A 288,358-nucleotide genomic window follows, 5' to 3' on the forward strand; every position below is an offset into this window, starting at 1 on the left:
ACTTGCCTGATCTCCTGAAGGGCTCCAGAACTGTTCACAGGACTTAGCACATATAGTGGATACTCAATATAATTTGCTGAATGATTGAGGTACTGAATCATCCTTCTCATTAGGAAAAACTTTTCTATTAAGTTCCACCGCAGTCACAGAAGTTAGTCATCACATTCCATTCTGAATGAAACTGCTGTTCTTTGCAAATATTTAAGATATGCAGGCTTTGGTTTTTGCCTTCAGTTTTCTTCAGGGAGCATCGCAAGGAATGGAGGCCATCCCCTCTGTCTTCTGAGGCATACTAAATTCATTCTTCATCCAGATTAAAAGTATGCACATAAAACACAGACTTATCTTAATCTCATTATAGAAAAAAACCCCACAGTTAAACCATTTGAAATACAGAGGAATTTTGTGTAAGCGTCTGAAGAAATCCTATGACTAATGATACACCTGGGACCTGTGGGAACTCATCTCCAGGCAGACCATTTCTCTTGGTCTTTCTCCGATACTTCTTATATGTTGGCTCCATCTGTCCTGGTGAAGTCAGCTTCTTCCACTGGTTTTTAGGGTCCGCTTTCCCACAACTTTAGCTGCATTTAACTTTGCATTTAGCTACATTTTAAAGTCTGGCCAAAGCCCTAGCTGGTGTAGCTCAGTGGATTGAATGCAGACCTATAAATCAAAGGGTCACCGGTTCAATTCCCAGTCGGGGCACGTGGTGGTCTGTGGGCCAAGTCCCCAGTAGGGGGGTGTGTGAGAGGCAACCACATACTGATGTTTTTCTCCTTCTCTTTCTCCTCCCTCTAAAAATAAATAAATAAAATATTTTAAGAAATGTAATAAATAAAATACAATTTGTCCACAAAGCCAATTCTATCACTAATCAATTACACATGACTTTATGGCTCTGGAGTCTACAGTGCTGACTAATTCAGTCTCTGTTTCAAGTCCCAAAATTTCGATGAGAACTTGAATGGCCTCGCTTGACTCACCTGCCTATTCTTGGTCCAATTACCAAGGGGATGAGTCACACCCCTTTAGGGAGGTTAGCAGGAAAATTCTCCAAAAAGGGGATTTGGGCAAAAGGAAGTGATGGATGTATCTAGAATAAGAAGCTTCAAAAATTACCATGGAAATGTGTTTTTGGAAGAAGGAGACACTTTTGGTTACATTGTAGTAAGAACATTTAAAATAAAAATTCATTCCCATTCTTCATAGTCAATGCTAATTCACTGTTTGTTGCTGAAACACATCTTCACCTCCAGATCTTCTATTTCTCTCCTACAAATGACCCTTAGAGGGTGATTTTCTTGAACTCTGGCCTTGTAGGTGCTAAGCGAAGAGACAAATAACAAGGATAAATCCTTCGAACATTTTTTTGTTGCTTCTGGCAGTTTTATTTGCAATGATCATTTGGACTAAATTAAAGTGAAGTTGAAGATGGTGAAACTCAAACTCCAGGGAAGAGATTGAAAAAGCTGGGGATACTTTTGAAGCTGAAGAAGATGAAAGAGATTATAAGTAGTCTTGAACTTTTCTTTGATAATTTACTCATTTAAAAATCTGCTTTCTTAAAAAATAGTACATGATTTTATTGAATAATTAACTTTGGAAAACATGGATAATCTTACATCTTAAAGATTTTTGAAAAGGCTGACTAGAAATGACTATAAATTTGATCATTAAACTTTTTTAAAATGGTGCAATTTTAATTTAATTATAGAAACTTTATAATGTTAATACCCTGCTACCAAGAGCTGGCTTCAATTCAGCCTCAAATATCCCACCCACATTAGACATGTTTAGAGTACCTGCTAGCCCATAGTAGCTTCTAGTGAGGCAATCTCTATGAGAGAGAGGGAGAGAGAGAGAATGAACCAGAACACTAGGGGACATGAGCCAGTCCAAGATTGACTTTTAACTCCTGATGTTCAAAAGGTGTGTATTCCCTCTCTCAGAAATGTGAAGCAAGAAATGCCAAGAGAAGAAACTCAGGAAGCATTATTGGGAGCAGAAGCTGACCCATTATAATTCGGAGGGACTTGATTGCCAATGTGTTCTGCAAAAGTCAAAGAGAAAAGGAGATAAGAGCTAAAGAAACCCGCCCAGAGACAGAAAGAGAAAGCAGCAACACATTAGAAAATCAGGCGTCTCCGAGGGACTGACAGCCCAGTGGTGCCTAGAGCTGCCCCCGGTCTGTTTTTAACCCATGTGAAGACGCACAGCAAAACCTTCCTTCTCTTACAGGACCACAAGTAGCTCTCTGTTTCTTGTAACTGAAAAGGCCTCACCACAACACCATTTTATCCAGGGGTCATGTAAAAAGGCCAAGGGCTGCCAACTTAGATCAGACGATGAAACTTGATGTGTTGATAGTCATAATCCTGACATTGACCCTTTGGAAAATGAAATTTGAAGAAATTTGGGGTTTGTGGCGATGCAGAACGTTTGCACGTTGGCCTGCTCTCCCAGAGCAATGAGCTCGGACCAGGCCGATGCAAGCAAACTCAGCATCTGGCTCAGGACTCAGCTACAGCAGACACGGCCCCAACAAAGGCATGACAGAACTTGTGTTGCTCGGAGGTGAGTGGGCCACTCCAGTCCAGGGTTGAGATGTGTTTCCAGTTCCTGAACGAGCAGGTGGTTCCTTGGCAAAGCTGTGAACTCCTGTCCTCAGTGTGAAGAGGTGAAAGGTCCTGAAGTTGAAGGAAGCTTTTAATCATTCTATGTACTGTGGTCACTCTGGTAGCTGGGTAGGACGTGATCTGGGGGAGAGCTGGTGCCCGCCCCCTGTAACAGTGAGGAGGCTGACGAGGCTGGCTTACCCTGGGTGAAGTGTGTGTGTGTGTGTGTGTGTGTGTGTGGTGCGGAGGCAGAGATGAGCCTGGCATGCACTGAGAGTGAGTTGGCTGTCTTGCATCTCAGGGAGAGTGTGGGATCCCTTAAATGGCCTCAAGGGCTTTAAGCTCTTACTGAAGGATCAACCAGGACGTGGTATGATTCACCTGCATAATGTATTGGGAATAGGCATCTGTGGCCCTGTGCTTGTAGTCCCTTTGGGAGATGGAGGTACATCCAGTTATCTAAGTGGTCCTGCATGCTGGAAGTGCTGACAATGGCAGACACATAAAAAGATAGTCAGCCAATATTGCCAATGGGTATAAATTAAAAATTTAAAAAGCAATTAAGAGGCACTATAATGTATTGCATAGATTCTGGAATCAAATATTCTAGATCTAAAGCTCAGTTCCACTGATTACTACCTGTTTGACCTTGGTCAAGGCACTTAAATTCTCCGTACCTCAATTTTTTCCCATCTATATAATGGGGATGATGATCACACTATCCGCCTCATTTGGTTACCATGAGAGTAAAGTGCACGGATCTGTGTAAAGCCTGTACAGCAGTGCCTGGCATATAATGAACATTCTGGCAGTGTTACTGATTATTATTATCTACCGTACTCCACGTATGAGGCATAGAGAGAGAGGTAAAGACTTACGGGAGGCCATGCGATGATCAACCACAAAGTTCCCGTTTGACACTGAATCTCTCCTCACATTCTAAAATAAAACTAAACTTTGCATTTCTCATGCCTCTACGAAAGAAGAAAAATGTTACCCATATTTTATCCTTAATTATAAATGGAGAAAATGAAAGAACGAAAAGTAAAATTTTACCCCAAAGGTGATGTCACTCTGTATTTGCCTGTTTTTTTTGGTCACTGAGCTGCTCTGACTTTGCCATCCCTCTCTCTGCACTAGCACGCAGGAGCAGCATCCCTTGGCCGCCCTCCAGGCAGTGAGTGCCCTGCAGAAGCTCCAGGACCATGAAAACAGTCCCAGGCCCAGCACAGGGTCTGGGGCAGAGTAGACGCTTGCTGTCCACTCACTTAGTCTAAGTGATCGAACGTCAGGCTCTCTCCTGCCATTTTGACCTCTTCGCCTCCTATCTCAAAATCTTCAACAAGACCTCACTTTTTCAAGTTTAAATTATTTATTCTATATTTCAAACCTTTCCATGATCTCACCTGCAGTGAACTTTCTTATCTCCTTGTATCTAGTCAGTTCCTTTCACTGTTTTTCACTTAGTTCAGTTAATGCATCTTCCTTGGCTCTGCTCTTCTTACTCATTCTTGTCCCACACACAGTACACCAAATATAACTCCTTCTATAATTTAACATTTTGTTGACACTCAAATTTTCCTGCTTTCTCTCCGTTGAAATTATAGTGATAGTGGGCAAGTTAGAGGTGCTTCACAGCTCATATCCCATCCCATCCAAAGCTTGCTTCTAGCAGCTGTAGTTGAACTTCATGACCCTGACCTTTAACCCAAGCTGATAGAATCAAGGGTGTTTTTTGTTTGTTTGTTTTAAGCCACTAGTTTTGGGGTGTTTTCTTTTTCAGAAATAGATGATTTTATCACTATCCTAAAAAATGCTTAATAAAATTTCTAATCGAGCATGGAAAAATATACTTACAGCTATAGACATTTCAACTGAATGTACATATCATTGTATTAAAAAATATGGAATGCAAGAAACCTCTCTATTGACTATGATGTATAGTACCTAACATATGGTAAGTCTATGATAAATGCCAGGAGATTATGAATCTTAAAATGCCTAGAGGAGGAGGGAGAGGACAAAGATTTGATTTAAAAAAATTTTTTTTACTAGGTTTTAGTATCTGTTGGTCTGGACATAGAAGACACAGTTAATAAAATACTTAACTTGAATAAAATGTTCATAATTTCACAGAAGATGGAAATTTGGCTTACTCAGTTAAGATTCTTTACTTCCCTGGTGTATTTGTGGTTTGCCTTTGGTCAACTGCAAGTCCTTTCTGACATATTAACTTTAGCCAGTCACAGCACAAGGGCTGCACACAGGAGGGGAAGACTCTGGTATAAGTGACCGGTCACCAGCAAAGAGAAAGGTTCGTAGGAATGTCGTTTACCAGGCAGGCAAACAATTTGTGGATTAACAGTTTTGATCTGTGTGGGCCTCCGTGTGTTTAATTCTCCCATTACGGTGATGAAGCTGCAACCTTGATTTAAGGTCTTTCCAAAGGAATGAAAAATGTCCTTTTGTTTTATTATTTCCCTGAGGGGAGTAGTTGTAACTTCTACCTATCTGGTGTTCGTTCCTACTTTAATTGTTGACCAGGATGGGGGTGGGAGGCCAGTTCCATCTGTGCTGAGCTGTGAGTGTCCGCATGCCCTTGAATTTCTTGTGTGAACTGGCACGTCGTGGTGGAGATGAGGTCACTGCAGCATGTGTTGATTTCGCAGCTAAACACACCGGATCACTTCACATGTGCAGCTGCCGGAGCTAAATGTAAAAGATTATGAAAAAGTAAGAATAAAACAAGTATATTCAGAAACATTCAAGTCAAATGGATATTCACAGTCAAGTTGGAGAGGGATGAATCACAAATTTGAGACCTAGCTTCCTTATACCAGCTCATCATTTAGGTCTCCCCTCAAAGGATCATTCTACTGTCTAACACCTAACAGTTTTGTAGAAAGCACTTTCATCTGGGTTCACCTCTTATTTAGATCCCCAGGTCCCAGTTGCTACAATGGGAACATTTCACAACTAGCAGGGAAGCTGCAGATGGTGCAGACCCTGCAGCAGAGACCCACACCCTCCCCTGCCACTCCTCGTTTTCCGATCAGGATTTTGCCTCCCCAGTGGGAGCCTCTGGGACCCCTGCTCTCCTGCCACCATCCTTGCAGCTGTGCCACTTGCTGTATCTATCACCATGCCGCAACACAATAGGTCCTAAATAAATATGCATCAAATCGATGTATTATCTCAGGGCTGCACAAACAAGTACAGGAAGCTTTCAACACATATTTATTAATTCATTATTATTTCATGTTTGCATATCTTCCCTCACATGACATTATTCCTGTAGTTTTATTCCAAAATGACAATACTGTATGTGTTTTAATACTTCACAGTATACAAGTTACTGTCACATGCATGATCTCATTTAATTTTTTCAAAAATCTTGTGGAATATATGGGCAGGAAATCATTATTCCTATTTCACAGCTGGGATAACTGAGGCAGGCATAAAGAGATTGTGACATAGAACTGAGGCCTCTGTCTCCTGAACTAGCCTTTTCTCCACTCTCTTAGGACGCCATTCTCCTGCCTCTTTAACCTCTTCCCATCAGTCGCTGTCTCCCTGGTGAATCAGACTAGGGAGGGCCTCCTCCAGGGCTATTATTCATCACTAGGAGTCCTCTTCACTGTTTGCAGTAACTCTGGCCTTGGGCTAAGAATGAGAAAATAAATGCTTTTATTCAACAGTCATTTATCATGTAGCTTCTAAAATGTGTATCTTGATTTCAGCAAAGCATGCTATGATCTCATGATATCTATGCAGGTAAAATTGTCAGATGATTTTACTTTTTGATTGTTTCAACAACCATGCCCGACTCTCCAGTGACTTCCAATATCAAAGAGAAGAAAATCAAATGTTTACATCATTACCCTGATGCCCTGTGTGATGTGGCTCTTACCTCCCTCTTCAACTTTATCTTGTACCCCTTTCCTGCTCATTCAGTAAGCTCCAACAGCATGGAGTTCTTTTGGTTCCGAACACATGCCAGGCTTTTTGCTATCTTAGGGCATTTGCACTTGTTATACCTGCTAGAAAGAATATTGTCAGTCTCTCAGATCTTGCACAGGTGACTCTGTCTTGTCATTCAGTCACCTGCTCAAGGGCCTTCTAGAAGGGGCTTTCCCCGGGCTCTTTGTTAAGAGAAAAAAAAAAAGCTAAATATAGGGTAGCACGCTGCTATTTCTCTTAAGGATTATTTAAACAAACAAACATATACACACGGGATAGTACTGGAAAAATACACAAGAAATTGGTAACAGTGATTTCCATTAGGGAGACCTGCAGGATGAAAGTTGGGTTAAGAGAATTATCATTCTTTTGCATTATTTGAATTGCTTACCATTTGTTTTGACAACTATTAAAATAATTAAAGCCTCTTAAAAAGAAAGAGAAAAATATCAAGGAAAAAAGAACTCATCGAATTGCTCAAACTTCACAAAGTGAAAACGTAACAAGAATAAATATTTAATATTTCATTAGAGTCTATAATTCAATTGTACAGATTCGGGTGAAACGGATCCTATTTAAAAGAAGTTCATCTGAGAAAAACCTAAGGTTTTATTGACCACCAACTCAATATGACCCAACCACGTGGCTGTTAAAAAAGTAAATGCATCCACCCAGCAGCTGCAGCAGAACACACACCCTTCTCAAGCGCACAGGCACCACTCTTCAGGAGACATCACACGTGTGGTCACAAAGCAAATCTTAACAAACGTAAGGAAGTCAAAACCATACCAAGTACCTTTTCTGATCACAATGAAATGAACCTAGAAATCAGCAGCAAGGAATATTAGAAACTTGAAAAATGCTGGATGCAGAAATTATACCCACACTCTTGAACAATCAGTGGGCCAAAGGAGAAATCAAAATGGAAATCAGAAACTGTCTGGAGACCAATGAAAATATAACGCACCCAGACTTACGCGATGCCGCAAAAGCAGGACTCACAGGGAACTTTGTAGTGGTAAATGCCTACATTCAAACAGAAGCAGGATCTCAAATCAATAGCCTAACTCCACACCTCGAGGAGCTAGAAAGAGAGCAACAAACTATGCCCTAAGTTAGCAGAAGGGAGGAAATAAAGGTTAGAGCAGAAATAAACAAAATAGAAAATAGAAAAGACTAAGTAAATCAACAAAGCAGTGTTGGCTAAAAGAGGTGGCATACACATGCGATGAAATGTTATCCATCCATAAAAAGAACAAAATCCTGTCCCGTGCCACAGTCTGGAAGAACCTGGAGGACAACTTGCAGAAGAAGGCAGAAGGATTCCACTTACATGAGGTGTGGAATGTTGTCAGATTCGTGGCCGTAGACTTTACAATGGTGGGTGCGAGGAGCTGGGGAAAGGGAGAGAAGGGGAGTTACAGCTCGGTGGGTCCGAGGTTTCAGTCGTGCCAGGTGAAAAGGTGCCGAGGTCTGCGGCACCACGGTGTGCTTAGAGCTGGCGGTACCGCTGGACTCTCAAAACTTCACTGAGGGTCTACCTCATGTTATGTGTTTTCTTGCTACAATAAAAAAAAGTGTGTGAACCTTTACAATAACAATCGAAGAAATGCAAATAAAAAATTACCACCTGTCAAATTAGTCAAGATTTAAAAACCCTAGAGTTCCCTGAGGCAGGCTTTCCCACTGACTGCTCGTTACAGTATCAACTGGCAGGCACAACCACTTTAAAAAAGGCTTTGGAAATATGCATCAAAGGGTCTTAAAAATGTTGGTATCTTTTGATGTAATAATGTTGTTTGTAGGAGCCTGCTCTCATGAGTAATAACAAGTGTAAATATGTTTGTTTACAAAAGCAAAAAATAGAAATCTTCCAAACATCCCCTAAGCAGGGAATAGTGAATAAATGTTGATACAGATGATAAAACAACAACAATGTTTAGGAAGTTTTAGTGACAAGAGAAAACTGCTGGCAATATAGTATTAAGTGAAAAAAGGCAGAATAACACACTGTAAAGTGTGGTTACAGATGGTATTATCACTAATATGTAAAAAATGAAAAATAAGATAGATGAAGAAAATATACAAAAATGTTATATGGGGTTGCTTCTGGCTAGTGAGACTATGGATATTTAAAATAAGATTTTTACAAATCCTTTTTTTTTCATGTTTTCCAAACTTCTGACGACAGCCTCCTATTACTTCCCCAATCTGGAAAAATAGGTATAATTAAAAATGAAATATGATCTAGGTTTCATGAAAAAAGGCGATCAGTTTGTCTAAACATGTTTAGACAAAATATATTTATTTTTGTCATGTTTAGACAGAATATATTTATATTCTTAAATATATTGCAAGACTAAATTACTCTTTAGTCTTTGCATAAACATGTAAGGTAGAATGCAAAGTGACCGAAAATTAGACTCTTTATCCTAGAAATACTGGAAGGTATTTGATTGATTTTATTTAAGGTATGTTTGAGTAAACACAAACTTTTTCACAAAATCTTTTAATTCTAATTTAATAGAGGTAGACATAGCAGGGAGAGAAATCAAGAGATAACATTATATTGTTTTATTTGTGTGGTAAAATATGGCTTCTCATCATCCAAGTAACGGCATCAACTCCCCCTGGGGTGCTGTGGCTGGGTCATCCCCTTCAGGAGAGTGGTTTAGGGGAGACAGAATGGAAAGGCAAGCAGGGAGGGAAAAGGGGGGTCTGTCCTGGCAGCCAGGGCGGCCAAACCCACTGGCTTTTGGTGGTTGGCAGATGGCGCAGCCAGATTGTCCCACCAGCCTGGAGCTCCTAACTAAAACAATTACATTCAAGAAGAGATAAATTCATGCTACAATCAGATTGCAAATCTGAGGGATGACGGGGTAATATTCTAATTGGCTTACGTTGTGAGCAGAAAACTCTAATAAGGGATGGGCAGAGAAAGGTACAAGCTAGCTTCCACAGGGAAGCAAGCACTGACTGACTCTGAGAAAATCATGTTTATGAACCACACTGCTCAGCTCCCCTCCCTGCCTGGCCATTTCATCTCACATGAGATGTGTTCTATTTCTTTCATCATTTTTGTTATTCTATTACAGTTGTTCCTGTTGTCCCCCCTCTGCCCTCCTCTGCCCATCCCACCTCCTACTCCCACAGTCAATTCTCACACTGTTGTCCATGTCTGTGGTCATTCATTCATGTTCTTTGTCTAATTCCTTCCCTTTCTTTCCATCTTCCCACCATTATCCTCCCCTCCCCTCTAGTCACTTTCAGCAGTTCCATGTTTCCATGCCTGTGTTTTTTTTTTTTTGTTAGTGTTCTATTACCTTCACTTACATATGTTTCCTTGAAATCAGAGAAAGCAAATTTGGGGATCTTGGGCTCAATCTTGAAAATAGACGTGATTTTAGAGGGCCATGCTGTGTTTAAAAAAAATCTTGAATGAGTTGATAATAGTTAAACATTGAGAGATTTGGTACAAAAATCAGAATTTGGGGCTTTAAAAGGATTACATTTACCAACGGTGAGCTGATATTGTCAAATGACAATAATCAGCTAGAGATGAGTGACAGATGCCCTTTTAGGTGGCACAGGCTCACCAGTTTGCCGCAGTCTTCACTCAGCCTATTTGCCCATTTGCATTTCCATTCCTGGCCCCTGCACACATTCCTGAGGTTTTCAAAAGCTAGTGTGTCAGCCCTGAGCTGCTTAGGATAACAAGCCTCCAATGATACAAAACTCATTCAAAGCAACACTTCCTGTAAGTAATTCTGATAAAGACAGTCCCGATTAAGCATTACAAACATCCTCAAAGGCATGGTGGGAAAGTAAAAAGAGATGCCCCCCCCTGGAAGTCAGGGGTGCTGTGGGCATATAGAACAGAGGGCCTTAAAGGGGACATCTTAAGGGAAATTCACAGCCTAGTGTTTAGAACTTAGTAGGAGGTTAATAAATATTTGTTTCCACCCTAAGAGCAGATGCAGAGCACAGTGAGGAAGAAATGGAGCCAGAACAGTGTAATGCAATGCACAAAAGCACAGCATGCCAAGAGAGGAGGAGGGAGGAAGTAATTGTAGCCCAGAGAGCAGCAGCAGCGATAGACCAAGCCCAGAGAAGTTAGAATGACAGATACTATAATAATGGGGACTGCATAACTGTGACATGATTCTGACAGATGTTTGCTAGCCACACATCTATACGGTAAGCAAAAGCATAGAGTAGCTAGATGAGGACTGCATTAATCAAGTAGAAATTCACACAGAGATCCACTCCAGGATACTGGTCCTGGGCAAGAATTCAACCCTTTAATGAAGGATTGTTTGTTAAAACTATAGCAGAGTATGTATACAAATATAGGGAGTAGGTAAAATTTGCAGAATAGCTGTATACAGTTGAAGGATAGAATTTCTGTCCTTAGCTGAAGTAAGTTAATTGTTTAAAATTGTTTTGTTTTGGGCTTACTATTGGTGTAGTTTTAGTTACTTTGGAATAATTTATTTTCCTGAAGCAGCATGTCACTACCGTAATAACCTGGCAGAGAAGGTTAGACAAAGGGTCCTTAATGTAGGATGGAAGGTTACAGATGCAATTATTTTTTTCCCAGCCCTTTCTTAAGGTCAGAGGCAACCAGTCGCTGTTTATACATAGGGTAGCTTTTGCAGTATTTATTTCTTTAAATATTTAATAGTCTTGAGAGTCAGTGACTGGCAGTAATACGTAGAGTTTCTAGCATGTTGTGAATGCTTAATAAATGATAACAATAAAATCCTGTATGATGAAAACAGCAGTCAGTAAACCTGTTACTCTAAATATTTTAAAGCTGTAGCAGTTAACTATTTAGACAAGTATAAAAAGCAAACATAGTGCATTGACTAAATTATGGTAATAAAGCAACATTTATATTCACTAAAAAGTTCAACCAGGTAATTTCCTCTTAAATTCCTTAAGGAATTGAGAAAAAGTATGGGAAAAAGTGGATAGAGCGTGGATTAAAAGAAAAAAACTTAGGAAAAAAACCCCACAAAAAACAACCCTGCTGTGTGGAAACCTGTTGACCACGAACCCGGCAGCTACATCCTGCACAGCGGGGGAGAGCTCCAACCGCCTTCAGAACTCCCTCTAATTCAGCGCCAATTACTAGACGTCTTCAAGCTCTGACAGCCTTAGTTTTGGAGGAGGAGGCACGCAGGTGCCTGTGTGCGACACCTCCAGATGTATGCCGCAACAGAGTGCCCCCAGGAAAACAAATCCTTTTATACCCCGGAGAGAAAGTTCTTTATTAACATTTAAACCTGGGAAAATAGGCTACCCGAGGAACCTGGACCGTTGCGCTTTTGGGATTCTGCGCAGCCCTCAGCAGCAGGAAAACTCCGCAGCGTGGGCTGACGACCCAGCGCTCTAAGTTTAGGAGAGGAAGCGAGGGGGGGAAAAATAGAGCTGCTCCTTTAAGAACTTCCTTTCCCTTTACTCTATGTTTACATAACATGGGGGCCGATCCGCCGCGGGGCCCGGCCGGGGAAGGCGGGGAGTGGGCGCGGGAGGCCCCACGCACGGCGGGAGGCAGCGCCGCGCGGGTCTGGCTGCGGGCTCTCGGCTGGGGGCGGGGCCGCTCCCACCTGCCCGCGCGCGGCGGGGCGGCTCCGCGGTCCTGCCCCCGCCCCTCCCCCGCGCGCTGCCTCCGCCCCTCCCGCCCTATCCTGTTCCTTTCCTCCCTCCCGCGGGGCTCTGGCGGCGGCTGCAGCGCTCCGCGCGGACAGGTCCCCTGCTGCCGGGTCCCATTTGTTGTCTAGTCTGGCTCGGGGCGGCCGCGGCTCGCGGAGCTCCGGGAAGCCCGGCGGGGCAGACGCGCAGCCACGACGGAGCAGCCTCGGGACTGGCCGCCCCGCGCCCCCTTCGCCGCCGTGCCCTTCCCCGGCGCGCTCACCCCCTTCTCGGGATGGGATTGTAGCGGCGGCGCGGACTCGGCGGGGATCGCGGCGGAGGCGGCGGCGGCCGAGCGGGGCTCCATGTTTTCCCCCGACCAGGAGGAGCACTGCGCCCCCAATAAGGAGCCGGTGAAATACGGGGAGCTGGTGGTATTGGGGTGAGTCCCGGCATTCCCGACCTCGGGGAGAGTAGGGGCGGGCGGCGAGCGCCCCGGGCTGGGTAGCCGCCGCGCTCGCGCATCCCGAAGCGGCGCCAGCGGGGTGGCTCGGGCGCTCTTTGGGGACCACCAGGGCTCTGGGAACGGCCGGAACGGCTGGGATGGCGGGTGCCGAGGCGGGAGCCAGGATGCGCTCTCCGCGCTGGGGACGGCTGCGGAGGAAGTGGAAGAGCGGGCCCGGCCCCCCGGGCGGCGGCGGCGGGGGACTGGGGTGACCTCACGCCCCGCAGGGCTCAGTGCTCGCGCACGAAGTGCGTGGTCGTACCGCAGGGGCAGGGGCAGGGGCTCGACTTCCCCAAGAGCGCCGATTCGCGGAGGGTCGGTCGGGGCCGGGGCTGAGGCGCCACCGTCGCAGGCACTTGGCTGTGTCGCAGGAGACCCCCCGGTTGGCGGAGCTGAGAGGCTCCCGAGGCCCTGCGCCGGGGGGCCCTCTGTCCCCGCTCGCTGTGGGCCCGGGGCCCCGAACTCTGAGCGAGGCGCAGCCAGCGGGCGGCTGCGGCGGGCCGAGCGGTCTGCGCGGTGGGCGTCCGCGGGCCGCCCTTAGCACATTGTTACGGCGACCGCGGCGGGCGGCCGCAGCCCGCGGGCAGTGAACTGTCTCTGACCCGGGCGGGCCCGCAGGCCCTCGGCTCTCGGCGCCGCGAGCGCCCCGGAGGGGCGAGGACGCGGCGGCGCCTGGCCGCACCCCCTCGGCCCCTCCACCCCGGGTCGTGGCCTCGCAGATGTCCTCCCGGCGGCGAGGAGCTCGCTAGCCTTGCCTGCCTCGGCTCTCTCTCCGCTTGTGAAAACCACATTTTGAAGCTAGTAATTATCCACGATCGTTAAACGGCAACAGTGAGAGACTTCATCTACTTCCCGAGTTTCCTTGTGACATTTCTATTGTTTACCCTTAATAAGCCGGGAGGGAGGCTTCGCGGGATGAAAGCTGGATAAAGTGGGCAGTGAAAGGGGAGCGGACTGGGGAGGGGGAAGCGCAGGAAACTCAGGAGAAAGAACGGCTTGGGTTTAGTGCTGGAGGAGAAAGGATTATTTTTTTTCCTTGGGATGTGTCACTCCCGGGAACCCGCGCTTTTGCCCTTGTCTGTTGAAAGACCTGTACTCAGAACATTACGGGTGTTGATAAGTAGGCTTCGCACACAGGTGGGACATCTTAAGAACGGGAAAACTCAGAGCTCTGAAGAAAGTGTTTTGATAACGGAATACCTCGAAGTACATGTCGACTTAATAATTTTAGAAGATTTTTAAAGAGAAGCTTCCAGACACAGGACAGCTCAAAGTTGGCTAGTCCTCGCTTTGCCGCTACAGGGTTAAGTTATTGAAAATCTCGTTGCCTATTTTGAAGCTACGTGCAAATAAGCGTTTTTCTCACCTGCACCTAATTGCACTTAAAAGACGGATGTTAAGGTTCACTGGAAGGAGGGAGGAACGACAAGGAAAAAGGCAGAGTTTAGCTTCTCTTATGTAACCTCAGCCCAACCTAATTTTGTGGAGTTTGGTTTTGTTTGTGTGGCTGGCTTCAGAGTATGTTTAACATGGTGAACCTGACAGGAAAGATTAAGTTGTGCCAGAACTTTATTTCATTATTTCCTTTTGAGGAAATCATTGTTGAGATGCTTCAGAAAAGCCATGTGTGAGTGGGTCTGGAGAGGTTTTGTGTTCATAGCTGGAAGTGTAGGGCACTTCGAAGCCCCGGGAAAGGATTTATACCCTGGATTGTCCCGGGGTCATAGGCTCTAAAGTCGTCTCTGTCAGTGCACAGCCAACTGCGTGTTCTCTAATGCTTTTCCAGGAGACCCTGAGGGTGACATAGATGGCACTTACCTGACACCAGGCAGTTCTGTGTGCACCTGCTATCTGCCCGCACTGTGCAGACACTGAGGATCAGCAGGGGACAAGGAGCTTTCCATTACAGTGTGGTGTGGCAGGCATGAGCAGAAAGAAACATGCAAACAAATGAATAATAAATGACAGTTTCAGGTGTTGCCAGGTATTCAACAGAAGTGGGTTAACTTGGGGAATGTCTGCTCTAGGCAGGTGTTTTCTTTAGGAGGTCAGGGCAAGTCTCGGAGGAAGTGAAATGTGATTGAGACCAGACTGCTAAGAAGATGCTAGTTTGGTGTTGGAATACTTGAGATGAATTGTGGTCTCTTTCTTTTCTTTTTCGAGAGTAGGTTTTTGACTCTCTAGCAATATTGAATACATCAGAGAATGCTGGGGAGCTAGGGAACAGTAGGTAGACTTTAAAAAGTCCCTTAATTTTTATACCCCACCCTTAGGACTTAAGACGGTGTCCTCCCTCTTAAAACAACAATAACAATCAAATAAAAAATAATGACCTTGCATGCCTGATCATCTAGGACATAAATGTTGGTAAACAGAGAATGTGTAGATTTTCATACTAATAAAGTTAATCTTAAGATTGAAAAATGCTTAATATTGAACAGAAAGTGAAAAGGACTCATGGACGTGGACAGCAGTGTGGTGATTGCTGGGGGTGGGGGGTGTAAAGGGACTAAATGATAATGCAAAAATGCAATAAAGAGTAAAAAAATTCAAATGCTCTCTATACATAGAAGCTTCCATGAAATACAAGGCTTTCTTCTGTTTTTGAAGCTGGCGTGTGGTCCTCCTTTATTTTTATATTCTGTCATTGAGATCCTGGAGCACGGGCAGGAACTGTGCTGTGTGTCTGAGTGTCTGTACACATACGTGAATATGTGAGGAGCTATGTATGTGTATGTCTGTGTCCATCTAGATGTACTTCTGCACCTTGTCATGTGCTATACAGTATCAAGGGAATTTCCAGGTGTTCAGGATTTTAGTAGGGTCATCGCTTTCTTGGTAGGTAAGTGGGATTTAATTATTTCATGACTCTGACCAGTGACTGTGCCCCAGCCCCAACTCTTGGCTGTGCCCGTGACGTAATTGAAAGTAGAGAAAATGATTGGTCTCTTAGGTCTTTTTCTCCGTGTTTTAAACCTGACTACACTGTTGAAGTTGGGCAAGTATGTCAGGATTTGAGAGGCTGTTCAGTGTATCGGGGAGAACAGGAAGGCCTGGTCAGGAGACCTGGATTTTATTCCTGCTTTCTTGCAGGCTGGCTTTGTGATTTTTACTTGGTCCCTCATTCTGTCTCTGTTTCTTTCGCACTAATGAAAGTGATCAGATTAGGTAGTCATTAAGGGCCTTCCTGGTCTGTGCCCTGTAATACTGTTAATTGGCTGAAAAGTGGAAAATGTATCATTAATGAATTCTAGATAACCTGGCTTTTGTTGATTTTGTATATTCTCCAGTTGATGGTGCTAGAATTAGAACTTCCTTTAAATAGAAAAGACCAATGTTGTGATTACTTTTTATGAAGTAGATATGTGCAAAAGAGGCCATTTTTTAAAAATTATAGTAGCATAAGCATACATGCATTTGGCTCATTGGTGTTAGGTTGTCCATGAGGGCATTTAAATTTGGTAAAACTTTCTGTTCCAAGTTTAAGAAAGGCAATGATGTTTTGAAATTAAGCTAAGTAGGTTGAACTAGCTAGTATAAAGAAGAGATAATCTGATAGAACTTTAGAACTGGAAGGAGCCTGAGAAGTCCTGGTACATGTTCAGCCCTTTTATTTTACGGATGCAGAAACTGAGGCTCCAGGAGGGGAGGAGACTTTTGTAAGTCCCTAGCGGAGCTGGGTCACTGCAGGGCCAGGTCACTGCTTTCCCGCTTTGGTGCTGGGAATTGAATCCAGAATGGTATTCTGCCTCCCTCATGTAAGTTAGAAAAACAAACGAACAAACAAAAAAACCCAGCCTTGAAGCTTTGAGGCACGCAGCTCTCTTGCTGACTAATGGCCCGTCATGGTTTTGGGGAAAATATTGCTTATACTCTAGTTTCTCTAACCTCACAATTGAATGGATAGTATATTTTGCAAGGCTTTACTTTTCATTTGATGTTTCACAAATGTATTTTTATTGGCTCTTTCAACCAAAGGCTTTTAACCTAGGGTCCACAGATGCAATCCAGGGAGTTCTTGAACTTGGGGGAAAAATTGCATCTCTGTTTTCACTATAACTCAAGCTGAGATTTCGCATTTCGCTCAACTAAGAACAGGCAACAAACAGACTTGCTGCTGGATTCGTTGTTTGCTGCATCAATACAGGGGACATTACTATTGCATCCCAATCTAAAGCTATCTGATAAGCTAAGTATAATTGACTTCACTTGTGATCCTTTGTATTTTACTTTATGCACTTAAAAACATTTTCCTTAGCCTGGCTGGTGTAGCTCAGTGGATTGAGCACAGGCCTGCGAACCAGAGGATTGTGGTTCGATTCCCAGCCAGGGCACATACCTGGGTTGCAGGCTAGTTCCCTGCAGGCCAACTCCCAGCAGGGGACGCACAAAAGGCAACCATACATTGATGTTTCTCTCCCTCTCCCCTTCCCCTCTAAAGGTAAATAAATAAAATAATAAAAAAAAAAAAACCATTTTCCTTAGAAGGGCTGAGCAAGTTTTACCAGATTGCTATTGGGACAACAATGGGTTAAAAACCTTGAAAGTGAAAGCTTATAAATATGACTGAAAGTGAAATACTTTGGTGTAAACCGGCCAGGCTCTACGTGAAGGTCAGAGAGTGCCTACTTTTTCCCCTTTGGATGGTGCAGCGTTCTATCAAGTAAGACAGAGAGGACTGTTGCTTGAAGAGTTCATGGTCTTCATTTTTTAAACAAGCAGCTCCTTATTTCTAGATGCTCTTTTTGTTTTAACCTTGGCACTTTGCCTTGACTCCTCCTCCCCTTGGTAGTAATAAGAAACCTTAAAATATACCCTCACACTCCCTTTTCTCATCCTCCTCTCCAACTTGGGCCCAAAGACATCAAACACAAGTATTGTTTATAGACTAAAAGGCCTTTGAATTTCTTCCTTTTAAAAAAAAATAAAACACAATCTTTACTGTCAGTCAGCGTCACTTGGTGTGTGGGGTGATTTGAAGAGCTCAGATCTGTCGGTGTGGATGGAGTGGCTAATTCTGTGGGCTGTTAAGGGTCACGACGTTCCTGGCTTTGGGTTGCTATATATTCCTTTGCTAACTTTAGCCTTGTTTGGGGTCTATGGCTGTCTGTATGGTTTCTTGTCTGGCTTGCTCAGATTTGTTTGTTTCTCTCTTTAACACACCAAGACTGAAACCTTCATTAGGACTGTTCATTTTTGGTTGTATTTCCTCATGTGATCAATATTTGTTTTATGTAAACAAAAATAAAACCAGGTTGATTCAGTTCCCAGCAACTTTACCAAATGCGTTTTATGCAAAAGATAAAGCAGCTTACGCAGAAAACCCCCAAACTCTTAAAACACACTAGTTGCTATATTTGAGGGAGACTGGTCTGGCCACACTGGGGCCGTGGTCTTGCAGCCGCCGTGCAGGGTGGGGAGGCGGGATCAGCAGTAGCCTCCCTGAGGGAGCGTGTGGGGCTGCAGGCTGGCTTTTGCATGGGGACCACAGTGACTTCGTGGACTTCACTGGTATGGGAGAAAAAGGTGTTTTTAACTCCTTTCCATTTGATTAAGGGTTTTCCTGGCATGTGCAGAATCTGTTTCATAAAAAGAAAAATGAGGGTAGGAATGATTTGTTATTATAATCTTACTGGACTTACTGTCACCTTCATTTTGTTGGAAAATAAAATAACAAAAGCAGAAAGTGCTTCATATCTTTTAGTTTTGTCTAAATTAGATATTTTCAACTACTATCTCACCTACCTCATACAATCAATTTTGAGGTATGCGGCCAGTAATTTATTACAAGTAATAAAGTGTGGATCTTTCAATGATTCAAAGATGTTCCATTAATACTAACATTTCTTTTACCCACTTGCATTCTGACATGTTTTCTCAAGTGTTAGAAAAAGGTGTGGAGTTACATTAGGCTAACCAGGAATTTATTCACTCAACAAATGTTTATTGGGTGCCTCCTCTTCCACACATGGGGAATATAGCTAGACAAGGCAGACGCATCCCTGCCCTTGTGAATTGCTGTCTCATTCTCGTCACAGCCCCTTAGTGAACAGGCATTGCTGATACAGAGTTCATTCATTTATCCTGCAAATATTTGAGCATCTACATGCTCTGCTCAGATGCAGTGGTGAGCAAAGCAGGGTGGTCCTTTTCTGCGGCGCCTACAGCTCAGTCAGAGAGAAAGCAATTTAGAGCCTAAGCTGTGATGGGGGACAGTAGCAGGTCCTCTCACCCTGTGCCAGGAGGAGAAGGGGATGCCAGTGCGGGTGAGAGGGGAGGAGGGCTGCAGCAAGAGGAGACACTGTGTTCTAAGACCCAGAGGTGAGGGGTCCCATCGCTCCTCCGAGGGCGGGAGGAGAGAGTGGTTGGGTGAAATAATGAGAGAGAAGAATGGGAGGACAGGTTGTGGGGAGCTTTGAAAGTTACCAGAAGGATTTTGGGTTATATCCTGAGGGCATGGGAGACTGGCTGGTTTTCAGTGCTGAAATGGGAGTGGGGAAAGCAAAGAGGGATGCAGCAGGAGGTGGAGACCTGAGGCTGGGCCTCAGAGACAGGCGAAGAGGGAATGCAGTGTGAGTGAGCCCGCAGCTGTCCTGGTTCCAGCTTCTGGTTCTAGTCCCTCGTGAGACCTCATTGCACTCCCTGCTCAGAGTTCTGTGTGACTGGCCATCCGTTCATTCAGTGGCTCAGAGATACTGACTTAGGACGGGCACTGCCCTAGGCACTTGGCCCCACACAGCAGCAGGCGAAATGGACCGTGACCCTACCTGCGCCGGTGGTGGCAGCTGAGCCGGCAGACAGGTGGATAAAACATTTAATCTCAGAGAGTGCTCTGAGGAAAATAAAGCAGAACAAGGGGGGAGTAGGTGATTGGGTGGGCAAGAGTGGGGACTAGTGGGGGGATTCTTGTAGACAGGATAACCAGGAAAAGCTTTTCTGAGAGAATAGTCCTGTGTCCTCTGAAAGGGCCTGCCTTTTTCGGTTATTTACTTTCTTCTGTTTAAGCCACTCTACTCCTACAGCCAAAGGATTCCTAGTTTTTTCTTAGTTAAGGTGGGAAACTGTATATACAATTTACCAAAGGGGAAATACATGTGTGAAGAAACATAAGGACAGTTCTTCAACATCCCTAAGCACAAACAGGATTCAGTCGCTGTGCTGCTTGCCGTGTGCCCAGAGTGGTGACTGCATCCCACTGGAGTGCATTGGAACCCTTTGGGCTTTCCTTTGGGGGCAGGGACTCTCATTTCCACGCCCCTCCCCCATAAAGTACAGGGCACGCCTTTTCAGGTGCATGGTGGGAACTCAGTGTCTTGAAGGAATGGATTCTGTGGCACACTCCAGCGCGCCCTGCTCAGCACTGTGGTGACTTCAGGGCTCAGAATGTTTCACTGTTTGGAAGGAATGCAGATTCTGTAGCACAGCTGTGGCTTTGAAAACAATCCTCCCAACATTTAAGGCCCAAGTTAAAGGCTCCCTGGAGTACTAACCACCTACGTTGCTGACGTCCTATACTCCAGTTTCGACCTTTGTTTGTTTTTCTTTTTGACAGTCACCTAACAGTCATTTTGTCACCTGCAGAAAGTTCTGCCTTGAAGGGAAGCAGGCCATCTGTTCCGATTCCGCCAGCTGCTCTGGGCGCATTGCAGTGCACCATGGTGGCGCGGTGTTGAAAGGCTGTGGTCATTAGTGCCTGTTAATGATGGCTGGAAATACTGTGGAATACAGGCCTCTCGGATGACAAACCTAATAAATATGCATCAGGAGTATTTTCAGTAGCAGGTTTTAGGACTATTGCAAGTTCTCTATTGAGGTTTTGTTTCCAGCCATCCACATAATGCTTCTCACTCTCAAACACTTAACTCTGTTTCCTGCTTTTCTGCTTGTGCAGAATCTGTTCTCAGGATAAGAATCATTATTTTAAGCTGTGTACGTCCATTCTAATTTATGCTGGTCTAATAGAATCCCACCAAAGCAGGCAGTTGGGTGTTTGGATTCTAGGCTTTTGGTGTAAAACAGTTCTTTCTTACTCCCAAGTGCCTCGGAGGAGCCGCAGAAGCTCTTTCTCGTTTCCCGTCCCTACCTGGCCTTCCCATGCTGCCTCCTATAGTCATGGAACACGGCACTTGCAATGGGCGAGCAATTAGAATTTCCTGGAGCACTCGATTGATTGGTCACCTTGAGGAAAGGCCCTTTCTGCCCGAGGATTCTAGACGCGAAGTAGTATGCTTCTCGCCACATCTCATAAAGTGGGGCACACTGGACCCTTGCTGGCGTACGGGAGGTTCATTATGGTTTGGCTTGAGGATGGAATCTGTTTTTCCTCCGTGTGTTTGTTTGTCAGTTTATGCTTCTCGACAGAGTTTTTCACATACTTGAACTATTTTCACTTAGTAAGCTTTCAGTAGTTTAACCCTTTAAACCGTCTAATGAAAGGATTGTACCTAATGGTCATGTTCTTGAGGTAGACATTGATCCAAGTTTCCCAGTTGGCTTTGCAGTCAGTTGGAGATCAGATAAGAGAACTCAGGGTTTTGACTTGATCCCATGTTGTCCGCCTGTTGTCTTCAGATATGGTCAGCAATAGGTCTTCATGTGTGCGGGCTGGACCTCCCGTGAGGAGGCGAATCCTCTCCTCTTGAATCTGGGCTGGTCTTGTGGTTTGCTTGGACCAGTCTGTGTAAAGGAAGTGAAGCTTTGTGGCTTTCGGATGTTGCCTTAAGGGGTGTTGTAGCTTCTGTTTTTGTTCTCTGTATTAATTTACTACAATTGCCATAACAAAACACCACAGACAGGGAGGCTTAATGAGCAGAAGTTAATTTTTTTTAGTTTTTGAGACTAAATGTCCAAGATCAAGGTGTTGGCAGGTTTTGTTTCTCATGAGGCCTCTCTGCTTGGCTTGCAGATGGATGTTCTCCCATATTTTTTCTCTGTGTGTGCCCCTCCCTGGTGCCCTTCCTAATTGGGACACTAGTCATATTGGATGAGGGCCCACCCATGGGACCTGAGTTAACTTTAATCACCTCTTTAAAGACCCTCTCTCCAAATACAGTCACATTCTGAGGCATACTGGGGGTTAGGACTTCAATATATAAATTCAGGTCAGAACACCCTCTTAGGAGGCAGTTGCCAGAAAAAGAAGTCTGACTCTCCTGCTGGAGAGAGTGGCTGTGGTGGGTGAGAGGTTAAAAAGCAGAGGAGACCCGGCCAACCCCTAGCCAGTCCAGCTGAGGCAGTGGACCTGGGAGTGAAGTCATCTTGGATCCTTGAGCCCATTGAGCTGCCCCAGTCCACTTCACCTGGAGCAGAGGTGAGCCGTTTCTCCAAAGCGCTGACCAATAAAGAGCCGTGCGTGCCAGTTGTTACAAAATAATTCAGAGTTTTTCTTGAGTGGCTTTTTGTTTCCTTCAGGTTATTGGTTATGTTAATAAGCACAATGTTAGCCTTTTAGATGAGTTATTCCAAATATTAAGTACATACGGTCTGAAAATTTTAGCTAACAAAAGCATTTGTGGAGTGACTTTATCACATGTAAGTCATCTGTGAGTCTCTTTGCATTTGTTAATCTCCATACTCAATATTCCCTCATGAAATTCATTGAGAGCCAGCAGTTGAAGAACGGCCTAGCTTAGCTGAGAACCGTGCTTCTGGTGGATTTGAACACAGCGGCTCTGACCCAGAACAGCTACCGTGTGACACAGATTTCCAGGCCTTTAAAGGCCACCTGACACGAAATAATACAACTAACAGACTTGATTATGGGAGGTCACGAGACCAGCATCTTGCAGGTGCGTGGGCAGAAGAATGTTTCAGCACTGCAGCTGGGAGGTGAGAGGGTGCACAGTTCGCTGCTATTGGTTATTCCACATGGGAGGAGCAGGCACAGTTTCAGCTGTAAACTGGAGTTCTAGCAGGATAGAACTTACTTGAAATCTCCAAAGGGGTCTGTGTTTTCTCTTTTGTCATTCGTTTCCTCCTACCTTTGTCTCCCTTCCTCTGCTGGGACAGTAGCTCATGCTGGCCCTGGCCTTCCCCTGAGAGATGGTGGCGGTGGGATAAAGCCATCATTCTCTGGCTCAGTGATGTGGTTGGAAGCTTGTGCTAGAACCTGTGGATGTTTTGGGGTCAAACCCCTCCCTGCAGAGCAATCAAGGATCAAAGGACCTTTATGCTCTTAACCAGCTGCCCTCTGGAGCCTTGCTTTCCCTGAATGCCCAAGAGATGGTGTCCCATGTGCAGTCCCCACCCACAGAGAGGATCTGCAGCTCCACTGCCCTCCTTCCCCAGCCTCCCAGGGGGCTGCATGCAAACCATCTATGAATCACCCTTGGGGAGGAATAACTGGGTGCTCCCTTTCCAGGCTGTTACTGCAGCCCAGGGTCTTAGCTGGCTGTGGCTCAGCTGTGCCCAGTAGCGGAAGTGTGGGGACAGCTGGGATGGTATTGCCCATAGAACAGCCCCTCTGGTGGTGTATTGATCCTGTTGCCAGGAAGGAAGAGCAGATTCATATTCTGCTTGCTGCAGGTACAGGGTCTCTGCTCACTGTCCTGCTGGCTCTCCCTGTTTGCCCATTACTCCCATGTTAACCTCTGCCTCATCTTCGGAGCTCTCTACTCCCTTTGAACTGAAGTGCAGGCCCCTGCTCAAGAAGCCTATAGAGGTGTCCCACCTTTTGGCATTTCTGGGCCACAATGGAAGAAGAGTTGTCTTGGGCCACACATTAAATACACAAATACTAATGAAAACTGATAAGCAAAAAAAAGGTTTTAAGTAAATTTATGATTTTGTGCTGAGCCCCATTCAAAGCCATCCTGGGCTGCATGTGGCCCACAAGCGCATGGGTTGGACATCCCTGCTAAAATCATCTTTAAAGGGGGCGCATCAGGATCTGAGTGCTTGAGCGTGGTCTCTCTCTGTCTTTCTTTCTTCTTGCAAGAATGAGGAAATCCTGGCTAGGCTGTTGCTACTTAGTGGCCTGATTCTTTTTCTCTTTGGGGAGGTGCACAGGGATGATGTCTTAGTTTCCCATATCGAGTGCTTATTCTCAGCCAGGTCCTGTGCAAAATGCTGCTCATGCCTCGCTTCCTTATGTTCTGACCAGGGGAGGCGGCTACCATCACTTACGTACGTGTGGCTGTTGAGAAACTGGTCCAGGGTTGTTGGACTGTTACATGACGGAGCTCCTGTTTGAACCCAGGCCTTTCTGACTCCAGTACCCTTGTTCATAAATCTCCCCTCTACTGTGTGTGTGGTTTTGAACCCAATTCGTTTTTTAACTAGATCCTCTCCCTCCTGAGTATTCTTACTAAATGCAGTGACAAACCTTCACTCCTTTAATGAAGTTACTGGTAAGATTATTTCTTTTTTAATGTTTACAACTTACATGAACTCTTTTGAGGAAATTGCCTATGTATGTACTTTGCCTGCTTATATTCCTAGTGTATTTTCAAAAGAAGATCAAATATATGATCTCCAGGGAATAAAAATTTGAATTCTCCTAATACCTGCTGCCTTACTTACTTGAGTATATTACAGTTAAATTAATGCTTCAAGGAAGACCTGCTTTTATAATCCAAAATGACTAGAAGTCTCCTTCTCTGGTTTTGAAGCCGTGCAGTTGCGGCATGCACCCCCAAATCTTTCTTTTCTCATTTGCTATTGCCGGTGATACCTTAGGCCAGCATTTGTGTTTTGTTGGTAGCTTGGGAAAGGGGCTTCACGCACTGTCTTCTCAAGTAAAGGTCTGTCTTTTCCTGGATACTAATGTATGTTGATCTTCCCGTTCCTGTCTCGTGATCTTCCTGTTAGTATTGATTCAGAGAAAAAGCCTTCCTAGTTCCTCTCATCTCCTCACTCACAGCACTTAATTCGACTTGTTCTGGCAGTGGAACTAGTTCAGCTAATCTGAAAAGCCCAGGCCAGGCAAAGTGCCTTTTATTTGTTTATTCTAAGTGTTAACTTACACCAGATGCCAGTGTGCAGCTTTGATGGAGCTGTTGACTTAGACCCTTCTGGAAGCTGGTGCAGCTTCATGCTGTCGAGTTGCAGCCTTCCTGTGGACGCAGTTGAGGCTTTTCGGTTACAGATGTGTCGGGGCACATTGGACCCAGAGTCACTTGGGGGCGGGGAGCATGTGTCATAAACAGGCACCATAAGATATCAGATGGCAGAATACCAAAGGACAAATATAGCATCTTGATAAGCAGCATTAGATGTTGTATTGAGAAAAAGCAGAGACTTGGAAGCGCTACAGGGGAGTAATTCAATCAGGAGGTTCTGATAATGTAATAAACTACTCCAGGGTGAAACCTGAGTGGTTTACACAGCCTAGGATGCCCTTCAGCTGAATTATTGTCTTATAATGGTTCTCTGCCCCTGTGCTGCTGTTTTAAATATTAAAAATAACAACTCACCTGGTTCGCAGATAGAGAAAAAGACACAAATCTTCATCAGCCGGAATAATCTGTGTGCCCATCCTCCCATCTCCGACGCCTTCCATGGCTGTCAAAGCTCATGTTTTGGGTTTACTAGTTGGGAATACTGTTCTGGGTAATTATGCATATAGACTCCATATTGTAGGAGAAATCAGACTGCTCCTTGATGGTGCTGAGTAGTTTAGCCGTGGTGGGAAGCCTGCAGGCTTCTTTAGCTTCTAGGAGAGCCCACCCACATCCCACATTCTGTCCTGGAAGGGAACGTGGCTCTCCTTCGTTCTCCTGGCAGTTTACTGACTGTAAGAGGCAGTGAGGACTTGGGTCCCTTGCATGGTGTGTGAGGCTTGCGAGGGGGCGCAAGCCCCTGCCCTGTGCTCGTTGCTGCACTTCAGCAGGATGTGATGCCCTCCTATTGGAGAAATGGGGAAACAGAAGTGCTGGGAGATTCCAGTGACTCCAGCGAGCCGGTGAGCGGCTGTTTAGTAAAGTATTTTGAAGTTTAGGAGTTTGAGTCCTGGTCTCAGGTTCTAAAACTTATACATGTCCTACTTCTCAAAGCCTGTAAATCCTATACCACTGTCAATAGGAACTTTTAATAATGAACTTAGTGTTTGGCCCTAGGTTCTGAATTTGTGTTTGTAACAATGGAGGTGCTGGTGATTTCCCCACTGGACCACCTGCGACGGGCAGACAATGGTGTAGGGACAGCCCCGCAGGGAGCCGGCCCCTCCTCACTGCGTGATGGCTTTGCCTGCCAGCACTTCCCTTTATGGGCCTCTCCTCAGGCCCACGAGAGGGTCAGAGCACGCCTGCCCCTGTTTTCCTGTTGCCTCCATTCAGATCAAATGTGGACAATAGCCCTGCAGCCCCTCAGGAGGAGGGCTCTGCAGAGCTCCTTAAACTCAGCTGAAGTGGATTTTTCTGTGATCTGATTGTTTTTTAATCCACTTGAAGGCTCATCATGTTCGTTACCATAAATCACGTACTCTTTGATTTTGCTACTGTAGTAATTTCACCCCAATTTCTTCTAGGGTTAAACCACTTTTAAATTATATGTCATAGATCCGTATAAGTTTTAGATGGCAGTACTGATCATTAACACTAATCATTTAGCTTTCCTCCACTGACAAATTTGTAAATGGAAATTTTTAGGCTAATCATTTATTTTCAGCTAATATGGAATTAATTTAAAAGCTCTATGCTAGCCCTGGCTGGTGTGGCTCAGTGGATTGAGTGCTGGCCTGTAAAGCAAAGGGTTGCTGGTTCGATTTTCAGTCAGGGCACATGCCTGGGTTGCGGGCCTGGTCCCCAGTAGGGGGCGCTCAAGAGGTAGCCACACATTGATGTTGCCCTCCTTCCCTTTCCCTCTCTAAAAAATAAATAAATAAAATCTTAAACAGAAGGTCTATGCTAAAAAGATGATATATAAAGAATGTTAATGAAATTTTGGAAGAAGGAAATCACCCACAATATTAATATTATTTTTATTTTTCTGCACATACACTTTGTTATTGTCCATGTACAAAAATATTTTATATACTTCATTTTACACATAATATATGTCCTGCTTTTGAAAATGTTAACTAAAAACTGACCTTTATTTTAAGAATTTGATTAATGCTAGATAAGCCAAAGATATTTTTTTCTTGATCAGAACAGATCTGTTTCAATAGGTTATCTGCACAATTTCTGCTTTTTGGGGGGTTTGGGTAAAGTGTTGGGAATTGCCAAATGATGTCCATGGTTCTTACCTGTTCAAACAAGATCTGCAAGAGGAGAAATACAGGTTTATTATATTCACCGAGACCTTTACATGATCTCTGGAAGTCTAGCATGGGTTCTAGGGAATGGCTTCTGAAAATAAGTTTCTTAGGAATTTAGGGGAAGGGACACTTTGAAAGACGTGTCTCCCTGTCAAGCCCAAGATAACTTACGGTTTTGCCCTTGGGGCCTTACCTCCCAGCCTCCATTAGGTGTTCGTAGAACTTCCTTCCTGTTTTTTCCATCTGTTGCGCTTTTGCCCCTCAGTTCCCTCTGCTGTCCCCTGCTCACCCAGCATTTAGCTCAGGTGTCACGTCCAGCACGATGCCCCTCCTGACTCCTCCTCCCTTTCCTTCCAGCCTGGAACAATTATTTTTAATGGGGTCTCTGTGCCTTGTAAATGTCCCCTTCTTCGGGAGCCCCTTCAGGCCAGTGCCAGGTTTCACTCACTTGCTCTCTGCCCTAGCATCTCCTGTAGGACCAAGCACTCAGTGACTGGGTGGATGGGGGGTCAAGGGTATTTATCGATCGGGTTAAGAAATGCCATCCTGGAAATTACAAGCTTTCTAATATGGTGGCTTTTTACTCCTTTCTTTGCTCCCGGCTCCGGTTTTAAATAATGGATTATTAACGTTTAAACAGGTATTTGTTTTATTTATAATATTTTAATTAGCTTCCTAAAAGCATGGTCCTGTTTGCATCTTTCAAGTTGCAAGGTTCTTCAGCATATCACCATGATGGGTGCTCATTGACAGTTGTCTCTTTGGCCCTAAAATGAGATGGTGGTAAGTTTTCAATATTCCTTTTAAACTTTAAGAAAGAGAAGGGGTTAAAGTGGATGAGTACAGGGATGTGGTCTGAAGCTGACAGTAATTTCGGTTTTAAATGATCTTAGTGTGTGGTGTTAAAAATCTTTCTAGAAAAATCAACAAATCCAAACATGTTTTGACAGTGATGAATCTTTACTTTTGCTCAAAGTTAGTTGCTGTGGTGTCTTATCTTTCCACTCTGAAGTCACAGATAAATAATTCTTTCCATTATTATTTCCTGATGCTTATCACAGTGGGCTATTGTGTTGGTGTGCTGGTTGGGTCACTGCTTTCTCACTCTGCATTTTCTACTTTCAGAGTCCCTAGAGTTTTAGACAGCTTTGTGCTATTAATGTATATATGATGTTTGCTGTTTAGGCAACTTCAGTGTATTTGTATGTCCTCACAAACATACTTGTGTGTTGACTTTTCCCTTCCATCAGACCTGTTGAGTATAGCTTGTTATGTAATTGAAGTGCGACAACTGGGTACTCTGGCAACCAACTTGAGTTTGGCTTTTTTCATTTCTTTTTAAAAATCATTATCACAAGGAACCTGAGATTTTGCCGTTAAACTGTTTCTTTTGCTGGGGAGAGCTGTGTGCAGGAGGGGACTATGAGGCATTTTTCTTCCCTGCTTTTTTCTTTCACCACCCCCCCCCACCCCCAGTCCAGTTTCCTGTCCTGCCTTCAGTTCGTAGAACCCACCAGTGAGTGTTTGTCTCCTTTGTGTATTCCCACTCCAGTTCTTACAGGGACCATAAGAGATAATGAAATGTCTAAAATTCAGGTTATTCACAGGATTGATAACAAATAAGAGGAAAATGTGAGCGTAAACAGTTGCGCACACATGGGAGAGCAGTGTGGGGGTATGGATTATTCTGGATCAAGGCCCTTGTCCTTCATGGTGTCTCTGCAACCCAAAGGCTGTGTTCTGAGGGTCAAACCCATACAAACCCGGCTCTCTGAGCATGTGGGCTGCCTCATGACTTGACAACATGTGGAAGGGAAAAGACTGTCCTCAGTGTGTGCACACATCTTTGGGAGTGAGCTGCAGTCTGTTTCATTTGTGAATCGTAGTTTTGTAAAGTGGCTTGATGAATTTGTTCATTTGGTTTTGATTGGACCATGATAAGACAATGTCTTATGGTGAGTGCTGGGCTGATTATTTTTGCCTTGTAGATTTTTCTTTCTGATGTATTATGAACACCTCTCAATAAAAAAATGAACAGAAGTTGCAGATATTTTCCCAGAATGAGAAATAATGTTCAGGCCTGGTAGCCCAGAGATTTTGGTAAATGTTGGTAGTTGAAGAGTCAGTTTATTATCGAAGATCTGTCTGAAGTGAGATTTCTCCAGGAGCTGACATGTTTGGCTTTCTGTTATAAATGTATTAGCTACACCTGGTGACTGTTATTAAATCAAAAACAGCCTTTATTTTTTCTCATAGAAAACATTCCAAAAGCTAGAACTCTGGCCTCTTCTGGACCAGAAGTAATTGGGTAAAAAAAGACTAACAATTTGCTGAATTTTCTGCTTATTGAGAAAATTGAGCCAAGCTTGAGATAGTAAGGCTTTCAGTTACCCAGGAGTTTCAGGCATGGCATGCTAATGGACCATGGAAGTTTTAGATTAGCGGATAGTTGAGTAGAAATCTCTACAGGGGACTTCTTTCCTGTGATGTAGTTGACATACAGCTTTGTATTGGTTTCAGGTGCACAGCGTCACAACTTGGTGTTTGTATGTAGCACGAAACGACTGCTGCACCAAGTCTAGTTAACACCCATCCTCATCCATGGTCGCAGATTTGTTTCCCTCGTGATGAGAACTTTTGTGATCGGGGACGATTTTGATAAAATGCAGTAAATATGTGGAGTCTACTGAGTCTTGCTGTGATGGCTTAGGTTTGCCTTGTGGATCCAGGTGAGCATTAGCGACCATTGAATGACCCTGAATTTGAAAGCTAGAAACCTGGGACCCACAGGGATCCTATGAAAATCTGTTTTAAAACTTGTTATTTCCATAAATAAAATTTTGAAAATAGAGATTATGTATCAGAGCCAACTGTGCCTTGGTGAAGTGCCAGTGGCTCACTTGCATTGTGCGTATTTGGGTGCTGCGGTGTCCCCTGGTGGAGTGCTGGCTGTGCCGTCCACGGCTTCTTCGGTTGCGCCCAGGGCCTCTGGGTGTAGGTGGTGTGGCAGGAAAGCAAACACATTTGCTTCTGTGGAGCATATGATTTAGAAGCATCAGTGTTAATTGCCAGATTATATTTTTAACCTTTTAACTGGTGGTTTTTCTTAATGCACTGAGCTGTTGAAAATGAGATTAAATCAGGGTTTCAGCTGAGGAGAATTGGTACCTGAAAGCAAAGGTAGAGCTTGTCGTACATACGTGAGAGGCCATTCTCCAGGGCTGTTCATTTGGAGGGATGCCTTTGTTTAAATGAGAATAAAAATAACAATGGACTCCTTGAGCCCACTCACCTTGGTAACTGTGGCATTCTCTGATGTAATTTATTGAATGCCAAGTGTATTTAATTGATGTATAAAGCATGGAGTTTATATGGGACATCTGCCAGTGTTCTCACTTTCAAGTTGAATGGGTGTCTTTCTTCTCCTTTTTCTCTGTCTTCATTGCTGTTCTCCTCCTCCTCCTCTTCCTCTTGTTGCTGTTGTTGTTGTTGTTGTAGGTGAGCAGACTTAAGATTATTCCTATTCAGGAGACTGGCAGTTTGCCTTTAACAACTAACTTCCTGTAGGACTTTCAGGTGGAGGAGAACCCGCCAGCATAGAATTAGTCTGTTTTCCAGCTCTCCTGAAAAGCTGTTTCCCTTTTCCTGCCTTCTGGGTAGAGGTGACAGTGACCAGGCTTGGTGTCTGGTCCTGCAGAGCTGGGAAGGTTAGGTTGGGTGTTGGCAGAACACAGGGAATTTTACCCACCCAGTAGAAACTGCTTTCATCCGCTTATTGCACGAAAGGTGAGGGCTTCAAGTTCATAGGGAGGAGCCCAAGATAGGGTCTGTAACCTCTTTCAGAAAGTGGTTTAGGGCTTCTCATTAGCATAAGGATCTCAAAGTAACTTTGCTTTCCTTGGGAGATGCCTGGTGAGATGATTTTCTCAAGTGAAATTTGAGAATTTCTTTCCAGCCATTGGAGTGGGTAATAAGAAAAAAAGGGGGGGGGCTTTTGCGGCCACATTAACAAGTAATTGCTTCGTGTCTGGATTAAAGTGGAGCAGAGGAATGAAAACCTAAGCTATCCAGAGTTTACTGGGCCTTTAGAGCCTGTTCTGTGGCCAGGACAGCACACTTTTTCCAGGCCCCCCAGGGAGCCTGGTTCCTGGTCGCCTCCAGAATGTTGCTTATTCGAGTATCCAGGGCTGATTCTTCTGTGGATGGTGAGGCACACGCACAGGCAAGGTGGTTTTGTGCAGGGTTTTCTCCTTTGTAGGGTACCAAGGAGCACAGTTAGTGTATGAAAAATAACCACTCACATTAATGTGTGGTCTCTTAACATCTTCATCAGTCATTAAAATAAACAACGAGATCCTGTGATCAAAGTGAGGCTGGTGGTTTGGCTGTAAGGTCTTAAGCCATTCTAAGTTAATTTAAGTTGCTTGTGTGCTTTATTTACGGGGTTAAACGTAGATTCATCTTTGCTGGTGAGTTCAGAAACCTGTAAGAGTGATGCTTGGATCACTGTCATAGAAATGCCATTTGATTCCAGACATTTCTATTTGAAGTGCGGACAATGAATGAGCCCATCGATCTGCTCTGGGTGGCAGGTTCCCGCTGACTGTAGCTTCTTTCCTACACTGTTCCAAGAGGCCCCAGGATGCCTTTCCCCTTGCTCCTTGGCTGCAGACACCCCTGGAGAAGGCTGCCCTGGGTGGTCAAGTGTTTTGTGGGGGGCAGCCAGGCCATGTGGCCTGCCTCTTGCCCGCCCGCGCCGTGCACCTGCTTGCCAGGGCAGCCTGCGTCTGTGATGTGCTCGCCGGAGCACCATCGCAGTGCTCAGAGAATTGCTTTCCCCACGGACTGGCTGTTTTTGTGTAGAGCAGTCATTTTTCATGAGGAGGTAAAACTAGCTTCAGGAGCAGTCTCTGAAATGTACATGTAGTTAGTAAGAAGTGCCGAGTCCCAAAACAGAGAGTGTGTTTTCACATAGGTTTGGACACAAAGCACCTTACATTAGGAATTTTAATCCTGTTGTGGAATTAAAAAAGGCATTTTCCAGAATTTGAGCACCTCCTCTCCTTGGACTCTTCTGCACCTTTTTAATCAAGTAAAAATGCAGGTGGTTCTGTGGCTCTTTTTGTCTTTTGAAGAGTTAAAAACCATTCATGAGTTACTATTTCTTTTCTATATAGCTGTACAGGAAAATACTGTGAAGTGCAGTTTCCTAAGGAGAATATTATCTAACAGGGTATTTGCCAAATTGAAATTTCTATAACTGTGACTCAAGAAACTTTGTACAATGATCTCTATTTAGCACATTTAAGAAAAAGTCAGGTCTTATTGTTAGAGATGTATGAATAATGATGGAAAATTAAAATTTTAAAGATTTAATCCATCAAGTTAATAATAGCATTTGTTTCTGACTGTAGTTGACTTGTGACACAACTAAAAGATAGAGTGAGCACATTGTTTTCGGTATATTGTCAGTCTGGTGATGTCTATTGTTCACTCATTCAACTAGTTGGAAGTGTCAGTAGCATGGTTATGGGAATAGTTAGGTCATGTTGAAACAATTCTTTCTACTTTGTTGTTGGTGTATTTGTTTTCTCAGGTGCCATTCCCCGGCCTGGCTTTCGCTTGCTTTCTGCTGACAAAGTTGATGAACGCGTGGGGAGGCGGTGGGAAAAAGTGGGGGTTACCAGGTGACTCCCGCTGGTCCAGCCACAGAAAGCTGGAGGGGTTTTCAGAGTGTGGGCGGCACAGTTGCGGGGGCAGCTGGATGGAGGTGGACTCACTGGATAAACCACAGAATCCTTAATTATCTGGCTGCACACCTTGCTTCTTGGATACCCTAAATGACAGGGCATTGCGTACCCAGTCCTGTTCCTTGGTTTGGTGCTGGCTGGGGGAGGAGGATGAGGAGGGGAGGAGCATGAGGAGGGGCGGAGGGAGGCAAGGGAATCAGGCCAGGGAGGGTGGACCAGTAGTAGGAGAGGGGGCGAGAGGAGAGAGACTGGGGGGCGGCCAAGGATGGAGTGGGATTGAAAGCTTCTGGGTTTTCTTTGTATTTGGTAGGTTCAAGATTATTGTCTTAGACCAAGTGTGAAACTGTACTGAAACTTGGTATATCTGTATTTCGTGTTCAATTGCTTGTTTTCTAAGCAGAGCACCATCTAGGGTTTTGTTCATTGTTTTTAAAGTTCATTTCTTACTGAACTGACTCCTTTCCCCATCAGTCTGTTTCTCCTTTTACCATTGTTTACCTTTTCTTCCCTGCTCTTTGGGTATATTCATATTTCAGGTCGCTTTTTCGATCTTAGATTTCCTTTTGATCAAGGGCCTTAGGTCCTTTTTAAAAACACTCATTGCCTTTTATAGTTCAGCTTTCCTTTTTTGTTACTGCTATTTTCCTGTGTTGCGCAAGTTTTTTTGAAGTTAATTTTCAAAAAATATAAGTTTAGTCCCCAACAGTGGGACTCGACCAGCACAGATGAAGGGCCGAGAAACCAGGGCCGGGAGGAGTCCTGACATAGGCTGTCGCACACCCACCTCATCAACAAGCTCCAACTTCGTTGTTAAGAGGGAGAGAGAGGATTTTAGTGTTTTTAGGCTTGTGGTTGGTAGGGCATTTCATTGCTGTTTAAGTTGGCTTTTATCAGAAATTAAGGACTAGTTGAAAATGGGTATTTCTCCACCTCCACACCCCGTTCCCCCCTCCTTACCGTCTTAGCGCACGTCTGAGTGCAGTGAGAACTCTGTCCTGCGGGCATATGGCTGAGTCATGCAGCGTGTCCCAGACGTGTGATGCAGGCATGTGTATCTCAGCTGAGCATACTTACATAGAAAAAGTTCGTAATTTTACAGAACTGATACATCTTCCCCATTAATGTCTTCAGGAGTTGTAAAGAATCGTTAATAATAACCCCCACCCAAAACACAAACATACAAACAAACTTCTTCCTCTAATTCCAGATGCCCATTTAAAATGATTTAAAGCAGTACCAGTGGTTGCTTTAAGTGGACCATTTGAATATATTCTTGTTAGGTGCAAATTAATCTAGCTTTCCCAAAAGTAGGAACGGCAGCAGCAAATGCAGTAACAATGCATTCTTCACTTTTATGTCACGTTTGCAATGAGGTCTACAAAGAAAAGGGCATAAATTTAAACAAATCATGGAAAATGGCTACTTCTCTGAAAAGAAGTTACTTTCGAAAGTTCCTAAGCGAAGACTGATGATAAAGCGTCTTGTGCAGACACAGCTCAGCCTTCAGCAGGATCGCGGACCCCATCTATGAGGGTCTCTACCGACGTCTCCTGTGGAATGACAGCAGGAAAGAATGCTCAAAGTTTAAAATTATTTTTAGTTTTAAATTTGGTGCCGAGGACTTAGTGGTGCTTTTAGTTTGAAATTTAGGTTTGACCACAAGACAGTGAAAAACTGATGACCCGAGAACTAGAGCCAGGGCGGTCTGGTGGGTCAGCGGGCGGTCGGCTTGTTGCTGGGGGTTGGAGGTTCTTCTGTAGGCACTGCAGGGAAGACCAAGGGAATGGCAGGTACACGGGGCTTGGCAGGTTTGCTGGCCAGAGCACGTGGAAGTTGACTCAGCAGCTGAGTGCTTATTTCCNATCTAGCTTTCCCAAAAGTAGGAACGGCAGCAGCAAATGCAGTAACAATGCATTCTTCACTTTTATGTCACGTTTGCAATGAGGTCTACAAAGAAAAGGGCATAAATTTAAACAAATCATGGAAAATGGCTACTTCTCTGAAAAGAAGTTACTTTCGAAAGTTCCTAAGCGAAGACTGATGATAAAGCGTCTTGTGCAGACACAGCTCAGCCTTCAGGAGGATCGCGGACCCCATCTATGAGGGTCTCTACCGACATCTCCTGTGGAATGACAGCAGGAAAGGAGAATGCTCAACGTTTAAAATTATTTTTAGTTTTAAATTTGGTGCCAAGGACTTAGTGGTGCTTTTAGTTTGAAATTTAGGTTTGACCACAAGACAGTGAAAAACTGATGATCCAAGAACTAGAGCCAGGGCGGTCTGGTGGGTCAGCGGGCGGTCGGCTTGTTGCTGGGGGTTGGAGGTTCTTCTGTAGGCACTGCAGGGAAGACCAAGGGAATGGGCAGGTACACAGGGCTTGGCAGGTTTGCTGGCCAGAGCACGTGGAAGTTGACTCAGCAGCTGAGTGCTTATTTCCATCCTCTCCTCTCGTGCATTGTCCTTTCATTGACCTGTCAGCTGAAGAGAGCCTCAGTTCCGTAATGTACAAATAGCAGTCCTGTCTAGTTGAGTTAGAACCCAGAAGGCTCGGGAACCCAGTCTTGGACCATCAGGATGGGGTAGAAGTTGCATGGTACTGAACTGTTTCCTTGTAAAACTGGGGTTTCCTTGAATAAGATAAAAGTAGAATTTGGTTTGTTTGCATTTCTTTCAGTTTTATTGAGATGTAACTGACATACAGCACTCTGTAAGTTTAAGGAGTATACCACATGAGGATTCAACATTTGTTGGAAAATTATTATCATGAGTTTAGTGAACATCTATCATGTCATATAAAAGTATAACTTGTTTTAATCATTTGAAGGTGGAATGATGACTTGATTAACAATGAAGATGTTTAGCACTTCTGGGGTATTATTCAGTGTACTGTGTGTACAGATCTGGGAAATAAAATGCAGGCATACGTCTTGGGCCAGAATCGCCCTGTGCCGCCGCTGCTCTCGCTTCAGCGAACGCGTGTAGAGGACTGGCCGGCCTGTGAATGGCCAGTTAGGCAAATAAACACCTGTTCTTTTGTGTGCGATTTTTCTGAGTGGAATTAGTCTCACAGTTTTTAGAAAGTAATTTGTTTCATGGACCATATTCATGGATTTGTTTGTGGTCCTTATTTTATTATAAGGAAAGTTCTTTGTAGCCTTGTAAAAAGATGTTGGCAAAGATTAAATGCAGATACATTGCACATGGTCTTTTGTGTAGTATCAATTTAGTTCTCACCTTTTCCCATTCTAGACTTCTTCCATGACCACTGATCACTAATAAAAGTTGAACTTGCTCATCCCTCTTCAGTGGCCTTTGAAATAAGAGGTAGCTGTGGCCTCCCGATACTGACAGTAGTCTCTGTTCTATCTTTAAAATATTTGCTCACCCTTTAAAGTTAAAACAACTTCAACTTTTCTTCAAGTGAATAAACAGTGCATACATTACTATTTATAAATTTGTGGGGCAAAATTGGGACATGATACATCTTCAGTGTCGTCGTCTCCTGTGGGGTTTTGTCCTGCCCATGGCCCTGTCTGAGGATACGTGGGCTCACCCCACGGATTTGCTCCCAGTGACCAGTGATTGTCCTCAGGTGTCTCACAGTCAGCAAGTTCTCCGAGTTGGGAATTTAATGCTTAGAGCCAGTAGCTTCTCTAACTCTGAGCTTCCTAGCCAAGAGAGACTAGATTTCAGAAACTTTTAAGTGTGTTTCATATGGAGAGAGCTGTGTCTTCCCAATCATGAAAATGAAGTCATTCTCTGTTCTATCATTTCCCTGAACACTATTAGAAGGGTTACAATAGGAAATCTCAGGGTTACCAGAAATCTACAGATAGACCAGTGGTAAATAGAAATACCTCCTAATTTCTTTTTTTTAAATTTGATTTAATTTATTTATCTTTAGAGGGGAAGAGAAGGAGAGAAGGAGAGAAATATCAATATATGGTTGCCTCTCATGAGTCCCCTGCTGGGAACTGGCCTGCAACCCAGGCATGTGCCCTGACTGGGAATCGAACCACAATCGTCTGGTTCACAGGCCCGTGCTCAATCCACTGAGCTACACCAGCCAGGTCTCCTAATTTCTTTTTAAAAATAATTGCCTTTTCCTAAGTAAGCCTCAACATGTTCAGAGGTCCCACCACATGGAGGAGACAGTTGCCACCTGTGCAGTGTTTCCCTGACAGCCCCTAGGTCCCTTCCTGCTCCTCTGTGGGGTGGACCCACAGTTGTTGGAGGGCCCGTGTGGACCCAGTCCTGTGACAGGCCTTAAACTCTTTGTTCCATGGCTGCCAGGGCGTGTGTGATGTGTTCTATCTGCACCCCTTGATTTCTACCCTGTGTCTGATAGACTGTATCCCAGCGTGTATTCTGTGTTTGTTTATTTGGCCCTGTGTCTCTCACACTAGGATGGGTGCTCCTTGAGCCTGAGGACCATGTCACAGTGGCGTCTCTAAAGCCCGGCAAGTGCCTGCAATATCCTGGGGACTTAGTGGGAATTTATGAAGCAGTGACTGAATGAACAAATGAATCTTTCAAACCCTTCTCTTCGCTTACTCATGTACACATAATTACATATACATTTGTGCTTAACAAAATGTTTTTACAGAATTTTCCATTTGATTTCCTTTTTCCAGATAGTATAGTTCCTTTTCATTTTAAACATGGGGGATATGATTATAATGATGTGTTTTTTAAAAGTACTAAAGATTGATATTTACAATATTTATTTTTTGGTAAAATAGGAGTACTCAATTCTCCTATTTTAAATGGGAAAGATCCAGACTATTGCACTGTATTTAAAACTTTTTTTAAAAATGTAGGGCCCGATTTAGATCTTTTTTTAACCTTAGCTTTTTTTTTTTTTTGCTTTTTAGAATGTATAATTTCAGCCTTACCTAAAAATTCTAAAAATAGTACAAAGAGTTCTCACACACCTTTTACCCTGCTTTCTCCAGTGTTTTCACCTTGCATAGCCACAGAACCATGATCCAAGCCAGGAAGTTAACGCTGACAGAACACTAGGACCTAAACCACAGATCTTCCGTGAATTTCACCAGATCGTCCCTGGATGACCTTTTCTCCGTTCCAGGATCCAGCCCAAGATTTCACAGTGCATCGGCCATCATGTCTCCGTAGTCTTCTCCAGTCTCTTGGCAGTTCTTCGATCTTTGATGACCATGACATTTTTCATAACTACTGGACACTTATTTTGTAGATTGGCACCCCCTTGGGGTTGGGCTCGTTGTTCTCGGTGCAGTCTTCAGTCCACAGAAGTCATGCACTCCCCTCGGTGTGTGATGAGGCGTTCATGAGGGTGATCCCTTGGCGAAGGTGATGTCTGCTTAATTTCTCCTTTGTAAAGGTGGTATTTTTTCCTTTGTGATCTGCTAAATATCTTGGGGGCGACACTTTAAGACTGATTTTTGTGTTTCTTAAACTTTTCTCAATTTGTCGTAGTTTAGCATTCATCTGTGGATCTTGCCTGCATTAGTTATTAATATAGTGTTTGCCCAATGGTGGTTTTGTATTGGGTTGGCCAAAAAGTCCGTTAGGTTTTTTTCCATAAAATAAAAGACACATTTTGCATTTTCACCAATAACTTTATTGATTTGGATAATTTTTTTGAATATGTTGGCTATCTTCTGCTGTGGGCCTCTAATGGGTAGAGGCCAGGGATCCTGCCAAAGATGGTCCAATGCATAGGACAGCCCCACAACAAAGAATTATCTGCCCAGAATGTCAGTGGTACCAAGAAACTTTGCAAACTACTTTTTACACACTCGACAAGTCACAGCACCTTCTCCACACACTGCGCAGTTTTTTTTTTTTGTTTCANTAATTTTTTTGAATATGTTGGCTATCTTCTGCTGTGGGCCTCTAATGGGTAGAGGCCAGGGATCCTGCCAAAGATGGTCCAATGCATAGGACAGCCCCACAACAAAGAATTATCTGCCCAGAATGTCAGTGGTACCAAGAAACTTTGCAAACTACTTTTTACACACTCGACAAGTCACAGCACCTTCTCCACACACTGCACAGTTTTTTTTTGTTTCAGTTGCATTTTTACTTTTCTTGAAATAATGAAGCATAATACACTGAAAATGTTGCAGGTCTTCTTCCATCTTTAATACTAAAATGGCTTCACAAAAATTCACTCATTTTGGTAATTTTTAAAAAATGCACCCTGATATGACGTCTGTCACAATACAGTCTAACAAAATTGTTTCAAAAGAAGTTAAAGGCAACTAAGTGCTACTAGAGACATCCTACAGTAAAAACATAATGGACGTTTTGGCCAACCCAATACTTCCTTAATTTCTCTGTCATTTATTAATTGAAATTATTCTATAAAGAAAGCTGTCTCTTCATTTTGTATGTATTTTTTATTTATATCAAAATTTTATGGATTACAATCCCAAACTCTTACTATTTATTTTTTTGCTCGTATTGTTCCCATTTCGGTCAGTTGGGAGCCCCTGCAAGTTGGCTCCTTTTTGTTGGTGGTGAGCACTTCCTCATTTTCTGGCTCCGAGTTTTTCAGAATCATCTTGTATTCTTCCTTCCCCAGCTCTGGAGTCAACCATTTTTCCAAGAAGCCTTGGTTTCTTTTGCTGGAGAATGACATTCGGGAACCCAGATATGGGTGTTAAGGGAGCTCATTGTTCCTCGGCCCTCTCGGCGGACACAGCTGGGAAAAACTTGGATGTGTACTAACTATGCTTGCATGGCACATCTGTGTTTATTTATGTAGCTCTTTATTTATTCTCGTCCATCCTTCTTTCCTTATTTACAACTTCTTTCTTAGGCAGTGAGAAACCTGGTTCTCTTTATCTACAGTGTGCTTAGTTATGTGTTCAGCGCTTTTGTATCATTGAGAGTTCAGAGAAACGGAACTAGAAGATAACATTCAGACAGCGGTACCCAACCTTTTTGGCATCAGGGACCACTTTTGTGGAGGGTGAGGGGGGGCGGGGTGATAGGAGGCAGTCATGTGTCTCCCCACCCTAGGCCCTTCCCCCACTCTGCTCACCTCCTGCTCTGCCACCAGGTTCCTAACAGGCCACCTGCCTGTCCTGTACCAGCCTGTGGCCTGGGGGTTGGGGACACCTGCAGTAAAAGATTAATTGCAGGGAGTTGTTTCAGGTGATTGTGGGGGCTGGCGAGGCAAGTCGGAAGTCCTTGGGGTACGCCGCCAGGCAGGGCAGGCTACTACTCCCAGGTGTGGGGTGAAGCTGCTGTCCACAGGTGGAACTTCTCCTCAGGGAAGCCTCAGTTTTGCTCATGCAGCCATTCAGTGGATTGAATCAGGCCCACGTAGATTATCTGGGATACTGTATTTTGCTGTGTATAATGCACACCTGTTTACTCAAATATCTGAGGGGAAAATAAGGGTGTGCATTATACACGGGTATAGTGATTACATACCATGGGTGTAATAATGGTGTGTAATAATCTCGGTATAACATGCCCAAAGGCATGGGTGTGTATTATACACCAGGAGTACATTATGTGTGCTGACTTAAAATGATCTGATTGTGGACTTTAATTACATCTACAGAATACCTTCACAGAAACACAAAGATTTGTGTTTTATTGAATAACCAGGGAGTGTAATCTGGCCAAGTTGACCCATGAAACTGACCATCACACTTCACACGGTGCAAGAAGCAGTTACAGAATTGCTAACATGCATGTCTGTAAGAAAGACATGGCATCCCAATGTGGTTTTTAAGCTCTGTTTTCTGTGTAAAATGTATAGATTTAGTGGTGAATATAGAAGAGCGCTTGTTAGAATCTCCAGTTATCCCTGACATTTATAAGCTTATTTATTGTTTGTCTCCTGCACTTGGACCCCTGTTCAGTCTTGCCCTGTGTCCCCAAGACTTGATGTGATGTCTGGTACAGTGAATAGCTGTTGGATTATCAAAATGAACAAGGTCATCCATCCTGTTATTTGTTTTTTACCAGCTTTCCTGTCAGTGTTTGCATTAAGAGAGAGAGGGGTGAAGGGGAAGACCCAGTTTAGAAGGGATAGAAAGAGACAAAAAGATGGGCGTTAGGTTAAATCCCGGATTCCCAGGAAATACCTTGTTCTCTTTATTTCGGGTTAGTACTGAAATACTTCAGTAAGAGACAGAAACCTGTTCCTCTCACAGAATGCCTGCTGGCCCTCCCTTCTCCTTCCACTCCTGTTCCTGACTCCTTCAATAGGTTCTGCTTCATTTTTCTACCCTTGAGAAAGGGTAACTTCCTATAGTTCAATGCTTCAGAATAGATTAATTTGAGGGCATTGCCACACAGAAGCAATGCATGCTGTTGCTGTTCCGGAGCAGGAGCAGCGTCATGCACACTGTCATTTATTCATTTATTTAAACATGTTTTATGAGTGTTTTCCTGTGCCATGCATGCATTTGGGCTAACAGAGGGAAGGATACGGACCCTGCTATTAAAGCATCAGTATTCTAATCACTGTTTTTCCAACTTATATAATACATGGTTCTGTTTCAAAGGAAAAAAGTTATCTGTCATCCCTAGTGTTGATTTACATTACTTTTATAATAATGTTACTTAGGGATGTAAAAATACATAACTAGGAATAAACACTACCTGCTTATATCTATTTTACACCTCTAAGCCTAAGCCAGTTTGCGATGAAATATAAAACTACAAATTCATGGGAGTCCAGATTAACTGTGTAATTTAACGTGATGGATGATACTGTTTTGCCAAAACAAAGCGCTGTTTGTGATACAGAATATGGCATTGACTCCTAAGGGCCAAGGGTGAGACCCAGTCTTCCTACCAGCAGTTCCCTTTTGGAAGTATTGGGTTCTTTGTTCTTACACAGTGCAGCACAATTTATTTGGCCTTCTGTTGGTCCCCATGTGCCATCTGCATAGTAGGTCTGCCTCTGTTGGTTTCTTGTTAATACCAGACACTTGAAGTGGTGATAGCCCTGTGTTGATTCTAAATGCAGCACAAACGGGGACACTGAGAAGGGAGGCAGAAAATGGGCCTCTTGCTATATTATGGAACCCCAAGAACATGTGCATGAATCCCCCCTAGAGAAACAGTGATTCAGTAAAGAGGGACGTGTGCAGACATGTAGTTAGCGTGTGATGACCAAGTACAGCTCTGGAGGTTTGTGTACAGGTGCACCGGGATGTGGGAGACGGTGTCAGCATTGAGGGGAAGCTTGTAGGGTGAGACAGACTTCAGGGAACTGTCAGCTTGTACAGGGCCGTGGAGACCTGGTGGCCCAGGTAGTTTGGCACTGTTGGAATAGACCGCAGAGGAGAAGGTTTGAAGTTGATGGTGACATTCTGACATGGTCCTGAGTATGGAATACAGTGTTTGCAAGTAGAGGGTAAATTTTGCTGGTGGTGTAACACTGTAAGATTAAAAGCCTTTGTTTTTCTGTTGATGAGTATTCTGTTTTTCTTTTTTATAACTTTATTGAGGTATAATTTATGTGTCATACCATTTACCTATTTCTGCATACAGGTGAATGGTTTTGTTCATTTACAAATTCATCACCACAGTGCCGTTTAGAACACTTTCATCACCCGAATGTTCTCATGCCGGTTTTAGTGAATCCTGCTCCCAGTCTCCAGCTCTAGGCAGCCACGGCCCTGCTTTCTGACCCTGCAATTTTGCCTTTTCTAGAAATCGCATGTGAGCAGGATCATAGAGTAAGTGGCCTTTTGTGTCTGGCCTGTCTCATTTGAAATGTTTTCCAGCTTCATCCCTGTTGTAGCATGTGCATCAGTACTTCGCTCCCTGTGTGACCAAATGCTACTCCGCCTCATGGATGGTGGTTTCGCCGGTCACCAGGTGATGGACACCTGGATTGTTTCCACGTTTTGGATTTTATGAATAATGTTGTGTTGGACAGGTGCTTGCCTGTCTCTGTGTAGACATATGTTTTCTCTGGTAGATACTTAGTAGTAGAATTACTGGGTCTTACAATAAGTGCTCATTAAACTTCTCAAGAAACCGCCAGACTGTTCGCAAAGATGCGGCACCTTCTTACTGGGTGTATAGGCTTCTTGGCAAGAACGTTGCCGTTCCCAGTTGTGGGCCCAGCAGCACATGCACACGGGCGGAGGTGGGGAGGAGCGGGGGCAGCCCTGTGGCGGAGTGGGCTGTCTTCTTGGTCTCCCACTGGGTGTTCCGAATTCCCGCACCAGCACCGAAATGCGGGGGATGATGTTCTGAGGGTATTGCTTTCTTTCCATGTAATGTTAATATAATTCTTTTTTTTTCTCTGTGAGCTCTGGTTTTGTGTGAACTATTTTTCAGGCACTGGGATAGTGAAGAATGCTCTTGCAGTGATCTCCAGCTGGTTAAAGCAGCACCCCCATAACTGTCTGTTCTGTGACGGAATCCTCTGGCCCGGCTTTTAGAAAGTGAGGGAAAAGTGAGGAATGTGGGGGGCAAGGGGATGTTTTTAAGTGTGTGGTTTGGCCGTATGTTGAAAAGGAAAACTAGGAGTATTGTTATGCCATCATTACCCGGGTAGTGTTTTGACCACAACTTATTAGTCTTGGAATCAGATTTGTACGAGACTGAATGTTCTATGTGTAAATAGCCTGGGGATAGTCAAGTTGAGGTTTAATGTTCTGACAGCAGTAGATGGGAAGGAAGTACAGGTTATTTAATATCTTTTGGTCACAATATAAAGTTTAGCACCAAGATCAGTGTCTCTCTTCCCTCTTCAGTCTGATTCTGGCTCTGGGTATTGGCATCAGAAGATCTGCAAACCAGAACCGGGGAGTCAGCCCAGATCCCTTGCCTCACCTCCCACATTGCATGGGTCACCAAGTTTTTAAAAACTTTTCCTTTCTTCCAATTTGACTTCCTTTTCCTGTCCCCACCGTGCCTGTCAGCTCCTGGTTCCTCTTCATCTTTTCTCCACTCCAGTGTGGCCTTCTTTGTGCTGCTAGAGAGAGAATGCTAACAACGAGAGGCAATTTATGTGACCCTCTGAGGATTTATACGGAGAAGTGCATGTGTCTTGACTGCAGGGTAAAGTGTAAATTTTCTGTCTCCCTTGGTTCCCTGTGTATGCCTTGTGGATCTGCTTGTGGCCCGGCTGCTCAGGTATCCCTGGCTCCCTGGAGCTCACAGTCTTTGCAGATTCTGCCCTGCTTGTCTTGGAAACCCTGTTCTTCACCGCCCCTGTCTGCTCTGAACATGTCAGTTCATCCTTCCAAGATTTTGTGGTTAGTGCCCAGGCTACCCGGTACCTTTGTAGACGCCTTTCCCTCCGCACGCCTCTCTTCCTGTTGCCGCACAGCACTCTTACAGCCCTCTCTGTTTGTGTCCCAGCGCTGTAACCGTGGGCTTGCTCCTCTGTCCTCTTGCTAGGCTGTGCACACCCCCTCTTGCGTGTTTGTGACCCCGACATCTAGTACAGTGTGTGGCACCAAGCGTGCATCAGTAAGGATTTGCAGATGAGAGAGCTGAGGAGTTCTGGCTAAAGGGAGGTTGAGCGACGGATACTGGTGGGAGACGAGAGGCTGTCCTTGCGAGGAGGAGGCATGTTAAGTCACTCTGCACCTTCAGGATTCGATGCAACCCACTGCTGATTGGCAGAGCTTCAGCAGATACTGCCTCCTTATATGACTTGTTTCAGTAATCGGAAGCCCTCATGCTCAGAAAATGTAGACTTATATTTTACATGAACCCTTTACACTAGGGTTGTAATAAAATTGTAACAAGAATTGTGAGCTTAGATGCCAAAGTCGGCAAATCTATTAGATAAGCCTTAAACCACATGCTAACTACGATCACGGAAAAGTGAGGGCTTTGCATAGTCTCTTTTTTTCTGTTTAACTTTCCCTTTATGTGTAGCTCTGCTTTGCTCTGGTTAGATATTCTGGGTGCAGAAGCTCATGTTTTGTCCTTTTTTATTTCTACAACATGCCAAGCATGATCGCATGTGGAATTGTGGTTTATAAAAGAAAGCGTGCCTGAGGAGCAGGGAGTCCATGAAGGCAGTGCTGTGACTGAAGAAATGTAAGGATGTATCTTATCACCAAGTAGCTCCCTGTTTGGTTTCAACAGTTCCAGTTTCTTTGGAGATTGGAGCCCACTGCTTACTTCTTTGTAGAATCCACATCACAGTTCTGAAGAATCTTTTTGCTATTTTGCTAGATTAGTTTTTACCTGAACTTCAGGAGTTGTATTGCCTCAGTTCATTTCCAGATGATATCACTTCTCATTCCTTTGACGCATCTGTGAATAAGGCATTCGGATCTGTATTTAAAACACTGCATACCTCATATTTTGCACTTGGTCTGAGAGTGCAAGTGTCTGTCACAGGATAGTGTAGATATTTTTTGTCTTTTTCGTTTATGTTTAAAGGACGTGTAATGTCTTCCCTCACATGTACAGAGACACATTTTTCCTGTCTTCCTCTTCCTTTGGTGGTGGTGGAAGACTTTGAAAGGTCTAAAACTTTCTGTGCTGCTCCCAAGTACGTGGTGGGCAGGACCGATGGCTTTTTGAGATATCTGTGGGATAGTCATGACCAGAATTGTTACTCAGAGGAAACGTTAAAACTTAGACCTGTATAATTAAGTGCTTGCTGTCTTCCTTCTCAGGGCAGATGTAAGGATAAATAAAGTGCTTTGATCTCCTAAGAAGCAACAGAGTTTAAGGAGGAAATATCATGGGGATTATGTCCCTGGCAAACGGCACCGTATAACTGTCAGGCATGTCTGGTGGTTAACACCGAGATTCAGTGTCACGTGCCAGACGCCAACTTGAAGGAAACCATTTCCTCGTGTATAGCCAAAGTAAAGAAATTTACTTAAACAGAGTTTAAGAATGAAGGTGGATTTTAATGAGTGCCATGTGTATTGATTGATCCAATATAATCTTGTAATTGACCCCATTCATGATCCCCTACCCTTTTGTTTGTATTTTTTACCATTTTAAAATAGTTTTTCAGATTCATCTACATTGGATGTAACAGTGTGCAGTGGAGTATTTGTTAATGAATTTTTGGAGTAGATACTTAAATGAGAATATTTAAAGACATGTTTAAACATATTTTGAGGTATTACAGGATTTGGAAATGTCTTACAACCTTTTATTTCTGTGATTCTGAAAGTTTGTAGGGTTGTCAGAGAGAAGGGGACGGACTTAACTTCACATGAGGAAGACTGAGCAGAGCTGGTGCGTCCTGTGGCCCCGGCTCAGTAGTGGTGGACGCCGGCTGGGTCTCTGGCTCAGAGACAGCAGAGGCCTCTTGGGGGCCGTGGAGAGGCTGGACCAGGTGATGCCCAAGGTTCCTTCAACCCTAGATCCTGAGAAATCTGATGGAACTTTACACATGAGAAGACTGAAGTCTAAAAAAGGTTAAATGATTTTGCCTCTTTGATATTAAGGACTTAAGGAAATAAGAGGTTCAAGCACCTTTGACATGTTTACAGCAGGAGCTTAGAAAGAAGTGAGAAGGAGATGGAAGACCAACTGGGTGCTGCTGACCAGTCTTCTGCCTGTGTTGTCTGCCCGCACCTACCCACAGTGCCCCACGGGGCCTCTCGGAAGCATCGTTGGCCTCCTTGAGAGCAGTTGCAGGGGTTTAATGTCACATGGGCTTTGCACACAGTTTCTTCGGTTCTTCCCTGCACCTCCGCATGTCTCCCCGGTGAATTTTTACTTCCTATCCAGTGCATTGCTCTACATTTTTCTCCGTGAACTCTTTTGACCCTTATCTACGTCATACTTAACTGGCCCCAGGTGCACCATCCTTGGTGCTTTGTTACTTACACAGACCTGTCTTAGAACAACACCCTGTATGTAAGTGTTACTCATTCATTTCTCAAGGGACTGAACTTGTTACACATGCTACGTGAACTTGACAACACCTCGACCATTGGGACATACTGTTTAGCGAAGGGTTTTCATCTCAGGTCTCTGATGGTGGGTAGGTTGCTTAACCAGTGCCTCAGGTTGAGTAAGATAGATTGAATAAGAATATTCAATATTGAATATTCTTATTCAATATTCTATCTATTGAATAAGAATATTAACAGGGCTTCTCCGATAGGGTTGTTAAGAAGATGAAATGACTTAGTACATGTAAAGTGCTTAGAACAGTGTCAGGTAAGCATTTAATAAGTTCCAGTTATTATCCAGACCAGACCTAAAAACCAAGTTATTAAGAAACAAATTATTAGTAGAGTTTATTTAAGAAGACAAAGCAAGTTGGTGGCTTACAGAAAAGGAGGTTATGTTCCTCTTAATAGAAATAACCCCCAAATCACCTAAATAGTATGCCTGAAATTCAGTACACATTTCCCCTCTCACAAAGTGGCCCACCACTGAGCAGTGCCCCATTGCTGTGGCCCACAGGGTCCCTCAGGAGCCCAGGTTTCTTTCATGTGGTTACTCCCAGGAAGTTGGTCTCACTCACATGGTGTGATCTGTCCTGGCTCCTGTCTGTGTTGTGTAGACCTCAGGGAAGAACAAAGTCAGGGAAAGGGGTTTTGTATCTAAGAAGAGGAGCCAGAAGTTTTATGCGTCACTCATGGTCCTGTTCCGTTGGCCCGAACAGTCTCATGACCACATAGCTGCAAGGGAAACTTAGGGAACGAGACATCCCCTTACGATTGGTTAGTGTCCCAGCTCTGCCACCGAATGGCATGAGATGTTGGGAAAATTGCTTAACCTCTCTGCTTATTTTCTTATTTTTAAAATGGGGTAATAAGTGTTACCCCATTTTAAAACCCCCTCATGGGGTTTTGGTGAGGATTACAGTAAGTTAGTACATGAGAAGCATTCAGGACAGTGCCTGGCATAAAGGAAGCATTATTTAAATGTCAGCGATTGTGACTATTATATTCCTAAAAGGAAGAAAGGAGAATGAGTATTGGGGGGACAATGAATAGTCTTCTGTGGCAGTAAACCCAGACACTGGGGCTCCCTGGCCTGCCTTGTTACCTGGGCTTTCCGAGTGGTCCCAGCTTTTGTGTAATGACTGGGCCCCAGGAGCGTGGGCCCCGCCTTGCACAGGTCTTGTTCAGGCCTTCTTGGGTCCGTATAGAGAGGTTTATGAGCTGTGTTTGGAGTTTGGACTCCCGGATTTTTTATATTTAGCTGTACCTTCATTGTAGGTTGTCATATATATACACCAAGGAAATAAAGGAACCATTTTACTTATAACTATTTAATTTATCCTTATAACATTCATTCTTTCTTATAGTATATATAGCAGTCAAAAGATGGCTGTAACTTACTGAAATCCATTTCCAAGTTGAAGTCAGTTGGAAGACGTGTGTTCACGGGAAAGGCAGTGTGAAAGGCAGTGTGCAATCCACTTATCTCTAACTCCTCTTGCTTTTTCTTCAAGACATTGTCATTTTTTAGAAACACAGTAGAGGGCTGCGTAGTATAGCAGTGCATCAGCCTTGGCACTTCTCAAACTTCGCTGCTTACGGCACTATTCTAGGAGATGGCTCTACACGTCCCACGATAGTAAAATGTTGGGTCAACTAAGTTTGGGAAATACCGCACACTGTATCTGCCACTTGGAGATTCATAGGACACATTAGCATATTTAAATGTAGGCAGGGTGGTAGTAGAAAAACCTGTTTAATTTTTGTTAGCTCACCTCAGAAAGTCTTTTAAAAATGAACTGGTTATTTTTTTTTTAGATTTTGTTTGTTTATTTTTAGACAGGGGAAGGGAGGGAGAAAGAGAGAGAAACATCAGTGTGTGGTTGCCTCTCATGCACCTCCTACTAGGGGCCTGGCCTGCAACCCAGGCGTGTGCCCTAGACTGGAAATCAAGCCAGCAATGCTTTGGTTCGCAGGCCGGCACTCAACCCAGTGAGCCATAGCAGCCGGGGCTGAAAATGAGCTGTTCTGATTTATTGGTTTATTTTTTAGTACCACTGCTCTAACTATTCCGGGGGACGGGATTCTCTGCGTTCTGGTTTGGACAGCAGGCAGAGTCCTGATCCACCTCAACGTTTAATCCATATCAGGCTGCTCATTGGATGAGTTGGCTGAAACCCTTGCTTTGTCATCAGAGCGGAGGTGTGAATATAAAGCCTCTTACCCAGTTCATCCTTAAAGAAGGCGTCAGAAAGATGGCCCCGTGTGAGGGAAGTGGAAGTGGGACTGATCTGTGGTGTTGAGAATTCTCTGCTAGGAATTAATCCAGAGATAAATTTTTTAGATTTAAACTTTTCAGAGGTCTGATTGTACTCTGATGATAAATTACATGAGTTAAAAATTTGACAAAAGTTCTATATAAAAGAATTAAGTATATTCATGTCAAGAATATCTGTGGTAGAAGTAGAAAGCTGGGGATTTTTTTTTTTGATTTAAAAAGTATAAAAATGAGAGATAGATGCAGAGTTGTTTGGAGAGTGACAGCTTTCCTAACTGTGGAGAACTTTGTCCTGCTGTCTGCAGGAGAGAATCCGTGCACAAATGCCGTCTGTGAGCAGTTTAGACACATTATGGCCTCTTGAGTATACATTTATTTTTTCTTCCTATCCTAAGGGTTGATTTTATTTCTGGGTCTTATTTCAGATCCAAAATGAGCACTATACCATTAGAAATGAAAACATCGTGACCATCTTATTTAATGAAATACATGCTTTTCTAAATGTTTCATTCTAATCTTAAAAAACACTCAATATAGTCCTTTCCAGTATGACTGGGTTGGTTGGCCATTGTCTGGTAAAGCAAAAGGTTGCTGGTTTGATTCTGGGGCAGGGCACACGCCTGGGTTGCAGCTTCAGTCCCCAGATGGGGTGCGTGTGAGAGGCAACTGACCGATGTTTCTCTCTCACATTGATGTTCCTCTCCCCTTTCTTCTCCCTCACTTCTCTCTTCTCTGAACATAAATAAATAACATAAAAAATACGCAATATAGATATTTAGAAGATACAGAAAAATATAAATAAGAATTAAATCACATAATTATGCTGTCTATCAGTAACCATTGTTAATATTTTTGTGTTTTTATTTCAGGTTTTCCTATGAATATTTAATGTTTTGAATGTGTTAGTGATACCATATGTACATTTTGTTGTATTCTCTTGTTTTTGTAATCCTTTTTCATTGCTAGTAAGAATTTGTGGTAGGTGTAATTTCACCATGTAGAATTACATCGTCTACCTCATCCTTTGTTATCAAACATTCAGGTTATTTGCAGTGTTTTACCATTGTATGTAATGATGTAATTTACCATCTTTGCATAAAACTTGAATTGCACTTCAGTACTTATGTGCTGACAATAGATTCCTCAAATTAGAGTTACTAGGTCAAAGAACATGAGTACTTTTTATAAGGGTGTTGATGTATGTTGCTATATTATTTTGCAGGGAGATTATACCAGTTAAGATTCTCACCAGTGCTGTATTACTACCTCACTTCAACAGTTTGGCAATTTTATTGTGAAATAATGAAATCTTGTGTCATTTGCATGTTTTTGATTCCAAATGAGATGAACACATTTAAAATATTTATTAGTTGCTGTTCATTTTTCTTAGATTTTGTCTTTATATTCTTTCCTATTTTTTCTGTTATGTATTCATGGGAATGTCTTTCATGGGAATGTTTTTCTTTCATTTGTAAAAATATTTACCTAGTAAAGATATCAAACTTTTGTTATATTGTTGCCAATATTTTTTCTAGTTTTGTTGGATGTGTAATTTGACAATTTTTGATGTGAAGAAGATTCAGGTTTTTCTGGGTTAGTTTAAACGTTCAACTTTTTTTTTTTTTTTAGTTTTATGACTGTTGTTCATGTTTACCTTTTGAGTATTTTAGATTTTGTTTTGTGGTAGAATGTAAGATGCAGCTCTAAATAGTTTTTTTTCTCCTTCAAAATACTTAGTTTCTGCACACAATTAATTCTATAATCCAATTCCCTTCCCATTGACTGGTGGTCCTTTATCTTCTATTACTTTCTTATAGACTTAAGGGTCTATTTCTGGAGAGAAGTATCTTCTGTTCCAGTGATTTGTGGTTCTTGTTCTCAAACACTATATTAATTATTATAGCAAAAACACTAGTTTTTAAAAATTTTATTTACTTATCTTTAGAGGGGAAGGGAAGGAGAGAGGGAGAGAAATATCAATGTATGGTTGCCTCTTGTGTGTCCCCTACTGGGGGAACTGGCCTGCAACCCAGGCATGTGCCCTGACTGGGAATCAAACTGTGATCCTTTGATTCTCAGGCCCGTGCTCAATCCACTGAGCTACACCAGCCAGGGCCAGAAACACTAGTTTTATATGTTTTTTTCCAACAGTTTATACCCCTTATTTCTAATGCAATGTTTTTGGTTAGGTTAGGACTTCTAGACCAGTGTTTAATACAAAAGGTAACAACATCCTTAGTTTGTTCCCAATTTTTAATATAAACCCTCTAATGTTTTCCTTTAAATAATTTATGTGAAGGAAGTCATTTTTTATTCTTGGCTCTTAAAAACATCAATCGGGAATAGCTAAAAAATTTTATCACATCTCTTCTAAGTATCTGTATTAGGACTGAATTTAAATTTAGAAGTTGTTTATAAAGTGAATTTTTTAAAGTGAATCACACTTTACCAGAACTTGCACTGTGAATTCCAAATGTGTACTTAGAGAAAATGCTTCGGCTTCGAGCAAAATATGTTTTTTGAGGCCAGCAAGTTTTCTATCCCTGAAAAGGCAGTCAAACAATTTCATAATTACTAGATAAAGAGAAAAGCATCTTCAACCAAGAGATGGAGTTTGAGAATGTCTTCTAGTCCTTGACGTTATTCACAGGAACTCTTTTAGAAACACAGGGTCCAAAATGATCAAATTCTAGAAACCTCGAGAGCAGAAAAGCACTAGAAATCAGGATCCTACTACTGGTCGCCTGCGTGACCCTAAAAGTGTCTCTTCATTTGACCTGCGTGGCCATCTGGACCAGCACTGCCCAGTAGACTTTCTGTGCTGGTGGAAATGTTCTGTCGCTCTGTCATGCAGCATGGTGGCCACTGTCCGCATGTGGCTGCTGAGCCCCGAAAATGTAGCTCATATGAAGAACTGAATTTTTAATTTTAATAACCCTATGCAACTAGTGGCTATTATGTTGAACAATGTAGCTCTCAAAGTATGCTTCTCTGAATAGGACTAGAAATTTCCTAAGGATCTTCTTATCTTTACGAATTTGTAAATTGGGAGTGGGGTGGGGTTCTAATTCTTAAGTTATTGATGATGTACTCCCTCTGTTCATACTATGTACATGGCTGTTGACTTGCTCCTATATCCATGTAAAAACAATGTGTTATTTGTGGCAATTAAGTTAATGTATTTTCATGGTGAAGATGAAAGGGTTTTTTGGGTTTTTTCCCCCTTTTTGCAGCTGGTGGTTTAATGCTTCAGACTAAAATTAACTTCTTGGTAGTATGCATTGTAGCACTGGAAGGTTGGTTGTTGACAAAAATCATTTACTGCAGAGAGGCTCAGAAAACCCTTTTGTAGAATTGATTGGATTCACTACTACTTTACTGTTATAAAATGAGATTTTAGAGAGTGCTTTCATTTCTTGAAATAAACTTGATTTTTGAGTACATTTGTATTTCTAACATTTTCTTGATCTTGTGTTTTAGCTCTTAGTTACCTGTAGGTGTCCTGGAAACAGGAAAATCTTTAGAAAAATTATATGAAAGAGAGTGAATCCATGTAGCATCATTAGACATAACACAAAGCTATGGATGTCTTCATGCCTTGTAGCTTATTAGAAAGTACTTCTATTTGGTATAAAATTATTCCGCTGGCCCCAAAATTCTGTCATGGGTAATTGAAAAAAGCTAATAACATTTTCTAACATAGTGTGTTGGGGACTTAATTGTTGTATACAATATCAATTACATATCTTTTTAGTAAGTAATTTGTCAGGGCATTGACCAGTCAAGTCATGTTCAAAATTTGGGTACACTTGTCCAGGCACATCTATATTTCTAGGAATTTCTAAAAATTCTCTGCATGCTCCAAAAATTTAAAGTAGATAAACATTAGTGAAGTAGCACATATATTAGTGTGCTAATTTTTAGAAGTAGTAAGGGAGGCATGCCTGAAATTTTAAAAATGGAAAGGAGCCCTGACTGTGTGCCTCAGTTGGTTGGGCATTGTCCTGCAAAGCAAAAGGTTGCTGGTTCAATTCCCAGTCAGGGCGTGTGCCTGAGTTGCGGGTTATGTCCCTGGTTGGGGTGTGGATGAGAGGGAGCTAATTGATCTTTCTCTCTCACATCTACGTTTCTCTCCCACTCTTTCTCCCTCCTTTTCTCTCTCTCTCTCTTTCTCAAAAGATAAATAAATAAAACATAAAGTAAAAATAGAAAAAGGAAAGGAGACTGGAAGTAATTAATTTTGTAGTTAGGAATAATTATAATAAGTTATGCTCCAGAAGATATTCTAATGCTATTTTTAGTTTCTGGCTTTAATACTTACTCAGACTTTGGGCAATAATCAAATTTCTTTGTACTGTCAGGTTCTTTATTTAAATTGCCCATAGCTTAGTTCGTATTTGATGATGGCTTTAATGTTAGTTTAAGATGCTTCCCTGTTAGGCATCCTCTTAAGAGATGCTCACTTTCTGAAGGCCTCTAGAGTAGAAGTTGTACATTAACAGATTTAAAAGAATCAGTGCTTTGCCAAACATTTATTAATTTTATTCTAATTCTTTTATGTCTAAAATTGGGTTTTAGCGATTAAGACCTTTGTATACACAAAGGTTATTTGAGGGTGATAAATTTTAATTGACGTAGTGATTTGTTGAAAAGAAAACTAAGATATACAATTGTATTTCATCTCCCTCATTGAAGAAGTATGCATTGAAACATTTCCATTTTCTTTTAAAAATTTTATCGCTGTTCAATTACAGTTGTCCCCATTCCCCACCCCCATTGCTCTCCCCTGCCCTGCCCACCTCCCCTCTCCCACATTCAGTGCTCCCCCTGTTGTCTTGTCCATGGGTCCTTCATACATGTTCCTTGATTTGAACTTCCCCCTCATTTCCCTGTTATTCCTCTCCCCACTCCTCTCTGGTCACTATCAACTGATAGTTCTTTATTTCCATGTCTCTAGTTCTATTTTGCTCACTTGTTTGGTTTGTCGATTAGGTTCCACTTACAGGTGAGATCATGTGTTATTTGGCGTTTACCACCTGGCTCATTTCACTAAGAAGGAACTCCTACCCTTCGAGACAACATGGATGGAATTAGAGGAAATTTCCATGGACACATTTGAAAATACCTCTAATTTTAGACTTCTTCCTTCAGAATGAAACAGTATTCTTCTAAATATTTTTGATGGGTATATATGTGACATTGTACGTATGTCTTTAGCCCCAAGTCTTTAGATAGTTAATTTGCTTTTGAAATGTAGGGTATCATTTAACTTTTGCAGTATGATGCTGTGTAACAAATCATCTGCAAACTTAGTGGCTTAAAACAACAATCATTTATTCTCATGAGTCCGTGGGTTGGTGGAGGTGTCTGCTTTAGGCTGTGATGGAGTGGTTTTGCTGCCCACTGCCTTTAAGTGGCTTGGGTCTGTCTCCCCCATGTGTCTCATCCTTCTTAGCAGGCTGGTGGGGACATGCTTTCCTTTGGCTGTGGCACAGAGGCCAGAAGATAATCCCAGCTGCCCAATACATTTTAAGTCCCTGCTTGGGTTGTATTTGTTAACATCCCATTGGCCAAAGCAAGTCATGTGCCTCACCCAAAGGCCGGAGGAAGGAAATTAACTGTAATGATAAAGTCATGGTGCAGGGCATGTCTTTAGGGAGGAGTCAAGAGTTGGGACCAATAGTTCAATCTACTAAATCCAATTTATACACCTGACCATCTTAATTTAGGTGATGAGAGGCTAAAATGAGCACATGTTAAAATGATGGAAAAGAATATGTAGGAGTTAATCTGTTTTTCAAAGTTACATTTGGTAAAATGAATAGAGAGGTGTAGAGTAAGATAGTACTAATTCAAGAATAAAATCTGATAAGTCTTTACCTGGTTGTTCGTGAGTTGCACAAATCTTGTGCTGTATCAAATCCATTTCTTGGGTTTTTCTCTTCGTGTGATATTTTTTCTTCTTTTAGGAATTAAAAATGACTTCATAGTAATACTTAAAAAATAATTTTCACCCATAGGGTAAAAAATAGACTCTTTGACATAAAGTACTCATGGTATTAATATGTGCTTATCAGAAATCTTACATGTTTTAAAAGTAACATAAATAGCCTTCCCCCACCCGAGTAACTGCTTACCTTCAGGTGTTCAGGGGAAAAGCTCTGCTGTTGGCCCTCCAGCAATGCGGAAAATCCCGGGTCAGTTCAGTAAAAAACTTTGTCTTGTGTGATTCAGGGGCAGCACCAGTTTGAAATGGAAAAGACTTTGAAGGATAAAATGGATAACTATTGAATAATAGGTATTCTTTTCCTAGACAGTTTATTTTGGGGGTAGACTGGATTTGCTTCGCATGTTCTTGTGTTTTGTTGGCCCTGTCGGAGAGAGGGCAGGTAGGGAAGGCGGCCTCCTGCGTCCATAGACACTGAATAGATGCTGGAAAGAGCAATGCTTGCCCAGGGGTCAGGGCAGGCCTGGTGCTCTCGATGCTGGGGTCACCCCTCCAGGCTGCCCCTGGGCTAGACCGCTTTGCCATGAGTCCCAGCACTGCACCAGAACCCCAGCTGTAGAGTGCTGTGCTTCCCTACTTTATGGGGAAGGAAAGGGGGGTTCTGACAAGGTCAGGGACTTGTGCAAAGTCACATGTGGGACTGGATGCAGAACCAGGCTGCAGGCCCCTCTTGCCTTCTCACCCTGCCTTTGCTCGGGGGGCTGGGTGTGAGAGAGAGAGAGAGAGAGAGAGAGAGAGAGAGAGAGTGTGTGTGTGTGTGTGTGTGTGTGTGGTTTAAATCCTGGAAGAACCGCTTAAAATCTGAGCTTGCGGGGAGTACTGTGTTCCTGATATTAAAAAATAAGCTTTTTAATATTTCACTTTGGGAAGTATTTTGTATAGGGAAGCCAGAAAACCTTGAGATGAGAGAAAGGTAACCTGGAAGTGTACTGGCCACATACCAACCGCTGCAACGATGTGGGGGTCTAGGAACTGTGGCCAGTGGTTGAAGTGGGAACTGCAGCCGTCGCCATCCTTAGACAGGTTGCAGGGAGTTGGCTGAAATGCCTTCTGTGTTCATACCGAATTGAGGTGTCTGAAAGAGGTTTGGGAATCTCATTTCGAAACTGAGCTTGAAACTCAGTGTTGTTTTCTTTGTAGCTGAGGAAACTGAGGCCCCTCTTGGGTAAGCTTGTAGCACCAGCCGGGAAGAGAGTTGGAGCTGGAATTCTGGTCCCGATCCCTGGACCACTGTCATCATTTCTGTACTAACGTGATGACCACTTTATTGAGCCCCTCCTTGGTTTTAAGGTGCCCTGCAGAGTGAAGGAGTATATGCATAGAAACAGGAAACTTCTCAAAGATCATCTGGTCCAGATGACAAAAGTCACCACACAGGTCTGGTACAGAAGACTGTCATTAGGTTGCCATGACTTGAATCATGTGTAGGAAAGAAATGCCAAGACTCCAGGGTAGCATCCTAATTCAAAGCTTACTGTTCTGATTTATGTTTCTGTCATTGGGTTTTGTAACTCGCTTTCATTAGCATTTATCAGTGTGGTTTCATAGTTTTGTTACCTGTCTGTCTGCTCCACCTGACTGAGTCGTCAAGAGACAAGGTGTCTTTCTATGTCCTTTGACCCTTACCACCTAGCCCTGGGGCCTGACTTACCTGAGGCGCTTCATTTGATTCCTTCTAAATGAATATATAGATTTTCATACTCAACAGGTCTTAAGTAGCTACTTGGAACAAAGACCATTTCCAGCCAGAAATGAGATACTGAGAATTTTCATTTTAAGGCCAAGCCTAGGAAGATTTTCTAAATAAATTTATGTTAAAAAGCAGCAGAGAGTTATTATCATCGAAGGAATAACCTTCGTACCAGACTTACTGTGCTGCCGTCATTAGTTCTCTGGCCATCGGCGAAAGCCTGCTGTTTATTTTATGAGGTTCTCCAATGCGCAGTGTTTGCGAGGCACAGCGGAATGAATATTGTGTCCCTGGGCTTTATATATATGTGAAGTTCACTCGGGCAGGGCAAGTCCAGATGTGGATGATAGGTTAATTAATGAGGAGTTGGGGCCATAGTGATGTAAAGCTGGCGTCAGGCACTTACTGGTTTCTGTGCATTTTTTTGCACCCAGTTGGAATTGTGCGCTCACTGCTGTGGCGAGGTCGTTGTGTTCCCTCAGGACAGGTGCCACATTGCAGGGCTTTATCAGGCTGTGCCCTGCCATCATGTCTCTGGTCTCTAGTGTCACCAGTCTGTCAGTCTGCAGTGCACAAGTGTACTTTGGTTACAGTAGTTGCTTCTGGTTTATCTGCGACAGGGACACTGCTTTCGAGGGAGGGCAGAGCCTTGCGTCTGCAACGGGCAGCCTGTGGCATGTGATCATTCGATGCCGACGATGCCTCCACTCAGTGCCCACTTTCTCTTTCTCATTTCCGCGTGGGTGGGTGCTGCTCTGTATATTCAGGCTGGTTCAGCGATGCCTCTAGGTTGTGACTGGGGCTTCCCCAGCACCCTCTCTTGCTGTTGTTTCCTAAAGAAAATTCTTAGGGATCAAGCAAAAAGGAAAAAGGACTCGTGGGCATGGGCAGTAGTGGTGATTCTGGTGGGGAGGTAGGGGCTTATAAGGGGGCTAAATGGTAATGGGAAAAATAAGACATTTAAATAAAAAAAAGGAAAATTCTTTTTGACAAATGCGTTTTTAGGTGGCAAGCATCTTCTCAAGACTTTTGTGTTGTGTCCCAAGAGATGCCTTGGATTTAAAAATCAGAGTTGTGTACTAGAAAGAGTAAGACTTTTGGAGTCAGAGGAAACCATGTGTGGGTTTGGATCCTGTCCTCGTCACACAGATTTGTGCTCAACCACTGAAGTCTCTATCTGTCTCCTAGGAGTGATAACGGACACCTTCCTGACAGGGTGTCTTGGTACACAGAAGTGCCTGCCTTACTGTGCACCAAGGTGTACACAGTAAGGTACCTACCTTACCAGGGGGTGGGAAGGCTGGGCTCAGCTGGTACTTGCAGCTGGAGCGCCTGGGCATGCCCTCCTCAGCATGGTGGTCCCGGGTTTCTTACATGGCAGCTTAAAGCCCCTAAGAGACCCAGGCAGAAACTCGAAGGCTTTTTTCAGGCCTGGCTTTGGAAATCTCAGACTGCCACTTCCTTCCCATCCTGGTGGTAAGCGAGTCACCATGGCCAGCCCAGGTTTCAGGACAGGGACTCAGACTCACCTCTCAGTGGGATAAGTGATGGGCATTTTGGCCACCTTTGATTTACGCCGTGTTCCTTGATAGGGGAGCCATTGGGGGACTCTCAGGGGAGACAGTTGGATGGAGCGAGGTGTGTGGTACGTGGCCACGTGTGCTTTCAGATTTGGGGACAAAGATCAAACGGTAGTGGATTGAGGGTTCGAGGGCCGGAAGTGAGATAGCAGGTGTGGAGCGCTGTTGGCCATGAGGAGGAGACAGAACTGGGAGTGGAGATCGGAGTAAGACCGGTGATGGGAGGGACTTGCGTGCTTTTAACTCTGCTTGTTTGCCTCGAAGAAGGACGAGGTGATGAAAGACTGATCTTTCCAAATTTCATTTGTGGGTTTCTGTTCTGCTAACTGATTAACACTGTTGAAATCCCTCTTGTCATTGGTGATACAATTTTCTTTGTATACAACATATTCTGCTGCCTGTGGCTAAGAAGGCGTTCTTTCTAGAAATGGCTGTGTTTCCCAGGATCTGGCCTTGCCCTCTCTACTTCTTTATTCTGTATCCTTTTCTTCAGTGATCTCATCTACTCGTGTGACTTGAACTGCTACTTGTGTGGTGAAAGCACCTAAGTCTGTAACTTTTGTTGCCTCCTACAGGTCTTCCCTCAATGACCTTAATTTTTTTTCCTCTTAATATGCTGTCTCCCTGGCCTAGACCAGAAGCCTACATAATATTCTCTTCTCTGTCCCTTGCTCTGTGTAGCTAAACAGGTCACCAAGTACTATTGATTTTTTTCCATTAAAACCAAGGTTCACAATTGTGGCTGCAAGCAAGCATCACCCATAGATGCTTTAAAATGTGCACACCTGGCCCTGGCTGGTGTGGCTCAGTGGATTGAGTGTGGGCTGCGAACCAAAGGGTCTCAGGTTCAATTCCCAGTCAGGGCATGTGCCTGGGTTGTAGACCAGGTCCCCAGTAGGGGGCATGTGAGAGGCAACCCCACATTGATGTTTCTCTCCCTCTCAATCTCCTTCCTTTATCCTCTTTCTAAGAATAAATAAAATATTTTAAAATAAGTTTAAAAGACGCATAAAGTGTACACACCTGGAGCCCAGTTCCAGAGCTACACAATTGGGGTCTTTTGAGACTTCGGTGTGCCTGTTTTTACGAAGCCTCCCTGGGGATTCTGATGTTCGTCTAACATTGGAAACAGCTCTCTAAAGTATTTCTCTAATCCTCCAACTTATTTCCACTCTTGCTGCTCTGGTTTAGGGTTTAGAGTTCCTGTAGCTACCACAAAAGATTACTACCAACCTGGTAGCTTAAAATAACAGTTTATTCTCTCACTGTTCTGGACGGCTCAAGTCTGGAATCAGGGCGTGGGCAGACCTTGCTGTCTGATGGTCTTGGGCGGAGCCTTGCTTGCCTCCTCTTGCATCTGACGGCTCTAGGGGCTCCCGGGGCAGAAGCCACCAGGAGCGCCTGATGTGCCGGGGCAGCCCACCAGGTGTGCTGCCCCTGAGTCGGGTGTTCTGAAGGGGCCTTGGAGCTGTCATTCTTACCCGTGTAAATATGACCTGCTTTCCGTTCTCTGTTTGAAAAGAAGTGCCAAGGGAGACGTGGAGAATAGTCAGTCAGTGAGCAGCTTGAGACTGTGCTCAGAACGCGCAAGGACCGATGGATTCAGAGTTGGAAAATAACAGTTTAAGACAGAATCGCTACCTGCGGTCCTGCATTTATTTTAAACACTGCTATTAGCGTAAGGTATCGATACAGGATATCTGCTTCAGGATATTAGATGTTTTCCAGGTGACTTTTTAAGTTCATTGACAGTGTATGGACTAAAACTCATCCTTTTTATCTTTGGGCCATTTTATGGGCTACCTTCTGGTAGGGTCATATTTTATGTTTAATTTTTACAAGCTGTTTTTTGGCTAACCTAACAGTGTGAGGTTCAGATAGAAATGGGAATGAGTGTAGAGAATTCAGAACTTTTAAGAATGGAAGTAACTAGCCCTGGCTGGTATAGCTCAGTGGATTGAGCGCGGACCTGTGAACCAGACAATCGAGGTTCGATTCCCAGTCAGGGCACATGCCTGGGTTGCAGGCCAGTTCCCTGCAGGGGCCATTTCCCAGCAAGGGATGCACGAGAAGCAACCATACATTGATATTTCTCTTCCTCTCTCCTTCCCTTCCCCTCTAAAAATAAATAAATAAATAAATAAATAAATAAATTTTTAAAAAAGTATTTTTAAAAAAAGAATGGAAGTAACTAAATTTAGTCTTCTTAACAAATAAAGATCCTATAGGCATTAACATGATTTGGCAGTCAGACATGAGGTTTAATCAGCACTGTATGTTTTGGACTACAAGACGAACCTCCCAAATTTGGGAGGGAAAGGGCGTGCATCTTACAGTGTGAATGTAGTTTACCTGGCTCGCTGTGGGGTAGGGGTGGCGGTGGGGCAGGCTCGCCGCTGCAGTTTCCCCCCAAATGAGGGGGTGTGCGTCTTATAGTCCACAAATACGGTTTCTGTCTTCTGACTAGTTCATTTAAATATGTTTCCGGGGTGTTTCTCTGGGTCCATTGGAACGACGCCTGCCGAACTGGGCCTGCGCTCACACAGCCTCTGGGGAACTCGGGTTTGCTTGTTTACAGTCTGTCTCTTTCCAGAAAAGATCTGGAGACTCCGACCTTACAGGATAGGAAATGTATAATTACGTTGTGCATCACTCTAAGTTGAGTCTCTGGAAGTGACTTGATTTCATTACGGCTGAATGTTTCGAGGCCCTTTCCTTCTGTGAGGTGCTCGGTGGGCAGTTCTTTACGACCATTCCTGTCTTTTCCCTGTTCCGTCTTACTTTTCTTCTTAAAACTTTTAAAACCTCCTTGAGTCAGTGAACTCTTTCATCTTTCTTTGCAGGTACAATGGTGCTTTACCTAATGGAGACAGAGGCCGGAGGAAAAGCAGATTTGCTCTCTACAAACGACCCAAGGCTAATGGGGTTAAACCCAGCACAGTCCACGTGATCTCCACGCCACAGGCATCCAAGGTAGGGGCTCCTGCCTGCCGGGGGCTTGGCAGACAGTGACTCACAGCGATTCCTGGTCACCCCGTGTCCTTTCAGTCTTACTTCTCTGTGGGGCAGAATTTCTCAGGCATATGAAGCCTGATAAATCTTGGTTGTGAAGTGCTGTCCTGTGCATTGTAGGCTGTGTAGCAGCATCCCTTTGTCCACTAGCTGCTGGTGGCACATCAGTTGCACCCCACTGCCACCTGCCACCAACATTATGACAACCAAAAATGTCTCCAGACTTCGCCAAACATCCCCGGGTTGGGGGGTGGGGTGAGCAAGTCCCTCCTACCCCCTCATGAACCACTGCGTTAGGGTGTAGTGAAACAGGCGTGTGTCAGTTGAGAATAGTTGTAGTGGAAAGACAAATGATGTTCTTTGTTCTAGGGAGTGTCTTTTATTACGTCTTGATGTGAACTTCATTAAGATTTATTTTCCTTCTGCAAATTCAGTAGTAGGTGTTTTCACATAATTTTCGCTACAGGGAATTGAATTTGTGTAATTATTAGAAGGACTGGAAGTAAACAGAGCTGAATGCTGTAAGAAGTCTGTGCATATTTCCTCTCATAAACTTCAAGTGAATAAAATGTTAATTTTTAGAATTATTGCAGATGTTCTCCGATGTAAAAGTGGGGACATGAATCTCAGTTTATCATGTTGGTTGATATAGTCTTCCAATTAGTTTTATAACAATTTTCCTTTTAATTAAATGTGCTCTTTAGTGTATAATATAGTTTCCTTTTCCATAAAACAATTAGATGTACATGAAGTATTTTATGTGGGGCACTGACTGTACATGTTTATCGTCATGGGTTACACCATCTGGAATAAATAAGAGATTTGATTCTCATTTTTACTGAAAAATCCAGGTTCAAAGAGAAATGAATGGCTTCATGGAAGCACATGTGGCATTTATACTCAGCCTTAGAAACGGATTACTTTTGTTAATGTTTTCATTTTAAAAGCTCCTGTGGTTGTTTCTGAAGCAGTGCCTGGGAAAAGTTTGCTAGAATGTACCAATTAAAATTATATTAATGAGGGAACGGTTAGCCGAGGGAATATCAAACTCCAAGGAAACAGGAAAGGAGGGATTAACGTTTAGTGGCAAACTTTTTGGCTGGAGAAGGGCGGGTCAAGTAGAGGTTTCAGGAAAGGGAAGGACACTTTGTAGGGAAAACAAGGAAAACCAGACTTACAAACAAGATTCTGAGAAATGGAGGAAGTGAAATAGCTACAGAATCTGAGAAAGCCGAGGAAATATGAGGAACATTTTATAGTCCAAAAATATCTGGGGAGGAAGGACACCAAGACAAATGTCTTGTAAGCGTTGGGATAAGGGCCAGAATACTGATACGGACATGGTCCTTATAATTTTGTCTGTGTGTTGACATTTATCTTTCTTTCCTCTGGCTCTCTACCTTTTTTATTAAACTCATTCTAAACCTCAGATTTTATATTAACACATGGCTTCAGATAGCCATTAAGAATTTTTGAGAAGTCTCGCGCTCCCCGGTCGTCGTGCTGTGACAGACGGACCCGAGCTCTGGGGCCATCAGAGGACCGGTGGGTCCACCCATCGCCGTCTCTGGCTGCTGCCGCTGTGGCTTTTTGTGTTTGTAGTTACACCTACACTTTACCTGAAGTTTTTCAGATTACAGATCTTTTGGTAGTTGTCTTTCTAAATTGGTGTTTAGAAGTATCAGCCACAATGTTATATAGTAAGGCAGATTGGGTCTTGGTCTCGACCCTCTCACTCATAACCTGGGAAAAACATATCCTCACTTACAAAATGGAAGGGTTGGCTATAGGCAGGAGTCACGTCAAATCCGATCAGATACTTTGGTGGTAAGTATGACGCTTTGGTGAATACAAATGACTCTGGCTTGGGGGAAAAAAAAAGCAAAATGGAGAAATTAAAGAATAGAGTGAGAACAGCTCTCAGAAATGGGTGGAAAGTTGAGTAACTAGGTTTCGTGAGAACCAGAGTCTCAGCAGGAGTTAACGTGGTTATTCTTTCACGGGTGTTATAAAGTGACTTGGCTCCAGCCGCCTTCTGCTGCTTTGAAAGGTTTTGGATTCTCAGGAAGGAGAACTTGATAGGCCTAGTCTAGGTCAGTCAACCATGACCAAGGGCGATGAGTAGACCAGACATATTTGCTGTGGGCTGATCAAATACCCGTATGGCATTTCCCTCATGCGTCTTACTCACTGTGTACCTGTAGGTTGAGGGCCTCGCACCTGGTATTTCATCCCGCCTGATCCTAGGCACCTCGGCCACAAATCCCTCACTCCTGTCCCCTCCCGTCCATGCTGTTTTGCCCTTCCACCCCGGCTCTCACCTTCTCTGTTGGCACCCTTGTCAAAATCTCTTACATGTTTAACTTTTCTCAGATGGTCCTCCAACTGCCCTAATTTAACTGAATCCTGGATTTTATTGATATATTCTTCTCACTCTTTTTTCCATCTCTTCTCGTTCGCATAACTAGAAATGTTTTCGTTCTGTTTCCATTTCAGTCTCCCTTTTAACCCTGCATTATTAACTTAGCATCCCTAACCCTGCTCCTGACCTCACTGACCTACAGTTCACTCTTCTGCCTCTTTCCGTGGTTCAGTGCCTAGGCCAGCCGGGTCTCTGTTTCCCCCCAGCCCTAGTTGAAACATGAATTAGCATCCATGGTTCACACAGTGCTTACACTCAGTTTCAGAGACTGTCACTTCCTTTCCACTTCTCCCGCTGTCATTTGAAAGTGACCATAATCTCCAGTTCATTCTACTTGTGTTTACATTTAGCTTCTCATCAAGGTGTCTGGCCCTTCTGCCTGTCCTTATTCAGCCCAGCTGTGAGCCCAGGTGACTTTTCCCCCATGTTGTCGACTTCACCCCAGATGCCTTTTCTCTGGTACCTTTTGGCACCTGCTGTTTGTGAGCTCATGGCTCTGGGCCCTTCCAAGCCCTACTGGTTGTTTTTCTTGTCATTTTCTTGCGCACCCCATTTTCCATCAGAGTGCCAGGGTATGCGGTGGTACTTGGCAAAGGCTGTTTGACCTCAGCCATCAATGGTTTGTCTGCTCTGAAAGGGCTGACTCCGCAGTATTGATCATGAAAAGGTCATCCTTGATTGGAATTACAGAAGTGAGAGCTGGAAGGGTGTGTGTGGTTACCGTTATTAACTTGGAGCACGTGGCATTTTGACTATGTTGTCTCTCCCCTTTGCCACAATCATTTCCTCGGCAGCACAGTCTGGGGGTAAACCAGGGGGGTACGCCTTTGCTGATGGTGGTGGCAGCGGGAAATGGGCCTCTTAGTCTTCCAGGCATGCCGGTGTCCAGGCCGAAGCAGAGGGGATGGCACACTGTGCCACGGTGGCGTAATCTCTGCTTGTGTAATCTTTAGTTCTGTACATATTTGCTCTTGGAATACTAGTACTCAAAGAGATTTCTCCTATTATATAATGTGTTGTTTTTTTAAAAAATAGCTCTTAAGTCCTATTTTACTTTTGGCATTTCTATTACACAGACATAGCGTATTTAGCAATTTATTGATCCATTCATTTATTCACCAAATATTTATCTCGCTAGCTCTTTCTATGGCCAGGCATCATGCTAGCTATTAGATATACTACAGTCAACAAAACATGCCTGCCTGGAGCTAACTGTCTAGCAGGTAGGCAAACAGTAAGTAATCACTCGGATACATACTTAACGGCACGTTGTGGAAGAGCACAGTGACGGGAGAGAATACGGTGCAAGCCCAGGGGGTGTGGGGTTGAGGTCGGTAGACAGGGAAGACCCTGGGGAAGCGGCTTGGGGCCATCAGCTGTGAGGAGGGTTAGGAGGGCAGGCACAGCTGGAGCTCTCGGGAGTCTGCTCCGGGATCTGGACTTTGTTCTGAGGGGAAACATGGAAGGGACTGGCGTGAGTGACACAACTGAGCATTTAAGTTGATTTATGTTCATTCATTTACTTTTTAATGAGGCGGGGTGTCTGATTGCTTTTACCTAATAGGTAAATAGTATGATGCTGGTGGAGGTGGTGCTGCCTGAGAGGTGAACGTTTTGGTGGCAACGTGGTTTAAATTTAGCAACATTACTGTGGAAAGCTCTCCATCGTGATTTTCCCTCCTTAGATTGTGCTATATGGAGGTCTCCTTTTTTGGCTATTTTTACTTTTAACAAGTAACTGAGTATCACTTGGTTCCAGTTGGCATATTTCAGGATGGAAAATATCAGTGGTCTTAAAATGACAGTTTAGAGAGAAAATTAGGGCTATTTAAAGTGATTGCTACAACCAGGATTGCTCTTCAGCTGTTTGCACTGGAATGGCTCTCTTGTTTGATAAGATAATGAAATTTCCTTATCAGTCCGTGAATAATGCAACAGTAACTGTGAACTGGTAGAACAAATACGTAAATTTCAATGTAAGCCCATTAGTTCAAAGTAACTGTGCAGTTGGGTTTACTTTTGAAGCACTCACTGTCTGTTTCTCCAGCCTGGATTTTGGGGGCAATGGATGACCCAGCTCCCATTTGGAAAGTCTTATCCTTTTAGATGTCATAAACATGAATATCTGAACCTGTCTGGAAAGGAAAAAAAAGAAGTATTAGTAATAAATTGCAGCCTGGAATATCTTTTGATAATATATAAGAATATAAACTAAAACAAATAATCTATATATCTAGAATGAAGTACAACTTACTTCAATGAAAAATATAAAAATAACCTAACTTTATTACCTTAAGGAAGGAAAAAAAAGGAAGCCCAAAGTTAGTAAAAGGAAGGAAATAACCAAAGATTAGAGCAGAAATAAAGAAGATCCCCCCAAAATAATAGAAAAACAATGAAACTAAGAGCTGGCTTTTTTAAAAGATAAACAAAAATAGACAAACTTTTAGTGAGATTCATCAAGAAAAAGTGAGAGGATGCAAATCAAATTAGAAATGAAAAAGGAGATGTTATAACTGATGGCACAAAAATACAAAGAATCATAAGAGAACTATGAACAATTATATGTCCATAAAATAACCTGGAAGAAATGGATAAATTCCTAGAAACATATAAACAACCAAGATTGAATTATGGAGAAATAGAAAAACTGAGCAGACCAATAAGGAGATTATTTAAATTTAAATTTAAAATAATTTTTTGACTTAAATGTTTATTAAGACTTTAAAAATAGGTTTTTTTGTGAACAGATCTGTCATGGTGGTTTAGCATTCTGGTCCTGGGGGCTGCAAAACATGTCTGTGGAGATGAGAAAACAGCTTTTAGAAAACATAAACCTGGTCTGTGAAATTCCTGTCATTGTTGACAAAGCTCTGATCATTTCACAAATAAATGGTTTAGTAATTTACTTAATATGTAGTATGTAAGACTCTGAAGATAGAGGATGGTTTTTGTTGGTTTTTTTGGAGCTGGAAGGAACAACATCTGAGATATTGTCATAATCAAGAAAAATCATCTCAGTGAGTAATATTTACCTGAAAACTTTATGAATATAGATGGTAAAAATTTATGATAAAGAGAAAAAAGTTCTCTCTGCTGAAATTCCAGAGAACTTTTGGGATGTTTTCATTTGATGCTATCTTACTATATTTAGTTATTTCTGCACTGTGCCATAGAAAGATAAAAATTAAGTAAGCTATTTAACATTTTTCTTGATATTTTTATATTTATCTTATATCCTATCTCTGCTATCAAGTTGAAAACATATACGAGAACTTAGAATTGAAATAATGATGGGCAGCCTATGGTATTGTCGATACAAACTCAGTTTAGAAATTGTATACAGACTTTAATAGAAATTGTGAGATAGAATTTTGAATGTTTTTTTTATATTTGCATTCATTATATGCAGATATTCTAACCATTCATTATATGCATTATATTCTAACCATTCTTGTTTCTTTGGTTTTAGAAGAAGGAAATTTTCAATTGTTAAAACAGGTAGATTTATTTGACAACTAACAGTTGGTGGAACATATAAAATCAAATACAGGAAACTGTGATAGAGAATTGGAGAATTTGAAATAAAACACAGTATTCCAGGGGAAAAAAAAACTATTGAATTATCCACCCTGGCTGGTGTGGCTCAGTGAATTGAGGGCTGGCCTGCAAACCAAGGGGTCACTGGTTCGAGTCCCAGTCAGGGCAGGTGCCTACATTGTGTGGCAGGTCCCCAGTGGGGTGGCGCGTGAGAAGCAACACTGTTTCTCTCCCTCTCCTTGATAAGTGAGTGCTTCCAACGTAAACCCGACTCTGGCCCACACAGTTAGTTTGAACGAATGGGCTGATAGTGAAATTTACGTATTTATTCTACCAGTTCACGCAGTTACCATTGCATTATTCACAGACTGATAGGGAAGTTTCATTATCTTATCAAACAAGAGAGCCACTCCAGTGCAAACAGCTGAAGAGCAATCTGGTTGTAGCCATCACATTAAATAGCCCTAATTTTTCCTCTAAACTGTCATTTTAAGATCACTGATATTTTCCATCCCTTTCCTTCCCCTCTCTCTAAAAATAAATAAAATCTTTAAAAAGACATTAAATTATCCAACAAGTTACTTGGCAAATATGAAGAATATAATTAACTTATAATAACATCCTTTTACTGTATTGATTCTTGGAATTTAGCCAGGTGATGTTTTCAAGGTACCATAGATTGAAGGTAAACAAAATTTTGTAAAATTAAGGCAGAAAATTAAATATGACAATCCAACAAGTGATTTCCATGGTTTTAGGTGATAATAGAAATGGTGAATATAAAAATATTATTAGAGTTAGATAAAAATAGAATTTAATCCACATTAGTTCAGTAGAAGCTAATAGGAGAGTTACCTTGAACATTATTATATTTTAGGAAAATACATATCAAATTCAATTCACCATTGTCTTACCTTTCAATTAAGTGGGAGAGACTATTGGAAGAGTTTGGTTTGTTATTTTAAAAAAGCGCAGACGTTGCTTATTGGTGGCAGATACAGCAAAGAAAGGGTTCTACCAGTAACTTCCAACACTCGACAGATGACTTGGAGATTATTAGCATGATCTGAGGAACGATTGGAGCTCTCATTTGCATGGTTTGGGTACTATGTGTAGGTCATATTATTTAGAGAATAAATGAGAATATTAAAATTTTTATTTACATAACATCTTTTATTAGCTGAGAATTAAATATCACTCAATATGATTTTCATAAATATATGTCATCAGGCTATTATTTCATTTTGGGTTTCACATAGCATGAGTTTTAACATCACGTATTAGTTATTATTAACTATCAACTATGTTTCTGTAAATTTTGGCTAAGCAGTACTTTTATGTTTTCATAAAGTTTTTTTCTTTTTTGACAGTTTTGCCATTGCAGATAGTATAAGTTTAGTCATTTGGAGCAGTTATTTTCCCTTGCAATTTTTTTAGTTTAGTTCTTGACATCTGCTGTGCACAAAATAACAAGAGTAAGCTTCCTTGTTTAAGTACATTTTCCTTCAAATTTCCTAAATAAAATATTGAGATTTTTACTGCTCAGTTTAAGTTAGGCAGCTTGACTTGCATGGAAGCAGGATAATTATCACCATTTTCCTTTCCAATTTCTATGAGTCTTTAAGGGAGGTTATACGATGTTTGAATGTGCTTTTAAAATTAAAATTCGAAGTATGATTCACAGTACCTATTGTGAATAATTCTAGAGAGTTGAAGAGTTGATTCAGAATATTACATTTTTCTTACTTCCTGCAGTTAATATAGTTTGACACTAACATTTTTGTTTTTCTTCTAGCATACATAGTGTTATTGTTGCAAGCACTAATAACTAATGGGAAATTTTGTGTGTACAGAATAATCACAAGGTCATTGCCTTCCTCATTTCTGTTCATTGATATCTGGCATAAATCTCTGTTCTGCTGTGTGGTGTGGACAGAAGAATTATTCATTGTTTTCTAGTAAAAGAGACATCTCTGTCTTTTCTGTGTTTATGATGTGGTTGGCAGAATAATGGCCCCCAAAGATGCCCACTCCTTAAGTTCTGGGACCTGTGTTTATGTTACCTTACAGCCAACCTCACAGCCAAAGGGACTTTGCAGAGGGCATTAAAGTATAAACTTAAAACAGGGAGGTTATCTTGGGCTATTGGGCGAGCCCAGTGTAATCACAGGAACACTTAAAAGTGGAAGAGGGGGTGGAAGAGTCACAGAGACGTGAGGGGAAAAGGGGCAGAAAAGTTTGGAGTATGAGCAGGACATGCCTTTCTGTCCCTGACTTTGAAGGTGGATGTGGGGGGCAGTGGATCAGGATATGCAGCCCCTTCAAACAAGTTTGTCCAGCCTGCAGCCTGTCCAGGATGGCTATGAATGTAGCCCAACACAAAATCATAAATTCACTTAAAAAGTTATGAGATTTTTGTGTGTGGTTATGTGTCTAAATATATTTAATGTGTGGCCCAAGACGAGTTGTCTTCTTTCATTGGGCCCAGAGGTGCCCAAAGGTTGGACACCCCTGTTGGAAGCTGAGGAAACAGAGACCCGAGTCCTGTACTACATGGGTTCAGTCCTTCCGACAGTCTGAAGGAGACAGATTCGACATGTCCCTGGAGACAGATTCTTCCCCAGTCTCTCTGGAGAAACACAGCACTTGGTTTTGGCCTTGTAGACTTGGGCAGAGACACCACCAGATCTGTGAGATAATAAGTTTGTGTTGTTTGTAGCTGCCAGGTCTTGTAATTTGTTACGGCAGCAAGAGAAAACTGATATGTACTATTTTAAGGGAAATTAAATGCAAAGTACCTTGGATTACTGAGCAGTTCTTAACCTTGTATTGGGGGAAAGGGAAAGATGGGGAAGCTGTGAAGGAATTGGGGATTAGAGAAGAGGTTTGTAATTTTTTTCTGTTTAAAATTCTTTGGATCCAGAGTATTGGACCTGGAAAGCTTGACTCGAGCACTCAATAACTTACTTAATAGTGTAATTTCTGCATTACTGATATATAATAATTATACTATCTATTGACTTGGTGCATGTATTGGTTGGAAAAATAATACTTAATTTGTGTCCTTAAAGCAGTTTTATTGAAGAGTTGCTTTTAACATGTCAGTGTGGGGGAATACTTGTAATTGTATGTATAATTATGCCTTTACTAAAATATACTTTGAATTATGACCCTGATTCAGACACTACCACTCATCTTGGGTTTTTTTATGTGCGTATATGGGAAAAGACTGTTTTCTTGTAACTTCCTTTTGCAAAAACATTGAATGTGAAAGTTGGAAGGAACTTACTTGTACTGACTCTTCACTTTACAAGTGAGGGACTTGAAAAAGGTCAGAGAAGCCCAGTAAGGCATCTTGGGTCACTCAGTGGATGTGCTGCCCAGCACCCGGGACGTCGTCGGCGGCAGGCGGAAAGTGCTGTGGGAGACGGGAACCAGGCCAATGCCACTCCTGGTCCCCCGCCTCCCAGGAGTGTGACTTGGAAAATCCATCTATTTCCAAACCAGGACTGCTGTAACTATAAAACAAGTTAATATAATTGTTAGTAAAAGTGGAAGTGCTCTGGAGACTTAGGGAGTAGTGGCCCTGTTAGGATAAGCTGTCGGGTCTTAAATCAGATTCTGTTTAGAGAGAGCCTTTGTGTAACGAAAGGAACAATGATGGAGGCTTGAGTTCAAGCAGCTGGTTTGTTTGCAGCGAGCGGTAGTTACAACACGAAGTGGAGAAGGTCCATCAGAATAAATTTTGTGCAGCTCAAAAGAAGTCAAGGCCTGTAAGGGAGGGTCACAGAAGTATTGTTGGCTGATTTGACTTGATTTTTTGTTACTCTTGTAACAAACAGAGCCTTTATTGCAAAGGCTCTGTTTGTCACACCTTCGCCTTTGCAATAAAGTACAGGAGTGACCCTCTGTCTGTGAGAAAGTACTTCAGCCCCTTTGGAGTCCTGCTGCGGACTGATTCACAGGGTGCCTCCTTCCAAGCTCTGCATTCACCACACCCAGGTCACTAGTGACCTGTGGTTTTGTCTTACAAAGTTAGAGTTGGTGGGAGCTTACGGGAGCCTGGGTGCAGGAACTCTCAGACAGGAAACTCGTTCTTGCTTTGCTGCTCATCCTCACTCCGCTGCCTGCCGGCAGAGCCCTGCAGAGCCAGCCCCCTTTTCTCTGCGGTCCAGCCTGACCACGTGTAGCAATCCTGGGGCCATGTTTTCCCTCACCTCCGCACACCTTTGATGTTTCTTCTCATTCCTTAGAAAGTGCTCCAGCCTCCTGTACTAACGTGTACTGCCACTATTCAAAACATGACCCAGTTGTCATTTCCTCCTAGAAACTCCCCTGACACTCTTTTCTTAACCAGCCTCAGTGAGAAGTCCTTTTGGAAGTGAGGTTCCAAAAACCGTGTATATCCCGCTGTGTTCGAGTTGCCCTGCTGTCTGGTCATGCTGGGCAGCAAGCTTCTTGAAGGCAGAGACCGTCTCTCTCCTGTGTGTATTCCCACTGGCCAGCGCAGTTCCTCGAACGTGTGACCAAACAGTGTGTCCTCCCTTGGGCGTGGGTTAGGACAGCTTCCTTTTCAGATGGGTCTGTAACTTAGTGTTGGTGTTCTGCAAACCCACAGGCACATGCACAGATCAGTTTATAATTCAGGCACATTTGGTCATTAAAATGACTCTTCCTGTTGTTTCCAAGTTTTCTCTATGGTAGACACCATTGTGGTAACCAGTTTTATACAAAAACTTCTGTGCATCTTTGATCTTTTTTCCTTCTGATCCCAGAAATCACATTTGTTATTGATGGTTTTAAGAAGAAATAGTTAAGTTTTATAACTTATGAAAACAAGAATGAAAGTGTGGGTTTTGTAGTTTAGAGTTTCAGATGCTCAGTTTTCCTTGTTTGCTAGCTGCGGACTCTGGGGCAAAATACCTTTCTGTGAATCACTTTCCATTTTTAGAAAACAAATTGGTGTCAGTCAGTTTAGGCCCAGTTATACTGCAGTTTCAAACATCCGCCAGCCCTCAGTGGGTGTACAGCACAGCGTATTTATTACTCACATTGCATGTACATTGTGCACTAGCATGGGACTGTGTTCATTGTGGAAATTCAGGGACCCAGGCTGATGGAGGGTGCATCTTTGCTTAAAAGATCACAGAAGAGGTACGAGAAAGCATTCGCTCTTAAAGTCTCTACTTGGAAGTGACATGCTCACATTTCATTGACTAAAGCAAGTCTCACGGTGAACTGAATTTGAAGTTTGGTGATGCATAGTCCTTTTGCTGGGAGAGGCATCAGATATTTGCAAATGGTAGTGTCTGCCTGCAGGTAATGACTCATGAAGGGAAACACTTGGACCATACCATATGGCTAGTATGGTATTGGGGTGGCCAAAACGTTCGTTTAGTTTTTTCTTTAAAATAAAAGATACATTTATTATTTTCAGCAATAACTTTAGTGATTTGGATAATGTGAATATGTTGGCTATCTCCTGTGTGGTTTGACATGGACTGTTCTCAGTTAATGTCTCAAGTTGATTGCTGTGAACTTCAACTGGTCTACCCTATGAGGGAGCATCGTCTAGTGAGAAATTTCCAGCACAAAACGTTGCAAACCCCTTTTGACACGTTTGATCAGTCACAGCATCTCCATACACTGAACAATTTTTTTTTTGCATTTTAGTTGCATGCTTACCTTTCTTGAAATAGTAAAGCGTAAATATTGTACATTTTCTTTCATCTTTAGTATTAAAATGGCTACAAAAATTCACCAATTTTGATAAGTTTTTTTCTTTAAATGCATGCTGATATGATACCTGTCATAGTGTACAACCTAATAAAATCGTTTGGAATGAAGTTAGAGACAACTAAGTACTACTAGAGCCACATTACAGAAAAAAATGAAGTTTTTGGCCAACCCAATACATGGTAGTGATTAATTAATGTTTGCTAATGTTATTAGTAATTGGTTTCTTTGAAAACTATTAATTATCTAAGAAATCATAAATAGGTCCAGGATATGGTGAAACTTTGCATACTTAATTGTTGACAATTTGATTATATAACAACTTTTATTTAAAATGTACTGATGAATTAAAAATGAAAAGCCTACAGCTTTGTGATTTGAATATAGGTGTTCTTGATAAACTTTACAATTGAAATGATCACAGCATTGAAAGTGGAAGTGAGTAGTTTCTGAATTATTGAACCCACTAACTGTGAAAATCAGTGTATTCGTCTCTGGATAGTTTCCGTACGAATTAGAACATTTCCATAAGGCACTCGGATGTGAAAAGCAGGCGGCCTAAGTCAGCTTCGGTTTTCGGTGCTTCCTGCAGATGGCCAGCGTGAGGTTCGCGCTCTGCTTCCTGAACAGAGGAGCGGTGCTGTGTTTTCTAATGTGGGGCTAAACCTTGGTTTCACATGCGTAGTTAGAGAAAAATCTTTTTTGCTCTTTCTATAATGCCCACGTCAAATTGTTTATATGAGTATTAGTGATTTCCCTCTATCATTAAAAGAAGTTGTTTCATTATTTTCTATAATATCATAAAGCCAAGAATACCATTCTTTTAAACTTATAAATACCATTGACATTTAAGTTTTATAAACTATGCAGAATTAATATTGTTATAGTTGGTTCCCCTAAAATGAAAGAGAAAGAGAATTCTGGTAAACAGAGTTTACTAGCATTTTTCACTTTAAGAAGGCCTTTTTCAAAGTAGACAAGTCATAAATGTGGAGTTTGATGGATTTTCATAGTTTACACACCCTTTTAAACAGTGGCCAGATCAAGAAAAGTGTTACCAGGACCTCAAGAACCCCCTTGGTCCCCGACTGTCACCCCCCACCCACAGTAACCAGCTCACTGTCATCACGAGCCAACGCTGTTGGTTAGTTTTTATACTTTATATAAATTGGATCTATAGTATTGGTTGTTGGTGCTGTATAGTATTCTATTGTGTGACTTTATCTTGTTACCCAGTATGCTTTACAGTTTTAGTCATAGTAAAACCTGTTAAATTTTCGTAAATTAAGGTATTTTTTTAAAGTTAGCTATTTTACCTTAGAATATGAAGTCACAATAATAAACAGAAGTCAGTAACAGTGACCAGCATTCACGTTTCTAGCTTATAGCAGTTTAAAATTTAGTAACTTCACTTAGAAAACTAATTTGCCTATTAAAACTAATCATGGAATTTAATATTTCAGTGAAGAGTCCTAATTGTATACTGAACTTTGAATTTTATGGCATGTATATTCCTTTTCTGAAAAACATGTACCTGTGTTACAGCTAAGGGCCCGCATGTCACATTATTTTTAGTTTTCACATTTGTCAAATAGGGGGACAACCTATTATCAGAGGCAAGAAGAACACAGACTTTAGTGTTGAACCTGACTGGAGTGAGTCTTAGCTCTTCCCTTCGCTAATCATGTGACCAGGACCAGCCACAGAGCCCCTCTGTGTACAACAGCCCTCTGGGCTGTGAGGATTGGGCAGAATGAACACACCACGTGCCTCCTGGCCAGGGCGGGCTCCTGGGGATTGGTAACTGTTCTTTTAGTTGCCTCACAAGGGAGTTTAGGGATGCGATGGAATCCTGTGGTCTTTTGAAAGCCACTCTGTACCCCCATAATATAGCAATTACTGCTCAGCGTAAACGTAATCAGTGTGTTAAGAAGACTTTGCAGTGATTTCCCTTTGTAAGTGCCGAAGGTGCTCATTCCCACTGGCTGTGTAGTTGGATTTCAGTATTTAAAAATGTAAGCACATCCTTTATATTTAAATGTTGCTCCATTGCACACCAAAAAAAATAGCACCCTTAAAACTTGCTTCTGAAAGGTGAGTTGCTGTCCATTCACCTGTGAGAGCTCCGTGTTGTAGTGCCCCTCCCCCGACGTGCATTAATTAGCCTTGTCCCCTGGAGTCTGTGTCCCCTGTGGACTCGAGCTCCAGGAGAGCAGGCCCTGCCCTGCAGGCAGGTGCCCAGAGGGGTGTTCAGTGACCGATGGAATGAACAACAGCCATCCATGATTTTAGAATCCCTTACGTCCAGTTAATTTACATAATTTTCTGAAAGTACAAAGGAAATGAATAACTTTGGCTTGGAGACATATGAAAGCTTTTCTCAGAAAATGAATATTTTAGCACTTCAGATAGTCGAATGGGTGAAATGTGTTTTATCTTATTTGTGAAAATTAATCTTTACCTGGCACCTGAATCATCAGGTGGGAAATTGAAGTGTGGCTGGTTGGTAGCAATGATGAGTCACAATGGGTGGGGGTCAGGGGTGAGGGCATTGGGTGGGAGTTTGGGATTGGTCGTGGACTTCCAGCAGCAAAGGCTCCGACTCTGCCTCTGTGTGGAAATGTTGACTTGGTGGGCACGTGGTAAAGGAGAAGTTGTTAAATGAGAGGGTCAGATTGTTTGCACCAGCTGTAGAAGGGCCCTGTCCCGAAGGGTGTTGCTAATACCTCTGAGGAGCCCCGCTGTGCCCTTGAGAGAGGAGCTGTCAGACAGAGCGAATATAGTTCCTCTGGTTGACCCACTACTCACTCTGGTCTTCAAACTCTGGCGACCCAAACTGTGATTCTGAAAACTTTTCTACTCGAGTTGTGATATAAAACTCATTTTTTAAAAAAGAAGTTTTGACTCCTTTAAAAAAATCTTTGTTTTGTTTTAGAACACAACCCTTTCATTTCTATTCAAAGGGAAGATATTTTTGTTTCTGAGAAGTTGAATAAAAAATTTAGCACCAATGTACTGAATTTTCTTACACTTAGTCTTTTACTACACTGATGTATTTCTAGTGTTGTATATTTCTTGTTCTTCATTGCTGCCCACACTGAGTCATAGTGAGCAGCAGTAAAGGAGAGAGTGATGATCAAGGAGTTTGAGAGTATTATTTTGGGTCAGCCTCACCGCCCCCGTTGGCCTGGGTCATTCTTCGTTTGGGACAATGAGCAGTATCCCTGGTCACACCTCCTGCTCCCCGGTTGTGGCCATCGAAAATGTCTGCAGACATGGCTGGGTGTCCCACTCTGGGGGAGGGCCGCCGATTCGGACTCTGGGCTGCAGTCATGCGGAACCTGGTGCAGAGTGCGCCTCTGGGCTAAGATTCCCGGGGTTGGAATCCCGGCACTTCTTTGGCCAGTGGCAGCCACCCTGTCCCTCAGTATTCTCATCTTCAGGTGATGGGAAATACTATTACTCAGCTCAGAAACTGGAGTTAAGGAGTTAACATATGCAAAGTTCTTAGCTTGGAGAATGGTGCCTGGCACATTGTAAATGCTCATTGTTAAAACCACGGTTGTTATTACTGTTTGTAAGAACATTTGGGTATTCTGTGACATCTGTATTTCCCGCCTTCCTTCCATTGCTTCTTATTTTCTTACTGTCACATAATGGGACCTGTGGGGAGATCATAATTGAGGAAGTTTTTAGCAAATTACTCTGTATTCTTAAAAGCTGCATTGCCTCGTGCTTGGGCAGGCAGTAGGGCAAAGCCAATTGACAGAAGACTCTGGCAGGTGTCCTCTCCCTCCGTGGCCGTGTGCTGTTGACAGAAACCTCTGCTTGAAATTGGGCTTTGCAGCGATAGAGGGCGATGCCTTGTAACTTCACTTTACGTACAGGGTTAGTTTGTCTTGGACATGGGGCGAGAAGAGCTGGTCTCAGCTCTGGTTGCAGGTCCCAGAGCCTCTCTCCTCTCAGGGCTGGGGGCGCATTCAAGCGCTTCTGTCCCTGACCCAAGATAGAGGTTGAAAAGCTTCCAGATGGGGGTGTGCGCTGGAAAGAACATGATATTCTCTTCTCCCCCATCGAGTGAAGCATTCTCCTCTTTGAATTTAACCCATTATCTAATCTAACCAGGATGAATTCATTTTGCCAAAGCCTTGGTTTTGGCAGTGTTGGGGGAGGGGGCAGGAGCTTGGGTGGGGGAGGAGAACAAAAAACAAAGACTTTGTGGAAGAAAATATTGCTCTAAAATCTAAGAATGGAAAAGAAAGAGAGAAGATGGAGCTGCAAACACACCTATAGTCATACGTACCAAAACAGACTGGAAATAATTTGAATCAGCAAAATATCTCCCGTGATGATACATGCAGTTGAATTATACTCAGTTCATAGGTTAAAAATGCATATGAATTAATTCCAAATAGGTTAATGACAGGTATTCTTTGAACACTGCATTTGAGTTCCTGACTTTTAAAATATACTTTTGATAAAGAATAGGAATTTTTGGTTTCGAAATATATTTTAAGTGAATATGAGATTTTAAAAGGTAAGTCAGCTTAGCTTCTCTTTTTGTCAAAATAGAATATATAATTTCCCCCAGTATATGACACCCCTTTTCTGTTACATTAGGAAGACTTTAGTTCCACCTGGTTACTTTTCCCGGTAAGAAACTGAGGCCCCCACGGCCGTTCTGTAACCACCGATTCGTACTTCTTGCTCTCTTCACCTTTTCACACATTCCTCCCCCACGCCCCCCGCCTTCTGGCAGTCATCGAAATGGTCTCTGTATCTGAGAACATTCTGTTCTGCTTGTTTATTTATTTTGTTTTTTACATTCAGTTGTTGATAGATAGGTATTTATTGGCATTTTATTATTCATATTTTTTATCTTTTTGGTAGTTGAAAAATAAAAAAATTATTTAAAAAAACAAATCGAAAACTTAGTCCTGGAGTTACGGAATCTTTCTAGGATTGCTTGGCTAGCTTGAGACAGAGGCTCTTAATTCTGTTAGTATTATTGTTGATTCTTATTTGGTTCGGAGAGTTGATAAAAGCCTTTACCACCTAGTGTTTTTTTTTTTCCAAGCAGTCACTGTGTCTGAACTTTGTGGACTGTTATGTGGTACAGTGAACTCACAAAAACACAGCTGAGGGTATTTTCATTGGCTGAGATGCAGAGCATGGCTGCCAGCATTCCTGATGCAGCGGGGGCGTTTCCAGGGTGTCCCCGCCTCTCTCCCGACACAGCCGTGTTTCTCTTTCTTTTCCAGGCACCTGCTTCTCTCCAGGCCACTGTCTTCTGTACTTCCCATCTTCTTTTGTAGCGCCATCACCACCTGCCCTGTAGCCTCAGTGGGAACCGTACTGCGTCCCCCCCAGATCCTGGAGGGTCTGCATTTGCTCTCACCCCAAGTTCCAACTCCATTGCCACTCTCTAGGGCAGACATTTGCAGTGGTTCTTGAACGGACGGATGGATGAACCCATCTGTAGTTTTCCTGCAGTAACACCTTTCTAACGCAGGTGTCAAATATGCTTCTAAGGTAACGTGAAACTGTGTCTCCTTCGTACTGCCACGTCTGCTCCATGACATCCCTTTACCCAGTTGAAAGCTTGACTCATCCTCTGTCGTCGACAGGGTAATGGCCCCAAGTCCAGGGACTGGCCGGTGACGTCTTCCGCAGAGGGACCCGTGTCTTTCCAGCCCCTTTCTCTCTCCCAGTGGCCCCTTTCCAGCATTCACAGCTCAGCCAGTGGGCAGTCGTAGGGGGTCTGTATGGTTACGATCTTGTCCTTCACATGCGTGAAGGAACGGACTTGCTGTTGGTTCTGTCGCTAGAATGCAGGGACCAGCTGTGTGAAATTCCCCCTGCACTCGCTGTGTGCAGTGACGGTCCTAATGAACGCATGAGATTTTACTTCCCTGATGAAAATTAAATCTCAAGCTGTAAACAGAATGTTCACGGACTTCATGTTTTTCCTTGGCACATGTTTCTGGGGCTTTCAGTGCACAGTGTTGTTAGGGTCCTGCAGGTGGAAGGATGCGTGCAAGCCCAGAGGTAAATATGCCCCGAGAATGAACATACTTTTCTTTTTGGTATTCTTCTTACAATCCCTGTAAAAGGTACCACGTGTCTAGAAAATAGGCATGTTTCTAAAAATCTCTGGAGGCTCCGTCTTCTCACTGTTTACTCCTAATGTTGTGTCTTTGTGTTTGCCTCTCACCGTCTCATCCTTCCTTCACTTGCTGGCTAGGGCCGTGGGTGTGGAGAGGCGAACACGGAGACAGCGCGAGTGAGCTGAGCCTCACCCTCCCGCCTACCGTGCTCTCCTGAGGGCCTCACGTCCCTTTTTTGTCTTCGGCGCTCCTGTGTCATCATGTGTCCTCCCCTTGCAGCTGGTTTGAAGCTGAAGCAGTTTTCAGTAGCATCTGCTTTCTAAGGCAGTTATGAAGCTCCTTGGGCACTTTCGTGGCCATAAAACAGAATTACAGTGGGAAAGACCTTTCAGCAATTTAAGGGCTCTCGTGTCAGTGGAGATATTTTCGTTTATGAAAATTGGCACTAATGAAACACGTGGGTGTGCCTTTCCTCTGAATGCTACCACCTGCTATATTGAAATACTACAGACCACTCCTCAGAAGAAACTTCCCCACCTTTGCTGTTTTAGTTTATATTCAGCTGTGTCTTACGTTTTGGAGCGGTTCCACAGGGATCCTTTTGGTTGTTTAAATGTGAATCAGACCCAAAGGTGATCTAGATTTAGTGCCATCCCTATCAAAATGCCAAAGGCATTTTTTTTTGCAGAAATAGAAAAAGCAATCCTAAAATTCACATGGAACCACAAAAGACTTCAAATAGCTGATGTAATTTTGAGCAAGAAGAACAAAGCTGGAGGCATTGCACATCCTGATTTCAAACTGCATCACAAAGCTGCAGTGATACAAACGGGGGCCCCAACATGGAAAGCCCGGATCAGAAACAAACACGTGCGTGTTTGAGTGATTAATTTACAGCAAAAACACCAAGGCTGCTCTGGAAAGGGTCATGTCTTCTTCAGTAATGGCGTTGGGAGAGTTGGACGGTCGCATGCAACAGAATGAAACTGGTTTCCTAGCTTGCACCGCACACAAACATCAACTCAAAATGAATTAAATACCTGAACGTAAGACCTAGAACTATAAATATTTGAGAAGGAAATACAGAGGGTAAGTAAGGTCCTTGATGTGGGTCTGAGCATTGATCTGTTAGATTTGACACCAAAAGCAAAGACAGTAAGTGGGGCCACATCAGTTTAAAAACCTTGTGCACAGCAAGGGAAACTATCAGCAGGTGAAGAAGAGCCATACTCTGGTTTCTCTTCAGATGGTAGGAATCTTCTGCCTTTTAACCAGTGAAGAGTCAGCCCGGGGAATGCGAGAAAATATTTGCAAGTTACAGATCTGATCAAGGGTTTCTATCCAAGGTGTGTAAGGAACTCCTATAACAACAGCAAGAACAAAAAAAATCTAATTTAAAAATGGGCAGAGGAATTAATAGACATTTTTCCAAAGAAAACATCCAAACAGCCAACAGGTATAGGAAAAGGTAATCAACATCCCTAAACATCAGAGTCATGTGAACGAAAACCGCAGTGAGATGCTACCTCACGGTTGTTAAAATGACTATCATCAAAAAGATAAGAGGCAAGGATGTGGCGAACAGGACCCCTGTGTCCTGCGGTAGGATTGTCAACTGCCACAGCTGCTGTGGAAAGCAGGATGGAGTTTTCTGTAGAAACTTCAAATAGAATTACCATACGATGTAGAAATTCCACTTTTCAGGAGTATGTTCACAGGGTCTCTAGGATAGCTCTGCACTCCATGTTCATTGCAGCAGTATTTACAGTTGTCAAGATGTAGAAACGACCTGTCTGTCAGTAGATGCGTGGTAAAGATGGGTTTTATATGTTTATATGATGGAGTATCGTTCAGTCGTGAGAGAAAAGGACATCCTGCCGTTTGCGACAACATGGATGGACTCTGAGGGCACTGTGCTAAGTGAGATAAGTCAGAAAGAGAAAGACATGTACTGGGTATTATTTATATGGGGAATCCAGAAAAGCCAAACTCACAGAAACAGACTAGAATGGTCGTTTCCCAGGGATGGAGGGGTGGGGAGAAGCTGGTCAAAAGTATGAACTTTAGGTTGTAAGTTCTAGGGATCTGGTGTACAGCATGGCGATTCTAGAAAGTTGTTGAGAGACTTAGGTGTTCTTACCAGAAAAAGAAATGGTAAATATGCGGCTAGCTAATGGAACGGTGGTGTTATTTTGCAATACGTAAGTGTGTCGACTCACTATGTTGTACAAATTCAATTTACACATCCATCACATCTCGATAAAGCTGGGGGGAAATGTGAGTCACATCTTAGAAAGCCCGACATGTCCAGTTTTGGAGGCTGAGGACCAGCGTGAGCTGCGCTGTGTCAGGCAGAGCGCGAATGGTGCTCCTGATGGGAGAGGGCCGTTTCTGTGAATGTGTCCTCAGTTGGTGGGATGTATCCTTTATTTGACTTCAAAATGCCAGTTTATGATTACTGTGTGTGGAGAGTGGGGGATGGGTTGTGGTAGAATTAGGTACTTACTCATGTTAATAGATGAGTAAAATAGAATACATAAATACTTAAAATATTAACTGTGATTTTTAAGTACATATTCCAGGATTGTAGAGGTTATAGTCTAAAAAAGAGTTAATACCAAATGAATTTAAATGCTAGAGAGAAGCAAGAGATTCCTTAGGAATACTTTCCTTAAAGTAACAGTATCTGTTTCTTCCAAATCATTTTGAGGAAAGCAGGCTTGCAAATTGTGAATCCCGAAACTCGTGTGTTTGGCACTTATTTCTGAGGAAGGTCCTTCCCAGTGCGTGTTTACTAAATTTGAGCCTCAGAAAAATCTTAGTCCTTGATAACTCGCTATCTGGTGTGGAGACTGTAATTATGTCCCTGTCTCTGGGTTGGTCATCTTTGCTTTGGAAAAATGTGTGATTGTGTACTTCAAACAAACCTGATTCACTGCAGATGTGGCTGCAAGAAAGAATCTTCACCCCCGTGCTTTCCTCCCACGCGCCTTTCTCTTGCTGACTCTGGCTGACTGCGGCGAGATCGCACTGCTGCCCACACGAACCGTTCTTAAATCCCTGCTTCCAGGGTGTCAGCAATATGTTTCGTTTGAAAATGTTTGTTAATGTGAGGGTTCAGATTAGAATTTCTGTTGATTTCCTGGCGTTTAGTAAATGTTGAGTGTTTAAAATCCTTGCCTATTTTTGAATTGCACTAACTTTAAAAAAATGTTTAAGACCTCTTTGTTATACAACTTACGTATACCTTCTTTGTGTTTTAATTTTCTTATAGTGTCTGATCCCATAATTGAGGATTTTCTTTAATTTTGATGTAATTATATCTGGATTTTTTTTCACTTATGATTTGTAAGTTTCCTGTTTTGCTTAAGAAATATTTATTATCCCAAGATTTATATCTTCTCCTATTTTAAAAATACTTTTGTTTTTATATTTAGATATTCTTCCATTTAATTCTTTTGGTTGTTTTCGAGTTAATATTGATCGCGAGGCTCCTGTTTGCCTGGCCTTGGGATGCGTAAACAGACGTGGTTCATGCACTAATGGAGTCACAGCGGCAGAGTTGGGCGATGAATAAGTAACCAGACAAATAAATGTTTAATTTTCACATGTGCTCATGGAACAAGCAGCGACGAGGAGCCCTGTGCAGGCCAGGGACAGCACCGACGGTGTGCTGAGTTATGAAGGGGTATATAGAGGTCAGCGGTGCAGAGAGAGACAGAGGAATGGAGCCAGCAGCGGACTTCAGGGTTGGTCTGCAGAGCCGGGCGGATCTGGGAGGAGGTGAGTGTGTGGGAGCAGGCCCTTCCTACTTGGTAAGAGACCTTGTTTCTGAAATAGGCGCAGGAGGAAGCCGTGGGGCTTTAGCAGGGGATTGGAGACTGAAGAGAGTTTTCTGCTGTTGAGATGGAGGGGATGGGGGGGAGGGGGGAAGCGAGGCTGGATTGGAGGCTGCTGCAGCAGGTTTGACCGGAGATGAGGTGGCTTAGACAAGTGTGATGGTTAATTTTATGTGTCAGTTTGGCTGCGCAGTGGCACCCAGATATGTGGTGAAACATTATTCTGGATATATCTTTGAGGGTATTTTTTTAGTGAGATTAACATTTTAATCAGAGGACTCTGAGTAAAGCAGATTGGCCATCATAATGCTTATGGGCCTTACCCAATCAGCTAAAGGTGTGAACAGAATGAAAGACAGACCTCCCTGGAGAGAGCGGGAACTCAGCAGGTGGGTTAAGACTTGAACTGCAGCTTCAGCCCTTTTCGGGCCTCCAGCCCGCTGGCCTGCCCTGCAAATTTTGGACCTGCCAGTCTCCATAATCACATAAGCTATTCCCAAAATGAAGGGGGGGAGGAATCACACACGCACACACACACATGCACACACACACACTGGTTCTGTTTCTCTGGAGGACACTGATGGATACAACACAGGTCGGGGCATTAGAAATCAGGGAGGTGAGCATATTTTTGAAGCAGAAACATCAGGACTCGCTAAGTGGAATAAATTGTAATTGAGTGGATGGTGGCACCATTTACTGAGGGAAGACAACGGAAAAGAGCCAATTTCAGGAGAAATTCAAGAGTTTTTTTTTAGGACCTTGGTTCAGTTTGAGGTGCCAGTGAGATCCAAGTGGAAGGGTCAAGGACACATGTTGGAAGTGGCATGCTGGAACGCAGCAGTGCACAGAGGAGCCGCGGGTTTCAGGCTGAGTACTGGAGAGCCTGACCTTGGAAAGACCATGAGGCATGAGCAGACAACTAGCAGGAGAATCAAGAGCATGGCACCCTGAAGACGCAGGAGAGCAGTGTCTCGAGAGCAAAGGGGGTAGCTGGCAGCATCAGCTGCTGTTGAATGATGCAGTAAGGTGAAGGTTAAAAAGAAGCAGCTGTTAGATTTGACAACTTGCAAGTGAGCAGTTACATTTGCTGAAGCAAAGTTGGTAAGAGTAAGGGGGAGCCAAGTGGAGAATGGAGTGGGCGAAGGAGTGAACAGGAGATGAGGACGTGAAGAGCCCACCTGCGGCAACTCTTTGGCCAAGATGTGCCTGACAGGGAACAGCAAAACTAGGGGTGGGGTAGTTGGTTTGAGGGTCAAGAGAGGAATTTTTTTTTTACTTTTAAGATAGATGGTAGGAGGGCATATTCATATGCTGATGGAGATGATCCAGTGAAGTGGAAGATTGATGACAAGGAGAGAGGATGTAACTGCAGGAACAGGTCCTTGGGAAAATGAAACAGAGATGTGTCTCCAAAAACACATTTTCGTACATGGGAGTCACAAGGCAGTGGGGGGGAGGAAAACGACCAGCTGCAGACAGATGTGCACGTTCGCAGCTGAGGGCGAAGGATCGCCCATCCGACAGGGCTTTGTTTTCACCACGACAAAAGGGAACGGAGCACTAGGAAGGAAGTTTGAAGGAAGAGGTAGGAGGTAGAGGGGGAAAGAAGGTTAAGAACCAGGACTGCTACAGGGTAGTGCTGAGAGCCCCGTTGGGGGTTGAGGCTGATTTAAAGTGACACTAGTCTGTCTGTTTTCCCAGTGCAAATATTTGCCTCCTTGGCTGCCGCTGTGGAGAAAGAAGAAAACTGGGTTAAAGTCTGACAAGCAGGACGAAGAGGGAAACATTTTAATGGAGTGGTTTGAGTGATGGAATTTCTGTTTGATGAAAAGGGTACTGGTGGATAATGAGAGACATCCAGGAACTGTGGGGAGGGAATCTGAGCAAGTAGTCTGTCCAGGTGAGAAGTTATTTGTGTGTGGTGTGAGCTAAGGGGTCCAACTGCAGTGTTTTGGGGGAGAAGCAGTTGTGCCCCAACCCTGTGTGTAACAGTCCATCTTTTCTTCACTGACTTCACTTGCTGCTGTCCCCATATGTGAAATTTCCGTGTAATCCTTGGAGTCCTCTTTGGGTTTGTGTTCTCTTCCCCAGATCTCTTTGCCTTTTGCTTTGTGGGCACACACGGTTTTGCTTTAGAGCCGGGCAGTGTCCTTCAGGCCCTCGGGCTGTGCTTTCTCCAGACCTGCCACCTGGAACAGGGTTGCTGGGTAAGACATAACGTGTTCATCCCCCGTGTCATAGCTGTTGCCAAATTGCTCTCCAAGATGCTTGTAGCATTGTACATTCCTGCCAGCAACATGGGAGTTTTTGTTTCTCCACATTCTTTCAAATCCTTGAGGTTTTCAAATTCGATCATTGAATTTTGGGAGAGTATTTGGTTGGTGATCTCCCTGCATCATGCAGGAAGTCAGAGTCTCAAGGTTTTCATTTTAACGCAGTCAAATGAATCTGGCTTCCTGACCCCACAGCCCCCACTCGGTGGCTTTTTCCATCCCGTCTCATATTTAAAGTATCTTTTCTGCCCTGATGTTAGAGGTGTTGTTTCTGATACTGTTTTTTAATAAGCTTTAAAGTTTTGCATTTCATAGTTCGGTCTTTAAGCCGTGTAGAAGTTATTTTATGTAGGTTGTAAGCGAAGTAAAAATCCAGTTCCGCTTTTCCATGGCTGTGACCAGTTTTCTCTGCGTTTCCCCCCACTGGCTTTCTCAGCATAAGCTGAGTTCCTCCATGAATGCGTGAACCCACGCATGCCACTCTCTGGTCTCTCCCATTGGTCTGTTTATCCCCGAACCAGCAGCACTCTCGTTTTCTTACTGCAGCCTCGTGGTAAATCCTCGTGCTTGGTCAGATACGTTCCACCAACCTTGTTTCTTTAGAAGTATCTTGACTATTCTTGGTCTTTTCCTCTCCATGTGAATTCTGGGATCCAATCTCCAGGTTTTATCAAAAAGCATGCTAGAGTTTTGATGGGAATTGCAAGTAACTTATAGATGAATTTAGGGTAAAAGTTGTACATAATTGAATCTTCCTATGATTAACATAATTTCTATTTAAGTCACTTCTTATGACTTCTAAATTTTTTCTCCATAGAGATCTACTATTTCTTTAAAAATTTAGCTCTAGCCCTGGCTGGTGTAGGTCAGTGGATTGAGCACAGGCCTGCGAACCAGAGGATCGTGGTTCAATTCCCAGTCAGGGCACATGCCTGGGTTGCAGGCCAGTTCCCTGCAGGCCAGCTCCCAGCAGGGGACGCACAAAGGGTAACCATACATTGATGTTTCTCTCCCTCTCTCCTTCCCCTCTAAAGATAAATAAATAAATACATAAAATCTTTAAAAAAAAATTTAGCCCTAGGTGAGTTATGGTTATCATTGCTGTCATAAACTACATGTAGTTTTAAAGTTTTGTTTGAAAGTTTTTCATTGTAAAAACTTTAAAATGGAGTCCTATTGATTTCTTCTTACACATGCATATAGTAACTGGTTTTTATTTTCTGCTTAGTTCTTTGATCAAGTTTAACAATTTAATGTTTTTTGGAATTTCTTCCCTTTGTTCTGGATTTACAGGCAAAGTTGTATGTAACATACACATTTCTTCTAATCATTCATATCTATAATTATACCCCATTTTCTATTCCTGATATAGGATATTTTTGTTTCTATTTTTGTCCCTGCTTAGATACTTTCAATTTTACTTGTATTTTCAAGGGACCAGCTTTTAACATCGCTTAATTTTTTCTACTGTCACTTACTTTCTTAAATTTCATTCGTGTTAACTCCTAAATTTCTCTTCTCTTTCTACAGTAATTCTCTAGATAAAAACAACTTTATTACTCTCAAGTGAGATCCACAGTTTCTGTCTCGCTGCTCCAGGCCTTCCCCGTGAGAGCAGCCGCATGCTGTTCTGAATCACCATCAGTGACCGTCCCGAGAGTCTCCACACAGCCATGTTTGGACATTGGATGTCTCAGCTCTGTGTGCGCTCTAGCAGAAGCCATTTCCTTCTACTCCATTGTTGTGTTTATATAAGAGACGGTTTAGTCTGGGTCATTTTTCATCTTCGTATGTTGCTGCCGACGCGGAATCCAGTCACAGAACCATGGGAATGAAAGGGGCCAGCTAGTCACCGATGGTGGATTGCCAAACTTAATTAAAAAGTATTCTTTATTATCAGGAACATTTCAATGAAAGATTATATTGAATTAAATTCACCTAGTGCTTTAAGGTTCTTCCTGTTGGCTGTTGGGATGTGGTTAGTAAAGAACCATTTATAACTGACAGGTCTAAGGAAAACCCATCAGAAACAGTGAAGGTTCATGGTCAGTTCGAATATTCTGATTACACCCAAACCCTGTTGGTTATGTAGACGTATAAAAGCTGCTTTGGTGAATTAAAATATTTGAACATACATGATAAACATGTCTCTCAGCTATTTCTCTGATCTTTATGTATAACTTGAACTCAGATTACTGGGATCCAGGAATTTCTGCTGTACTGCAGGTTCTTTAATTTATTTTTTTGCTTTGATTTTAAATGTATTATTATTTTTTAAATATATTTTATTGATTATGCCATTACAGTTGTTCTAATTCCCCCCTTCATTCCCCTCCACGCTGCACACCCCTCCCCCACCATTCCCCCCTTTTAGTTTATGACCATGTGTCTCAAGTTTTTTAGATTCTATATTTCCCCTACTATTCTTGCCCTCCCCCTGTTTATTTTCTACCTACCATCTATGCTACTTATTTTCTGTACCTTCTCCCCCCTTCTCCTCCTCCCACTCCCCTGTTGCTAACCCTCCATATGATCTTCATTTCTATGGTTCCACTCCTGATCTAGCTGTCCTCTTGGTTTGCTTTTGTTTTAGGTGTGGTTGTTAATAACTGTGAGTTTGTTGTCCTTTCACTGTTCATATTTTTATCTTCTTTTTCTTAGATAAGTCCCTTTAACATTTCATATAATAAGGGCTTGGTGATGATGAACTCCTTGAACTTGACCTTATCTGAGAAGTACTTTATCTGCCCTTCCATTCTAAATGAAAGCTTTGCTGGGTAGAGCAATCTTGGCTGTAGGTCTTGGGATTTCATGACTTGGAATACTTCTTTCTAGCCCCTACCTTGCCTGTAAGGTCTCTTTTGAGAACCCAAGAAGGAACACACCAAGGCACATCATAATTACATTAGGCAAGATTAAAATGAAGGAGAGAATCCTAGAAGCAGCAAGAGATAAGGGGACAGTCACCAACAAAGGAGTTCCCATCAGACTGTCAGCAGATTTCTCAAAAGAGACCTTGCAGGTTCTGATTATGGCTGTGTCGTGCATTTCTCAAGGTAGTGGTTGAGAAACCTCCCTGATTTGATGTTGATGAAGTGTCCTGGCCGGTTGCCTTCACTGGAGAAACCTACCTGACGTGTGGCCACACGTGGTCGGTGGCAGGTCTGCATCACACCTGGCAGTCAGCAGGCTAAGCGATTCACATAGAGTTGGTACAAAACAGGGGACAGTGATTTAAAGTCAGAATTCAAGGCCTCAGTGTAAATGTTTATATCCTTTGCAGCCTAGTTCATAATTTGTTTTTCAAAATATTTGTAGTTGTTACTTGAAGGAAACAGAATGCGTTTCTAACTACTCTTTTTTGCTACTATCACACCGTGTTGCCATAATAATGAGAACTCGAAGGTAGAGTGCTTACTGTCTGCCAGATACTGTGCCAAGGTATTTTCATATGTTTCCTTATTTTTCTTCTGAAAAGTCTCACAAGGTAGGACTTTTATCATCCCTTTTTTCAGGTAAGGAGTCTGAGGTACACAGAGTGATTAAGTGACCTCTCCAAGGTCACACAGCTCGTGAGAAGCGGCCTGGAGACTCAGATCTGATCTGCCTGGTGCCCACACCTGTTTTCATAACAACCACACTCTGAATTCTTACCCTAGAGGGTGTAATCTGGCACTGGAAGTGATGACTAAGAAATCTTATTAAAATATGGCGAAATAATCAGTAAAACCACCATTCAACCAAAAGTACGTTCCTATGTGTGGAAATACTGAATTTTAGATTTATAAGTGAATAGCCTACAGGTCAGGCCATGACAATTCTTAAAAATAAAAAGAGTAACTGAATTCCTGACTCAGGTCTCTCCTTGTCGAAGTTCCTGTCGGACTAGTTTTTACTATCTTAGCTTCAGTAGAAGAATTATTGGCATGTTCTTTAATGATCTTATATTTGTTTTTTTTTTAAGATTTTGTTTGTTTATTTTTAGAGCGAGGGGACGGGAAGGAAAGGGGAGGGAGAAACCTGGCCTGCAACCCAGGCAGGTGCCCTGACTGGGAATCATACCAGTGATTCTTTGGTTTGCAGGCCTGCGCTAAGCCACACCAGCCAGGGCAATTATCTTATATTTGCATTTCAGACATTTGATTGTTTGGCTCACAGTTTTGGTTGTAATGAAATGAAACTGTCTAAGGATTTCACAATTACGTTTGAATTTAACAGGCCTATTTTTACATTGAAAAGGCACACAGTTTTTTAAATTCAAAATATATCTGACTTGGGGGAAGAAACCACCAAATAAAATAACATTAAGCCTCAGTCTTTAAATGTAAACTTAAGACAGAGCACTGCCCTATGAATTTGGAGGTCTGGAGCTGGCTACCTGCTTGGGCCTTCAGATGAAGGATTGACCTTCTCCAAGCCTCCGTGAGGAAGCTGTAAAGTGAAACTGTGTAAGTCTTGTTTCCATGCAGCTCTTAACATTTCATGTTCCATCAAAGGATGATTCTGGATTTGCTGGTGGTTTTCCATCAAGATTGTTACTTAGGAGAAATGTAGGAGATATAGAGAAAGATAAACTGAAACCTGTGACAGGTTATTTCACATATTTATTTGTTTAAAGTAATCTCTCAAGGCATCTTCTACTTAATGTAACATAGTCGTTCATTCATCCGGAGTCTTGCACCATAATGTATCTGGTGGTGCCATTTATCCAGGAAAGTTCTAGGGATTTAAAAAGTATAACATTGGCACTCTCCTTTTAATTTAATGTTCTTGCAGCAAATTTTGCATGCACTCAGCCAGCATTGATCGAGGGCCTACCTTCTAGATGTTATTTTTTAAGGTTCTTTTTTTCAAATTATTCTTGTTCATTCTATTACGGTTGTCCCAGTTTTTTCCACTTTGCCCTCCATTCAGCCTACCCCCCGCCACAGTTCATCCCCACACCTTGTCCATGGGCCATTCACTCATATTCTTTGACTATTCCCTTCCCCTTCTTTCCACCATCTCTCCTCCCCCTTTCCTAGATGTTATTTTTTAAGAAAAAAGAACCTAAAAAAGAAAACCCTTCTCCATATGTAGTTTGGTTGAATTGTCTTGTCCAGTTGCACCAGAAACCACACAGTGATGTGAAGCGATACTTTCGAGCTGCGCAGTATCTTTGCTACGTTAGTAGGTGGCTCGGTTGCACTGTGCTTGAGCAAGGTGCGGTTAGGAATGTTTAACCAAGAATTCCACTAGCTAAATATCTACAATAATACCATGAACCTATGGTCAGTCAGTACATACTCTTTTTCTACAAAGACTGAGTTCTTATTGCAGAGTCATTTTAGAGTTAAACCAGCCTTCCTAACCAAAGGCTTCCAACATTACTAATAACGTTCACTGCGGCTACAAAAACGTATTGAGCATTTACTCTGTGCTAGGTATTGTCCTCCGCCCTCGGTGTGTCCTAACTTACTCTCACAAACCAATGAGGCAAGTTCTGTTACCCCTATTTTATAGATAAAAAACTCAGGCACAGAGATGCATCAGGTAACCTGCTAACGTCACACAGCTAGTGAAATTTTACTTGAAATAGAAAAATAGTTTTGCAGTTAATAATTGCTTCCTTTTTTCTTTTTGCCAAGTCTCCGGTTTTTCTATAATAGCTTACTGTCTCCTCCCCTCCTCTCTCCCAGTCTTTCCTTGGCACCATCCGACTCATCAGTTACCTGTCACTTGCGGTTTTCTGAGTGGAGGCAGCCCTCCTGGAACCTCCACTTGTTTACTTTGCTCAGGACTTGTCGCCCCTCAGGCCTCTCTCAACCAGCTTGCTCTCTGTCTCTTTCTAATTAATAAATAAAAACAAAACGAGAGATGGGGATGTCATTCCTGCCGCTGGAGGAGTTAGGTTTGGAGACCCAAGCCATAGGCGGGGCTGAGCTCCCAAAGGAGATGTCAGCCCTGGACATCAGGCAGGCATTGGCTCCCCTGCAGCAGGGGACTGTTGGGATCAAATTGCCATCGAGAACAGTCACTTTGGTGACACTTGGGCTTTGTAGAAACGATCAAAGGTTGGTGACTTCCTGGAGGTCAGTCAGCAGCTGTTGCAGCAATCTGGGCCAGAGGGTGTGAAGCTTAGACTGAGTAGTGGCGATGGAAGTATGGAGAAGTGGACGGGGAGGCACTTAGTAGGCTGACTGGGAACTTGCATCAATCCTTAGACTGGTTGGATGAGGCCAATGAGGGAAGAGAAGAAGGCTGGGATGATTCCTGAGCTTCTGACTTGAGGACATGGATGGATGGTGTGATCCTGGCCATAAAGGACCAGAATCCTTTTGCTTTTTGTGGGGAGAGGGGATAGGAAAAGACTTCAGTTTTGGATATGCTGAATTTAAGGCACTTGTGAGACCTAAGGTGTGTGTGTGGGGGGGGTCTGGAGCTCAGAAGTGAGGTTTGGGCAAGAGTAGGGAGTCGCTGGCATGAAGATGGTGTTGAGAGAAAGAGTGAGTACTGGTCACTCTTGGGGAGAGCGTTCAGACTGAGGAGAAGCCTGGGTGTGTTTAAAGGGCCTGAAGAGAGGGAGGCTCCAGCAGGGCTGTCCAACCTTCTGGCGTCTGTGGGCCGCAGTGGAAGAAGAGTTGTCCTGGACCCACTTTAAATACATTGTGACACGTAATTACAAAAAATCTCATAATGTTGTAAGTAAATTTACGATTTTGTGTTGGGCTTCGGTCATTGCCCACTGGGGCCACATGCGGCCTGTGGGCTGTGGTTTGGACACCCCTGCATCTCTAGAGGGTGGGAAAAGAATCAGGGAGGGGGGAACTTCAGGACCCAGGGAATCAGGGGAATGGGCAACAGGCTTTGAGGCTGTGAAGAGGTCCAGCAGAGAGAGGACTGCAAACACCTCATGAGATTTCTCTGTGTGAGGGGCATGGAGACCTGAATAGATGCCATTTCACTGGAACATGGGGAGATGGGATGGTGTTGGGACAGGCCTGGTCAAATGGACTGTGAGGTAGCGGGGAGGTGACAACACAGAGCATGTCTAGGACACTCAGGCAGTTTGAACAGGAGACAAGAGTATGGTATTGGTGCGGGAATGGAATCGAGTTAGGGCGTGTTCATATATTTTTAAATATAAAAGTCTTGAACGCGCTTAAATGCTAAGAGTTATGAGCCTGTGAGGAAGGGGAGATGGACTGTAAGTAGGGGCGAGGGGGATAATTGATCAGGATACTAGAGAAGGCAGAAGGACTGGTCTGAACTAGCAAGAAATTCTCTTCCCTTCTAACAGGGAGGAAGGAAGAAAGCTTGGAAGCCTAGATGAAGTTGAAGGCTCAGTGGAAGTTTAAAATAAATACTTAAAAAGTGAAACCAGTCAGTGGTTTGAAAAGTAAATAAAACTTCGTGCCTTTGAATAGCATTCCTGCGGAGTGGAAGACGTGGCGTCACGGCGAGGACGCGCCCCAGGTCCACCGGTGGCTGTGGGCAGGCACCGGTGCTTGGGGATGTCCCAGGGCTGGGCGCGGGGTCTTACAGTTGGGAGACGGAGGGGAGTCGTTCATTAAATGCAGTTGAAATAAAAGGCTATTCTAAGTATGATGGGTGTTTAAGGGGATAGTTGGAGAATTGGACGTTTTTTCCCTGTGGGCCAGTCAGTAACCATTGTTGTGATGCATGAAAAGACCACAGATAACCTACCAGACAGGAGTCTGCTGGCAAGCGTGCTCCCAACAGGAGGCATGGCAACTGTTCAGAAGTTGACTCTCTTTTTGCCAGAGTTGGGTACTGAAGTGACACACCTCGTTTACTGGGGTGGCTGTAGGAGGAAGTGACCTAATTAGAATGAATGGTAATTACGGGGACTTTCTAGTCTTCTGATTCACAGGGTCAGTGCCTCAGATTGCTTCTCTTGATGTGATTGAAACGGATTAGTTGTGACTTGTTACCAGAGTTAATCAGAGAAAAAGCAAAAGTTACATTAGAATGTGGATTTGCATATCATCGTTCTACTTCCTTTTCAAGGAAATTTTTTTAAGTTGTTATTTTAAACAAATCTCTCTGCTCATGCTCCTCTTCAACATTCTCCTCCCCAAGTGAATTATACTTTGCCCAACGTTTTAAGAGCTTCCTTCCCGTCCCACGTCACTGTCCTGGTCATACCACGTGCTCCAGTACGCTGTCGTTTCAGAGTTGGTAAATGGCCGTCTTTGTGTGAGAGGCTGGATGTGCTGTTTCTGTTTCCAGCATTCCATGAGAGGCCACTTTGTTTTTCTAGTGGTTCCACATTCCTAGATCCACAGAGTGGTTCCCCTTCACATGTTTTAAAATAGCGTAAAAATCTTTGAATTTGTCACTAGCCTGTGCAGCATTCTGTGGCTTTTCTCTTTCCTCCTGAACATTTTGTTACCTGCTGCTCAGTGTTACATCAGTCTAACACCAGTTTCCCTCTCCGTTTGCGGCTCTCGTGCACTGGCTGTTGACCTTTGGTGAGGAACTCTGTCGAGTGTTTTCTGAAGTTCCACGGTCACTGCCACTCCTTACATTAAACTTGTCGGCACTGTCCTCGAGAACAGTCACTTCTAGGGACTTCAGGACCAGGGGAATCAGGGGATTTATCGTGAATCAGGGAATCAGTCCTCGGAGGGATTTGCTGCGTGGTATGTGGGAATGACGTGCAGGGCGGGGAAACTTGTTGGCTCTGCCTGATCAAAATGTGCTCAACAGGTGATCAAATAAGGGCCCTTGTTTTCAGCGATTACATGGCTGTTGCATCGTGAAATCCTGGGAAGGCGGCGGAAATGAATAACAAAGGGAATTACCATCCAAGAGCAAAGTGAACACAGGGTTTTAGGATTCATGAACTACATCATTTCTTATTGCCCTTAGACACATGCTAAGACTATTAGATCCTAGTAAATCATATTCTCCGCACATTGCTGATGAGGGCAGTGGAGCATGAAAATCACTGAGGTCTACGTCAGCTCTAACGCTCTTGACCTTGTCATCGCATCAGAGTCAGAACAGCCGCCACTGTTGGCTGAGAGCTTTATGTACCTGGTTTCATTTAAGTGTTTCGGTAGATACTGTTGAGCACCTACTGTATTGCAGGTACTATGGTGAGTACTGAGGACGCTACACTCACTACTGTTCAGGAATTTATAGTTTAGTGGGAGATCCTGGCTAGAAAATCACAAGTCCCACTCGACCGTGATAGTGCTGGGGTGCATTCGGAATGGAGAATGATTTTCTAGCAGGTTCATTTTCCTTCAGCAGATTGTATTTCCATAGAAACACAGTTTCACACAGTGTGGGTAAAGCACAGTTACGCTTTAATGTCACCTGGACCCACTGGGGAACGGGGTGGGGTGACTGCTAGCAGTAGACGGCTGTCAGAGCCTCCGTGCCATCACTCTGGTGGGCACCGCAGGAGGCTTCAGCATCAGCTAATGGCTGAAAGGGGGGCGGCTGTCAAGACAGCTGAGCCCTTTCTTGTCTGGCCACAGGACAGAGGGTGTCTGCGTCTGCAGCGTCCACTACTACAGAGCGGTGGCCCCAACCAGGAGTGGACTCTGTTGCCTTAGCTTGTCCTGGGGACAAGCTGTCCCACTGCCTTCTCTCTGGGTGGAGTCTGGACCCTTATCTAGATGCCAGGCGCATTGGGGACTGTTGGAAATTCAGGACGAGGCCTCACAAGGCAAAGGCGACATTCTCATCTTTTTCAGACATATAGGCAATAAAAGCCAGACACCTCTCGCATGTCAGGCATGGCCTTGGTGCCTACACTCAAAGCGCTGTGTTGTCAAGTTGTATCAACCAGCTTTGTAAAGAGAGCTTTGATGTTAGTTTAGGAATCAATCTGCTGAGACAAGAAAGGGCCATTCTTGAGTGCCTGCCTGCGTGGGGGGCCGGCCCTTGTGTGGAAGTGCTGAGCAGGGAAGCCTAGCCCGGTTTCAGGGGGTTGGAGAGGGCTTTCCAGAGGAGATGACATCTAAGCTGTGAAAAATTTAGAATTCATACAAGTGCATACAGGCCGACTTTCCGCCCGGGAGAAGTGTAGTCTGTGGAGCATTGAAATCGAGAGCGCTCGGGCGAATGGCTGAGTAGGCCCTTCACCTGCTCTCCAGCATTGTATCGAGAAGAGCCTGGTAGGTGCTAGTGAGAGCTCTGGTGTCACTGTTCGGGGCACAAAAAGCACAAAAAATAAAAGCAGAGAAACAGCTGTAGATGTCACCAAAGAAGAGCAAGGCAGTAGTAAAATAGATCTCTGTCAGATAAGTTTTATTTGTTTTAAGACTCAACGAGTGTTCACATCCTCAGAAGAGTATGAACTCAGTAGGAAGTGACTCCATGGTGATAGATTCTGCTGTGCTCGCAGGCGTGGCCCTTTCAGTGACGCACACGGGCTCGGGAAAGGGCATTTGAGGACAGATGCCCTCGCAGGCTATTGCTGTGGGTGAACAGCCTGCAGGAGAAGCAGCCGAAGAGAAACGCCGCTGTTGTGTTGTTAGTGAATGTATTTTCGTATTCCTTTCACATGTGTTTGGGTTTCTTCCAATAGGGGCATAGAAGGAAACAATAATTGTTTTTTAGATTTTAATAATTTATAGCTTTTTATAAAATCATTAGTTCATGAACCAAGACTAAAAGAACTGATTAGAAATAAAATAAATCAGTTGTTGAAAAGTTCATGTTTGGTGTTAAGCTGGAGTAATATTTTAACTGAAGTCTGGGTTTTGGTAGCTGGACACATGAGTTATGGAGCATTTCACTTTCAAAATTAACTGGGTCTGAAGAATCAGAGCCTTGAAATGTAGCCCAGTTTCGCAAATAAAAACTTCAATTGAACTCGTCGCTGTTTAATTACACCTGTCAGGTCTTTTCCCACTTTTTGCCACTGCTGTGAAAATTCGGGTACCTAAGGTTCGTGAGTGTCCCTCAGTGGCTTATAGAAACCGTGCAGTTAGTTGTACTTCGTGGTCACGGGGCACATGGCTCTGATGCTGGGGAGTGTAGGTCCCACTCGTGCTTGTGTGACCATTGTATTTTTGTATGGGAGATACACGTCAGCACCACTCAAAAGTGGCTTAATCTGGTTTATATTTTATGATGTTAACTCTGAACTTTCAAGGTAGCATTTGGTTTTGCTTTACTGTTTAATCAGCATTATGAAAAAATAAACTGTGCAATTACTGATGCTTTTGCTTTTGATGTGCCTATGAAATAATTTATCTTTTATTTAGTCCGGATTTCCTGTATGTGTGTGGATTTTTTACTGGAGGGTAGGGTGGAGGCTGTTGGTGGTCTTAGAGTGACGCGTGCACTGACTCGCAGTGCCTGTGACATCATGGATGAGACATGAGACAAATTCACACAAACCACCGAGTCCTGTGGAGGAAAAGGGGCGGCACAGCTACTCCCTCAAGGGGGGGCGCCTCAGGGTGGCCTGGCAACTCTCTCAAGGGGAGAGTGCGCTGATCCTTGCCAAGACAGGCTTTTATTGGGCTTAATTTGCACAGGACGACAGGTACAGCTCATGAATCATTGTCAGGCAGTAAGAATCAAACGGTAGATAGCATACAAAGAACTATTAGGGCTTCTTCTGAGTCAGGGTCTATCAGCTAAAAGGCTACAAAACTTTGGGAAACAAACTCATTTCCTGCTCGGACCTTTATCATTTAACTAAGAGCATTTTTTTGCAAAGCACGCTTCACAAGATTTAACATATCCTTTCTCAGGCCTGATCACCCAGGGAGCCCGCCCTTCCCAGCACAGGGCTGCACCACCCTCTGTCATTGTTTCAGGCTTAAGTCAGGCAGAGGAGGCAGATAGCCAAGGAATTCTCAGAGACTTCTCGCAGACACACTGAGGACACAGGCTTTGTCAAAGCTGAGGGGCAGGGGTCCATCACCCCCTTTCTCCATAGCCCCCCAAGTCCTTCCCTGGGGCCTCCATGTGATCATGCCTGTCTTAGGTTGTTCCCGCTTAGGGAATCTTACCCATCATTGGCTAAATGATCAAGCTTTGGGGGCCAGTTATGAAAAAAGGAGCAGAAGCAGCGCTCCTGCCACTGCTAGAGAGATCAGCCTTGTCTCCTCAGTGGCTTATGGTCTGAAGGTTGCTCACTCAGCCTTAGCCGTGGTGGGGTTTCAGCTCCTGAAACCAGGCAGGGCTGTTCCCAACATTAGAGTCACACTAAGTTGGGCTTGTTCAGTTGTAGTGGTATTTGTTAAGGTTCCTTTCTATTTTGTTTTCTGCCTTCTAAGGCAGTTGTGAAGTTACCCTATGTTCAATCTTGTTCTTTAGTTCCACTTCCAAGCTCATTATGAGAATTACTAAACTACTTGTTCAGCAGAGTATGAGGTAGTGTTGTTGGATATTCAGGTAGGAATATTATTTCGTAAAATATACATATTCATACCCAACACGGCATAGCCCTTTCCTGCTATAAACATAGTAACTCCTACAGGCAGTTATTTCGCATAACTTGTACCATTTTTGTCAGATGTGTAACTCTTTGTTGTATCTGAGTGTTCACACATCTGATGATAGCTTTACAGTGACCAGTGCTAAGCAGTTACAAGCCCATTGTAATTACCTTCGTCTTACTCTAATTCAGAAGGAAGGAAGACCAGAATTCCGCCGGCAGGGCCGTCTTGTGCTCAGAGCCCCCTTGCTGTCAGGATTCGTGTCATCGTGGCGCAGTTTTCTGGCTCCTCTGAAAAAGCCGATTCAGTTCCTTTGGGCACTCACTCACCAGCAGACAGTTGGCTCTTTGCCATGAGCTGCTTGTTGACAGTTCTTGCTGTTCCTGACGCTGATTAGCATGCAGCGTTACAATGTCCCTAGGAATAAGTTTGCTTATCTACATAATAATTTAAGAATTTAATAATTTTCAAACATGGCCTAAGTTTCCAGTTCTTTGTCAGCATCTTAATTCAGTTCTAGAAGTTTTTTTTTAAGCATTTGCTGTGTGCTTAATAGTGTGTTAAGTACACTAATTAAAGTGTTTCCAAATAGGTTGTTGTTTCTAGTAATAGAATTCCTTATGTTCTTTCGCTGCTTTATAGTGTCACACACACATTTTGTGTGACATTAATAGTCCTGAGACAGAACAGGGAGCAGTGCTGTCTCCCCCTTTCCCAGATGAGGAAACTGAGGCCTTGGTGGGGCACTGGGTGTGCCCGGCTCCATGAGGCGTGTAGGTGTTGCAGGTAGCTCTGCACCTCTGCGCCGGTGCGCTTCACAGGTGAGGTTAGTGTTATGTGGCTGTGGCAGGGGAGGACTTTGCGAATGACAACCAAGCCTGGGACCGCTCTTTCCCTTCCCTCACAGTACCAGGGGGCCTTTCACTGGTGCCGTTTTTGACATTTTGATTAAACAAAACACTTGATACCCTTTTCTTCAGCTCCGCACTGAAAGCTAGACATGTATTTCATTACAGGAAGAACAAAAAGCAAAAACACAGGAACTCGAAAGAGGCAGTTCATTTATTTGATCACTGCCTAACCTTTGAGATTTCAACATTGCAGCAGGCATCTCTGTGTTCTCTTTTGTTGCAGCTGTTGTGGTCCAGCGTGGTGTTACTTCTCCTTGGGAGCTTTGCCTCTCCCTTGCATGTGCCCTTCACCCATGGCGACCACCTNCACTGGGTGTGCCCGGCTCCATGAGGCGTGTAGGTGTTGCAGGTAGCTCTGCACCTCTGCGCCGGTGCGCTTCACAGGTGAGGTTAGTGTTATGTGGCTGTGGCAGGGGAGGACTTTGCGAATGACAACCAAGCCTGGGACCGCTCTTTCCCTTCCCTCACAGTACCAGGGGGCCTTTCACTGGTGCCATTTTTGACATTTTGATTAAACAAAACACTTGATACCCTTTTCTTCAGCTCCACACTGAAAGCTAGACATGTATTTCATTACAGGAAGAACAAAAAGCAAAAACACAGGAACTCGAAAGAGGCAGTTCATTTATTTGATCACTGCCTAACCTCTGAGATTTCAACATTGCAGCAGGCATCTCTGTGTTCTCTTTTGTTGCAGCTGTTGTGGTCCAACGTGGTGTTACTTCTCCTTGGTAGCTTTGCCTCTCCCTTGCAAGTGCCCTTCACCCATGGCGACCACCTCCATCTCACGCAGCTTTTAGCCAACACTTACTTGTGAACTCAAGCTCGTGTTCAGCTGGCTAATAAAGAACTACTATTTATTAAGGCTCATTTGCCAGGCAGGTAGGCACTTTGCTAAGCAAGCATGTTTCACATAGTGTCTCATACAATTTCTCCCAGCTGCCCTGTCTGCTGGTTCTAGTCATCCCTGTTTTGTAGATGGAGAATGTAAGCGTAGCGAGGAAACCTGCCCCTCATTGCACAGCTGAGGAGTGGCAGAGCTGAGATTCGAGCCCTGAAAACACAGCCAGTGGTCTCGTAAATGAGCAGGCTGATTCTGTGCCAGCCTCTGGCAGTTTCGGGTGCGATGCTCTCTCATTGTCTTCTGGGACCGCTCCTTTAGGAGAATGTTATCTGGTGTTTTTGTTTTTTTAATAGCTAGCTGCTTTTGCACTTAGAAAAATTTTTTTCTATTCTGATGTTCAGTCAAGCAGACTTAGTCTAGTATTTAAAATTTAAGCCAAGAATTTTGTCTTATTATTACTTATATCTTTATGGTTGTAAAGCAGAGATGTTACTTCAGGCAGATCTTTCAATAATAAAAATAATTGGTGTTGTAACCAACATTACTGCTTCTTTTATCATTGACAATTTGGACATATTTGAAGACTGCGTAGAAGCTTCCATTGTATAGAAGTTAATGTTTTGTGCCAAATTTTAAGGCTAATTTATTTCCGCCTCCTATCTCTCAGAAGTTTTCTTTTTCATAGTTGGGTGTTATCTGGGTTCCTTTCTGACTCTGGTACTGTAGGCTGGGGAGCCCTCTCAGGGAAGTGCCCCAGCTGCTAAAATACCCCTTCAGCTGGGGACAGATCTTCAGCTGCCACCCATGGGAGCCCAGCCAGCCCTCTTGCATCCCTGTGCTCCCTCCCAGTCACGTTGTGGTGGCGCGGTTTCTTCTGTCTGCGGTTACAAGCCGTCTCTCCAGCTACTGTTCAGTCGGTTATTCAGGATACTTTCTCTACAGTTTAGTGGTAATTACAGATTGGTCCTGGGAGGAGGTTTGTGCAGTTTCCACTCATTCCTCTGCCGTCTCGGATCTCCCCAGAAGTTTTTCTTTATTTTTCCCATGAAGTAGAAATATTATTACTCTTTATCTTTGTGGGTATATGTTTAGAAAATCAGATCCAAGACTGTGTGTGTTTGTGTATGTGTAAGAAAGAGAATGAGAGAGGAAAAAGAAGAAGTCGGGGGGAGAAAGAGGAAGAGAAAGAGGTGGAGGCATGGGTAGATACACTGTGCCTTCTGACACAACCCAAAGAAGGGCAACAACAAATTTAAAAACAAAAAATTAGAACTGCCAGAAAATTGAACTGTCTGGAAGTCCAACAGCCAAGGAGTTAAAGAAGAAACATTCATCCAGACCGGTAGGAAGGACAGAACTGGGCAGCCGGATGGAGAGGACTCGAGACAAAGCAGCAGCTGGAGGACTGGGGTGAGTGAGGCAGCGGCTGGTGGAGCAGGCAGTCCCACATTTGCGTGCGGATAAACCGGGAGGAACAGCTGGGGAGTGAGACAGACCGTGGAAGTCAGGGTTCAGCACAGGGAAATAAAGGCTCAAAACCTCTGACTGAAAACACCTGTGGTTCCTCCTGAACACACCAAGAGGAACTCCCAGCCCCACAGGAGAGTTTGTCTGAGAGATCCACAGAGTCCTAGAACATACACAGAGTCACCCACCTGGGAATCAGCAGCAGAAGGGCCCAATTTGCTTGTGGATCGCAGAGGAAGTGGCTGGAAGCCAGCCAGGAGCCAAGCAAGCTTCATTTCTCCTTCTCAGACCCCTTTCCCACATGCAGCACCACAACACAGGGACAAGGATTGTCTGGCCTGCCCTGGTAAACACCTAAGACTGCCCCTTACTATATAACAGGTGCGCCAAGACAAAAAATATGGTCCAAATGAAAGAATAAACCAAAGCTCCAAAAATAGAACTAAGCAGTGAAGAGATAGCCAACCTCTCAGTTGCAGAGTTCAAAACACTGGTAATCAGGATGCTCACAGAATTGGTTGCAAAATAGAGGGAAAAGTGAAGACTATGCAAAGTGAAATAAAGGAAAATGTACAGGGAAACAACAGCGAAGGGAAGGAAACTGGGACTCAAATCAACAGTTTGGAACAGAAGGAAGAAATAAACATTCAACCATAACAGAATGAAGAAACAAGAATTCAGAAAAGATGAGGAGAGGCTTAGGAACCTCCAGGACAACTTAAATGTTCCAACATCCGAATCCTAGAGATGCCAGAAGGACAAGAGGAGGAAGAGCAAGAAATTGAAAACTTACTTGAAAAACTAATGAAGGAGAACTTTCCCAATCTGGCAAAGGAAATAGACTTCCAGGAAGTCCAGGAAGCTCAGAAAGTTCCAAAGAGGTTGGACCCAAGGAAGCACACACCAAGGCACATCATAATTACATTAGCCAAGATTAAAGATAAGGAGAGAACCCTAAAAGCAGCAAGAGAAAAGGAGATGGTTATCTACCAAGGAGTTCCCATAAGACTATCAGCTGATTTCTCAAAAGAAATCTTGTAGGTAAGAAGGGGCTAGAAGGAAATACTCCAAGTTATGAAAGGCAAGGACCTACATCCAAGATTACTCTATCCAGAAAAGCTTTCATTTAGAATGGAAGGGCAGATAAAGTGCTTCCCAGACAAGGTCACGTTAAAGGAATTCATCATCACCGAGCCCTTATTATATGAAATGTTAAAGGGACTTATCTGAGAAAAAGATGATTAAAACTATGAACAGTAAAAGGACAACCTCACAACTATCAGCAACTGAACCTAAAAAAACACCCCAAAACTAAGCAAACAACCGGAACAGGAATTAAAACACAGAAATGGAGATCACTTGGAGGGTTATAGTGGGGTTGGGTAGAGATGGGGAAAGAATGAGGGCAAAGGTACAGGCAATAAGAAGCATAAACGGTAGGTACAAAATAGACAGGGGGAGGTTAAGAATAGTATGGGAAATGGAGAAGCCAAAGAACTTGTATGTATGACCCACGGACATGAACTGGGGTGGGAGGGGGGGAAATGCCAGTGGGAGGGGAGGGTGCAGGGCAGAGGGTAATGAAGTGGGAGAGGGAAATGGAACAACTGTAATAGCGTAATCAGTAAAATATATTTAGAAAAAGAAAGAGAAAGGAAAGAAGAGTAAGGTATGAGGGAGGAGTAGAAGGGAAAGGAGAGAGGGAGGCAGAGAGGATTTGGTTTGCCAAGAAGATTACAGACTAAGCTACAAAAAGCTATTTGCCTGAAACTGTGCTGTGTCTGTAGCATGCACTATGGTTTGCAGATACACAAAATTTGGTCAAAATTATATGTGATGAGAGCTTAGTCTTCAAAGATGATGGATATAAATGGGGTGTTCAGGTGATGCAGGTCAAGGCAAGTAGGCCACGTTCTTGTGCTGCTTTGGCCTGGACTTCGTAGAGTTCCTGGTCCATACACTTTCTTGGGCACGATTGGGTTGAATTTCATACTCTTTCCCTTCAGCTTTTCTAATAGTAAACAGATGCTTTAAAAAAACACAGGTAACTTTAAATACAAGCCATTTGGGGTATATTGTGTCTCTTAATTGTTAATAGATTTTTAAACAAATTAATATTGACTTACCTAGAGTTAAAAACTGTTTCAATTTTGAACATTCTGCTTGTTTTTAATGTTCAGATTCCTAGTCTTTTATCATCCTCCCCCTCTCAGTAACTATGGGATGATTTATTTTCCCCCTTAGCACTCAGCTATTACAGTCGTATCTCATCTTCTGCGGTAAACCCTGCATCAATCTCGAACAGGCTGGAGTGGTCAAGTTCAGCAAAGAAGTCCATCAAGGGTGTCTGGGCTGCCACATGCTCTAAGAGGTCCCTTCACCTTCTTCCCAGGACTCATTCACTGGGTGTTTATAGGCAATTCTTAACTGACCTATTATTCCATTTCCATTTCTGTAGCCAATTTAAAAGCAGAAAATTAGATGGGGGAAGTCATACTTAGGTTGGCAAACTAAAAAGTTACATGACATTGATTCATTTTATTCAGGCAGATTTATTTGTTTATTTTGACACGTTCTACCTTGCTCCATTCCGCAGCACATTCGGGGCCATTGACATCCTTAGAGGAGGAGTCCCTTGTTATGTCTTTAATGGAGATAGGCTCCTTCAAGAAGCTCCAGATTGGAAAATCTCAGGCCACAGAACAGAGCACTCAAGTGTTCTGCTAACACCTGTTATTCCTTGGTGGTGCTTGCCATGGGAATCCTAGCACCAGCAGTCCAGGTAAACGGTAAGCTGACAGCAGACACTGAGAACTTTCCTTGTTTACTAAACGTGTTTCTAATCTGCAGGCTGCAGACGTTTACTTAGCTGTAGCTTGGTCCTTGCCTCTACTGTCTTTCTGAGGCGCACTGGACGAGAGGCACAGCAGAGACGGGCCCCAGCCTCTGGCTCCCCATGACAGGGTGCGGTCACCAGCCAGGGCGACTGCAGGGGGCGGCACTGGAGGAATAATGGTCTGACTCTGCAGCTTTAAGGTCAGATCAGTTTCATTTGAGCAAAGGCACAAGGGCAGGGGGTGCTTTACTGTTGGACACACAGATGACAGTCTGGTTGGGAGCTAGTGTTGGGAGAAAATGAAGCAAAAATGTTAGTTTTGAAGAAACAGCTATAAGACATAGCATGGATCTATAGTTTTCTTCTGAAAAAAATCAACATTTTCACCCCAGAAAAACCCTCGGAAGCCAAGCAGTACCCTTCCTGTGTTTTGGCATTTATGTAACAGTTTGTATAAAAGGACCATACCACATGAAGTGACTCCAGTACTGCTTGCCGATTCTGCCAAAGGCATGAAACAATCAGTCTTTTGGCTCTTTTGGGTGGAAAATTTGAAGAGTGTGACAATACAGAGGGAAAAGGAGGGAGGGAGGGAGGCAGAAATCTGCCTTGGGATTGACAGGGACAGGGTGGGAGCGCAGCCGCAGCACCCAGGCCTCTACCCGATGATGGGTTGCCGCCGAGGCTGAGGTGCGAGGAGCCAGAGGCGGGCAAGAAACGGGGTGGGAAGGGTGAGGGGCCACCCGGTGGTGCCGACCCTGGGGACTAAAGCCCCAGATCCTGTAAGGGTTTCTGGAAAATACATACAGCTGCACAACTCAAGTTGTGTAGATACTACGTTTATTCAGAGTTTTCAGAAACACATGATCCTGTCCTTACACCACTGCTGTGGAGGAGAGGAGGCACACATCCCCTAGTTTATAAGTCAGACAGGCCCTGTGCGATTCCGTGACATGAAACACAGAAACACACATGAAACAAAGCCATGTTTTTAGGACACTGAAGTTGCATTTCATAGACTACACCCGAGACTTCTAATATCTGAGCCTAAAAGAACACACACCCTGTGAAACACTTTATTTAAGCAACTGAGGAGAAGAAAGTCCTCCCTCAGTAGAATCTGGGCTCAGGAAGTGTCGCTCAGTCCCTGAGGCATTAAAAGGAGCCGCTCCGGCCACCAGGTTGAGCAGGGTCAGGTGAGATGGCCGGAGGAGGTCACGTGGAGACGTGGGTTCCCGGTCTCAGCTTGCCCGGGAATTGTGGTGTTCGCAGCAGATCCTAAGGCTTTGCCTGCTAGCTTTTGAAGCAAAAATCTGGAAATAGGCACACATTGTTCAGTGTCCCAATCTCTATCTACCCACAGTGCTCAGGTGTAATCATTTCGTTTGGTAAAACAAATTACAGAAGACTTCTGTTTGCTACATCCCAAACTGGGATTGAGTATGTTCTCTAAAATGTCCCTAACTGCCAAGGTACCTAGATCTGTAATGACTGGAGGGTGAGAGGAAACACAAACCCGTAGGTGCCAGAGATACTGCTTTTAAGAGTTGTCCCTCTCTTTAAATTTTAGTTTCTTCAATTTTCTTTTATTGTATTTTTTCCATTACCGTTTATCTCCCTTATACCCTCTTCCACCTCCATGCACTCCCCTCCAGCTGTCCCCGCCCCCAGAGCCGTCAGCCTGCTCTCCATCTATGAGTCTGTCTCTATTTGCTTGTTAGTTCAGTTCATCAGATTCCACATATAAGTGAAATCATATGGTGTTCATCTTTCTCTGACTGGCTTATTTCACTTGGCATAATGTTCCCCAGGTCCATTCATGCATTTGCAAAGAGTAAAATCTTTTTTTAAGGCTGAGTCGTATTCCATAGTGTAAATGTGCCATCGTTGTTTTATCTATTCATTAACTGATGGACGCTTGGGCAATTCTTGGCAATTGTAAATAACTCAGTGGTGAACATGGGGGTGGTTTTATTTTTCCAAATTAGTGTTTTGGGTTTCTTTGGATAAATTCCCAGAAGTGGAATCACTAGGTCATAAGGTGTGGCGGACTCTGGCCAGCAGAGTCCGCCTTTTGTGGCTGACAATGAGAATCAATGCACAGGTGACAGCAATCCTGTGGAGAAAAAGGGAACAGCACAGCTACTCTCCCAAGGGGAGAGTGCCTATGGTGCCTCGGCCACTCCCTCGAGAGGGGAGTGCCCTGACCCTAGACAGGCTTTTATTGTTTTCCTGGGGTCTTACATCAGAGGAAGATTTATTACCTATTACAAAGAATATTATTGTCTACATTGTAGGTGCAATCAAGGAAATGAAAATAACATGCAGAGAGGAGGCTTGAGTAGAATAAGGCAGTTCCATTTTTAGTTTTTTGTGGTGACCCCATACTGCTTTCCACAGTGGCTGCACCAGTGTGCGTTCCCACCAACAGTGCAAGAGGTCCCCCTTTACTGCATCCTCACCAGCACTTGTTATTTGTTGATGTATTGATGAAGGCCATTCTGACTGGTATGAGGTCATATCTCATTGTGGTTTGCATTTACCTTTCTCTAATGATAAGTGATGTTGAGCATTTATTTGTCTGTCTGTTGGCCATCTGTATGTCCTCTTCGAGTATCTATTCAGGTCTTTAGCCCTGAATTTTTTATATTTTTTGGTGTTGAGTTTTATAAGTTCTTCATAAATTTTGGATATTAGCCCCTTATCAGACGTATTGGCGAATATGTTTCCCCATTCTGTGGGTTGTCTTTTAAATTTGTTGATGTTTCTCCTTCTTTTGCATTTGTGTAGATGAGCAAAGGAAAACTTTACTAAAATAGTTGATGGTGTAAGCGTTCAAATTTGATTGTTTTGTTTTGAGCGGTTATGTCCTCTCGGGACCAGCTGTTCTTATTTCGCTTTTTTATGAAAGACAGGTAGCAGTGCTCAACTAAGAGAATTGTGAAGAGCTCAACATATATTTCTGATCAGATATGGCAACCCTGGAAGGAACCCAGTGAAGGTTAGCTCCCACCTCTGCGCTCACGCAAAAGAGGATACAGAGCAAGAAGTCATTGACTGGAATAATGGTTATTTTGTATTGGGGTAGATTTCCTTTATGCATAATGGCCCTCAGTTGCTATTCTTTGTAGTTTTGGACTGCTTTTGAATTTTTCTGCCTCCTTTTCTTAACTTTAAAAAAAAAGTTAACTGAGCTCCTGCTGTGTTATGTTAAAAGCTTTTATCTATGTCATCTCATTTAATTTTCATAGCGAAATTTCATTGCTTTTCATTGGTGTGGCTTAATGAAATATATTTTGCAGCTGTGATTTTTTTTTAAATTTCAATGCAGGATTTGGATCAGAATTCATTCACCTAATTAGTCAGAGGTAGATTCCCCTCACATCACTGTTAAGAGCATTTGAGTTGCTAGGTAAAGGCAGCATTGACTGACACTTTATTTTTTTCAATTCTTTGCATTTTTTTAAAATATATTTTGTTAATTATGCTATTACAGTTGTCCCATTTCCCCCCTTCATTCCCCTTCATCCTGCACAGCCCCTCTCTCCCACATTCCCCACTTTAGTTCATGTCCATGTGTCATAAGTTCTTTAGATTCTGTATTTCCCATACTATTCTTACCCTCCCCCTGTCTGTTTTCTCCCCCGTCTATGCTACTTATTCTCTGTACCTTCTCCCCTCTTCTCCTCTCACTCCCCTGTTGCTAACCCTCCATGTGATCTCCATTTCTGTGCTTCTGTTCCTCTTCTAGTTTGCTTAGTTTGTTTCTGTTTTTTGTTTTAGGTGTGGTTGTTAATAACTGTGCGTTTGCTGTCTTTTTACTGTCCATATTGTTCATATTTTTTATCTTCTTTTTCTTAGATAAATCCCTTTAACATTTCATATAATAAGAGCTTGGTGATGATGAACTTCTTGAACTTGATCTTATCTGAGAAGTGCTTTGTCTGCCCTACCATTCTAAATGAAAGCTTTGCTGGATAGAGTAATCTTGGATATAGGTCCTTGCCTTCCATGACTTGGAATACTTCTTTCCTTCCCCTTCTTGCCTTCCAGGTCTCTTTTGAGAAATCAGCTGACAGTCTGATGGAAACTCTTTCATAGGTGACTGTCCCCTTATCTCTTCCTGTTTCTAGGATTCTCTCCTTCATTTTAGTCTTGGGCAATGTAATTATGATGTGCCTTGGTGTGTTCCTCCTTGGCTCGAACTTTTTTGGGACTCTCTGAGCTTCCTGGACTTCCTGGAAGTCTGTTTCCTTTGCCAGATTGGGGAAGTTCTCCTTTATTATTTGTTCAAATAAGTTTTCCACTTTTTGCTCTTTCTCTTCCCCTTCTTGGCTATCTCTTGGTCACTTTAGATATATTGGCTCTGGGGCTTTGATTTGTTCTTGCATTTGAGCCATTTTTGGGGGGGTGGGGTCTGGTCACACCTGTTACATATGAGGGGTGGAGCCTTACGTATTCACTGGGGTGGGGCAACCCAGTCAGTGGGTTGTGATGCTGTATGTGGGGGCGGGGTCAGAGAGGGAATAATGGCTCTTGCTCCTCTCTCTCTCTCTCTCTCTCTCTCAGATTTCAGTCCCTTCTGCCACTTCCTTTAAGCAAGCTGGGCCCTTCTGGTGCTGGTTCCCGGGTAGGTGGGCTTGTGTACATTCTAGGACCCTGTGGGTCTCCCCAGAGAACTCTCCTGTGAGGCTGGAAGTCTCTTCTGGCACCTGAACCCCCACAAGTGTTTTCAGTTGGTGCTTTTAGACTTTATTTCCCATCCCTGGGGCCCTGGGTTGCTCGGTCTGTCTCACTGCCCATTTTTGCCCAGTTTATCTGCATGCAAATGTGTGACTGTTGTCAGCCAGTGGCTTTGCATGCCCCCCTGGGTCTGCTCGTTTCCTCCCTGCTCCCGAGGTCTAACATCCACAGCATGAGTGCTCCCGGTCTACCAACCGCCACTTTTTCTTGCCGTGACCCCTCTCTGCCGGCCACTAACTTTGCCCCTCTTACTGATNCTCTCTCTCTCTCTCTCTCTCTCTCAGATTTCAGTCCCTTCTGCCACTTCCTTTAAGCAAGCTGGGCCCTTCTGGTGCTGGTTCCCGGGTAGGTGGGCTTGTGTACATTCTAGGACCCTGTGGGTCTCCCCAGAGAACTCTCCTGTGAGGCTGGAAGTCTCTTCTGGCACCTGAACCCCCACAAGTGTTTTCAGTTGGTGCTTTTAGGCTTTATTTCCCATCGCTGGGGCCCTGGGTTGCTCGGTCTGTCTCACTGCCCATTTTTGCCCAGTTTATCTGCACGCAAATGTGTGACTGTGGTCAGCCAGTGGCTTTGCATGCCTCACTGGGTCTGCTCGTTTCCTCCTTGCTCCTGAGGTCTAACATCCACAGCCTGAGTGCTCCTGGTCTACCAGCCGCCACTTTTTCTTGCCGTGACCCCTCTCTGCCGGCCACTAACTTTGCCCCTCTTACTGGTCTGGATGAATGGTTGTCAGACTTGTGTACAGTTCAATTTTCTGTCTGTTAGTTGTTGTTTTCTCTCTAAATTTTGGTTGTCCTTAATTTTGGTTGTGCGAGGAGGCACAGTGTATATACCTATGCCTCCATCTTGGCGGAAGTCCTTATTGACACTTTAAAAGGTGAAACTAACAACATCTTAACAGTTAGGGGGAGGTGGCCATGTTGACTGTGTACCAGGCACTCCTGAAAACCATTCATTCATTTTATTTCAGTTAAAACAGCTCTGTTGGATTTAACAGATCTAGGAACCCTTTGTCCATGGGGAAAGACGTACTAATGTAATAGCATGCCTTAAAATGAAAAATACATTTATCAAAGATAACTCAGAAGGAATTTGTTTGGATGGAAGAACTGTCTTTTTAGTCCACAGTGATGGATGGCTGAGGGGCAGCGGCAGAGCTAGTCCTCGTCCGCACAGATGAGAAAATGGCGCCCTCTCTGGGCAGATCCTGCCCCCGCAGCGCAAGGCTTGGTGAATGGATGCTGCTTTTGTGTGAAGTAGAGAAAAGCCTCCCTTTCTGTGGTGGACACTGCCCGGCACCGGGGGGTGTGGCTCAGAGACCTGAGTGCAGGCTGGCGTTCAGACCCTTGCACTCCCTTGTGCATCGCACAGCTTGGCCTGACTCTGCACAGCAGCCCAGTTGTGTGCGAGGAGAGGTGGTGGTGGAGGAGGAGGAGGAGGAGAGGAGGCAGCAAAGATGTTGATGGAGAAAGGACAGCATGAGTGTGGGAGAGGGTAACGGGCACAGGACAAAATGATAGTTTGGGAATGGATAAACAGTCAAAAAAATTTCCAAATGGGAGGTGGGGAGATCCAGGGAGAAGGATGACAGACTGCCTGTGCTTAAGGCTAGTAGGGCAGTTTGGTCCTTAGAGTGACCCTTGATGCTCTAGACTGTAGAGTCTAGACTCAGTCTGTGGTCAAAACCCAAAGGAAAGGACTATGCAAAATCCAGCAAAGTCACGCTGCTCTTATGACCACCCTGCCACCAGGGGAATCTTTCCATAACTCCCTGCGCTTGTCCTAACTTCTCTAACTGCAGCATTTATCCACAGAGCTTATGTTTAGGGGCCAGAGCTTATTGTTAGGTTCCCAAGGCTTTCAGGGCAAAGGAATTAGAGACACTGGAAGGATGGTGTGAATTGTGTTGGAGCTTTGACATTCTCCGCTTTGCTCATTCTCCCCTGCTACTGAGTTTTCTTCAGCCTAGAGGTGGTAAAGCTAGCCCTTGGTCTTTGAAGAACGACCTGGCCTTTACTCCCATATTCTCCTGTTCCCCTGTGGGTTGCAGGTGTGCAGGGAAAGGCCAGTACTGTGGGTTGGATGCAATCCCAGCAATGGGAACACAAACGGTAGAAGCAGATGTAGAGCGGATGTGGAGAAAGGAAACTCTAGTTGTAAAAGAGCCTATTTATAGTAGGATCCACATCTTGATTATTTTCCTTCTTTTCATACTAGAAAATATCTTACTAACTTCATTGAGGGCCAGACACAGATTTTAAAACCATGTGTAGCAGCTTCCTAAAGCTGCAGAAGGGTGAAAGAAATCACAGTTGGGTTTGTGGTCTTTTTCATGTTTGGAAATCGTTTACTGTAATTTCACAAGAAAGGGATGCTGTTTGCTAAAATTCCAGAAGGAGATTAATTTGCCAGTTTGTATCATATAATACCCATTTTCCTATACTTGGCCTCATTTTGGCAAATGTAAATATAGTAGGATATGAGATCAATTTATTTTAGTGTATTTCTGAGAAAAAAGTGACTTCATAGCCTGCAGAATAACAGGGCAATACAAATTGGCCTTACGAGGGTATATGGATGAACATGACCTTTAAAAGGAGAACAGAAAGAGGATTGAGGAATGTGTACATGCACTTTAAAAGTTCTGGTTTAGAACTCACAACAGATTCAAGCTATCCAAAGTAATACCTTGGATGATGTAGTTATTCATTTGAATGGAATGGTTTCATGCAAAATGCTCTGTATTCAGAATACTTGCTTCAGCAAAGTGATTTCAAATTGCTTTCAAACGTAGAGGCTTGTGATTTAGATGCAGAAAAGAGCGGATTGTGTGTGCTGGCATTTGTTTACTCTGATCTGTCCCAAATCTCATATTCCACCAGATAATAACTATAACTTGATATACTTTTGCACGTTTTTTGTTAAGTTGGAATCTCTGAACTTGGAAGTCCACCGTATCTTACCCTCTGTTGGTTTTTTAAAGACTCTGTAATAGTTCCCTCTGAAACTTTGCTGATAAAATTGTTGCTCTTAAAAGGGGTCATCTGTTCAAAGTTCAGTGGGGATAGAATTCCTACAATGTAATATAATATACTTTATATATTTCCTTTTAGAAACTTAGATCATAGACAGGTTTTACCCTGTATAGTTTGTCAAGAATTTGTTTTTGTTATTAATCTACAAAAGCAACTCAGAATTTGAGTAATATATTTATGTGAAATTTATTAATTTCTCTCTCTATATATAAGTGGAATGAGAAGGTTGTACTATGCTTGTGTAGGGCTTGTTGCATTATTATATTTAAGAAGGTGATCTTTCCATCCTGAGATGTGGCAGAGTGGTGAAAATGTCAATATGTAAAGTACAGGTGAATGGAAAAGTAAAGACCTGGTGACGACCCACATCCACCCTCTGTTTGCCGGGGCTGCCTTCTCTGGGTCCTCTTGCACTCTGCACATAATCTCGTCTTAGCAACAGCCGCTCCCTTGGTGCTCTGCCTAATTTGAAGGTCTTGGCTTGTGTAGATATCTTTGTATCTTTGGTGTACGTGGGTGCTTAGTATGTGGAGAGTGAATAAATACATGAACATGTGCATAAGCAATCATGTTTGCTGAAGATGATGAGAGAATGGAGGTCTGACCCTGGCAAATGGGGAAAGGATAAGGCCCATCCAAGAATCCAGAATAGCAGCCGGGTGAACCTGGGGACTCTGGAGATCCAGGCTGGGCACCAGGCTGCTGTTAGGAGAACAGTCTTGAAATAAGGTAGAGAGGCTGGCTTCTCCAGAAATTTGGTTATCTGAGAAGCTCAAACTGAGCACAGAGTGTAGAAGGGGGTAAAACTATAAGAAGTGACAGTGACATCAAGGCTGGAAGGGTTAGTGGAGGAACCAATAAAGAGACCCTGGATGAGGCACTGGCCTCTCCTGGAACTCCCTGAATGATGTGAGAGGAGACCCATCATTGACCTGAACTGAACATACTTTCAAGTGAGGTCGTGTGCTAGTTGTGAGAAAGGCGGAGCCCAGACTGTCCTCCAGCAGGCAGGCAGGGGAGCTACGTGAAGGCGAAGGGATGGTGCTGTGGTCACAACTCCAACAGTATTGCCTTCTCGGGAGAGGTTTTGCCTGCTTAGCTTCTTCTCCACTCTGTTTTGTTTGTCTGTCTGTCTGCCTAGAGGAGGTGGAAGCTATCCAAGAGGACCACTGCGGAAAACCCGTCCAGAGAAGCCTTCTGACTTGGGGCAATCTGAAAACCACTTGGCCACAGCTGCCTGTACCGGGTGGGGGATCCTGGATTCAGTAGCCCCCATTCAGGTGTTTAGGATCCAGATGTCATGTGGAACTGATGCACAGAGAAGCTATGAACCTTGCTCAAGGTCATTCAGCTGATACACTATGAAGCCTGAATTTGAACTCAGTCTGATTTCAGGATCTGTGGTTATAATTAGTCTACACCCCCTTGGCCAGCATAGGAACCACCTGCCCTAAGCAGGGCTGCCAGGGAAAGGATCAAGATACAGGTTTAAAAAGCTTCCTCTGCAGTTGACCTGATGATGATGTGGCTGACAGACCAGGCAGTCCTACAATTGTGTGTGAATAAACCGGGAGGAACAACTAGGGAGCGAGACAGATGGTGCAACCCAGGGTTCCAGCGCAGGGAGACAAAGCCTTGAAATCTCTGACTATGGAAACCTGTGGGGGTTGCAGCAGTGGGAGAGGCTCCCAGACTCACAGAAGAGTTTGTTGGAGAGACCCACAGGGTCCTAGAATGTACACAAATCCACCCATGGGGAATCAGGCCCGAAGGGTCCAGTTTGCCTGTGGGTAGCAGGGAGAGTGACTGAACAGCAGCTGAGAACAAGTGGCAGTATTCCCTATTGGACCCCTTCCCCACATACAGCACCACAACACAAGTGACAAGGGTTGCCCTGCCCTGGAGAATACCTAAGGCTCCACCCCTTACTGTGTAACGGTGCAAAGACAAAAAAATAATGGCCCTACTCAAAGAACACATCAAAGCTCCAAAACTAGAACTAAGCAGTGAAGAGATAGCCAGCCTCTCAGATACAGAGTTCAAAACACTGGTAATCAAGATGCTCCCAGAATTGGTTGCAAAATAGAGGAAAAAGTGAAGGCTATAAAAAGTGAAATAAAGGAACATGTACAGAGAACCAATAGTAACAGGAAGGAAACTGGGACTCAAATCAATGGTTTGGAGCAAAAGGAAGAAACAAACATTCAACCAGAACAGAATGAAGAAACAAGAATTCAAAAAATGAGGAGAGGTTTAAGAACCTCCAGGACAACTTAAAATGTTCCAACATCCAAATCCCAGAGGTGCCAGAAGGACAAGAGGAAGAGCAAAAAATTGAAAACTTACTTGAAAAAACAGTGAAGGAGAACTTTCCCAATCTGGAAAAGAAAATAGACTTCCAGGAAGTCTAGGAAGCTCAAAGTCCCAAAGAATATGGACCCAAGGAAGCACACACCAAGGCACATCATAATTACATTAGCCAAGGTTAAAGATAAGGAGAGAACCCTAAAAGCAGCAAGAGAAACAGAGACAGTTACCTACAAAGGAGTGCCCATCAGACTGTCAGCTGATTTCTCAAAAGAAACCTTTCAGGCAAGAAGGGGCTGGAAATAAGTATTCCAAGTCATGAAAGGTGAGGACCTACATCCAGGATTGCTCTATTTCATTTAGAATGGAATGGCAGATCAGGTGCTTCCCAGATAAGGTCAAGTTCAAAGAGTTCAGCATCACCAAGCCCTTATTATATGAAATGTTAAAGAGTCTTACCTAAGGAAAATAAGATCAGAAACTATGAACAGTAAAATGACAACAAACTCACAACTATCAACAACTGAACCTAAAAAAATAAAAAACAAACTAGGCAAACAACTAGAATAGGAACAGAATCACAGAAATGGAGCTCACAAGGAGGGTTATCAGCAGGGAGGGGTGGGGGGGAGTATGGGGGGAAAGGTATAGGGAATAAGCAGAAACAGTAGGTACAAAATACACAGTGGGAGGGTAAGAATAGTATGGGAAATGGAGAAGCCAAAGAGCTTATGTGTATGACCCATGGGCATAAACAAAGATGGGGGAATGCTGGTGGGAAAGAGGGTACAGAGCAGAGGAAAATAAAGGAGAAAAGAAATGGGACAACTTAATAGCATAATCAAGAAAATATACCAAAAAAATGCTGCCTCTGGCTGAAAAAGTCAGGTTAGTGACCTGAATTAACTCCCAACTCCCCAAATGAACTATCCTATTTTTGTTGAAAAAAAAAAGACTATTTGCTTCTTCCTCCAGCAGTTGATAATTTTCTGCATTCACTGAATGAAACATTGAAGACTTAACAAGTGTTTATTCTGATCCTTCTCTCTCCTCTTTGAATAGTGTTCTTTGCCCATCATTACATCGGTTGAAGATGATCTTGGCCTTTGTGATGGCTACAAAGTGGGTCCAGATTCCAGGGATGGGTGCCGTGCTGTGGTTAGGATCCCGCTGGTGCCAGAAGAAACTCACCAGAGCTAGGTCACCTGGGGCTGATAGGGGACCTGGGGCTGTGAAGTGGTCACTGAGGTCTTGGGAGATGTCAGGTGCAGCCGGGCCTGTCTCTAGTTCTTGCTGATTCTCTTTGGGAATCTGTTCAAGTCTCCTTTCTCCCTCTCTCTGCTTATGTAGTTCTCCACTCAGCCTAAAAGTGGCCCGTCAGGCTTCTGAACCCCCACTTCACTTCGCCAGTTTTCATCTTCTCTCTGTACTTAGGGCTGGCATGTCTGTATGTCATTTAGGTAACTTTCTAGAGCCAAACCTTGAGCCACTGGCCAGCTTGTGGACTAACTGCCCTAGACCCAGGCTGCCAGCCCTGAATGGTCACCCGCATGCAGAGCCTGGCTCTGCCAGAGTCCACGCTCAGATAGTAGTGGTTTCAGCAGTCCTTGTTCGGGGGGGCATTCTCTTCTTGGCAGATCTGAGTCTTGACATTTTATGTAAGGATGGGTGATGAATATTTCCCTTCCTTGTGGCATTCTTAGTACATAAGCATTTCCCTGGTGGAATGTCTGCCTAGTTTTCTCCTTGGCTCATGCCGTGCCTGCTTTTAAACCAGGGGGAGACAGTGAAGGGAGGGACATTTCTGCATATTTTCATGTGTGAAGGAGCATCCTGTTTCTGGATAGTGGGATTAGGTCTCCACTGTGTATTTTTTTTTATTCAGTTTCATTAGCTTTAGGATTACAAGGAATCAAATTCAGGGAGCAGTTTAACTCTTAGTCCTTGGAATTTGCTTTTGCTTCTGTTTTGACACTAGTAGGATTCCACCCCCTCACAGCTCTTTCTCTGCATCTTTCTATATAGTTAGTGAGATGTTGGAGGAGGTCACAGGAGGAGCCATGGCTGGACAATGTTTTAACCTTGACTGTACATTTTGACAGGTTTGAAGCTCTGGTGTATGGCATCAAACAGATAGTCTAATAAACCTACTCTTCTTCATCCCTCTGATTCATCACCATCGACTTTGAGACTAATAGTAGTGTTAGTGTCTGGACCATGACAGACCAGCCCGGAGAAGGAGACAGATGAGGCAATCCAGGGTCCTGAATTTCTAGCAGCACCGGATACCTCTTCATTAGGTCATAGAAACCCAGAGCAGTGAGAGTGATGCTGCCCTTGGATGATTGGCCCGACACATGTTATATAATTGCACATTAGAATAAGAGGTGCCAACTTCCCGTTATGAAATAAAGTAAGTCACAGGGATGTAATATACAGCATATGGAATATAGTCAATAATATCATCATAGCTTTGCACAGGAACAGATGATTACTAGGTTAATTGCAGTGATCATTTGGCAAGTTATACAGGGCCAAAAATAGGTTTGTAGTCATTAGTATGGAGAAAGACATGCAGATTATGAGTATTACAATAGCTTTATTAACTGTGTTTCACATAATCACAACTGAAAACCTACTTTTGCCCCACCCTGTATAAATGTTGAATTAACTATGTCGTATACCTGAAACTCATGTGATACTGTATGTCAGCTGTACTTTAATTTTAAAAAAAGAATGAAAAGGAAATAAATGCACATTAGCACTGAAGTGTAAAGCAAAGGAAAGAGTATTGGATAATGGAACATCAAAGAAAAAGGATACAGATGCTTGTTTATTATTTTAAACTTTGGTTAACCTCTCCATTTTGTAGGGAAATTTCCCAGTGTTAATATTGCATTAGCCCCACATTCAGTTATCTGAAGACTCTTTAACTAGGAGCCCAGAGCAATAGAACTCTTTGCACCTTTTCCTCAGTTGCTCTTTGCAGTGAAAGTGACACGTGGTTTGAAAGTGGAACATTATAGTTTCCAAGTGCGGTATCTGCTGAGAGTTCCTGTATCACTTTAACTTGTGTTGTTGTGATTGTTTTTAATCAACTGTTTTGTGAAGTTGATTGAATAAAATTTTTAGAGTTTATAAATCTGGCCACTTTAACTATGCTAGTGTGTTTCAGAATAAACCTTTTGGATACCTTACAACACGTGTGTTTGGCATTTATGTACACGTACTGACACAGCATAGTTTTAGCTATAGCTCTGTAAGAGGTGAGCTGTGTGTGGCGAATACCAGGGCGAGACTTACTCTTAGGTTTACATTACACTTCGTGTGTTAACCTCTACAGCAGCTCTTGCAGTAAAGTGGCTTTTCAGAAATGAGTGCGACTTCAGCATATCCAGAGTCCTAGCTGGCTTGGGGGCGGGGGTGGGGTGTGTGTGTGTGTGTGTGTGTGTGTGTGTGTGTGTGTGTGTGTAATACATGCTTATGCTTGCCTTTCATCCCAGTTCTGTTTTTGGTAAAGGTAGTAGTTGCTTTTATAGTTATGATTCTATGCTGTTGCTTTTGCTCATTCATGGTGCCTTGCTTTTGTGTGTATATTTTTAGTTCTTACTGCAAATTCATATTCTTAGAATTTTACCAGTGGCAATTCTGAGGCCAGAGTTAAGGGTGGGCTCCCTGAAAAGGAGGCATTCCTGACCCCACCCAACCCAACCCCCTGGACAACTGGAATTTCAGCTCTCCATTTGAGGTGTTTTGGACCTCAGGCTACTTTGGGCTACAAACTTACATAAGGTCTGACTTGTGATTATGAATTCTTATAGGTGCAAGGGCCATCCCTCCTCACTTAGAGCCAAGATTGAGACAGGCGATTATGTTTATAGTCCTAAGGTGTCAGTTTAATTATAATTCTCCCAACCACTGAGGGTGTGGTTCTCTGGTGTGGCTTATTAGACACCCCACCTGGGGCGGGCGGGCCTTGGGCTTTTTGTTTGTTTCCGTCCCTAGCACCACTGGAAGACTGAACACGCAAGCTCACGTCTACCTGCCCCAGCAGATGCCCCTATGGCAAAACCACTTTTAGTCCCCTGCTTCCTTCTCAGGGTTCCCACCTTCACTTAATCTTTGGCTTCTGATATTCCTTACTAACAGACCGGTCATATCTGGCTATCTATTTTGAACATTTTATCTAATCTTTTTAATTTTCAATGTCTAGATCAGTCAGAGTACCTACTTACTTGGACAGTCCCCCCAAAGTGGAACTCCTCAGTTAATTCTTTTTTTTAAAGATTTTATTTATTTATTTTTAGAGAGACAGGGAGGGAGAAAGAGAGAGGGAAAGAAAGGTCACTCTGTGGCTTCTCACTTGCTGCCTGACTGGGAACAGAACCTGCAGCTCAGGCACGTGCCCTGACCAGGAATAAAACTGGTGACCTTTCCCTTTGGAGGACGACACCCAGCCAACTGAACCACACGAGTCATGGCCTCAGTTAACCCCTGAGACAGCTTTGAACCTTTCTCTACTGAGCCTGCTGCAGGGCTGGCAGGCCCTTTTCAGAATTCACGTCTGAGACGCATCCAGACCCCACGGTGACATGCAGTGCTCACTGTTTGTTCAGAATCCCATTCTAGTCAGGTAACTCTGGTTTCTAGGTCCCTTTTTCCTACATGGAACTAAAGTCTAGTTCCCTCTTATTTCTCCTGGTGGTTGAATATTCTGCTCCTCGAAGCAGCACAAGTACATCTGCCTCTTCATCGGGCAGCTCTTCAGGTGTGTCCTCCCTCATTCTCCTGCTCCGCTTTTTGGACTAAGGGCCCCCAGTGTCTGTCTCTTCTTGGGCAACATGACTTAGGATCTCCATTCCCAAATTTCAGGGTCACTGATGTTTCCTTCCATTTGGTGACTGGCTGTCAGCTCCTCGGGCATTGCGTATTCAGACCTGCAGCAATGAGTGCCAGCCTGGCCAGACGCTGCTTTCCGTGCCCTCTGTGTCCTTGTGTGAGTAGCTCGGTGCTTCGTGACAGTTCACTGAGCTAATAATCACGTCTTTCCTCCCCACCCTCGTTCTCCCTACCCTCCAGCCCTTTTTCATGTGAACTGTCTTAAGGCAGCTCTTATTTGTCTTGAAATTATGAATAATACGCATTTTAAAAAGGTAAATGATGTGCCATTATCTCATTCCTTTTGGAATGGGCACAGTAAGCCCTTGATGTAATTCTATTTATCTGTGCTTAAGAATAATTTACTTGAATAGAAAATGATCTAGAATCTCAAAAACTCTTAAATTGTTGGTTTAAAAACCTAACACTTTGACTTGATATTTTATCAATCAATTCTGTCTGTAGAAGTTGGTCATTATTCAGTTATAATTAAAAATAACTAAATCTATTGAATTAATATGCCTCTTGTAGTTATAGCGGCCCTTCAGGTATTTTACAGAGGAGTTTCATTTGCTGTCTTTAAGGGAAGAGATTAAAGTACTTAAAAATCTCATTTTATCCAACATTTGATGTCAATTGCTATTTTATATTGACTGTATCAATTAGATTTCCTGCTGATTGCAGTCATCCAGTATATAATATATCAAGAAAATCTATTAATTATAATTTAGATTCTTGTCATAAGTGTTTTAGAAGACTTTCTAGCAGTGGTAGTAATAGTTAAAGGTATTTAATTTTCTTAATCCATCTCCAATTATTTTGCTCTTATCAAAATAAAATCTTGGTTTCTCATGTTCCTGTTTTGATTTGGGGACTTTTGATGGTGGATTCACTAGTTTTGTATAGACTTATTATAATTACATTTATGGCTAGATTTGTTCTAAACTTCAGGCAACGAATTTGGTGTCTACTTAATAAATTATTGAGATCATTCAAGAAACTAATTGGACAAGAACATAAAGCATGTGTTCAAAACCAGGCGAAGGGCGGTTTCAGTGTCTGGGAACGCGTTTGCCAGTGTTGTTAACCGGGAGGGTCTGAGGGTTAAAGGTATTTTAAGGTTCGTGCTCTCCCTCCTGGGAGCACGCCTGTGCCTTTTCCTTCCCCCTCGTCTTCCCCCACAGGCATGCACCTCCTAAACTCCAAGGATCCCCACAAGACCTGTACCCAGGGGAGCAGTGGGCAGTGGCAGCTTTGTCTGGGACTGGCCCCTGAACCTGCCTCCAAGGCCCCCTTCTCTGACTCCCCAGCGAGCCGACAGAAGCCCCGCCTTGGCCCATTGCCTCTAGAGCGTCCAAGCAGCCCCCTGGCCTGGCCTTCCTTGTTTCACTGTCTCCAGCGTTAATAAATGTACTCGTAAAATAAAAAGCTACTTTAAGGTTCACATAAAAGGATTTATTCAGCGAATGAGGAAAAAAAATCCTTGCCTAAAGATAAAAGAAGTTAGAAGAGTAACAAGGAAGGAAGGTAGCTGAAAACTTCCTTGAAATGATTAAAGCAACCCAAGGGGTGAATTAAGCGTGCTTTATTAATGGTGAAGATGGTTTTTCATTGATTTTGATTGGAAGCATGAATGAACTCTAAATTGTGTCACATTTTTGGAGAGGACTTTTAATGCAAATATCACTTAGTGACTTGAGATATTATTTTAAAGTATAAATTCACCATAATAAAAGGACTAAAATAATGGCAAACATTAGTTATTAAACCACAAATGATATTTATTACCTGCCTTGGTCTGTATAGTTTCAAAACTGCAAAATACTTGTGTTATTAGTTTTAGATAATCTAGAAATAGATCTAGAAATATGAATATCTGTATGTTCTTTGAGATTGAAAATAGGGAAATAATCCTCTTCAAGAATAGAATATTTTAGAACATCTGCTTTTATAAATTCTTAATAGGTTTCACAGGAGAATACCTGACTTGTCTGACCTGGTTTGAGTTCAGACTGGCAGCCCCATCTGGCAGGTGAGAACCGACCTTGGGAGGTTCTCAGAAACACTGTAACACGCCTTCTGGTTTAACGTGCGCTGATGGCGGTGGGACGGCTTTGTTGCCGTGGGCTCTGGAGGAACGTTCCTAGGACAGGCGTGTTTTAACATGCACCTTCTAAGAAATATCTTTGGGTTGTAAGGACTGCCTCAGTGCGTTCATTTTACCTGACAGGCTCTGATCTCTGACATATGTTTTTTCCTATTGGAGAAGGGAGCACAGGGTGGGAAAAATACAGGCTCTTAGACTGGACTGTCTGATTCCAAATCCCAGTTTGTTGTGGCCTGAGGCAAGTGAACTCACAGCTCAGTTTCCGATTCATAATATGGGATAATAATACTACCTCCTTCTTATGGTGGTTTTGAAGAGTAAATCAGTCCATATATGTTAAATCTTTCAACTAGTGCATAGCACATAATCATGTGTTATTTTAATTTTTGTTGACCTTTCCATTTTTTTTGCTGTAACTGTTACCATGTTTCCTCTGTTCGGTCCACAAAAATGGATCAGTAATTCAGAAGTGGTTCACTGTGGTAAAAAGCGAATGACAAAAATACGAATAAAACACTGCAGCTCAAAATAACATCATAAACACAGTGAACAAAAACTCAATATAATTATAGACTTTGAATCTTAATGCCCAGGGACCAGTGGATCTACAGGTTAATGATGTCACTCAAGTAACAGAAAAATAAAAACTGTAAATAGAGAGGACTACTGACCCTGAAAAATAGATTTTACTTGGCCAGTGATTTATTTGTCCACGGTCTCCAGTGCTTTCCCCATTACGAAACTTCGTCAGCTCATGGCATGGCTTTTGAGTCATTTTCAGGCAAAGGACAGAGGAGGCTTCTTAGATCAAGTACACAACAGTGTTTTCCCGGGTGAGATTGATGAATTTTTTGCTAGGAGTCCAGAATAGTAACCTCAGAGACATCCAAATTTTATTTATTGTAACAAAAGCAGATTTGCTGAGAAGTTTGCAACGTCAGCCTCAAAGCCGATGGGAAACATCATAGGGCAAGAGGAACAAACTTAGAGAAAAATCCCTCTATCGCATGCTACCCTTGCTTGGCACATCATATCTGTGGTGCAGTATGGGAGCACAGCCGTGTGTGTGTGTGTGTGTGTGTGTGTGTGTGTGTGTGTGTGTGTGTGTGAAGGAATATTTTACATTATAGTTTATTGAAACCACTGATATGACTCAGCCCTTAGCATATGTCTGATAACCCGTATCAGGAAGGAATGTTCAATGATTTTTCATTGAAAAACTTTGCTTCAGAAAGAGAGAGTTTTTAGTTGCTTATTTTGTGGACTCTGATGTCTGTACAAAGTTCCTTGACATTCCTGATGACAGTGCCAGTCAGCCAGCAGCGGGGAGATGCGCTGTGCAGGTGGTTGTCCCACTCCGCCTTCTCACCTTCTTCTCCAGGAGGGCGGGGAAGGCGCCATCGCACACGTCTGTTTTCCACTGGCCTGTGCGAAGATTCAGCAAGTAAATGTCTCAGCTTCTCTACGTTGAATTTTGCCAGCTGTCAAGATATTTTTGAAATAAGTTTTGAAATAAAGTATTTATTCATGGTCCTGTTGTGAGTAAAAGCCATTTCTGGGATATCACTTGATTCAATCCGGCGTTATTTCACATAAGCATTTTTGTCTTTTCTGATTTAATTTTTCTCTTCCTAGTCAATGACAGAAATCAAATGCTGAGAACTTTTAAAAGCTGGAGGATGATGCTGACCACTTGATTACCAAGAATTTGACTCTTTACTGGCATATAGTGAATTTCATCCCCCAAAAGCAATAATATATGGAGCATATGTAAAAATCTGAGGCAAGCAAACACAGAACAGTGAAGAAGCCATTCACCACTTTCTCCCAGGTTGAAACATTCCATTTCCCAATGTTAAAGGATGACTTAGGTTGCTAATAGATGCTGAAAGAAACCTTTAAGTAGTTTCTCCATAATACCTGGGTTTATTTTTAAGGCCAATATCTGTTCTACCTATTAGAACAAAACATTGCATCCATTGGCAGCTGTCTGTATCACAATAAGTTACGGTTTTCTAGTTTATTTAAATTAAAATAAATTTGAACCTGGATGTAAGGGTGTGCCGATAGGGAATACTTATTATTAATTTTTAAATATTGTGCTTTATTGATATTCCAATATTATGATGAACATATAAAATTTTTTTATGACAGTCAGTCATCTGCATATACCATATGCCCACTGAGTGAATTCCTAGCTGGCAAAATTTGGGATACACTGCCTTAGACATGGGAGAGCTATTATTGTAGTCTGGTGTTCAGTCCATATTATTCAGTCTGTGCAGGCAGAGCTTCCTTTGGGAACTATTTATTCATCTATAAAAACGAGAATAGCCAGGCAGTTTCACTCACTGAAGTATTATGACTTACTAAACCGATAGACTTTTTAAACTGAACAGCTCCTTGGAATGTCGTAGACCCTATAAAGCTGGAAGTGACAGGAGACTTGCGGAGTGTCCCGTCCGCCCTTCCTCGGTAGGCGCAAGTCTCCCCTGTAGGTCACCTGGTGCCCTCTCTCCGGACTCTCCCCGGTGGGGGAGTGCAGCAGGTGAAGCCGCTGTGACGTGGAACGGAGGGCAGGTCCAGTGCTGGGCAGCTTGGTTCCATTCTCTACGGTTGAAACTCACGTAAGGTTTACGTATTTGTAGTTGAATCTGATGGCTTCTTTTCCCCGTAACCTTTGTATTATTGGTTTTCTTTCAGCCATCAAAGCCAAACAGGAAAAATATTTAAGACTTTTCATTAGTAGACTTTTAATTATTTAAAGTCAGCTACTGATCCTCCTCTAAGGTACCAATTCCAGGGCAGAATCGCCCCAGTCTGTCGACCCTCCTTACTGCCCACATCGCCGCCTCTGCATCCTGGGTCTGCGTCTGAGCGCTCTTCGGAGCAGTTGGGCCCCATCTGTGTGGATCGCTGTGTGACTTTGTTCTGTTCTGGAAGAGGGAGTGTTCACTGAGGCAGAGCAACTGTGTGCCAGGAAGTGTGGGCTTGGCGCACTCCTGTGTTATTTAACCCAAACAACTTCGCACGGAGGCTTGATTATTGACAGTGCGCTGGTGAGATAACCAAGACTCAGATATCAGGTAAATTGTTCCAGGTAACTTACCCAGGAAGTAGCAGAGCTGTGTCTCCCATTCCCTTTCATATTCCATTGCACCATTGGCTCATATTGCACAACCTTTGTTACACGTATCGCCTCAGCCACATCCTTTTTGAATTAAAAAAAAGTATTGCATGGATTCTGAAAACCTTTAACTTATACAGAAATGTATGAAGAAAACCCTGCTCCGCCCCAGCAACTCTGGCAGCAGTGCGAATTGTGATTGCTTTTTACATTTTCGTTCCACCACTTAATTTCTGTACTTAAATAAAATGGATTATGAAAGTGTACCTGTTTAATTGTAAGGATTGAGCAAGTTAATACATATACATACATATATATATATATATATATATATATATATATAAATGACATGTAGAGGGGTGTCAGGAGTATAGTAAGAACTCAAATGGTAGTTGCCCTTATTTATACAAACACATGGATATTCAGGTTTGTGAAAAAAGATACAATATAGTCAACTAATATTCGACGGTGAGCCAAACATACTTAATAGGGAAAGGATGGTCTTTTAAATGAATGGTGTCGGAAAAACCTGGACAGCCACACGCAAAAGAATGAAATTGGTCCCTATCATACACCAGTCATAAAAATTAATTCAAAATGGGTTAAAGACTTAAATGTAAGACCTGAAACACAAAACCCCTACAAGAAAACATTGAATAAAAGCTCCTTGACAGTAGTCTCGACAATGGTTTTTTGGATATAACACCAAAAGCACAAGCAGTGAAAGCAAACAGGTGGGACTACATCAGACTGAAAACCTCCTGTGTAGCAAAACAAACAACAAAATGAAGAGGCAGTGTACAGAACAGGAGGAATATTTGCAAAGCGTATGTCAGGTAAGGGGTTACTCTCCAAAACATGTTGGGTTGGCCAAAAAGTCTGTTAGTTTTTTTGTGTAAAATAAGATACATTTTTCATTTTCACAAATAACTTTATTTTTTAAGTTTTTTAAAATTTTTTTATTTAATTCTTGTTCAAGTACAGTTTTCTGTCTTATATTCCCAGCCCTGCCCCGCCCAGTGCTCCCCACCTCCCTCCCATTTCTGCTCCCCACCCTTAGTTATTGTCCATGTGTCCTTTATACTTGTTCATGTGAGTCCATCCCAAATAACTTTATTGATTTGGTTATTTTGAGTAGGCCAGCTGTCTCCCACACATTACAACGTTGATTATTCTGAATTAATGTCTTGATTTGATTACTGTCAACTTCAATTGGTCTGACTGTGGAGCATCATCGAACAAGAAATCTCCAGCATGAAACTTCACAAACCACTTTTGACACCTCTGATGAGTCACAGCGCCTTCTCCATACACTGCACAAATCTTTTTTTCTGTTTCACTTGTGCTTTTACCTTTCTTGAAATAATAAAACCTAATATGTCAAAAATGTTGCGTGTTTTCTTCCATCTTCAATATTAAAATGGCTACACAATTTTGATGTTTTTTAAAATGCATGCTGATATGACAGCTGTCACAATACCATCTAACAAAATTGTTTTGAATAAAGTTAGAGACAACTGAGCGCTACTAGAGCCATCTTACCAAAAAACCAAACACGCTTTTTTGGCCAGCCCAATGTAAGGAACTCATGCAACTCAAATTCAAAAAGACTAATAATCCATTTTACAAAGAGGCAGAGAACCTGAATGGGCTTATTTTCAAAGAAGACATACAGGTGACCAACAGATACACGAAAAGATGCTCAGCACCACTCATCATCAGGGAGATGGAAATCAAAGCTCTGATGAGATGTATGGCTCTCATCACACTTGTTACCACCAAAAAGACAAGAGGGAAGTGTTAGTGGGGGTGTGGAGAAAAGAATCCTGATGCACTGTTGGTGGAAATGTATATTTTCACTGTAGAGACCAATATGGAGGCTTCTCAAAAAATTAAGAATAGAACTGCCATATGATCCAGCAATCCAACCTCTGGGTACTTATCCAAAGGAAATGAAACGGCCGTCGTGAAGAGATACCTGCACCCCCATGTTCACTGCAGCATTATTTACAGTAGCCAAGACATAGTATCAAACTAAGCGTCCGTCGGTGGATGAAAGGATAAAGAAGACGTGAGGTATTATTCAGCCACAGAAGAGGGGAATCTGCAATGTGAAACAACATGGATGGACCTTGAGGGCGTTAGCAAAGTGCAGTAAGTTAGAAAGACAATTACTGTAGGATAATCACTTATATGCGCAATCCTGAAAAGCTGAAGTCATAGAAACAGCAGAATGGTGGTTTCTGGGGGGTGAGAGATGGGGAAATGCCCGTCTCCTACGCAGCATGTGACTGTAGTTAACAGTCCTCTGTTATATACTCCAGGGTTGTAGATCGTAAGTGTTCTCACTATAATAGTGGTTATGTGGGGTGATGGATATGTTAACTAGCCTTTCATGGTAGTCATTTTGCAATATATACATGTATCAATCACCACATACACCTTATGCTTACACAATGTTATGGGTCAGTTACACCTCATTTAAAATGGGAAAAAAAGAAACGTCTTCTCCACATCAGGATAATAAAACTATTCCTTAAAAAAAAAACTCAATGAATTTATTTAATACCTATAGATAGGTGAGAATCAGTATGATAAGAAAATATCCAGAATAAAAAGAGATCATGCAGTAATTTAAAAACTGCTTAATCCAAAAGAAAGCTTAAAAAGTTATTAAAACAGGAATATATCACAGCCAGGACAGATAGAAAGCAAGAAGTAAGAAGGTAAATACAGCTGTTATATCTGAGTAACTATAATAAATTAAATACAATGGTGTAGATGTTCCTATTTTTTTTGCAAAAGAAAAAATGTATATATGTGGAATTTTAAAATATTTTGCTGTATTTTTTGCATTACCATTTAGTCCATGTATGCCCCCTCCCTCCACAGTCAGTCTCCACACTGTCGACCATGTCTGTGCGTCCTTTTTGCTCTTCTCTCCCTCACCTTCCCGCTCTCAGCTGTCATCCTGCTCTCTATGAATCTATTTCTGTTTTCCTTGTTAGTTCGGTTTGTTCGTTAGATAAGCACCCCTGTATTCATTGCAGTGTTATTTACAATCACCAAGGTGTGGAAGCAGCCCAAGCATGCATCAGTAGATGAATGGATAAAACAACTGTGGGACATTTACACAGTGGAATACCACTCAGCCGTAAAAAAGGAAAATTTACTCTTTGTGGTAATGTGGATGGACCTAGAGAACATTTTGCTAAATGAAATAAGCCAGTCAGAGAAAGACAATACCATATGTAATTCTTTAAAAACAAAGCAATAATGGGGGCAGTCTGTATTTAATATCCTCAACCTGCTTCGATCACCCAAAATTTATCATTTTCTTCCATATCACTATATGTCAGTGTACTGAATTTTTTTTCTTTATAGCTGCAAAGTATACTAAATTCAGTTGACGTGTTTAGCTGTTCCCTTACTGATGGGTATTTAGGTCGTCTTCATGCTATTACAAATAGTGGTGTAGGGAACAGTCTGGATACATGTCATTATTTGTGGGAGCTACAAGTAAAAATCATTATTTGTGAGACTTGACTGTCTAAACCTACACATAGACATTTTCATTAGTCTCTTGAAAAATATCTCGGTTGATTTGGCCTATGTTTATAATGTACTGTCATTGGATAGATTTTGCTGCTATGATCCAGTGGCTTCATGGTCTTTAGTTTTAGGTCATTTTTTGTATTATTATCAACCTACCCTCCTTGACATCTTGAAAATCGTGGATTAAAAAAGGTTGAATTCAGCAGAGTTTAGGACAGAATGCTTTGTTTAGTGTCATTTCTTTGTCTGTCAGCCATCAGAGGACTCCTCGTAGGTGGAAATGACCTCTTAGGCGCTGCCAGCCTCCCAGCTGTAAGTGATCCTCTACCCGGATCCCCCCACTGTGCACGCAGCAGGGTCACAGCAGACCTCGTTAGATGCCTTTATCAGAGCTTGCTAGGAAAGTAGTCATTTAGTGAGTAGACTTCGCTACCCAGTCTGGGAGAATGATGAATTACTCTACATTTGGGGAAACTTGAAATATAAACAACAGATGTCTCCAGTGTGGGAAATGTCTGAAAAATGTCTCAAAATGCCCACAGGTTTGTGTGCGTGCGTGTCACTTTGATTCTGTTGGGCTGGCTTCCACGTGACTGGCATAAGCACTTCCAAATTTCTATCTGGAAAGTTTTTCTCAAGATCAAATTTAATATAATCGGTTGAAATATATTTCCAGAATATTGGGTTGATTTAAGCCATTAAAACTGGTTGCATGAAGGTGAAATAAAGTGCAAAAATAATTTTCAGTATCTGCTGTGCTATTACTATGCAGTGAACATGTTACATGGCCCAACTAAACAGAGGGCCTTATTGAACACAGTGAACAGTGAGCACATTAGGTTTTGTGCACATTTGTATTTGTTCCTCACCTTTTAAAGATTTTAGAGGTTAAAAACTACATATATCCCTTGATTTGAACCTTTCAAGAATTCTAAAGTGACAGAATACAGGTTATTCTCATTTCCTACTTGAAAAAAGTGAAGCACAGGGAAACAAAATAACTGCTCAGAAAAAGGAGAGGTGCATTCCGACCCTCAGGAGCCTCACGGAAACCTTCACACGAGAGGTCGCCTTTAACCAGGGCTTTCCGTTTTGTTAAGGGCTGATTGTGGGGAGGGGTACGAGGCCCAGCAGTCAGCCAGGGCAGGGAGGCAGGGAAGAACCCAGGAGGGTTTGGAAAGCAGGCTGACTTATTGGGAGACTGGGCCAAAAGGGTAACGTGAGTCCAACACCTAGTGAGTCCTGCATGCCAAGTTCAGGAATTTGGAGTTGCGTCTGTAACAGTGGGAAACCAGCTGAGAGAATTTGAGGAGGGAGAATGACTCCCATGGGGCCAGGAACAGAGTAGAGACCTGCAGCTACTTACTGTTCTGAGGCTTGGTTGTTTGACACCCACAAATGTTTCCGTGCCCACAGGAAGGACAGCCATACGTTAGTTGTTCGTGTTCCCCACACCGTTTCGTAAGAGGGTTTTCCGATGAGTGGATGCCCCCGAATACGGTTAATTGCCAGTTAGGAGCCGAAGCGCACGGTCCTCCCTGCAGTCGTTGCCGCACCCTCAGTGCGCATGCTCCGTGGGGCCTCTCCCACGGGAGCGCGAGTGCTTTTTCTCAGTTCACCCCCGTAGCTGTTGCTCTGTGGCGTGGCCGTGGGAGACGGATTGTGGGATCCTCACACGTGCTTATTGGGTGTAAAAGATTGATAGGGATGTCTTTTACTTTCCAGAAATTCACATGGGAGGATTCTAATCTTAAGGAATTCATGCCTACTAAAATTCAAACAATGCTGGGCATTTATTCTGTCCTAGAAACCTGTCAAGGCGGGAGGAAGGAAGAGTAAGGTTAAGTCCCCAGGCAGGCTTTATGCAGCATCATTTACTTCCATGAATTTGTTTGTCAGCCCTTATCACAGTGCTTGGCTATTCTTATTTGCAAGTCTGGTCACTGAATGCCTTCCGCTCCCCCAATGTACCCTTTTCCCTTGTTCTGTCTAAATCCTGCTGCCTTAGACAGGATTTAGACAGAAAGCCACTTCTTCCCAGAATTCTTATCCAACTCTTCCCAGCCATTGTCAGTTTAATTCAACAAACCCTTGTGGAGTATTCTGTTCGGTACCGGGTCCTGTGTGAGTAGCTAGGGACAGGAACTGTGCCTGACTTCACCTTTATGACCTCAGGGCGGGGCATTGCAGGAGCTCCGAATGTGTCTTGTAAGGAAGTAAGGCCTTCCGTTCTCTTGAGGATGCAAAGACTTAAACAGCAGTTAGGGCAGCACGAGTGGCCTGTGTGTTCACTTTTGTGGGAACTGGAGGGGCAGAGACTGGACACAGTGGTGGGGACACACTGTGGTCCTGCTGCCAGTCCCTTTAGAATGCGGCATTGGCTCCCTCAGCCAAAGGTCACCAAGTGCCTACCACAGTCAGCAGCTGTCTGGGCCCTGTGGATGTGTGACATTGAGGTGATTTAAATGCTTTTGAAACAGGGAAAGCATTTCTGGGAGATTTGTTTGACTCGTGTGTTTCACACAGAGCATGGTGGGTGTTCTCTAGTACTCATTAAGGGACAGAAGCCCCCTTCAGCTGTAGGTTTTGGAAAATCCTGTCTTCCTTTCTGAGACTGCTCTGAGCAGGTCTGTCCTATCCCACCTGTAATGCCATGTACTCTACCGAGACTTTGGCTTCTGACTTATTTCTAGTAGCCACCGGTACAGTGGCTCACTGTCCTGTCCTGGGCCATCCTGGACACCTGTCCATTTGCTGATGGCTGTCCGACTACAGCCAGCTAAGTCAATAGTAGAAGGTATTGGTGGTTTCTTAGGTTAGGTTCTTTAGAGGCCAGGCCTGTGTGAGTGGTGTATCGAGGAACTGCAGTCAGAAGAAAGCAGGTGAGCCAGAGAGGCAGCTGCTTCTAGCAAAGTCTAGCTGCTGCCTGATCCCCATGGGACCACACAGTTGCCCACTTTGTGGCCGGAGCTCAGCCTTTTTTCCTTATGTATGGGTATTTATCTTTCGGTCAATTCCGAACTAGGTGGCCCAAAGGACCTTCCCCGGAAAAGGGCTCCTTTGTGAACCCTCGGCAGCCATCACTCGCTGCCCTGTGAGGCTTCACTGATGCAGGAGGTCTTTATAAGGAGAAGCTGACGCTCACACTGGTTAACATTAGTGAATCTCTTTCCATTTACAAATGGAGTTACCTACCTGGGAAGATAGTGGTATAATATTTATACAGCACTTTGAACTTAAAACATCAAGTTTCTTAGTTTGCTGTTTCCCTGCAAAAACCGTGTTAGGTAAGTAGATAGTCATTAATGTTTTACAGCTGAGAGCATAGTAATATATGAAGGTTAAGTGACTTCAGGTCAAGTAGCAGCATTTTCTACTGGGTATTCTGTTTAACCCTTGTAGCTGTCCTATGAGATGGCATTCTCACCCCCAGAAGCTGGGATGCAGGCGGGGCAAGTGACATGCCCGTGTCCCTAGAGCTGGTACACAGTGGAGCCTGTGTGAGTCCACCTCTGCTTTAGCCCCGGCGTGCCCTGATACCACTGGGTGGGCGAGGCAAAACCAAGTCCAGAACCCAAGTTCTGACCCCTACAACTCTAGGAAAGCGGCCTTTAAGCATAAATGAAGGGCCCGTCGGTGGGAAATGTTAAATTTCTCAACTGTGTAAAACTAGCACAGCATATCCAGCTGAGCTGTTAAAGCCCAGGGGGTTGCTCCCCCAGGAGTAGCCACATTTGTGATATTTTAGGTGTTCAATTTATATTCATCTTGTATTCCTGTCCAGATTGACATGACAGCTTGAGACTCTAGACACTATGTCCCATAATTCCCTTGGTTTTTTCGTAGTGAGGCATAAATAAATTATGAGGTAGCACTTTGAGAATTTTTAATTAATTTGAGAATACCACAGAGTAGTACTGTCTCAGGCATCTGAAATGCTTGAGAGGACAGGGTGTTCCGGCTCAATAACTCACTTGTTTGGTAACACTGGTCAGCGCCCTGTGCCCGACATGGTGCCGGCTCAACAGCAAGGGGCCAGCACCGTGTGGACAAGGAGACAGGGAGCTATGACAGCAGCCCGACTTTGAAGAAGGGTCTATGTAGGCCTTTAAAGTTATGTTTTTAGTTAATGGCAGGATAGCCCTGTTTTAAAGTAAGAGCAACCAAAGCAAAGATGTCCTCACACTGTGCTCGTCAACACGACACTCTTTGTTGGGACACCTGTGTGTGAAGTACTGGAACGCAGTCCTGTCCTTGGCCAAGTCAGCAGGCTTTGAAACGAGTCTTAGGAAGTTCATTCATAACATTGTACTGTCAAAACACATCTAACTTGTAACATATTGTACGATGTGTACTGTTGGTCATGATGGAGTCAGTTGGGGTTAGAAATTTTAAGAGAAATTCCCATTTTAAGGGAAAAACTATCATTCAGTTCAAAGTGAAAATTAATTAGAAATGTCGGAAGCCAGGTGTGATTCTGAGGAAAGCGGATACTTCAAAAACATTGAAATTTTATTGAAAATAAAAATGAACTTCAGTGGTCCCATGAATATTTTAGCAAAGATTTTATGTTGAAGCTGGGTCTTAAAGTTTGGCTTTTCTTATGTAACATAAATTGTGCAGAGTTAGAAATGAAAAAACTTGAGAACTTTATGGGGATTCAGTAATACATAAAATAAATGAACTCACTAGTTAGGCTTGCTGTACCTTAAACAACAGAAGACTTTATTTCAGGTGGATAACTCTCAGACAGGTGTTCCCCTCCTCTTCCTACATGTGCTGATTAATGTAGGTCCTACCTTTTAAAGTGACAGGTTTTCAGAACGTGTGTCCTGTCTTCTGTCCATAGCCTTTATCTTCAGACTCATCCTGGCGTGTGCTGTTAAAGGTACAGACGCCTGAATAGTTCCATAGGATGCTCTGCATTACTACATGCTATTTACTCTGAAAAACATTGAAGTAGGTGGTCAAAATATGAGTGTAAGTGTTTATGTTTTCCTTAATAATAACCTGTTTATGTAGGGCCCTATTTTAATAATATATAGTGGGCAGTCAAGGACAAATAGGGTATGATTTAACCCAAATTAGCTTTATAGCAAATAATTATGTTTTCTACTCTAGATGTGCACAACTGTCATATAAAGCAGTGTGTGTGTGTGTGTACGCTGAGAACTGTTCTAGGTCCTGGAGGTAAAAGTAGTGAACTTCGTAGAAAAAGTTCTTACCCACTCAGAACTCACTTTCTAATGTCAGCTGGGAGAAAGACAGTAAACCAGTAAAATAAGTACCAACTATTAAGTGCCCAGAAAAAAATAAAATAGTATTAGAACTAGATTACCACTATAGTAATACTAATATTTAATGTTACTACGAGTGCTATAATTCAAGAAGATGACTCTTTTAAGTTTAAGGTTGTCATCACTTCAAGTGTACTGGTTTCTATCCCCCAAACCCTCCTCAAGGCTTCCTGAATGTATGCAAAACAGAGTTCTGTTTCTACCCGTGGAGACTGAACTGCTACAGAAGCTCCTTCCCCACTGCTGTAAACAGCTGCAGCACCGGCCAAAATATATTAAATAACTGTTGGCAGCATTGGACAACAACAGGCAGCTCCGGGCTGTGATCCCTAAGAGAAGGAAAGTAGAAGAGGCAAGCACCCTCCCACATCTTACTGCCCGAAGGCAGTTTCCAGGGACTGTTACAGGGATGAGGAACCAAACAGCCCAGGGATCTCACTGGGTTGAAGAGCCGAGGTTACAGCTGACACAGCGGGGGTTTGTGAGGGAGAGCCCCAGAGGCAGTCCCTTCACAGGGAGGAAGAGTTCTGGACAGGCAGAGGAGGCCTCTTGAGTTCCCAGCTAAGTCGTACTTTGCTCACATGTAGGACAGAATTCCCGGGGGGGGGGGGCGGGGGGGGGGACCACTGGAAAGCAGTAAGTCCAGTTGTTTTCAGTAGCTCACAAAGGGCTGGGGGTAGTTCACATTCCCACCCGCAGGGCGGAAAGACCTCATAATGCAAGGGACATAGGGCAGAGTCTGCAGAACAGTATCACCTAAGTAATGAGGCTGAATTATCCCCAGATTACAGTCTGCTCTGGACGTGCCCTAACAGTTCTTGAAAGTAAGCCTTGAGAGAGGAAACTGATCTGAAGCAACTTAACTGCCAGCCCGAACAAGTCCGCCTGCAACAACACCCAGCATCCAGAAACATAACACTCAGTTACTGACAGTGCAAAAGGCAGTAAAATACGATCTTTTGGGCGTGGGGGGGTGGGGTGGGGGGTGGAGGTCAAGTAGTAGAAACAAACCCAGATATTACAGACAGAATTAGACAGGAAGGTTAAAACAACTGCTCCAATTCCACTTCTTACCGAGAGTGTAGAGGAAAACGTAAATGTGTTGAGAGAAGTGAAAGTATAAAAAAGACCCAAGGAAGATGTGCAGAGGTGGAAAGTGCACTGGTTGAGGTAACAGCAAAGTGGAAACTGAAGAAGAAAAGATGGGTGAATGTAAAAAAGAGCTATAGAAAGAATCCTGTAAAAGGGAGAGGGAGGAAATGACTGAAAGAAATGGAGAGAGCCGCCGGACACTGTGGGAGAAGTGGGAGAGCATCAGGTGGTCTCGTGTGTGTGCTCGGAGTCTTAGAAGAATGGGGGGGGGGGGGGGTAGAAGAGGAAAGAAAAGAGTGGCCATGATTTTTTTCACATTTGATGAAAATGGTAAGTCCAAGATCTGACATGGTCAATGAACCCCAGAGAAAAGATGCATAAGGAATGCCAGAGTAAGACTCATAATCAAATTGCTGAAAATAAAAGTGAAAATTTTAGAGAAGACATAACTATAGTGACAGAAAGCAAATCAGTGCTTGTTGAGAAAGAAGAAGGGAAGGGCAGGGGGGCCAGTGATTGGCTGCCAGGAGTCCAGAGGGGGACCTTTCTATGTCTTGGTTGAAGATACGGTTACATAATGATACTCATTTGTCAAAACTCATCAAACTGTGCGCTTAAAATTGGTGAACTTTACTAAATATAATTTGTGCTTAACTAAAGGTGATTTTCAGAGTGTGCAAAACAGGTTTTTATAAACATTTGAGGGTTCGATGACAGCCCCTGTGGAGTGCACAGCGTGACGAGTCCTTCATGCAGCTCGCCTGACCTTACGCCGAGGTGATACAGCGGAACTGTTGGCTGCCTCTCATCAGCCCGCAGACTGGGGTGCTCGCTGCGGGGACTTCAGAATGAGTGTCAACGAGCAGGTCTGTGTTCAGAGTAGGATGACCAGTGAAGAGATTGGGAGTCATGTGTTTTGAAGAAAATCAAGAATGGGAGACATTTGACTAAGAGAAGGAGATACTTTAGGGAAAGTGCAAACCAGCTGTCTCTAGATATTTGTATGGGGCTTGGATTCCCCGCCCCCCGAATGTTCTGGGTACAGGGAAGTAGGTTTCTACCCACTGAAGTTTTCCAGTTCAAGTTTGGCAACTATTTGGACTGGACGGTGTTGGGCAAGGATGGTATGCTGTCAAGGAGATTCTGGAAACTTCTGAGTAACATGCCCCAATTTCAAGTGGTGGTAATGCTTTTAAAGAGTGAGCTGTGATTGCAGAAATGAATGAAATTCGTTGGTCTCCCTGGTGTCTCCTCCTTAACCGCTCTGCCCCAGCTGACAGGTTTGCTTATTGCTTGTTTCTGTAACTCACCCCTACAAAGTCAACTTGCATGTGATGCTGTGTTTCTTCTCTCATTCCTGTTGTGGTTTTTCATTTACGATGATGGAAAGAGAGTTTGATCTGTGACTGAACTACATGGCTTTCAAAGTGATTCCCAAAGCTACAGTCTCATAAATTAGAGTATGAAAGTTTATATAAACCCCTCCCCCAAACTTAGAAATTCTTTAATAAAAACAGTGTAATGATAGAGCATGCAATGCAGTGTACGCTTACCCACTCCCTAAGGCGCTCACTTGTCCTCTCCAAGTCGGCTTCCTTATTGTACAAAATGGGGATAATTTTATCTACGTTTGGTGGTCATGTGCACCAGACGATTAAGTAAAGTAGTACACATGAAAGTGCTCTACCTTGAAAACACACTCATATTCAGAGATGATTACCAACTTAGTTACTAAGGTGCAGTTGCTTATCTTATTTTATAAATCTGTTTCGGGCTTCTTATGTTTAGAGTTGTATCCAAGCAGAGGGTTTTATACACGTACATTGCTTATCTAGTTAAACTTAACACATTAAGTATATCCCAAAGAATGTTGGCTTTTCAAGTACTGTAAATAAGGCTTGTTTACTCTGGTTGCAAAGTTTTATTCTGGAACAGTTGCTTTGATAGGTGGTATCTTTAGGGTTTACCATTCAGCACAGGCTTCATCCAGTAGCTAGCAACACTTTTTTTTTTTTTGGTAAAACTTATTTATATTCTGTCTCTTCCAGAAATTACAGGCAGGGCTGGTTGATTTTAAGCAGCAACCTAGAGGCAGAGCCCCAAGGCAAGTCTGTCCTTGCAGCTCTCTCCCTTTAGCGAGATAGCGAGTGTGACAACACAACGTTGGCCCTGGTCCTTTTTAGCTGCAGTTGTGGGAGTTTGGTTCCACAGCATCACCCAGGGAATAAACATTGTCTTATTTACTGCATGGCTAGACCTTCTAATCAATGGTAATAATCTTACTGACTTCAACACCATATCAGATCTGAATCCCACTGTACTCAGTATCAAGCCATTTTACTCTCCCAGTGATATTTTGATTACGTGTAAATAGATTATCCACAGCTTTTGCCCATCACACTGTTTTCTCTGAGATGTCCCTTATCCCTTATTCTTGTCTTTGGCTCTTAATGTCTCAAGGAATGTAAATTGATTTTATTAGTAGCTGACGATGACAGCAGTAATTCTTCACCATACATAAAATGTATTTTTAAAATTGTACTTGTTTATTTTAGAGAGAGGGGAAGGGACTGAGAAAGAGAGGGAGAGAAACATCCATGTGTGAGAGTAACATCGATCAGTTGTCTCTTGCACAACCCCAACCCGGAACCTAGCTTGCAGCCCAGGCATGTGCCCTGACCAGGTATCAAACCAGCGACTTTGTGCTTTGCAGCACGATGCTCAACCAAATGAGCCATGCTGGTCAGGGCAAAAATATGTTCTTACAATGGAAGATGGCATTTAAAATGTTTTCCACGGCTTTCCTCTTTTACCAGATGTGTAAGGTTTTAGTAACATGCCTAAGGACTTGGTTAGTTGTTGTTGGGACTGACCCTCAAGCCAAGTGTCTTGCTCTGCGTCTAACATTCTTTCCATGGTCACATCACATCCCGGCACTGCTGTTGTGACCACCGGGTGGCTCTGTTATACAATGTCCCCATTTCTTTGAATACTTCTGGATTTTCATCAGATAACTGTCAGAATGTACAAGTTTTAATTAAGGTAGAATATGCAGAAGAAAGAGCATTTTTGTGTATAATAAAACTTTTACTCATTTTCATTAGTGACTTACTTTATCTGAGGATTGTTCGGAAGGCTACTGCACAATGCTAGATGCTTTGATTCTTTTGCCCAAGGATTTAATAATATAGTGGCCCAGGCTTTCTTTAGTTAGCCCAAATTTCTTTTAAACATACAGCCAACAGGCAGATATTGGTGAATAAGTAAGAACTCAGGATATAGAATTTTTATGAGCCCTTACTGAAGAAATTACCAGAAGACAAATTCAGCCAAATAGGAAGTGAATGGGGACTCTCTGACATAGAGACCAGCGTCTCATCATTCAAATCAGTATGCTTCGTAGAACTAAAACAGGAGAGAGTGATGGCCATAGAAAAGAATGTAAATGTTATAAAATCTGACGATGTGGAAATGATAAATAATAAAATGTGGGAGAGGAAGAGGAGGAAAGGTGAGAAGTAGTGAATGCATGCTAATGTCCTCGAATTTTATAGCTGGGAGACAAAATCACTTAAAACAGAAAGATATAAGAATATTTAATGGTTAAAAAAGCAAACAGCAAGAACATTGTAAAATCAATTAAAAGTGTGTGGGGGAGGATGATAGAGAGGAAATGAAAACATTCTCATTTATCATTGCTCTCATTAGTGAGTGCAGCCATGTGTGTACTTGTATATATGAGTAACCACAAAAATAGAAATGTAACTCTTCCGAGTAATCATATAAAATACAGAACATAAGGTGAAGAAAACGCAGACCATAATGTGAGAGATTTCTTAAAAGGCACTACAGAAGCACAGAAATGGAATTTTTTTTTTTAAATAACCACTTACAGTAAGTAGTATTACACATGTAAAGATCCTTATTATTTTCAGAGTGTGTGTTTGTGGGTTCACCCACTCGCGAAAGCTTATTTGTGACCCTCCAGTCACTGCTGGTGGCACTTTCCCAGTCATTGTGGGCGTGAGCAGCACAGGGAAGAATTTGAGTTGCTGGGCTGAGGTGGAACAAGACAACAGTCTGCCTTTTTGTTGCAGCTCTCATACCATAAACAGTTATTTGTAAGAATACATATAAATGAGGTATCTTAGAAACACGCATGAAAAAGGTTCCATTCTTATCAGTTGACAAAAAGTCTATCCAGAGGCTCACAGGAACCTAACCCCATATTTCCCCTTGGTCAAGAATTTTCAGCCTTTTCTTTCTCATGGCTATATAAACTAATTACTAAAATTCTTCAAGGACACCAAAAATGACATTTTTTACAGATCTGACGAGAACAGCATATAATTTTGATAAATTCACACTGGACAGCTATTGTTGTCTTACTGTCATTTGTTTATTTGATAATCTCAGGGAAAAGAAGTCAGTTCCCCTGACTAACTAGTCAGCTAGTGCATGTTTCAAACGTTACTGTGGCTCACTGTTTGAAAAATCACTGTCCTAGGTATTCACTAATTCAGTGTTTGTAAGAACTTTACAGAATATAACTTTGGCAGGTAAGCACTGGCTGTACTCAGGGCTGACTCTAACAAAAGGTGTGTAAGACTTGTGCATTGAAAACTATAAAATATTGCTGAGAGATAGAACATAGCTCTGAATGTATGAAGAGCTATGCCATTTGCATGGATCAGGAAACTCAGTATTTGTGTCAGTTCTTATCAAATTGATTTGTAAATTCAACACATTCTCAGTGATCATTCCAGCAGGCTTTTTAAAAATTGGCATTCCCTTGAAAATACAAAAACCTAAAGATGCCAAAACATCTTGTATTGAAAAAGTATTGAAAAAGAACAGAATTGGAATGCTTACACTGACTTCAAGACTTTTTTAAAACTACAATAATGAAGACCGTGATACTGATACTGATATAATGGAGTTCCAAAATAGACCCACATACATATGAATAATTGATTATCATCAAATGTGCAAAGGAAATTCCGTTGAAAATGAATAGCCTTTTAAGGTGCTGGGCCATTTGGATATCCATGTGCAGAAATATCAACCTTTATTCATATCTCTTACTATGTACAAAAATTAGCTCAAAATGGATCATAGACCTAAATATAAAATTTCTAAAAGGAAACATAGGAGAAATATTTTTGTGATTTTGGGTTAAACAAGGATTTCTTAGATAGAAAACCAAAAGCATGACTCATAAAGGACAAATGGATAAATTAAACATAAAAATGAGGAGCATTTACTCTTTGAAAAAGGTTGTTGAGAATGGAAAGGTAAGATGTAGACTGGGAGAAGAATATTTGCAAATCATCTCTGTACTAAAAAAGGGATTTGTTTTCAGAATATATAAAGAATTCCCAAAACTCAATAATCAGAAAACAGCCTAATCTTTAAATATGGCCAAAAGATTCGAGCAGACACTCTACCAAAGAAGATACACAGGTGTCGCATGGGCACATGAGCGTCACCTTAGTGTCCTTAGTCACTGGGAAACACCAGGTAAAACCACAGTGAGAGGTCACTCCATACGCATAGGGTGGTTAGAGATTAGGTTGAAGCTTCGAAGATGACAATACCAAGGGCGGACAGGATGTGCAGCAAGTGCACTCACACTCACTGGTTATGGGAACGCCGGGCGGTGCAGCCAGCTGGGAAGATTGGCAGTTACTTAGAAAGTTCAACATGTACCTGCCATATGTGCAGCCACTTCACTCCTAGGTGTTTACTCAGGAGAATGGAAAACATATGTTCATAGGAACACTTGCACATAAATATTTACAGCAGGTTTATTTCCATTTGCCAAAACAGCAACTGACCTGATATCCATCAACAAATGAATGGATGAACAGATTGCAGTTTGCCCTTACGAGGAAATACTCCTTAGCAGTCAAAGTGATGAACCATTGACACATGCAACAACATGGATAGATTTCAGAATAATGATGTTAAGTGAAAGAAGCCAACTCTTCCCCCCAAAGTAGTGCATAGGGTAAGATTTCATTTCTAGAAAATGCTAGAAAATGCAGTGTAGTCTATGGTGACAGAGAAAAAATCATTGGCTGCCTGGACATGAGGGAAGAGGTTGGAAGGGAGGGATGAATTCAAAGGAGCATGGTGAGGAAAGTTATATGCATTATAGATTTGCACACAATTTTTATCACGATGGTGGGTTTCATAGATATATGAACACGTGAGACATAAAATTGTATATTATAAATAGATGCAGCTTATCTCTTCATTATAACTCAGTAAAGCTATTTTTAATCAAAAACAATAGCCCTGGCTGGCGTAGCTCAGTGGATTGACCGTGGGCCTGCGAACCAGACGATCGCGGTTCGATTCCCAGTCAGGGCACATGCCTGGGTTGCAAACCGGTTCCTTGCAGGCTAACTACCAGCAGGGGATGCACAAAAGGCAACCATACATTGATGTTTCTCTCCCTCTCTCCTTCCCCTCTAAAAATAAATAAATAAATAAAATCTTTAAAAAAAAACCAATAATAGTATAAGCTGGAAGTATAGCATATACCTTGTACCTATCAATATATGTAAATGTTCTAAACTTACATATTGGAAAAATTGGATCACATAGAAATATAATTATGGGGTATATATAAGACACATCTAAAAATGTTATATTGAGCATAAAATTATGGAGCCTGCCAATGAAATGCAAGCAAACAAAGCAGAAGTTGCAATCTTAAAGATTTAATTCAGGGTAAAAACTGCTAATCAAGTAAAAAAAGTCTTTTGTAGAATAAAAAGGGATGCAACCCAGTGAAAGTCTGAGTTATGATTGTTATGTATCCTATAACAGCTTCACTTTCCTTAAACAAAATGTACAGGAAATACCAGGAAAAAAAGAAACAAATTTTGCATTGTATGCTTGTAATATGACCTTTATATGCTGAAAATAGAAACTATTTCTTCTTTACAAGCACTCACAACTGTTCATACAAGTGTTCACGTAATATTTTACACATAAAAAGTAAAATAAAATATATAATTTAAAGAGGAATGGAAAGTTCTTAGCTTTATCTGAGGGTGAGGAAAGGCTTGCTAATTATGAGGTAAAATCTGGAAACCATAAAAAATACTGACATTTCATTGTACGCATTTATAAAAAATTTATATGGCAAAAACCCATCTTAAAATGAAAATCCAAATGGGTGGGGGAATGTACAACAGACAACAGGGATAATTTCTTTAGTGTGTAGGAATACCCACTAATCCATAAGAAAAAGCTCAATAACTCAAAAGAGTCATGGACAAAGTATAGAAAAAGTTGATATTAAAGAAAAAGAGATGACTTTTAAGCATTTTAAAACATATTCAGCTTCAGTCATGATAGTAGAATTGCTAATTGCTAATTAAAAATACAATGATGGCCCTGGCCCAGTGCTTGGAGCAGTGTCCTGCACACCAGCAGGTTGCGGTCCCCTGGTCAGGGATCCCCAGTCAGGGCACATGCCTAGGTTGTGGGTTTGATCCCTGGTCAGGGCACATATCGGAGACAGTCAGTTGATGTTTCTCACATTGATGTCTCTCTCTCTCTCTCTTTCTCTCAAATCAATAAACATATTCTTGAGTGAGGGGGGAAAACCCAGCTGCCCTTGTTTTTAAAAAAGGCACAATGATGTCATTTTCACAGACCAGCCACTACAGACCACATTTCATAACGCCCTCTGAGTCTGGGGGGACCTCACTCTTGTGTACATCTGCTGAGGGTTTAAATTGGTATAGCTCCTATGAAAGGTAGTTTGACAATAACTTTACATATTAAAACTGGACATACCATTTCATCCAGCACTTTTATTTGGAGGCATTTGTCCCGTAGATATATCCTCCCATACGCAAAATGAGTACATGGATGCTCTGTGCCACATTGCTTGTAAAACAAAAAACAATGACTTTTTAATTAAATAAAAGAGATTTATTGGATAAATAAGGCTATGTCTGTGCATCATCAAAGAGAATGAGACAGCACTGATAGCTAGGGGTGTAGACCATTCCACAAGTTGTACTGTTAAGTGGAAGAAGCAAGAACAGCATGTTGTATACAGTACGCTGTCATTTCTTAACGCCTATTCTGTGCTGGTGTAGACATCGATCTTCCCTGGGAGGACCCATCTGGAACCTGGTGGTGCTGGTCCGGGTCTGGAATTGGAAGGAGCACACTATCCACTCGTAACATCTGGTACTTTGTGCACATAGCACCTAATTAAAAATATTCTTGGCCTTAGAGATCAATCAAAAACTTGGAGGACCTTACAGAATTAAGTACTAACTCATTCAATGGAGATTATAAAGGTTTTAGTAATAAAAAGTAGCTGAATGTAATAGTATTTATTGTATGTTGGGCACTGTACCCTGGATCCTTTACAAACATCTGTTTTTCCAATAGCTCGTCAAGGTAGTTGAGTACTTTACAGATTAAGAAATAGATTAACAATCATTTGAGCACAGATAAAAGGGCCCTTTAAGAACTTCAGTTGAATGAGACTTGATGAGTGACATCCGAATATGTACCCAGGTTTCTACCCAAAACATGTATGCATGGCATGTGTGGTGGCAGGCCATACAGGTTACTTACGTGTATGTTTCCTGTACTTCCAAGGAAAGACAGCTCTTATTTAAACTATTTTGTATTAGGATTGGAGCTTGCATGATTCCAGCAGGCCCAACATCTTGAAAATACCAACTGCCAAGATAAATGTTGTCTTTAGGAAGTAAATATTTTCATGTTTCTATATAATTATGATGTGGCCTTATTGAACTGGTTTTAGCCCATAAAGAAAAGGAGATTTTTCAGCAGATGGACAAATTTTAAATTTAGGCCAATCTTCAAAAAGAAACTCCAAGTAAAATGAGGGGGGAAAATTGAAAACATCCCCTCTTTTTAAATGTGGGCCTTTGCTTCTATCACTATAATAACCAGTGGGGTTTTGGATTCTGTTTTATTTTGAGCAGGGGTGAATTTCAGTCTTTTTACTCTGCAGCGCTCAAGGGATCACTTTGACGGCTGATAAACCGACCTGTGTATTAAATAATTACATGGCAGGTCTTTGTGTGTCTCCGTGTAAAATCGGTTTACGTCAGATTCAGTTTAGAGCATCTGGAGCTTTTCCTGCTCGTGGCCACAGATTAGGGTTCGCGTTCCTATTGATTCACCCAGTTCATGGTGGGCGCCTGTATGTTTTTCACCCAGTGTTCTTTAGGAACAGGTATAGCTTGTTTATCCGGTAAATACATTATTTAAAAAGCACTACGTAAATGAATTTCTGAACAATAGATTTTACTTTTTCAACTTAGTCATTTTGCAGAATGTTCTATTTTTATTTATGATTCTTATTTATTAGGGTTTGTTGATTTAATTAGCTTTATTTCCTGTGCCAAGTAGCATGTATGTATGCAAATATTTGTTCAGATTAGATGTTAGATGTAGCAGCAGATTCACACACATCTTTAAAGCGCTGCCCATTGGCCAACTAAATATCTCCCCATAACGTTTCCCAACTCCTGCTCTTAATGTGCGATTGCAGTGAGGTTTATCTCCCTTTCTTAGTCTTAAGGTGTACACTCGCCATTGTTTTAATTTTTACTGAAATAACTGTCATTTTACAAATATATGTCATCATCTTCACGTCTTCCCGTGCCCCTTCTTGCTCGTGTCTAGAACCAAAAGATGCTCAAAAGCCAATGCATGGCTGTTAAAGAGTGAATTTGTGGGAGGTCACTTTCTCTGCCTCTTACAGACAGGTGTGGTCCCCGCCCCCTTCCAGATGACCACGGGCTGCTCCTTGTGGCAAGGTCAGACCCTCGGTAGCTAGCAGCTCCGATGTCTGCTGTGTGCGTTGAGGTGGGTGGAGCTCCAGAGACGCTGTGGACTCGCAGGACTGTGCCCCTTCTTTCCCCTTCCCGCTCCGTGGGAACTGCCACTCAAAGTGAGGCTGTTTTTGTGGGGAGAGGTCTCTAGGGTTTGCACTAAAGGGGGCACTTGCAAAGTCATGGTTAGAGATAGGCTGTTATTTTTGGTGACTGGTGTGCACAGTTTGATCAGTAATGTGACATGCTTGTGTGTATAGACACGTGTTCCTGTGTGGGGAACTTCACCCCTACTCCCAAAAGAGATGAGACAGGGTAACTGAAAGAGGAGAATGCACCTAAGGTTGGCCAAAAAGGTTTTAGGACTACAATGAAAGAATCTACACGAACTTGAATCTGAACCTTTCACTTGTTCCGAACTTTGTGATAGACGGGCGGATATAAAAACAGCTGAAGCATGTTGGCCCTTAGATAGCAGTGACCTTCCTGGGCACAGACCAGTGCTGGTAAGATGACACACCCGAGACAGAGTGCTCAGGGACTGTACCCAGAGTCTCACAGCCAGTTGTTGGTGGAGAGGGAGTTCAGCCTGATCGTACTGTTAACCGTGCAATTACGTGCCTGAACTGAAGCCTAGTTTAAAAAGACAGGAGCTCCTGCCCTCGGGGGGCTTTCAATCCCGTGTAAGCAAGAGAGTGTCTGGGACAGATGGCCACACGGCACGAGAATGTGTTCTTGCCCAGCACCCACTGTGTCATGTGTTCTGAACTATTCCCAAATCAAGTCCTCGCTTCTGCACCAGCACCACCGACCGAGTCCATCTGCAGTGGACTGAGGGATGACTCCAGAGTAGAAACAGTCTCCCCAGACGTCCTTGCCCTCTCTGCCCTCTGGGGGTGCTAAGCTGACCACCTCCTTCCCGGCCCCTGTCCAGCACTGAGCATGTAGCAGGTTCTCTGCCAGTGCTTATCAAATAGCTTAGTGAGCTGATCCCAGACAGGCGTGGGAGTGGCCCGGGGCCAAAGTCAAGGCTATTGCCTCTAACAAATAGACTTATCATTTTGATTTATTTATTGAACAAAACCCTGTTGATTTTGATGCAATCCAAGGTAGCATTTTGTGACTTCCTAATCATAGCTATGATTTGGGCACTCATTTGAAATATGGCCTATTGAAAAGATGTAATATTCTAAAGAGTATATTCATGCAAAAATAAATTATGAATTCCTTTAGCCACTTCCTCAGTTTAGAAATAGCACTCATACATATTTTATACATAAATTGACAGGGATGGCATAGACCTCATCTTTCCTGTAGCAGTTTGAACCAGACTGATTGAGGATTTATTGCCCAATTATACTTGTCAGCCTGACATAAAAGTCATTAGTTCTGGAAAAACATGTTTGCCTTCCAGGAGTATCTCTAATTAATATGGTCAATATCTAACATGTACTTAAAGCTGAACAGAATAGTGATAATCTGGGACGTGTGTGTTACAGACTCTGTAGAACCTGACGCTAAACCCCCGGGGTCTCGCAGCAGTTCTCTCCGTGCAGGGTCTGCATTTGCAGAGAGATGGTCCCAGTCGTACCTTGTTCCTGCTACTGGGAACACAGTGAAATCGGTGCTGCGGGCACTGACTGCGTCTGCGGATGAAATACAAAGGTAACAACTGAAAACTTGAGAGGTTATGTGATTTGTTTACAGTTGGTGAGTGACTTGACTGGGATTCAAGCCTGGGGTCTCGTGTTTTGTTTTCTCAGCCTCAGAATCCAGAGACCAAGTTGACTTCTGCCGTGCCCACTCGTGGTCTTATTCTCCCTCCCTAAAGAACGTGTGAACTGGGAGCTCAGCGGGACAGACGAGGTTGCTGTACTGGGACAACCGTCTGGCGTGAATGTTTTCCGCTGCCCAGTGTTCAGTCACATGTTACGCTGTCAGCAGAGAGTGTGGTGAAGCGACGCACCGCCAGTGACCTCACGGGCAGCTGTCTGGTCACTGTACATGCTGACCCCCTCCAAAACCTTCCCCACCCTCCCTGCCCAGCTCTGCTCAGTACACAGACCTGCTTCCTACAGCCATTCAGCAGTGATTTCCAAGCTGCTGCACAGTTCACAGCGAACTCATTGATTTGCTCATAAATGTGCACATTTCTGCCATTAGCATCAGCATCAGAAGTTGTTTTTGAACGAAAAAGGTTCGATTCATTGGCCTCATTCAGCCCTACTCCCAGGCGGATTCTATTACTGTTTTCCCACACCAGCTAACAGGCTGTGTCTGCAGCGGTGCGCCTGTCACAGAGCGCTTGTGTCAGTAACCACAACGGCTGAGAGAGGCCAGTGTAGTTGCTTTTCCCTGTTATCCGGTCATTTCTGCAGTGGCAGTTTTGCAGTTATTTATTTAAACTGTATAATGGACTGAAATACTAACTCATATATTAGAACTAACAGTTAAAGTGACTGAAAATAAACCTGCCTGAAACACGCAGTTTATATGATCGGCTCAGAAACCTGTACTTACGCCACCGGGCCTTATTTAAGAGTGCGAGTTGTGGACACCATTTCGAAGGCTGTTGGGAACACAAGCTCGTATTATGTTTCTTGGTAGAACCCCAAAGACAAAGAGGTCCCTGGCTCCCTGAGATTTCCTGGGTCTGCCCCCAGCAGGTGGGCTGTTAGAACATCTCTGGACTTCTTGCTGAGGTGTTTGTTGGAAACCGAAGGACGGGGTGCAGTATGCAGGCCGCTGCTGTTTCCATACATTCATCTGACGTGGCCAGACGCCGTGCACCCCCGGGACGGGGACCGCAGGTCTGCAGCCGTCAGCCTCCAGGACAGCCAGGCGAGAGGGGCTGTTAAACCCTTGAGTCATTTGCTTCTGAGACATGGTAATAGAAAAATGAGATGTGGATTTGAAGAAAAAGAATTTTGGTTGAAATTCAGATTCACACACACACATTGTAGTCCCTTAAATGAGGCCAAGTCTAGTTTAGTAAGAAACGCCCTGTTGTTATACACAGTGTGTGTGGTCTGCTGAAGTGGGGCGTCACACCTTCTGAACTCACTAGTTTTCTTCTCCTGACCTCCCAGTGCCCCTTCTGTTCCTGCTCCAAATGTGTAAAGACTAAAAATCGTCCGTGTGACTTGTTTGGTGGCTTTTGCCTCCTCTGAAAATGCTTCGAATGCTGTCCAGATTCCTTCTGTATATTAACTTACACATATTAATTGCATACTGTAAATACTAATATGTAATTTTCTTCACATCTCAGTCACCCAACAGCTGAAGATTATCTCAGTAAGAATACATCTTTGCTCTAACCACAGACAGCCTCTTAACACGCATGCACTCAGGAGTGCGTGAAACCTCCTGCTCTGTGTGGAAGTGCTCTGCTACCTGCACCCGCCCCGTGCCCTCGGGCGTGGGGAAGGTGAGCACACAAATCGCCATCATGTCTTATCGGACTCGTCATAAATGTTAGCATATCAGAAAAGATGTCCTGGCACAGACAGGCCTTGAAACTGATTGGTTCGGTTGTTTTGTTGTATAGCTGACTACTGCAGACCTTACTGACTTAGCAAAAACCATTCGACTCGGTTCACGGTTTTGTGAGGGTCAGGAATTTGGGAAGGGTACACATGGCAAATGCAGGGGCAGCCGGAAGTGAAGGGTTCGTTTCCAAGTGGCTCCTTCACTCACATGTCATTTGTGTCTCCAGAGACGCTTCTCCTAGCCTGGGTTTCTTCTATGATGGTCCAGGACTCCAAGAGCAAGTGTTCAAGGGTGGTGGGCAGAAGCTGCAAGGCTTCCTCTGACCCAGCCTCAAAGTCTCACGTGTCACTTAACGCTGCCTTCTGTTGGCCAGCAAGTTTCTTAGGGCAGCCCAGTGTCAAGGGAAGACGAATTGCATTACCCTTAATCTCCAAAGCAGCACGTTAGGGGCTATCAAAGAGCTGATTGTAAAGTTCCTTTGGGGAATAAATCAGTTTTGTAATTACTGGTTGCCCAACAACTACTTTGTATTTGTGGAAAAAATGTGAAGTGTTGCATGTGATTTCTTCACTTGGTATTGGATTTTTGCCTTCATGAGCCAAAACTAGCAAGCCAGGCTGGGACTCTGCCTGAGATCAGGTGTGGTGGTGACAGTGCTACCTGTGTATGGACCGTTGTGGCAGGACAGGGCTCCGAGGCGGTGAGGAGCTTCTAGGTCGGAGTGACCGGGAATGAAGTTGTTCTGTCCACTGCAGTAAGAAACCCAGGAGGAGGACCAAACGTTTGGGCCAAACAGTGTAATGATGCTTTCAACTGCAAGTAACACAATACCCCACCAAAGGCAACCTAAACCCCTCATTTTTCTCACGGAGAGGAAGTCTGGGGCAGGTAGTTTCAGATTTGGTTCAACTGAAAGATGTCAGGGCCCAGCCTGCTTCTCTCAGAGTCTTTGACCTTCCTCTCATGTTGCAAGACAACCACCTCTGCTCCAAGCACCCCATTAATATTTTATTGACAGAGTAAGGAAAGAATCTCTCTTGATGTCCCTCACTCCCAAGAGCTCCACGCTGGTCAGGAGGGGCTCACATTTCCACGTGCTGGCTTCAGAGGAGAGTGGGAGAGCCGGCCATGGCGTGTTCAGGCCTTTTCATGGGAAGCCAGCTCTGCTAACAGGCAGAAAAGCATTAGGCAGGTAACCGATACGTCTGCCGCAGTGATGAATTCTGTTTTCTCTCCCTTCAGAGTGGCTCAGGGCTCACTTGGCAGCCTTATACAGCTGGAATTAAATGGGCTAAATCATAACCATGATAAATTAGTATTGTCTAGAAACCAGTTTCTCAGTGTTTCCCCGCCCCCCTCCCCCTTTTACTTTGTGATTGAGAGCTCACACCGCTGCTTCTTAACAAATAAAAGATTTGGTTATTTCCCTTGTACTTTTAAAATCTGAATGAAAGCTCTCTGGCTGCCCTGAAGACGTGTATCCATCCCAGTATGCATCTTGCAGGATTGGCTTTCTGGTATTAATCCACATTATGCACCTTTGTAAGTGCCTTTGCGAGTGTGTGTGTGCACATGCGAGTTGATGAGAAGAAGACAGTTCTGTAGACACCATGCACCATGTTTGTTTCAGAGTCTGGAGGCTCAGAGGGCTCGCTGACGTTTAGAGTTGGGCCAGGACAGCCGGTTCTAGCTGTTCCACCCAATGGCAGAGGGTGGCTGGACCGAGCTGAGCCCAGACCACGGTCGGTGCAAGCACGGTAAAATTCAGAAAACCCAGATCTTTTCCTGGGGAAAGAAAGTGTCCTGGCTCAGAAAGGGCCTGGTTCAGACGTGTGCGATTGTGGAGTAGTGTTTCAATTTCTAGGCTGGATAAAGTTAGAATCCTTTATTCTGGGGATCTGTAATTGTAATTGTCTAATCTGTAATTGTCCAATTGTGATATTTTTAGCCGGATAAAATTCACATGAAATAAATTGGGGCTGAGAGTGTCACTAATGGTACCTTTGCTTGTGAAAAGTGGGAGGAGGCGGGGGGAAGGCCTGAGGAAAGCAGCTCTAAATCTCATCTTGTATCTGTAACAGTTGATGCTTTCATCTGACATATGTCCAGTGCTCTCGCACCCTCTGTGCTGGGGGTGGGAGCACAGACAAGACCGGGTCTGCCTTCTCATCCCAGTAGAAATGCAAATACGGAAAATCGCTGTTGTCCACCAGGCAGGCTGGTGGGGCTGATTTTCCTTATAACTTTCGACTGTTTCATTTCCAAATTTGCGTTAGTATAGTAAACTCACATTATGTTACAGTAATTGTGTTTGAACTAAATTATAGTGAGTGCCAAGAGAAGGCCTTATGCATTCTCTGATATTTCAGAAATATCAGATTTCAAAACAACTTGGTGCCTTGGGGCAATTTTTGTTCACATAACACCTGAATGATTGACTCAAGTTAGTGAATCTCTAATTTACCACAAGCTGTATTTCTGAAAGTCCTGTTTTAAATGTTAAAAAGTATTGTTCAAAAATTGATACTTGTAACCAAAATTAAAAAGCTTAAGGCCTTATATACTTCCACAAGGAAGCAAAAACTGATGTCCAGCTTAAACTGTCTTCTTAGCTTCCCCGAACCATGCAGGTCTGGCCCCACCTTAACTTCAGTATGCAACAAGATTATGTGAACCCTAATGCATGCCAGGGGAATTTGGTTCCCCCTGTGGCCTTGGTGTCCAGTTCTGACTGCCACCTTTTGTTCCAAGTCTCATTCCTGGTTTCTCAGGCTTCTCAGGCTTCTCAGGCTTCTCAGGCCCTCTCATTACCAAGCTTCTCCTCCCTGTGGGTGCAGCCTGTTTGGGCCCCAGGGGGTAAGTGGGGGGGGGGAGGTGGGCACAAGCACACAGGTAGTCCTCTCCTGGCTCAGCAGTAATTCCCTGCTGCACATAGGGCAGTGCACCGCCTGTTGACTGGGGCCTCTCGCACTTCCTGGGACTTGTTTCTCCCTGCAGAATCGCTTTCCCCACTTCCCAGTCTTCCTAAATCTAGAGGCTTCTGGAATGTATGTAACCCTTGGCTGGGACTTGCTTAATCAGAAGTCTCAGAAAACGTGTTTTTTCTAATCCCAAAGCATCCACCCTTCCTAAACCTGGTGATTCAGGTTTATCCACATAAAAAAAAAAACTGGCAGAAGTTTGAAATTGCAAATATTCCTTAATGGGCTTAATATTCGTAGTGTCCTGGGTCAGGTGTTCTAAGTGCCAGAGTCCTTGCACTTTCTTCCGTATTTCGGGTCGGCTGGACCGGGGTCCACCAGGCTGGGGTCCGCCTCTGTCTTTGTGCTTCTCTCTGCTGTGGGCAGTTCCCAGGTGTGGTGCCACTTTCTCTATAAATAGACTTTTTCATGTTTCATAGGCTTATAATAGTTTGAGTCAGAAGAATAATTTTAGAATAAAACACCTTAGAAAAATTGGGTCCAGTAATGACTTAGGGCCTGTAAAAGGCCGATTTCTGGTGCCTGCCAGGGCGGCACGGTGTGGCAGGAGCATGTCCGGGGCTGTGCGAGGTCATGGGGTGAAGAGAGCGGTCGTCGGACACTGGTGCCCCGGCGGATTTGGAAGCCCTGTTTCAGTGTTAAAACTACCAGCATGCTGTGGAGCATACGCAGTTTATAATAATTTTAAGATAACAAGTTTATCTTTTTAAGGTCATGGGGCTTTTTCACTTAACTGGAAAGATAAACATCCACTCATCTTAAATTGGAAATCGTTGTATATTAATTTGGCTTTTGAAAATGTTATTTTATCACTACTATTGAATTTATCTCACTCATGCCAATAAAAATCAAAGATTATGTTTATTGCTCAAGTTGAGTAGTATAAGCAGTATTTTTTAGATTCCTGACCACATTAAGTATATAAAATATTATTTCTAATGCTTGTGGTACCTTAATGAAGCACGCACAACAAAACATCAGTTCCCCCGTTCAGTTTCTCGGGGTGCGTGCCTGAGTAGCCATGAGCTGAGCCACGCTCACTTCACACCTGCTTTGGGCTGTCGCACTGTTTATGACTCTGAGCAGTTGTGTGAGCCAGACGTACGTGGTCGGACATTTTCATCAACGTGCTGTGTGTGTCCATCTGCTTCCAAGTGCATTCTGGCTCTTTATACAGTGTAATCTTCAGTAAGTGCCTAATAGGTAGGCTTATTAAAGTTTTATTATACCTAATGTGAAAGAGTAGGGATGAAGATATGTGGAAGTAGAATGAGTAGGGATGAAGATATGTGGAAGTAGAATGGATAAACTGTAATTGAAATAATTTGGAGTGTAATTTAAGTAAACTTCATTGTTAATTGGGAAATTTAAAAGTATTTGACTGCAACTTAAGATGTGTGTTCAAAGATTTCATTATGGAGAAAATAAAAGCAATATTGTATTGTTGGTTTCTAGATTTTTTTTGAAAAAGACTTAAATTTAGTCTAAAAATTAAAAGGATAAAACTAACTTAGCTACCTTATCAATTCAGTAAATATCTAGGTTAAGCAACTGCTTATAGAATCATTAAATAAGATATAGAACAGACTATATGAGGAGGGACCCCAAAAAACCTGGAATTATCTTCTGAAGGGCAGGTCCCTTATAATACAGGCTTCCCCTCACTAGGTAGGTATTCTAGGAACCCATCTGTATCAGTGTGCCAGCTGGCGTGGTTGTGAGAGGCTGAGTTTTGCTTCAGTGGATTTTTTTTTAAGACTCTTTCAACATGTTTGTCCGTTTCATGACGGGTGATCTATGAGCACACTCGCCCACACCACACTGAATGTTCAGCAGTTTTTGACCAAAACTTACCTCCTTGTCCTACCCTTTCTATTCACCTGATCTCAACCTGAACAGCTTATTTTTGTTTGTTTCCCAGATGGAAAAAGTTCTTAAAGGGAAACATTTTGCTGATGTGGAAGAGGTGAAAACAGTGGAAATGCTTAAAGGCATCAAAATGCACAAGTTCAAAAACATTTTGAGCAGTAGAAAAAACATCTTGATGGGTGTATTGCAATTAAATATACAATTTTTTATAAACACCATTTTTGAGGGGTCCTCCTATAAGTATGATTATAGCTAGAAAAGTATATTCTATAGAAATTCTTACAGAACATTTACAATTTTTTCAGTGAATCTTTTACTATAATTACAACCTCTATTACGCAGGGAAAATACCATAACAAAATGTTACTGACTTACCTGTTGTAGTGTGAAATAAGTCCTAAAATTTTAAATCATGTTAATCTAAAAATTCTATCAATTAGTTAAGGTAACATTGAGGAAGTGCCTTCCCCACCCCCGCCCCTGGGAATATGATTATAAATCAAGTCTTGCAAACGAGTAAATTAGCTTTGAATCGAACTGAGTAAAATGTCGTTCAGATTAAGATTGGACGTTTGGTAAGAGCAGACTTGCCGCCCAAGTTGCTCTGTGACTCGGCGCGGCACAGGGGTGGCTCTGACTGTCAGGGAAGTGCTGACTTGTGTGGGGCTTTGCTGGTAGAATCATGTCTCTTAACTACAAATGGAACTGCGGTTAAGTTGTTGAAACAAAACAAAACATTAATGAATTTTTATATGTTTTTTCATTATTAGGCCATCAGCTGCAAAGGTCAGCACAGTATATCCTACACTCTGTCGAGGAATCAGACTGTGGTGGTCGAGTACACGCACGATAAAGACACGGATATGTTTCAGGTAACGTGTTTCTTTTTTAATAGAAATTTCAGGACATTATTCCCTCAGTTTGTGTTTTGATATGTGATCAGAACTTGTAGATCAGAACTTAGCTCTTCTCCTAAAGTTCTTCTCCTAAAGTTCTCCTCCTAGGGCCTTACCTCAGAGGTACCCCTACACACATGCAAGATGATATTTTTATCAAGTCATTGCTTCAAACATAGTTGAATAATAAAAGTTGACAACCTCAGAGTCCTTCAATAGGGGACCAGTTCCTTTGGTTGGTGTTCATATTAGCTTCTGGTGATGCCCAAGAGGAAAGAGGCGAGGATAATGCAAAAATTACTTCTATTTGGTTTCTGAAAGACTAAGAAAACTTAATTCTGAAACTGCAAAGAAAATTATAAAGATTACATTCTCAGATTGCAATGCAATAAAAATAGACTTAAATAACAGGAATAAATATTTTTATAGCCAGCTACTTTTAAAAGCCAGCATGTTTAAAATACTTCCTAAATAACACTTGAATCAAAGATGACATCAAAATACAATTATAGGCCTTTTTAAAAATAACTAGGAACGTTATATATAGCAAAAACCATGAGATGTGACTGACAGCATATTCAGAAAACATGTAAAAACTTAAGTGCAGTTATTTGGAAGGTGGGGGAGAGAGGAGAGGTGGAGGGAGGGAGGGAGAGTTAAGGAAGTAAACATTTCTCTCAAAAATTTTTTTAAAACTCCTGTTTAAAAAATGACAAAGCAGAGAACAGGTTCAGGAATAGTTTTAGCGGTAAATAATAAAAACTCCAGAACTACATCAAAAGAAAGCAGGAGGGAGGCAGTAATAATGGAAAAAAATCATCATTACTTTAAAAAGAGAATTACTATATCCAAGTTTTGGTACTTTAAAACGACAGGAAATTTAAATCCAGGCTAATAAAATAAACAACCAAACACAAATTGGAAGCCATGAGGCTTTGCATTTTTGTATGGAGAGTTAAATTATTAATCAAATGTTCAAACAAATGTCAAAAAAGTATCATAGAAGCTAACATCAAAAAGGGATATAAATAGCTCTTACAAAGAAGAAAGTATGCTCAGCCTCGCTTGTGAAAACAGAACTGTGAATTCATATCACACAGCTAGCATTTTTTTACTTAACAGACTGGCAGAAAGCTGAAAGTGTCTTTCCGAGATGTGGGGGGACCCTCCTACACGCTGTGGGGTGGCGCGGCCTCTGTGCGGTGGTGAATGGAAATGCCTGTGAAAAGTACAAAATTCACTCTCAGACTTAGCTCTTCTCCTAAAGTTCTTCTCCTAAAGTTCTCCTCCTCCTAGGGCTTTACCTCAGAGGTACCCCTACATACATGCAAGATGATATTTTTATCAAGTCATTGCTTCAAACATAGTTGAATAATAAAAGTTGACAACCTCAGAGTCCTTCAATAGGGGACCAGGTCCATGAATTTGGGGGCAGCCATACAGGTGGGGCCTCCAAGGCTATGAAACAGTAAGAAACAGCTTTGTGCGCAGACACAGAAAGTGTTCCAAACATATTTAGTGAATTAAATGTTAATACTATTAAATATGTTGAGCCACTGATAGTATATTCAATGAAGATTACTTAATGTTGAATTTTAATAAAGTAAATAATGTTATTAAATATTAAATTTAAGTAGTACATTAATTAAATATTAAATTAGTATAATTAAATGTTTAACTAATGCTTATATGAATTAAGTAAAGCATTTTTCTTTGTGGGGAAGAGGACTAGGCAGGTGGTGTGATATAGGGAGGTATTCCACGCTTTTTGGTTTTTTGAGCTTCGTGAATATGTTAGCTATTTAAAAAACTAAACAACTATTTATAGATAGGTAGAGCCATCATCGTAGTCATAGGTATATAGTTATTTAGGTGCCAGTTTGAATGCAAAAGCAAGATTTATTATATTTAGACAAAATATTAAGTGGTTTTATTCTTTGTCCCGTTTCATTTTATAATATTCCAAATGGTTTTTCTTCTCATTCTACAGAACAAAGCCTCTTCCTAAATAAGTATATAATACCTCCCTGTTGATATTTCTATGGGACTTCATGATAATTTTTTCTTTTAATGCTTTACAAAATTATGTAACCTCCCTTTGTAAGATTGTTTACTGTTTCACGGAGAGAAGATTCTCAATATTAAAAAAGCAAATTAAAAGCTTTAAAATATAGTAAATGCGTTTTTAATTCAATGTGTTAAATGTGTACATTAAAAAACAGCTAGGCAAAAGTAGGTTTACACCTGTAATGCAATAATAAATAAGTAATAATACGAGAGTAAACTATTTCGTGTACTCACAACTGTAAACCCCATTTTACCCACCCCTGTATACTTTAAAATGCTTCTTAAAAAGGTTTCCATCTGTTGGTGGTGCATGTCTTACCACTTAGGCTCAGCTAGTCACTGTGACAGCACGTGCCATTGCACCGTTACTCCTTAAGTGACGCAAAGTGTATATTTGTCACTATTGTACAATCACATTCTTCTTAATTCTTTACTCTTTTCCTTCTCATCTCTGCCAATGCAGAAAGACTTAAAGACTTAGCTGGATTTTTTTCAGCTTCTATTACAATTTTTCACTGTGGTTGAACATTTAATATGTCTACCCTCTGGGGAAAATTTTGAGTGCACAGTACAGTATTTTTAACCGTAGACACGGTGCTGTCTGGCACCTCTCTAGTGTAACTGAGACTTTGCACTTGTTGAACAGGGGTAAAGAGAGGGGGAAAAAGAGTAAGTAAAGTAAAAAGCTAAAGAAGAAAATAGTTTGTGAAAGCAATAAAAAAAAAGGTGAAGTGGCTTAGACAGTCCCTATAGTATGATGGCCATTACACTCTGACCGTGAGGGGAAGGGAAGTGGCCGGGTCCCTCTCGGATTTCTTAGTTTCATAGGTGTCGACCTGGGTGCTGCAGTGACTTAGTTTTTAGGTTTTGTTTGGTTGGTGTTCAGTGTAGTTGGCTTATAAGTAGTTTTGGATGGTCACTTTAGCAGCTATGTAGTTGAGAAAAATGTTTAAGAATATCAACATTTTTCAATAGTAATTTATTAAAACATGTATGTGTCACAGTGGTCAAGCTCACTCTCATAACCCTCCGTTTATCAGTTTCATTTCTCGAGTGCCTGCTCCCAGTTCCTGTCCATGGACAGCTGAGGCTCCCCTCCCGCGGAGCCTGTGCCTTAGAGGAGGAAGACAGACTGCAATGAGCAGATGTTCCAGGCGGAGTGCCAAGGCCACGAGGCAGGAGCAGAGTGAACGCAAAGGGAAATGAAATGAGATGACCTTAGAAAGGTAGACAGAGGCCGGGAGAGGTAGGCCCAAGTAAAGAACTTGGGTTTTATTCTAGGAGTTTGGAAGAAGCTGTTGGAGGATTTTCAGCAAAAAGAAAGGTATAACCTGATTTATGTTTCTAAAAGATGTCTCCAACTACTGTCTGTAGAGAAGAAGGTCGGAGGCCAGTGGAAGTTGGGAGGCTAAGGCATGCAATCCAAGTAAGAGATGGTGGCAACTGAACTAAGGTCAGGAAAGATGTGTTTCCAAGGTAGAGTGGACGGGATTGCCACAAGGTTAAATGTGGGTGTGGAAGAAAGAATCAGGAATAATTCTTGGGTATTGATTTTTGGCTTGAGCAAATTGGATGTCAGTCACTGACACAAAGAATCTAGGGTTTGAAGGGGATCTGGGTTCTATTTGGAACATGTCGAGGTGCCTCTGGGGCGTCCAAATGGAGATTGTGCTAGTCTGGAGGTGCGGTGAGAGATCAGGGCTTTGTGGCTAATAAATTTGATTTAATGAGATTACCTAGGGAGAGAACAGAAAGAGAAGAGATAGGAGCTATTGGCCAACTAGGCTGGAAGGGTTTCATTATTGGAACACCAGGTACAAATGGGCCAGGATATGCTGGCTGACTGTAAGGCCTGGAGTGGTTTCAGGTGAGCGTGGGGAGAGAGCGCAGCTGGAGTGGGCTGAGGAGAGACGTTAAGGGGATGAGGAAGGACGTGAAGGTAGTAACTGGTGACAGGTTATTCCAGAAGTATTACTGTTAAGTGAATCAGAGAAATTAGGCAGTAGCTTGAGGGTTGTTTGCAGGCAAAGGGAAGAGTTTTTTAAAGATGAGACTGGTCTAGATCAGTAGTGTTCAAACAGTGCTCCACTGAGCGTGGAAATGGGTGTTAATGAGAGTGAGATGATGGGCAGGCAATTGTAAACTGTTACAGCACTTCGGTCTTTAACACGTTGAAACAGGTGATCCTTTTCCTAATACTCATTTTCATTGCATTTTTTAAAAGGTATCTTTGGCAGGTTGAAATTTAAAAACAAAACAAAACTAGTTCTTCACTCCATAGAGCCTCAGTTTGAGAAGCTCTGGAATGGCGTGATCCAGCCTCAAGAGAGAAATGGTTGATCCAGGGTAGGGGCCAGCGCAGGAGCCAATATCAGCAAAATCCTCAGGGAGCGGAGAATATTGGGATCTCAGGCATCAGTGGGGAGATTGGTCCTGAGGAGCAGCAGCAATACGTCATCCTTGTCATAAGGAAAGCCAGAGAGAGTCACAGGGGCAGGGACACGCGAAGGATTGGGCTGGGCAGTGTGAGGGAGGCCCCTTCAGGTGCTCCCGTCCATCCTTACCTTTGCTGACTTCTGCTGACAACCAGGCAAACCTAAACTTTTCTCACATGTCTTAAAATTGGAAGTGCTGAGTGATGCTGTGTTCGTGACTACCCATAGTAGGGGTTAAAACTCCCTGTGGCTGCTGTGTGCATGTCAGCACTGTATGAAGATCAGATGAAATTCGGAAACGTCTTCGCCTGTCTACGTGACTGTCCTTAAAATAATGTAGTTGATCCAGTAAACAAACAACAGGATCCAAGATTTCCACAGTGGGTGGTGAGTTTTCAGTAGGAAAGGGACTTGATTTTTTTCCTGGCAAAAGCACCATGAAGTTTGTGACCTGCAGTATAAAATTATACTAGCACTCTGCAGGTGAAATGGAAATGCATTGACAAACAAATCCGATACGACCAGTCAGATAAGTCTCATGACTTGAAATAATTGATCCTAGCAGTATGTTCCAGTTGGAATAAAATACCATGTTTTACATCAATGTCAGTTAATTTATCAAGACATTAATTTGATGTGCTGGGATGAAACCAGGACGGCCTTTCTCAAAGAGAATAATCTCTGTAGACAAGGAGCAGTTATGTGGCATTTTACGAGAGCGAGGTTTTAGCTTTGAGCTTGTAACAGAGGCGTTACTGTCTCCCATAGAGGTGAGGGGACTTGGGTCAGAGATGGTGTCGTGAGAACTCTGGGTCTGGTGAGGTGACCAGGCAGTTTTAGAATGCCACGTGTCACTCCTGAGCTTCATTGGGACAGAGGTTCAGGGTGGGTTTGTTTCTGGGTTTGGAGTAGTGTTTATTTTCTCCTGTACACTTGCATATTTTTGTGAAATGTTTTAAATAAGTATTTGTTCCTTCTCTCATTGCATAAAAGCTTTTTAAGTAAAATAAGTCGGAGAAAGACTTATCACTTACATGTGGAATCTTTTAAAAATCGAAGTTGTGGAAACGGAGACTAGATTTGGTGGTTGGCAGTGGGTGGGGGCGTGGGGAGTGGGGAGTGAGGAAGTTCCGGTCAGCAGTACAAACTCCCAGATGTAAGAGGAGTGAGGTCTGGGGATTTATTGCACGGCATGGTGCTTCTAGTCAGTAGTGCTGATTATATACTTGAAAGTAGCTAAGAGAATAGCTTTTTAAAAAGAATTTAAAAAAATACTTAGAGCAGTCCGAGTCAGAGCCTCTGAGTTACATACCCAGCTTTTAAATGCATGTGGCAGAGAGAAGACTCTGCAACTGTAGGAAGATGAATTGTACAGTGATTTGATTTTGTAATATCTCTAATTTACATTTTATGTTGCATTTTGTAACAAATACGGTTTTCCAAACCTGACATGCACACATTTAGGCAGTACGTATCTGCCTAAGTTGATGAGTTTCAGTGAACCCAGTGGTTTAGTTTATTCCAGGCACATTTCATTAGGACAAGAAATTAAGGTTGGTAAAAAAACAAGAGAAAATAGATGTCTGTTGTTGGTTGGTTTGAAATAGTCTGTGCATGAGAATGTATATGTGAGATTTACAAAACAAATTTAATATTGTTCCAGGAGCAAGCAGAGCTAAATTATGCACCATATATTAATAGTTTTTCCTTTCATGCATTTGGAATAAAAGTATATTAATGTTGCTTATATTTTAGATAGAATTTTGAGAGCCAGGGTAAAGATCCCTGGCAAATTGACTTTTGGGCACCTTACATGCACACATTGGTGTTCCTCCCATTGGCCGCTCAGAATCACAGTCACTGCTGTTAGAACATCAGTCTGTTTGGAGAGAAAGGACACATTTACACACACATGGCTGATTTTAAATCAAGTCTCTTTGGCATCTATAACATTTATCATCATTTTCCAGTTAGAGATTCATAGAACATGATCCCATAAACATTTTGCTATTTTGTCTTGGGTTTTCCTTATTTGTAAACAAATTCTTCACTTCTCCCAGTTCAGAAGACAGAGAAGTCCTCATCGGATTTGTTGATTATGAAAAGCTTTGTTAGAACTGTAAGATCTGGCCAAGGATCTTACATTTCCTTCTGGCAGCATTTTAACTTTTCAAGGAAAATAAGCCAATATAATATTATTGGCAACTTCTTAGACTTTCCCAAGAGAGTTTTTAAAACTCCAAAGTTGGTTGAACTGTTAAGAGCAGGTTTTTAAATATTTCACTGGACCGCACCCAGACTTCGGCCTACTTGTGTAGCCCTCGCTCCATCCTGGCCGCACCGAGGAGGGGTGACAGGTGTTTGATGTCTACGTCTGGGTTAGGGCTGCTCCTGCTCTGTGTGGTGAGTCCCTGGGGGGTCGGCGCAGAGGGCAAAACCAGGTCCTGGAGTGGGCAAGGGTAGGGGCAAGAGTTCCTTTGTTTGTTGTCTTTCTTTAAAATCTTGCTCTTTTCTGCCTGCACACACACACACACACACACAGAATGATTCACCATGAAAGTGATGCTCCTGCCTGATCCACGAGGTACATTCTGTTCAGAGTACGAAAGTTGAGCCTTTCATCTGATATTTAACATTGGATGGTCGGTTATGCCATAACATCTCCCTTAGTTAAAAAAAAAAAAGGAGAACTGAAGTTTTCACTGAATTCTGGCCTTCGAGGCAGAGACAATGGATGTTAAAGGGATCCTGGACACCCATTCCACTTGAGCCAAGTTGGTGGTGTGACATTTTTCCAGGGAGTTACGAGTGTTTTGATTTACTCAGGTGGGCAGATCGACCGAAAGCCCCATCGACTTCGTTGTCACAGACACAGTCTCTGGTGGCCAGAACAGCGACGAAGCCCAGATCACACAAAGCACCATATCCAGGTTCGCCTGCCGGATAGTCTGCGACAGGAGTGAGCCGTACACAGCGCGCATCTTCGCAGCCGGGTTCGACTCTTCCAAAAACATTTTTCTTGGAGTAAGTGCTACAGATATGTCCATTGTCTCAAGAAAAACACTTACCGTTATCACATCAAACATTTAATTGTGCTGTAGACACTTGCTTTACATGATGCCTCTAGTTCGATTTTAAGATTTGACTTTTCAGGTGGCCACTTTGAAAAGCTGTTATTAAAAATGTGAAAATAATTATCATTACTTGTTTTATTTGCTATAATATTTATAATATGTACAGTAATTACTTTTTTAAAGTATATCTCAACATTATGCATGATGTATTTATGGTAGACTTAAGGGGATTTATTTCATAAGGAAAAATAAATGGTCTAATCTAGATAATTAGGGTTTAAAGGAAAATGTTAATTATTCATTCATTCAAAAATTGAGTGTTTGCTATGTTCATATTGGGTTATAAATGTTATATCACAGAGAACAAAACATTGAAAATCTCTGCTGTTGTAGGGCTTCCATGTAAATTAAACCCGAAAGTTCTAGTGAATATCGTTTTCATATAGTTTCTTTTTGAATCAGGATATTTTTGTAGGGAAAAAAATACATGGCAGAATGACCTTCTAGGGGTGTCCAACCTGCAGCCCGTGGACCACAGGTAGCCCAGGATGTCTGTGAATGCAGCCCAACACAGAGTCGTAAATTTACTTAAAACATTATGAGATCTTTTTGTGATTCTGCATCTCGATGTATTTAATATGTGGTCCAAGACAGCTCTTCTCCTTCCTGTGTGGCGCAGAGATGGACACCCCTGGAACACCCCTGGAACCATAAGGAAAAGGTATTGTCCCCCTATTACAAGAAGTGCCAAGAAAGGGAAGGCCAGCTTGAGGGTCGGTTGTTCAGTGGTTCTGTGACCTCCAAGGAACCAGGTTCTACCTCACCCTCTGCCTCTCTGACACATTAGCTTCCTCGGGTGAGGCCTCCTCTGGGTGAGAGGCGGCTCCTGCCCCACCGCGTGCCCCGTGTCAGGGAAGCTTGCTGCCGAGGAAGAGGCGGTGGAGACACTGTGGGTCTCTTGCAAGCAAAGAGGCCTTCCCAGGAATCTCCCAGAAGACTCACTCGGTGCCGCTGGCCTGAACTCAGCCACACGCCCACCCCTAAGCCAGTCATTGGCATGGGGCTGGGGCCGTCGTAAGTGGCTTGTCGTAATCAGGACCTACCCGAGTCATGGGAGTGACACCTGGTTCTGTCCCTAAGAGAGAAGAGCGAAATCACTGTGGCGCCCGTCATCCAAGTGTCTGTCCTGCCATTACACCAAGCTGCTCTGGCCTTCCACCTGTGAGGATATCCGTCCCAATTCATATGCAAATACAGTGGCCACAAATTGTTGGTTTCACACGTGCTGAAATTTTGTATGTTTAATGGAAATGTTTTCCTTCCTCTGCGCATTTCCCTGATAATGAGCTCATGCAAAGCGTTTCTAGGTAGTGAGGTGAGAGCGCTGCCCAAATAAACTGAAGAATGCACACCAGATTCTGGGATCAGCGGGGTGGGGATCGTGAAAAAGCACCTCTGGGGGGAGAACCAGGCATCAGGTTATTTCTTAAGCCCCCAAATAAATATAATGTGCCTCTGGAGATAAATTATTTATCCATTTTACCATTTCTTTCATATTGTTGGATTAACTGCATATTTTATTATTCTGACTATTTTTTAGTTTTAAATAGAAATGAGAATTCACTACTTTCCTCCCCTGTGCTCCCAGGCAGTATTTTAAAGAGATTCTTAGAACCCCTTCATTTTTAACATGATCTGAACATAGTTTTTTCTTGCTCTCCAGGAAAAGGCAGCAAAATGGAAAAACCCTGATGGCCACATGGACGGGCTGACCACGAACGGGGTCCTGGTAATGCATCCCCGAGGGGGTTTCACGGAGGAGTCCCAGCCCGGGGTCTGGCGCGAGATCTCTGTCTGCGGGGACGTGTACACCTTGCGAGAAACCAGGTCGGCCCAGCAGAGGGGAAAGCTGGTGAGTAGGCCTCGCTGTGGAAGATGCAGCTACAACAACCTGATGACTGGAGGACCACCCTCTCCTCCGCTGGAGTTCAGACCCTTCTCACAGGCATGCGTGCTGGGCACCGGCGGCCAGGCGGGAGGGTTTGGCAAGCTGCTGCAAGTGAGGGGGAGCCGGCCGTGTTTCGTTGACAGTTAAGCTTTTCTCACAGAGGAAGAAAATTGTCTTTGGTGCCTTACAACTTTAAGAGCATAATCTTTTATTATATCACTCACCACAAAATTTTACTTACATTTACTTTAAGAAGAATAAGCTTATTTTTAGTGTAAAACTTTACTAATTTGGAAAAATCCTAAATAGTTTAAGACTAGTGAAAATTGTGATTTACAGAATAATTTACTAGACTTCCCAGAACTAGAAGGTAATTAAGTATTAGCTTTTTAAAAATTTATAGTAAGAAATTAATATATGATTTTCTATATAGTTCACCAAAATTGTAGCTACAGCTTTTTACTTGAAACAATTCATATAGTACATTGTTGGCATGCTAATATTTTTCTAGAACTATTACTACTTACCCCAAATGCCCTAAAGTGGTTTGTTTTTTAACCATTTCTTTTGTGGAGTATAATTATAATACCATAAATGAGAAGCTTTGAGTTTCTGATCTTGCCATAGTTCTGGGGCACAGTGCACAAACATTCTTAATAAATTTTCTACTCCAGTACTTTTAATTAATTGTTAGGTAGAAGCTAGAACAGCAGGAAACAAATGTTTTCTTCCAAACTCCCATAGAAAAAATACAGGAAAATAGAGGATTGATCTAGCATTTTTCAGAGAGAAAGATGGTAAACAAATATTTTTAAGGTGGAAAAAGAAGATGGACTATTTTACTATCTTGGCTTGCTATTCCTTACTGACTGTTTATTTTTAAGGAATTGTTTAAATTTCTATTTCATACCATTATTCAGCTAAGGTACAGCTTCGTTGTTTGATGATAAAGTCCGGCCTTGTAGCATCATGGCCGAGTAAATATGAGAAGTGTTCTCTAAGAAAGGCCAAGCAAATTCCATAAACTTGGTCTAAACATTTTGAAAGATATTTTGCAGAGGGAAGAGAACGTGAAAGCATCTTTCCTGATAACTCTGTCTCCGATCACCGATGGTAGTACACAGCACTGACCTAGGCCAAACTGGCTGTTAGTCGTTTTACTGGGAACAGTGGGGAGTCAGGGAGAGGCTGCTGGGCACAGGCAGTGCGCTGGCATTTCAGGGGATACCAGCTCAGAATTTAACCTGCACAGCAGCCTTGTCAGGGGACTGGAATTGTCCTCAGTATATGGATGAGGACATTGTGGTGTGGAGAGGGTAAATATTGCCCAGTGTCACCAAGGTAGAAGGTGACACCAGACTGGATTGAAACTCAGGTCCCGCGATTGAGTCTGGACTCGTGGCCCCCATTCCGTACCATCTTGTGGGGAGTCACACCCGGCTCTCCCCCGAGACGGTTGCCGCCAGAGCACTTGCCTCCTGGGCAGATGTACAGTGCACGCAGCAGCCCCCGAGGGCTTGTCTGTCCAGGAGGGCCTGTCCCAGTGTGCGGGCCTTGCCGCTCTGGGGAACGCGGGGCGACCCCGCTGACGCTTCGGCAGTGTGCCAGGGAAGTTCACAGCGCTACGGAAACAACTCCAGAAATAGCTTGCGCGAATGGATTGTACTAAACATAAACTAATTAATTTAAAGTTTTTCCTGTAAGTGACCCGTAGACCTATAGGAAGCCGCTCTGTACCATTTGATGATTGCATACAGTTGGCCCAGCCCGCAGTAAAGATTTCAGGTTTCTGTCAGTGTGACCTCGGGCTTGTGGGTGACAGAGTCAGGGGGAGGGGACCAACCCTCCCTGCACACCCCTCTTGTGCACTTGGAGGAGCTGGTCTCTGTCCAGGATGAAAGCCAGCACTGATTCTTTGTACTTTGTTCCCATGTATGACTCTTTGTCTTGTGCATGTTGCTGGTAGGAGTTGCTATAACTTACGTCTATCTGCAGATATTGTTAGTAATTTAATATGCAACTGTGGAGACGAAGGTGACCAGCGAGGAGTCCCGAATACTTGTCACGATGATAGCTGGGGACTCCTGGCAGGGTGTTTGTATTCACGTCACACTCGGCGTTTAGTGTGAGTCGGCATCCTCTTGTGTTTTTAACAGATCACCACGGCTTCCCATTATCACAGCGAACGATGCGCCCTTGGTACTTTGTACTTGATCAACATGATTGAGTGTGGGGGCAGCATTTTCTTCAGGAGCTTAACCCCCTGAGTAAATAAATGGGCGAACGAACTCTGAGTTGTGCCCTCCGCATTTACCCGGTCAGCGATAACATGGTAACACTTACCATCCTGCTCCAGCAGACCCCTGAGTATTTTATCACATTGTATTTGAGGTATTTTATTAAAGTATGTTGGCTTTTTGTAAAATTGGGTAAATTCAGTTCAGTTGATTCACCTACCTAATTTTAGGTGAAATTATGAAAATAACCGTACTGTCACAACACGTAGGCTGTACCAAGTGCTTCGTGTGGATTCTCTCTGTTACTCAAAGCAACCCAGTGCGGTCAGTGTTGTCGCTGTCACCATTTACAGGTGAGGAAACCAGGCTTTAAAAGGCTGTCACCGGCTCATAAGTGGCAGATGGGGATTTGAATTCCCTCCTCTAAGCTCAGCCATCTGATATGCTGGGGCCTTTAGGCACTAACTGCCTCTCACTCCCACAGCCCTCTCTATTCCTTGTGCCTTCTCCTTGCTCTGTTTTGTTCGTTTGTTTGTCTGTTTTTGTAGAATTTAAAAAAGAAAATCCGAACCCTTGCCTCTGCACAGTGGTATCTTCATCATCCCGCCCCCAACACACTGTATTCTGGAGAAAAGCCACACATTTTGTTGAGAGATGGAGGAAGCACATAAGGAATGAAAAATAAAAGGGAAAACAGGCTACTCTTGGGGCAGCCACAATATATTAATGGTTTCAAAGTCAGGCCACAGTTTCCAGTCCTGCTTCTTCCACGTAGTAGCTGTGCATTCTTGAATCAGTGACGTCCCAGTGAGACTTGAACGACCAGTGGGAGGTTGCCAAGCCGCAGGGTGGACGTGAGCGGGTGTGGTAGGGAATTCTGTTCAGAGGGCACTCCTGCGCGTGCCTTTGGGCAGTCTAGCTTCGGGCAGTGCATAGGCTCGAACCCCGTGCCCTCAGCGTGGGGCAGCCCTGTCCCCCAGTTCACTCCAGCTACAGAAGCCAAGTGGCTGTATCATGAATGGTAAGAAGTCTGGGCTTTATTCACCCGGACAGCAGTGGAGAGCCAGCACAGCCCTTTGAGCCAGAGAATGACCATTTCTGATCTTCCCATACCTCTCTTCCCCTTAACACGGCTCTTTCTGTACCCCAGCCTCAGTGGGGGAAGCCTGGCTCTGTCCCCGTCCTCCCTGCCCTCCCAGGGACCCTGATGAGCAGTGCCGTCCACTGCAGGACTTCAGCTCAGGGCTGATAAACCCCAGATGTCCTTCCCCGAGCCACACGTCTCAGAGGCTGCGGTCCCACGTGCCATTGTGCATCGCAGTACAGACACTGCACAGCCCATAGGCCCTGCACCCCCCAAACTGCAAACTGACCGCACTCTCCTTCCCCCAAATCTGCCATTTCTGCTGGGTCCCCTGTCCATGGAAAACCCCGTTCTAGGTAGATAGTGAGTGGAGCCAGATGCGTAAAAGTCTTTCTTCCTAAATTGGGAGCTAAGGGCCGTGAGTCTGATTCCTCCACCCTTGATACCTGTGCCCCTTGTTTGTTGCCGCTGATACTCTCTTTGCTGCACCGTACCCACCCTCTTGGTCTGGAGAGAGAACTCAGTTTCCTACCCCTAGTCTGTATCCAGCCAATCTGTCCCCCACACCTCTGGAAGGGACCTTAGGAGAGGCAAATGCATCCTTTCATAGCTTCGTAAAACTCCCTGTTGACTCCCTTTGGGTACCGAGGCCAAGCAACCTCTCCAGTCTGGGCCTCTTGTCCTGCCCCCACACCGTGAACCCTGTTCAGCCACCTGTGGAACCTTGTTGAGCTCCTTGTCCCCTCAGTGCATGTGGTGTTGAGCTTTTTGTGCCTCCTCCTGGCGTGTCTCCTGTCCTGCCTGCTGGCTCATGACGGTACCTTTTTCAAATGTCTGCTCTAGGAAAACCCTTTAAAAACAGTATCTGACTTTGTCATCATCAAAGTCACAGTAGCAAACATTTACACAGCGCTTCTTGCGTTCCAGACACTGTTCCAAGAATTTTATTTGTATTAACTTTTTAACCCTTAAAGTCCCTCATCTGTCTACGTTTTACAGAAGAGGAAATTGATAGGCCAGGAGTTTAACTGCCCCGGGTCTCAGAGCAGGAAGTGACCAAGCAGGAGTTCAGACCCAGGCTCCAGAGTCCACACTCGCAGACACTGTGGTGAAGGGGCCGCACAAAGACAGCACTGGCCGCACCTGTTAACCTTCAGCCAGGCCTGTCTGGCTCCCACTGCTAAGGAATGGGGCTCTTCAGGGGTGGGGGGCGTGGGTATTGGTCTCACGCTGCACACAGAGGCCGCGGTCAGATTCCTGCTGGGCTGCCTGTGCTTCCTGTCGGCTCTTCCTCAGCCTGCGAGTGCCTGGTGCTCAGCCCGGCCCAGCCCGGCTGTCCTCTCAGAAATGGAGGCTCCAATGGAGCAGTTCTGCCCCAGGCGCTGCAAATGCAGGATAAAAGACATTGTTGGGAGCCGGGGGTCAGCAGGAGCCGTGGGGATCACTGCAGTCGTGAGCACAGGGCCCCGTGGGGTCTTCCAGGCTGACTGTGGGAAGCGAGCGTGGTCTTCACTGGGTGCGCTGGTAGGACGTCCCTGCCCCCCCTGATGACAGCAGAGAGCAATTATGTTGCTGACTGGAGGAGGGGAAGTAAAAATCCAAGACTGGTGCTCATTGAAGTTGCTGCTGTGTTAACTGAACACTCAGCTAGGGAGATTGCACTTAGGGCTTTGCTCCTGTAGTGTGTGTGTGTTGTATCCAATGCTCAGTTGAGGAAACTGAGGCTCGGGGACACAGTTGCTCCCCCAGACCTGTCTTTGGTGTGATAAACTGCCTCCCTGAGCTTACTTCAAAGGGGACCTGTTCGTTTGGAGAGGGAAGAGTGTCAGAGCCATTTGCCATTCGCTTCTAAATGCCTGTCCACCGAATTTGTTCCAGGTGGAAACTGAGACCAACGTCTTGCAGGATGGCTCCCTCATTGACCTGTGCGGGGCCACCCTTCTCTGGAGGACAGCGGACGGCCTTTTCCACGCTCCGACACAGAAACACATAGAAGCCCTGCGTCAGGAGATCAACGCGGCCCGGCCACAGTGCCCCGTGGGGCTCAACACCCTGGCCTTCCCCAGCATCAACAGGAAGGAAGTGGTGGAGGAGAAGCAGCCCTGGGCCTACCTCAGCTGCGGCCACGTGCACGGGTACCACAACTGGGGCCACCGGAGTGACACGGAGGCCAACGAGAGGGAGTGTCCCATGTGCAGAACTGTGGGCCCATACGTGCCTCTGTGGCTTGGCTGCGAGGCCGGTTTTTATGTAGATGCGGGACCACCCACACACGCTTTCACCCCCTGTGGACACGTGTGCTCGGAGAAGTCTGCAAAATACTGGTCTCAGATCCCGCTGCCTCACGGAACTCACGCGTTTCATGCTGCCTGCCCTTTCTGTGCCACGCAGCTGGTTGGGGAGCAGAACTGCATCAAATTAATTTTCCAGGGTCCAGTTGACTGATGCCCTTGACAGCCATCTACAACTTTATTAACAAGTTACTGTGAAGATTTTTGCCACTAACTCTCGATTTTACCTTTTTATAATGCTGTTTATTAAGGGGTGGGGGGCGAGGCTGGGAGGAGAGAGGGAACACAGTGATGAAACATGCTGGGAATTAACAGATATCAGTGGTGTGTTGCATGCTCAGAACAGCAGCATCGTCATTGAAGTCTGCTTGATTAAACCACATCTTTGTAATAATTGAATTTAAAACACCATGCTTTTATTTTAACCTTGGGTTTATAAACTTTTTTTTCCTTTGTAGCTTTGGGTAACACTTTAAGTCATATTTTACAAATGAAGAACTGTATTCAAAAGTTGTTGGCTCACAATACACCACCTCTGTCGCTGCAGGGTGTAGGTAGTGCCTGAAGGACAGGTGGTGTCCAGGAATGCCTGGTGCAAGCGAGCACCTAACCAGACACCAGAGGGGCGGCTCTGTAAAATGCAGTGGTGGGCAGGGGACCTTAGGCATGGGCTGTGGTTTTGAAATCAGGAGCTTCTTTTTTGATTTATTTTTCTTTTGTTTGGGGGAGAAAATATTCATGTTGTCCTGTTTTTTTTCCTATTTACTTGGGTGGAATTTAATTATTTTATATACACATTCACCAAATACCTTGGCACTTCAAACAAAGAATTTTCCCTAACTTTGTAGTCTGCCTTTTGTTATTTCTTTCTAATACGTTTTGTCCTGATACTCATTGTGCACGGCCAGAACTGTTGGGTTGATTAAAAGGTAGCCACTCTTAGAAATTCTTCCACCATTGGTGATCATTGCAGCGGGAAGCACAGCCTAGGTACTCTGACAGCAAGTTGGCTTGCTTGTTACCAAACTGTTTAAGATTTAAGAGTGATTAAAAGTGAGATCGTACTTTTTCAAAACACTTGTTGGGGTTTCATAATTTTTTTTTCCTTAAGAAAGCCAAAATTCCGTGAGCCTGAGAGCGACATACCACAATGACACAGGCGTGTGTATCCACTCCCTCTCCGCCATCTGTCACCTTCCCTCACAGCCTGTAAGCGGGAAGTCTTGAGAATGTTTGCAAATCAAGCCACATTTAAATGGGATCATTAGACACACACAGCACCAAGTGGTGCATCTGCAGAGATCATTGGAAATTCCTGATTTAAAGAGCGCAAATGAGTGTTTACTGAGGATTAATTAAATCAGAATTTCAGATGAGCGCCTCCATCCCTCTCTGTTATTTTCATTTCACTTGGAATAATAATTCCTGGATGCTCATTCTGTGTGGTACTGGCCTATCACTGCTCCCAGAATGGGAAGATCCTTTAGGACAAAGCTGGCAGAGATGAAACAGACCCCTGCCACCTGGAAGGAGTATTTATTTAAACGGACATCCTCCTAATTGACCATTGCACATTTGTGCTACACTTTCCTTAACTTTTGTAAAGCTGTCTAATTTATATGGTTCTAATATACTATATCCATACTTGAATTGGTTTTTCCCTGTTTTGCCTACTGGCAAATATTTTACCTATTTTCTAGCCCATTTTTGAATGTCCTTTTCCTTAAAGTGGTAAGATATATTACGCTTGACTGCTGCTGCTTAATTTGACTTTATATATAAGAAGTTAAACCTCTCAGTTGCAAAATAGCTTTTCTTTTTCATGGAAATTACTGTTTAGAAGGAGGTGTTTTGTTTTAGTAGGTTTGGAGTGATGTGAAAATCCAACAACGGTCCTCTGGTAGCTTACTCTGCTCTGTGAAGCATACTCTCTCTGCAGACAGAGAGGAAGCAATGGCGTTGCCTAAATGATACATCACATGCCTTCTGATTTAGCCAGACAGAGTCTCCAGTGTTCAGCTTTCATTGACAGAGTGTGTCCTTTCCGTCTGGATTCTTTGGGCTCCACAAACCGATCGTGGAGGCACACGGTCCCTTATTTTGCTGGAGAAGGTGGTTTGAGGACTCTGGACACCCTAAAAGCACAAATAGTCTTGCACATGGAAAGGCTGTATTTTTCCTATCAATTTTTTCCCAGAAAGATGGTCTGATACAATTTTCCATTTCAAGAAGTATATATAAGTCTAGCAGTTCTGCGTACAACATATGTCCCAAAACAAAATTATCTTCCAACCTGAAAAGTTTCTGACTTTTAGCAAAGCCGGATAGCTAAAAAGTTGAAATGTGGGTAATAAATTCTAAAGTCTTGGAAGGGGTACCAGTGAGCCACCCTCTGTCGGTGCCGCATCTTGTCCTCTGCCCGCCACGTGAGGTCCCCTCTCACCTTGCCTAAGAAACCGCAGAGGGGCGCAAGTGTGCAGCAAGGACACTTCTCGGCCCCATCTAGTCGGATTCCTTTACAGTTCGGGCTATTGAGATTTCTTTTTGAGTTGAGAGCAAGTTAGTGTGTAAGAATAAAGAACTCCAGCTCACCAAAGCAGAGTAATAGAGTTCAGAAAAGGTAACTTCTCAAAGGTCACTTTTGTTAACGTCTTGCATCACATGAAAGGGTGAGTCTCCCGCCCCCATGTATGTTCACAGGAAATTACTGACCCATTATCCTGAGCTCGGCCTGCCCGAAATGCCTTTTGTGAATAGGTTTCTAGAAGTTCGGTCCCAGAGATGTATTCCCATAGATATTTTTTTCAGTTGTTTACTAAAAAAAAAAAAAAAAAAAAAAATCAGAATGAATGGGATACAACTCAATATTTTTCTAGTCTGGCATTTTTTATTAATACTCGGTGCTACCAGGTCGTGCACGCTGCAACTCTTGACATTTCCCTTATTTGGTTATGCTTTTTGCAAAAAGGGCTACAGTTCACACTGCAGAGTAAGTATTAAGCTTTCTGGGGTTCCCCTCCCCACTGTGGCCCAAAAGAATTAAAATCTTTTAATATAAATAGCATATTTATCATTCCTTGATAGTTAATTATAGAGTCTGGTACCTTTGTGCCTCAGGGAAGCCATGTGATGTAACTGGTTATAGAATTTCAGGGTCAGGGTCTAGGAAAGGAGAAAGCCATTGGAAACATGACGGGCTCCATTAAGGAGACTAATGAATCTGGATGCAGAAATGTGCCAGGAACCGGCATACACATGATTGTAGTAGAATGTATTTCTGGCGTCAATAGGGAAACTGTTTTAAGTTATTGCATATACTGATCAGGAAAGTTGAGGAAAACTCTTCATAAAGTTTCAAGGCTTTATTTTGCTTGCATAGAAAAACTCAAATCCCTGTTATGTGGGAGTTCAGTATTGTTGTTTGGGCACTTTTAAGAGTTTAAGGAAAACATTTGCCCCTTCTTAATTTAAGGATAACATGGGTTACAGAATTATGACATGCCCTTCTGTGATTTTGATTAACTTCCTTTTTTAAAGCCATTCGGGTCTCTGGATTTGCATGAAGGCTGTGATCACACCGCTGTGTAAGCTGGCTAACCCCTAGTTGCCTTCATGCAGTCCTGCCTGGTGACGGGGATTTCTGACAGACAAGCTGCAGAACCTGGAGTTTGGGCCAGGCTCAGCTCCATTCCCTTGCCTGTCGGCCTTGTGTGCCCACAGTGCAGCCTTCGTGGGCAGAAGGTGTGAGGTTCCTCCTTTAGTGCTGGAAGCAGAGTGCGACCCTTCATGACCCAGTCAAAGGCTCATGAGAACACTTGAGGATCTTTGGAAAAGAATGTAAGAATTATTGAAGTAGTAAAACAAGAAGTTTCAGTATGTCTTTTTTATGAAACTTATATCCTCTCAAGTAAATTGCAGCCCTCATGAACAATCCCTAGAGGAAGACAGGGAAAAGCAAATATTTTTCCAGTTCTGTTTAACTACTTCTAAACAAAATAAACTCAGTGAAAGGGAAGTTGTTTTTTTTCTTTTAAAGCCGAGGTGACAGATTCCTTCTCTGTGTTCAATAGGCTGGAAGTGAAGGGGTGGTCATATTTACCATGTATAGTGTTATGAGTGGTTAAATTTTATGGCTATATTTGTAAAACTGTTCTTTTATATTTCATGTCAAATTGAAAAATTATTTCTTCACTATTGTACCTGTGGAAATACAAGCCATTTTACAGGAAAAAATCTTCAAAAACTATTAAACAGATCTCAGTATGTTTATGAGTGGTTGTCTTCAGACTCTGTGGCTCTCATGAGTTCATCAGGACATCCAGCAGGAAGTTACCATGAACGTAGACTTGAGTTTTTGCCTTTCTCAAACTTCCAAGTTGATCCCAAACAATTAAGCTTATTCTCATTTTATATTCCACACAATGTATACATATTAAAGTCTGGATATGGAAAATCTCCTTAATTTCCTTACTCAAAAAACTTCATCGGTGCTTACAGTACTATTTCTTGTGACATTACGTCACTGTCAAATTAACTTCTTGGTGATCTTCATCTGGCTTGTAGAATTCATGGATTTTTCTATCTGATCATTAAACTCATATTGCTACTTCTGTGGTGACAGTCTTCATTCACATTTAACAACAAGGATTATGTATGTGTAAACCTTCAAGTCTTAAACTAATGTCTTTCATAAGAAAACATACGTACTTATGATAAATTTTTCCCATCACATTGATATTTAAGGAATGTTAGTACTATTGAGACAAATAGATTTTTCACTTCACAAAAGAAAGTACACATTTATATGGGCTTTTCTTTCAGGAGTTAAGTGTACCAGACTTCTATCAAATCTAACATGCCATCAATCGTGAGCTGTGTTCTAAATAAACATAATTAAAACTGTAACACACATCGCCTTTGGCAAGGGTACAGTATTCATGGGGAAATAATTGTGTTCAACAAACACAGTTGGAACTAGATATCCACATGCAAAAGATGAAGTTGGCCCTTACATGGTATACAAAAATTAACTCACAATGTATCAAGGAGCTAAAACTATAGAATTCTTAGAATTCAGTAAATCTTTCAGACCTTGGATTAGCCAATGATTTCTTAAGTACAATACCAAAAAAATACAAGCAACAAAAGAAAAAGATGGATGAATTGGACTTAATCAAAATTAAAATGTGTGCATCAGAGGACATAGTTGAAGTAAAAAGACAACCTACAGAATGGGAGAAGATATTTATAAATCATGTATCTGATAAGGGAGTTGTGTCCAAAATATGTGAAGAAATCCTAGCTCATCAATAGAAGACACCCCAGTTTTAAAATAGTCGAAATAATTGAACATATTTTTCCAAAGAAAATATACAAATGACCGCTGAGTACATAAAAAAGATTCTCAACATCATTAGCCATCAGGGAACCACAAACCATGAGTTAGCACTTTATAGCCACTGTGATGGCTAAAACAAAAGAATGTGTTGACTGTTGAAAAGTTGGAACCTTGTACATTGTTGGTGGCATTATAAAAATGGTGCAGCTGCTTTGGGAGAAGCAATTGGGCAGTTCCTCCAAAGGTACCATGTACAGTTACCATGTGACAGCATTTTTACTCCAGGTATATACCCAAAGTATTCAAAATAACGTATACACACAAAAACTTACACATGAATGTTCATAACAGCATTATTTGTAGTAACCAAAAAGTAGAAACAACCCAAAAAACCCATCAGCTGATGAATGGATAAATGAAAGGTAATACGTCTATACAATGGAATATTTGTGAAAGTTAATGAAGATCTGATACATATCACAGCATTAAATGAACCTGGGAACATCTGGAAAACGAAGTGAAAAGAAGCCAGATGCAAAAGGTCACATAGGGTGTATCAGGAATGTGCATCTTATAACCTAACTGAAAAATCCTGGGTACGTTTTAAGGCACTCACATAACCACAAGATATCGCACTGAAGAATAATAAGCAGCGAAAAATACTCAAAATTGAAGTGTAAGTAAAATTTGGGAAGAGGAAACCTTTGAAAGCTATGTTAACATAATTTATTATTCATTTTCTTTGTTTGTATTTGGAAAAGAAGTTACTTAAATCCAAGTAGATCCATGTTGGGACTGTGGGGTTTCTGTAGGAATAAATATCTATGTGCTCTTGGGGTACTTGCCAGAGTTTGAACAAAATTATGGGCAGCATTAAGAGTAGCAGAAATAATCTTCGGTATAATCTTTAACAGTTCATCAGTTAATTTAATGTCATCAGACATGTTCAAACTTGGACCATTCTAGATTTTTTTTCACATTTTCTTCTTTTACTTTCAAGAACCTTTTAAGTAATTTCTCTGTTTTTGCTACCAAGTTTGAAAACACCAAGCCCCTGGGTGAGCGGTAACATGGCCAGGTGGGAAATGATGCATCGTGGGAAGAGCCAGATTGTCAGAGCTTTGGGGAGTGAAGAACGCAGAGAGCAGACGTGGTGGGGGGAAGGGCAGTGTGACTGCTGTGCTCCCACCAGCGAGCAGTGTGCACAGTGACCGTTCCAGGGACAAGATGGAAACCACAGCTGCATGGAGAGTCTGCGAACTGAAGGGAGGGGGAGGTGATCTATGGCCAGGAAAGACCTGGACAAAATCATCCGTTTCTGTAGGAATCGTTTGTGCTGAGACAATGCACACTTTCTAGAGAGCTATTCGAAGAGGCAGATGTTTAGATAATACATGGCTGCTCTGTGTTTCTGTAACACCTTCCGTCTGAGAGCTGCAGAATGCAGTACAAACATTAACTAATAAATGAAGCCTCGTGGCGCTTCTGCATGATCAACGGACATAATAGCCGTTTTTATCGTGCAGGAAAAGCAGCACTCTGCTCAAAGGTGCTGAAGTCATTTACCCAAAGTCATGAAAGGGGAAAACAGCAAACTTTCAAAACGGGGCATCAGTCCTCCCCAGGCTCACAGTATGTGCTTTTTCTCCCTTGGCAAGTCAGCAGCTTCGACGGCACGTTTCCTTCTGTGGGTCCCTTGGCCGTGAGGGAGGCGGTGTGATGTTTCCATGGATTCGTTCCAGGAGATCCGTCTTTAATTTAACTGGGAGATGGTTTGACAATAATAAGCCTTTGATCAAAGCCTTAACTGCTTGCTCTCTGGTTTACCCAGGAATTAATTTGTTTGCTAATGCTGGTCTCTTTCTGGGTATGACAGTGGCCTTTCGCTCTGGACTTACGTGTTCATGTTGCTTAATCCGATTACGTAAAGGACTTAAAATACTACAAGAATATCAAACAACCCCAACACGTCTGTGTAGGCATTGGTGTAATTATTTTTCAGATATATTAATATCTGAAAACTCAAAGTTGTCTTTGAAAATAGTGCGTGACACCTTGACAAAAGACAGCAGCACGTCCTTGAGGGAACCCGACTGGCTTGGTCCGCCGTCACTGCGAGAGCACGTACACACTGCTGCTGTCTGTCACCACAGCCTGGTCCGTGCTGGTATGGTCTTTGTCCTCTTTCTGTTCAATAGCCCACATGATTTCCCAGTACAATAAAGAGTCAGAGGGAAACCACGCAAGGAGATACTGAGGTGGCCGAAAAGTTCATTTAATTTATTCCACACAGTGACTCTAGGAGTGCCTATTTGTCTTTAAGTTCATTCAAAACAATTCTGTTAGATTGCATTGTGACAGCTGTCATATCCGTGTGCATTTTTTAAAAAAACATCAAAATCGGTGAATTTTTGTTCAGCCATTTTAATGTTGAAGATGGAAGGAAATACACAACATGTTCAGGATGTTATGCTTTATTATTTCAAGAAAGGTAAAGACATGACTGAAATGCAAAAAAAGATTTGTGCCATGTATGAGAAGGTGCTCAAAAATGGTCTGCAAAGTTCCTTGGTCCTGTTGACATTTTGGCCACATAATTCTCTGCTGTGGGGCTGTCTATGCACCAGAAGGTGTTTAGCAACACCCCTGGCCTCTACCCACTAGAAACCAATAGCAGGAGATGGCTGACACATCCAAAATATCCAAATCAATAAAGTTAGTGGTGAAAATGAAATGTGTGTCTTTTATTTTATGGAAAAACTGTAACAGACGCGGGTGACACCCGAGAGAAAGTCCTGGTGCTCACAGTCCCTTTTGGAAAGAACACGGTTGCCCCTGTGACACGAAGTTGTAACGAGTCTGCCTCCACGTGTGTTCAGGCTTCTCAGAGCACAGCCTACCTGCAACTCACTCCTTAATTTCCATAGTTTCCTCCTTCGTATAGCAAGAAGTAGGAGCCTTTTTCTCCTAAAGCAGGGCATCATTACCTTGTCACTGTTTCACATTCAGCCTCCTTCCGTCTCCAGACCCCGTGCTGTACCACATTAGCGCTCATGGTGGATACAATTACTACTCATAATGCTAATGAATTACATTCTGCACTCTGCATTCTCAACCTGCTCTCACCTTGTTGTCTCCCTGGCCTTCCCAACACCCCAAATGCTGGCAGTGACTGTGGGGGGTAGGGGGTGAGGTGACCTGGCCCTGAGGTGGCAGAGCGGAGACCGCCCCCTGCTCCTGGTTTCCACGTGAGCTGGGAGCCCTGGGACATGGTGGGAGGGGCGCCGGTGCAGACCCAGCGCTGGCAACTGGACATTGGATACAAGTTCTGCCACGTGCACCCCAGTCCTCTCACCAGGGAGTGGGGGCTTATCCTCAGCAGGAACTGCGCCTGTTTGGAGGGGGTGGGCCGTGAATGACCGTAGTTTAGAGGAAAGAAAACAACACAACCCTCCTTGATTCTGATACAGCCTCTGAGAGAGCAGTTAAAATCCTCTTCATAGGCTATGAAGCTTTTAAAAAGGATCCTCTGTGTTAGAGTCAGGACGGAAGTCATCTTCGGTGTGGGGTCTGTTTCTGACTGGTGGTGGCAAATGGCCAGGGTCAAAGAGGAGGCGAAGGCCAAGGTCCAGAGCAGCCCCTGGCCCACCAGCCACCCCAGCCTCTGCTGCAGTTTGGCAAGTGTGACCTCCACACTTTCCTCGGCACTCCAACTCTCGTGTGTGTGGAGGTTGGTAAACTTAAAAGAGAAAAAAAAATCTTGTGACAGAGGAGAAACCATCCTGAAATGCCCTGGAGTGGGAACGAGGTGATTTTTTGGCGCTGGGCTCTGTGGTTGGTTGGCCTTTGGAGCCTGGTCCTCCTCCCTCCGAGGCTCACGCGTCTCCTTTGAAGAAGCAGCGCAGCATCGGCTGAATGATGTCCCTGCTGCTCACGCTCTTGTTATTTTAAGGTTTTTAGGAGGGAAAGTATGCTCTTTCCTTTAGGAGTTTGTATTGCAACCCTTGAAGTAGCCATAACAAAAAACCAGAGTGTGTGAAATCATTCCTTCTGAGCTTCCAGAGAATTTGTGTTCTGTGACAGAAAAGCAAACTCTTTCTTAATCACTTGAGCCCCTGCTAGACTGAAAATTGACAGGCTTGAATGGCTCTGTGACAACAGGAAATTTTATGGCTACAAATTCATTTCGGGTTGTTGCTTGAAACTGTCAACAAAAATGAACAAACAACCTGTGAAATGGGAGAAAATATTTGCGAATCATGTATCTGGTCAGGGGTTAATATTCAAAATATGTAAAGAACTCATACACGTCAACAGCTAAAGAACAAACAATCTAGTTAAAAAGGGAGCAAATAAAATCTTTTTTAAAAGCCCTGGGTGGTGTGGCTCAAGTTGGCCTGCAAACCAAAGGGTTGCTGGTTGGATTTCCGGTCAGGGCACATGCCTGGGTTGCAGGCCAGTTCCTAGTAGGGAGCGCATGAAAGGCAACCACACACTGATGTCTCTCTCCCTCTCTTTCTCCCTCCCTTCTCCTTTCTCTAAAAATAAAGTCCTTTAAAAATGGGGGAAATGAATAGACATTTTTTCCCCAAAGAAGACATAAAAATGGCCTATATATATAATCATATATACACACACACGCATCACTTTTTATACATCACTCCTATATATCCTATATATCACTCTTTTTAAAAATTCTTCATAAGTACATTTTACTGAGTTAAAATATATACGACATGAAATTTGCCATTCTAGTCATATCTAAGTGCACCATTCATTGGCAGTACGTACAATCACGATATTATGTTACCACGACACCAATTTCAGCTAAGTTTTTCCCTCTGGTGCATGCGGCCAGGGGCACTGGCAGTAATGCTGTGGGATGCAGATGGAAAGTGATCCGTTACAAGCCAAGGTACCTGCTGCACCCGCTCATGCCCGCAGTAGCCTCTGGCACACACCATTCACACAACAGCACGGCTTTTGTGACCAAGGTGGCTCAGCAGCACAGAGCTGCTGGCTGGTGTTGCCAAGTAGACCGTCCCAACCCCTTCGGCTCCTGTGTGGCCAGTTATCAGCATCCAGGGGCCTCTTCCCAGCCTCCCTGTTAGTTGTTTCGTAAATAACTCCCCACGGCAAAGTTACAAAGTTGAATAAATTCCTCGTGTGAATTAACTCCTGCTAAATGAAATCATCTCCAGTGTAACTCCAGTAAAAACTGCAACTGTCTTGGTAATTAAGAAATTATTTACTCTACTTGCCAAAGTGTTGTCTGCAACTGCATTGGAGACACATCCTAAGAAGAAAACCTTCCTCTGGCCTCACTCTCTACCTTGCTGACTTTGCAAAGGGGCCCCATCCTCCTCCGGGGTCCCCAGGCCAGGAAGAAGTTGTCTCCAGTGCAAATAGCAGAACACCACAGGAGCATCGCTATTGATAATAGTTACGCAACTGATCCCATTGTTGGGAAGATATGAATTTTAAAAGCTAAGTAGTTTAGATCTTTGCAGTTGATAACATCCTTTAGATGAGTTGTTCATACTTCTTGACCACATTAGGCAAGTTACCTGCCAAGTACAGAGATTTTAGGATCCATTCATTTTCATACAAGTATTTTAAACAGAAATAAATTGAGACTGGTGTGCATGTGGGGAACACGGTCTCAGATAACCGGATTCAATGCCGTTTGAACCATGTGAGGGAGGAAGTGAAGAATTACACCAAAAGGGGGAAAGTCTTCATCTGTTGTGCCCACGTAACCAAAGCAGGGAAGTGAGAGTGGACGGTCAGCTGTGTGAACTCCATGATGTGATCAGCAGCCCCAGGAGGCGTGAGTCCTCAGTGTCCGATGAACTCCAATCCCGACCACAGAGAGGTGCTGGGAGCAGGTTGTGAGTCGGGTTCTGGCCTCTGCATTGTTCCAGGTGCCACTGAACTGAGAGAGAGTTCTAATCTAAGGACTAGACAGAATCCGTGCCCTGGGGAAGCACCTGCTTCCCGCCATTCAGAAGCAAAGGTTCCTCTGTCTTCTTAAAGCTCATTGTTGTCCGACAGCATCATCTCCCTGCATCCTCTTCCATTTCCTACTCTGCTGAGAATCGGCTATAGAGTAGGACTGGCAATTTCAGGGGGCTTTGAAATGAAATCTTTTATGTCTTCTTACTCTGATTTGCCTTCATGTGGTGAGTAGCTAGCCTACAAAATCACGGAGGACTTAAGTCACAGATGAACTTGACTTCTGGTGCTGCTCTCTCCCCAAATTGCTTGTCTTCTCCTTTTTAGGTTCTTGCCCAGGAAAGTACAGAATTATAACTTGATAAGTTTATAACCATGGCAACCTCTATACATTATCTTTTAAAGATTCTAGACTGCATAGGTTACATGTCCTTGAAGCCAGTGCTGGGTAAGTAGTTACCTGAACAAGAGCAGGGGCCTGTTAGGAGGGAGGTGGTGGAGACAGTTCCCATTTGACTGCCCACCTCACTGTCCATGAGGAATCAGCCTCCCAAGATGTCATCTGTACAGTCGCTGCAAACCTTATGTTCAAACCCAGTTCACTCTGCAAAACAGGTGCACTTGCACCATGCCTCTCCCATCCTTGTACTGACAGAAGCCTGTGACTGGGGATTGCTTTCTGCCTCCAATTCTTGCGTTTTGGCGTGTTGTCCCTGACCAGAAATCTGTGCCCCTGCCTCTTCCCCAGAAAGTCGTTGGAATGCTGTGCAGACAAACACAGACGCTTCCTAATGGTTTCTGGGGAGAACCATTTAGTGTGGGTTTTTAATTCAATTTGTTATCACTGCTCCTATTGCTAGGAGGCATGCATAAAAGGAAGATAGATTCAAATATTACATTAGGGAAGGTGCTGTGAGCCCCACTAAAAAGGAGACAGATACCAAGTGTTGGAATTGCTTGGTCTCGTTTTTGAAACATGGTCACTTTTTAGATGCCTGGGCCTTAAATCTGGAGACTCAGCTTCCCCTTCTCTGTGTTCACGAGTTTCCCGAGGTGCTACTGTGGGGATGTATTTCTCAGAATGACACTCGGGTGTCAGGAAGTCAGTGATGAATGAGCAGACATTACTCGGGCAATGCGGTTTTCAGACAGGGACTGCACGAGAATACATTTTCGGGCGCTTCTGCTGGTGTTTAACTTGGAGACTGTGTATACAGTAAATCAGGAGGGCCGATAATACAGTGCACAGGGGCATGTTTTATATACAGTCCTGACAGCGTACCACGGCTGCCTCGCCGAGAGGGGCGTGGATTTATGGTCCCATTCTTGCAGGTGGTGGCAGCTAATACATTGTAGCTCTCTGTCTATACCTGGGAGTATTTATGTTTTGGTTCATCCTGAGGTAAAGGGAAAGTGTAAGGCAAACTTTGGACTTTTTGACATAAGAAATGCAGCCTGTGCCGTGATTGCATACCTTTTAAATGACGGAGAAGTAGTTGAGATACAACATACTCGTTCATAGATCTTTCCGAGACTCGCTTTCTTGGTGGCAAAAATCAAACAGGGAAGGCAGGACCTTTGACTCTCAATGGCCCTCTTGTTACATCTGTGAGGCAGGGGTGACTCAACCGGTGGGAAGAGTAGGTGCAGTACCTGGAACCCACGAGCCTTCTAGGGGCCCACAGAATCGTTTTCACTTTAATTTCTCTTATAATTAGAAGATAAAAATGAATATAATAAGTAATGAATACAGGGTTGTGGCAAAAATAGGTTTACAGTTGTGAGTATGCAAAAAGAGTTTATTCTTGTATTATTTTTATTAATCATTATGTTATTTTTCCGTATGCACAACAATAGACCTACCTTTGCCCACCCCTGTATATAATGATGGACCTAGCATAGGTTATACTTATTTGTACACTAATGAAGTTATCAAATAAATTCAGTGTAATTTTTAAATGAAGGAAGGAGCCCACAAAAAAACTAAATGTTCAAGGCCCATGAAAGTCACAATGCATCCCTACGGTGGAGGTAACACTAGGCTTAAGATCTAACTTCTTCTGTCTCCCCAGGCAGGCACCAGAGACTGCCCATGGCATCAGGCGTGTGGTGAGGGTGAGCTGTTCCTGGTCTGGAACCGCCTCCAAAGAGCCTTAGGGAGGGACTGGGGCTGTGTGTGAACCAGGGCTGTAGCCCACCAACTTTGATTCCATGTGCACCCCACCTTAGCCATCTCGATGAGCTTTCAAATCATTCATTGGGGCATCTCTCCAGCTTAGCAGTCTCCCAGGGGACTGGGGACAAACTGGGGAGCCTACACAATCTAAAGTTGTTTTCAAACTGTTCGTGGGGCAAGAAGTTTGAATCAAGATGGGGGCAGGTTTGGCTCCCTTCTGAGCCGTGGGGAGCAATCTGGTCCACCTGTGTCTCCCAGTTGCTGGTGGTTGGCGGCAGTCTCTATGCCAGTCTTCAGTGGCACCTCTCTGACCTCTGCCTGTGTCTTCACGTGACCTTCTCTCTTGAGCACATCTGTGTCAAAGTTTCTCCCTTTGAGACTGTTACCTACAAGGAGTACCCATCAGACTGTCAGCGGATTTCTCAAAAGACACCTTACAGGCAAGAAAGGGCTGGAAAGAAGTATTCCAAGTCATGAAAGGCAAGGACCTACATCCAAGACTGCTCTATCCTGCAAAGCTTTCATTTAGAACGGAAGGGCAGATAAAGTGCTTCTCGGGTAAGGTCAAGTTCAAGGAGTTCATCATCACCAAGCCCTTATTATATGAAATGTTAAAGGGAATTATCTAAGGAAAAGAAGATGATCAAAGCTATGAACAGTAAAATGCCAACAAACAACTATCAACAACTGAACCTAAAACAAAAAACAAAAACAAAGTAAAAAACAACTAGGACAGGAACAGAATCACAGGCAGGGTTATCTGCAGGGAGGAGGAGGGGAGAATAGGGGGAAAGGTACAGGGAATAAGAAGCATAAATGGTAGATACAAAATAGGCGGGGGCGGGAGCATTAAGAACAGTATAGGAAATGGAGAAGCCAAAGAACGTATATGTACGACCCATGCACATGAGCTAAGGGACAGGGGAATGCTGGTGGCGGGGGAGGGCGGTGTAGGTGGAAGGGAATAAAGGGGAGGAAAAAATGGGACAACTGTAATAGCATAATCAATAAAATATACTTAAAAAATCTCCTTTTTATATGGATACCAGTTATTCAATTAGGGCCCCCTCCAATAAGACCTCATCTTAACTAATTATATCTTCAAGGACACTGTTACCAAATAATATTATGTCTGAGGTACTGGGAGTTGGGATTTCAACACATGAATGGGGAGGGGGGACAAGTCAGTCCCTAAACAGTTCACACTAAACCTGTGCTCTCGTTATGGGTCTTCGGTGAGGGCCCCTTATGCCTGGAGTTTTACAAAGCAGCTCAGCATGAGCCACCTGCACATCCCTCACCTGGCATCTCCCCAACTTCTCGGACCGGGTTGGTGTGCACACTCTCCCTCCCACCAGTGTGGCAAGGGTTTTCGTGCCCAGTGCTAGCTGGGCCAGCAAGGAGGGGTCTTCATCTTGTGCCTTCACAAACCCCAAAGCCCACTCTCCAGCAAGAAGAAAAAAGTAAAGAGTGGGCTATGGCCCTACTGGTGGGGCTCAGTGGGGTGGGTGTCATCACTGCAAAGTGAAATGTTACCGGTTCAATTCCCGGTCAGGGCTCATGCCTGGGTTGTGGGTTTGATCCCCAGATGGAGCATGTACAAGAGGTAACTGATTGATGTTTCTCTCTCATGTCAATGTTTCTCTCTTTCTCTTCCTCCCTTCTCCTCTCTAAAAATAAGCAAGATCTTAAAACACACACACACACACAACAGAGTGGGCTGAGGAGATGAAGTGAGGCAGAAGGTCAGCAGACATGAGAATAGCGAGGAGGGGGAGGAGGGGGTGTAGACAGGTAGGCTCCGAGCCAGAGGGCCCTATCTGGTAGTTTCTATGTCAATTACGCACAGCCCGTCATTAGCAAGGTGGAGGATGCCTTGCAGGCCAGGGTCAGGGGCATAGATGCAGAGTCTAAAATGCAGGTGTGGGCGTGGGGAGGTAGCGGGTGTTTGTAGGGCTGGCATGGAGCCCAGGATGTGTGGGAGGCGCTGAACAGTTCAGCAAAGCATCTGTGGGCATTAGCCAGCTTACTTAATCAGCAGTGTAAGCCGCCAAGGCTCAAGTCATCTTTGTACAAATGTCACAATGTACAGGAGTGGGCGGTGGAAAAAGAATAGACTTGGGAGTTATACAGAACTGGGTTTCAGTTCCAACGTTCTGAGTCCACTTGACTTGAGGCAAGTCACTGTGTCTCTAGCCGCAAGTTCCAATGACTTTAAAATGGGAATAATAATAATAATAATGAGTATTATTATTGTTGTTGTAATACACCATATGTAATTATATGAACTGACTGATAGCACCCTGGCATGTGGTAGGAGGTGCATAAATGGCAAGTTGTAATGGTGATGAGAGTCTTGTACTGGCCAAACACCAGCCTCATTCAGACAGGTCAGGTGTGTGAAGTTGAAACCAAGGCTTAAACCTTCAGTTGTTCTGAGCTAAAATGCACACCCAGAGTCTCAGGTATTGTCCCTGGATTATAATTCTTACAAAAACAAGTGGACATAGGTAAAAGGGGCCAGGATTGCACTGGAAATTTTATTATTGGTGATGCGGCTAAAGATGCCAGGCAGTGTCCTGGCATTTTTTGCAAAAATTTTATTTATTGATTTTAAAGAGGGGGTGAGGCGAGAGAAGCAGACAGAGAAACATCAGTTTGTTCCTCCTACTTACGCATCCATTGGTTGATCCTTGTATGTGCCTTAGCTGGGGATCGAACCCACAAACTGGGCCTATCAAGACAATGCTCTGACAAACTGAGCTACCCGACCAAGGCCTAGTTTCCTGGCATTTGACCTCTGCTCTGATCTGTGAGTGGGAAAGTAATGATAATAATGAACGCCTACATGGTGTTCACCATGTGCCAAGTCCTGTTACTTATATTTATGTATGTTGTTTTTGTAATCCCCACAAAGTGGAGATTAGAGTGAGTGCTATTATAATATCCCGTTTCTACAAATGAAAACAGCTACAGTGCAGGAACACAAGGGGCAAATTCTTGTCCCAGAGTACATGCCCTTCATCACTGACTCTTCTGCCTCATGTCCCGGATTCCCTCTACACTGTGACTCTCCTGAAGGGAGATGGGGTATGTGTGTGTGTTGGGGTGTAGCAGGCACCCAACCCTTACCTCCCACCTGTGAATGCAGGGGTGAGTCGTTTCATTTCAGTTGTTCTGATTTTTTTTTGCAGAACATGTCCCTTAAAAAAGGATACAGGAAATGAGTAAGGAAGGGTTTCAAAACAAAATTGAGACCAAGTCCGCTCTCATCTTATGCATATCTGGTAGATAAACCTTCCCAGCAATAAGCTCTTTGGTGCCTGACCTCCTTTCTCTGGAATATTAAGGCACACCATAAATGACAGTGGTGCCCCTCACTTCACAACCTGTGCCCTGGCCATCAGCTCAACTATCTCCCTTCCTGCTCCTGTGTTACATCTACTCTGTGGACTAGTATGTGGCTATTGAAAGTTGGTAACTCTTCAAGTTAAAATGTGTGACAATGTGGAAAATTATTTACAGTGCAATGTTTGGTGATACAGTTGCACATGAGATGCACGTGCATGTAAAATCTGGATGTGTGAGGACAAGGCTCTGAAAGACTTAGCAAAGGAAACTTGTTTCCAAAGTCACGTACTTCTTTAAGTTTTGCAGTTACTTTTTAAAAAATGGAAATAAAGCACGATGTTTACCTGTGCCATCAATTGTAAACATAATACATACACAGAGACTCAGTTTTTTTGGAGCTGGGACTGCCTCTGAGATTGATAAAAATACCTATTAAAATGACAGAGATTTTACTGGATATTGGGAAATGTACCGTAGGATAAGTAATGTGCTTTTCTCATCCTGTTTGAAATCCCTAAGTGGTCGGAGAACTTGAGAGTAGGGAGGAGAAGAAGATGGAGAGATGATCTTTTCCTTTAAAATGTTATCTCACACGAGGTGCAGAGAATAAATGGGAACCCTCCAATCCTTTGAGGAAGGAAACGGCACATAAATAACAAATAAAATATGGACTAAATGAAATGTGACTTAAGCCATCTCCCTAGACACATTTTTCAATGAAATCTATTAGGTATTCTTTAGTTCTTCATTTTCTTTGCTAACTTAGAGTCTTATTTGCCCTTGTTGCTTCGCTCTACCTTTACTTTACTCATTGAATCACTTGTTGTCAGCTTTGGGCACTTAAGGTTTGCTGGAGCGACGTGAATTTTTTATAATTCAGCTCTGCTTATTAAGACATCCTTTTAGATATTGCACATAAAAGGTATTCTTTCAAAAAAAGTGCAATGCCGTTGTGCGTCTGTAGTTCATGTGCTCAGTTGGTCCGAGTGAGCTCCAATTTCAATACCTCCTTAGTATGATGCATCAAAGGACCTAGAGAAATTAATCAACCACATTCCAGAATAAAGCCTTCATTCCACAGGATGTGTAGGTCATTAACAAAAGCTAATTTCCCCCCATTTCAAAATTGTTATAACAAAGAAATAAAAATGAATATGACTTGGAGTAAGTCCAGTCCAAGATGAATTACCATTCAAGGTAAACCCTCAGGTTAGAACTAGACAAATTGTTTTCTATTCCTTGGAGGTCAAATCCATACATATTCTGGCTCATTCTGTTGCCACAGTCCCTGGACCAGGCGACGTTTCCTTGTGCTCCTTAAGGACTTTGATATTAAGTCGATCGTTTGAGGAATCAATATGAGTGATGTGGAAGCAACAAACTTGGAGCAAACAGACTTGCTGAGAGGTCCAGAATGAACCCACTGCTCCCGAGTAAAAAGATTCTAGAATATTATGGCCAGAGAACAGGCCCCAGTGGAGGAGAAGAGGAAGAGTCCAGGTTTGGGAACGTGTTGAAGTTGCCCTCACTGTGACCGTTGGTGTGGCAGATGCTAGACTCGCTGCTAGTTGCCACGCGCTGCTGCTCGGTGTTCCAGGCCTGGCCTTTGGGGGAGTGTGGCTATCAGCCTCAGCATCACTTTGAGGCTTGTTACAAATTCAGATAGACCGTGAGTGGATTTTTGTCTGTTTTTGTACTTGCATTCACCTAGTGTCTTTAGCAGTGTCCAGCACACGTAATTGCTGGGTGAATTAATTTCTTGGGCTCAATCCAAATCATTGAATTAAAATCTCTGCAGGCAGGTCCCAAGCTTTTGCATTTTAACAACAGGATCCCCAGGTGGTTCTTAGACACAGTTAACTGTGAGAACCATTGTTCTACTGGGCATGATGCTGGCCAATACACTATTAGTCTGAATGGTTCCCCTGAGTACATCACAAAATCCAGAAGCCAAAAGATAAAGGAACAGCCATACCTTGGTTTCTACAATAGCAACGATGACTATTCCCTGACATTGTATAAAACATTTATACCCATTATCTCTGGGTCTTAGGTTAGGCAGTTATTCTTATTCCCATTTTACAGGTGGAGAAATGTAGACATATGCAAATAATTAACAAAATAGGACTCAAAACCTACCCTAGCAGACAAAGGTTAGGGGATACTTTTAGCTTCTTGGGCAAAGGCACTGAATAAACCCCAGCATTATTATTCTCAACACTTTTCCATAATCACTCCATTCTCTTTTATGAGACTCGAGGTTTAATTGGGGGGTTCCAAAAAGAGATTTTATGTGTTGAATACATTTAGGTTTAATAGTCAGAATCTGAAATGCAGAGTCAGAAGGCTAGCTGACTTCTAATGAAGCTGCACTTGGGAGGCTCGACTTTTAAGAAGATATTACAAGTTTACAGTATAGACGTAGGCATGTGGAGACACTAGGGCTTCCGGGTAGGATGGTGGCATAGGCAGACATGGCTCGCCTCTTCACACAACCACATCAAAACTACAACTAAAATATAGACCAACCATCCCTCAGGAATGTCAGAAATGGAGCTGAATGGAAGTCTGACAACTACAAAATGGAGCTGAATGGAAGTCTAACAACAATGGAATTAAAGAAACGATTTCCATCCAGACTGGTAGGAGGGGCACACACATGGGCAGGGCTGGTCTAACACCCACATAGATAAAAATTCAGGAGGGATATCTTGGGAGCAGAGGGGTCCCAGCCCCACAATAAGGGCCCCCAGCCCAGGGTTCCAGTGCCAGGAAGATAAGTCCTCACAACTTCTGGCTGCAAAAACCAGCAGGGATTGAGTCAGTGGAAGAAACTTCTGGAGCCCCAAGCAGTTCCTCTTACAGAACCCACACACTCACCTACTCAGACTCCCTCCCTCTGAGTCCCAGCACTGGGATAGCAGCTTGAAAGGCACCAGTGGTGTACAGGAAGGAACTGAAGTGTCTGGCATCAAGGTGAGCAGAGGCCATTGTCCCTTTTCTAAATCCTCCCCACACAGAGCCAGTAAGCTGGTGCCATGTCTGAGTCTCCATCAACCTGGCTAACACTGTTTTATCTGCCTTGGAGATCCCCAGAGGTTCTGCCCCACCCAACTTACTGGCCTACCCAAGATGCTTTTTCCTATGAATGACTGGTCTTGGCTCTTAAATCCTGTCAAACAAACAACAGTTGGCTTAATTGTGCCCTTGTGGAAGCCAGATTAAATCCATACCTTGACCTTGCCAGGGAATCTCCAAGCCCAGCGTAAGTAGCTGCCATCTCAGATTGCTTTACAACTCAGGCAGGGTGCCTTGGGCAAAACAAAGGTGGGGGCTGATCTTGGCCTGCACCACCTGAGGAAACCCCAGGGCCAGCACACCCAGTAGACAGCTACAGACCACATCAGAGCACCACCACCCTGCCCCTGCACAGCTGATCCTCCATGGAGGACAGGTTTTTGGTCAGTGGTCACAGCCAGTCCTTGCAGCTGACTGGCCTGGGTAAATCCCTCCCATTGATCTGCCAACAGCAACCAAATCTCAACTACAAGTGGAGGGTGTATTCAGCCCACACAAAAGGCTCACCTCGAGTACCCAGCTTGGGTGATAGGGAAGGCTATGCACTGGACCCACACAGGACACCTACTACATTAAGCCACACTACCAAGACACAGAGTCAAAAAAGCTCTACCTAATACATAGATACAAACACAGGGAGGCTGCCAAAATGAGGAGACAAAGAAACATGGCCCAAATGAAAGAACAGATCAAAACTCCAGAAAAGAAACTCAATGAAATGGAGATAAGCAATCTATCAGATGCAGAGCTCAAAAACACTGGTTATAAGGATGCTCAAGGAAGTTAGTAAGGACTTCAGCAGCAAAAAAAAAAAAAAGACCCAGTCAGAAATGAAGGATACACTAATTGAAATAAAAAACAAACAACAAGGAAACAGCAGTAGAGTGGATGAAGACAAGAATCAAATAAATGATTTGGAACACAAAAAAGCGAAAACAACCACACAGAACAAGAAGAAAAAACAATTCAAAAAAATGAGGAGAGTATAAGCAGCCTCTGGGACAACTTCAAGAGGTCCAACATTCACATCATAGGGGTCCCAAAAGAAGAAAAGAAAGAGCAAGAAACTGGTAATCCATCTGAAAAAAATAGTGAAAGAAAACTTCCCTAATTAGGTGAAAGAAATAGACGTGCAAGTCCAGGAAGCACAGAGAATGCCAATTATGATGCATGCAAAGAGGCCCACTCCAGACACTTCCTAATTAAAAGGCCAAAGGTTAAAGATAGAGAGACTCTTAAAAGCAAGAGAAGAGAAGTAGTTACCGGGAGGCTGCCAGATGGAAGGGGGAGAATGGGTGAAGAGGTGAGGGTATTAAGAAGTACAAATAGGTAGCTACAGGATAGCCATGGGGATGTAAAGTACAGTATAGGAAATGGAGTAGCCAAAGAACTTATACTCATGACCCATGGACATGAACAATGGTGTAGGGATTGCCTGAGGGAGTAAGGGACACTGGGTGGAGGGGGCAAATGGGAGTAAAACAGGACAGCTGTAATAGCATAATCAATAAAATATAATTAAAAACATAAGAGGTAGATATGCAAATATTTAGCAGAAAAAATAGGGAAGCTGTCTGATTACACTAAAACTTTGGGTACTGACAGACATGTGCATTCTAATACCAACTGTAAGAATAGTGTAGCTTGTGAGAGAAATTTAAAATGTGGATCAGCCAGCACAATTTTTAGGAAGGATCCTATGGGGATGGCAATGGGAGGCTTGGTCAGTTTCTGCCATTAGCCACTTCTGGGGGCCCCCAGGGAACTGAGCGCACCTTCCTCGGCCCGGCTCTCCCTCCTGACTCCTTGCCCCAGCTGGTTTCCCTCCTTCATGCAGTACCTGCACAAAGAGGGAACGCAGACTTTCTGGCTCCCTAACTGTACCCCTTCTTTGCTGTCTCCAAAATGTGCATTTGCTCACTTCTTTTGAAATATGTAATGAATTTTTCAACTGGGCACCAGAAGGAAATGGGATTAACAAAAAAGAACAAGAAATGAGGAAATTAAATATTATGGGAAATCTCATACTTCTAGCTATATCAGAGCAATTTCCGCCAGGAAATTTAGGACATATTGCTGGCTAGGCAATTTCTTATATTCCCAGCGCTCTTGGGAATATTTTAAATACCAGCCAGGCATTCTTACCACAGAGATATTTAAGTTTAACATACTTAGAATGCTATATAGTACATATCTTCTAACTTAAGTGCTTTGCCTACACATGGAAACCAGCAATTTGAAAGTGAACTCACCCGCAGCCAGTGACCCTTTGCCCTTCCCAAGGTGGGAATGCAAAACAAGGGTTTTCTTTACATGTCCATTCAGGTGACAAAGCTTCTGGTCCTGGAACTTCACTTCTGTATGCCTTTTACAAAAATGGAAAATATGCTAGCCAGTCTTTGTACAAACTCAGTGACCAGGGGTTTTCAAACTTAAAAGTGCATGAGACACTGAAGGTACTCATTAAGGATTTCGATTATGTGGTTTGTTGGAGCATCATCCCATAGACCAAAATGTCATGGGGTTCAGATTTTAAAAAAGTATTTAGATAATTGATTCCCCATCCCACATTTGATTTAATAGGCCAGGGGTGGAGGGTGGAGAATCAGGATCTATGTTTGTAACAGTCTCCAGGGTGATTCTGAGGACCTCTCTTTGAGCACTGAATGCTTGACCCTGATGGAGAAGCACAGTGCCCTGTCTTATCTAGACTGGACACTTGGACCACAGCTGCTGCCCTGTGAGACACGAATAAGGCTTGGGACCTTTCTTGGGGTCCCATTCATTCCATAACTACTTGAATCCTCTTCGGTAGAGCTTTGGGCTTACGGATAAAGAATTCTTCCCTGCATGTGAGCTCCAGAGCCTCTCCCCATGGGCCACGAGACATTAATTAGGATCGTTAAGCTCCTTTGCCTATCCTGGAGGGCCTCAATTATTTCAATATTTATTTAATTTGCCAGCAATATTGGCTCAGGCTACGGGACTTACTTTCTTCTTAACCTGTTACTCTGTCAGTCCTCAAACTTCGATGGGCACTCTATTATTGGCACAGCTTATTAAACATAAGGTGCCAAGTTCACTCCAGGCTCATGAAGCTAAAACCTATACTGTCTGTGCCAGGGATTCTGTGACTCTGTATATGACAAGCCCTACTGGGGGTTCAGGTGCCACCAAACACTGAGAGTCATTACGTAAACTGGTTATTCTCAAAGTCAAGCATATTGAGATTACCTAGACAACTTGTTTAACCAAATCACTGGGTCTTCCTCCCAAGTGTGTGGTTTGGTAGAGCTGGGTGGGGCCTGAGAATTAGGATTTCTATCAAGTTCCCTGGTGATTCTGATGTTTGTGGTCCAGGCTCACACTTAGAGAACCACTAAGTAAGCAACTAGGTAAGCCTGAGTCATACTCACAGTCTCTCAGCATCATCACACCAAACACTGGGTGGCCTGAAAACAGGTTCTTATAAGAAATGCTTCCATTAAAACCCATGGAACTTTTGCCTGCAACCTGAGGGCACCTTCTGTTCTCAGGTAGCAGAGGTGGCTGAGAGACATCTCCAGATATTTTTGTGGTGTCTCCCATAACTCACTTGGAGAGAAGCCCTGCCACCTTCAGGTTACCCAGGCCAAAGCAATACTGGGCCCAAGGGGAGTGCTGTCCCTCACTCACCCTTTGCTGATTGTGCTATGCTGGCCAGTTCAGATTAGGCCCTTTAGGTGGTCCTTGGTCACTCACAGGCTCTTCCTCAAAGACCAAGCCTCTCAATTCCATTCCTGTCCCCACAACAGAACTACAAAGGCATTAGTTGGTCATGTTGATTTTATAGGCTGTTTCGGGGGGATGGAGAAGAGATTGCATCATACACTAACAAGCAAAACATTAAACTCTCCACCCTAGTTGTCTCCCTCTCCCCTTTGTCCTCCCTGTCTCCCCCACCAATTTTTTGTTAGTTTCTTCCTTCTGATCCTATACAATTCTGGTGCCTTCCCCCACCGATTTAATTTGTAGTCTTTAACCTGAAGCAATCCAACACCACAGATGAGTGAAATCATGTGATTCTTAGCTTTTTCTGACCGACTTATTTCACTTAGTATAGTATTTTCAAACTCTATCCATGTCACAAAGGGCAGTATTTTATCTTTTCTTATGGCTGAGTGTATTCCGTTGAATGTATGTACCACACCTTCTTTACCCGATCATCTATCAAGGGACACTTTGTTGCAATGAACATAGAGGATTTTTGTGAATACATGTTTTCAAGTTTATCAGGTAGATCCCCAGGAGAGGGATTGCTGAGTCATATGGTAAATGTATTCCTAATTTGGGGGGGAACCATTGTACTGTTCCCCATGGTGACCGTACCCGTGTATGGTCACCCCAGCGGTGAATGAGAGTTTCTTTTTTCTCCACAATCTCTCCAATACTTGTTATTACTTGCCTTGCTGTGTTACTCTTGCACTGGCCCCTTCCTAGAAGTTCTTCTCTGAGCCCCAAGATGGTCAGGATCTCTAAGACCATTGGAGACCGAACAGAGGAGACTGTTCATGGGGGCGGCCTCCCTGAGCTAGACTCCAGAAGAGGTCATTCTGTGAGTCTCTCTCACAGCCTTACGGAGCCTCTTTCTGTCCTTGAGGACCTTTGCTATCTAGAACTCAGAGGGATCTGACACTGTTCAAAGGTGTTGAAGGTGGTGACAGAAAAGAAATAAGATATATTAAACCTAGAAGGTAAAACATGTCCTTTTGATTTTTTGCATGTGCTTAAAATTCTTTAAGCCACCTTAAAATGATCACCAACCCAATTAATGTGATTGTGCAAATGGCCACTGCCCTTGTCTTGAGCCTCTACTTGTTAAAGACGTCTGGCTGCTGCCCAGCTCTTCAGTGGACCGGCATAGCTGTGACCTTGGAATCACATCACCTCTCCTTACTCTGCCTCGTATTTATGGGCACGTGTTCTTTTTAAACTTGCTAATGAAGACAGATCCATGTTTTGGTGAGATTAGCATTGCTGGCTGATTATTTACCAATGTGTTTTCACCAGGGGTTGATTCCAGGATCGTAAAGGAAGTAAAATTATAGAGATATGTTCGGAATTTGTCTTTAAATTCTAATGCCTCGGACTTTGTTGCCAGGCACATTTCTCTGCTGGGTAGGTGAGACAGTTTTCCATGAGCCCTAAGGTTACTCTCTTCTTTCTCATCTCCTGGGGGTGTGAACCGGCTGGACCTCGGTGAAGCACTGGGCTCTGACAACTTGCTTGATGGATGGAGCTGTCAAGCATACCCTCAAACTCGAGATGAGAAGGACATTGCCTCACCTATCAACTCTATAAATCAGACGAATAAAAATTAGTAACAGGCTGGCCCAGGAATTCTTTCTCAATTTGCTATTCGTCATAGATTATAATCTTTGGAATGTGCTCCAGAAAAAGAGAGAGGGAGAGACTTTACTCTTCCTTTCCTTTAAAGAATTAGCATTGATTTACTCTATGAAAGAACTTACGAAGAAGACATCTGGAAAAATCTGTCCTCTATGGACAAATCTGTTCTTTGTGGCCTGGAATAATGTCTATCAGGGTGTTGGAGGTCTGAGCTGAAGTTCAGTGAGGGAGAGACAAGAGGAAATGTCAACACCAGAGGGGAACTGGACCAAGTGGGCAGTCAGCAGTGAGAGGTCAGAGAGAGCCCAGGACGCGTGCCCGAGTGAGAGGAAAGCTTTTCCTCGCCCATCAGAGAGGAGCACCTCTGCAGGTCCCAGAATATCGCCTGACAAATCTACCTGCTCATGTCCACATCAATTTCGCCTGGTAGACTTTGAACTCCCCCATGGCAGGAACAGGGACTCATTCACCTTTGTGTCGCCAGATTCCCAGCTCTATACCCATAGCAGGGACTCAGTCATAAGGTCAATAAATGAATGAATGGAGAGGTTCAGGCACTTCAGCAAAACAATTGGGGGTAACTCTTGTTAAAGAACAAACTCCCTAGCCTGGCAAAAACATGTCTGAAACATTACCCGGATCGTGAATATATAAAAAGAAATGGAGGAGAGTCAACTGCAGCAATAAACACAGGCTCACCTACTTAATTCTTAGATGAGAAAACAATTCGTACTCGCAAACAGACGACGCTCTGAGTGTTTTGCATCCAGTTCTTCGCTGGGAACAAAGCGTCGATTAGGCTTTGCTTCTCTGGGTCCCCACACTCACCACTGTGCCCTGCTCCAAGCTGGCAGACATGGCCTTGGAATTCTTTCCCATTTCCCTCATGGTCATTGTCCCTCCCTCAGGGCTTGGTTTTAAACCAACCACGATGCGGCCTCTAGCTCTGCCTGGCCTTACTACATTCATGTTACTTAAATTTCATGGTCTCAGCTTCTCCATCTGTAAAACATAAAGGCTTGTACCTCGGTCACTAAGCAAGATGTAGATAAAAAGTAAGATGTCGGGGAAGACTGGAGGGCGTTTGCACAACACAAGGGTAAAAATAGCCGAAAGACAGATAAATGCAGTCAAATACTTTGGAAAGGTGTCCTTTAGCGGGGCTGACAGCTGCTGTTGGTTGCGGGAAGCTGCTGTCTGCTACTGACAAACCAATGACAGCTTCCCCTGAATGGGTCCACGTGTGGCCTCCAGCAGGTTTGTGATTAATTTTTTGCTGTTTTTAAAATTTTTTGTTTGTTTGTTTTGACCACTGAAAAAAGATTTGGCTAGAGTGGGTATATTTCCCGCTTGACCGAATCCTTTTGGTGTTTTGCAAATTTTCCAAGTGAGAAAATAACCCCTTTTTACCCAGTTTGAGTCAGATGCTCAAAACGCTTGATAAAAATAGCTGCTTGGGGGGCGGCTGCTGGGCTCTGCCCCCGGGAGGGTCGGCCCTGCGAGGGCCTCTCCACACAACAGCGTCACCCCTGGTTTGTGCTAGAGTTGGGCCTTCTCGCTCTCATTTGGGGTGTCCTTTTTGTGACCCGTGCAGAGTCGCTGTGATTGTGGAAAGTTGGGTGGGATCCAAGTGACACAGGGCTCTTTCCAAACCATCTGCGTTGAGGTGCTCTCTCCATTGAAGGGATCAATGTTTGGATTTCATTCTCCCTTTTTCTAAGGAGCTTATGCATTCACTCTGTCTCCTGGGCAATTTAATAAATCTGATTAATCAGTATGTCAATTGTAACAACAACAAAAATAACATTGTGGATATTAAAAGCTAACATTTAATGAATATATGCCAGCCATTTTGTATGCATAACTAAACATCATTCTACTTAATTCTCATAACAAATTCATGAAATCGGTGCCGTTAAGAGTGTTCATTTTACAGATGGGGAAAATGAGGCTCAGGGAAGCCCAGAATAGCTAAAAACAAAACTCAAACTCAGGCCTGTCTGCGCTGAGTCCAGGCCTGCAGCCAGTGTGTCATGCTGAGCGAGTGATGCCGGGTGTGACATCTGTGGGCTGTCACTACTGCAATCCTGGATATCTCAGTCTCTCCCAATGTAACCCTCTGTTTCTATTTCAAACAAGTTATCCAAAGCTGAGGCTTGAATGCACGCTCGGTCTTAACTACAGGTTGTAGTAAGTGTGAGGTTCAGGTGCCAAAAGTTAGCACCCAGGCTCCCTTGAGTGCCAAGACTCCTCACTGTCCTTGAAAAGTGAGAGTTGCTAAGAAGAACATGGCCTGGGAGTCAGCACTGCAGAGTTGGCTTTATTCTTGTGCTTGGAAATTTGCCCTGCTTTTTGGATAGTCATCCAACATCTCTGGGGCTTAATTCTGTCTTTCTGAAGTTGGGGGTTGGAAGTAAGTGAGGGTTAATCAAGCAATCCACTGGCTGGAAATGCGCACTTCAACAGAGGGACTAATGGGTCTGAATCCTGGGGAGGGACACAGGTTCGCAACCAAGAGGGATGCAGGGCACTTCTTCCCGGACGGCCCTGCAGTACTTGTGAGAAGGAAGACAGCAACACCGAGAGCCCAAGGCCGCCTTTGGGAGACCTAGGAAGACTGGAGATCGTTGACAAGTCAGGCCACCCAAGGGTGAAGGCAAGAGCTGGTGGGTGCCTTTCAGGATCCAGGAATAAAACTTACTCCACTGGGTTCATCTAAATTGTTTAATTCATATTTATATGGATAAAAGTAAAAAATATAAAACAAGTATTTAGCTGGTTATCATAGAAATCATAGCATTATAAAATAAATTACAGTGTGGGACTCTGAGAACCTTTCATTTCATCTTCTCCCTTGTCTCTGTTCATTGATGCTGGCTGTTTCTGATGGCATAAAATTCCCCAAAACCTTCAGCTCTGGGGAATTTTCTCGTATTTCTTTAAAAAAAATAATTATCCCTCTTAATTTTCTGTTCCATCTTCCTTAAGATCTTATTTAGTGGAATGCTGAAGTTCTTAGGGTAATCTGCTATGTTTATTGTTTTTGCTCATTTTACACATTTGTGTATTCGCTGTGTGCCAGGCAATACCCTTCTAAATTTTTTAATAAATTGTTTTATGTCAGTAATAATGTTAATTTCTAAGAATGTTTCTTTCTCTCATTGATCCTCTTTCCATGGCAGCATATTCTTGTTTTATGGATACAAAATTCTCTCAACACTATGACATGCTAATTTGAATTTTCAAACCATTTTCTGAATCTGATAGTATCTGTTTTCTCCAGAAAATGGATTTTTCTTCTTCTTCCTCTCCTCCCCTCCTTCCTTCGCCTCTTTTTTTATTCTTAATATTTCTTCTTCATCCATACTATCGCTCTTTCTCAAATGTCTGACGACCTCTGAAGGGCCATGCGAGTGTCCGGGCCCCTCTCTGTCTGTTCTCTGGCTCCTTGCCTGAGCCGACGGGTTGACTTAGGTTCCATGGAAGTGGAGCGTTCTTGTCAACAAATGGCCTCCACTGAAGGCGCGAGGGGGAAGAACGCCGCCACACCCGCCAAAGCAAAGCAGACTTCCCACGGCTGTTGAAAGTGTGGGGAGACCCTCGGTGTGCCGTGGGGCCCCGGAGCTCCCTCAGCGTCCCTCCTGCCACAGTCCCTTTCCAGGCAGAGCTCCTGTCCTGCTTACTGTGACCCCTTCGGGGCAGTGCTTCAGCCAGGTGGGAGGGAGGAAGCACAGCCCCCTCGCCTTGTCTGTCCAATTGGGAGCCTGGCTCTGCCAAGAAAGCTGCTCCCTTCCCTGCCTGAAGAACGGTCCTCACCCACCCCCCCGCCCCCCCCAAGCCTTCTTCTCTTCATGTGCCAGATTTCTCGTCCGCTGCTTCCATTTATCCGTTCGTGTAATCCCCATTTACTTTCTCTTCAAAACACTCATTAAAAATCTCTGATCTGTTTATATTACCCTTCCTGTTTCCAGTACTACCATAGTTTTTCTTTTTCCTGTTAAATTTTACCACCATTTCAATCAAATCTTGAGAGAGAGAGAGGGAAATCATACATGTTCAATTTAGCATCTGCAACTGGGAAATATTACCCGAACTCTTGACGATCTCCCAGGGCTTTACAATCTTGGGTGGGGAACATGGTTAAAATTCTGACTTAGAAACCTTAGAAATAGCTGCCCATTGAGATTTGACTTTAACTGTTTGGCAAGATGTGGCCTTGCGGTCCGCTTCAATATGCTTCGATGGCTAACTGCTTTCTTTTCCTCCCCTTTCTTTCCTGCATTAGACAGCTAGAAAGTAAATACTTTCCCATACCCTGAGGTCATTTGAAGATTGAATCTTCCCTGCCTTTAAAAAAATGGGATCCCTTTTTGTTTGGTTGGTTGCTCATAATTTGGATTCTGTGGGTAAAGAACAAAAGAATACATTTGCTAGGTGAGGTATGCTGAGGAATACAGATGGGGTACAACTGGGAACTGAGAAAAGCCTGGGGCAGGTCGGGCCAGAGAAAAATGAGATGGCTTTGAGACAGGGCCCTGGACATCAAGGAGCTGACATTGGAAAAGTTATCCAAAAAGAGAGGGAAGAACTGCGCAGTAAGGGGCATGTCGTGCTCAGGAGTTGCCTCAACTTCTACAATCTAACAACCCCGTAAATATAAACAGCCATCTGACTAGGAGTGTTTTCTCGGTCCCAGGCACTGTGGTAAGTGCTTTATCCAGATTGGCTCATGCAGTCATTGCACCGGCCCCAGGAGGTGGGGGTCATGTGCTGGATAGCGGCTGTTGTGATTTAACATCATTCACATCTGTTTCTACGTATCTTCCTTTGTTGCTGGTGTGGGAAATATAAAGACTACATTTTCCAGATTCCCATGAAGCTAGTGTTCTGGATGCAAGGAAGTTCCACTTGTAAGAGGCAATGGCCTGAGACTTGGAAGGTGGAAGCGAGGTGGTGACTATTTGCTTGCTACTGTTGGTGCTGGTAAGTAAGGTCAGATGGGTGTGAGCATTTGCCACAGGAACTGCGCATTTCAACACCAGGTCACCAGCTTTGTGGGGGTGAGAAGCAACGGTGGCAGCAGCAGCACAGTGTCTATGTGGCCTCTGGACGTGTGCTGTTGACATCTGTGGTCTCCTGCTGGCTCATCTGCTTTCTACTACTCCAGTCTACCCTCCCATTCTGTAAGTGCTCTTTCCCTGTATTAGATCCATTTCTGCTTGAAATGCCTGTGTTTTTTTTCCTATATTAGACTCATGTGCACTATTATCATTCCCATTTCATAAGATGAGGCAAGTGAGGCTCAAGACGTTAAGCACCACATCAAGGGTCACCCAGCTATTAAGGGGTGGAGCTGAATTTGAACGTAGGTGAGCCAGTCAGACTCCAAGGCCTAGGCGCTTACCAACTGCATGTTACTGATTGTTGTTCTCCATCTGAAATCAGCTCGTACTAACGTAGACTATTCAGTCCCTTTCAGACCAGAGACTGGTCCACTGGCAATAGAACGGGTGCTTTCAGGATGAGGGGGTCAGGACCAGGGGTTCCTCTAAGGTTAAACTTTGCCTTGATCTCCTTGACCCGCGTGCTCTGAATGAGGTAACTAGAATCCTTCAAATGACTGCTCCAGCTCTGAGTTTTCTATAGATCTCGAAAAATAAATTGTTATTTTGATGTAATACATCCAGACAGGTAAGTGGGAGCCTGCACATTCTTTTTTAAATTAAAATAGGGGGAATACTTTTGATCCTGAAAACAAATATCTTTTGCAATTTTCATATTCCCATCACCCACTGATGCTTTATTAAAATGTGAGTAAAAGCAAAATATCCCAGAAGTGAGCAATGATACAGAAGATATGTTTTGAGAATATCTACATCCCCAGATTAAGACAAGTTTGTTGCTGTGAAGATATTTGTCACTTGAAGAGATAGAACTTATGAGTGGTGGTTACTATACATTTGTTTGATTCAAATACTAATAGGAGCTAGGTTATTCACCATAACTAAAAGGGATGTAGGTCTCATCAAATCAGTTCAGCTTCCTCCTGTGAGTTCCCCAGTTTTGTGGAGAGAATGCTGTAAGGATGTGCTAATGGACATCTCATTTTAGATGGAAACACTTTGTTCCTGCAGTAATGCACTCAGTATTCTGCGTGTGTTTGAGCTCCTGAGCTCAGAAAAGCCTAGGGATTATCTAGCCGGTGCTTTGAGGCCATACATCCATTGCTCTGTGCGCACATGAAAATCACAGATGTTCCACTTCAGACGGCAAGGAGCAAGGCAGCCCGTTGTAACTGGGACGAGTGCTCAAGTCCAATGCAGCAGAAAGCACTAGTGGGTATTGTGGAGAGGACCTGAGGAGTTCTGGTCGTTATTTCCAAGCACTTAGCCTATTTATCTAGTCTGGATGAACTGAGGGCACCAAGATCTAACTGCACGCAGTTGGGATTGGGGACATTGTGTGTGCATCATATTGGAGACTGGCACTAATTCACACAGTGAAGGAGGGACAGAGTGAGAGAGGAAGATTCGCACAGGTGAGAGGGCTTGGATCAGACTCCAACCAGGTAATTCATAAAAATCAGTTTCACAGGCCTACCCTAACTATATCTAAGCATCACTCCAATTGAGCCGAGGAACTTCTCTTTAATCAGAAAAACATTAAGAATATCAAAAGTTCGTATTACTGCCAGACATTTGTATGTGAAGGAGACTTAAATATGTATGCTCATTGTAAACTTGCATTTGTCAGAGGTCTGGTATGTATAGGGAACGCAAACAAATAAGATCTAAGGGAGATATGAAGATATTAAATCTGTTTTCACTTGGAAAAGATAGTTTGTAATCTGAGTTTAGGGTCTCAACATAATGGAGTTTCACTGTAAATTTAAGAAAAGCAATATTTACTTTTCCATGGGAATAAGTCATAGTTTTTTTAAAAGGAGTTAATGGAAGCCTCCAATTCAAGTACACTCCAAGGATACATTTTTATCTTGTGTTTCTGAACAATTTTTTTTTTTTGGCAGCCTCTTTCAGCTATGTGAAACATAGCTCAAAACTTGATAGGAAACACAAAGGCCTCTTAGCAGCAAAGTGATGTTCACGAAGTCCAGGCACTCAAGGTCATGCACTTCACCTACAAAAAAAAAAACCCTCTTAGGTGCTCAGCAGAGCCTCTTCACCTTCATTTTGCCCACAAATGAATGAGCTTGGTTTTCTGGTTATAAAAGATTGGAAGCAGCAATCAGAAGGGATGGCCGGTAGGTACTACAGATGCAAGTTAAAAACACAGCAGCAGAAATTCAAGGAAGACTCTTCAAAAGAGAATTCCAAGCACTTTCTTGATACCTTGGGGTGATACCTTGCACTAATATGTAATATATGCCCTTGAAGTTTATTTGAGGAATTTGAGGTGCTGGCTGTTTTCCAATATGTGAAATGACCTCAGCCCATTGTGTTCTTTTAATTGTTATTTCTACATTTTATAGCATTAATTTCTGCAAAACGGTAGGTACAAAATAGACAGGGGGAGGTTAAGAATAGTATGGGAAATGGAAAACACAAAGAATTTATATGTACGACCCATGGACATGAACTAAGGGGAGAGGGGAATGCTGGTGGGAGGGAGGTACAGGGCAGAGGGGAATAAAGGGTAGGGAAAACTGGGACAACTGTAATAGCATAATCAATAAAATATATTTTAACAAAAGGAATAAAAGGATTCAAGGAAGAGTGAAGCACAATTTAGAAAGGTCGCCATCCACAGAGACAAAAACTGAAATTGGTGATTGAAGAGAGAAAACCATACAGATGAACTCATTTCCCATGAGTACGCCATAGCCACTGTTTTACTGTGTGTGATTTTACTTTAAAGAGAAAAAATTTAAAAGGTTTATTATCTATTCATGGCTACAGGTACCTGCATATGTGAACATATGCTAGTAAATTTTATCAACATATGTGTGTTGCTTACATACATAAGCACATAACATTGCCATACTGCTTGAAGTGAGTACATATGGGTGTGTAGATGTGGTCGTCCATTTTTTTCTGTGATTAGAAGGTTTTTAGAAAGCATATGAAGGTTTAAATATGATCTGGTTAGTTTTTAGTTTTGCCATTGCTTAAATATCACATCATCCGTTTATCATAGCTTTCCCTTACTTGCTCACTAGGAAACTGTGTTTTCCTTGTAAGCCTCCGGTTCTTCAAATATTCTAGACAGAAGTATTAGAAAATACAGTGACCAGTTTTTTTAAGTTTGTTTTCATGACGAGTTTCCCACCGGTGGGTCTAGGACCGAGACAGGGGACAGCAGTAGGAGCAGTGAGGCGTGGTGCTCAGCAACCTGACCGTGGACGGAGCACATCCACCCAGATGCGTCACTTGGTTCATATGGTCTTAAGTCTTTTAAAATCTGTAATTGTTCACCCCTCTTTTTTAAGACACTAGGTCATTCCCTGGCTGGCGTGGCTCAGTGATGGCCTGCAAACCAAAGGGTCGCCTGTTCAATTATAGTCAGGGCACATGCCTGGGTTGCGGGCTGGGTCCCCTGTTGGGGACATGCAAGGGACAACCGCACATTGATGTTTCTCTCCCTCTCTGTCTCCCCCCCCTCCTCTCTCTCTAAAAATAAATAAAATTTTTTAAATAAAAAAAAAAGAAACTAGGCCATTGACTTTGTGGTGGAATTTCTATCTCGATTTGACTGGTGAGTCCACATGGTGACATTTAACCCCTTTCTCTACCCCCATCAATCTGTAAACTAGTACTTACATACAAAGGCTTGATTAAATTCAGATTCAAGTTTTTAAAGGATACCTCGATGGTAGGGCTAGGACTTCCCATCGGATCACATTGAAAGGATCCTCGTGTCGGCCTGTCTTCCCATTAACGCCTTTAAGACCCAACAGTCTAATCAGACTTGATCCATCTATGACAAAAATTCCTCATCCAAACTTTACTTAATCCTCTGAGCAGTCATTGACCATGATCTAGAGTAGACTCACTGTGAAATTTGGTGTTCCAAAATGATAATTTTTAAATTCCCCTGTTCTTTACCTATTTTCAGCTGGAAATCTATAAAGAAAAGCTTGCCCTTGTCAACTAGTCGGAAACCCTCAAATGCATTTCATACAACGAAGGCAGGAGAGCTACAAAGCCTATGCTTCTACCACTGTGCTGTCCTGGAAGCGCACTGCTTTCCTCCAGGTGGTACGATCGATCGGGCCTGGCACCGGAAGGCTCTAGGCAGGGAGGTCCTCGTCCTTCAGTCCAACCGTCTGTGCAGATGGAAGCAGGATTGCTGTTGGAACATACAGTGAGAAGATAGGGCCCAGCTCTCAGGAGAGGAGGCTGCCAGAGTTTAGGTAGAGTTCAGGTGCATCCCAAGAGACTAATGCAGGCACAGGACTGGGGAGTGATGAGGAAACAGAACAGAGACCCTCCCAAGAGTATGGTGCAGGCCCACTGGATGTGGTTGAATGAGGGACAGAGAAGAACACCAGTGGACACGAGAGGTCTAGGGTCTCGACCCACACAGAAAGGAAACTGTCAAAGTATGACTGGGCTCCTTGGCATGGACAGGGAACGAGGAGGAAATATGGGACTAAACACAGGAGTGAGTGTTCCGGAAGGTGCTGGTGAAGGGCCGGCATTTGGATGGCCGAAGCACTCGGGCCTCAAGATGACTGTGCCTCAGCTGGTTTGGCACCAACCCCTTCCCATGGACCCTGGTTGAAAACTCCATTCCCTACTGTGACAGAACAAAAAGGACCTGGTCCCAAAGGGGCATAACTGGAGACAATGGGGCCATACTGACTACACAGCCAACACAGTCACCCCTGGTTCAAACAGTACAGCCTGGTCAATGAATACCCCATCAGGTTTTGCCCATGTCTGACCCCACTCCCGTCACACTCACACAACTCAAAAGAAGGAGGAGAAGGGGAGAGAGAGAGAGAGAGAAAATAAGAACAAGAAATCTCAGGCTCCAGAGCCCAGCTCGCAGCCATTATGACTATGATTTTTGAATTCAGAGAATCGGCAGGACGTCTGTCCTTCCCCTTAGCCTCTGACCCTCTCTGTCTGGGAGTGTCACAGGACCATGTCCACTCTTCTACTCAGGAATTGAGGCGTTCACTGCTAAACACCAAACCCCTTCAACCAGTGAAGTTACATTTTTTTCCTGCTGCATTACTTACACATGAGTGTCAAGAATTATTTTTAGACTTTAAAAAATAGCAGTTTGCTGGCGCTTACCATCCAATTTGTAACAGATTTCCAGACATTAACACTTGTGAGGTTTTTGGCCACATTTAATCACAAAAGTAATTCTGTATTCCTTCAATACGTTCTGCTTGGGGGATAAAAATAGCGAGGCATTCTGGTTGGGTGAGCGCGGGCCATGGGGCTTTGCTCCCCAGTTGCCGTTTTAACGTTGTTATGAAATTGCTGTCCTTTTTTTAAGGGCATGTGTTTGCAAAGCAGCAAATGAGGGTGGCACGGAATCTGATGTGCTGTACGCTCAGCAAGGCCCTCGGCGTGCCAGAAATGAGAACTTTCCACAGAGCGAGCGAAGAGAGTCATTGTGTCTGATCGTCTTGCCAGATTTTACCACTGAGAAACTATGTATGACTTGCATTTTAGAAAAAATTACTTGTGATAACAAGGACTTGAGTAAGTAAAAACCACTCTGAAACCACCATCAGGGACCCGGCTTATCTTTTCTTGTGGACTGGCCTCTAGTCGACCCCTGGAAAGGGAAAGAATCTCCAGTAGGAAGCCCGTAAAGCAGCGTGTGTCCGCTTCTGCCCTGATTTGTTTTTGTTTTCTGGTACGACCCGAGTTGTTTCGATCTGCCGATAGGAAGCGGTGCTGTCCTGCAGGAAGCAGATGTTGCTACAGCCCGTTTCCATTGATCCTCCTGTGAAGGTTGGAAACCAGACTCCTGAATCCCAGTGTCCTGGGTCTTCTACTCCTGCAGTAGCTTCTAGATGTGAAGAAAGGGCCCACGGAGAGAGAAATGGGAACCCACCCCTCTTTTTTTTTTTTGAGAACCTTCACCCCTGTGCTGCTTTTGCAGCATCTTAAATGATGTCTTCTTCATTGGTCATTTTGTAAATTATTATTTTTTGAATCCTCATCTGAATATGTTTTATTTTGGAGAGAGAGGACGAGGGGGAGAGAAACATCCGTGTGAGAGAGAAATATCAATTAGTTGCCTCCTTATAGGTGCTCTGACTGGGGATTGAACCCATAACTTAGTTATGTTCCGTGACTAGGGACTCAAACCCACACCCATCTGAGCTACGATGTGGTTGGGGCATCTTGTGTTATTTTATAAGTGAAGATTCTGGTGGTAGAATTCCTGAGCTTATGAAATACATCCTCCTTTACTTGACAATGTGGACCCCAAGAAAGAAGATACCTACTAAAAACGGTTCCACGTCCTCCATGAAACCTAACTCAGGAAGCACCAATCTCTAACTTTGACGACCTCCAGCAAATATGGGGCCTGGCAGAAGTAAGGCCTGCTTGAGTGTGGTTGGTAGGATAATAATATGGGAGTAATAATCTATTGTTTTAATTTGAACATTTCACCTAAAGTATCATACGGTGTGCTGGAGAGTGATATTGTTATGTTACAGAATGACGTGCTTATGACATTGTAATTATTTTTGCCGGACCCTGTATATTTCCTTAATGATCAATTCTACGATGTCTTACATCAACTGACATGATTAAAATCACAGTGTTCTAGAGCTGAAAAAAGGTGAAGAACATCTAGTTCAGCATTTAGCCGAAGTATAATCTAAGAAACCCCCAAAAGAGGGATGTAGTGGAGAAAAGATTCCACAACTCTATCAGGTCTCTAGGGCTCCCATAACAAAGTACCATGAACTGGGTGGCTTAAAAAATACAAATTTATTTTCTTACAGTTCTAGAACTTAGAAATCTAAGCCTGAGAGACCAGCAGGGTTGGTTTCTTCTGAGGCCGCTCCCCCTGACCGGCAGGTGTGGCTGTTCTCACCAGCCTCACGTCGGTCTCCCCTCTGTGTGAGCTTGTGTCCCAACCGCCTCTTCTTTCAACGGCGCCGACTGATTGGACCAGGGCCCGCCCTCATGACCCAACTTTACCTTCAACCCTTTAAAGATCATCTCTAAACACTGTCACATCCAAGGTTCTGGGTGTTAGGATTCAATGTGTGAATTTGGGGAGGAACACAATTTAGCTGTAACAACAATCAAACAAATTGGGGGAAGATTCTGGTCAATTCCAAAGTCGTGTTGGCTAAACTTCAAAGGCTTGCAGAAGCTATTGAACTAGCAAGCTGGTCTAAATACGTTTCACCCGTTGTTTCCAAACTGCAGTTTTTAAAAAAGATTTTATTTATTTATTTTTTTAGAGAGGGGAGAAAGAGAGGGAGAGAAATATCAGTGTGTGGTTGACTTACATGCCCTCTCCTGGGGACCTGGCCCAAAACCCAGGCCTGTGTCCTGACTGGGAATCAAACCAGGGACCCTTTGGTTCCCAGGCCAGTACTCAATTCACTGAGCCACACCAGCAAGGGTCTCCAAACTGTTTGTAATTTAGGATTTTTTTTTCTTCCCAGACAATTTGTATTAAGTTCCTACAGAACATAATTTAGAAGCATGAATTCTGTCTATCCCCACCATTATACAAGTAAGAAACCAAGGCTCAGGGGTTCAAGTGACATGGCTAAGACCAGTTTGTCCACAGGTGGAGTAGGACAGGGTCTCACTGTCACAGATTCACAGCCTTATCGAAGCTAAGACCCATGTGGTCCAGTCTCAGAGCCAGCACACATTTAAAGAAGCTGTACCCCTGAAGGAATGTCACCGTTTACTTGAATCCCTTAAACGATATCAGAGAGCACCTAAGTGACCACCTCAGGCCCCACTTTCCTCATTTTCCGGATGTTGTAGAATGCCAGACTCTCAGAAACATTTTGGTTACCATAGACTTCACTGGCAAAACACAACCTGAAACACCTCCTTTGCCCGGATCCATGGAACTTCACTGTCTCTCCTCTTCCCCAATTTTCCAGTTTTTCATTGTGCGTACTTACTGTCCTTTTACGAAGTCCTGCCCTGGCTGGAGTCGAGTAGAAGGAATCACCTTCTAGTAGGAGGTGCTTGAAAGGCAGCCACACATTGATGTTTCTCTCCCTCTCTCTCTCCCTCCTGCCTTCCCCCCCTTCCCCTCTCTAAAACTAGAAAAATAAAATATCTTTCTAAAAAAAGAAGTCCTTACAATCCTCCTTCGACCTCTCTAGGCTTTTCCCACTGTTGCTGATCCAACATCAGAAATGCCAGAAAAACAGGACTGACAAAGAAAAACTCTCCTCAGGGCAAGAGTGGAGAGAGGGAAATTGGGAGAGGATGAGAAGCACCTTTTGAGCAGACTGTGGGAGACGGGAAGGCAAGGACCACCCCTAAGGTAGTAAAGCCCCACCTCCCCGCCTCCCAGCCTTTCTTCCTTTCTCTGCTTTGTCTCTCAGCCCTGGGTGTTGTCAGGGCAGCCTTCGTTGCTCATCTGGACAGACCCAGCAGGGATAGAAACTGTTGGGGGCAGGGGGTCCATTTGGCTTCTGCCCTTTGGGGAATAGCCCTGGTTCTCAGATTCCACACCTGATAATTCCATTCACCTCACAGCCAGTGAGTCATCGGGAATGGCGGTCATTTATGGTAGGCATACCTGTTGAGGCAGAAATGTCAAAAATATTATTGATGGTGACAATTCACGTAGGCAAGAGTTGACAGAATACTTACTCAGCTCAGGCCGGAAACGCGCTGCTCACTGTTGTCTTCTGTTACCACAGCCCATTTACCTACGCATTTTTATTTCAGAACAACTCCAGGGAGACTGAAAGTACAAAAACTAATTATGACAACTTCTGGATGAGAGTAGCCATTTCTGTCGTCACTGGAACACTACCGTGTGAGCATCCAGCACTCCGCCCTTTGTACGTGGTTTTAAAGGCTTCCTCCAAGAACATGGGGCTTTTAAATCAGTGGGACTCATGCTCTTTGTGGTTGGCATATAATTAAAAAAAAAAAAAGAGCTTTGCAGAACCCAGCCCTGAACCTGCAAGACTCATTCCCACCTCTCCCCATCTCCTGCTCCATTGCTATGATTGCCCATTGTCTCTCGACCTTTTAGGCTTATTTCCTGTTCCTGGCCCGAAGCATGTCCCTTGGATCTGAAGGCAGAGCTTTCTGCCTTCTTTCCTCTGGCAAGTTTCTCAGAGCTGGTTTGCCCTTATTCTCTGGCTCTGTCATCTCCCATTCACCTGGTCACCACCACTTGCCTCAGCATGTCACTGGCCCTGGCACAGTTCTTCTCAAGGGCAGGAATAAGGGACATCTCTAGAGTTCGGAGCCCAGAAATAATCTCACTTTCCCAAGCTCCAGAGAATTTCCCTTTGGACTGTGGAGGGAGCCCCAGGGCTCTTGCGCTGCTTCTGTGGTGTCTGGGTTGATGACGGGGAGGGCCTTAGAGGGGAAATGGCCCCTGGGAGGTCTGCAAGGACATGGCATATAGAGGGGGCCAAGGGGACAATTTCACCACACACGGATTTCTTCTCTTCCTGTTTTTAATGCATTGCTGGATATGAAATATCAGACATAGTAAATATACCTGAAAATATTAAATGAAAGTGAAAACAAGCTTTTAAAAACCTCAGCATAAAAAAATTCCACAAAATATATGTTGTTCCTTCCGAAAGAACTGATCTTTGCATGATTCGTATCTCCAGTCTTTTTTATTGAAGACATTTCTGATTTGTTATTGCAATAGGCTTTCTGAAATCAGATGTGACGCTCATTATCCTCGCATTTCACAAACAAACCAGGGAACCGGGGGACCTGGGGATGCACACCATTCCACAGCCCTCACGCCCCACAGCAGGGCTTTGCAAGTCCAGTACGGAGACAGTGGCGAAAAGGCAGCACTGAGCCCTGAGGGGGGGTCCTCTGGGTCGTCAGATAAATACTAAAACCAAGCTCGTCTATTCTTCAATCAGTCCTGCAGTAACGGATTTTGTCTCTGGCCAGTGTGTCTAACAGGGTTCCACGTACATGTAGGTTAGCAGAGACAGTTGTGAGAAACAAGAGAAACATTACATGTTCAGAGGATCGTCTTTCCTGTTTTTTCCCCTTAAATCAAGAATTTGCATTTATCAGTTGCATGTCTACCCCCAGCTTGGGGCTGTAAGTATTGTTCTAAGGGAAATAATGTGTGATCTCTAATGTACTGGCTCCCCATTCCCTTCTTTCACAGATTTTCAATTGCTACTTTTATCTCTGTGATCACACATACACCGTCCCCCCTAACGTGCTGGGAGAGATTTCTGATTAACGTATGAAGTAGACCAGGCTCCAATATCTAGAGAAGCATCTGGGGCCTGGAAGGCCTTTAGTGGGTTGGTGAGGACCATCCACGACAGCAAGGCCTGTGCTCTGGATGAGGCACTTGGAGAACAGTTTCAGCTAAAAAGGAAGTCAAAGAATTCGGGCGGGTTTGGTGCACAGTCACTTCCTGGTTCTCTGGCTAGTCCTTCAGTGACCTCCCTTTTCTCCTTCCCTTGCTTTCCTATTCGTCTGTCCCCCACAATTTCCCACTGTCCTTATTCAATTCCACCTCACTAGATACTTGTGTTTATTCATACCGTTAGGTATGGCTCATCCACGCAGCTAAAGTTGTGAATAACTTACCCATCCACAGTGGAGAAGGAAGAACAGAAAAAAGGGGAAAGAAAGAGGGTTGCTCCTAAATTGTGAGGCCATGGTTCAAACAGCCAGAGAGACCTTGACTTTGAATCCCTGTTCTGCCTTTTGCTAGCTGAGTGATTCGGGGAAACCTACTGAACGTCTACGAGCCTTTGTTGCCTAGATTGCAAAATGGGCGTTTCGGGGTTGTTGTGGGGAGCACATCGGCTCCTGGCTCACAGGAGGTGCAGAGGAGAGGGTTGCTATTAATATTTCACATGGACAGAGTTATAGTGTATACACAATTTGACATCCTGCTTTCTCGTTTAACACTGTAGTATGAGCATCTTCCCATATTCTCCGAACTCTTTGTAAACATCATTTAAAAATGCTGGGCAGTAGTCCATCGAAAGGATGTACTGTAATCATATACATGTTTCTTTATTTTGGGACGCTTATGTTTTTGTTGTCGTTGTTAATTACCAAAGATACTACATCTTTGTACATAAAACCCTTTCTGCATTTAGGTATACTTTCCACATGCTTTACTCCTAGAAGTGGAGTTACTATTGATACGGAGAAATCCGATCAGATCTCTGGGGAAAAGTAGGGAGGGGCTGTAGGAGGAGTTTGCCTGAGGCCGTGGTAAACAGCCTAGGACGGGATTGGCGAGAAGCTGAAAGCCTTTAGAGTGCATGGAATTATGGGTTAGAAGGTTTGAAATAAAAGAGGTGCTCTTGGACTCTCGGGCTCCCTGCCTCCAGGATGCCTGGATGATCACGCTGCAGCTCCCTGCACTTCCCAACCAACAGTATTTTGGATGGGGAGAAGCTCTGGGCACAGCCTAGGGTCAGGCTGGCCTGGCACGGGGTGACAGGGTTGTTCTTCTTTGGGTGTTCTAGGGAGGGAACCTTCATGAGGCAGATAAAGAATTCTTGATCAGCGGGTAGATAAATACTAGGAAAATCCCTGCTGGATTTCAGCTGTTACCTGATGAACCCTTTTTCCAAACCTCTTATCTGCCCTTTTCTTCTTCTTATCAGCTTGAGATGAGATATTAAGGTGGTTTTTAGGGTTCATAGCCCACCATCTTTTCAGATTGTCAGCATCTGAATAAAGTGCCCATAAAGATTCAATCCTTGTTTTATTGGTTCTGATGGGGACAGGCAGCATGAACACCAACTTTTCCAGTTTCCTTTTCACTTGAAATGATATATTTATACATGTTATTTAAGAAGCTTGAGTTGATTGTTTCATTACTGAAGTCTAAAAGCATTCTAACTGGAACACCAGCATTATAATTATTGAAAACCTTTTCTGAATCAATTCACACATGCAAAAAAGCATCTTAATTTTGTTTGAATTTGCTGTTCTTTAATTCCTGATGAGATCACATGTTAATTATTCATCTGTTTATTAATAATTTGCATTGTCTTTTCCTAAATTATATGGAAATATTTTTTCAAAGAGCAGTGGTCTGTGGAGGAGGATCATTTGCATGCTGGGCTAAGCAGTGTGTGACATCGAGGGAACAGTTAAGGTCATGCTGGGAGTGAGTCTAAAGATATCCAAGGATGCCTACTGCTCATTTTCATACAAATACTCCTTCAACTTGCATAGTGTCTTTAGCCCAATGAGATGGGCTTCTATCCAAAATAAGGTATTGATAAATGTCAATCTTTCAGGACCATTTGTTTGCAGAAAACTGGACCTTGGGGAAGATTGTCTCTCAAAAAAGAGGCAGAAAGTCTGGTGGGTATGGTGGGTAAAAGAAAAACAAGACTTACGAAAGTGTAGGAAAAGTTGAGAGAGAACAAATGCTCACTGAGGACCGGCCATAAAGGAGCACATACAGCATTTCCCTTCACTTGGCCTTGACTTCCCAGTTTCACACCAGTATGGTTCTCACTCCTGCCCCACGGGACTTACTTATGTTTCCGCTCTGGCATAAGAACTTTTACATTTTCCATGTAGAGAAATGTTTCCAATTACTCTAGTTTTAAAATAAACTTTGAACACAAGCATTGGGACAAGAGTCTTTGATTCATTTCCCAGAAAAGGAAACATATGAAAATGATTCACACTTTCTTTTTATTAGCATGTTAGAGAGTCATCAGTATTGAGGCAATGTATAATGGTCAGATAATTAGCAACTTAAATGGCCCAGGTTTAGTAGGAGGTTTCCAATATTGTGAATAGTCAGTGAATTCAAGCCTGCCTGAGAAGTGCCCCAAATGCAGTCTGTGAATGAACACGTGGATAATACACGGCTACGGTTGTTTTATAAAAGACATTGAATTTCTGGTCAAGGCTCTATAGATTCCACCAAAGTCTTGTTCTTAACCATCATAAATGAACAGATCAATAGTTAGTGGTACTGCTAGCCAAGTTTAAAGCCGAATCACTCTGATCCCAAGACAACTCAATTTTATTCGTTTGTAATTCAGAGGCACAGTGGTAGACAAATCGGTGTTTGTTTCACCAATTTGTAGATCCCAAGGTCCACAGCTTGAACCCCCTTTCATTAAGCCGCCAAGACCACCTGCGGAGCGTGGCTCACTCATCTGCAGCCTCCTTCTCTTCTGCTTGTTGTGGAGACTTTTTATTACCCGAGTTCCTTTATTAGCGGCATCTCGTGGGAATAGATCCGATCGTCTTTGGCAAGACCCTTAATATCCTGACCAAATCAAAATGTGGACTCCATACCAAAGCTGAGAGTGAGAGAACATTAGAACATGTGTGTGCAGGGGGGGGCGCAGGGGGAAGAGTGTATTTTTAAAAGAAATGTAGGACAGTTGGAGGTGCTGTGTGGCCTGTATATACGTTGGTGATGGAACACGTCATGTTCCCTGGTAGTTGTGCCCACTACTGAGTGATTAAAAAAAATAATATTGCTTAGCTTTAATGAGAATTATATTGGAAAGAATAAAATAGGAGAAAAACAAATCATGTGTGTTCTCAACAGCCTGCTCTTTGTATGCAAATTATAAAATAAACAGGATCCCCAAATAGTACTTTTCTGCTTATCCAAAGAAATCTTCCACTTAGCCCTGAATTACAAAAGCCTTTGGTTCAAAGGAACTAGATAGGGAATTAGGCTCACAGGGGAAGGAATAGGAGGAGGAGGCAAGACTAACTTTAATGAAGGGCTCAGATTCGACTGAGTTCATTGGTGTTTTTCAGAGGAAGGTAGTTTCTCGTTTTCTGGGGTGAGCGTCTGGAAACACAGACCCTACATTTGTGATCTAAGCTTTTCTTTTCCTTCCCTGGCAGAGCTCTGGGTGGACAGTAACACTGCCGCAGCCTACTTAGCTACGAAACCACTTAATTCTTTAAGACACAGCGTTGCCTCAGCCCTGACCCATGCCCTGCTGGCTGGTGGGGTGGAGCCATGGCTGATGAGGCCTGAGTTTTCAACAGCCTCTTCTCTCTTAGCCCCAACCCGTAGGAGTTAGCTTTTGGCATCCAGTCCCCACAGCCAGGGTCGCACCTGTGTCAGATCCAGATTCCTAGCAATCAGGATTTCTGCAAGCAGGGCCCAGGAATGTGCATTTCTGAAAAGTGACCCCATGATTCTTGGGCTCACCCAGATTTTCATGCTCAAAGTTTAACAACTACTATCATTTTCTTTTTCCTTTCTTTTTCATAGCTGGAATCATCGTTATATTTAAAAAAATTCTCATAATAAAGAAAAATATTTTGACCAGGCTGTAGAAGCATTGGTGGTTTAGATGACAGGTGGGCTGCACGTGACTGCCTGACTGTGACTCAGTTTGGGTGTCGATAATCCAAATTGACTCGTCCCCAAGAGAGCCACACTCATCACTTCCTCAGTGACTGCTGGGGGGCGCTGCGTGTAGTGAGTGCTCTTTATTCTTTTTTTCAAAAGATGCTTTCCTGGGGCAAGAGGAAATGGTGTCACAAGACAACACGAACTCCCCATATACTAACTGAGTGTGCTTTGGATCTAACTATGAAATGTTCCTCAAGGGCTTTCACGTTACTGATTTCCTTTGTGTATTCCATGTATACCCCTAACACGGAAAGATACTAATATATAGCAAATTCTTCATTATTCATTGTGTGGATTTTCTAAATTTTTTATTCCAAGCCCAAAGTCTCCAGTGCTCAGAACCCTGCGGGTTGACATCTCCCAGTTGTTTGAAGCTAAACATGACCGAATAGGTATAGCTGCTACGTAAATAAGGATTTCACATTTTGCTGTAATTTTGGTGCAAATCTATGGCTTTCAATGAAAGGCTATTGATCGTAAGCATTGTTCACAACATTGGATGATACAGTTTTTATACGTATTTCTGGTTTGGGCCCCAGTTTAGTGCATGTGCTGTGGAAGTGAGCACATGTTTGTGTTGCCATTCTCCCTCTTTAACTGAATAATAACTTAAGATGATTAGAAAGTGGTTCTTAAACCAGAAATTATTTAAGCAACCTCAATTGTTCTTGCTTCTGGGGAATACAAAATATCTTTGAACTTTACTGTTTCTTGAAGTATACCCATCACACGAGGGAGCCCTTTAAGAGCAGGGCAGTTTGATTTAAATCTTCCTACACCATCAACTGGGAAGACACAGCTCCTTGGCCAGCATCTGTCTTCACCTCTGTTTCTGCTCCAGCTTCATCCCTGGATGACCTGACATTTGTCAAGCCTCCAGGCTGGAAGACATTCCAACATTCTCTTCCTTTCCTACCCTCACTCCAACTTCAACCCCCAACACTCCCAACTAGATCCACATGCCCAAAGAGCAGAACTCCAAGGTCAAGTCTGTCAACACTTCACCCTCCCACTTCAGTGCAATAACCAAGTTTTCTCAGCTCTGACTTAACCCTGTGGACTGCACTGGGACTTAGGTCAGGCATCTCCTTGACCATCTCACTGTGGATTATTAGCTCTATGGTGAAGCCTGAAGTGTTTGGCACACCCTAAATAGTATACTTTATTTGTTTAAATTCTCACTGTATTTAAACAGTTGTTCTTAGCTGAGGGCAAATAGTTTTGAGAGTGAGCTGGTCTCTGATGACTAGACTGGTTATATAATTCCTCCTTCAAATCTGAGCACTACTGAAAGTGAAAGGACGTGCTAAGTGGATAGGAGATTCACGCAGGACGTGCAGTCATTGTACTAATGAGGCAAACAAGTATCTTGTTCAGGGGTCCTGGATTCCTGTCCTTTGCACTTGCCACTGGGGAAAGAGAGCAGAATGGACTAAGAAAAGTGGAGGCATGGGAAGAAAACGAGGGGAAGAAGAGGCAAAATGGGAGGGGACAAGGGAAGGACTAAAATTTATCTTAATATGACCTCTAATTAATACAGTCATGGTCTCTAAAGTACACTAACTGGGCTCCTGCCAAACGAATGAGTAAGTCCCCCAAATGAGCAAAAGAATCTAAGGTAAGATCACTGGAGCTGACCCCAGCTGCTAAATCCTCACACCACAGTGTGTGACTTCTTCCCAGGGTGCTTTATGTGTTGGGACTAATCTTAGCAAGGTCTGGGCTGGGGAAGAGTAGTATGTATGTGGCTGGAATATATAACTAGTTTTGACCTCTCCTTTGACCTTGTAATTCTCTCCCCAATGAGCACCGCTGCCTCAGGGAAGGGATGACTCCACAGAAAGCAAATAACCCAAAAGGACTCAATTATTAGCCCTTTTTTTTTTTGTTTTTGGTTTTTAATGTTTTGGCCTCAAGAGAACAGAAAGAACTGGAGTGTATATAACCATCATGGGAGAAATGATGAGTAGTTAACAGAGAAGCTTCCCCAATCTACACTGTTCCCCCTCCTCCAGCTGAAAGTGACCCCCCCACCCCCTCACCCCGCTGTCCACCACTCAGAAAACAGAGGAAGCAAGGAGAAGAGAGGGGCGCTGAGATGGTGAAGAGTCTTCCATGGAAAAGGTCTGTACTGTGTTCTCTTCCTGAGGTGAAGCAAGGAAGAGTTCCCACAACCAAAACCCCAAATACATTTGGGAACAACACTACAGAGGGCACCTGGTTTTACCTTCCCTGAAAGACTCTAGGGAGGAGGCAAGATCCCCAAGTAAGTATGGCTGTCTACTCTGTCCTGGCCAATGAGTTTGAAAAACCCTCACAGTAGACCTGTGAATGGAAGGGGTAAAGGAGAATGCAGGGGGAAGGGAACGATTCTCTTTTACCCAAGAGAGCCACAGAAGTGACAAATGACTGTTCATGGCCCTATTAAGTTTTCTCTAGTCCCAGAATGGCATGGAAGCATGAGGATTATCCTGTGTGCCCAAGAGGGTCCCGAGAGTTGGCTGACCCAGAGCCAGACCCAGAGACACTGTGACACAGTTCATACAAGGGATGACTTAGTTGTGATGAACCAGAGTCCACATCCCATCGAAGCAGCTGTGCTGGTAGAGAGTGGTGCCCACTCAAGTGAGGTGCTCACCCCTAACCTTCATTCATGGGCATTTTGTAAGCCTCAAAATTGAAAGGCAATCACAGAGAAAAGACAGGCACCCCAAAATAACTAAAGTTTCTACTGCTTAGAAGAAAGTGATTTCGATATAAGTATTAACTTCATTTATTAAAAGACTTAATTTACTTTCTCCCCAACTGGGTTTGTGAACTGAGATTCAGTACCACCTGGGCTCACTGAGCTGTAGCTCGTACCATCTGCTCTTCAAACACTTTACCACGTGGCCTCCGGTCATAGCCCAGTGTTTTCAGTTCCTCTCTGGCATCAGGTTATCCTGCCCACACACTATGTATACACACTCTTACTTCATTGCAGCTGAAAGCCTCTTTGGATCAAGTGTCCTCCCTCCTGTTCCCTTAATCTCCCCTTTGACACTACCCAGAACAAGGCAAACTTCCTCTTATGTGTGTGCGAGAGAGTCCAAGGACTGTGAAAGTTCTCTCTTTTTTCCATCTTTCCTTCTGCATTGGTCCTGCACCATGCTGTCTGAGCTATCTGTGAGTACCATATTTTTTTAATCCTTATCTGAAAATATATTTATTGATTTTAGAGTGAGAGGAAGGAGAGAGAGAGAGAAAGAGAAACGTTGATCAGTTACTTCTGGTACAAGCCCTGACCAGGAATCGAACCTGCAAGGACCAGTGATGGAACTTGCAACCTTTTGGTGTACGCGATGCTACTCCAATCAACTGAGCCACCCAGCCAGGGCTGAGTACCATATTCTCAAAAATCAATTGTAGATGCCTGGGAGGGCCTTGGATCTGGGTAATAGAGCGATATGCACATCTGTGCCATGCCCCCATGACCCCCTTCCTCCAAGTACAGGCTGGATACACCTCATTGGAGCATCAGATACCTCCTAATGCTTTTCTTTCCCTAATGCTTTTCAACATTGCACCAATGCTATGAATTAATCACTTTGTGTTGATTTTATCATCATGATTGCCATGCAGAAGTTCTCTCTCAAGTATTTCTTTGTGCGTTTTATGTACCATTTCCCTCTAGAAAAGAGCCATCTGTTCTGGTCAGTATAACTGCATCACCTCTATGGGCTTTTCATTTGGGTCTTGACCTTACATGATGTGGATTTCTCATATCCACATGATGCTAACGAAAATGTCCTTATCTAATGAGTTATGACCTAACAGGTTACTTTAAATAAGGTTACCTGGGGTGAGGTATAGAGAACCTACACCTCTCGGCACAGCTGGAAAATGCAAAAAAAAAGGTAAGAAAGAAAGGTTCTGCTGCCCGTCAGCATAGCTTGACCACTTTTATGCTCTTACAAGTCTGAACGGAGACATACGTTCAACCTCATTCAGCGTGAGTTTGATATCTGAGCATTGATATACCCTCAGAATTATGTAGCAGGTAAGATTTTAAAAATCCAAGTTATTGCCCTGGCCAGGTGGCTCAGTTGATGGGAGCATCATCCTGTACGCCAGAACAGTTGTGGATTCAATTTCCTGGTCAGGGCACATGCGTAGGTTGCTAGTTTGATCACCAGTTGGGTGTGTACAGGAGGCAATTGATTAATGCTTCTCTCACATGAATGTTTCTTTCTCTCCCTCTTCCTTGCTCTCTCTCTCTCTCTATCATTCTCCCTTCCTCTCTAAAAAATTAGTGGAAATATCTTCAGACGAGGATTAATTAAAAAATCAAAGTTACCATGTGTGTTAAAACGTAACACAGTATTTTTCTGTAACTTTACAAACTTGGTGTATGTAGGTACCCCGCCCCCACTCTCCTGGGACATTCTATTGGGGGCGTACAGAGGCTTCTAAGCAGTGGGGAGGAGTGGGTGGCCTTCAGTATGACTTGGGGTTCACTGAGCTGTAGCTTGTACCATCTGGTCTTCAAACACTGTACCACATGGTCTCTGGTCACAGCCGCGTCTTCAGTTCCTCTCTGGCATCAGGTTATCCTGCCCACACACTATGTACACTTACTTCAATCCAACTGAAAGCATCTTTGGATCCAGTGACCTTCCTGTCCCCTTAGTCACCCCTTTGACACTTCCAGGAACAAGGCAGACAACCTCCTGTGCATGTAAAAGAGAGTCTAAGGACAGTGAAATTTCTCTCTTGTTGCTACCTTTCCTTTCCTTCTGTATTGCTCTGTACCATGCTGCCTGGGCTGTCTTAAAAATCAATTGCTGGTGCCCTGGCTGGTGTGGGCCAGTAGATTGAGCACTGGCCTGCAAACTGAAAGGTTGCCAGTTCAATTCCCAGCCAGGGCACAGGCCTGGGTTGCGGACCAGGTCCCTAGTTGGGGGTGTGTGAGAAGCAACCAATTGATGTTTCTTCTGCACATTGATGTCTTCCCTCCTTCTCTTGCTCTCTCCCTTCCCCTCTCTCTGAAAATAAATAGATAAAACCTTTAAAAAATCAATTATTGGTGCCAGGACCTTGGCTCTAGGTAATGAAAAAGACATCCTCAAAGCTATTGTCTGTTCCATGAGTTTAGAACATCTATTGAAAAGTTCAAAAGCAGAAAGTGGATTTTCTTATTCTTTCCCATGCTTTTCCTTCTCTGAGGCCAATGAATGGCATACCTCATCCATAATACAGACGCATCTGATCCCAAGGAATGCAGCTGACATAGGAAGCAGGGAAGAGGGGAAGTCTTTGCAACAAGGAGCAGGATGAGGAACTTTAGTTAGTTTGAGAAGGTGTCACCCCATCCTAATCTCTCGGGGGTGATCTTTCATGAAGCACACTGGAGTCATCTGCTCTGTCCTATTCCCCATAGTGCAGAGGGCCACCTTCTTCACAGGCCTTACTTCTGTGGTCTTCTCTTTTGGCATTTTCCTTGCTCTGCATTTCCACCTTTCCTTTATAGTCCTGACTCCCTCTGCCTGACTCTGTGCTGGTCACTGGGCACTGCCTGGTGGGAAAAGGAAACAGGCAATGGCTGCTGTCTTTGGGTCCTCGCTTCCTTCCTCCTTCCTTTCTTCCCAGTTTTTCCTTCCCTCTTTTCCCTCCTGACTCGAGGTGCAAACTGTCACAGAAATAGCTGCTTCCAGAAGGGAGGCTGTCAAATCCAGCAGGAGCCCAGGAAAGGAGGCTGGCAGAGGTGGTAGCCTTCATGGCGTCTCCTTGACAAATATCACAGAATCCTATTTTCTGTACAGTAATGGCCTTATTGACTATCATTCTCATTTTTTTAATTTTGGAGGTGGAATTTGATTTTAAAACTATTTGCTATGTTTGAAGCATAGCTTTAAGTCATACTTTGAGGGGAAAGTGGTTTCTGTAAGAGCATGACTCTAAGGAGGATCCATTTCAATGGAGACCTTTAGGAATGCTGTCATTTAGAAAGGGAAGAGACATGTACTGTGCTCTCAAAAGTCTCAGTGTGTCCTGAGAGGCACTTTCTAAATGGAATTTTCAAGACAGCTCTTGTCTCCTCCATAAGGACAATCATTTTATTATGAAATTCTCTCAATGTTAAATATAGATCTGACTAGTATTTATCTGAAGAACAGACTTACCCTGTGGGCTCGGATTCTGTGTGTGTGTGTATTTAATGCTCTTACTCTTGTGCTCAGAAACACTTGTGCTGCCTCACACATTAAGCTGGAGTAAGTTGTCAGAAAGTGCAATTTTAACTGAAAATTGTATGTCTTCAAAGAAATTTGCATATAGTTGCATTTTGTTTTCATTTATCCAGCATGTCAGAGTGCTATAAATGGGTCCTCTAACCAACTCAGTTCTGAGCTGAGCATCTCTCCTATGTGAGAGGAACTGGGTTAGACACTGGGAAGAGGTGATGATGACTAAGGACATCCCTGTCTACAAGAAGTTAGTAATCAAGTTGGTGAAACAAGCATTGAAAGAAAGCACCAGCATGTAGGGCAGAATGAAATAGGGGTAGAGGGGATATACCAACCAATCTGGGCCAGGGATACATGGCAGAGAAGGGTAAATTCTGAGAGAGGGTCGGGAAAGATTTCCTGGATAGGAGGCTTTGAGACGTAAGAAGGATGTGGTCTGCAAGAGAACAGGAGAAAGGCCCCCCAGCATGAGAGGAGAGCAGAGAGCAGTCCCTAATTTAGACTTTTATTACTTTACTTCTACATGTTTTATTGAACCAACTTCTTGTCTTCCTGTTTCTCTCCCCAAGACATGACTTTAAGCATATCACGTACACTTCTACCCAAAACTCACCCATGGTGACCCATGTCCCATTGCTGGTTGCATGAATTCCAAACTCTTCACTGGACTTCCAAGACTTTTCTCGCCCTGCCTCCAACCCATCTCTCCTGCTTTGGGCTAACTTCTCTCTAGCATCAGATGTCTACAAGTGAAAGACTCTGGACCAAATATGCATCCACAATATTTTCGAGATGTTTGAATCCATTTTCTACAAGCTATAGTCAAGATATTTATTCTCCAAGGGAAAGAACCAAAGTTCCCTGGACAAGGGGCTGATAAGCCTGGAACATCGTGTAGCCCCAGGAAATAAAAAAGTGCTCAGAAAAGATGGGGCAAGTCAAAAGGACATAGGCGCCAACCCAAAAAACTCTCCATGGCCAAATCTGTACAATTAGAACAACAAAACAAAAATGATAGTATGGAATTATAACCCACAAAATAAAAATATCTATTAGTCCATGCTAACATAATAATTAAATAAATAAGTAAATGGAGGAAGAGGGACAACTTTTCCTTATGGAAGAATTCTAACTAATAAATATAAAATGGAGGAGGGAAATACAAAGTCATCATGAGGCAACAGCACAGTAATAATTGCTGTAGGCAAGATTAACTATGCATCCATGCATCATTATCGCTCAAAATCATCCTTCAAAAATTTGAGAAGAAACAAGATGTTTCTTCTGAGAAGAAACAGACCACACCAGAGCACCACCACCCTGCCCCTGCACAGCTGATCCTCCATGGAAGATGGAGGTTGGAGGTTGGAGGTCAGTGGCCACTGCCAATCCTTGCAACTGGCTGACATGGGTAAATCCCTCCCACTGACCCACCAACAGCAACCAAGGCTCAACTACAAGAGGAGGGTATACTCAGCTCACACAAAATATGTACCTTGAGTATCCATCTTAGGTGATGGGGAGATTGTGCCACTGGGCCCTATAGGACACCTACTACCAGACAAGGAGTCATAGAAGCTCTACCTAATACATAGAAACAAACACAGGAAGGCTGCTGAAATAAAGAGACAAAGAAATACAGCCCAAATGGAAGAACAGACCAAAACTCCAGAAAAAGAACTAAACAAAATGAAAATAAACAATCTATCAGATAGAGTTCAAAACACTGGTTATAAGGATGCTCAAGGAAGTTAGTGAGACCCTTAACAGCATACAAAAGATCCAGTCAGAAATGAAGGACACACTGATTGCAATAAAGAACAATTTACAGGGAAATGGCAGTAGAGTGGATGAAGCCAAGAATCAAACCAATGATTTAGAACATAAGGAAACAGAAACAGCCAGTCAAAACAATAAGAAGAAAAAGACATTTTAAAAAACCGGAGGATAGTGTGAGCAGCCTACAGGAAACTTCAAGCATTCCAACATTTGCATCATAGGGATGCCAGAAGAAGAAAAGAAAGAGCAAGCAATGGAAAATCTATTTGAAAAATAATGAGAGACAACTTCCCTAATTTGGTGAAGGAAACAGATATACAAGTACAGGAAGCACAGAGCGTCCCAAACAAGATAGATACAAAGAGGTCCACTCAAGACATAATAATTAAAATGCCAAAAGTTAAAGATAAAGAGAGAATCTTAAAAGTAGCAAGAGGAAAGCAGTAATTACCTACCAAGGAGTTCCCATAAGACTGTCAGCTGATTTCTCAAAAGAAACTTGCAGTCTAGAAGGGATTGGCAAGAAATATTCAAAGTCATGAAAAGCAGGGACTTAGCCAAGATTGCTCTACTCAACAAGGACATCATTTAGAATCAAAGGGCAGATAAAGTGCTTCCCAGATAAGAAAAAACTAAAAGATCTCATCACCACAAAACCATTATTATATAAAATGTTAAAGGGACTTATTTAAGAAAAAGATCAAAACTATGAACAATAAAATGACAATAAATAAATACTTACCAACAATTGAATCTAAAAAACAAACTAAGCAAACAAGAAGAACAGAGACAGAATTATGGATATGGAGAGCATTTGAACTCATACGCATGACCAATGGACAAAAGTATGGGGATTGCCTGATGAAATGCCAGGTAAAAGGGGGCAAATGGGGGAAACTGGAAGACCTGTAATAGCATATCAATAAAATATTTTAAAAAGTCAAAAAAATCATTATTTTACATATACACACACACACAGTTTGTATTTCTGTGTTATCTGGGAAACTGAAAGGCCCACATATGGCAATTTGGCATGGAGCAGCAGCTTTAAGTGAGACATGCGGTTTTCAGTTTGCCACAGTCCCTCCCTCTCTCTTTTGTGCTACATGGGGCCATGTTCTATTTATTTACTATGCTACAAACCTACTTCCAAGAAGCATTTGAGTTTTGAATTCATTGCTCAATAAAAATCCCAAGTTCCAGGCCAAATGGTCTACCTGCTGTTCTCTAAACAAGCTTTGTCTTAATCCTTCCCGTAGTCTCACAATTGCTCAAGCTGTTCCTTCTGTCTGGACTGACTTCCTGGCTCTATCCCCAATGTAATTTATTTCAATCTTCCCCATCCTTTAAGAGCTAGCATGCAGATCCCCTCCTCCATTAAGGCTCTGTCCTTCAGTTGAGTTCATTTCTCGCTCCTTTGGACAAATAAGGTACTGGGTATTCCTTGGAAAATAGCACCACTTTTTTTTTTTTTTTGCATAACCCACTTCTTGAACAGCAGCTATGTGTCAGGCATATTTTCCTAAGTACTAGGGACAACCACATGAGCATTATGTCATCTTCCGTCATCTAAGATCTTTCAGGCCTTGGCTTCTGGTCAAGATGGCAGCGTAGTAAATGCAGTACTCACATCCGCCCACAACCACATCAGAAGTACCACTAAACTACAGAATCACCATCATTGAGAACTGTCTGAAATCTAGCTAAACAGAAGTTCTATTAATGAGGATATAAAGAAGTCACACGGAGACTAGTAGGATAGGCAAAGACTCCAAACATGCTGGTCCCATACCCATGCATAGTGGATAAAAATTGGGAAGGATATCTCAGCGCAGAGCCCACCTTGCCCCCAAGGAGCAGTGGTCCCAGCCTCACACCAGAACTCCCAGCCCAGGGTCCAGTGTCAGCAAGAGAAATCCTCATAACTTCTGGCTATAAAAACCAGTGGGAACTGATGCTGAGTAAGATAGAAAACGTCTGGAGTCCCAGACATTCCTCTTAAAGGGCCTACCCACGAACTTACTCAGTCTCACTCACTCTGAGCTCCAACACTGGGGCAGCAGCTTACAAGGCAACAGGGACATACTGAGAGGAACTAAATTGTCTGGCATCAGGGCAAGAACTGGAGGGGCAGCTTTCTTCCAGACAAAAGTACTGGCAGAGGCCATTGTTTCTTTTCTGAGCCCTAACCCCACAGAGCTGGCAAGCAGTCACCCTATCTGAGTCTCCATCAGCCTAATACCGATTGCCCCCACTGGAGACTCCCTGAGTCCCTGCCCCTCCCAACTGTCAGGCTCATCTAAGCCACTTCCAGTGTTTTTTCCATACAAATGGCCCATATTGTCTCATGCTTTAGACTTTTCTAAAATTTCTCAAACAAGCAGCATCTGGCCTTGGCATGCCCTGTACCTCTCACTAAGTGGGTTCCAGATTGCTTTGTAGCTCATGCTAGGTGGCACCAGACAGAACACAGGTGGTGGCTGACCTGGGCCTGCAGCTCCCTGGAGGCCCCAAACAAACACATACAGTGGACAGCTTCAGATCATGTATAAGCACCACCCAACCACTTCTACAAGTGACACGCTCAACGGGTAGACTCACAGGGCACCAGAGCCCCACTGAAATAAGTCCTGCTCTGTGGGGTGGGCTCCTGCACAGCTGATCTTCCATAATGGTTGTCGCCAGTCCTTGCAGCAAATTGCCCTGGGAATAAATCCAGCCATTGGCATGCCAACATCAATTAAGGCTCAATTACAAAAGGAGGGTATACATAGCTCACACAGAGGTCACACCTGGAGTTCCCAGCTTGGGTGAATGTGGAGGCTGTGCCACTGGACCCTTTAGGACATCTACTACATAAAGCCATGCTGCCAAACCCAGGAGACATAGCAGCTCTACCTAACACACAAAAACAAGCATGGGGAGGCTACCAAAAATGAGGAGACAAAGAAACATGGCACAAATGAAATAATAGAGCAAAACTCCTGAAAAAAAAACCAAAAAAACTAAACTAAATGGAAACAAGCAATCCACTAGATGCAGAGTTCAAAATACTGGCTATAAGGATGCTCAGTGAACTTAGGGGATGAGTCCATGAACTTAGTGAGGACTTCAACAAAAAGACAGGAAATAAATGGAATTAGGAAATATAAAAAAGGACCAGTCAGAAATGAAGACTACTGAAATGGGTATATTACAGGGAATCAACAGTGGAGTAGATGAAGCAGAGGATCAAATCAGAGATTTGAAAGATAAGAAAGCAGAAAACACCCGATCAGAGGAGCAAAAAGAAAAAAGAACACAAAAATAGGAGGATGGTATAAGAAGTCTCTGGGACGACTTCAAGCATACCAATATTTGCATCATTGGGGTACCAGAGGAGAAGAGAGAGAGCAAGGAATTGTAAACCTATGTAAAAGAATAATGACGGACAACTTCTCTCACCTGGTGAAGGAAATAGACATACAAGTCCAGGATTGGCAGACAGTCCCAAACAAGATGAACCCAAAGAGGCCCACATAAAACACATAATAATTAAAATGCCAAAGGTTAAAGACAAAGAATGAACCTTAAATCTGCAAGAGAAAAACAGTGAGTTACCTACAAGGGAGCTCCCATAAGACTGTCAGCTGATTTCTCCACAGAAACTTTGCAGGCCAGAAGGTAGTGGCAAAAAATATTCAAAGTGATGAAAAGCAAGCACCTACAATGAAGATAACTCTACCCAGCAAAGCTGTCATTTAGAATAAAAGGACAAGAAAAACCTAAAGAAGTTCATCACCACCACACCAGTATTACATGATATATTAGAGTCTTCTTTAATAAAGAGAAAAAAAGATAAAAATATGAATAAATAAATAAAGCAATAAATACATATATATATCAACAGTTGAATTTTAAAAAAACAAAATAAACAGCTAGAACAGAAACACACTCATAGATATAGATACAGAGAACATTTTGACAGGTGCCAGATGGGAGAGGTTTGGGGGATGAGTGAAGAAGGCGAAGGGATCAAGCAGTACAAATTGGTAGTTACAGCTTGGCCACAGGGTTGTAAAGCATGGCATAGGGAATACAGTCAATAACATTGTAATAACTGTGTATGGTGTCAGATGGGTACAAGATTTATTGGGACGATCACTTAGTAAGTTACATGATGTCTGATCGCTGGGTTGTATACCTGCAACTAATGCAACATTTTACATCATCTGTAATTTAAAAATTAAAAATTATTTAAAGTAAAAAAGAAAAAGAAAAAAGATCTTTCAGGCCTGAAGGAAGGCAGATAAGAAAAGCAGCAATTAGAATATATGTGGAGGTGCTATTGATGCAGAGAAGTCTGATCAAATTACTGGGGAGGAGTTGGGAGGGGCCATAAGAAGAGGGAATGGTAAATAGTGTAAGATGGGATCGGCTGAGAAGCTAATGCCCCCAGAGCACGTGGAATTATGGGCTAGAAGATTTGAAATAAAAGAGGGCTAAGCTCTCTGGCTCAGAGGCTCTGGTGCTGGCTTGGGCTCTTAGGCTTGCTGGCTCACTTTCTTCTTCCTTGAGGATGCCTGGATGATTGTGCTGCAGCTGCCTGCATTTCCTAACAGACAGCATTTTGGATAGGAAGAAACTCCAGGCATGGCCTAGGGTGGGCCTGGCCTGACACAGGGGGGCAGGGTTGTTCTTTTCTGGGTGTTCTAGAGCGGATAATCTCTGAGGCAGAAGGCTATTATTCTCCCAAAATTGCGTGTCGTTTGCATCTTAAATTATCTTAATTTGTAAACTAACCCTATAGAAATAAGATAACTAAAAACTAACGGGGGAATGCTAGGAGAACTCAGGTGTTAAGAGAGTTTAGCCTTAATTGGTGGGTTTAAGTGATTAGAACTGTGACTAAAGGGTTAGAGAGTCTGGCCTTAATGGATAGGCTTAAGTGACAAATGCATGTGGAAAGCTGTCATTCCAAAACTGTGCTGCTTTTGAATAAAGACTCCTCTCCTTTATCACCCAACCTTTGCCTCTGGAGTTTTGCCTAGAGGGTGGTGACAGGCAGTGGGACACCAGTTGCTGTTCGGTAACACTGCGACAGAACTATGCACAAGGCTGTAAAAGTCTCCGAGGGGGAATGAAGGACCTCGGTTGAGTCTTAGAGGAAAATGAGGAATTAGGTAGAAAGTGAGGAGGACTGGGAACCAGAGCAGAAAACTTAATCAAAGGCTTGCAGACCCAGAAAGGCAACTGCAAACAGCTTAGAGTGCATGTGTTTGCAGGTGAGTTTGGGCAGCTAGGAGCACAGGGCCTTGTGCAGTGGCCCAGTTCACATGGGCCTTGTCACCCTCACTCGATGATTGATTCCTTTGGGGGTAGAGAAATATGGGGGCAGAAGGAAAGAACAAACTTCAAGTTAAAAGACCTCACTTCTCCTAGCGTCTGCTCTTTGTTGGTGGTTACGACACTTACAGTTAAGTGTCTACTTATAAGCTGTGTGGACTTGGGTGAGCTACTCAGTGCCTGTGCCTCAGTTCCCACGTTTGTAAAACACTACTGACCACAGAGAATTCAGACAGTGGTGATAGCCACTGTGATCAAGGACACTGACCAACCAGAATAGATGCCGGACCCATGGGAAGAGGCGCTGGCTATAAAAAACTTGTAAGTGCAGACCAGAGTGTGCTGACTGATCATCAGCCATGGCTGTGGGGAACAAATGAGCTAATCTTTGTAAACTGCTTGGCCAACTTTCTGGCTCAGAGTCAGCAATTAATGAATGTTACTTATTAGAACTATGTCCCAGGCGCTGATGGATTTTCTATCTCATGCAATTCTTATAACAGGTCTGTGGGACAGATGTTGTTCATTTTATATTCAAAAATGGAGGAAAATAAAATGGAGAGATGTTAAGGAACTTGTCCAGGACACAAAGGTAGTAAGAACCAAAGCCGAGACTGGAAACCCCAAGCATTACGATCAGTTCCACTGCATGATTCGCAGGTCCAAGTGCAAAATGAAAATGTGGCCCCTTGCTCAAAAAGCAAGAATTTCAAGATGATGACAGCAAACATTAAACCAAGTGTGGGGATTTTCTAAGTGTGGGGTCCTTCTAAGCCCAGGGCCCTGGCTGACTGCACAAATTGTACCCCTGTGATGCTGCCCTTGACTGTGTTGTTTCCAAGACACTGAAGTGTGCTGGGAAGAGAACCAGCATTAAATACACGCACATACAAACCCCTGAGAATTAGCCTTAGGAATGAAATTAAATATAGGACAAGTGCATACCCCTTGATGCTTCAGAAATGCCATTGTAATGTGCTAACAACTTCTAAGGAATACACAGGTCATTAGTAAAACAGAATTCGAGAAGCAGAGAAAAGAAAAGCCTGCCCAGGCATGATCTGCTGGAATATAGAATAGGAATGGACTTACCTTTAATGTGAGTTTATTGAATTGTTCTGTTTTTTCCATATTCCAGGAGTCTAATTATGGTCTGGGTAAAATATCACTAAAGACATTTATATGTCATACTTATTTTCGTTTGAACTCAGCTGCTTGCTGAAATTGCGAGTGTTAACATGGACACATGTATCCCAATTATGGACCACGTTAGCTGATACTCTGGGAAAACCTACTCAGCAAGCACACTTAATTTCAACTTCGCTCGAGTGAGAAGAGAAAGACAGTAAGGAGGGAAAAGGATGGCCGTTGAGGCTCTCAGTTTCCCTTCTCTGCCCCGGAGCTTGCCGAAGGCCCACCTCCCCTGTGCTGCAGGAGGAGACGCTTTCTTGTCACCTTTGGCTGCTTTCAGACACTCAGATGCTGAGTCCTTTTTCCCCAGGTGTTGCATTTATCTGAAGATGCTCAGACACGTCAAAAATAACATCTTCACTTAAAAAATGGGAGAGCCTAGGCACCCCAGTAATTCCTCTAAACTACCCTTTACTGTGGACTTTCAGCCCTCTTGCACTTCTTTTAAAAATCATCGTCCCCAGTTCTATGGTGAGGATGATTGAACAGATGAACAAGCATTCATCTGACAACCACTAAATTTTACTTTCCAAGAGCAGCAAGGATTACAGAAGAATCCACCATTGGAAAGACGGGACTTTGGGCCCTCCTGACATGAGAACCCTCATACCCTAGGCATAATGTGATGGTGAAGGCCCTCGGTGTGTGGATTAAGTTGGAGACTCTTGTAACCTCCATGGGATACTAAAGAACTAACCTCCAGGTGGGAGGTCCCTGGAGATGTGGGGTGAGAGATGATGAGAAATGAAGAGTTTGATACCAGATGGTCATCCATAGGATATGTTGCTGAAGCTCTCAGAAACCTGGAGTAATTTTTCTATCAGAAGGATTAGCCCCAAAACACCAGACAGGCTCTACCTTGCACAGACCGGGTCACTGGGTATAGGCTAAAGGAGATGTCTCATTAGATTTGGCCATGTCCATTTCATTTGGAATAGAACGAATTTTATCTTGGAAAAGTAGGTAAACTCAGTGGTGGGTTAGTGGCAGTAGAGTGGAGCAAGGTCTTCTGGGAAATGGCCATGTCAGCTAACAGGTCCCATAGTCCCCTGATCCTGAGAAAGAATGCCCTGGGGGATTTCTGCCCTGTGCTGCACGGGAAGCCTGTCGGGGGCACAGCATGGTGGGGCTGGAGGGGGCAGAGTCTGATAATTGTGCACAAATATCCATCCTGCCTTCTTCCTTCTAGTAACAGAGCTGGGAATCAGGCAGTATGGTTGGAGATACATTTTCCATCCACATCCCGCCCCCTGCCCTTCATCCTATAAGGGAGTTTTCCTTTCTTTTTTTTTTAAGTAACAACTTTACTGAAATATAGTTAACATACCATGCAAGTCACCCATCAACAGTGTACAGTTCAGTCACAAAGTTGTTCAGCCAATAATGTAATCACCTTCAGAATGTTTCTGGGGTTTCTTCCCATTTTTTTGAGTCATCTTATTTCTTACCTCCCCCTTCGTTTTCCTTTCTTATTCCTGTGCCTTCCCCATGTATCTTACTGAGTGAGAATTTGTTTATTAGCTAACTTACAGGATTTTCTGGTTTTTGGAGAAATTTTAGACATAAACTTAATTTCCTTTCCTAACGGAGATGCCTTATGTTCTTTCGGGTCCTTCTCCCACTCCTCACCCTGTGCTGTCGCGGTCCGGCCGCAGCTTAGCTAAGGGTCCCTCAGGTGAGAGTAGGCATCGGCGCTGGGTAACAGGCAACTACACAGCTCAAAGGCAGGTGAAGCACTGTTCTGTTTATTGCAAGTATAAGCTGATTTTTATATTTTCATTTCTGGTAGTGATTAACATTTACAGGTGCATAGCATGATCAGTTAAGCAGAAAAAAATCAATACAAAGGTAACCAGGAAAAATACGAAAGTTCCCATAGTTTCGGTTATGTTAAACAAAAGTTATTTTGACCAGGAAAACCATTAATCAGACAATTTGAAATAGTTCTATGTATACAGTTTGAATGTCTTATTGTTTATTCAAGTTCTCAGAAATTGTCATGGGCAACAGGTACGCTTAGACTGAGCAGAGGTTAGGAAATTCATTATAAGCCTTTGTAATGTCTAACTTAGCTATCTATCTTGCTGTCTAAAATGTTTTTTGTATACTGAGGACTCTGACTCCTTGGTAGTTGTTTCTATGTGCTTACTTTGTAATAGTTAACCAGCTTCTTCTGTTTTTATGCCTGTCTAATTCTAACTGATATATATTCCTATTCAAGGTAAAGGAGGGGCTGTTACTCTAACAACTCTTTGACAACCAGGGGCTATTTTCTAAAGGGTTTTTGCTATTCTATGAGGCAGTTCTGTGGGAAAACATATTTTTCCCTGAACTGTTCTTTCTTGGGTGGCTTTCACAGGAACAAATAAGTAAAGTACGATGCCTTAATTCAGCCAGGGTGATATTGCTTAGGACTTGAGCCAACTGTTGTTTTTTCTCATAGAGTGGTTATTAATTCTAGGAGATTCCAAATTATCAGAAGTGTAGAGGTTAGAATACTAAGAAACAGTAAGAATAAAAGCAACACCATATATCCACTAATGCCACGTCCGTCCTGCTGGAAAACGCTTCTGTGAAGCCGTCATCTCCAAGTCATGACTGTGTCAACCGACATGGTTAGAAAATGCTTCTGTGAAGCCTTTGTCCCCAAGCCGTGACTGTGTCAGCCGACCTGGTTAGCACTGGACGTGGCACTGTGCCATCTCCTTCTGCTTCACTTGATTGCCCCAAACATCTCAAAACCAGAGATTATCACAAGGAAAACACACTTCTCCCCCTTGGACATTGGTGTACAATTTGCCAGATAAATTGCTCATGTCCATCGTTAATGTCCTAAAACCTGGCCACTTCGCCATTAGGGGAGAAGCAACTTTTTGTCATTGTATCTAAAGGAGAAATTATCCTTCAAAAGAGAAAAAGTCTTCACCACCTCCATTGTTAGTCTCACTGAAGTCTTCAACTTAAAAAACCAACAACAAAGTGAAATGTAAGTCAATATCTGCGTGACATGGAAAGGGAGCTAGGAGGAGCCGTCCCAGATCAGGAGACTGGTGGATATATTGCCAGAGCCGAAAAGCACAGGCTTGGATTTAACGTATTGATTAAGCAAAGCTCAGTGTCTTCAGCTGGGAAGAATCAAACCGTGAAACTAAACGCTGAATTAGCTGTGTGTCTCTGCCTCACTGCAGAGCCAAAATGAGGCAGCGATTTTCATCCCTGTACCTCCTGTTGCCTGCCAAAAAAGAATTCAAAGCAAGGAAAAATATGCCTCCTGGTGTTTGGGAGGGTGCAAGATACATTTAAACATTGATTTATGCTTAATCGCTCTTGAAGCTTCATTATTCCAAGTATAAGTATGAAAGACTGCCTCATCCAGCAGACTTATTTGTTAATGTACCGACGGTGGCAACAGATGTGCTGTTTTTCGTCTACAACCTGATCCGCTGGCTGATTCCTCGCTTCCATTTTCGTTTTCCTGTCACTGATTTATTAATGATGTCTTACTTATCTGTGGCTCCTTTATGGGGTGGGCTTCCTCTGGCCTGGTCTCAGGAGAGACGTTCTGTACCTTCCCCAGCATTAAAAACCCAGCCCCCTCCTCCGGTGTTCTTTATCACCGCTCTAGAGATTAGAGACTTTAATCATTTAGTAACTGAAATAACCTCTGTGGCTTGCAGAGTTTATGGCCAATTTGTCTTCAATCCACACAATTCCACTGTTTTCCTTGCTAAGAAATGGGCTATGCTTGTTTCACTGCTTCTTCGCACCGCGGGCAGTTGGCGTGCTGTCTGCAGGCCCAATGAAAATAGTGGATGGCTCTCAGCGGTTCGGCACCACAAGGCATGGCTCCACCTGGCCACAGACACTTGCCCTGAGGTGGTTAACATCTGAGTTGCTTAGAGGGTTGATGTGGCTTTAGCTCTCAGCAGCAGAGAAAGCGAGGGTAGGCAAGAAACGATCCTGAAATTCCAAGACCACTTGCAGGACCATCGCGGTGCTGTCTGTTCCACATGCCTAATGAACCCCTTTGGTTGTCTACATCCAAAAGAAAAAAAGAGATCTTGGTTTGTTTTGAAACTTGGGACCTCTGGTGAACCTAAATGCTGTGTAAACTGAGGCTTACAAAGGCATATTTTGCCATTGAGTTTTACCTGAAGATCAGAAAGTAACTTCTTGTTGTATGTATAGTTAAGGTTTCTAAAACTCTGAATGTGTCAGTAGGTAGGTTGGCATTGTAGACGTCAGCATTCTCTGTCCAGATCTCCTGGAGGACTCAGGCACTCATCCCACCTTACCCAACTCCATGCCAGCAGCTGACAGCTCTCAGCTAAGAGCTTTTCCGGGCCTTGCTCTGAGCTGAAGAGAGCCAGCTACTTAGCTAAAGGTCTTGCTTACTTCCCAGGGGCAGCTGTTATTGGGTGATTATCTGATGCAGGGTATAAAGGCCTGGCCCCTCCACCTAATCTGGGGCACCCTGCAGGGCCATCCTGGATCCAGAGCTCCCCATGGGACCAGCTAAACCTTTACTGGGACCACATCACCACCATTTTCCTTCTGCCTAGTTCTGCTTCCTTTACATCCCCTCAAGGGTTGATCTTGAGAGCACTTCCTCTTTCTGATAAGCTTTCTGTGGACAAATCTGTCTCAGACTTTGCTTCCCTGGGAACCAGATCTGCAACAGCTGGCCCTGAGAGTGATATATCACAAGCTAAAGGCTCTGCGGGAAAGCCGGAGGGCCGACACACAAAGAAATCGCCTGCGGTTGGAGGACAGAGGAACCAAGGAACAGCTTTTGAAAGCAGCATAGCTCTGGTGAAGGTTGGGTTCTCAGGTCTGGCAGGTTGCTGTGCCACGGCCAGGAGTGGGACCGTGAAACGTGGAATGGGTGTACCTAAGCCATGTACTAGGAAGACAGGATCTCCCAGATTCTCCTGAACCCTCTGGACCCACAGATGTGGTCAGTCCTCCCCGGTAAAGGTTAATGCTCCTCCCTTGCCTAAAAATGGTGCAGAGGTCTCTGCTTTGCAAGACAATATGCTCCTTCTTCCCAAATCCACCCACAGCCCCCTCCCCAGCCAAAGGACAAACGATGAGGGTTGAATCCCAGCCTAACTTGCCTAGGAAAGTGCTGAAGGAGAAAATCACTGTACTTGAAAGGAGCTGCGGACCTACCTAACATGCACTGGCAAGAGCCAGACACTGCCAATAGGGCTGGATTCTGAGAGTTCTGGGTCATTGAGGGCAGACAACGAAGTTGAACAAAGGAGAGGCTGCGGATATGGGATGATTTAGCAGTGATAGAGAATGTGACGGCCTGACAAGGACCCCGGGGAAAGAGGCTAACAGGCTGCTGGGATGGCTTGTGGAGCTCAGAGGAATGGATGGCTCCACTGAATGAAGTGCAGATGCCAGAACTACCATGGAAGATGGCAGTGGGCAGAACCAAAAGACTCAGAAGGAGACATGATGGAGTAGACACGCTATGTATGGCCAGAGAGTTCCTTGAAATATGCTGCCTCCAGAACTTGGGTGCCTACACACTGGGCAAAAGTGGAGTACCCAAACATTTCAGACACTGCAAGACGAGGGCGTGTGCTGATCTCGATGTGTCATCTAGGCTTTCTGTTAGAGGGTGGGGCCTGGAGGCCAGGTAATAAAGGAGGTCCTGGTCAGGTGCAACTCTCAGTGTGTCCACTAGGGGCACAGGCCCACCAGGTGGTCTCTTCCCGGGACTTGGAATATATAATTGGCAGAGAAATAACTGGTAGTTGGCAGAACATCCGTGTTAGCTTCTCAGCTATGGGTTAAGAGCTATCATTAGGATGAAGGTCAGAGAGAAACTGCCCACTTCCCCCACTGACCAAGATGGTAAATAAACACCTTCACAACCAAGGGGGATGACAACGATTAGCATTATTCTTAACCTAAAGGATACAGGGGTTGGGCACAGTCCCAATCATATGCCCATGAATTAGCCAGTCAGCTCCCAACAAAGGCAGGACAGAGTTTGAAGAATGAGGTTGTGAATTGCTGCAACAAGTAGCCCGGTTTCAAATGGGGTGCCCCACGTGGCATCTTTGCCACAACAGATTAGCATGGCCTTGGCACACGGTTTGTGGCTATTTAAAATGGATATATATTTTTTCATTTCAGTCAGAAAGGCAGAGAAACAGTTCATAGTCACCTTGAATAGGCAAAAATAGAAATACATTTATGGTCTTTTCCCCAGGACTATGTTACCTGTTCACTCTGTCATAAATAAGGTGAAAGTCAAGCATCTGAGAATGGACACAAACAAAGCCATAGAGCGCGGAGCAGGTGGCTCGGATCCCTGTTTCATCCACCGATGCACTGGTACCTCTCCCTCAACTCCATGACCATCTGACAGTGGAGGGTAAAGGTCAAGTTTGGTTCATGATGTGTCTGCTTAGTAGATGCAAACTGGAAATCCTCACAGCGGGCAGAGCTTTGGATGATTCATCTGCCTACCCACTTTGGGTAGAAGAAGTGGTATCTGAAGTTAGAATATCTGTGGACCCATAGACAGTGGGTGCTTGGTCAGGGGCCTGGAAAGAGAAAGATGAGAAAATTGAGGACAAGGAGTTCTGAGGAAGAGGAGGCAGCTAGAGGAGAAACCACCCAGTGATGTAGGGTACATCCTAAATCAACTATTGAATGGCAACACAGAAGCATAAAGGTCTGGCCTGCTCACTCCAATTTGGTACAACCCCAAGGGCCATCCAGCCTCCAAGCTCCCTCTGGGATTAGCTATGGCATTTTTTAAATCACTGCATCACAGTTGAACTTTTTCCCTATGCGATCCTTCTGCCTTCACTCCTCCGCAGACAGCCCTTGCCAATAAATCATCTGCATTCAACTTTCATCTCAGATTCTGTTTCCTGGAGACTCCACCTGAGACAATTACCACATGGGTTTTCATAATTGGCATTTTTATTTACAAAGCTTTTCCACTTTTAGTCTGACAGGCAGGCTAGTGTAAGCTAAACCAATAGGGAACCCGAAAAAAGACAGGAGCTATTATTCAGCCTGTCACCTAATAACTCAGTGGCCAAATCGTGCATGAGCCGTGGGCCCTGTCTATCATTGAAGTTCAAGGTCAGTGTTTGCCCAAGCGGGCTGCAGTCTGACACGGAGTCTTCTCTTCACCCACCTCCCCCATTTCCCACCCTACTTCTAACCCCTGGCATGTCAGGGGTGTGTTAAGAGGTGGTAAGAAAGAACAGAAAAGAGAATTTAAGGAGCAGCAGCAATCAGATGTTAACAAGAAGACTGCTAATTGGCTGTACCAGCTATGAAATCTGGCGTCCGTGCAAATATTCTACTCTCCTTCCTTCCATGAGTCCCCATAGAACAGGACCCCTGAGAAAACCTCATGCAGACTTCTTCTGCTTCAGTGCATTCCACCTCCATAAATTAAAATGTACAATTAGCCACCGTGGCATTTAGGAATATATCAGGTCTGAAACCTAAAAGGCCTCTCCCCTGGACCAAAACCTCCCTTCTCTACCCTGATTACACGCTTCACTCTCAGTGCACTCTTCTGCCTCCCCGACTGCAGGAGCAAGTGCTCCTCGTGGGGAACTTGGTTGCTTGATGTCTCAGGAGAGCTGGGATATTTAATGTGTTCGGGTCTCTACGGGGCTCCTCTGCGGTGCTGGGTTTTCTTTAGGCATCTTCAGAGAGCACCGAACAGCGATGGTCCATCCTCTGTTGGACCTTTCTTACCCCTGTGCTTTGACTCATTCGCTCTGATTTGGTTCAAAGAGTTCACTTTGTCTCCTCTCTTCCTTGCTCCCATCTCTTTAGATTTATCTCCATTTAGCTGCCTGATGCTGCTTTGGGGCTAAATATACGCAGGGTCCAACCTGGGGATTAAATGTTGGAAGTGACTTGTTTTAACGTTTTCCATTTTTAATTTCAGGCTCACTTCATTGAATTGCCAAGTGACATGTGTGTGCTATGGGAACTCAGCAGCTTTGAGATTGGAGAAAGGATGTGAAACTCAAGTTCTTGCAGCTTATTGCTTTAAAAAGAAAAAAAAAGTAATGATCCACTTGGATAACTCGGATAAAGCCAGCGCTGCTGGAGATGCCACTCCCACCCTCCCTCGGCTCTGCCCAGCGATGAGGACAGATGGTTTTGAACAGGAAGGTCCAACAAGACCCAGCCCCCGAACCAGACAAGCTGCAAGGGTCCCATACCCAGCGTGCATGAGATTTAGAACTAGGTTTAAGCTTGGTGATTGTTGCTCAAAGAGCAGCAGGGTTTTTTCTTTTAAGCAACTTTCTGTGTGTACTCTACATAGCAAGGAGCTTTTGTGCTGCTTCAGGAACTTTTCTTCTCGGCTTGGGGCTGCCATGAACCCCCACCACCTAGTCAACACCATGACCATTTGCTTACCCTTTCTCTCTGTGGAGCTTCATACTGTTTCTATACACACCCCCATCCCTTTGCCCCAGCTTGAAGCTGCTCTGCTTCAATGCACATGGGCTCCATTCCTTCTTAGAAGGCACTGTGATTATCCATGTGCTAAAGGATGTTCTCTCCATCCATAGACATCCTTTACCAGTCAGAATATTTGCACAGTAATACCATCATACCATTCTGGGTGATACCCAAGCTTCCCGTGTTCCCAACTCATTATCTTTGGAGGCTGGTCCTGCAAAGCCAACACTGTAGATGGATTGTTTCTCAGGTCCAAAACTGCATCAGTTCCAGCTTATTTTCATCTCCCTGACCATGCACGCTTAGGTTCTGGGATTACATGCAGTTAATCCACAATTGACTTGCACAGAAACTTCAATAGGGATAGAACTTGGAAAACATGCTCCCATGCAAATCTCACCCAGGCTTGTACTTTTCAGTTGGATGCCAGATGGGTTGTTAAGACATGACTCCAATGATTCTTATATATATATATATTTTTTCCCACCCAGGACCTTTTGAAATTAGAGATCATGTCACATGAAATGCACCTTGGGAAATGTTAGCTTAACCTGAACAATTCAAGTAAAAGATGTCTCTATTATTCTTTCTCCCCTTGTGAAAGTTGCAGCCTCAGAGAATTTTCATGCCTTCATTTTCTGTCAGTGAAATTTTGAATCTTAAAGTTCTTGGGGACATTGATTTGACTGATGTACTAACAACTTCTGAAGGCTGACTCTCTGATGTATTTCAGAATCCAGTGGTTGAAAAATAAGAGTATCATCTAGACATTTGCTTTTTTCCAACACCAGTGAGGTGCAGCAGTTAGATTCCCACTCCAGTGACCCATATGAAACCTTAAAGATCCATTTCTCTATTATCTATTGTACTTTCTGTGTACCTTAAGTTTGATGAAAGCCCCTTGTTTTATATTTATCCAACTTTAGAATGTAATTAGGGTTCAATACTCACTTCCCTGCTGAGAAAAAAAATGAAGAAAATAGCATCTTATGAAAGTTGAGATATTTCACATATATTTGTTTAGTAACTCAATATTGCCAGAGGATCTAATCTAAATGAAATACAGTGGTACCTCAGTACTAGTCATTAATTTTTTCCAGAACTCATGACAAGTACCCAAACTGACAAGTACCAAACAATGAATCGTTTTCTTTTGCAGGGCTGCATCGTGACTCCTACAAGTTCTAGGAAGTGTGATGAATCCCAAGAAAGTCCTGAATGCTGGGACATTTTTTGCTCATCAAAATGTGATGAGTACAGGGTTTGGCGAGTTCTGAAGCTGATAAGTACTGAGGTATGACTGTAGACAGTTTTTAGTCTTAAATGAAATACAGAACTCCTAAGCTACTATCTGACATTATTCAGTTGTGACTGTATTAGTTTCCTATCGTGGATGTAACAAATGACGACAAACTTTGGCTTCAAATAAGACATGTATTTATCTCTCAGTCTCACTGGTCTCAAGTCAAGGTGGTAGGGTTGTGTGTCTTCTGGATGCTCTAGGAGAGAATGTGCCTTCCTGCCTTTTCTAGCTTCTAGAAGTTGCCTGCATTCCTTGGCTCCTGACCCCCTTGCATCTTCAAAGCCAACAGTGACTGGCCCAATCTTCTCACGTCCTATCATGAACACTGACTGTCCTGTCTCCCTCTTTTGTTTACGAGGACCCTTGTGATTATATTGGGGCCCAGATAATCCAGGATTATCTCGCATCTCAAGATCCCTAATCACACCTGCAAAGTCCCTTTTGCCATATAAGGTAGCATGTGCAGGTCCCAAGGAGTAGGAGGCGGGCACTTTGGTGGTGATAGGGCATTATGCTGCCTACTACAATGGTATTGCAGCATCAAGAATTCTACATATTCTTCATTAAGAATCTTCATTCATTTTATAAGTCAGAAATTAACTCCTGAGGAAGTTTTAAGGGTTGGTCAAGGTTATTCTAGAGAAATAACCCTCTACCGCTCCATTGCTTAGTCACGACTCATTCAATTTCTTGAGGGAAAAGTAATGTGTTTTGGATCTGAGACATAGAGATGGCTACATACATTTGTCACCTTCACTTTGCCAATTCTCCATTTTATTTAATTCTGTAGAGACTTGGCATATTGCCCTTGGCAACTGGCCACTGCCTAAAATACTGCCAGTGTGGGACTAGATGAGAAAGGTTATGAGAGAGTTGCTCAAAGTTGTGCAGCTTGACTGAAGATAGATTACAGCATCCTCAGCGAATGATAAGGACGTTGTTTAAAAAGCCTTTGTGTTGGGGTTTTGTTTAAAACAAGGCGCACCCCCTCCAGCACTGCTCTGCACGGCGATGCTCTTCGTTTTGGTCACCATAGCAGGTTGTCACCTGTCACAGAGCTCTACCAGCTGATGCCATGCAGCCAGCAGCTGCCCCACGTGTTCCAAACGGCCCGTCGCTTACCATGGAAAATCGGGACTTAATTCATTCGCCCCGGCCCCTCCATGGCTTTCTCTGCCAACACAGCTGCAGTGCAGCTCCTCCATCTAGAAACCTGGCAGCCTTCCCAGCTGGCTGCTACCTGCCAACACTTTTCTGAAGACCAGCCAGAGGAGGGAAGAACAGGAGGGCGGGGAGCTGAGGAGGAAGGAAGGAGAAGATGCAAATCTAATTGCATTGGCCTTCAGCCCCCTTAGATCTCCATGCTCGCAGAGGTGGTGACATGTTTGAATTCAGCAGCCTTCACTGATGTTTCTTGTAAAAGTCCTATTGAGATGTGGGTGCCCTGGCTGGTGTAGCTCAGTGGATTGAGCGCGGGACTGCGAACCAGAGATGTGGGCCTGCTTTCCTGAGGTTTGAGTCTCCAAAAGTGCCCTGATCTGCCTCTTTATTTCTCAATTAGGGAGAACTAGGAACACCCCACTGGCTGGAATGATGGCCTCCCATGCAGGAGAGTGGTGAGCTGGTGTTCTTATGTTTCTCTACTCATATGCTAATCGTTCCATTTTCGTACTTTTCCCCTCATTTCCATAATGCACTACGACAATACCATCCAACTTTTCTAGGGTGACGACCTCTTGTTAATGTCAAATTGTACAGCCTTCCCACATGATAGTTGTTACACTTTTCCTATTAGTTGATTTTTTAAATGTGTGACCAAAAAGTATCTGAATCAGTGTGGCTTTGTATAAATCTGTGTTTTATGAATCACAACAGCACCTAATAACATTTAAAACCCAGCAGGGACACAGACCCTGGCAGTACCTAGTGTAAAGTCTGTGCCCTGGGACATTAATGGAATGAATAAACAGTGTTTACTGTGAATATGGCTGTGTGGGCCTTGTTCCAGTCACTTGACAACCTAGAGAGGCGGTGGCTCAGGAGGGGGTACCACTAGAGGGAAATAGGGACCCAACTTGCCCAGTTTTGTATGTGCTGGGGCGGGGGCTGGGGCTGGGGCTGGGCTGGGAGTAACTCTGCCAGCTCTCAGCAAGAATGTATACGCTCCAGGGGAAAGAGGAAAGATTGCTGTTCGGAACAGGCCCACCCACGGGAACACACACTGTGGAGATCCCTCTTTTCACGGTTCAGAATCCTTCAAAACAAACAAAGCTCGTCTGTAAGTTAGGAGTTCAGTCACACCATTTTGGGTTATATTACAAACCTCCCCAGGAAAGGGATCCCACTGTAGCTGGAGCTAAGAGGGGGAACCGTCCAAGCAGACAAGACACTGGCCAGGACAGCCAGCTCTAGCCCACCAGGGGCCTTCCCTGGGGGGTGGGGGGGGAGTGATTTCTCTGCTATCCTGCAAATACGTTAGGGACCAAAGAAGAGGTGCCTGAAGAGACAGCTGGTGATAAAATATTTGGAAACCAGGAGAGAATGGTGGTACATTTCAATGTATCAGAATGGACAACTAGCCAGAGCTCATAAGAAGGTCCTGAAGCACACCCCTCAGACCCTCCTCCCTAATGAGTAGGTGTTAACCCTGAGGGTTCCCAGGTGCCTAGGGTGGTCAGGCAGGGACTCAAGGCAGAGACAACTTAGCAACTGGTAAGAAAGAACTTCAATTTTTAACAACTGCAAAAGCTATGCCTCTGCACCTTGGCTGCCAAAGTTAAGTACAGTACAGGAAGTGGAGGAGCCAAAGAAATTATATGCGTGAACCTTGGACATGAACAACGGTGGGCTGAGTGGGGTTGCTGGATGGAGGAGGGTAAAGAGGGGAAAATTGGGATAACTGTAACAGCATAACCAATAAAAATAATTTAAAACATTTTAAAGAAGAACTTGAAAGGGTTTTAGAGCCGAGGGAAGAAAGTGTTGATAGCCTCCCATGTCTTCATTTTTCTCTCACTGTTGCTACAGCAAATTCAGACCTCGACTCTGCTGCTGAGAGGATGAGACTTCTAGATAAAGGCATCTTTCCTGAGGTGAAAGGGACTTTACTGTGTTGAGTGCCGGTTCTGTGCCAGCCCCTGGCTCCAAGTTTACACCCATGGTTTCACACTCCCTCACAACCACCACCCGTGGGGGGACTTTTTATTACCATCTTACAGATGGGGAGCCAGGTACCCAAGGTCACACATCCAGTAACAGGTGGATCCAAATTCCACCCAAATCTACCTGACCCCTGAGCTGCTGCCCTTCCCGCCCACCATGTCACATGATTTTTAAGGTTTCCTTGTTGATTGAAATTGATTGTATCCTCTTGTGGGTACAGTTCTCTAGGTTAGCATTAGCACTCTGTATTTTATCAAATGGGTCCAATGTTTTCTTTTTACCCACCCCACAAATCAACTTTTCTTATATAACAATATTCATTTTCTTTTCATTTACTAACTCAACTAGTAACTCACTAATCCACCTAATCACACCAAAGTTACCATTTTTCACATAATAAATAAAACCACATTTAACTTCTTTGAAATACATGCTTACTATATATAAAAGGCCTTCTGGCTTTGACTCTTTTACGTAGGGCTCCTTATTATCAAAAGGAAGACACAGTTCAATTAAAAACACATACATTATAAATTTGGGGGGTATAAACATTCCCCAAAAGACAGGAGTTGCCATAATTCTGAAAGATTTCCTTGGGTTTTCCTCTAAAGCATTTTCCATGGAAATCAATTTCAGAGACTTATTAGTATGAGCAGGCACCTCATGGTGGAGATTAGGTCCTTTCATGGGACCTTTCCAACTCCCATTACTGCTCAGCCTTTTTATCTTCCCCTGTTTGTTGATAATGTGGCGTTATAAATGCCCATCAAGGACAGATCAATGATGATAAAATTAATTGAGAGCAGACCTTTATTTAACAGCTGATGCGCAGCAGATTGCTAAATGGTGGGGCAACCGGCAAAGCCTTTCTGGGGGGGGGAGAGGGTTTGTGGAGCAAAGCGCCTTTGCTGCCGACTCCAGCCCTCCCGCTCCCTCCCAGCTTCCTCATGTGATGCGTCCAAACTTCATCCTCCATAATGAAGAGGCAGAAGACCACCATCTCCTTTCGGGGGGGCTGTACGTGGGAGGCTTTGTAAGGATTAGATGCACTCCACGTGCAAAAAGCCAAAAATTAATGTTTCTATTCTATTGAGTCTAAAGAAGGAATAAGATGGTCTATTGTTAATATTTTAGGATTTGACTCAATAGCTGATGGACTCTAGTTTTTTGTTGTTATTGTTTTTACCCTGGATGAAGATTTAAACCACCATAGGCCCTGGGATTGAAGTATCTTACCTGAACAGAATTGTGAACATGTAACTCTGTAGTTGCCCCCCACGTTCATCAAGTATATTGGGTTTCAAAAGATACCCTTACTTCTTGCCTCAATGTCTTCTTAATGTAATTTAATTTTTTAATTAATTATACAATATTTAAGACATTAGAAAAATAAGAAAAATATGAGATACCCATGTATCCATCACTGAGTTCACAAAATAAAACATTGGGAAGACAGTTAAATCCACTTTATGCTCCATGCCTTCTTAATGGATCCTGTTATTTCCTAAGAGGTTATTTCCTGAGAGATCGGAGACCTAGATTCTTGGCTGTGCCTATCTCTGTGAGGACTTTGAAACAGCCCTTAGGTCTCAGGGCTCTGTGTTGTCAGAGTCAGGGATGACCATGGGATTTTTGAGGTTGTGAGTTCACCATGCAATATCTGGACCTTGGCTCCGACTTCTCAGCACTTTTCCTCTGGTCTTGTCAAGTGGAAGTGCACATAACTGTCTCTTCCATTCAATGAGAGGTCCCCAAGCCCTTGACCACAGTTCTGCAAATGGGTGGCCCGAGCTGCCAAGGGGAGCTGACCAAGCTCCTGGATTTGAGGTGCACTTGACTCATTAAAGAAGGGATGCCATTCCTGCAGCCTCAGCCCTACAGTAACAACTATGTGCTGCGGGGTGGCCCTAGATTGGGTTGGGGCTGAGGTTGAGGGCAGGTCCATGTGTCCCTCCACCTGGCCTCTTCTGAACAGTGCTTCTCCTTCAGCTGTGGGACTGTCCTGGCTGAAGAGCTATGAGGCAACACAAGGGCATTTTTTAAAAAGTTTTTAAATACATTTTATTTATTTATATTTAGAGGTGAAGGGAAGAAGAGAGGGAGAGAAATATCAATGTATGGCTGTCTCTCAAGTGTCCCCTGCTGGGAACTAGCCTGCAACCCAGGCATGTGCCCTGACTGGGAATCGAACAGCAATCGTCTGGTTCGCAGGCCTGCACTCAATCCACTGAGCTACACCAGCCAGGGCTCAAGGGCATTTTTAGTGAGGAGAGAACTCAGAATATTAGCTATCTCTTCTATTATTCTGTGGACATTGCTCTTAGTTAAAAAAAATAATGCTTTAAGGCCCAATGATTTAAAAATAAGGGAAAAAAAAAAGGCAAAAAACATGGAGTCATTTGCCCTGTTGCTCCTGTATATTGCAGCTAAATAAACACATTCCCCACACTTATTTATGTTGCAGATGAGTTTTTTTCTCTACACAGGAATCTTATTAACACAATAAATCAATGTTAACCTGGGTTTTAAATTGCCCCAATATGTTTAGAGAATTTGCTGGTTTAATTTTCCCATTTTTCATTTTCAGTTAACTAATTTAGTTTTCCCAATTGGGACGCCACAATCATAACATGTGGATTTATCTTGAAACCAGGAAGTCTGACATACATTGTTGCCAAAACAAAACAGGAAAACCCAACATTCGTCCTGTAATGAGGCAGCCATGCAACACAGCTCCAGAGGCTGTCCATCCTTGGACACTGCGAGATGCCTAAGCCTGGACTCTGGGAAGTAGCCCCAACTGCCTGCAAGTTCTCCCGAATATCTGGGCCTGTATTTTCTCTACATCTCCTTTGACCAACTCTTTTGTGCCCCACCCCCAAATTCATAGGTTGTAACTCTAACCTCAATGTGACCATATTTGGAAATAGGGCCTTTATGGAAGTAATTATGGTTAAACGAGGTCATAAGGGTAAGAACCTGATACAATAGAATTAGTATCCTTATAAGAAGAGACACCATCTAACTCTTTCTCTCTCACTTTTCCTCCTTTCCCCTCCCTCTTGTCCCTCCTTTTCTCGTCCTAATCTCACAGGCTCAAGAAAAGGCCACATCAAAACCAGAAAAGCTAGCATTTGTGCTGTCTCTCACTACCAGAACAAATAAGCAGAGACCCGGATTGAATCTTCAGATGGCCCATGATCTGAGAAGATGGCAAGTCATATATCCTAACAGAAATCTCAAATTCCATTTTCAACTGACCCTTTTTATAAGGAAAGAAAAGTGGAACTTCTGGCCAAGATGGAGGTGTAAGTAAATACACTTTACCTCCTTGCACAATCAAAGAAGGACAACAACCAATTTAAAAATAAAAACCAACCAGAATTTCCAGGAAATTGAACCATATGGAACTTTGACAACCAAGGCATTAAGGAAGACACCATGATGCAGTAGGAGGGGCAGAGATGGGGCAGAGAGGGCATGCAGCAAGGCAGAGGCTGGAGGCCCGGACGGGCAAGGAAGTGCCTGCCAGTCCTATATTTGAGTGCAGATAAACCAGGAGGAATAACAGGGGAGTGAGACAAACCGTGCAACCTTGGGTTCCAGCTTAGGGAAATGAAGCCTCAAAACCCCTGACTGAAAAAATCTGTGGGGCTTGAGGTGGCAGGAGAAATTTCCAGCTTCACAGGAGAGTTCATTGGAGAGAACCTACAGGGTTCTGGGACATACACAACCCACCTATCCAAGAATCAGCACCAGAAGAGCCCAATTTGCTTGTGAGTAGCAGGGGAAGTGACTGAAAGCCAGCCAAGAGCTGAGCAAGTGGCATGGTTCCCTCTCAGACCCCTCCCCCATATACAGCATCACAATGCAGTGACCAGAGTTGCCCCTGGCAAATCCCTAAGCCTCTGCGCCTTACTACATAGCAGGCACACCGAGACAAAGAAATATGGACCTAATGAAAGAACAGATGAAAACTCCAAAAATAGAACTAAGCAATGAAGAGACAGCCAACCTATCAGATGCAGAATTCAAACCACTGGTAATTAGGATGCTCACAGAATTGGTTGAGTATGGTCGAAAAACAGAGAAAGAAGTAGAGGCTATGCAAAGTGAAATAAAGGAAAATGTACAGGAAAGCAACAATGATGGGAAGGAAACTGGGACTCAAATCAACAGTTTAGAGCAGAAGGAAGTAACAAACATTCAACCAGAATAGAATGAAGAAATGAGAATTTTAAAAAATGGGGAGAGGCTTAGGAACCACCAGGACAAGATTAAACATTCCAACATCCAAATTATAAAGGTAGCAGAAGAAGAAGAGGAGGAAGAGTAACAAGTGGAAAAGTTATTTGAACCAATAATGGAGGAGAACTTCCCCAGTCTGGCAAAGGAAATAGACTTCCAGGAAGTCCAGGAAGCTCAGGGAGTCCCAAAGAAGGTAGACTCAAGGAGGAACACACCAAGGTACATCATAATTACATTAGCAAAGATTAAAATGAAGGAGAGAATCCTAGAAGCAGCAAGAGATAAGGGGGCAGTCACCTACAAAGGAGTTCCCATCAGACTGTCAGCAGATTTCTCAAAAGAGACCAGGCAGGAAGGGGCTGGAAAGAAGTATTCCAAGTCATGAAAGGCAAGGACCTACATCCAAGATTGCTCTATCCAGTGAAGCTTTCATTTAGAATAGAAGAGCAGATAGAGCACTTCTCAGATAAGGTCAAGTTAAAGAAATTCATCATCACCAAGCCCTCATTATAGGAAATGTTAAAGGGACTTATCTAAGAAAAAAAGATCAAAAATACAAACAGTAAAATGACAACAAACTCACAACTATCAATAACTGAACCTAAAAACAAAAACAAAGTAAGCAAACAAGTAGAACAGAAATAGAATCACAGACATGGNGCAAAGGAAATAGACTTCCAGGAAATCCAGGAAGCTCAGAGAGTGCCAAAGAAGTTGGACCCAAGAAGGAACACACCAAGGTACATCATAATTACATTAGCCAAGATTAAAATGAAGGAGAAAATCCTAGAAGCAGCAAGAGATAAGGGGACAGTCACCTACAAAGGAGTTCCCATCAGACTATTAGCTGATTTCTCAAAAGAGACCTTACAGGCAGGAAGGGGCTGGAAAGAAGTATTCCAAGTCATAAAAGGCAAGGACCTACATCCAAGACTGCTCTATCCAGCGAAGCTTTCATTTAGAATGGAAGGGCAGATAAAGAGCTTCTCAGATCAGGTCAAGTTAAAGGAGCTCATCATCACCAAGCCCTCATTATATGAAATGTTAAAGGGGCTTATCTAAGAAAAAAGATCAAAAATACGAACAGTAAAATGACAACAAACTCAACTATCTACAACTGAACCTAAAAACAAAAACAAAGTAAGCAAACAAGTAGAACAGGAATAGAATCACAGACATGGAGATCACATGTGGGGGTTATCAATGGGGAGGGGGTGGAAGAGAATAAGGGAAAAGGTACAGAGAATAGGAAGCATAAATGGTAGGTAGAAAATAGACGGGGAAGTTGAGAATAGTATAGGAAATGGAGAAGCCAAAGAATTTAGTTCATGGAATGAACTAAGGGGGGCAGAATGCTAGAGGGAGGAGGAGTGCAAGGCAGAGGGGAATAAAGGGAATAAAAAAATGGGTCAAGTGTAATAGCATAATCAATAAAATATGCTTTAAAAGAAAAAGAAAAGTGTAGGTAAGGGGTTTGGTATTCAGGGCAAAAGTTAATTAGTTACAAGCTACAACATTCTTTCATCTATGCCCTGAGTGGGAAGTCTCACCCTGGAGCACAATGGCTCAGATTCCATCCTGAGTTGCTTGCAGTCCTTCTGGGACAAAGGTGGAACTGCCTGTGGTCTCCTGGAGTCAGGGCGGGTCATACTTTCAGTTCCTGAAACAATGGCTTTTTACTTGCATTGATTGCTGAGCTTATTAGCTATTACCTAAATGAAAGTTTTCCAACTCTTGAGTCTCCCATCAACATGAGCACATAAAAAGATGGCAGAAACCTACAAGCCAAGAAGAGAGACCTCAGAATAAAACCTACTTTGCCAGCACCTTGATTTTGGCTGTCCCAGCTGGCAGAACTGTGAAAAAACATATTTTTGCTGTTTAAGTCATCTAGTCTAAGGTATTTTGTATGGCAGCCCAAACAAATTAAGACAATCTCCTGGCATTGTTTTCCCAGGGACAATGTGACAATTAATTGCTGGTGCCTGCCCGCCCCATCCCCCACCAGGAGTGCTTGGTGTTCCAGAAAGACATCAGCTGGCGCCTCTGAGGGGCCTGCACAACCACACAGCTTGGGTCAGTTGCAAGAGTCCCAAACCCCAAAGTATGACTGGGGACCAGATACTAAGGAAAGCTTTTCCTAGCCACCAACTCTCAGAGGGATAAGTAGGTGTGAGTGTGTGCATCTGTTGGGAAGGGGTGACTTTTGCAAAGACCAGTGCTAGAAATGTCCTCAGCCCCATGGCTGCCCGGACTTGTTTTTCATTCACCCTGGAGCATATAACAGGGGTTGAGAGTGTGGGCCTTTAGAAAATGCTGACTCCATGAGTGCTGTGTTTCAGGAAGCTGTTCTATGTAATGAAAAAAGCATTGGCTTTGGAGTCACGCAAAGCCGGGTTCAAATTCCAGCTTTTTACTGAATTCATCAAAACAGTATAGGCCAGGGACTCATTAGCTCATGCAACTGAAAAATCCAGGGGGCTTTTTTGCTTTCAGGCACAGCAACACCGAGGCACTCAACAGATGTCACTGGAAAGCTGCGTTCTCTCTTTCCACTCGGCTAACTTGTCATTGGCCTCACTCTGAGAAGTCATCTTCAGCAGCTCTAGACTCACATGACCCTCAGCACTAAGAGTGGGTGGAGGAAGAAGGAGGGAGTCTTTTTGCTGAGGCACAACAAAGATCTTGGGGAGGTTGTTGAGGGGCCAGTTCTGAGTCACATGCACACCCCTTGGTGGGGGGGAAGGGGGGGTTGTCCCTTGTGAACCTGGGAAGGACAGTACTGTTACTTAAAAAGGAGGAACAAATACTGTATGTGCTCCTGGCATGGCTTAAGGCACAGAATGGAGGTGTAATAACTGTTAACTCCCTCCCTTCTTCCTTTCCCTACCCTGGGCCCCTCTTGGAGGCCTGGGGAAGTTCAAGGGATTTGATTGGTATTGAAGATGTCATGTAGTTTCAGCCTAGGAAGCCTTGGACAGGATGAAAACTTCAGAACCCACTCAGTGGGGTTCCTATGCCAGGCGTTGGTTCTCCTGGGGAACAGTGGCCTCAGTGGCACGTGGGGCTCTGAGGATTTCATGGTGGGGTTCAGCCCTGGGGCATCCCAGTGAGCTGGCAAAGCCTTCCAAAGAGCAGGCGATGTCTGTAGTTCCCCGCGCAGCAGGGCGCGGTGCAGCCAGCTTCCCTGTTACTCCCTGGAATCCAGAGTCAAGCCTCCCACCGTCACATCGCTCTCCTGAATAAATGAGACCCTGTCGGAGAAATATATTCCCTCGCAGACCTGTGGGTGTCTTGCCCAAGTGACTGCTTACTACGTGAATTGACTGCTTTAGAATTCACAAGGTAAATTGGCCTTGGAAAATGCCTAAAAGAACATATTTTAGCATTGGAATCATGTACCTGCCCAGCTGGTGACAGGGTTAAAACTGCCAAATTTGTCCTTCCCATTGCCACCTGCTCTCCCTCCGTAACCATCCTCACGATGCAATATTCCTTTATCCATAGGTTGAAAGCACAGGGCCACTGTGCCCCTAGCTATGCCCAGAGTAATGGTGGCCAGATCAGAGCGTGTGACCGTCTGCCAACCTCACTCCCTCCCACGGGAATGAGGTCTGGCATCTCAGCGGCCCACTTCCACCCTGACACTATGTTTTTATGGATCAACCTTTAAAAAGACAAAGACTAACAGAAAAGATAAAAAAACCTGAAGAAAATAACACTTAATGGATTCCTCTCAAGCCCTGCTACCCAATTTCTTTGATCCACTTTTATTTATTCTGGGGCCTCAGCACAACTGGTTTCATGGCTACAGCAGAGGATGTCCAGGCAGCCTCTCCTTGTATCTCCAGTTGTAAAATACCTCCCCCACCTCGGTAAGAGGCTGTGCGGGGAAACGAGAAAGCACGTGTTAAAATGTTGGGAGTGCTTCTGTGGAGGAGTTCTGTATCACCTGAAGGCAGCATTATTATCGACGGCAGTGAAAGTGGTCACTTCCTCCTTGGACAACCAGTGGGTCTGTCAGAGAAGTGGATTTTGGGGGGTCACGGGAAATGGTTCTGCAGTGACTTGGTGGGGAAGGAGGGCAAGTTCAAGATTTAGAATAGGAGGGTGTGCTAGACAATTGTTTCAGCATGAGCACTTAAGTGGTGTTGGGACCATCCCCTCCTTCGAGACAAAATGGATAAAATTGCCGGAGTCGGTGTGTGGTTCGTAAAGATCCCAGAGTAAATAGAGACAGTGTCCTGATAAAGTGAGACTCGTATCAGTGGACAGGATCTGACCCCTTACACATTTCTATGATTTGGGTCGTTTATTTAGAAATCCCTTTCCTCGGGCCATTTTCTTATGGGCAGCCCAGGGGGTTGCTAATCCCTAACTGTCTTCTCTTAAGAGAATGAGGGGAAGCCCCTCTGCACGCTGCCGGCGGGAGTGTGAAATGGCGTCACTTCCTTGGAGAGCAACTTTGTACTACCTAGCCAAGTTGAAAAAGTAAAACTCCTGTGACACAGCAATTCCATTCCAGGAGCAGATCCCGCATGTAGACGAGCATGTTGCACAGAGAGCTGTGTGTGGACGTCACACCCAACCGGCGAAACAAACTGGGGCAGGGCCACCATAGGTACTGCGCAGCGAAGAAGAATGAGGTACATCCAGACGGGAAGGTTCGGAACAACCCATGTAACACCTTACGTGAGAAGACGAGGTACACAATGGCGTGCGCACCATGTGTGCACTTACGAAAAAACCATCGACGTGAACATGCACGGAAAATTCCTGGAAGCATAGACCAGAAATTATTAACAGGTGTTGCCAGGCTGGAGTTCTGGACTGAGAGAAAGGCTTACTTCCCCTTAGGTCTTCTCATACTTTCTAAATTTTTTAATCCTGTTTATGCATTTCTATTTCAACTAGGGGGAAAATATAAACAGATAGCTTCCTTCAAAAGTGAACCACCATTGCCAAGGCCAATGTTGCTGCCCACCAGAAGTGGGCAGCTCTGGTTCTGTGGAGGGAGACTGCCCTTCCAGCCGGCAAACATTTTAAAGACCAGCTGTGTCTGCTGATAGAAGAAATAGACATAGAATTTGGAGTTCTGTTTAAATTGGAAGGAAGGAATAGGAGAGATATATTCCCTTCATGCTCTTGGTGAAGGGCGCTGCCGGCCACGCGGTCCATTCTGCCTCTCTGGGTGTAGTTCTAGTTTTATTGCTGCTGTGTGGGCTCATGGGAATTAGTGCGGGTAGTGCTCCAGAATTCCTGTAAATTCAGGGTGTGGACTGGAGAATAGAAAAATCGACCTCATTTTGACTGGGGTGACAGTGGAGAGAGGTGATGAGGGATACAGGCATTCTGGGAGCTGGGGGATAGAGGGAGACACAGAGACAGAAACAGAGAAAAAAGCTAGGAAGGTGGCAGACCCAGAGCACATCATCAGTTCTGAGCCCTCCTAAGCCTGGAGAGCTGAAGTGGACCCGTCCTGCCCCTGATAGTCATCTGCTCCCTTAGTGTCTTGCACTCCTATTTGGTGATTCATTAATTTAGGTGCCTAAACTTAGAGAAGGTTAAGATACTTAGAGAAAGCTTAAAATACGGAACTAATTTTTTTCATAAATGCTTTACTTGTTTATTTGATTACTATTTAGGGGCTTATTACTAATGAATTTTTATATATTATCTTTCTTTGCATTTTACGTAGCAATAAATCCAGTTGAGAAAAAATTAAACAAGAAGGCATCTTCCTTTGTTTGTCAAATCAGTAAAGCTTTAAAAGTTTGGGAGCGCAGTGTCAACAAAAGTATGAGTGGGAAAGGCAGGCTAATATGGAGGAGTGGCGATGGATATAAATTGGCTCAGTCCTTTCAGAAGACACTTTGGCAGTATCTGTTCCAATTAAAACATGCGTCGTCCTTGACCCAGCCATTCCCCTTCCAGGAATTTCTCTTGCAGAAACACTTGCAGATGTGCACTCAGATTATTACACAAGAATCTTATTCATTACTGTTCCTATTCGGGAACACTGGAAACCACCCAAATGCATCTCAATAGCCGATTAAACAATCGTGGCACTTCCGTACAATGGGATGCTGTGGTGCGGTCAGGAGAGAGCCAGGCTGCCCCACGTGTGCTGACAGAGAAAGATGTCCGCGATTGAGAGCCCAGCTTAAACAAAAGGAAAGGCAAAGTGAAAGGAGCATTGTGTGTGTTCTAATTTCAATTCATATATACTGTACAGATCTATTATATCATCCACTAAAAAGTACCTGGATGAATATAAACTGAGCAGTGTTTATATGTGGGGTTATAGAGGCCCTCAGTGTTCTGTGGCATATACTTTGTAATTTTTGTGGCAGACATGTGTTACTTTTATTATCAGAGATGACAAGGGTGATTTTTAAAAGAAGAAAATACATTGAACAAAGAGAAAGTCCTGCATGCTCATTTTTAAAAACAACTGACACTGACGTTTGAGAAGAGAAGGTTCTTCCCTGCTTAGGGCGTGTGCGTTCTAACTTGCACACCGCCACTGAGCATCTTTAAAGTATAATGTCTCCATCGATCGGAGGAGCAGCGGCCTAATGGCTTGTTTCCCCAGATTTTCACCAGAAAAGCCCACGATTAAGATGCTGACATGAACAGAATTTACAAAGTGACAAGCCTCACTATGGTTTACAGTAATTAGAAGGATGGCGGTGAGGGGGGCGGAGGAGAAAGAAGAGCAGGAGGGAGCAGGGGGGAGGAGGAAAAGCAGGAGGATGCTCTATTCAGGAAATGATATTCCTTTTCACCGCCATTGTTGAAAATACACACTGCAGCCTTTCACTAGAAAGCAGTGGGCTGAGATTCTTTCACACTTTCTTTTCCATTTAACGTTTCAGGCACCAAGGTTTCATGACTTTGCACAACTTCTAGAACTCCTCCTGGATGACAGTGGAAACTATTCTGCTCTTACAGAATGGTTTGTGGTGCCCTCTCTTGGATTCTCCTTTTCAGTTCCCAGGCTGGTGCCTGACCTCGGCTGCTCTGAGTTGCACATAGAAAACACTGCCAGTGCTGGGTTCCCACTGTACTGGTTGCCTATTTGGTTTAGCAGAGAAGAGGTGGGGATTCCCTCTCTGGTTAGTCCAGGGTCCTGAAAGCGACACTGTTGGTGATCCATTCCCACTTTCCCCATTTACAGCGAAGGACTGTAGGCTGGGAGTGGAAAGGCTTATTCGCTGCCGCCTAGAGCAGGCAGCAAAACCTATGTCTCCTGACTGCTGTTTGAGTTAGCAGCCCCACTTTGTTCTTTTTGTGGCTTTGTAATGAAAGTTATTCAAATCATGGCTTCTGACTTTATTTTGACGGAATGTCTCAGGTGTTTGATTTGAATGATGAAATGCATATTTTCCTTTCAGCTCACGCACAGTCCAGTAAGTCTTCTCATGGTCGTATTGGGCATAGTTGAGCCCTAGCCCTTTCCTGGAATAAGGCGTGGCTTTACCTCCAGGGACTGCCTGAGCCTCCCACCCCTGCGAGGCTGCTGCCAGTGGTACCAGAATTGGCAGGGATCACAGGACCATCATCTCAACACACTTCAGTCTTCAGCCTGGGAGAGGAAACCGGAGCTGCCAGCTTCCTGGAAAAACAATAGACACTGTCACCTGGAACCAAGCTGCAGTAACCAGAGCCCTGCGGTGAGGGCCTGAGCGCAGGGGCTGCGGGGTCTCTGCCCTCGGAGGCCGTGAGCTGGAAGTCCCCACACTTTGGGCCCCTTTCTAGTGATTGGTTTATGAATGCCATCAATTCCAAGACTGGGTAAGACAGTCACAACACAGTAACAGTGCAAACCGCCTGCAATTGTCAGCTCAGAACGAAAGATCTGTAGACTAGAGATTTTCTCAAATGAACAACATCTTGAGGTTCACGTGATATTTCCAATAACAAGTTGTAAAACTGAAACGAAGTGCGTTTAATATTTACTGAAACCGTAAATATTAAAAACATGTTTTTATCAATCACAGTAAAAGAAAGAATGAATTTGCTTTCTAGGCTCTCTTGAGCAACAGTATTGCAGAACTGTTGATACAGGTGGAGCTGATGAAAGAGCGTGCAGCTAAAACAGGAAGCAGAGAACTAGAGAGGCTGTCAGGCTGCTAATGAATATATTGTGCTGTTCTTCTGGATGTCGTAATATTTGGTATTTGTCACTATTTTAGATATTTAATTGGCTTTGATTTCTTTTTTCACTCCAAATATTCATTTTGCTACCTAAATTTGTATTCTTTTACTTAAAGAGGGACCTCCCCCCAAATTGCACATCCATCATCACCCCACAAAACCCAGAGCAGCTCTTGCATGCCCTCCTAGCTGCATGTACATGTGTGTGCCACGCTGCCCAGCGTCATCAGCACTGTCGTCACCGACATTGTCATCCTCTCCTTTGCAGCGGTCTGTTTCTTCTGACCTCAAAGAGCTATCACATCTATAATCTTTGATCTAGTTTAGCGATCTAAATGATGCAGCATCTCTTAGTTACTTAAACTCTTTGTGCCTTAGTTTTCTCATCTGTAAAATGGGGATAATCCCAGTACTGACTTTATAGAATTGCTGTGAGGGTTAAATGAGTTGAAGTATGGAATGTGCTCTGAACTGTGCCTGGCCCAAAGCAGGCACTACATGTGTGAGAACTTGCTGCTATTTTATTTTTTTTCTTTTCTTAACTATATGCCACACAGTAGAACAGACCTCAGGCTTTCTGCACCCCCTCCTCACTCCTCACCCCCAATACAATGACACTGGGTGTTGGGGGCAGTGGGACGGAGGTTGATAGTCTGTAGTTTTATCATGATAAAAGATAGCAAAATCTTCATCATACAGGAAGTCAACAAAGTAAAATTTTATAAATCTAGAAATACAGACAAGTACCAGAAGAAATAGCTAAAAGACTTAAAAATTGTGGCCTCTGAGGAGGTAAGGTTGGGAATTACTGTTTCTCACCATAAACTTTGACTCTCAATTATGGGCATGTGTGACTTTGATTTTTTACATTTTAAATATTTTAAAATGTTACAAATGTAAATATTTGACTAAAAATATACTTTTAAAACTTTCTCCGTTTTTAATCCGCACCCAAAGACATTTTCTCATTGCTTCTAGGGAGAGAGGAAAAGGAGAGAAACAGTGATGCAAGAGAGGAAACACTCACTGGCTACCCCTCCCACAGTCCCAGACCGAGAATCGTAATCACATATGCTGGGGGTTTGAACCCGCAACCCAGGCATGTGTCCTGACTGGGAATTGAACCTTCAATCCCTCGGTTATGGGACGATGCCAACCAACAGAGCCACACCACACAGGGTGAGCATTCTTTTGATTGGAAGAGTAAAGTTAAAGTGATAACAATACTCTTGTTTACTCTTTGTCACTGTTTTCATAAGAAAAATTAATAAGCGGTGAATTGCAAAAAAAAGGTTTGTTTAGGTAAATTATACGTAAGCTTTCCCCTGTGGAAGTCTTTGCTTAACTGGGCTGCAGCTGGTGCTAATTTATTCTCTTCACCGTCTCATTTTGCTCTTGCATGTTTATTGGCATGTGTTTGTGTTTTAAGCTTCACACGATTTGAGGCTTTTTTTTTGGTACAACTGGAAGTGCTCATGAGAAGCTCATGCTCAGGAAGAGCTTGCTTTTCTGTCGCGGTTGTTCCGTGGCACACCTGGGAGCCACGGCCGGTGATCAGGTCCAGCCGGGATGAACTGGTGGGGGCTTACTACCTGAGGGTGCTGGATCTTTCTTCACCATTGCATTGTTCCCTCAGGCCATCCCCTCCCCTCCCCCATTCCCTACTGGGCACTGTGTGAGTGAGTGGCGGTCTGGGGTGAAAGAAGTTCTGCCTGCCTGGTGAATACATACACAGGTTCACTGGACGTGAAATCCATGCGTGAGCCTCTATCTGGAAAAGGCAGCGTTCTGGGCACAAAGTAGAGAGGTAATGGGCTTTTTTGGTTTGAAAAATGGAGAATTACCATCCAGGCATGTTTTTCTTGTGCCTCAGAGTGTTTCTGCGGGGTCTGCTGACACCGATTCCATTTCATTGTCATCTAACAAGTGGCATCAGTCATGGCCCCCTCTCTCTGAGCTCACAGGGAAGAGCAGTGAGCAGAGCATACCGTTGTTGGTTTTTCCCGTCTAGGTACGAGGAGATTTCGTTTCATTACTGAATTACCGGTCATACTTGCAGCCAAGATTAATCATTTGGTATAGAGGCTTAACTGTTCTTTGTCCCCATTCATATTTTACAGAGCCAATATCTGGCTTTAAGAAAAAGTAACAGATAAATAAGTTTAAAATTTTTAAGAATGAAAAAAAAATTTTGGATTAAAAAGAAAGTAATTGTAAGGCAAAACTGGAGATTTTGAGTTTACAACCTATTACATCATATCACAAGATTCTCCTAAATTATTCTGAGACTCATGAATTATTGAAAGTAACCTTGTTTCAGAACAGAGCACAATTGAACCTTGAAAACATTATGCTAAATGAAATAAACCAGACACAAAAGGACACGCATTATATGACTCCACCATGTATGAGGGACACGGAGTAGTTGAACTCCTGGAGACAGAACATGGATGGTGGTCGCCAGGGGTGGGGGAGGGGGGAGTTTCTGTTTGGGAAGACGAAGCAGCTCTGGAATGGAGGGTGGAGACAGCTGCGCGCCATTGCGAAGGCACCTAATGCCGCTGAACTGTGCACCTAAAAACAATTAAGGGGTAATTCTGATATGTATATTTTACAATAAAAATACAAAAAGCAGAATTTCCTGTGTGATGCAGTACAATCCAAATCATATAGAGAGACACATTACGCGATTTCGTAAAACGCGGAGATCCTTCCTCCCCCACCCCCACAGTCAAACACTTGGGCATTTTTCCCCATAATGTTTGTTCCTCAACAAGAATAAATGAGGAAAATAAAGGGAGAATAAATCTAGCATTGAAATACTGCTGACTATTGGCCTCATCCATGGCCCTCTTGGAACATGGGGTTAATTGCAGCCTAATCAACATGGACGTTTGGGGATTATCAGTCGATTTCAAATCTTTCTCATCCTCCTTATCCTCAGTGATTGTGGAATTACGTTTGCATGTGAGGTAGCTCGGCGCTGTCGCTGCTAGTCTCCCCTGATTGCGACCGGCCTCCCCAAGGGCTGCAGAAAGAATTTCCGCAACGGCTCTGCCAAAGGGGCGCGGTGGGAATTCTGCAGGATTAGAGCTGGAACTGGGAACTCCGAGGCGGAGGCTGGGATGCTGCGGATGGACACTCGGGCTATTTGTCACATAAATGCTTCCACAGCACAGCGCTGCCTATGGCTCCTTGTCCGTGAATAACCTCCTTCCTGTGGTGCTAGTCAGCAGGAACTCCTGGGCACACCTTCCATGTCCCCGCACCACAAGGGCAGCGTCCCGGGAGGCCCCTGGGGCAGCAGCGGGGCAGCAGCGGGGCAGCAGCCGGGCACCCGGGTCCCATTCGCCGTTTCAGGACGGTGCACATGCTCTGCAGTGATCGACGGGCCGTCAGCAGATGAGAAGTCAGGAGATGAACAAGTTTTACATTTCCTCCCGCTGATATGTTTAAAAACATGTGGACCACTCAGTACAATCTATTGTTTCAACTCTTCTGAAGGTTTGATAACTGTAAGTTGATGGGTCAAAGTTAAGGGAGAGGAAATGTTACTGTCCTTATTTCTGTGACAAAAACATAATCATGAGGCTGTCAGCCCAGTATCCGGTCACGCTAGGTGTCCTGGCCAGGGCTATTCAATTTTCTGCGTGTACATAAATACCTTGCACTTAACCCATTCATCGATTATTCGAAGTAAGTGTTTTGTGAGGTATGGGAAGGCTTAAAACTCAGAACTGTGTTATGTATATTATTCTCTAAAACAGGCTTTACCTAGACACCATTGTTGAGCAGAGAATTTTTAAATGGTTGGTATACCTAGAAAAGTTGAGAGGAAAACAGTTGTTTTCTAATGTTAAGGAAAAAGCATATTCGAAACTGGGAAACACGGAGAAGGCCGACTGTACCTCCTGCTATGTCACATTGAAGCGATGCCGGATGAGCCCACCTAAGGGTTACCTAATTCTCCAGGGGTGTGAGCTGCACCTTCACCTGCCTTGTTGTTTACGAGTGATTTGCGGGTGCTAAGCTGTACTAACCTGACAACAAGGCCAATGATCCTTATCTGATAGCAATACAAACGAGTCTTGCCCACAAAGACAGTCATTATTTTTGCCTCATAAAGAAGATCATAGCCCAAAGGTCTAAGTTGTATTGCTCTGTGTGACATAAACCGATTGTGTGTGGGATTCAGTCATTTATTCCGGTGTGGGTTCTCTCAGGAACTACAAATACACCTGTTTCTCTTAGAGTCCTTTGAAACTGTTCTGGTCCTTCATTAATGAGATAAGTAGGTCTTCAGCATGTGCTCACTATACTTTTGTATGACAGTCGTATTTCTAACGCTGTGATAGTTTGACACTGATCTGCTGCTCAAAGCCTAAGAAGGCAAGTGACTGATGGCCAGCTGACAATACTGGTTGAAAGCCAGCATTTTCTCAGTGAATGTCAGAGACCAAAACACGCGTTTCCACAAAACATCGCTGCTGCTTGTTTTTCCACATGTCCAAAGTCCAGATGGGCTTACAATTGCCAACAGCTTGCCAACGCATTGGACTGAGACATTCTAAGTCACTATCAGAGGGAAAGACGGTTGTGTGCCCTGCAGAGGGGGGTGGGGGAGAGGAAGCAAGGTGAAAAGACCATCTTGTGCGGAATGATTGTACGAAGTTACCAGAATGTGAAGGGCCAGGGCGCTAACTAACTAAGAGTCTCAAATGCAAACCCAAGAAGGTATGAGTTACACTGCATGACCTCAGTACTGGACCCCTGTTACAAATCCCACCTCGAATATAACGGAAAGGAACATTTTCTGTTTAAAGGGGGGAAGGCACAGAATGGTCAGTACTCCTTCTGTCGTAAAGGTCATCATGAGATTCACCCCTGAGTGGCTGGTTCTGGTTGTGAAAGGCAAAGCTCTGTAGACCTGAACTGGGAAGGGAAGAGTAAGACTGAGAAAGATAAAGGGGTCTGTGTAATAAAGTGAAAGGTCTGTGTAATAAAGTAAAACAGTTTTCCTGAAGCTTCTCTGGAGGAAGGAAGTGTGTGTTTCCTGAGGGACCTAGAGACAGTGAGAAGAGGAGATGGCCTTCCATGGGAGAGCAGGCCTTGAGACCACAGAGGCAGACCAGCCTGGAGGGAATGGCCTTGAAGGAACATCACATCCGGTATTGGATTTAGAATTTCCTGCTGCTCCACAATTGCCCTTGGCCTTTCCATAGAAATGTGTTACCTTGAGCAACGGTCTTGTGTAAGGTGCACATTGGGGCCTGAAGGGGGAGGGGCTGAATTCTCACATCAGTTTTGGGAGGAGGGCATGAAGCTGAGACGGCTGGCTGGAGAAACTCAGCCTGAGAGGTAACAAAAGTGAGTCATCGCCCGTCTCTGCCCAGCTCCTGAGAAACTTTGGAAATATGGGAAGCATGCTGGAATCCCTGCACATACATGAAAGGGGGTTCGATTCATTTTTTCTTGATTAGAAGAATGATCCCCAAATCTGAGAGAGTTTGGGAATCCAGTTTATATATATATTCCTCTTTAAGAAAAAGAATACCATATTCCTAAGCTAAAACAAGGTACAGGGCCTGAGAAAGGACCCCTCAATTGAAAAGCTCTGAAGCTGAAGATTTATTTGTTTCATGATTTGTTAGCTTCTGGACTCCATGTCCTCTTAAAGCAGAATTTAAGGAAATGAATGAGATACCTAGTCTCTCAGGTCAAGATTACATTTAGAAAAGGAAAGCTTGAATCCTGTGTTAGGGGCTGCTGGAGCCTGGTTCTGGTTCCCAAGCAGTGAGGACTCTGGCTGACATGGTGCTGCTCTCAAGATAATTCCCCACCGAAGAAAGGGCTTTGCCATGCGGGGACCAGCGCCACAGCCACCGCGTGAAGAGGGCTGATTTCAAAGCAGGCACCAGGAGGCCCTCCTGAAGGGAGATCACCAAATAGCAGGCACACAGGCAGGGTTTCCAGGTAATGGTTGGATGAAGCCTCCCCTTGTCAGCTTTTACGACAGATTGGGGGATTTAGTGGTAATCCTTTTGTTTTCAGTATTTGGCCTGACATCCTTTAGCCTGGGTGGTCTAGAATCCACTCTGTTAAAATTCCGTATTTATCTCTTCCTTGCATCAGTAATAGATGTTAGAAGGTTTTTGTTGTTGATGTTGTTTGTTTTGCTTTTTTATTTTTAGTCAGACAAGAATAAGGAGCTGGCAGCAGGCTGAAAAGGGATATAAAGGCATTCTCACAGCTTTTTAGGAATAAATGCCTGGAAGAACTCCAGAGTCAGAAATTACATGGTTCTCTTTTATACAACTAGTAAAACATTCCTTGTGCGATGAAGAAACATATCTGACGCTATGTTTTCCAAAGCATGTTTGCACAGATGATTTCATAAGATCTTTGTAAGAATCCCATGACATGTGCAGGGCATTATCTTCCCTTTCTCATCTCCCTTTCCCCACCCCTCCCCCCACAGTCCTCTTCTCTGAAATTTAGGGACGCTAACACCGAAATTAAGCCCGTGGCAGAGATCCCCTAGCTGGCATGGCAGCCAGGGGGGGAACTGGGACTGGATCATAGGTTTTATGATCCTTGGTCCAGTGGTCTTTCCTTTTGGATCTGGAAATAAATCCCCCATTAATTTCTTTCCTAATTAACTGGAGTCGTTGTCCATGCTGTTATTCCTTATTCCTGATGCCCTGACCTAAGGTTCTGGTGGCTCTGACATTACTACATCCTAGGGTCTGGCTCCACCAGGAGCCAAGGACATTTGTGTTGGGCCTAGTCAGGCCACTGGTAAATGGATAAGTGAGTGAATGACTGACCATGCTAAAGGGAAGGACCGTGGGAGTGGGTGGCAATGCTGACCTGTCTCGGGACACAGGCAGGCACCTTGCTGCTCCCTGAGAGCTCTGTCCATCGGGCCCACAAGCTCTGTTCGGGTCTTTCTCCTTTCTTCTCTGGCTACTCTTGTTTGCAGGCCACTCACTGTGGGAACTCCTCAAGGCTAGTCTTCAGCCCCCCGTTTTTCCTACATTGTCTTTCTAAGTGGGTTCAAGCATGCCCTCTCCTTCAGATGCCATCTACATGCCAGTCCCTTCCGATCCCTGTCTACCCCAGACCTCTCACCCTTAAATTTAACTGTGCATTTCATATTTCCACCAGGATGTCTCAAATTTGGTCCCAACATGTCCAGGCAGGACTCAAAATCCCCTCTCCTCCCCTAAACTGGTTTTCCTCCAGGATTTCCCACCAACCACACCTCCCACCACACAAGTCAGGAATCTGTAAGTCATCCTTGGTCTGTTCTCTTCATCGCCCTCTAGAGCCTGCACATTACCAAGTCCTCCTGGGTTTGCCTGTGGAGTATCTGGTGACTTTGACAGCTTCCCCACCTCCATCAATAAAGAGCCTCCGGTTCTTCTCAAATCCACTCTTAACAAAGAGTGTTGTTTATTAACACTCTTAACAAGAGTGTTCTACTCTTCTGTTTATTCTTTACACCAAAGACCCTTTAAATCACTCACCGGACTCCTCTGTGCATCACCACAACTCCCTCACTCTCTATGCGATTCCACACTGCCTGCCTGTTCATTCCCTGCAACAAGCCATGCTCCGCATCCCTCTGTCTGCCCCCTCCCCCGCAACCACTGCCATTGCCGGGCCTTTACTGTGGTTTTCTCTGCGTCTGGGGCTCCTCACCCCCGATACACACACACACAACTGCCTTGTTACCTTCTACTTATCCTTCACACCTCCTCAAGCTTCATTTCCTCAAATGCAGGTCATGTTCCTTTTATTAGATACTTACATAGACTCATGTTCTGGATCCATGTGTCTCAGTTTTGTAGCTACACTCCCTTATTCAGTCAACAACCCTTTAGTGAGCACCTATTTTCTGCCGGGCACTGCTCCATTGAGATCCGGGCCATTGAGATCCATCAGGGAGCTAACCCAACAAAAATGCCAGAGCCTACATTCTATGGTAATTGTGTAAAGAATTATGAATGCACTTCTGCTGATCTTTCTTATCTGTGCCTCACACAGGGCTCTATGTTCAATTAGAGCTGTAATTGTGTCTGCTTTGTTGACGTCAGCCCTTCAGCACAATGGTAGGTCCCAGGAGGTTCTCAGACATTTGGAAATGAATGGATGTTTATATTTATAAATTAATAAATGAACTAATGTTATTTAAATATTGTAACTGGAATTCAATTGAACTTACAATATTTTTGATGTTTAAGAAAAATCCATGTGTAATCACCAAGATATAATCTTACACATTAACTTTTCAAAGATGTGAACAGCCATTTCCCTCTCCCCTAGCTTTTAAGTGGCTTCTGAAGCACTAGCTGAACTCTGCTGCCATCTTTTGACCAAAGTTAGTACCACACAGATGAAAGCAACATCCTGGCATATTTCAAGTTCTGAGTATCAATGAGCAATTCCACCACTGAGTTCTATCTTTGCCTAAAGATGCAAGAACATGTTGCCAGTTAGGAGGAAATGCACGGTCACGCCCAGCGCCCCCTCTCTCACAGCCTGGCTTATTTGTTGCATGGCTATCTCCTGCCCTTGCTCTTCCACCTCCCAGCACCGTGGTAAATGCTTAATTAATGTGCTTTATTTATGTGAACAGTGAATGAATGGCAGTTTCATACCAGAATCGGCAGGACACAGACACACAGATATTAGCTATTACTGTTATCATTAACACTATCGATATTATAAAGCGCCTTGCCCTGAAAAGCAGACGAGCTAGAGAAAACTAGTACTGCTCCAAGGTGGAGGTGGAGGTAAACATGCCTCACCTCCACACACAACTATAGCAAAAAATAAACTAGACTACAAAACAAACGTCACCCAGAATTGTCAGGAAATCAAGCTGTGTAGAAATCTGTCAACCAAGAATTTAAAGAAGCCACATTCATCCAGATGAGTAGGAGGCGTGGAGAGGCGTGGAGAGGCGTGGAGAGGCGTGGAGAGCCGCAGACAGGTGTGGAGACGCCAAGAGGCAGAGAGAGGAGAATGGGTGGTCCTGGGTAAATATCGAGAGGGATACCTTGGGAGCGAGGGATGCCAGCCCCAGGCCAGATGATCCAGCCCAGGGTTCCAGTGCTGGGAAAATAAGTCCCCATAACTTCTGGCTGTAAAAAATGGGGCCAGGGTGGGGGGAGATTGGGGCAGTGAAGAAACTGCAGGATTCTCAAGAGAATCCTCTTAAAGAGTCTGAAACCAACTTAGGACTCACTCAGTCCCACCCTTCAGGGATTCAACACCAGGGCAACAGTTGGAAGGGCACCAGTGACACATAGGAAGAAAGTGAAGTGACTGGCAACACTGTGAGTGTCTGGACACAGCTTCCTCTCAGGAAAAACTCTGGAGGCCAGGCAGCAGCACTGTCCCTCTCCAAGTCCTCCCCCACACAAAGCCACAGGTGGTGACACGGGGTTGTCCCACCCTGGCAATTACCTAAGGCTCTGCCCCACAGAACCTGCAGGTGCACTTTTCTACATTGGGCCACACCACTGAAACAGAGGGTCAAAGCAGCTCTACCTAATACATAGAAACAAACGCGGGGAGGCTGCCAAAATGAGGACACAAAGAAACATGGCTCAAATGAAAGAACAGAACAAAACTCCAGAAAAAGAACTAAACAAAAATGAGGATAAGCAGCGTATCGGATGCACAATACTGGTTATCAGAACACTCTAGGAAATCACTGGGTACTTCAACAGCATAAAAAGACCCAGGCAGAAATGAAGGTTGCATTAAGTGAAAAAAAGAAAAAAAATCACAGGGAACCAACAGTGGAGAGAATGAAGCCAAGAACCAAATCAACGATTTGGAACACAAGGAAGGAAAAAACATTCAATCAGAACAAGAAACAAGTTTCTTCTTCTTGGAAGAAGAAAGAAGAACTAGAAGAATGAGGATAGGCTTAGGAACCTCTGGGACATCTTTAAAAGTACCAACATCCAAATCATTGGGATGCCAGAAGGAGAAGAAGAAGAGTAAGAAATTGAAAACTTATTTCAAAAAATAATGAAAGAAAAGTTTCTTAATTTGGTCAAGGAAAGAGACATACAAATCCAGCAAGTACAGAGAATCCCAAGCAAGATGGATGCAGAGAGGACCACACCAAGACATGTCATAATTAAAACGCCAAAGGTTAAAGATAAAGAGGGAATCTTTAAAGCCAGCAGGGGAAAAAAGCAGAGAGTTACCTACAAAGGAGTTCCCATAAAACTATCAGCTGGTTTCTCAAATGAAAGTTTGCAAGCTAAAAGGGACTGTTAAGAAGTATCCAAAGTGATGAAAACCAGGGACCTACAGTGACAAGATCACTCTGTCCAGCAGAGCCAACATATAGAATGGGAGGGCAGATAAAGAACTTCCCAGACAAGGGAAAGCTGAAGGAGTTCATCGTCACCAAGCCATTATTACAGGAAATGCTAAAGAGAATTATATAAGAAAAAAGAAATCAAAACAATGAACATTAAAATGGCAATAAATTTACAACTATCGATAACTGAATCCAAACAACAAACTAAGCAAACAAACGGAAGTTACAGAATCAGATATGGAGATGATCTGGAGGGTTATCATCAGGCAGGGCGAAGGACATGAATGGGCAGAAAGGTGCAGGGATTAAGAAGCACACGCTGGTAGGTACAAAATAGACGGGGGGAGGTTAAGAACAGTGTAGGCAATGGAACAGCCAAAGAACCTGTATGCACGACCCAGGCACATGAACTAAGGGGATGGGTGTTGGAGGAAGTGGGCATACTGGGTGGAGGGAGGCAAAAGGGAAAACTGGGACGACTGTAACAGCGCAATCAACAAAATATGTTTTTAAAACACTAGTAGTATGCTGCTGTGAGCTCCTCTGGGTCAGAGGATGTGAGCACACCCACCCCAAACAGTGTCATATTCCGTTTTTCCTCTCTCCTAGTCTCTGTCTCTCTCTCTGCCTCCCCCTCTTCCTGGAAAGTTTGTTAACACTACTGTTGTTGCTATCTCAACCTTTAAAACTTAAAAAATGTTATAGATATATAAATATATATAATTTAAGGGCTTTATGTTTTGTCTCTCTAGTAAAATGATAAATCCGTGGTTAAAGGTAGATTTTGTTACAAACTGAGGATCGCCTACAATACTCAATGAGCCCTGAGGGATGGTGGTAAAGCCTCTTTTTTGAAATAAAGTGGGGAAAGAAAGATTTTGTTTTGCTCTTTAATACAGATAATACATTGTGAAACTGGGAGGGGGGCAGAATTATGTCAAGTTCTCAGAAAGCTAATCAGTACATATTAAATATTTACAAATTATATTATTTGGGAAAATTCCAATTTCAAAACATGGCCTCTTTGAAATAATTATAACAGCAGGGAATCTTTGTATATTTGAAGTTAGAGAACAGAAAATAAGAATGAAAAATCACAGCAAAGTTAACTTCTTTAAACAGAGCCAGAAAGATGGAAAATTTGGATTTTCTCAGAGGAAATGTGTGAGAGGATTTCACACAGATATTTAAGCAATGCATAAACTAGTTCAATGAAAGGGTGTTCCTCAGAGTCTCTGAGGAATAGTTTCAGGGAAGTGAAGCTACCGGGTAATCCAAGAAAGCGAAGGCCAGGAAATGAAGTTTGAGGTTAGCCCTTGGAGCAAGGCAGGGAAGTGCCGCAGCCGAGTGAGAAGCCGGTTCAGTGCCCCTGTCTGCCCGTGCACACCAGGTTGTCAACAAAGCTGTGGGGGCAAGGAGAACTCGACTGGACTCGTTCTCACCTTCCTTTTCATTACAGTTCAGCACCCGGTGGTTCAATAGTTCTAAGCACCCACTTTCAGTGCCCAGTCTCAGACAATTGGATCTGGATCCAAGATGCCAAGAAAGATGATGTTTTAAAGTGTGGTCTGCTCCACAACTGAAAAAACTTAAATAAAGTCAGTGAACAGAAACTGCAATAATTTTACATTTAGATGTTGTGTCAATTGTGTTTTATTAATCTTACTTTTAAAAAAAAGGTTGCTTGTTTCACTTTTGCACAGAAACATTCTGAGACTCGGATGCTGTCTTTGGTCCTTAACATGGTCTGGTCCACCAGAGATAGAATGGCTTCCTTTGGGGGAAATTTTCCAGTTCCTACTGAACTGTGCACTTGCAAAGCACTGAGCCTTGGGGCCTCTGTGTTCTTCCTGCCTCTTGCATGAAAGAAGACACCTGCCAGCGATTTCCTGTGCTGACAGGTGGGGCACGCAGCCTCTGAGCGCAAACTCAAATGGGAGAACTGACTGGATCAGGCTGGTCATTTGGGAAGATAGGTTGGCTACCAGGTACCAGACGAGGACATCACCTGGTTATTAAAAAAAACTTTGTGTTGTTCAGTTAGCTAAGTGGGAGTCCTATGCAGAAGACAAGGGGCTATTCATTATGCTAAGGTTTAGCTTTTTGGAACAGCCCTCACGATAAGCGGCCCTTCACTTTTGAGAACACTAAATCCATTTGGTGACTTTAGTGAGAGACATGAAATAACTGATGAAGGAAAATGTGTTTCAGATGGAAAATAATGGCTTTTAAAATGAAGTGCCTGGCGAACACCTGGTGTCCCTTTATGATAAACGAACAGCTGTCTTCCTCACTTAAGGTATCGCACCTGTCGGTCCAATCAAGTCTTTCCCTACATCCAAATAAAGGTGAGAACACTGAGGTTGAGGTCCCAGCCCCAGAAATATCAACATCATTTCTAGGATTTCATGGGTTCCAAATATCTTCTAATACTAACTCATACAAATTGTCAATAAATGACCTACAATCTAAAACTAACACTTACAATTGAGTATTTATTGTACATGGCATTTGTTTCAACTTTGGAAGTATTTGCCTCCATTCCTATATATTTGTTTACTTTTGCTTACTGTTTCATTTAAAAATGAAATCTTGGGCCCTTTCTCTACCAGGAGCCTGTTCTGACCTCACGGGGCACCTCTCAGTTTCTCCTGCTCTCACTGGAGCCAGGGAGGTGTGATAGCCTCGGGGTGGGTGCTCCTGAAGACCGCCTGAGCTTTCCTTTCCCGCCTTGCCTGCCTTTGGAGGAATGGGGTTGAGCTCCCAGAGCAGCCCCACGGGCATTTGGACCAGCTCCTCTGGCATTTTACTCAAACGCTGCGCTCTCTGCTGATGGTGTAGCAGGTCCTCAAGGGAGAAAAGCAGGATCCGTGGAACCCTGTCCTGCTCCAGGTGAATGCTCTGCCCTCACAGCAGATCCCCCAAAACTCTCTCTCTCTCACACACACACACACACACTCCGTTTCTCTGTGTAAGGGCCAGCCAGTAATTCCACTGTGTCTCAGGATCTGCGGCAGGTTATGTGCCAGAACAGAGACTCTCCAGGTTCCAGGGCTGTCCCATGGTCCCTGGGGTGAGCAGCGGAGGCCATGGTTAGTTTGTTTCTGTTAACAGGTGTGTCGGTGCAGGTGGTTGATTTAATAGGCAAGGCTGCAAGGTCTGCCTATCATGCGCATTGAAATTTCTCCTCTGGACAGATCACTAATAAAAAAAATGGAATCTTACTTTCTCTGATTAGCTCTCATTTCACAAAGTAAAAATCCCACGAGTCAATTTTTTAGGAGAAGAGACGGTCTTTAGAAAGGGCACTAAGGACAATGTGAAGGAATGCGCTACCTTTCCTGATCTTTGGGTGGCAGTGGGCTGCACGGGGCACTTTAAGGCTGGTTCCTGAGGGTGAGAGAAGCCAGGAAAGCAGAAAGGGGTGCTGGGCACAAACCTTACCTGCCAGGCATTTCCTCTCATTTATTTTTCAATGCACATGGCCAGGCACGCCATGCTCCTCATTCTGGGGAGGTTGTGGGAGCCCATTTACTCAGGGCATACCGTCTGCCACACCCAACCACCTAGGTGTGTCCAGTGGGGGGTCCTGATCCTTGCACTCCATTCTCCTGGTTCTGGGGTTTGGAGTAGCATGTGGGCCCGTGACCCAACCTGGGCCAGCCACACTCCTTGTCTGGGATTCTCAGAACTGGACCTGAGGCCAGGAAACCCTTTGCTTTTTGAAAGGCACAGCTAGGAAGGTGTGAGCCCGGGAACTGTCTGAAGCCACGGGTGTAGCCCAAGGAGAAATGCGATTTGTGGCAGGGGTGAGTGACGCTGCCACCAGGGGGAAGGTGAAATGTGAGGAAAGAGTCTCAGGGTGTTCGTTTCCTCACCTGAGTTGCTTTGAACTGCACCCCTTCCATTTCCAGTTCTGTGAGCCAGGACATCTCCTAAGTGGGCTAAGCTTCTTTAAGTTGACATTTTTGTAATATGTGGCCACAGCATCTTCACTGACACCTCACTACTACGCTACGTATTCCTCCCTTACTTATTTCCTCCCTCTCTTCCACTCTCAAAAATTGTTTAAAGGTATTTGCTCTATTACCTCTGAGGAAAGGAGGCAATTCTCTCTGAAAATTAGTGACTTGCCACAGTCAATTAATCTCACATTCAATACAAAGAGATGTGAAACATGCTTAGATTAGTGCCAGGCATAGAAAAAAACCACTTTCTACGTGTTCATTATTCACATTATTCCTGGTAGTAGTAATAGTAGTAGCCAGAATAGATACAGCAGCACATGGTGGTAATAATGAAAAGGTGCCCCAAACCCTCCCGGATTAATGGGAGTTGATGACAAAATGCCCCCCCAAAAGCATGCCAAGTGGTAGGTATGAACCAATCCACTGCTCCCTCTGCCTGGGGTTTGGTCCCACGCCTGGGACACCAGCTCAGCTAACCGCCTGCTCCTGCTGCCCAGTGCACTTCATTCCCTTGCTCCCCTTGTCTGAGAAGCCAGCCCATGCTTCCCTGGCCTCACTTGGTGCACCAATTGCTTCAATCCCATTCTAATCTACAGTCATGCTGCTACTTGGGAAGGATATGCAAACGGAAAGACTACTTTGTATTGTATTTCTTGGCCATTTCTACCTTCTTTATTCTACAGAATGTGTTCTCTTATCTGCTAGTATATCAGTTGAAGGTCAGAATTGATGGGAGTATATACTGTCAGTCCATTAATTGTAGAGTAATCTGGAGGTGGGCGAACTTTAAACCAGAAAAAAAAGTGCCCATTACCAGGCGATGTAACATAAAACTATCTGGTACTACAGATAAAGGCTCGGTATAGTTAACCCGACAGGATGTGATGGCTTACACCTCTTTGGTCTTGGTCCATTGAAAGAGATGGATTTGTCTTTTGTTGTTGGCTAGCTGAGCAATCCTGAGAGACAAAGTAGTTTCAGATGTTGTCAAAGCGATGTGTCATGATAGAACCCAGTGTCTCATAGCTCATGGTCCCCCAGTGCCCTGGGATCTTGTGGACCCCAGCATCACCTTTAAAACCCTCACCAATATACAAACTTGGTGTTTCAATCACCACCACCCTTCACATCTGTACATAACAAGCAGGCATCAGCATGAGCAATCCGTATTTGAGATGAAAAAGCCCAGAGCTTTTCTTGTAAATCTTACCCTACAGTTGTATATTCTTCATACTTGCAAAGCAAAACTAGTTCTAGCCCACGGGTTTATAGAGAAGCTCATTGCTACTGAAAATATACAGTAATATGAGAGTTTCTTGTGTTGAAAGGTATGAGGAATCACCCAAAACACATTCTACTTAGCTCACTAAGTGGGCTTATAGTTGTCTTCTAGCAGAAGCTTTCTGGTGACTAAGTGGGTGACCACAGCCTGCATTACCCTTCTGAGTTCACTGGGCCATGCTCAGCAAACCCAGCTCACTCGTGGCCCTGTTCTTCTGAATTCACATACTCACATACTAACAGGTCCCCGCTGCCAGAGGTAAATCCCACGATGAGGACGGTTTTGGCTCCAGGGCTGCACCTGCCAGGTACGGATCCCATGGGCCAGTCCCAGTTCACTTTTTTCTGTGTATTCCTTCCTAGGCCATTGCTAGCTAATCGGCAGCACTCTGTGAGCTACTCCAATGTAAAAATACCTTTCATGCGTTGCCCAGGACAGTTTTGGAATTCCTGGTCTTCAAATTATTGTGGTGTCCTTTTTCAGTGATCAATATAGTAGGCAATTAATTGTCTTTCAAAAGTGGGGGGGGGGCAATGGGCAGGTGCATTCACTGTTTCTTTGATTAAAATTCTATTTGTATTGTTTCTGAGAGCCTGCATTGTTTTAAATTTTCACACCTCTTAGCATTGGTAAATCCAGGGATTTAATAAGCCCATCGATTCCCATGTAACGTGGCCAAAGAAAACAGGGAAAGGGCATTCTTTGTTGTACCCTAGTCACCTGGATGATAGCCAAGAGGTTTGTCATTCGTGATGTTCATTTTGATTAATCATTTGAATATTGGAGTAATCACCACTTACCAATAGAATCTTGTTAGCAATGTTTTTAGTGAGCTTTTGCCTCTTTTCCACTGCGCCCCTAAATGTCCTACAATATGGTTTTCTAAGCCCTTCTTCAAGTAGTTGGGGATTTCGCTGTGAAAGTCCCATCTGTGCTGCATTAGCTCCCTCTATTGGCTCCACGATTATGGCCTGGGCTGTAAACAGCAGCCAGGCACGTCTAGTTCACACTCTTGTGGGGAAAAAACTTTGCTCCATTTTCAGTTTGTGGGTCAGATCCAGGGGCCAGAGAGGGACACATGTCACACTTGTTCCTTCCTGTTACACGTCTCAATCCCTTAGCTGTCTCAAACCACAGGTGCTCATCTGATTAATCCAACACTGATATCACCTTGGTCCCTTCATCTTTGGTAGAGTCCCTTCCTTTCTAATGTCATTACTCCCACCTCTGCCTCTCATCTGCAAGGTAACTAAGTGAACAAATGTCAATGGCAAACTTGGATTGATGGCAAGACTGGACTTAGACACCATTTGGGTACAGTGAACAGTGTGGTGGTCAGGATAAGCAGTAGAGGTATCTAGGGTGAGCACACACACATTCTTCAGATCCACAAATCCTCCCAAAGGGGAGCGCATAGTGGGGCTAAAAACATCCTTGTGACTGAATATCACAGGAGGATGAAATGCGTTCCTCTAATTTTATGAAATTGGAGAGTTCTGCACATTAACTCATCTGGATACACGCCAGCAACCCCCTGGGCCTGCGCAGCTCAGTAATCTCAGCATTACATAACCAACAACATGACTGCAGAGCCCAAAGTTTGCAACATACTTAGGCTTGAACTCAGTTCTTGGTGTCTCAGGCTAATAATGCTCAGTCTAGTTCTCGGTAGTTACATTCCTAAACTACAGAACTGCATATGAGCCAGTTACCCGAGCATCTCTGGGTCATCTCAACAGGCTCTTAGGTGAGCCATAGGCTCTATTTTACAATGTGTAGAGACTTGTATTGAGAAAAGGCCTACACTTTCCCCTGCTTTCTGTTGTCAGTTTCACAGCCTGTGACTCCACTAACTGAATGGGTATAATTGCCCCCTAGACACAGCCCAGGAGTCCTGGCTGGCAGAGATGCTCACCGTCTACAAAAGAAGGACAGTTTCCGCAGCCCAGAGCTCCCAGCTTCACAGACAGACCCTGTGCCGGCTCGCACATGCTCTTCCCCTTTTCCCTGTAGGGTCACAACACGATGTTAGATAGCATTTCATACTTCGTGTGATGCTCAGTGGTGGCCAGCAATTGCCCCGGCAGTGGTCCCATGCCCCTGTACCCCCAGCACTGCCGGTGAGGACTAGCCTGTGGGAGCCGTTGCATTGGGACCCAAGAGGAGAGGGCCAGTTGAAAGGGTATCATGAGCTGGAGGGGAGACAGATTTGGATCCACACCCCAACTTCTCCTGAGTCATTACAGATGGGGAAATGACTTCATCTGTTCATCAGTAAAATGGAGATGATAGCAGCAATTTGCTGTGAGGATTGAGCAAGAGAGTGTCTGAGACACTGGAACAGACAGCACTTAGTAAGCGGCAGCTACATCACCACCACGATTATTCCCAAGTCTAGTTCTCGCCTCACCAGGAAAATCTGCTTGGCTGTTTGACACAAACACCGCACGTGGGCTTGCTGCATGCATTTGGGTGGAAGGATGGAATGTTAAACTCTAAGAAGAGTTACCCAAATTAGTTTCATTTTCTGCTTCACATTTTCAAAAAATTTTTCTTTACAACATCACTGCATGGATTCCAGAGTATTGGAACTCAATTCTGTTTCATCTACAGTGACAGTTTCATCTCTGCTAGCAGCCATGTACGAGGACATTTGGCTCCCAGGGCCTCAGTTTTCTTAGCCAGGAAATGGGAATTTATATACTATTCTTTGTAAAATCATTCAAGGAGTTGGTGAGGTGAGGTGCATGAAGTTCTTCATACAATGTCTGGTACACTGCAGGAGTGCCACAAATGCTGGTGTGCTTTCTGCCCTTTGCCTCTAGGCATCAACACCTTTATTTGTTCAAGAAAAAAGAAAAACAAAAGCAAACCCTGACTGGTGTGGTTCAGTTGGTTGAGCATCCGTCATAAGGTCACTGGTTCGATTCCTGAGAAGGGCACATGCCTAAGTTGCAGGTTGGGGTGTATACAAGAGGCAACCAATTGGGGTTTCTGTCTCCCATTGATGTTTCTTTCCCTCCCTTCCCCGCTCTCCAAAAATAAATAATTTTTTTAAGTTATGCATGTGGTGGGGTCAGGGTGGACTAGTTTTTCTTCCAGTTCTTTCACCTCTAGGGTCCTGTGACTCTTGCAACACTCTCTCGTGGTACATTATGTGGGTCCCCAAACACCCAGCAGGGTCTGGGAGAGGAGCTCCCCACAGAAGGTCTCGGAGCCCTTGGCTCTTGTCCCATGGTGCTAGCGTCTCTCTCCCCACCTGTTTGTGTTGCTTCCTGCTGCAGTCTGGCAGTTATTCTTCCCAATTTCCTGTGGTAAACTCTGTAGTTCTCTCATACCTTTAGGGCTTGAAACCGAAGTAGGTATATTTACTGGCCAGGCATCATTGCACAACACATTCTTTTAAAAGGTATGCTGTGGCCTGCAAACAAGAGGATCACGGTTCGATTCCCAGTCAGGGCACATGCCTGGGTTGCAGGCCGGTTCCCTGTAGGCCAACTCCCAGCAGGGGATGCACAAAAGGCAACCATACATTAATGTTTCTCTCCCTCTCTCCTTCCCCTCTAAAGATAAATAAATAAAATCTTTAAAAAAATAAATAAAAGGTATGCTGTGTTTTATATCCAAGCCCTAAAGGCCATAACCTGATTTGCTTCCCAAACCTAATCTTCAGGCAGCTTTCCTCGGCTTGGCATATATCTGTCATCCNTTTTTAAGTTATGCATGTGGTGGGGTCAGGGTGGACTAGTTTTTCTTCCAGTTCTTTCACCTCTAGGGTCCTGTGACTCTTGCAACACTCTCTCGTGGTACATTATGTGGGTCCCCAAACACCCAGCAGGGTCTGGGAGAGGAGCTCCCCACAGAAGGTCTCGGAGCCCTTGGCTCTTGTCCCATGGTGCTAGCGTCTCTCTCCCCACCTGTTTGTGTTGCTTCCTGCTGCAGTCTGGCAGCTATTCTTCCCAATTTCCTGTGGTAAACTCTGTAGTTCTCTCATACCTTTAGGGCTTGAAACCGAAGTAGGTATATTTACTGGCCTGGCATCATTGCACAACACATTCTTTTAAAAGGTATGCTGGGTTTTATATCCCTGAAGGCCATAGCCTGATTTGCTTCCCAAACCTAATCCTCAGGCAGCTTTCCTTGGCTTGGCATATATCTGTCATCCCACTCAGTCAATGAATTAAGAATTGAAGTGTAATTCCAGTTCTTGCTTTTCCTCACCATCTACTTCCAAGCCATCTAACAAGTCCTGCTGATTCTACCTTTAAAATGTATCCATAAATGTCATTTTGGCCCATTTGCACACCACTGTGATACTGGAACAAGCCACCATCTCTTCTTAAGGATATTTAATGTAACAACCTCCTACCTGGCTCCCCGGCTTCCTTCTTTGCTCACCTACAATTTGTGCTCTGTGTAGGAACCACAGTGAGTCTGTAAAGAGTGAATCAAATCATGTAACTCCTGCACTTGGTGTCCTTCAACTTTCTTTCCTTTAGTTAAGACTCTGCATGATCTGGTCATGACCTACCATTCCATCTTTATCTCTTACCATTCTCTCCATCTACCAGGCTCCGGACACTCTGACCATCTCTCTGCTCCTCAAACACCCAGGCTTATTTCTGTCCTAAGATTCTCACTCTAGCTGTTGGCTCTGCCTGGTGTGCTCTGTCTCCTCATCTTTGTGCAGCTGGCTATCCTCGCCTTCAGATCAGGGGGCAGATATCAGCTTCTCAGGGAGGCCATTCTAGACACCCCAGTCTGAAGTAGCTGCTCAATCAATCCTGACCATATCACCCTATGTTAATTTTCTGCAGAGCAAGCATCACAAAGAGTTTTCCTTCTTGAACTGTAATTTTCTGTCTTCCCCATCACAAAGTGTGCTCCTTGAAGTTGGGACTCTCACTTATTTTCTTTGCGGCTGTATCTGGAGAGCCTAGAGCTACACCTGGCACGGAACGGTAAACACATGACTGAGTGAGGGAATTCAAATTTATTCTGCTTTGCTTCCCATCACTATTTAGCATATCGCACCACTAGAGGGCAATAAATCACCTACCTGGAATTTGAAAACGGGTGACTTTTATATCACTTTCCAAGATAAACTTAATTGATTTTAATCATCAATATAACAGACATTTAAGAAAAACACTCCCACTCTCAAAAAAAAAAAAGGAGGGGAGGGGAAAAAAAGATTCTTTAGACTTTTAAACCCGACAACAGGTACCAGCCCAGGAGGAAAACTTGATTCCAGGATCACAAACAGTGAAACGTTTTTAAGCAGACTTCCTGTTTAACGATGCTATTGAAATTTCAATAAAATTTCATTCTGTGATTTGACAAAGCATTAACTTCAGAGATACAGAATCATTTTGGAAGTCAGAAATTAAGCAATATCATATTTTATCCATCTTTTACAGATACACCCACGTATGCGCACAGATGTTCCTTGGTCACTATTCTTATATTTGCTTTTGAAAGTTTGAGTCTGGCCCTGAGCCAGAGTTGATTAGAGGGTCGTCCTAATACGTCCAGGGAGCGGGTTCGAGGCACATATGAGCATCAGCCGATGAATGCAAAAATATGTGGAACAATGAGTTCGTGTGTCTCTGTCTTGCCAAAATCAATAAATAAACATTTTTTTAAAAAAACTTTGAATCCCACTTACTTGCATGGGAGTAGAGATTCTGAAAATATTTTTTTCCTATTTTATTGTAATTTCATTTTATTCTGAGCATTTCGTTCTAAGCTTATCTTTTAAAGAAAGCAACATGGAATGTCCAGGATACGCCATCAAGCACTGAGACATCGATTGCTTCGGTTGGCAGGTCCACTCGCGGCCAGAACAGCCTGAGCATCCAACGTGCTGTGATGAGGACAAGCTTCTGTTTCTTGAGGCTACCACAATGCCTGTCACGTAGGCCCAGAAAATGGGCCAATCACGCAACTAGCTTGTCTGTTCAGTGACGAGAGGCAGGAGGACACGATATTCTCGGTGAACTCAAGGTGGCGGTGCAGAAATACTCGAAACGAATTTCCGTCTGCGGGCTCCTTCGGTGGTCGGTTGGCTGTGAGGACCGCTCTCCAAAGCACAGTGGCTCAGTCACCATGACAACCGCAGGGCTTACTGGAATCTGTTTCTAGTTGCCCTGTCCCTAGAGGGGAGAAATGACTTAGAAAAAATGTTCAAGCCTATGTAAGTAGAACTTAACTTTCATGCTGTTGCTGATGGGACTCAGCGTGGCAGGCAGGCCGCCCAAGTGTGAGTGCTGCTGGCTGCGGGAGAGGGTCGTGGTCAGACACAGCCGGGCTGTGGGTTTCCCGGGGTTCGCCAGAGGAAGGGGGCAGACTCAGCTTGTCTGGTCACTCAGTGATGATGAGAGCGGTTTAGCGCACCCACCGGGTGTGTTGTGAGGAGGGAAAATCCAGATCAGCTTATTTGCTTCTTTAAAGTCTTTTAGTAGGCAGGGTCTATTGAGTCATCGTATCTACTATAAGATATTGTCAGTAACACCAGAGCGAGCCACACCTCCCCCCACCCCCCACCCCGCCCCCTGACCTCCTCCTCCAAGGGGAGAGAACATTACCTTCTCCCCTCGTGTTCTAAGTTGTTCACCACAACAGATGCGTTCATATACTTATTTGGCAAACACTCACTTGTTGAATACCTGCAAAATAGATAATACACTCAAGGAGTCAAATGGAAATGGAGTTACAAGAGGAATCAACAAAATTTTATGGAAAATTCAAAGGAAAAACACTTAGAGCTTCCAGTAAGAAGAAATCAAGTAATATTTTATGGAGCAACAACTTTGATCTTAACAAATAAGTAAAATGTTTAGGTTGAGGGGGCGAGTGATAAAAGAGAGGGCACCCCAAACTGAGGAGACAGAGTAAGCACAGGTATGAAGGTGAGATAATTCAGAATGTGCAGGATAGAGAGGGCACAGGCCAAGTATGGAAAGGAATAGGAAAGAAAGCTTCAAAATCAGTGTTTTCTGAACACAGGGAGATTTCGCCGCCCAAGGGACATTTGGCAATGCCTGGATATATTTTTGGTTTTCACAACTAAATGGGGGATGCTACTGGCATCTAGTGGGTAGAAACCAGAGAAACTGCTATCCATTCTCCAGTGCATTCGACAGCTTGCCACAGAAAACTTGCCCAGCCCCAAACGTCGATAACCGTGGGTATTGGAAAACCCTGCCTCTAAGGAAGGCTGGTCTTTTGTCAAAAAGCAACTTCAATGTCAGGTGAAGGGGGTGGAACTTATCTGGCAGTCAAAGAGAGATGCAGGAGGTTTTTCAGTGAGGGAATAAATTCATCAGTATTATGATTTACAGACTTTGTAAATCATATAAAATGTTCATAGGCTTTCCCCTCTCTGGACTTTTAAGAGAAACCCTGTTTGGGCTCCTTGGCTTGCCTTTGTTGCAGAGTAATGAATGGCTGGAGATTCGGAACTGGAGAAACCTAGATAAAGTAAATGAATCTCTACATATAAAGACATAAAACCTCCAAGAGAAAAAAACGATCCAAGGGGTGGGGTGAGGGAGGCAAGAAAGCAGAGTAAGGGCGTAAGGACAAAAGTCAGCACAAACTGAAGTTGTGAGGAGGGGATACTGAATGAATCACGGGCAGGCACCAAAATAAAAAAAAAAAAAAACCTTGCTTCTACCCTTGATGGGCTTGCAATTTCCTAAAGAAGATTCCACATAATCAAGTCTCTGTTCCTCATAAGAAAAAGTATATGTATTTCAAAAGACTGCAGTTTCGCAGAGCTTTCACTGATGAACAAAAACGAGGTGGCTTCCAGTCAGGGGCAAAAGTCATCTGGGGCTGCTTTTCTTGCAGGTTTTTCTTACGTTGGGCTTGAAAGAAAAAACTGACCCAAAACATCCACGTCTAGTATCCGATTATTTCCGTCTTTTGGGCTGGCGATGGATTTGGCACAGACAACTGAGTTTAGTCTGTTGCCCCTTGTTAGAGATGGGTCATCACAAATGTGGCCCATGGGAAGCTGCAATGGAGATGCTCCTAAGGCTGCAAGAGCATCAGTTCTTCACGCACAGTCATCTGCTCTGGCCTGTGTGTCTCTGCCAACCTCCAGTGGCTAATAAGCTTTTGGCCCAGCAACGGAAGCAATGGTGCCAATGCCAAAGATAAACAAGGGCCTCTGCCAGGAGCAAAAGCTGAGACCTTTCTGGTAATTACAATGTGATGTGTGCATAGCCCCAGGATTGTGGGCTCTCTGTATCACAGCCATTTTCTATCTGTCTATCATCTATCTCTCTCTCTATCTATCTACCTACCTACCTATCCGGGGACCTCATACTCTATGATGGCTGCCATGAATGCTGCATTATCACAAATTTGTCCAGGCAGATTGGCCATGTTCTTCTTGAAACTTCCCAGAGCAAATGGAGTTGGAAAAGAAAGAACATTAAGAAGAACGCCCACCAAGCTCAGCCTTTCTTAGTAGCAGTCAATCAGAGAGGAATTTCATGCACCGAATAAAGAAAAGTTGTTGACGGGGGTGATTTTTAAAAACATGGGGGGAGACACTTTGCTTCTCTGTTTTATTTGGAAGAGTTCTTGATTGCTTCTTACAGCAAGCCCAATAATGAAGGCTTATTGTTTTGTTCCATGACAAGAAGGCCTACATGGTAGATTTTGCGATTACAACAATTTTTGAGATGCATCAAGAACATAGGATATTTCTATATTTTCTGTCCCTCATTCTTAGCATGTTGCCTTTTCCATTTTTGCTTGTTGCTTCATGCATTGCCAGCCACCTCTGCCTCTTCTATAAAAAGAGGAGAAGCTTCTCACTACACATCATGGGCCAGAATTGAGTCACGTGGTCACTCCAACATCAAAGAGAGGCTGGGAAGATGAATGTCTGTCAAAGAAGACCATTGTCAGGACTGGTTCAGACCAGCCACGATGCATCTCCTAGAACCTGGCAGTTTGATATCACAAACAAAGATGTGGTTCCATCAGGAAGAAAGGAGGGGAACTGTTGCCGTGACAGAGTCGATGGCCTGCAGATGTGGATTTTAGCTGGTGCGGGACAGAAATACAATGGGCTCCCTCCCTCTTTGCACAGGTTCCTGCAGCCTTGAATGCTTTCTTCTCCTTTCCTCTCTCTTGGGAACTAGCCTCTGTGTCTACGCGCAGGTAGATTCCTAATGATTTCTGCTCCCCTTTAGAGTCTACTGAAATCATCTTCCTGAGACCTTTCTTGGCCCACATCCCAGTGTTAGACATATTTATTATTGCTCCCCAACAAACTGTACCCTGGCATGTATCATACTGAATAGCTGTATCATAGCTGTCTCTTTTCTTATCTTTCTTCACTACCGGGTTGGGTTCCTCGAAAAGTCTTATGTCATATTTGTATTCATATCCCCAAGGCCGAGCCCAGAACGTGACACTGACTAGCTGAATCAATGAGAACTCAAAAAGTTTTATTACATTATAATTCCTTAAGAAATGGTGGTTCTGGATAAAGCACACAGAAAACTTCATTATGTGGGATCGTAAGAGAGCGCACTTTTCACCGAAGAAGGGCCCCATCTCAGGGAGAAGACAGTTCAGCCTGGCTTCTCTGCCTCTGTCTCTGGTTTCCAGCACCAGCAGGCCCCCACCGTCCTTGTACTGACCCCAGCTCCCCAAGTGTCAGTGGGGGGGGTGGGAAGTGCCCACGACGCCCATGGGCCACCTCTGAGAGGGCAGCACTTCACTGGAAAAACAGCATGAGCTTTGGAGGTTTGCACCTTGTCTCATTCGACTAAAGAGCAATGGGAGTCCGCCTTTTATCTAACTTCGTTGATCTTCGGATTGCTCATCTGTAAAGGTGATGAGAACAGCTGCAGAGGGTTAAATGAGTATTAAATGACACCACATATGTGAAGTGCACACCACATGGTAGATGCTCAAGAAAGCATTAGTGAATGCATCTTGGATCTTCAATGATATACTTTTATCAGATCAGAGTTTTCTTATTGGCAGATGTTTTCACCACCCTAGAGTCAAAAAGTTGTGTATCACACAATGAAGATAAATTGTAAATTTGTAAAATTGTAAATTTCTTAGTTCTATATCATGTGCATATCTAGACAGTTCTATATTTTAAAAAACCTGGTGATAATTATACCCCTAGGTTAAAGGAAAGGTCATATGATAGACTTATAACTATCATATGTGTGCATTACATGTCTATCTTAAAAGGCTTTCTGTTCTAAATGTGTGTAAAAGAATTTATAATTATCCCTCATTCATTCTTCCATTGAGATATAACTTACATACCATAATACCTTTTAAAGTACACAGTTCAGTAGATTTTATTATATTCTGATTGTGCAACCATTGCCACTCACTGCAGAATACAATTTTTAAAGATTTTAGTTATTTTTAGACAGAAGGGAAGAGAGGAAGAAAGAGAGGGAAAGAAACATCGTGTGGTTGCTTCTCATGTGCCCTCTACCAGGGACCTGGCCTGCAACCCAGGACGTGCCCTGACTGGGAATAGGACTGGCAACCCTTTGGTTCGCAGGCCGGTGCTCAATCCACTGAGCCACACCAGGGATAACTGCGGAATGTTTTCATTAACCCCAAAGAAACCCCTGTACACACCAGCTATTGCTCCTCGTACTTCTTTCCCCAAAGCCCCTAGAAACCACTCACCCTTCTATTTCTATGGATTTGCCTTTCTCAGACACTTCACATAAATGGAATCTTACAATATAGGCCTTTTTTGTCTGGCTTATTTCACTCAGCATAATGATTCAGTTATTCACATTGTAGCACATTTCAGTATTTCCTTTTTTTTATGGCTGAATAATAATAGTCCACTGCATAGATGTGCCACATTTTATTAATCCATTTGTCTGTCATTTGATAAATATGTATATTGTTTTCACTTGATAATTATAAATAATACTACCATGAACATTTCTGTACAAGTTTTTTAAAGACTTTATTGATTTATTATTAGAGAGGGCAAGGGAGGGAGAAAGAGGAAGAGAACATCAATGTGTGGTTGCCTCTTGTGTGCTCCCAACTGGGGACCTGGCCCGCAACCCAGGCATGTGCCCTAGGCTGGGAATTGAACCAGCGACTCTTCAGTTCACTGGCCAGCACTTAATCCACTGAGTCACACCACCCAGGGTGTGTACAAGTTTTTGTGTGGACCTACATTTTCAATTTCTTCTGGGAATATACCAAGGAATAGAATTTCTGGATGCCATGCTCACTGTTTAACCTTAGCAAAACTGCCAGACTGTTTTCAAAGTGATGATGTTTTGCATTTTCACCAACAATGCCTGAGGGTTTCAATTTATCCATGTCCCCACAAAAACTTGTTACTGTCTTTTTTAAAATTTAAGTCATTCTAGTCAGTGTAAAGTTGTATTTCATTGAGGTTTTGACTTGCATTTCCTGATGACTAAAAATGTTGAGCATCTTTTTATGTGCTTATTATCCATTTGAACATCTTTTTTGAAGAAGTGTTCATTCCAATCTTTTGCCCATTTTTAAATTGGGTAATTATGTTTTACTGTTGAGCTGTAATCATTCTATGTATATTCTGGGCACTAGACCTTTACTAGATATATGATTTGTAAGTATTTTCTCTCATTCTATAGGTTGTCCTTCTACTTTCTTCATAGTGTTCTTTGAAATACAACATTTTAAAATTCTGATCAAGGTAAATTTACCTGTGTTTTCTTTTGTGGCTTGTGTTCTTGATGTCCCATCTAAGGAACCATTGCCTAATTAACGGTCACAAAATTTACACCTATTCTTTTTTCTAAGAGCTTTATGGTTTCAGCTCTTACGTTTGGGTCTCTGATTCCTCTTGAGTTCATTTCTGTCTATAGTCTGAGGCAGGAGTACAATTCCATTCCTCTGACTGTGCACATACAGTTGTCCCAGTATTACTCGTTGAAGACTGTTCTTTGTCCATTGGCTTAGCACCTTTGTCAAAAATCAATTGACCATTAACTGTAAGAATGTAAAAGTTGGTTCCTAGACTCTCAATTCTGTTCTGTTGATCTATATTCTCAGTCAGTGAACAGAACTAGTAGGAGATACACACACAGATTTTTTGCAAAGAATCGGCTTATGTGATCGGGGCAGCTCTGAAACCCACAGGGCAGACTGTCAGACAGGGCAGACTGTCAGACAGGGCAGACTGTCAGGAAGGGCAGGCTGAAACTCTCAGGCACAGGCTGAAGTTGCTCCACACGGGCAGAAGCTCTTCTGCAGGGACGCCTTTGCACTTCTCTCAAGGCCTTTCAACTGATTAAATCAGGCCCACCAGATGATCTAGGATAATCTTCCTTTCTTCGACTAAACTGATTATAGCCTTTACTCACATTTACAAAGTACCTACACAGCAACACCTAGATTAGTGTTTGACTGAATGAAAAGGAACAGGAGCCTAGCCAGGCTGACACACAAAATTGACTATCACAGCCCGTGTTTCTAAAGCCAACACCTGTTGGTCTTAATAGTGCAGCTTCATGATAAGTTTTTTTTTAAGCCTCACCTGAGGATATGTTTATTGATTTCAAAGAGAGAGAGGAAGGGGTAAGAGAGAGAAGGAGAGAGAGATCAATTGGTTGCCTCCCGTACATGCCCTGACCAGGGATTGAACCCACAACCTTTTGGTGTACAGGATCATGCTCCAACCAACTGAGCCACCCAGCCAGGGCTCTGATAAGTTTTGAAATCAGGAAGTGTTTTATTTTCTTTTTTAACAAATATATTTTATTGATTATGCTATTTCAGTTGTCCCAATTTTCCCCATTTATACCCCTTTCCTTCCAGCAATTTTTCCTGTAGTTCAAGTCCATGGGTCATGCATATAAGTTCTTTGGCTTCTCCATTTCACTGCCTATTCTGTAACCACCTATTTGTACTTCTTAATCCCTGCACCTTTCCCCCCATTCTTCACCTTCCCCTTCCCAATTGGTAACCATTCAAATGATCTCCATATCTAGGATTCTGTTCCTGTTTTGCTTGTTTGCTCAGTTTGTTTTTTAGGTTCAATTATTGATACTTCTGAATGTATTGCCATTTTAATTTCGATCATTTTGAACTTCTTTTTCTTATGTAATTCCTTTAGCATTTCACACAATAATGGTTGATGATGGTGAACTCCTTCTTTAGCTTTACCTTGTCTGGGAAGCCCTTCCACTCTAAATGATGGCTTTGCTGGATAGAGTAATCTAAGCTATAGGTCCTTGCTTTTCATCACTTTGAATACTTCTTGTCAGTCCCTTTTAGCCCACAAAGTTTCTTTTGAGAAATCAGCTCATAGTCTGATGGGAACTCCTTTGTAGGTAACTCTCTGCTTTTCTGTTGCTGCTTTTAAGATTGTCTGTTTATTTTTAACCTTTGGCGTTTTAATTATGATGTGTCTTGGTGTGGTCCTCTTTGGGTCCATCTTGTTTGGGACTCTTTGCTCTTCCTGGACTTGTATGTCAATTTCCTTCACCAAATTAGGGCAGTTTTTTCTATTGTATTTTCAAATAGGTTTCCAATTTCTTGTTCTTCTCTTCTTCTGGCACCCCTATGAGGTGAATGTTGGTACTCTTAAGGTTGTCTCAAAGGCTCCTTGGCCTATTCATCTTTTTTTAATTCTTTTTCTTCTTGCTGTTCTGATTGATTTTTTTTCCTTCCTTGTGTTACAAATCATTTATTTGATCCTTGGCTTCATCCTCTCCACTGTTGATTTTCTGTAAATTCTTCTTTATTCACTTACTATATCCTTTATTTCTGCCTAGGTCTTTTTTTATGCTGTTTAAGTACCCAGTGAGTTCCTTGAGCATCTTAATAACAAGTATTTTGAGCTCTGCACCCAACAGATGGCTTATTTCCATTTTGTTTGGTTCTTTTTCTGGAGTTTTGTTCTGTTCTTTCATTTCAGTCATATTTCTTTGTTTCCTCATTTTGGCAATGTCTGTGTGTTAGTTTCTATGTATTCGATTGAGCTGCTTTGACTCTGTCTTAGTAGCATGGCCTAATGTAGAAAAGCCCACCCATAAGTTGGATGGGGCAGAGCCTCAGGTAATTGGCTGGGTGGGGCAACCCGTGTGAACCAGGTTGGTGGAGTCTCAGATATGTTGTCACTGCTCTGTTGCTCTGTGTGAGGGAAGGCTCAGAAAAGGAACAGTGGCCACTGCCTGGCCCCTGGAGTTTTGTCTGGGGGGAAGCTGTCTTCTGGCACTTGCCCTGCTGCCAGACACTTCAGTTCCTCCCTGTATGCCACTGGTGCTTTTCAAGCTGCTACCCTAGAACTGGAACCCAGAGGGAGTGAGTCTGAGTAAGTCCTATCTGTTGAGGACCTTTTAAGAAGAGACTCCTGAGAAGCCTGGACTTTCTTCCACTGCCCCAAGCCCCACTAGTTTTTGTAGGCAGAAGTTATGGGGACTTGTCTTCCTGGCATTGGAACCCCGGACTATGGGGCCTGGTGTGGGGCTGGAATCCCTTGCTCCCAAGATATCCCTCCTGATTTTTATCTACCCCATGTAGGCGTCGAACCCCCCAGTCCATGTCTCCAGGTCTCCACCCCTCCTACATGGCTAAATCAATGTGACTTCTTAGTTCCCTGGCTGTCAGACTTCCATACAGCTTGATTTTCTGACAATTCTGGGTGATAGTTGTTTTATAGTTTAGTTGTAATTTTTTTTTTTTTTAGTTTAGTTGTAATTTTTGATGTGGTTGTGTGAGGAAGAGAGCTGTGTTTACCTACACCTCTACCTTGACTGGAAGATAGGGACTGTTTTCTAATTTTCTTTTTAAGAACTGTTTTAGTTATTCTGGGTTCTTTGCATTTCCATATTAGTTTTAGAATCAGCTTGTGCATTTCTGCACAAATTCATTTTTATATTAAGATAAATTGATAAATCAGTAACTTTGAAAACTAATCTGTGTCATTTAAAGAAGGGGGCCCAGATACTCTGTTTTCTCTCTGAGGATCATATCATGCATTTATTTCATACAAGCAACAGTGTATTCCACCTGCCAATGCAAAAGACAAGTGAAAAAAATCATGGGAATAAATCTGACATCCATTAAGTAATTTCAGTTCTTGAATACCATAACTTAAACCATCTCTCTCTCTCTCTCTCTCTCTCTCTCCTGACTATTAACAAGTGGCATGTTCCACATTCATCACTTGATGTGATTATCGGTGACAAAATAAATGATACTTTTGCTTTCTTCTGAGCGGGGCACCCAATGTCCTCTTGAGATCATTTTGTTCAGTTACCTATGAATTCCTTCAGACTTTACAAAGACCGAAGCCCTTTGAGGTGACTGGGGCTAGACAGATGAACAAAGATGGTTTCTGCCCTTGGGAAGCTCAGGACAACAATCAGAGTAAGCAGAGCACAGCCAACAGGAAGAAGCGGGAGCCAACTGCCTTGCCCTGTGGCCAGCGGCGCACTGTTTACCCAAGTATCAGATGTGCATTCCTTCCTCGTCCTCGTCATCTGGGCCATTTTCTAGTCATTCCTATGTGGTTGACTTTCTCTTTTAAAATTCATTCATTTATTGTTATTTTTCAATTACATTGAACTTAAAAAAAAAAGGCCAATCTTGTTGTAGGGAGTAGCTGGGAAGGTTTGTGCTCCTTCAGAAAAGCAGGGCAAGTAAAAGGCCCACTGCTAACTGTGGCCTGCTCCTCCCTGCTCAGCCATTTGGTTTTCTGGGAAGGTTTCTGAACCCCCAGGCAACCTGAAGTGATTTGTGAGACAGTAGGTATTGTTAATAACCACTTGCTTAGAGAAATTCCAAACTAGCAACTGGCCCCTTTGAGACTTACTCTGAGGGCTCCTCACCTTTGCTTGTCACTGGCTTTGAGAATTCTTGAAAGGAATGGAGCTGAACACTTTCAGAAACTGAAGAAATAGGGCTGCAGTTTGTAATAGGCTTTCTTTTGTCTTTCTTACTCAATGATCAGATCCCTGGGAAAGAAATGTGACACTGAGGCTAGGAACTGAGAAGTTAAGTGTCCCTGCTGCTCAGAACTGCACCCACAGTTGATGTGTGGACTGGGAAAAAGGTGGTCCTTGAACTTGAATGGAAGACATGTCCTAGGTGATGAACACCACAGTCTCTTACCCCACTGTGAGTAAGTAAGCTTTAAAGGAACATTGAAAATATGCCAATTATAGAATACAACAAAATCTGTTTAACAGTATTCATTATGATTAAGTACTTTAGTAGAAAAGAATTTTTTTCAAAATAAAGATGGTCTGGGTATAGATGTTGATTATTCTTGAGATTCTCAAATGAATGAGGCAGAATCTGGCACCCACCCCTGACCAGGCCCGTTTAAAATCAGCATGAGTGCTGTGTAATCTAACCAACAGGATTGATCCAGGTCAGGTATTAAGGGCTAAAATGGATTAAACAAAAGACATTCCCCTTGGAACAAGAAGGAAAAACTTCAAAGGTGGGATTTGTTCTTGCTATGACAAAGAAAGTGGATTTGCAAACTGCCTTGAGGAATACCCCTCTGTGACTTTCAATTTGCTCTGCCTGCACGGGGAAGCTTTTTCAGCCTTCTTCTCCTCTTGTTTCCCCCCCTGGCTCCTGGAGTCCTCCCCCAGGGTAAGACTTCAGGTTAAGAGGGTCCCATTGAGAAGGATTTCTTTGTTTATTTGTTTTTAAAGGCCACCACAGGCCTTGGTCAAATGACACTCCTATCCAGGCCCCTTCTAGCTTCCCAGGCTCAGACATGCCACAGTGACAAGGAGCAGGTAAAGCAGAGAGCTTTGTGGAGACCCCCTAGCAGAGCAGACAGACTGAACTCTACATCCTCATGCTTGCATTTGGCATGAAAATCCCAAGAGAGAAATGCAAACAAGAGGCAGGATGTCCTAACGGGTTAAAGAGACCTCCATTCCAGGAGGGGAATAACCATCCCCCAGTGCACAAATTTGGGGAATTACCATCCCCCAGTGCACAAATTTGGGGAATTACCATCCCCCCAGTGCACAAATTTAGTCCTAGGTCAGGATTCGCCATATTGGGCTTTATTCTTAATACCCTCATGCAGTGTTATAATAACTTATTAGAGTAGTACAAATGTGAACATAACTTATCTCCTGGGAGTTCAAAGCATTTTGTAGTTTTTCTTAAGCTATAGGTGCATGTATATTTATATACATATATATAACCAATATATTTATAAATTATTATATTGGAATTACCCTTAAAATGCCTAATTCTCTAGGATGGAAACAGAAATAGTATTATATCCATGTTGCATCACAGTTTCCCCAGCCAGAATGCTATACAAACCCAGATGTTGACTTGGGTTATGTTTATAGCAGTACTAAATACGTGCAAGCATAAAACTTTACAAACCCCTTATGTTGCAGTTCCATTCAATTATAAAGCCAAAGTGAGTGCAGTCATTCCAAGCTGCAAAACCAACAAAATTCAAACTAACAACCTTAAATTAATGGGACAATGTTTTCTTGAAATTGAATTACCATTTATTTACCCAGGACTGGGGTGCTGTCTGCCCATCTGCATTCTTTCAAGTTGGACAGGCCAATGCAAGTATCTGAACTTCTGGAAAGCATTTTCCAAACCAAATACCATGACATCATTGGATCCTCATATTTTTGTTATTTTTTGAATAAGTGTTATCATAATGATCTTTTCAACTATATGCCCTGTTTCATTTTTCTGATAACATGGTAAAAGCCCAATGTGTGATTTATGTCTTCAGTTTGCCTGTTTCTTACCCATTAGCCTAAAGCAGAGAAAGTACATTGGGCTCCAGTAATGCCACAAATAAGCGCAGATTTTGGCGCTGAAATTTCACGGCAGGACTCCATTATATGTTGTCATCCAGATGATCTGAATATGAGTACATTATGTTCTTGAAAACCTGTCTTCTATATAAAGTCAAGAACTTTTTTAAAAAGATTTTATTTATTTATCTTTAGTGGGGAAGGGAAGGAGAGAGGGAGAGAAATATCAATGTATGGTTGCCTCTGGTGAGTCCCCTGCTGGGAACTGGCCTGCAACCCAGGCATGTGCCCTGACTGGGAATCGAACCACAATACTTTGGTTCGCAGGCCTGCGCCCAATCCACTGAGCTACACCAGCCAGGGCCCTAAAGTCAAGAACTTTTTATAGAGAATATAATGGCCCCTGATAATATGTCCTTGGTCCTTGATTTAAAGATTCTAAATATATTTTACAGGCTAAGCAATGTCTTCAGTCCAAGAATTTATTCTCTTGCTATGGAATTGAGTATCTGAGTTAAGCAACAAAGACATTCCTCTTTTATCATGAGGCAAAAATACAGTTCCTAATCAAATAACTAGTCCTCATTCTAACCCACTAGTACTCTCCAGCCAGCAAAGGTAAGACCAGCTGACTCCCCTTAAGGAGCTTCTAATCTACTTGAGACGAGACACAAATACAAAAATCTGAATATGTGAAAGTATTCAAAGCTTGCTTACAAAGCATTGATATTTCTCTTTCAACATATAAGGTTTAACTTAGGTTTTGGAAACACTGTCATTTACATTTGAATAATTCATAAAACTTCAAATCGCATGTGAGCTGTGCAGCAAAGTGAATGCGGCATGTGGAGGATTCCACTGGCTTTTTCAAAGGAAGAAACTTAATAGCATTTAGACTTTGCCTTTCTGAAAAAACACCTGAGTTGTTAAAATGGTCTTGAGAGTTGTGACCAAAACTGTCAAACAGAGCCATGAAAAATAGCCACAACTGAAATGGGTATTATTTTATATCCCCCCTAAAAGTTGTGTGGTCATAAGAGATAAGAAGTACAGGAAACGAAAAATGACTTCTGGTCATTTCAAAGGTCATTAGAAGCAGAAGAAAAGAAAGGTACACACAATAAAGAACCAGCACTATGTAAACTATAATCTAGTCTCTGTGGCTACAGAAGAATCAGGAAATACATAAGTTGAACCCAGGGGAATGGCCTATCTGGTTTACCTATTTGGAGAGGCTTAAATACCACAGCAATGTCATGTAGCAGGGGCAGCATACTCCATCAAGATTGCTGACAAGAAGCCAGTCTCTGTCCTGCCTGGACCACTGGTCATTAAGTAATCTCAACCTGCAACACGGTGTGAGATAATGCAAGTGTTTCAGCTCTGGAAAGGTAGAATGAAATGCACGTATTGAGACTCCAATTTGTAGTTTCAATATAGTTGAGTGGAAAGGAATCTGCATACTTTATATATAGTACAACTTGTGACATTTAAGACAGTCTGTCCTATCGGGGTAATTGATTAGTTTTGTAATTCCAGTGTTAAAAAGTGTGATTTAGTGATTGGTTTAGATTTACGATTTTAACTTGAATTTTCATTAAGATTATAAATGGCATTAGGCTGTCTAACAGGGCTTAAGGACCACTACGTATAAATTTCACTTTTGAATTTATAAGAATAACTTGAGTACTTGCGACATTTGGTAACCAGATGATTAAAGGACTTTAAGAGGAAATCAAGTATAAAAATTAAATGTAATTGAAGATATTCTGATACTTAATTAGGTTTATAAATTAAACAAGTATATTCAAAGGCCACCTTAAAAAGTGACTGTTCAAATTTGCTAGTCTAATAAGTAGAATAATAAAAATGGTAAGTTAAGCCTAAAAGTATATAAAAGAGCTAGGTTTTTTAATTTGTAATTTGTCAGCATACCCAATATTATGGTTTTAAACTAAAGTTATTTTCTACATTTGAAAAAAATCTTCAAAAGCATAGAGAAACTCACTATAAAATAAGATTTTTTTTTACCATATCATTTCCAATGAAAATGTATGAACACTTGTTATCTTCATCATTTCTACAGTTGTAATATAAACTACATCTCACTTTCTTGAGGTCCTCATAAAGTAACAGTGCTCTTGGTCTTTGGGGGCGTGTAAAGACACTGCCTGTTGGAGGTAAAGTAGAGGAAGCCCCCCCAACCATTGTTACCACCAGTGTGGTCTCACTGGAGTCACCAAGGAAATGTGGGCCTTGTCTTGCCAAAGCCTAGATGATTACCTGGAGATGAGACAACTCACCTCTGGGTGGACATGGTGATTGTAGAGTCATGCAAGGCCTGAAGCCCAGCTCACAGGAATAAGCTCTCAGAAGCGATGCAGCCCCACCTCCCCCTTCCTACATTATTCACAGTCCCCTCCCAGTGCTCCCCTCCCCCCAGTTTCATTACAACCCATATCTCGCTGTTAGCAGCA

The 288,358-nt window shown here is 43.4% G+C and overlaps 1 protein-coding gene across 1 annotated transcript; it reads left to right on the forward strand.

Annotated features, from left to right (window-relative positions):
* Positions 1-12,272: 12,272 nt before the first annotated feature.
* Positions 12,273-172,101, forward strand: PELI2 (pellino E3 ubiquitin protein ligase family member 2). The gene is made up of 6 exons (XM_037054367.1): positions 12,273-12,657; positions 60,916-61,045; positions 152,571-152,672; positions 160,025-160,222; positions 161,996-162,184; positions 167,420-172,101. The coding sequence occupies exons 1-6, from the start codon at positions 12,581-12,583 to the stop codon at positions 167,984-167,986; spliced, it is 1,263 nt and encodes a 420-aa protein (XP_036910262.1). The 5' UTR covers positions 12,273-12,580; the 3' UTR covers positions 167,987-172,101.
* The last annotated feature ends 116,257 nt before the right edge of the window (positions 172,102-288,358 follow it).

This window comes from Sturnira hondurensis, unplaced genomic scaffold (genome assembly GCF_014824575.4).
Source record: "Sturnira hondurensis isolate 20B ecotype Veracruz unplaced genomic scaffold, ASM1482457v3 Scaffold0008196, whole genome shotgun sequence".
In the NCBI taxonomy this organism is placed as follows: domain Eukaryota; kingdom Metazoa; phylum Chordata; class Mammalia; order Chiroptera; family Phyllostomidae; genus Sturnira; species Sturnira hondurensis.

Bases quoted from the DNA above. Each gene is read 5' to 3' on its own strand.
- PELI2 (XM_037054367.1), top strand. From the start codon at position 12,581: ATGTTTTCCCCCGACCAGGAGGAGCACTGCGCCCCCAATAAGGAGCCG. The intron at 12,658-60,915 runs GTGAGTCCCGGC...CTTTCTTTGCAG, and splicing joins GGGGAGCTGGTGGTATTGGG to GTACAATGGTGCTTTACCTA. The intron at 61,046-152,570 runs GTAGGGGCTCCT...TTTCATTATTAG, and splicing joins CCACGCCACAGGCATCCAAG to GCCATCAGCTGCAAAGGTCA.